This window comes from Hippichthys cyanospilos, chromosome 17 (genome assembly GCF_059441005.1).
Source record: "Hippichthys cyanospilos isolate Australia breed blue-spotted pipefish chromosome 17, RoL_Hcya_1.0, whole genome shotgun sequence".
NCBI lineage: Eukaryota > Metazoa > Chordata > Actinopteri > Syngnathiformes > Syngnathidae > Hippichthys > Hippichthys cyanospilos.
The window spans coordinates 8698023-8983542 of NC_142385.1; the positions used below are offsets into that span (position 1 = coordinate 8698023).

At 39.4% G+C, this 285520-nt stretch overlaps 17 protein-coding genes and 1 long non-coding RNA gene across 36 annotated transcripts in view; 11 read left to right on the plus strand and 7 right to left on the minus strand.

Moving 5' to 3' along the window:
- Positions 1–4400: 4400 nt before the first annotated feature.
- sbk1 (SH3 domain binding kinase 1) lies at positions 4401–23852 on the minus strand. The gene is made up of 4 exons (XM_088439483.1): positions 23287–23852; positions 11023–11267; positions 9134–9336; positions 4401–8107 (listed from the first exon to the last, which is right to left on the minus strand). Exons 1-4 carry the CDS (start codon positions 23322–23324, stop codon positions 7283–7285), a joined length of 1311 nt encoding a protein of 436 aa, XP_088295609.1. The 5' UTR covers positions 23325–23852; the 3' UTR covers positions 4401–7282.
- A 2972-nt stretch (positions 23853–26824) lies between these two features.
- On the plus strand, positions 26825–32881 carry LOC148409470 (retinol dehydrogenase 13-like). The gene is made up of 7 exons (XM_088439484.1): positions 26825–26970; positions 27425–27543; positions 28321–28476; positions 28565–28669; positions 29702–29914; positions 30148–30249; positions 31759–32881. Exons 1-7 carry the CDS (start codon positions 26906–26908, stop codon positions 32058–32060), a joined length of 1062 nt encoding a protein of 353 aa, XP_088295610.1. The 5' UTR covers positions 26825–26905; the 3' UTR covers positions 32061–32881.
- On the plus strand, positions 32116–38081 carry decr2 (2,4-dienoyl CoA reductase 2, peroxisomal). Of its 4 annotated transcripts, none has more exons than XM_088439489.1 (10): positions 32116–32236; positions 33781–33882; positions 33939–34007; positions 34218–34269; positions 34337–34472; positions 35161–35285; positions 35403–35496; positions 36148–36252; positions 37173–37425; positions 37744–38081. In XM_088439489.1, the coding sequence occupies exons 2-9, from the start codon at positions 33782–33784 to the stop codon at positions 37391–37393; spliced, it is 903 nt and encodes a 300-aa protein (XP_088295615.1). In that variant the 5' UTR covers positions 32116–32236; position 33781; the 3' UTR covers positions 37394–37425; positions 37744–38081. The 4 variants fall into 4 exon arrangements, with proteins under 4 accessions (XP_088295615.1, XP_088295614.1, XP_088295611.1 ...); XM_088439488.1 differs by lacking the exon at positions 32116–32236 and adding an exon at positions 33176–33223; XM_088439485.1 differs by lacking the exon at positions 32116–32236 and adding an exon at positions 33206–33354.
- A 933-nt stretch (positions 38082–39014) lies between these two features.
- rab11fip3 (RAB11 family interacting protein 3 (class II)) lies at positions 39015–68909 on the plus strand. 2 transcript variants are annotated; one of them, XM_088439481.1, is made up of 14 exons: positions 39015–41543; positions 48265–48358; positions 51056–51132; positions 54556–54728; positions 58435–58632; positions 60997–61134; positions 62195–62230; positions 62311–62404; positions 62483–62727; positions 63618–63699; positions 63784–63921; positions 64069–64224; positions 64350–64490; positions 65427–68909. In XM_088439481.1, the coding sequence occupies exons 1-14, from the start codon at positions 40041–40043 to the stop codon at positions 65538–65540; spliced, it is 3189 nt and encodes a 1062-aa protein (XP_088295607.1). In that variant the 5' UTR covers positions 39015–40040; the 3' UTR covers positions 65541–68909. The 2 variants fall into 2 exon arrangements, with proteins under 2 accessions (XP_088295607.1, XP_088295608.1); XM_088439482.1 differs by lacking the exon at positions 60997–61134.
- A 336-nt stretch (positions 68910–69245) lies between these two features.
- Positions 69246–77680, plus strand: telo2 (TEL2, telomere maintenance 2, homolog (S. cerevisiae)). Of its 3 annotated transcripts, none has more exons than XM_088439074.1 (21): positions 69246–69349; positions 69831–70166; positions 70230–70507; positions 70640–70708; positions 70913–71060; positions 71139–71241; positions 71306–71374; positions 71451–71592; positions 71875–72011; positions 73014–73099; positions 73245–73358; positions 74123–74211; positions 74298–74389; positions 74650–74766; positions 74860–74931; positions 74996–75154; positions 76072–76163; positions 76256–76355; positions 76432–76496; positions 76584–76699; positions 76993–77680. In XM_088439074.1, the coding sequence occupies exons 2-21, from the start codon at positions 69832–69834 to the stop codon at positions 77112–77114; spliced, it is 2505 nt and encodes an 834-aa protein (XP_088295200.1). In that variant the 5' UTR covers positions 69246–69349; position 69831; the 3' UTR covers positions 77115–77680. The 3 variants fall into 3 exon arrangements, with proteins under 3 accessions (XP_088295200.1, XP_088295202.1, XP_088295201.1); XM_088439076.1 differs by having other exon boundaries at positions 77020–77680; XM_088439075.1 differs by having other exon boundaries at positions 73248–73358.
- Positions 77681–77954: 274 nt separating this feature from the next.
- Positions 77955–102161, plus strand: ift140 (intraflagellar transport 140 homolog (Chlamydomonas)). Of its 2 annotated transcripts, XM_088439904.1 has the most exons (31): positions 77955–78302; positions 78739–78898; positions 78963–79184; positions 79854–79975; positions 80073–80203; positions 80344–80519; positions 80595–80686; positions 80777–80883; positions 80954–81096; positions 81167–81370; positions 81781–81853; positions 81978–82069; positions 82154–82281; positions 82361–82478; positions 82602–82723; positions 82787–82922; positions 83545–83676; positions 83765–83800; positions 84197–84411; positions 96328–96505; positions 96588–96778; positions 97061–97156; positions 97221–97353; positions 97424–97567; positions 98068–98196; positions 99259–99441; positions 99500–99703; positions 100727–100936; positions 101213–101376; positions 101470–101611; positions 101694–102161. In XM_088439904.1, the coding sequence occupies exons 2-31, from the start codon at positions 78752–78754 to the stop codon at positions 101871–101873; spliced, it is 4350 nt and encodes a 1449-aa protein (XP_088296030.1). In that variant the 5' UTR covers positions 77955–78302; positions 78739–78751; the 3' UTR covers positions 101874–102161. The 2 variants fall into 2 exon arrangements, with proteins under 2 accessions (XP_088296030.1, XP_088296031.1); XM_088439905.1 differs by lacking the exon at positions 83765–83800.
- Positions 86552–95139, minus strand: tmem204 (transmembrane protein 204). The gene is made up of 3 exons (XM_088438198.1): positions 94136–95139; positions 92084–92239; positions 86552–87484 (listed from the first exon to the last, which is right to left on the minus strand). The coding sequence occupies exons 1-3, from the start codon at positions 94413–94415 to the stop codon at positions 87240–87242; spliced, it is 681 nt and encodes a 226-aa protein (XP_088294324.1). The 5' UTR covers positions 94416–95139; the 3' UTR covers positions 86552–87239.
- Positions 102162–102275: 114 nt separating the features above from the next.
- ccdc78 (coiled-coil domain containing 78) lies at positions 102276–108462 on the plus strand. The gene is made up of 14 exons (XM_088439629.1): positions 102276–102338; positions 102549–102674; positions 102751–102837; positions 103419–103763; positions 103849–103899; positions 104795–104883; positions 105055–105118; positions 106065–106190; positions 106266–106441; positions 106620–106779; positions 107800–107834; positions 107914–107995; positions 108113–108213; positions 108286–108462. The coding sequence occupies exons 1-14, from the start codon at positions 102276–102278 to the stop codon at positions 108359–108361; spliced, it is 1581 nt and encodes a 526-aa protein (XP_088295755.1). The 3' UTR covers positions 108362–108462.
- Positions 108463–122225: 13763 nt separating this feature from the next.
- On the minus strand, positions 122226–129817 carry metrn (meteorin, glial cell differentiation regulator). Its single transcript, XM_088439827.1, has 4 exons — positions 129568–129817; positions 127728–128161; positions 125234–125293; positions 122226–123906 (listed from the first exon to the last, which is right to left on the minus strand). Exons 1-4 carry the CDS (start codon positions 129654–129656, stop codon positions 123593–123595), a joined length of 897 nt encoding a protein of 298 aa, XP_088295953.1. The 5' UTR covers positions 129657–129817; the 3' UTR covers positions 122226–123592.
- Positions 129818–129976: 159 nt separating this feature from the next.
- On the plus strand, positions 129977–134428 carry LOC148409478 (uncharacterized). Of its 2 annotated transcripts, none has more exons than XR_015868494.1 (5): positions 129977–130042; positions 131222–131307; positions 131490–131617; positions 133591–133735; positions 134354–134428. It is a non-coding gene; the product is annotated as an uncharacterized LOC148409478 (long non-coding RNA). The 2 variants fall into 2 exon arrangements; XR_015868493.1 differs by having other exon boundaries at positions 133591–133827; positions 134354–134417.
- Positions 134429–150363: 15935 nt separating this feature from the next.
- Positions 150364–156297, plus strand: stub1 (STIP1 homology and U-Box containing protein 1). Of its 2 annotated transcripts, none has more exons than XM_088439745.1 (8): positions 150364–150486; positions 151091–151322; positions 152894–153092; positions 153167–153332; positions 153415–153490; positions 153572–153628; positions 154025–154141; positions 154998–156297. In XM_088439745.1, the coding sequence occupies exons 2-8, from the start codon at positions 151209–151211 to the stop codon at positions 155121–155123; spliced, it is 855 nt and encodes a 284-aa protein (XP_088295871.1). In that variant the 5' UTR covers positions 150364–150486; positions 151091–151208; the 3' UTR covers positions 155124–156297. The 2 variants fall into 2 exon arrangements, with proteins under 2 accessions (XP_088295871.1, XP_088295872.1); XM_088439746.1 differs by lacking the exon at positions 150364–150486 and adding an exon at positions 150800–150949.
- A 2025-nt stretch (positions 156298–158322) lies between these two features.
- On the plus strand, positions 158323–161162 carry crp1 (C-reactive protein 1). Its single transcript, XM_088439812.1, has 3 exons — positions 158323–158407; positions 158483–158549; positions 160060–161162. Exons 1-3 carry the CDS (start codon positions 158405–158407, stop codon positions 160668–160670), a joined length of 681 nt encoding a protein of 226 aa, XP_088295938.1. The 5' UTR covers positions 158323–158404; the 3' UTR covers positions 160671–161162.
- Positions 161163–186521: 25359 nt separating this feature from the next.
- Positions 186522–193276, plus strand: prr35 (proline rich 35). Of its 2 annotated transcripts, XM_088438445.1 has the most exons (4): positions 186582–186656; positions 187399–187453; positions 188886–190342; positions 191014–193276. In XM_088438445.1, exons 3-4 carry the CDS (start codon positions 189042–189044, stop codon positions 191786–191788), a joined length of 2076 nt encoding a protein of 691 aa, XP_088294571.1. In that variant the 5' UTR covers positions 186582–186656; positions 187399–187453; positions 188886–189041; the 3' UTR covers positions 191789–193276. The 2 variants fall into 2 exon arrangements, with proteins under 2 accessions (XP_088294572.1, XP_088294571.1); XM_088438446.1 differs by lacking the exon at positions 187399–187453 and having other exon boundaries at positions 186522–186656.
- A 1413-nt stretch (positions 193277–194689) lies between these two features.
- mpripa (myosin phosphatase Rho interacting protein a) lies at positions 194690–246747 on the minus strand. 4 transcript variants are annotated; one of them, XM_088438443.1, is made up of 25 exons: positions 246071–246747; positions 240244–240321; positions 237642–237707; positions 222371–222522; positions 222038–222122; positions 219276–219534; positions 218360–218903; positions 216349–216490; positions 215488–215607; positions 213756–213812; positions 213619–213687; positions 213462–213551; positions 210149–210258; positions 209993–210031; positions 207649–208360; positions 206537–206653; positions 201856–205449; positions 200338–200485; positions 200107–200212; positions 199145–199304; positions 198973–199080; positions 198808–198894; positions 197610–197772; positions 196847–196932; positions 194690–196375 (listed from the first exon to the last, which is right to left on the minus strand). In XM_088438443.1, the coding sequence occupies exons 1-25, from the start codon at positions 246188–246190 to the stop codon at positions 196304–196306; spliced, it is 7284 nt and encodes a 2427-aa protein (XP_088294569.1). In that variant the 5' UTR covers positions 246191–246747; the 3' UTR covers positions 194690–196303. The 4 variants fall into 4 exon arrangements, with proteins under 4 accessions (XP_088294569.1, XP_088294570.1, XP_088294566.1 ...); XM_088438444.1 differs by having other exon boundaries at positions 218723–218903; positions 219276–219609; XM_088438440.1 differs by having other exon boundaries at positions 219276–219609.
- LOC148409483 (actin-binding LIM protein 1-like) lies at positions 243691–267232 on the minus strand. 3 transcript variants are annotated; one of them, XM_088438449.1, is made up of 21 exons: positions 266853–267227; positions 261626–261751; positions 259297–259480; positions 259047–259156; positions 256946–257072; positions 256758–256851; positions 256596–256683; positions 256472–256530; positions 255375–255452; positions 253968–254138; positions 252851–252880; positions 252641–252761; positions 252439–252501; positions 252223–252270; positions 251891–251949; positions 251181–251226; positions 251094–251101; positions 250795–250869; positions 250520–250600; positions 248293–249371; positions 243691–244164 (listed from the first exon to the last, which is right to left on the minus strand). In XM_088438449.1, exons 1-20 carry the CDS (start codon positions 267154–267156, stop codon positions 249258–249260), a joined length of 1986 nt encoding a protein of 661 aa, XP_088294575.1. In that variant the 5' UTR covers positions 267157–267227; the 3' UTR covers positions 243691–244164; positions 248293–249257. The 3 variants fall into 3 exon arrangements, with proteins under 3 accessions (XP_088294575.1, XP_088294574.1, XP_088294573.1); XM_088438448.1 differs by lacking the exons at positions 243691–244164; positions 253968–254138 and having other exon boundaries at positions 249295–249371; positions 250520–251101; positions 266853–267232; XM_088438447.1 differs by lacking the exons at positions 243691–244164; positions 252439–252501 and having other exon boundaries at positions 249295–249371; positions 250520–251101; positions 266853–267226.
- Positions 267233–268059: 827 nt separating this feature from the next.
- On the minus strand, positions 268060–275364 carry mfsd1l (major facilitator superfamily domain containing 1-like). Its single transcript, XM_088438450.1, has 13 exons — positions 274588–275364; positions 273853–273953; positions 273652–273761; positions 273028–273083; positions 271792–271935; positions 271082–271240; positions 270896–271011; positions 270478–270578; positions 270294–270405; positions 270069–270206; positions 269695–269834; positions 269512–269623; positions 268060–268644 (listed from the first exon to the last, which is right to left on the minus strand). Exons 1-13 carry the CDS (start codon positions 274607–274609, stop codon positions 268504–268506), a joined length of 1452 nt encoding a protein of 483 aa, XP_088294576.1. The 5' UTR covers positions 274610–275364; the 3' UTR covers positions 268060–268503.
- Positions 275027–279064, plus strand: eme2 (essential meiotic structure-specific endonuclease subunit 2). The gene is made up of 8 exons (XM_088438452.1): positions 275027–275495; positions 275608–275729; positions 275864–275959; positions 276404–276528; positions 276598–276655; positions 276721–276836; positions 277859–278048; positions 278729–279064. The coding sequence occupies exons 1-8, from the start codon at positions 275120–275122 to the stop codon at positions 278882–278884; spliced, it is 1239 nt and encodes a 412-aa protein (XP_088294578.1). The 5' UTR covers positions 275027–275119; the 3' UTR covers positions 278885–279064.
- A 4-nt stretch (positions 279065–279068) lies between these two features.
- Positions 279069–285520, minus strand: part of spsb3b (splA/ryanodine receptor domain and SOCS box containing 3b) — a 6947-nt gene continuing 495 nt past the window's right edge. Inside the window, exons 2-9 of one of the 4 annotated variants that reach the window (XM_088438455.1) lie at positions 285169–285378; positions 284238–284298; positions 283897–284035; positions 281962–282151; positions 281701–281888; positions 281518–281620; positions 281166–281291; positions 279069–280004 (exon numbers count right to left, since the gene is read on the minus strand). In XM_088438455.1, the coding sequence (XP_088294581.1) occupies positions 279604–280004; positions 281166–281291; positions 281518–281620; positions 281701–281888; positions 281962–282151; positions 283897–284028 (1140 nt within the window). In that variant the 5' untranslated portion in view covers positions 284029–284035; positions 284238–284298; positions 285169–285378 and the 3' untranslated portion in view covers positions 279069–279603. Of the gene's footprint in view, positions 280005–281165; positions 281292–281517; positions 281621–281700; positions 281889–281961; positions 282152–283896; positions 284036–284237; positions 284299–284407; positions 285139–285168 lie in introns of those variants that run through there. The other 3 variants (XM_088438456.1, XM_088438454.1, XM_088438453.1) reach the window with 3 other exon arrangements.

The following is a 285520-nucleotide window of genomic DNA, read 5'->3' on the forward strand; positions in this document are numbered from 1 at the left end:
GCTTATTGCAATGATTCCCTTTTATTGTGTCTCATAGATCATCAGGTTTGCCATGGAAAATTATTTAATTTTGCTAAAGTGTTTTGAAATTATTGACTCCATATAAAGTACAGTGATGCCTCGCTACAATGCAGTTCACCTTATGTATGTACTGTATATATATATATATATATATATATATGTATATATATATGTATATATATATATATATATATATATATATATATATATATATATATATATATATATATATATATATATATATATATATATATATATATATATATATATATATATAAACAAAAAACATACAGTATCATAATGAAAAATCACATAATAATGGGGAAACAAGTATTAAAAATCATACTGTGATAGAAAAATATCATAAACAAAAATGTTATGATAAAAAAATCTGTCTCTACGGATTTTATTTATTGTGTAAACGAGAGAACACTGCAATTGTCGAGTGTCTGGCAGAATAATGAAATGGCCTTCAAAAAGAAGGCAGAAGACATATTCCAACTGTATAAGTTTTGTGGTATTTTTCCCAATGGATAATATACTCCTTAGCAGAATAAAGTTGGCATATTTGATGAAGTGGAAGTGAACTTTTGTCCTTGAACATAATAGCGCTTTTAACAGTCTATGACACAAAAGTCCATTTTTACCCAAGACGTGAATAATGTAACAATTCACATTGAGTCAAATTGGCTCACAATGACTTTTTGTCATGTAACATATTTTGTTACGTATGCGCAAGCGTCTACTGTCAGTCTTCTCCTGACCTTTTTTACTATGCAGATAAGACAACATGAACAGGTTAATTGCAAGCATCTTCGCTCAAGCGACTGTCGAGCGTCAGAATCGGAAGGTCAAGGTGAGCGGCTATTGATTTGTCTTCCGGATGCCTCTGAGGGCAGCCTTTGAAACAAGTTGCAATTAGTGGAGGTTATATGATGCCGGCCTGTAGTTTGCTATTCAAACACCCTTTGATTGCAGCTGATGTAACCGCAATGTAAAAACCTGCAATCTCGCTGATCGTTTTCATTGCGTTTCCATACTTTTATTTCCTCCTTCTCAAACACTCAACTGCAGACCACCAGATGTTTGTTTGAGGGAGGTTTCTATTTTAAAGGAGATCTTTATTTGCGCAAAGGGTGGTACAAAAGGTGCTGCTATTGCTTTTATGACCTCATTTCCTACAAATTGACTGTGTCTATTTATTGAATTGCAAAGTATACCAGGTGTTTATTTGAAGGAGGTATGTATTTGAGAGGCCTTTGCAAAGGTGGTGCTTATGCATTTATATTTTTATTTAATAGGCTGGGAGCATCTCAAGTGTTCACCCAAGGCAATGTGCAGTGTACCAGGAATGTAATTGAAGGAGGCATTTATTTGTAAAAATAGTGCAGTTCCCTCCTTGGTAGCGCTTTTATAGTATTATTTCTTCATGTAGTTGCTAGGAGCTTCTATTCAACGAACTGCACAAACCGACCAAACATTTATTTGAAGCAGGCTTTTGTAAAAATAGATCTCGCGTTTATACTCTTATTTCCTCAGCAAGGAGCATCTCTTATACCAACTACGCAAACCTGTAATGCATTTATTTGACGGAGGCATTAATATGTAAAAATGGGGCGGTATCCTCTTTGGTACTGCATTTATAGTTTTATTTCTTCATGTAGTGGCGCATCGATTTAGTGAACTGCACAAACCTACCAAACCTTTAATGTAAGGAGGTCTTTATTTGTTAAAAAAAAAAAAGGGGGCGGTACCCCTCTTGATACAGCCTTTATACATTCATCACCACATTTAGTGACTAGTAGCATCTCTTAAGTCAATTGCATGAACTTATGATGCATTTATATGTGAGAGGCATTAATTTTTATCAATTGGATGGTACACTTCTTGGAACTGCTTTTATAGTCTTATTTCCTTATTTAGTAGCTAGAAGAATCTAATGAACCGCAAAAGTTCTTTGAAGGAGGCATTTATTTGAAAAAAAAAAAAAGAAATAGGTAGCTACCCTTAGCGCATCTATTAAATAAACTGCAAAAAATTACGATGCATTTTTTTTAAAATAGGCATTTATTTGTTGAATGAACTACGCAAACCTACAAAGCATTTATTTGTAGGAGACTGTTATTTGAAGGAGGCATTTATTTGTAAAAATGGGGGTGTACCCTTGGTAATGCTTTTTTATTGTTGTTTTCTCAACATGAATTTAATCAAATGAAAACACTAACGTACATTTTAGAAGAGGCTTTTGTTTTCAAACTTGGTATTTGGTACTTTTTTGGCCTTATATCACTCAAAAAGTGTTTATAAGTGTCTCCTTCCTTAACTACAGAAAGTGTTTAATTGAAGGAAGCATCAATTTGGCAGGAGGCCGTACTTTTTACAAATGATGCACTGCCCTCAAATGAACTGCTTTTATATCTTGTTACCTGAAATAAGAGTCTAATTTCTCCACTGCAGAGTGTACCAAATGTTTATTGGAAGGTGGTGTCTATTTCTGGAGCTCCTTCTATTTCCTGCCTACACACCCGCCAACCAAATCCATATGTAGTGCACCCAAGCGAACTTTAGTGCTGGGGGGAAATTAACGTGGCAATAGAAAAGGTTATTGTGGCTACCTAGGGGCACTACCTGTGGTTTTTTTTGTTTTTCTTAGAGGGCGGCGAATCAAGTGGAGGTGTGGATGACTCACCTCGATTAGAGTGCAAGACACTTTTTTGGGGTAGTACGGTATTTAATGTTTACAGCTTGGGAACATACTTGGAATACCGCAATTAGCTTGAATTTATCTTCAAAGACAAAAAAATGTCCTTATAATTTACATTTATTGTTAAAGTAATTGATGGGTTGTGTTAATCAGATTGTTACATCTTCTCCACAGTTTTTAATTAGATTGTATTTCTTAATTTCAGCTAGACTGTAGATAAATGAGTTCTGGCAAATTCATTAGTGGAATCCATCATTGGACTGAATATAAAGAGAACATACAAAAGTAAACCTGAATCTCATCAGTTGCTTTTCTATCAAATGTTTTAATTGTCGCAAGATACATGGACACCCTGTACTATTTTAACTTTATCTCTGCCAGTCCGGTTCTCGGAAATAAAGCGAACAATTGTTCCCGACGGCTGCGTGTGATTGCAAACTTGTTTCGTTTGGGCTCAATTAGACTTGAGGAGGACAGGAACCAAACGACAGCAGCAGTGTGGCACCGTTGCTATAGCAACAGAGCTGATGGGCTGTCAGCGCGAAAACTTAGTGGGGAGGACGAGGATGATGAAAACAACACCGACACAAACACGAGACGGTCTACGCGCGGAGAAGAACAAGGACGAGAGCGAAGCATTCACACGCTGCTTTCTTGTAATTAGACGCGTCTGTCTGGAGGCTGAAGCGAAGGATCCAATCAGATGACACGGAGGGCACTTCTTCAGATAACAAACACCTGGGATCCGCTTGGGGAAGGAGGGGGTCGGCTCATTTCAAGTCAGCGTACAATGCGTCTGGGGACTTTTCACAGCGCGGTTCTTCCTCATTTGGTTATGTTACAGCCTTTTTTTTTTCAAAAATGTTAAGATTTGTTCCCCCCTTAAATCCTTCACAGAACACCACATAATGGCAATGTGACAAAAGTCCATTTTGAAAATCTTAAAAAAAGCTTAAAAAAAAAGTGAAGCACTGTGAATAGTTTGTGGATGCAGTGTAGATGGTTGTGTATTAATCTGCTGCATTTGAAATATGACTTATTATCATGTTTTTAATAATGTCAAGGCATTGTTTGTGTCAAGCTAAATTAATCCCTAAACAGGCTGCAAAACAGGCATATCAGTGATAGTCTGAACATAAAGAAGATATATCCTGAGGCAGGTGTCTACTAGGGCTGAACAATTCATTTTAAATCCACGTTGCATGCAGTAGAAAATTTCAAACTTGTTAAAACCTTAAAGCAGTCAAATTGTTTAGAAAGTTAACAACTCTACTTGTACTAGTTTCATTTCTCTTACGTACTAATTTGTTCATAAATTCATTTGCTTTTATTTTAGTATAAGATAACCCAGTAATTCACAAAAGGGAGTACGAGTACCCTGGGGGAATGTGAATTTATTTTGCGGGAGGCCTGAGATTTTAATATTTCGTCAAAATTTGTTTTTTCAAATTAAGAGCAAATTAATTGGAACACGAAACATCCTTTTTTTGCTTGCGTTATGGGGATTTTTGTGCTTGTGATATTGCCTTTATTTATTTCTTTCTTTTTATAAGTTTTACACAGATATGCGTTGGTAGTAGTGATGCAATTTTGTGGGCTATAAGCCAAAAGTAAAACACATGATGGTATCTCTTGGAGCTGCTGAATAAAATATGTTTACAGATATCACTACAAATATGGTTTCAAAGTTTATTAAATCAGACATGGAGGGTACAGCATTCTGTTTGAAGTCTTTTCTTTCTTCCCAAATGTGCTTTGTGCTGGTTAGGGGGTACTTTGCAGAAAAAAATCATTACAGAGGCTTTCACTGAAAAAAACTGTCGAGACCCACTGAGCTAATCTATAAAGACCAAAGCAATGGTCTTATATTTTTTATTCTAATACGGATGAATTTATTGCTTGTTTGTTAATAGGTACTTGGGACGAGGACCTTGAAAAAAATAAATGCATTATGAATCACAAAAAAAATCACAATTCAATTGGTTTTCAAAATCATTCAGCCCTAGTTTCAACCAAGCAATGCAATTTGCAAAACACTCATAATATTTTATGTGGAAAATCATTCAAAACAAACCATGGAATAACAACTGGTAGATCTTATTGTGGTATTTCAAACAATTGAGACTTCATTCCCAAATTGCAAAAATTGTACTGCATAAACAATGGACCCCCGCCAGTTTGCAAAAAGAAGCGGAAACTAATGATTCAGCTCTTACAAACCCAAGTGAACATCACACCAGTAGTTCAAATCAAGCGAAACACTTTGAGTTGAATACAAAGCAGCAGCTACTATTTTAAACATCATCAGAGGCTCTATTTCGAGTATCCCTAGTGATCCAAAGTACTGTATATTCCATTCTGTTTAGTTGCTACATACAATGCGTTAACCTGACAGTGACCAAATCCCCTGATATAGAAAATGAGTACAGCTACATAGTTGAACTACCTGATAATACGGAGCACTTATTTTGTCTAAATACCAAATAGAATATCCAGAATACGGAGTAGTTTAGAAACTCGTTGTGCTTTAGTGTTGCAAACTCACATAATACACATCCAAACACACCCACAAGTAGAAAAGGGAGAACAAAAAAAATTAAAACATATTCTCTCCTGTTATTGTCCGCACCGCTGCGCTAATAAAACATCCCTGTAAAGGGAGCCCAGCAGTCCTACAGCTGCAGAAAACGGATTTACGGGAATGCATCACTAATAAAACAGGAAGTGTCCTGAGGTGACACAGGAAAACGTGTCCCATACAAACTGCTACATGGAGGTCCGTTTTACGATCTTAAGTGTGGTCCTGTCGTTGACGACGGAGTCAGATTTTGCTCTAGGATCACCGGCCTCTTAGTGATCAGATGTCTCTGAAGTGATATGAGAAAAGCAGAGCTTAGTGTCCTCGGTTGTATAATTCACACACGGCCATTATCTTTAACTGGCGTTGGGGCACTGAGGTGGATCCCAGGACCCAAAAGGTGTGAGAACCCCTGCTATAAAGTGACAAGTAATGAGGAAGTCATTTCCATGGACGGTCTTACTACATGATCATTAGCACCACCACTACGGTACGGGGAAAAAAAAGTACTTGCTTGGCAAAGTCTGCAGAAGATTTTTCCGCCGCCTTTGGCCATGAATAATGCTGGGCATCACCATCTGGCTTTTGTTCTTGTTGCTGTCCTGGAGTCTGCCGTTGTCCAGCCTCCTCATCATTTGCGTCTCTTGGCACGGAATGACACTGTTTCGAGCCGTCTTTGGAATCCAAAGTCCTGGCCCGGATTTCCTTGTGAACTTGAGCTTCTCTTCTAAACTGCCTTCCAAAATGGGAATTTCAAGATGGAGAGCACTTTGCTATTACTGTGAAAAGCTGATGGTGTGGAGTGAATTGCTTGACTTCAATGTGACTGACTGAAAACGTCCTGGGTGAAGTCCACCTCAGAGTCAGAACCATCTTTTTAGTCAAGTATGTAAGTCATACGAGTATTGCACCTTTGCCCGCAGTCAGCTTGGGTAGACTCCAGTTCCTTGACGAACCCTGAATAGATCTCGCCATATACTGTGGAGAACAGCTGGATGAAATTCTGCTCGGATTTTAATCACCGTCTGGCTTCTTGGTCCTTTCCTGGAGACAGAGTGGACACTCCAATAAATTGGAGCTGGACAGAGGCAAAAGGTTCCACGAAGTGTGGAAGGCTCCGGGTTTCTGTGGGAGGTATGCCAGGAAGAAGAAGATCATGAAGAAGAACCACAGTTCCCAGGACACCACCGAGATGGACCGTTCGGACAATCTCTCGGCTGTCCTGGGCCTTAAATCCCAGGTCTGGCTCTGGGTCTCTCATGCTGACAGATTTCATTATGATCCTGAGCTTCTTTCTTGAACCACTTTTGGAAAGCACATTGCAATGATTTTGAAAAGCTATCTGGTTTACTACAGGTGAGCTCAGGGGTTACTGGTGGTTTGGTGGCAGCTCCCTATCTTCAGCTGTGACTGACTGACAAGTCGTTGGTGAAGGACAGCTCAGAATGAGAATCGTCTCGATTGGCGCAATGAATTTGTGCTACACAATTGTTGCTCCTTTGCGCGGAGTCAGCTTGGACAGGCTCCAGTTCCTTGAGCGACCCTGAAGAGATTTCGCAGTAGATTGATGGAAGAGCGCTCAGATTTCAATGGCAGTGGCCATCACATTCCGGCTTCTCGGTCCTGTTCTGGAGACGGCTACTGTCCGGCCTCCTCTGTGGCAACAGATTGGGGCAACAGATTGGACACTCCAATTATTGGAGACAGGAGACTCCAGGAGGAGCGGGAGGCTACAAGTGTCTGTGCGACGTTTGTGAGGAGGAAGAAGAAGTGGATGAAGTGCAGTTGCCGGTGCACGGCTCGCCTCTCTCGCCGTGGTCGAACGCTCGGCCATCTTTGGCTCTGAAGGCCAACCTAAAAAGCATTTAAACTAAGTCCAGGCTGCTAAAGGGTTGATGTTTATTTCCAGTGTGATCTGAACTTCTCACTTAAACGGCCTTTTCTGATGGACTCTGTTTTGAGTGTGATAAATCATCTAGTTACACACAGATTTCAATCGCAGTGGCCATCACCATCTGGCTTTTGTTCTTGTCCCGTCCTGGAGGCTGTTGCTGTCCCGCCTCCTCTCTGGGGTCAGAGAGGACGCTCCGTTTGAGGGGAGCCGGGCGCAGGCAGGAGGTTCCAGGAGGTGTGGAAGGCTCCGGGAGTCTGTGGGAGGTACGTGAGGAGGAAGAAGAAGTGGATGCAGTTGAAGCGCAGTTGCCAGTGCATACCCCCGAGCTGGACCGTTCGCCTCTTTTGGCGCGGTAGGACGCTCGACGCCTGAGCTCGCTCACCAGCTCATATTTGACAAAGCAGAAGACGTCCTTGACCCCGCAACGTTTTTCCGGTTCGGCGGAGAGAAGCCTTTGGAACATTCGCAGGGCGTCGTCGGTGAATCTGCGCCACTGAGAGGGGTATGTCCCCACGGGGCATCCGGCTTTCTGCCAGCGTCGAAACTCCTCATAGAAGGCGTCGGTTAGCAACGCCGCCTCCCAGGGGAAGTTACCCGTCAGCATGCAGAAGACCAGAACTCCAAAAGCCCAAACGTCCAGACTGGTGGTAACCAGGAAGCCCTCGGTGCGGCTCGCCCGGCACACCTCCGGCGCCGTATAGGGGATGGTGCCGCTCACTCTTTTCACACGACAGCCAACCCGGCGGGTCATGCCGAAGTCTGCCAGCTTGATGCGGCGACACTCGCGGTCGAACAGAAGCACGTTTTCGGGTTTGACGTCCCGGTGCACCAGGCTTTTACTGTGCATGAAATCCAGGGCCAGACCGAGTTGTTGCATGCAGCGTTTGACCATTTCTTCTGGCAGCCCCACCTGGAATGAAGTAAATACAGGGATTGGAACAGTGGTTCGCAACCTTTTTTCAATGATTTAACCTTTGTGAAATATTTTTCATAGAGTAGCATAGCCTAAATAACCTTTATAAATTCTTAAGAAGAAAAATTTGATCTATTTATTGAGCAACTATTCTGTGCAATGTGATTTAGAACAGTCCATCGGCACTCTCACTGTCAAAATCTGTGCAGGAGTTTTACAATTTTTCGACTGCTGCCAACAACATTTTCGCTTTCCTAAATCACATGAATCATTAATCCGATCTAGAAGAATATCAACACATTATTTTACACAATTTTCGGGTTAAAATGTTAGATATTGATGTGAGTGTTCCAGATCACTTTAAATTTATTGTTATTCTTTTTTTTCAGCATCAAAGGGCTCAATTGGTCAAAAATGTTTTTCGTTTGAGTAAGGATTGAAATATTTTTAGTTTCAGGTACTTTGATGCACTTAAAGTTTTTTTTTCAGATTCAGAATAGGCTGTAACCTATCACCCCCTCTCAAAAGTAAACATTCGCTGAAAGTTGTTTTAAATTGCTTTTTTTGATTAATGTTAAGAATGATACAATTTTAGGTATACTTATATAATTAAATAAAATGTTTTCTCTTTTTTTGGAAGGGGGCACCGGATTAGAAGATAGCAAAGATAATAGGAAACAGTACTAGCCTGATGTCCCAATATTTATGACCAGACAATATTGCGTTTCACCAAGTTGTTAAAAGCAAAACGCAAAGTAAAGTTCAGGGCGAATACTGATATTCTCCAATAGAAAAAAGCAAAGTAAACGTCTCTCGTCTTATGTTCCGCTGCAATTGCACTTTTAATGAGAAAGCCAAGTGAAATAGTTCTAAGGCAAATTCGGAGCTGCTCTCACAGCACTCCAAGCGAAAAAAGGCTCCGGCCCCAGGAGAGCTTGTTAAAAGTGCGCCGTCTGAACATGATTGGAGCAGCTCTGTCGGAGTGAAGACGATGATTGGTGGAGACGGTTGTGATGGCGCTACCTGTGGGGGAATGATGTCGAATAGGTCCCCGGCGGGAGCGTATTCTTGTCCAAATACGTAGCTGTCCTCCGTCTCAAAGAGCACGTCCAAGACTTTGATGATGAACGGGCTTGAGCTAAGAGAGCCTGTAAGACTGTACTCCCGGAGGAAACTCTTGAGCTTTGTCTTGTTTTTGGTTACAAATTTCAGCGCCATTTTAGTGCCTGGATAGATCAGACAGAAACATGATTAAATGTGTGCAGAGACCCCTGAAAAAGTGTGTTGGACAGATGCACCACTTGTCTTACTGGATAATGCAACGACAAGACAAGAGCTTTAAATAACGGAGCTGCCTATGCGGGGGAAAATTTTTTGACTGGCAAACCTGTATTAATATATTTGCATGAACATGATTGTTCAGGATACATGATACATATCATGATACGTGATCATGATACATGATATGTATTTATGGTAAGAAATTGCAAATATGTTTTGTCAGCTACAGTAAATGTTGAAAACAAAGCATTGTTTCCCATAATACCATAGTCTTAAAAATGCTTTTTTACAAAGATATTTGCAAATAGTGTTCGTTCAAACATACTTTCAAATACGTTCGAATTGTTTCAGGCTAGTTTCTATAAACATTTTTTTTCCCATAATGCCATGGCAGAAGGATTTTTTTTTCTTTTTTACCAGCATGTAAGTCAAGTACTGTAGGTCAAGTAAATATTATTTATTTTTCGTTTTTATAGTTTTGTTGCTGTCGGTCCATAAAGCCGCAGCGTAAGCAAGTCAAACCCTATGGCAAAGTTTGAACTGGTACTGGTAGGCTAAATTCTATTTATTTTATTTTTTTCTCATACTGTCACAAAGTAAAAAAGTAATCATTGTTAATTAGTAATATTTATTGTTTTATTTCGATGTCTGCACTGCATGATTTCCATTCTGTATTTTCCCATAATGCCGTGAGGTTTGTGCAAGAACAAGTCAAACCCCAAATAATGCAAACTCTAATTTGAAAATATGTTCAAATGTGCTTAAATGATTAATACATAACATATTTTCTTATAATGCCATCAGGTGAAAAAAAAAAGCTTTTACACAAACGTTTGAAAATTAAGTGAACATTATTTATTAGTAATTTTTATGGTTTTCTTATTATGTCTACAATGCATGATTTCGTTTGGGCATTGTTTGTGTCAGCGCAAGTCAAACCCATTGCAAAAAAACAAAAACAACAAAATTTTGCAAACACAGTATGTTAGAGCATATTTGAACATATTGGTAGACTGAATCTTTAAAATATAGAAGTCACTGTTTCATGGTAACATTCTTAATGAAGTAAATCATAGCATCTTGCTATTTTCATGGTTTTAATTTGCATAATTTCGGTTCAGCATTTTTTTTTACCCAGACACAAGTCAAACCCTGTGGCTACCCTCTAACAATAATAAATAAATAAATAAATAAATAAATGAATAAATAAATAAATAAATCAGTAATTTTTATGTCTGCAGTGATTTTCATTTTCCATTTTCCCATAAAGCCAAAGGGTTAGCAAATGCGCAAATCAACGCCACATGGCATTATGTACAAAAAATGCCATTATTTTAGCATTTAGCCCATGAGCACATTCACATATTTGTAATATGTTTAAATCAGCCAAAAATCATTCACTCCCATACCAGCATTACACTATTTAATCCTCATGCATAGGTAATATTATACATTAAAAATAGAGTATAAAATGTGCTAATATACTAGACAAATGATGACCGGCACTTCATAAATCGATGCATAAAAGTCCCGGAACAATTACAGTATGTATTTCTATTTAGATTCAGTCTACTTCATTATGCACATTCCCCACTGTATAAATGCCATACAGAAGATATGCACGATCTCACCTTGGCTTCTGTGGGCCACCAGGTCCACCTTGCCATAGGTGCCCTTCCCCAGCTCGCGAATCTGCTCAAACTGTTTGGCTACATCTGCAGCAGAAAGCGAGCTGATGGCCAAGGCTTGCATGTCCTCCACAGGCACCCCCACTCCACCCGGGGCCATTTTGGATGTAGGGGAGCCCCCGCCGCTGCCCATCCGTCCTTGCCCGGTTGGAGAAAGAGACAGGCTGGCCTTGACGCTGTGTGGCAGACTGGAAATGAAAGAAATTTGGGTAAATGCACACAAGTAAATTCGCTATCCCATATTTACACTTATTGTATTGCAAAGCATTTATTTAGCAGTATAATCTGAATGAACGTTTGAATCATGAAAGAGAAAGTTGTCTGTGGAAGAAAGGAAGAAAGGGGACACCGTGACCTGACCACAGGACTGAACGGTTAATAGCAAAAATAACCTTCCTTCCTTGTGTGTCGTTTATTAAATGTTCTAGGCCGTTCTGAGTTCTGTAGAAGTTGCAGTGCTGTTGTGATAGTTTTTGCTTTTTTTGTAGAATGATTGAACTCATAATGGTGTTTTTAAAAAATGAAATATCTTTTTTCATCACAGGTGTCAAAGAGTCGTTGTGGGAGACTTTACAACTAATTTATAAGTGAGGTCAACCCCAAAGTTTTAATTTTACTATAATGGTTTTTTTTACAGTCATGTCTAAACACGATATTTAACATTGTTTTTATAATTAATAATATTGTATTTGTTGTATATGAATTAAACAGCAAAATCCAACCGTGTGCCAAAATGGCCACCCCCTGAAAATGTAAAAAAATGGGTTAGATTTTGTTTCTTCATTCATATTCTATGAATGCAATGTTAATCAAAAAGCAGTGATGGGCAAAATAGAAGAGCAAAAAATATTAAAGATGCTTTGTGAAGCTCGATTTTCCTGTCACCATAGGAGTGCCATTTTAGGACTATTAGGACCTTAGGAGAATTGTGGGTTCAATCAAGCTGTAAAACACGAGTTAGGTTTTCGAATTAGAATTTGAAACTATGGTTAGAGTTCCGAAGCAGGGTTAGGATATTCTAACTCAGGTTAGATTTTCAAAATAGATTTTAAACCTGTGGACACAATTTCAAATTATGCATTAAACATGGTTAGGATTTCAAAGTAGGGTTTTAAACCAAAAACTATTTCACCCATTTTTGCCTACTTTCAACCCATTAAGGATGTTTTTTTCAGAGCGCTGCACTAATGATATTTATCGATATTAAAAGCAGTCATAATTTTGCACCATTGTTCCTTGCTAGGAAAAATATACTCTTTTCCATTTTCCATATTGACTGCCCACTTAAGTCACCAGATCAAATTCCTGGATAATTGGCTCCAGCTAATTGCGCCGGAGTCTAGCCTGCGCTCGTCCGCGTGATCTTGTTTTCGTAGTATATCCCAAAGGAGGACTAAATCAGAGGGGTTTTAACAGACGCTCATTAGCATAAATCCATTTCAGAGGATAGTACGAGGCTGAGTACATGCATCCGGACATCACTTTGTGGAGCAGTCATGAGAATGACGGGCCTCGCAGCACTTACTGGCACACAGTGATGGGAAAATCAATAGGAGCAGGTAGAAGAGCCAACAAATGGAGACAAATGGCTGACAGTTTGGAGGTGTATTCCCGTTAAAATATACCTCGTGCCTTCTGGGAAACAACATCATCACCTGTTGCTTTTACAGCATATTTGGGTTTTCTTCCACTCCGTTAAATCCCTGACGGAGGTTTGGTTAGGGTAGAACAGTAAAGTGTAAAAAAAAATGCATCAGTTTAAATTGTGGGAAAAAATGGAATATAATCATCCATCCGATCACGAGGAGCAATTTTGCTGATGGCCTATTTCGCTCGCCGGTCCGAGCTGACGGATAAGCTTGTTGTTCCTTTCTCCTCTAACCCACTTTCTCGGCGAAGCTCTGCTCGCTTCATTAGGTTTCACCTGCACCGTACGATTCACCGTGCTGCATTTTCTTTGTCCTGATACATACAAAAAAGGATACAGCTGCCTGTTTCATTGACTTAAATCGAGCATGTATTTGGCAATCAATAATTTCACGTTTGCGAAATCAACCTGACAAAATTAAATAGACTTGAATACTGTACAACCCGGAATAAATTACCGTATTTTCCGCACTATAAGGCGCACCTAAAAGCCGTAATTTTTTGAAAAAGCTGATGGTGCGCCTTATAATCAGGTGCGCCTTATATATGGATCAATATTGAGATTGGGATTGGTAGATGGGGAATGAACTGATAAAGTAAACTTTACCTGTTTCTTAATTTTTTTTAAAAAGCTGACGGTGCGCCTTATAAACAGGTGCGCCTTATATATGGATCAATATTGAGATTGGGATTAATAGATGGGGAATGAAGTGATTTGTGAGTTTACAGTTGAACAAGGTTGGTCATATTGACATTGAGTTATGATATTGAGAGTTTAGAGTTATTATTTGAGTTATTATTGTTATTACTTTGAGTATTACCATATTGTGATTGAAAAAGTTTGAAAATATGTCATTAATTAAGGTTGCGCCTTATAATCCGATGCGCCTTATACATGGAAATTTTTTTTAAATGATGTCATCAAATGAGGGTGCGCCTTATAATTCGGTGCGCCTTTTAGTGTGGAAAATGCGGTATGTTGATTAAACCTAAGTGAATTAACTTGGAACCGCTCTTGGTATTTTAGTTCATAAATGAAGCTGACCCAAACCCTAAGTATGATAAGATAGAGCAATAGTATTTATTAAAGAGGAAGTCAACTGCAAAAGATTATTGACGAAATTATGTTCTTATCACCCAGCTAGTCTAAATACGACATTCTGATTAACACTGCATTCATTGATTCACTGTTTTTATCCATCTCAGTCATTTTGCCACTTGCTGTCCCGAAAAAGGACGTAAAATGGCAGAAGCGCAAAACGTGTGCCCAAGAGTGGTCGAGTCAAAGCTCAATCAAGTTTTTCAGACTCCCTGAAGGCAACACAGTGGGCGCAGTTGCCGTGAGTAGGCAACAGGACTCATAGTGTCTTACATAATCATCTCCAGGCTCAAATCAAGACGTGTGATCAGCGGCGATACGACCACATATGCAATACGCCGGGTGCGCTTTCTATTTTCGATGCAATGTTTATTTTCATCCGGAACTGGAAGAAGGAGAAGCCAATAGCAAGCTTTGCAAATTGTCACATCTTGCCGCACTTGCTCTGCGGCTAAATTTATCCATCTGCCCACAAGATAGAAAGCTTTTCTGATAACTTCCTGTATCAGAACTTCATAGCTATACATAACTATAGATTTTATTTACACTTGCGAAGTAATTATAAAACTGTGGTTGTTCATGAAGAGGAAAAAATCACTAAGTACAGTTCAATTGTTTTTAACTTTTTTTGTTTGTATTTAGCATTTAAAGAGGATGCCAATTACAACATATTATGGAAACAAATAAAAAAAAAAGTATTCTGATTAATATTGCCTTTCTGAGATATGAATTAAGCATCAAAATACATCGGTTTTATCCATCAAGATCAGTCAAAATATCCCAAATGCTTCATGAAGCTTTGTTCGTCTATCTCTACATTCTGATTCATTTTGCATTTGCAGATTATGACTTAAAGGGACAGTGTGTACGTATTTCATTACGGACAGCGGGAGGTGCTGCAAGGGCTGCATTTACCATTGTCGGTAAACATGGCCGCTTCCAGAGAAGTGCCACTCCCGGTGTAATATAATTTAATTTAATGATAACTAGACCTATGATTTTATTTAAAACATACTTTTGGTCATTAAAAACACATTGATTTGCAAGTTTTTGAAATTTACAGTGCTTTAATTTTTTTTCCTTTTTAATGAAAAATGGTCTAAACCTTGCACACTGTCCCTTTAAGCGGCCAGATCTAACCCTTTTTTATCCATCTCAGGGGCGGCCATTTTCTCACTTGCTGTCAACTGAAATGACATCATAGTTGCCCACAAAGAGGTGCGGTCTTGGAATTTTTTTCTTTTTCAGGGGGGGTGGGGGGGTGGGGGGGGATACTGTAATTCCCAAAACATCCAAATTTTAGTCATGTATATTTTTTTGGTCATAATATTGTGACGTGATTAGTGTTAATTAGATTTTTTCCCGATCTTTATTTTTCAAACTATCATATTTTCTCCTATAATATAACAACTTTAGGAATAAAATCTGACTAGTTTTAAAAACTATTTAGACCAACGACAATCCAGAATGTTAAGATTGGCTAAAATGGTACTTATTGTTTTTATAGGTGGTCAATGAGGTTGTTGGAGTAACCACAAATAGTTCTCAAGCAAAAAATTGAATGTGACTCAACTAAAAGTAAAAAACACTTTATAATAATTAGCCTAGCTCAAAATCGCCTTACTTAATTCCCCACCAAAAACAAACCCCCGCCGCCCCCCAGTCCATCAATAAGGGATGCTGTGTGCCCATTTCCTTTTTAAAAGTGGATTAAGAGTGGCGATATGCGACGATGCAGCTGTGATGACGTCGTAAGTGTGATCCACAAACCGCAGTGTTGTGCCCGGAAGCTACGGGCGGGAAGTTATGTGCTTTTCTGGCAAGATGATGTGATTATTTGGGAGGCTCAAAGGATCTGGAGTGTGATAGTGATGCTCCATAGAAGGGGCCCTTGTGTTCCACTAGCAGCTGTGATCAGAGGCGGCATAAGCCAGCTAAGCACCTGCTTAGGGACTGTTTGGATTAAGGTACTTTATTTGCTTTAAGTATGTACTTATTTTTTTTAAGCGTTCATATGATATAAACAGTTTACGTACTAAACTTTGTGTTTTTTTGTTTTTCTTACACTTGCCACGTTTTGTTTTTCCTCATTTCCTCAATTTGTTGAGTTTTGTCATTATTTTAGTATTTTCTAGTTATTCTTTTTTATAATAAATGCATGTCAAGTAACAAAAACATTAAATTTTGTAATATTTTTAAAGTCAAATAGCACTAATATTCTACCTGTTGAAACATACTGGAATTCATTCGCAATCTTCTTTGCTTTACTTCACAAGACATTGTGCTGCTTCTGTTGAACTTGCCGTTTTCTCTGCAGAGGACAAAGAATATATGCCTGGGAGCATTTTAACTCATTCACTGCCTATTAGAAAAATAAACTGGAAAAAAGGATGATTATATATGATATATATATATATATATATATATATATATATATATATATATATATATGTGTCACTAATGACATTGCCATGTAAAACTTTACAAAATTAAAGCACTGAGTATTTTGCAAACATGTCACTATAGTATAATTTAGCAGTAATTTACTCTGTGTAGCAATGAATTTGCTTTTAATTTGAAAAAAAACACTGCACTGTCTCTGCTTTGCTGATACCTAAAAAACACTTGTTTAACTCTCACATAGCTCCTGAAGTGCCCTCACGTATTTTTTATTTTGGCAACAACAACAAAAAAGTGTCACGTTCCAATTCATTTAATCTTGATTTGAAAACTACCCTGTTCCATTATTAAACAGCATTAAATCAGATATGCCATGTAAAACAAAACAAAATAATCGTATACAGTGTTTTGCAAAGGCATCACTATGACACAATTTAGCAGTAAGTTCCTAAGAAACACTGTTAAAGTCCTACATAGATCCTGAGGAACTCTCACTTAGATCCGGAAGTGCCCTCACGCAGCGCCAAGGTTAGCAACAGGGTTAACAACAACACCAACAAACTGTCATGTTCCAATTAATTTGCTCTTAATTTGAAAGGAAAACTGCCCTGTTCCTGACCCAGCATTCAACAGCATTAAATTAGATTTGCTGATCCAGAAGAAGCTGTTTTAAAATCGTTTGTATTATCTGTTAGCATCAAAACAAACATCTTATCTAAAACAAATCTATGTGATTCATTTTTTTCATTACCGCTCACTTCGTGTCCTCTCAGGTGGCTAAAGATGCCGCAGCCGCGCTATATACAGATGAGCCACAGGCACATTTTCCATCTGTGGGTTATTAAATCCGGTCCCACTCATTCCAAATAATCTGCAAAGCAATTTAAAGCTGCTCACGCACTTGTTATATGTGAGGCATGTTTTGATCCTCTCTGCAAATTCCCTATCCCACAACATCCATGTAAACACGTGAAAACAAATCTCTTTATATCTATTTGAAAGCAAGTACAGACTAAAAATAATCTCTAATCTTAATTCCTGAAAAGTGCATCAAGAAAAAAAAATGGACATTGTGGACTTTTTGTCTATTCATATAGTTACTAATCAATGGATTCAAGCCAATTCCACTCAAACTGTTTAATTTATTCAGAACAAGATGAAGTGCGCAGTAATTGCTCCCACTGAACTTGATACAGCAATAACTGCGTCAAAAAAAACTGTTGAATAAAAAATAGGGCATAAATTACATTTTAGATGTTGAAGATACTAAATTGAGGGGATTAGCAGTGATGCAGCACCCTTCCATGCGCAACAAATGCATTTTAATATTCAGCAAGAACATGAGTGTATCCAAATTGGGTCAGGGGATCAGAGTCAGCACATTTACACTGTTTACCGTTTTTATAGCCGGGTCCTTGTCCCTCTTGTCTGTTGCTGAAAACAAACAAGGGACTCAGGAAAAATAGAAGTAAATAGATTTGGTCTCGCTCTCCCTCTTTAGACTGTTGGACAACTTGTTTTTGCTGCGATGAGTCATCGCTGGGAATGACTGAGCTCATGTCTCCTGTTCTCCATCTGAATGAGTTCCAGTTAACGACGTGAAAATACATCCTCACTTGAATTGATGTTCGTATTACAAATTCCAAAATGGACAGGAAATCGTCTGACTCATAGCACACTGGAAATGAAGGATCTAATGTTACATACAGTCTGTACTTATGTTAAAAAAAACTGGTGAATGTACAAGAGAGTATTGAATCAACTACTGTACTTGAATTGGACTCAACCTCTTGGAGTCTTAGTCTTGTCTTGGTCTATACCTCTTAAAGTCTTGGTCTCAATTTCTTAAAGTCTTGGTCCTTTCTCAGTTTCAACCTCCGAAAGTCTTACTTTTGTCTTGGTCGTGACATCCAAAAGTCTTGTCTCGGTCGTGCCCACCAAAGGTTTCTTGTCTCGGTCTTGACTTCTGAAAGTCTTGGTCTTGTCTCAGTCTCAACCTCCCAAAATGTTGGTCTTATCTCAGTTTTGACCCCCAAAAGTCTTAGTCTTGTCTTGGTCGCGACTTCCAAAAATCTTCTTGTCTTAATCTAGACTTCTGAAAATCTTGGTCTCATTCACGACATTCAAAAGTCTTGGTCTTGTTTAAAGTCTTTGTTTTGACTCGAACCTGATCTCTTAAAGTCTTGATTTTTATTTCAACCTTGAAATGTCTTGGTCTTGTCTCATTTTTGACCTCCAAAAGTCTTGGTCCTGCCCTGCTGTCAAACTCCAAGTCTTGTTCTTGTTTAAGTGCACCTTGTCTCAAACCTGAACTCTTTAAAGTCTTGGTTTCATTTCAGTTTCAACCTTGAATATCTTGGTCTTGTCCCATTCTTGACCTCTAAAAGTATTGTCTTGACCTCCGAAAGTTTTAGTCTTGTCTAGGGCTTGACCTCCAAAAATCTTGTCTCGGTCGCGACCTTCAAGTTGTCTCGTTTCGGTCGCGACCTTCAACTCGTCTTGTTTCGGTCTCGACTCCTGAAGGCAACTCCTCCCGAAATTTTGGTCTTGTTTCATTCTTGACCTCCAAAGTCTTGGTCTTGTCTCAGTCTGGACCTACAAAGGTCTTGATTTTATCTTGGTCTCGACCTTCAAATGTCTTAGTCTTGTCTTGATCTTGACCTCCAAAAATCTTGTTCTTTTCTTCAAAAGTCTTGGTCTTGTCTTGGTCTCAACTTCCAAATGTCTTAGTCTTGTTTAAAGTTTTGGTCTTGTCTCAGACCCAATCTCTTAAAGTCTTGGTTTTTTCAGAGTCTCAATCTTGAAACGTTTTGGTCTTGTCTCAATTTTGAAATGTCTTGGCCTTGTTTCATTCTTGACCTCCAAAGTCTTGGTCTTATCTTGGTCTTGACCTCGAAAAGTCTGGTTCTTGTGTCAGTTTCGAAGTTCTCGGCCTCAATAATGTTTTGGTCCCGTTGCGTTCTTGACCATAGGGTGAGATATAAGAAAATCCTTCTCAAGTGCAGAAACGTTACATTTGGAGTTGATTACTTTCAACCACTGACCATTTGTGTGGACTTTGTCCATCTGTCGATGTTTATTTTTTTCTACAACATATCACTGCTTTTGTCTGTGAGTGACAGACCGGGTCTTTTTTTTTGAGTAAATAAAACAAAGCAAAAAGAAAAATCCTCAAATCCATTTTCTAAGTAGCACAAGTGATATTGGCAAATCCTCCTGCTGATATCAGCAGGACCCATGCGAATATATCCTGTCCCTTACTTGTCTCACTTGTATGCTAGCAATCATCACTTTTTTTCTGAAAACCCCCATGGAGCTAGCATGTTGAAAAGCAGCTATATTGGCATCCAGCTGGGATTTCAAAAGACCCAGAAATGGAGGGAAAAAAAAAAAAAAACAGGCTACATTGATCAAATGAAGGCACTGGAGTGTGGCGTGAGCCTGTTGTCAAATGTCATCGGGTGACTACAGATGTGACCCAAATACAGAACAAGGGGGATAGTAATTAAACCAAACACTGACAACAGAACTCATCCAGATTCATTAGCGGCTGCAATTAGACTGCAGCACATCTGACTATAAACACCAATCAAAATCAACTCAAATCATCATTGCAATTACTCTGTCATGTGGAAATCCTATATGGAATCTACTTTCACATTCCATAACTTGATTCAAACCAGTGGTTCCAAAAAGGGGGGTGAAGGAAATTCAGGGGGGGCATGTAAGATTTTAGCAGGGTTATGGAGTTATCAACAAATGTGATTTCCAAATTGCTTTTAATGCAATGACAAGAGCTGTTGTTTTTTTCTTTTTAAATGACTTCAAACTATTCTGTTTCCTCAGGACATACAGTCCCAGTCTAAGGTTTGGAAATTCCTTCAAATTCAAATAGTCTCAGACACATGAAGAAGTCAACAAATTAAAGCCATTGAAAATGCACAGGTGTGAAGTGAAAGTCATTCCAGTTCATAAGGCATTATCCGCATCATAAAGTAGACTGAGAAAATGCTGCTATTTAAATAGATTCAATGATGATTTGATCCAACTTTCTGGATTTTATACAAAAAAACAACAACAATATTTTAGGCTGTCTTGTACAAAATGACTCATTTTTAGATTCTTTAAAGCAGCCATAATGATTCAGTCCTTGTTTGATACATAATAGCGTGTTTGTAGCGTTTGTTGTTGTTGTTTGTTGTTTGTTTTTTAAGCAGCTGCTTTTAGAGTACAAGATGTGAAAAACTGTTATTATGGCAAAAAGTTGTCTTCTTTAAAAAAAAAAAAAAAAAAAAAAAAAAAAATATATATATATATATATATATATATATATATATATATATATATATATATATATATATATATATATATATATATATATATCACTGTATATATATCACATATATATAAATATCACTGCGTTGATATTTGGCTTATTTCCTCTTTTTACATTTCTCAATCAATTCAAAGCAATGCAAAGCAACTGTTAGTCCATTCAGGACATTTTGTTTTCACGGAAAAGAACACTGACCACACGTCAGCAACAATAACCATCTCAAATCATAATCGCTTTTATACTGCCAAAAATCCTTAAGCGGAGACATTACTTCAATAAGATACCTTGGGAACATACTGTACCAAGCACCCCACCCCCTTTGTACCCCACCATTATAATCCAGTAGCTGCAACTTCCACAAGGGAGGTTTGATCTGAGCGAGTGCGTGTGATTGGGGGAATCCAACGAGAGGGACGAGCATCCCCCCCTTTGTGCCACATGCTTTGAAGTCGAATACATAGTGGGGGGTTGGTAGGGGGTTCGTATGAGAGCTGCAGAAATGGGGTCGGGGGGGGGGGGTCTAATGAGGGAGCGATTTCACCATCCACATCAAGGCAAACTAACATTACAGAACTGTATATAATGAGATTTACAAGAATAATGCAAAATCCCTAATCCCCCACCCCCACTGTCTCATTACAAAGTATTTGACTTAATTGCGTGATGTACAGTATGTGCATGTGTTTACAACACTGAGCAGACACAAAAGAGCACTCTCCAAGCATTTAAACAGCCCAGAAAAAGCAGCCTTAATTGGAAAACTGTGCAGGGAGAGCGAGTTTAATACAAGCGTTTGTTGGAGTACACTCAAGCCCTGCATGAGATATTGATTGACAAGGCTCATAATGATATTATATTAGACAGCTGTTTTGTCCCAGATGGTGGCGACAGGTTGGTGTGGAATCATTTCTTTCCTTCCCTGACAGATGTTTGCAGATCTAGCACAATGTACTCAAAAATATTCACATTTATGTCAAATGTGGTAGTCTTGGCTAGGGCCCGACCGTCATGGATTTTTATAGGCCGATGTCAGTGGTCGGCAGATAAATATATAGATAACAGGTTAGTTCAATGATTAATTATTTTTTTATGAATTATTATTAAAATTAATTTAAAAAAAACGAATAAAATATCATTTATTTTCTACCAAGGTATTTCAATAGGTGTCAATTATATGTCCAGTTTCTAAATTTATCGTTAAAAAAAATATTTTCAGTTCACATAATGAATTACGTAGTACAATCAATGAAGTTACAAGGACATGGCTTCTTGTCATATGTGTTACTAGCAGTTAAATTGATGTCATATTTGACATATGTTTAATTTATGGTGCGCAATGTATTTTCTGAATTTTTTTGGTGTGTAAACACACTGCGACTTTGGATTGTGTGTAAAGTACTAGTTACATTCGAGTCAGTTCTTTACAGAACTTCCTTGAATTGCTCACTTATTTATTACTTCTATTAATTAAGATTCGCTTTGTTTTGAATGACAGGTCCACGGATTGAATCATCACCAAACTTCATGATGGAAATTTCATGATACAAGGTTATGGTATGGATTTATGTGTAACAAAATTACGACACCAATGTTACTTATACACCACTGCTGTAAATGTTTAGAGTACATGAAGGTAAAAGTAAAAATATCTCGCTTATTATTACTGAATTATGTTTTAAGAGACGATTTAGGTCCAGAATTATTATTCTAGCTTCCTGAGACGCTGCTTATTTATTTGTGTCCACTGTAGTGGACATTTGTTTTTGGTCTCTATTTTTGGACTTATTGGAGCTATCCTACTAAGTCCTGTTGTCCTCACTAGAGATCTTCCTGAGCTATCTAATGATATCTCATCTTTGAGTGGGGTGCGATGAACTTTGCTGTGTTACTGAGACAGAACGGACACAACAATAGACACAAATGAATAGGCTGGGTTTGAGGAAGATATTTGCCTTATCTACAATGTTATTATTATTAAACTTTGAAACTGCATTTGAAATAGTATCGCTACGCATATTTCATTCAGAAACTCCAGCCGATAGATCGTTTAACACATTTTTTGTATTTCTAGCTTGTCTTTTGGAAAAATGCCTCATTTAATGAGAGTGCATATGAAATAATAATTAATTTGCTCTAAATTCGAAAAGAAAAATAGTACTTTTCCTGTCATTGTCTTAAGAAGGCTCCCAACGTGCCTTCTCATAGCCACAGGGGTTCTCGTACCCTCATTTGAAAGCTGCTGTTCTATTATATACATCATAAGCCCTGATTAAAAACATTTTCAAGGGATTTCCTCCAAGGTAATGCGCTAATGTAATGTGTTTATGAATTTATGAAGTGGAACCGCATTCATTATAGAGAGAGGAGAATTTGTAGAACGATGTGATGCGAGTAACAATTTTTAAAGCGTCAATTATTTATTTCCTGCTGTATTATACCGACACTGCTTGCTTGTTCATAACCAAAGTCACACGAGCTTTTCCACCTTTTCTCGAATATGTTCGGAACACCAGTCCATTCATGCTATATGCTGTATACTGGACGAAAATGCCAAATTATAGGTTGGATAACTGTGGAAATAGGAGGTAAAGATGAAAAAATAGGAAAACAATGCAAGTCTCCTGGTGGGTATAAAGAATAATTGTCTTCACTACTTATTATTGCACATGATATTAACTTCCACATTGCTGGAAAACAATAATGATTATTTCCACAATGCTCTCACCTGCTAGGGACTTGTCTCTCTCCTCCATGGTCCTGCATTCTCTGCACAGCACTGGTCCCCTGGAGACAACAAAAACCTGAAGCACACAGGTAAAAAGAAAAGAAAAAAAATAGAGAGAAAATTCCAAGAATGCTTTGCAGGTCTGAAAAAAATCTGAAAACCTAGGAAGATACTCTTGACTGGATAAAAAAGCACTGATGTGCTCCCTCAGTTGACTCTCATCCTGTTCTTTGAAATGCTTTGAGACTTCTTGTCCGGAGGCGGATACAGTGATCGCATCATGCTGTGTGCTGAGGTGTGCAAGCTCGGATCATCTCTCCTCTAAAGGGGGGGGCAGTAGTAGGGAGGGATGTTTATCTTTCGCTTCTCCAGTGGTCCTGCATGACCCACTTCAGTCCCGGTCATTCATAAACATAGCAAATCCAGCTGCACATCCAGCACGGATGAGTAGGTTCTGGTCCGGCTCCGGCTCCGGCTCTGCTCGTCTGTCCTGGGGATGAGGGCGAGGGGTGCGAGGTTGAAATGTGGTGCAGGGGATGAGGATGCTTTGTGGCTCAGATGTTGCTCCTGTGCTGGTCCCCACTATTCTGCTCCCTTCATTGTTCGCCGTCTGCACTGCTCACATGCCCAGGGTCCTAGTGCCTACCGCTCAATTTACACTACTACTATAGTGGTTCTTACTCGTGCAGTGTTTGCCATGGACGTTTATCCCCCTGAGACGCAGCCTATTCATTTGTGTCCACTATGGTGGACATTTGTTTTTTTGGCCTACGTCTTGCTGTTGTCAATAGAGGACATCCTGACCTTAACAGTGATGTCTCACGTGTTTGTGTGGGATGCGATTAATTTTGCTGTTTTGCTGAGGCAAAATGGACACAGCAGTGGACACAGATTAATCATCTCAGGATGAGATAATAACTTGGATTTACAATCACCTCTCGTAGCTGAAGGCAGTTGGCGGCCATCTTGGGTTGTGTTGACTTCCAACAACTTCTGTTATCTTTGTTTTTCTTGTTGTTGAAAATGCTATTATCAGTGTGTTTTTATGCCAGGATTCTTGTATGGGGTCTTTTGATATGACGGGAAAATGATGCTTCATGAAGCACCTGTTATAGGTTTTTACTCCTCTAGATGGTGCTCTTGGTTTAAAGATAAAAATAGAGGATGACAGGAGGAAAACATATGTGTGAGCAAGTCATCAAAAGGAAAATATCCAATAAAAATAACAATGTGTCAGCCAAAAATTGGCTTTTTTTTTTGTTTTCCAAAATAACTGAAAAATGACTTAGGCAATTATGTCATGCGGCCGATGATATACAGCTGTAAACTAGGCACGTGTAAAATGTAAATTAAGTAAAAAAAATCTTACCAAACACCTCTAACCAAAAATATGCTAAATGGTAAATGGAGTGGCCTCATTTAGCCCTGCTTAAATGTGGCAAGCGATGGATTGAACAAAATAGGTGTTGCAACTCATGTAGACAGCAATATAACAGTCACATTTTTTACTCATCTGCATAGATCGATTAATTAATAGTAGCAATAATAGTTAATGCTGCACTGATGATCTCGGGGAGATGAGCTGAGACATCTCATTGAACAATATAGCTGGCCAAGTAGGAGACACCCCATGAAGCAGCACAATGGCCATTGAATTATCAGTAAGCTATAAATGTAAACTGTAAATAACCCCATGTCATTTTATTATTTCTGTCTGCGACCCACTTCCTCAGTCCCTGAGACCGACCCACATGTGTAGAATCACCGCACTACTACTCCTGTTAATGCAGTTTGAGTGATTTGAGCACTCAAAAAGGAGCAAGCTGCTCCACTCTTGCATAATTCAACAGCTTGAGCACTTCACGCAGTGATTTTGCCAACTGTCTTTATTAGGCAATTAATTCACAGCACTGGCATGTCCCCTTAACTGTACATGATGAACAACAGCACTCCTGCCAGCACTGTTTGCTAAAAGGAACTGATGAGACAGCTTGGACATGACAGAGATGACCTGAAAGAGCCATTGCGATCATTAGCAGAAGGCTGCATGAGGAGATAAATGGACAGAAAAATATTTCCCAACCTTTCCTGACCCCAGGCATGCACTGTATTTTAGATTTTTTAAAAATTGACACGGCACACCAACATTACAAGAATGGCACTAAGCATATATATATTGAAAAATGTGTCTCATGAATTTACTCAATGAATAAGAAAATGTACATACATAAACCCTAGTAAGCATGTACATTCAGGTGAAGAAAGATGGCAGTGCCTTCTCCCTCTTTATTTTTATCTAAACTGATTCAGTTTTCACATATTTGTGAGTAAATAGTGATGCAATTACAATGGGTTTTTTTGGGTGCATTTTGGTTGGTGGTCTGCAAGATTTATCCAATATAAAAACTTGATTAACTTTGACATCTACACTTGTCAGGTAAAATGCATGCTCTATAGGGTTTAAGTCTAGAGATTTACTTGAATGTTGACATTTAGGCTTGTCATTGAGTTGCATGCTTGGTGCAAAGACTTTGCAACTTATTTTTTGTGTTGGACTGTCTGCTTTACCGTGTTTTTCTTTCAAATTAAAAGGAAATTAATTGTAACATGAAGCAACTTTTGGACTCCAGCTCATTTTGTTCATTGTTCATGTCACAGGACTCAGCTTTTTTATTATTATTTTTCATCCAAAAATGCTTTGTGCTAATTTAGGGCTATTTGGTTGAAAATATATTCCCAGGGTTATATACCTAAGTCCACTCCTTTCACCGTTACCATTTACAATTGAAAAATGGCTGAGAAGAACTGTTTTAAGGTATTTTAGGTCCATCGAAGAAAAGGAACAGATGCCGCTACCTCTACATTAAAAACAGGCCAAGATTGTTTTCACTCTGTTTTGTTGTGGCTAGTACAGAAACAGCACTGCTATTAATCACGGTGAAGGTCAAGTATTCATGCTGACAGCAGGAAGCACCGAAGGTCAAGCACACCAAGGGGGATAAGTCACTTTCACACTATTAACAAATGTAACAGTAACAGGCTGCTCTATTCCGGCCACTCTGTCTTTCATCTCCTTTTTGTCACACACCAGACTCATGGCCTACTTTTGTGTGTGTCGCCTCAAGTTTCCACCTGGCCTTCTTTCGTTCTTTCTTACTCCCAAAGCTTTCCTCCTGAAATTGCCTTCTGTGTCCTTGCTGCCCTATAAACGTCAGTGGAGCGATAAAAGTTCAATTTCAAATGGCCTCTTTACTGAAAGTTTCTTCCACAAGATTTGGATGCTATATTGTGAACAACACTGCCTTATAATATGCAAATGATATGACATTCATCGTACATAATGACATATCAACATTTCCCACTGTGAATAATAATAATAATAATAATAATAATAATAATAATAATAATAATAATAATAATAATAATAATAATAATAATAATAATAAATGTATAAAAGGTATGTTTTCGAAAGCGCTTCCGGAACAGACTACAATTCCCACAATGCCAATTAACACATTGACGTCATAAAAAAGCATCCGTAACCTTGTGAGCGGTCTGGTGCAGCTGTATCAGCTGAGGAAACAGCACAAAACGTTTTATTTAGCATACTTTGTGCAAAATGAGCAAGTATGTCTTGCCAGTTTCTATCTTTGGAACTGTTATCGGATGTGCTGTGTTACTGAAGTGAGTAGCTCTTGAATTAGCAATGCATAACTATAATGCATAATAACTTCATATGCTTTACATTACATTTTCATTCTATCGTCCAATGCTTTTTTTTGGTGTGTGATTTGTCTGACTTTAAATACACGTTTTAACGGCTGATTTTTCATTCTGTTTGGAATTATTTTCTTTGAAACAAAGTCGAATATGCTAGTCAAGGAAAGATTAAACTTCATTGAATTTTTGACACTGCACATGAATTTATTGTAGACTATATTTCGATTTGTCTTGTATTCATGAATGATCGAAAAAAACACCTGATTCCAACTGAGTAATATGCACTGATTCTGTCAAGAAACAAATGTTACCCAATTCCTCCTGTAATTTATCATCACTCTTTTTCCTCAAGTCTTGTCAGAACTGTGAGGCAGCTGTTGCAAATAGGTCAACCTGAAATGTTGATTTCTTTTTGTAGGAACCACGTTACTGGTGGTCGATGTCCTAGCAAAGCCAAGCTTGATGGGAAGACTGTGATTATAACGGGGGCCAACACCGGAATCGGGAAAGAGACAGCACGGGAACTGGCCAAGAGAGGTTTGGAGACATTATTAAGGATTAGGAATGGGAATATGCTACAAAATTATTCTCCAATAATACATGAAAATAATAATCCAGTCTTCCACTACAATTATTCATACCAGTAATAAACAATGTTATGTCTTGGACTTAAAAGGGGAAGTATATCCAAATCTTTTCTTTACAATATGTTGTATGTAGCCAGATTAGTCTAACATTCATTTTGATGAATATTGTATGTGAAATTTGACTTATGCAGAAAAATGTGCTTTTTTTTTATCCATCTGAGCCACTTACTATCGACAGAATATTGCATCACAGTTTCTCAGTTCAGGTAACAACCAATCGCAGCACAGCTTGGGAATGTCACATTACCTGCTGCAAAACAGAAGATCTGTGAGTTGTAACCTGAGCACTGAACAACTGTGATGCCATTTTCTGTCAATAGCCAGTGACAAAATGGCTCCCATAGATGGACAGGTAAATTTTGCTGCTTAATTCATATTCCACAAATGCAATTTTAATCACTTTATTCAACTATGACTAATAAATGCCTTTAACATATTATTATCTATGGTTTGAACATTTTATTCAGTAATTCAGATACCACTAGTGGCAATAGCCTGGCATGTATTGAAAGTTAGGACTTTATATTCTGTGTGATCCCACAAAAAGCACTAAAATATACAAATGGGTGTGGAAAATGTGCTTTTTAAACAATGTTTTGCTTGTTAACAGTAAATTGAGAGGCATGTCGCCCCAAAAAGTCTTTTGATCACTTTTCTTCATGGTCAGGTGGTCGAATCATTATGGGATGTCGAGACATTGAGAAGTGCGAGACGGCCGCAAAAGAAATCCGGGGTAGCACCCTGAATCCTCATGTTTACGCCTGCCACCTTGACTTGGCCTCCTTGAAATCCATACGACAGTTCGCAGAGATGATCAAAGAAAGTGAGTTGAAAAAAAAAAGTTACACAATCTTGTTTTCTCCTCTCCGCTGTAAGCATATGGGTGTCTGAAAATTGATATTGCCTTACAGGAGAGCAGCATGTGAATGTGCTAATAAACAATGCCGGGGTCATGAGATGTCCTGCCTGGAAAACAGAGGATGGCTTTGACATGCAATTTGGAGTGAACCACTTAGGTACATGCGCAGTTTGAATGAATTTGAGTTTGAAAGGCAAAGTTAGATGATTGTTTAAAATATGTAATGAGTTGGACAAATTAGGCAATAAATCAAATTAATTTTATTAATTCATCATTTTAAAAAAGCATATTTTGAAAAGTGGCTGAATGCTGGATTGGTTTACAAAACATGTTTGTAATAGGTACTAATGAGCTTATTTTTATTTTTTATAATAATTTATCTATGATAACATTTTTGAATACCAGCTATTTTTAGGAACTACTTTAGCTTAACATGTGGAAATATTTGGAAAAAAAAAATATATAGTACCTGGGCTCGAATGTCTGGACTCTTAAAATGACGCAATGTAAAATTACCTATTTGGGATAAATTAATTAACGCAATCATTAAATAATGTTTCACATACAATCAATATTTATCAAAACACATTTTTTCACTTGCTGTCAACTGAAAATGACATCACATGTTCTGATGGCTCAGGTAGCAACCAAGCTATCACATTTCAGCTTATGAATGTCACATGACCAACAGGTGAGCCATGATTGGTTGTTACCTGAGCCTTGAAGTACCGGTGATGTCATTTTCAGTCGACATTTAGTAGAAAAATGCCTTTTAGATATTAATAACACCTGAAAAATAATCTATCAAATAGATATGGTAACATTACTGCTGATCTTTAATCAGTATTCATATTTTTTGTCGAAATATTTTCCACAGGATTTGTTTTAAATGTATATCAAACCTTTAAATAAGTGCTTGTTGTGTTTATTTCTGCCATTAAAATCGATTAACGTTGTCAATGATTGAAGAAAATCAAAATTTTGTGTCTATATATATATATATATATATATATATATATATATATATATATATATATATATATATATATATACACACACACACACATATATACACACACACACACACACACATTTGGTTTGAAAGTCGAAAATGCATAAATGGATGGAAATGATCGAGTAGACGCCCGAGTCAAAATCTATTAACAAATATTTTCTCGTCTATCTCCAGGCCACTTCTTACTGACCAATCTTCTGCTGGATAGGTTAAAAGAATCCGCCCCCAGTCGGGTGATCAACTTGTCCTCGCTCGCCCACCTCGTTGGCAAGATGGACTTTGAGGACCTCAACTGGGAGAGGAAAAAATTTGATACCAAGCAAGCGTACTGTCAGAGCAAGCTTGCCAATGTTCTCTTCACCAGAGAACTGGCCAAGCGTTTACAAGGCAAGTCAAGAGGCGTGTGTGGGAAGGAGTGCAGCGTTTATTGTTATAATTTTTTTTTTTTTTTAGATCTCTATAAGGCAAGCCAAAAGTACATAGGTTTACACTTTTAACTCAATTGCTGAGGGTAATAGAATATAGTTGGACTCAAAAATAAAGATGGTGGATCGTAAAGGTGCTATAGCTACTTTTGGCCCATTGTATTTTCTCAGCAACGTTGTTGTTTTATGTGACAGGCACAGGAGTCACGGTGAATGCTGTGCACCCCGGCGTTGTTTCCACTGAGCTCGGCAGGCATACCAGTCTCCACCAATCCCAGTTCTCCACCACTCTGCTCAGTGAGTATCATAAAATCCTTGATAAAGGAAAAGCATTTTGAAATTTGTATCCATCCTGACGTCATTCAATCTCAAAAACATCTTTGCATTTTTGTTTAAGAGTCCAGACATTCAATCCCAGGTGATTATTTTCATTTTTTTTCAAAGAGTTAGACTAGGGTTGGGATTATAACTTAAAATATGTCGATTTTTGCAATGCGCGTCAGACCGGTCTCAATTCATTGCGAAAAGCGGGGGTCAACTTTAAATACATTTTTGAAAAGCGAAAGATAACTACATAAATAAAGATAATAAAATATATTTTGGGTACCCTATAAAGTGTACACCTCAAATGGCATTTTTCCTTAAATTGTATGAAATGAATAGACATTTTCTTGTATTTTTTCCATTAATTCATAAAAGACATATCTTAGTACACAACGCACTGCTTCCGCTTCCCCAACACTTGAAAATATGTCAGCTACCGTAATGTATATGGTATCATCACAAAGTTCCAGTTCTCTGATTTCCAAAACAGTTGGATTTACGTTGCTAGCGCAAACGGCTCAGGAGTTATGGTGATTCAAAAAATATCTCGCGGGCCGGGTTAAACACAAACGTATACGGCCCGCGGACCGTATGTTTAACACCCATGGACTGTAAGAAAGCCTAAAATAGCTGATATTAAATGAATTAAGGAATAAAGATAAGACAAGTCAGATCATATGCGGTCGAGGTTGATCATGAAAGCTATTAATGCATTATCATTTTATTATTTCGTACATCTAATCTATTTATTATTGAAATATATATGTTGATACATATTTTATCAGTTAATATTGAATACAGTATATTTAAACATATGTTTTATAATCTGGAGTAATCGGCTATTTAATAAAATTGAATTCAAAAAGGTACATCTTTGGAATATATTTCTTAATCAATATTTTCCATTTGATTATTTACAGCCATTCATGCTCAGTTTTTAACCGCAGTTAATGTAAATGTTAAATGTGTATTTATAATTGTTTATTTTATAATTGTTTCTGTTGCATCGGAATATAATGAGAATGTTTACCCTAAAAACATTGATATATTTGATTCAAGCAATTTTAAGGAAACTGTCGAATGTGTTTGTATAATTGCTTTTTGTATTTCGATGTTATTTGCAATAAATTAAATGTGAATACCATATGAATAAATGAACAAGTAAATACATTTGAATGGTAAATGGGCAGCATAATTCATATCCAAAGAGATAAAAGAATGCAAAAATAACACAAAATACTCTTTCATCCACCAATTCTAGGGAAAAAATTAAAGCAATAAATAATACAGGACTCTTGATAATGCAAATGCATGAGAGGCCTCGGGCCATCCTTTGCTCAGCCTTCAGTTGCCAAGTGATGCTCTCTTTTCTCTAAAAAGAACATGTTTGCGTATGCATTTAAAATTCAAATCAACATGATCCTAATCCAACTCTTTGAACGCTCGCCAATGTTTCTGCCACGCTTACGCACCCCCCCCAAGGTCCCCTGTTCTCCCTGCTGGTGAAGAGCCCCGAGCTGGGGGCCCAGCCCAGCATCTACCTGGCAGTGGCCGAGGAGCTGGAGGGGGTGACGGGACGCTACTTTGACGTGCTGACAGAAAAGGAGCCGGCCCCCCAGGCCGTAGATGAGGAGGCAGCTCACAGGCTGTGGGAGATCAGCAGCAGGCTTGTGGGTCTGAAGCAGGACCGAGGACAGTTCGGCAATCCCTGCCACGCCGACCCGCCGCCTCAAAATCAACTTGGACCGAACCCAGGAGCAAGCGTTGGAGCTGTGGGCTTGTAGCACGTCTGTTCTACTGCCTGGGCCCGGCAGCCGTATTGGACTGAAGCGGCGCTCTGTGTTAAAAATTGGGTTTGTGGCTCAAACATCACGGATCTTCTTTCCCGAATGAAAAGAATGGAAATATCTTGAATCCATTATAAGTCCTTTTTTGGGAAGAGGATAACGAGTATATGTCTGTGAGTACTCTTGAAGGGATAGTCCATTTATTTAGCATCCATCCATTTTCCTTAGCGACTTAGCTACTCTCGGGTTGCTGACTTTCTGGTGCTTCTGTCAGCTGTCTTCGGGTAGGCGGGGGACGCTCTCAAGTAGTTGCCACCCAACCGCAGGGCACACAGAGACAAACAACCATTCACACTCACAAACACACCTAAGGACAGCTTGGAAGGACAGTTTGGATTGTCAAATCCAGTTCACCTAATATTCATGCTTCTGGGAATGTGGGAGGGAACCACTGGCCTCTTGAATGAACCATGTGCATTTCACACTATTTTTGTTCAAATATAAGTTGTTTAAAAGTTTTGCTTGAAAATTATCCAAAGGGTAGGAATGGGCTTTGTATCTAAAACTTTCACTAGAGGTTTTAATGTAACTGTTGGTCCTCTGGAGATATGCTGGAACAAATTTTGATGGACGCTTTAATGTGAATACAGAGCTTTATTCTCATAACACTTCAACGGTTTTCTTTTTTGTCTGAAGTGAATTAACCGTAGAGATTTCCTCCCCTATTAAAACATGGAACTTTGTGAATCGAAAAAAAAAAGAACGCTGTAAAGCTGCAAATAAACCTCGATCTGCTTACATGTTAAGCAGTAGTGCCACCTGGCGGTCGTTAACAATTGATCAATTATCATTATCATTATCATTACAGGGCACATTTGTAGCACATTTGAACCTACTCTTAAAATCGTCTGAAATAACTCATTATTACAAATCAGTGGTGCTCTTGATTTCGAATTGATACGTTTATAATTTATCCATCAGGTATGTAGTAAAAAAAAATGTTCGAAACACTTGTAAAGTCGTTCAAACATGAAGATTTTACAAAATATTACACCAAGAAGTGAAAAACACGGCTGCAGTATCAGTAACGAAGACACTTTCCTGGAAAACCTCATTTCCCAGAATGCCTCGTAAACAGTCTCGGAAAACTAGCGTCCAAGGTACAAACAACCGTTCCAACTTAGAGACACTTTCTAAAGCCGTACTTCCAGATCAAGCGCAATCAATTACTCAGGAAATTGGTGCTTTCAAAGCTCTTTTTGTCGTTCTTGGCCAGGTTTTTTTTCTACAGGTAACGAGAACACAGGCTAAAGTTAGCTGTTGTCTAATAGACTTCATTGCATAGCACAGCGTCAAGATGCTAACACTAAGTTTTCCTGAAAATCTCGTTTTGATTTTCATTGGAAGTAGAAAGATAACATGCTGCGTGACTGTATTTTGCTTTATTTATAACAAAATAGCCATATGGCGTTTTAAATAAGTGAGATTATAATTGAATAGTTGCAAAATCTGGAATTCGTGTAATTAATGCTTGAATAATTTAATGCACGAAGACTTGAATTTGTTTAAAGACTGCCAATCAATGTAATTACGATAATTCATTGATCAATTAGTGATGAAGTCTGTATTTGATTATAAATAGCGGATAAAACGGCACAGCATCATCGTGTTGGCAATTGTGTCATGTTTGATTGAAATCCTTGTATTTCTTGACTAGGATGGCAGAAGCACAGCGAGTATGTGATCTGCTCCCTGAAGACGTTTCTTCCGATGACTGCCTGACTTCATACACTCACATCTACAGCCCAGATTTACTTAAGTAGGTATTCAACAAGCTTTGTATATGAAGTGGTGTTAAATTCTCTGTTTTTTCAGAGATCAGGTGGCATTCATCACAGGCGGTGGATCAGGAATTGGACTACGGATAGCAGAAATCTTCATGAGGTGAGGAAAACTGTAGCTTCTGTGGAATCTGTCTCATAATATAAGTTCAATGTTTTGAATTGAAAAAAAAAACCTTTCTTCAATTATGTTTTGAATTTGCACGACTAAAACAACATCATAATGAAATTATAGTACCCTACTAGTGCAAATCAAGACTAGTGAAAATTCCGGCATGTGTTATTTATTTATTTATTTAGTCTCATTTTTCAGGCATGGCTGTGACACGGTGATCGCCAGCAGGAACAAAGACAAGCTCACTGAGGTTTTAATTATCATGTGATTGTCTTTTCCGAACGTGTTGGATAATTATCGTTTAATGTCCCCTCCAGGCGGCAAAGAAGCTGTCTGCCGTTTCGAGACGACGCTGCCTCCCGTTGTGCTTGGATGTGAGGCAGCCTGAGAGCATTTTAGCTGCTGTGGATGAGACCCTCAAAGAATTGGGCCGCATAGACATCCTTGTTAACAGTAAGACGCAAAACAAAAGTTACAGCACATTCCAAACACATTACAGCAGGCGATTGTTCGAAAGGCTATGTTTCGTTTTTAAGACTGTCAGAGGGCACAGGTCATTTGTAGATGAGGTAAATAAAAACAGTTAAAATATTAAAAGTCAGAACGATAGTTAGTTGTCATTTTTCACTTATCATTATTTAAACTATTAACATGCATACATACTTATTCGATCTAGTTTATATTTGCTTCAATAAAAACTCAAATATTTAATTTAAAATATATTCATCATCATTATTCATTTAATCAAATTACATTTGTAAACATTTTTCACTCACTTTTATTTTGTTATTTTTAAGCTGAGAATAATTCAATGTATGAAATTGACGTTACATGCATACTTGTTTATTCAACATTTTAGAATCAGTTGTGAATCATTTTCTAAAAATAAATACATTTTGCATAAAAAATAATCGCAAAATTTTAATCAAACAAGACCCCCGCATTATATAGTACAAAGTTGAACACATGTAGACAGACCTGGAACAAAGATCAAGTGTGAAAAATGTTAGCTTAATCATCAACTTTGTATTTTATCTTTTCATGTCAAGGTCCCTTGAGTCTGTAGTACAAGATTGTGTGTGTGTTTTTTTAAGCACGTCACTGATGAAAAAAAAAAAAGAGATTTGCCATCTTTTGACAGATGCTGCCGGAAACTTCCTGTGTCCTGCCACTGCTCTTTCCTTCAATGCCTTCAAGACAGTTATGGAGATAGACACCATGGGAACCTTCAATACCAGCAAAGTTGTGTATGACAAGTGGTTTAAGGTACAGTAGTCTCAAATAGATTTTGTTTTTAAACAATTGTTCAGGTCTAGTCATCACCTTTCACAAGCGCAAGGAAACACATGTCTGTCTTGCCCAGCTATTTGTTTTTACATTCAGGATCACGGAGGCAACATTGTCAACATCTCTGCTACACTTGGATACAGGGGACAAGCGCTCCAGGTGCATGCTGGATCTGCCAAGGCTGCAAATGGCAAGATTTGTTGTTTTATTTGAACTCTTTCAGTGCCATGGATGAGAGTATTCATCTTTTAAAATAGTAATAAAAATAATACAATTCTAACCAAATACGTATTTTTCATGGGGCGTAGCTGACACCCTTGACAAGTGCTTATCTAATGTTAGGCCTGCTGAGCACTGTAGTTATAACTGTGACCGTTGGATGGCAGTGTTCCCATACAAACTACACATACATTAAGTCAGGGGTGTCAAATTTACGTAATGAGTTTAATCTGGCCCGCGAGATGATCTTGTTAAGCATAAAAATGAGCTGATTTTTTTTTTTTAATCAATGAAAAATTTGAAATTATTCTAGGTAAGTATTAATGTTAATGTTTTATGATTAATAGTGATGTTCTACAAGTCAACTCATCCAATGCCAGGGATGGATCTTCATGTTTTTTTTTGTTTATTTTTGTGCTTTTTTTTTAAGAGTTCAGACATTAAATTCCAGACACTTAAGCATTAAATTGATACTTAAGTACATTAAGGACATTAATCTCCAGGTACTTAAGTAAGTATCTGGGATTGAATGTCTGGACGTGAAAATACGTCCCTGGTTTTGAATGAGTTAATGACAGTTTGGAGAATCGTAACCCTCTTCCACTATTTCTTCTGTTCCTAGATGCCATGACCAGGCATTTGGCTGTGGAGTGGGGCCCAAGCGGGGTACGAGTAAATGCTGTGGCCCCCGGTCCGATTTCTGGCACAGAGGGCTTCCGTAGACTGGGTAAAAAATAAATAAATAAATAAAAATCTCCATCATTCTGATTGTTAAAAAAGATCTGACAGCTGTGAGATGCTTTCTTAAAATATAAAGTCATTTTTTCCCCTCGAAACAGGATTAGGTTAAGTGAAGGGGTGTTCTGCTGTTTTCTCAGATTTGCCTGAGAATTCTGACTTGAATCTCAGAGTGATGAATTTAAAGTGATAATACTATCATTTATTCTGAGAATTCTCAATTTAAAGTCAGAATTCTATGTTTATTCTTATTAGTCAGAAGTTTCAGAAGTCAGAATTCTGACTTTTGAGAGAGAAATTCAGTCTTTAAAGTGTGGATTCTAAGAATAAAGCTAGTATTCTCACTTTAAAGTCCAAATTCTGATGTACACACGAGAAAACTGCCAGCCCCCCCTTTTTTTGTTTCATTGGCTCCATTCCTGTTTCCTGTGAAAAAAAAGACATTTATTTTATGGTTCAGTAAGAATTCTACAAATAATGTCAGAATTCTGACTATAATTCAGAATGAATTTAATTTTGAATTCTCACTTTGATTAGAGAGTAAATGGAAAAATAAAGTGACTTTAAAATGAGAATTCATAGAGTGAAATCTGAATTCTGAGATAAATCTGCAGAAATCTCACTCTAGTCAAAATTCCGACTAGGATTTGATCTTTCAGGTAAGATTTCTGACTTATGAGAATAATGTAAGAATCCTGACTTTAAATGAGAGTTTTGAGATTAGTTAGTATTCTTATTTTAAAAATCAGAGATAAAAGTGAGAATTCTTCAGAATTCTCACTACAGTCAGTTATCTTTTTCTTCACCAGCCCTAGTCCTGTAAAAATCACATTCACCATTTCAATCAATATTTCATTTAAATTGATGTTCAAAGCTTTAAACTTAATCGAGACTTTTTCTGAAACTCAGGTGGTCCCAGAGGAGAGGCGGCCGGTCTGTTCCAATCCATTCCTTTGCAGCGATCAGGCAACAAGACGGAGATGGCCCACTGCGCGCTCTTCTTAGCCAGCCGGGCCTCGTCCTACGTGACCGGAGCCATCCTGGTGGCGGACGGCGGGTCCTGGCTGACCGCGGCTAACGACGTCTCCAAGCTGATGGGTATAGCAGCTTCTAAATCCGCTAAACTCTGAGCAGGGGCTCTCCCGTCCTCCTCCTGACCCAGGTGTGTAGGAGGAGGTGTAGATAGTTGTAACAGTGTTTCCCACCTTTTTTTTTTTTTTTTTGCCAGGGGATGAATTTGATACTGTAAAAATGTCAGCATTTAAGAAATGATGGAAATTTAGGGTTATAGATACATAGATACATTATATATTATATAGATACATAATATAACTGTATCTATATACAGTTATATTATGTAGCTATCTTTTTTTTTGGCTTATTTCTTGTGATAGAGTGGTTGGGAATCACTTCATTTTTTGCAGTTTGTCTCACTGTCACACAGCAAATAATGTATTTTCCTTTTCTTCTTTTTTTTCAGGTTATTGGTCATCGGAAAAGAGAGACAAGTAAAAATAAACATAACATAAGCCAAAGTGCTGTAACATAATTTCTTTGAGGCTATAAGATTGTAGCCAGATAATCTTAGATGAATAACCAACAAGCACATTTTCAATGCATGGCATTTTCAACTTTAATACTGAATTGAAATATGCAGTTTCTGTCTTCAATATGAGTGAAATCTTTCATTCCACTTGTACTTTTCCTCAGGAACATCCTGTAGTTTTAAATCCTGTCATTATGCATTTCATGTACATTTTTTCACAATCCATTGTATGATGTTCATCCGGTGGATAAAAAAATATCTATTGTCTTTAATTTTGGATCCTTTATGTAGCGGTTCAATTATTTTTTTTAATTTAATAATCCAATCCCCTGGCTACTTAAATGGTAGGCTATTTTTTATTCTGCTATCTATGCCAGTGACATATAGTGATTGGCGGAAAAATGTTATGTTTTTCCAAAGCCAGGTGTTGCTAAATATAAAACAGATTCTGTATAAAGCTTTTTGCCAACAAAACAGGCCTAGATTATATTTTGTAGTTATGAGAGATGAAATGACCATTTCATTATAGAGGTAAAACATTTTGTGACGGTTTTCTTTCTTATGTAAAAATGTACAATGGCAGTGAAAATGGGTAAAGGTTAATTTGGAAGACTTCAAAAGTGTAAAATGCGGGCCCATCCCATCCAATCGGAGAATCAATACTGATCTACGACGTGCGGGGGCGCTCTAATACCACAATTTACAAAAGCACTTATAATTGTAAATGACATAATTGCAAAAACCGAATTGATTTGGGGACTTTGGTGTCCTCTTACTGCGTGAGACATCCAGTTCTTTGTAGTGTGACTATTTTACCATATTTTCTCCATTGGTAGGTGTCTGTTGGCTCCAATTTAAAGTGAATGTGATTAATTCTAACCTTAAGCCACATCCTTTTATTAGGCGGTGTGCACAGTTATGCAACATTATCTCGGTTATTATTACTTACCATGAGTATTGATCTGCATAATGTATGCATCCATAATAATTTTATCGTACACAAGGAATACATTTGATATTAAACGTACTAATCATAATCACATTTTGCAGCCACGAGCAATGTTACTACAAACCGATCTTGAAAAAAAGGGAAAAATATGTTTTGGAATATCAACCCCTAAAAAGTGACATTGCGGAGTGTTTTGTACGCTTGCGTGAAACGTCAGCGTGTCTGCGGCGACGGAAGAAGGAGGAGGATGACGAAGAGGAAGAAGAGGAGGAGGCTTGGGATGCTGATGCGAGAGAGAGCTCGTACGTGACTACATCGGCGGTCAAACGCTGGAACATATCTTCGCCATTTAATCCTTTTTTTTTTTTTTCATCGGAGCATGGAGACGTTTTGTGCGGTAGGATTTTTGGGGAGGAAAGAGCAGATTCGTCACGGTTTGGGTTGGCCTTATTTTTGAGCCTTGACACAGGTGGATTTCCGTCGCTCCCAAAAATAATAAACCGAAGATTCATACCACCAACGACCATATCCACGAATCAACTGACACCGAGGCCGAGCTATTTTTTATCTATATAATTTTATCAATTGGGTGGTGGACGGAATATTTCGCCCGGTAGCCAGCGAATGAGCTAATTTGGGTTAGCCCGACGGCTAGCCAATGACAGGCAAGCGGTGGGATGCTTGAAAGGAGGAGTTTAATGTTAGTTTTCCCCCGAATTCCTTTCAGGTTACACGCTTGACAATTCCTTTAGGAATGGCATTTAAACGCTCAGTGTAAATCGATTTTTTTTCTTACACCCAGTTACTGTTTATGCCTGCTCGCGAATTGGTTTCGGTGCACCGTAACTCATGAGCGGCTAAGCTAATGTTGACAAAATACTTGTTAGATTTCCGTGTAATTCGATTTAGCTCGCTTTTTTGTTTCGGTGACGAGGTGTTATTCGTGTCGTTTTGGCTAATTTGTTGACTTGAACATTTGACGATGTACGGGCTGAGTCGGCGAGATTTGGGAAAAGCCGTGAGTGGACCTGCCATGCCCAAAAGGCACCAAGTGAGTCAAACCAAATTGATGATTTGAAAAGTTAAGCATGGCTTAGAGGTTAGCAAAAATGAGTTTGGTATTAGCTAAAACGTTTGTTGCATGCCATTGCCGACCTGTCAAGTTAAAAAAAAAAAACATTAGTCGATATATGTATCGCCTGCATTAATATGGAGTCGTACTCATTTCATAAGTATGGCATGTGAGCTCGGTTTCGAAATAAGCCGCTTGTAGCCAAAATACATGGAACCCACAGTGGTGACTAGCCCTTTGGGCCATGCGCAATGGGAGTCGGAGCAAGCGTTTCCTCTCGGATTTCTCACCCTGGACTCAGACAACGGAGGTGTCCTGTGTCAAAACAACAGTGGTCAGACAGGTTTACATTTTGGTGACCCCAATCTGACGTCCCAGCAAAGTGAAATGGACAAAGTCTACCAGGATGCGCCAGTAGATTTGGATAAACTTTTGTATCTTTCCGATTATCCCTGTAGAGAATTGTTTTTTGAAGAGCACCGTTCGAATACTTCTGACACATCGCCTCACACGGAAAGAAACAAGGAACCAGAGGAAACTAGTGACTTCATGCTCTCGGGACTGTTTTCTCCCAATTTGACGGATGAGGTTGGAAACAACTTTACATTTGAGGAGACTTCTCTTCGGGGCACTGACATCCTCAAAGGACAAACTGATACAACAATCAACAATAGTGCGGTAGTACTGTCTTCCCAAACCAATTTGAAATTAGAGTCAAACCCAGGAGACTCACTTTTTTCCACAGATCTGCTAATAGATGATCACACTTGTGTGATCTCTGAGTCGTCGGGCGTGTCACATGGAGCCAGTGAACGACTTGAAGACCTGCCACAGGAGGAGGTTTCGGTACAGACGTTATCACGTGAAACTGGAGACAAAGGTTTATTCCCAGATCAAGTGACAGCTCTGCCAGTAAACAGTAGTTTGACCCAGCGAGGGCTACCTGAGAACAGCCTCCCACTTAACCACAGCAGCACACCACTGGCTTGTCCAAAAGAATCTTTGTTGGATTCGGAGAGTCCAGAACCTGATAGCAGCTTGACCCTTCATCCCGATAGTCCAACAGGTGCACAGCTGGATTTAATCCAGAATTCCGGCGTTGAACATGCCGTGCATTCGGTATTCAGAACTTTAGACTTACAAGGCGAGAATGACTCACCTCCTGTGATTTTGTCGCTGTCAGACTCTCCAACTGAGGATGTCTTCATCCACAGTGATGTCAGCTGTGAGAGCATCTCTGTGGAAAGTACACCAAAGGATTTGATGGAAAGCAAAACATGCTCCGCAGCTGAGGAGCAAGGCAATGAGGGAATGGCTTTGGATTTTTGCTTAACCACTGATGGTGTGCGCAGTGAGGAAGCAAGGAACTTAAATCCCCAGGAGGGAGTAAATGATGAAACTGCTCCTGATGTGAAGCCAGAACAGAGGGAAGAGAAACAGTCACCGGCTGTTAACAATCAGCAGGATTTTAATGTTCTGGAGTTAAGCAGTTGCACAGAAAAGACTGGATGGACGTCTGAGCAAAGTGTGGAGACGGTTTCCATCTCTAAGATGGTGGGAGATGACTCCCTGCCAATGGTTTCTGCTGTGGACACAAAAGAAGAAGATGCCTCTCCTCTGAAAACTGTATTTGATGCGTTAGACCAGGATGGAGACGGCTTTGTTCGCATTGAGGAGTTTATGGAGTTTGCTGCTGCCTATGGAGCTGATCAGGTAAGATGTTTTTAAAATTAAACTATTCAAATCAATCAGTTGGTCGCTCTTTGGCCAAAAGGGTTGGTTGGTTAAACAAGATCCAAATTCTAAGCTGTTGGCCTGATGTGAAGATTTCTTTAAAGTGATTCTAGGTCCTGATTTAGTATTGTTCCATTATGCATCAACAAGTTGTTGTTGAGCTAAAGCAGGGTTTCGTGTTGTTGTTTTTTCGTTTTCGCAAATATACAGTACCAGGCAAAAGTTTAGAAACACATTCAAATGGTCTCAAACGGGCCAACAAATTAAAATTAGTAACTGTTAATGATGTATAACTTTGTAAGAAGTTTGCATCTGTATTTTTTTCACAGTCAGATCAGATTGCAGCCCATATGCATCCAAGTCAATGAAATCTGCTCAGGGTGTTCACAAGCACTAGTGTTGGCGAATAGAACTTAAACTGTATTGGCAATGGGACTGTTGCAAGAACCAATCAGATTTCAAAATCACCTAAAATACCTCACTTAAAAAGAGAGATAAAGTATCTGCTGTAAGTGAGACTTGAGTGCCTGCCATAAAAAGACATGTACAAGCTAATTGTTCATTGCTTTTACAGTAGTGTGCCACTTGTGTATATTTGCTGCCAACCTCCCCCGGTTTCCTTTGCTAAAGAAGCTCAGCGTCACATGACTAAAATCATCGCGGGATTAGTTTTTCTTGTTAGCGGTTCAAAGCGTGAGGATTTGGTTTATCATTTAAATACGGCCGTCAAACATATTGCTTGCATTGGCCATCTATTTCCTCCGTATGTCAAATAAATGCTCAACTTCTCATTTGCATAGTATTTGCTTTAGGGATTATCTCCTGTGCAATGTGTGATGTCTCCCTCCATGCATGGCCCTCAGCCATTTACAACATTACACAAGTCTAATTGTAACGTTATAGATATTATTCTTAAAAAAAATAAATAAAGTAACACGGATTGTATCTTAAATATATTTAATTTTGCATTTTATCCTGGGGGTTTTAGCTGGGGTTTTGCTGTTTATTTTAAAGTTAAATGAAGGGTACCAATAAGCTAGAAACATTACATGCAAATAGGTTAGCACTTGTAATCAAAACACTTAAAAACACTGCACTGATTAGCATAAAACAGGGGTGTCAAACCCATTTTTGTCACTACAGTTTCCCTCATTGGGCCAATATGAGAAGGTGTTCTCATTTGTGTTCATTTTTTTAAAATGAATTTGGTTGGTACTAGTTATGAAATCAGAAGTAAAAGACACAAATTTGTTGACTCATTGTTGAAGTTACTGCAACAAAATGAACCAAAATATATCACAAAATCTCAACTTTATTTTATTATTTACTATATACTATGCATGACAAGTTAAAATAATGGAAATGACTTTCGCAAGAGCTCATACAAATGGACATGATTTCCTTTCGAGGGCTACATTAAATGATGTGGTGGGCCGGATTTAGCCCCCAGGCCTTAAGTTTGACACCATGGCATATAACAACTATGTCGTTTAAAAAAAAATAAAATCCTTGAACTACTGAATTGGACTTCCATGGTTCACCACATGGAATGGTAAAGGATTAAGAGTCAAATGTATTTGCCTGAGTCAGACGGACGTCGCGGTTTGGTTGCATGCCACAGGCTGCCCATGAATGTGTGAGTGTATATGTACAGCACAAAGGCATGCTATTGTCATGTAGTTATTCAATGGACTAATGACTCCACCTGTTGTTGTGTAAGTGAGAACTGAAGACCATACATTTCCATGACTGCAGGCTCATTTGATTTCATGGAGTAGGTGTTGTTTGACTCATATTTCTATTTTTGTTTGGTTTCTTTCTCACACCCACATTTCAGCAGAGTTGTTTTTTGTTTTTTTTTTGGTATTCACGTTTATCCAGGGTAATATTTATTCATGGATTTTTTCCATAGTTTCCAAAAGTAATTGACCCTGACTGGAAACCTGCCTGGTATTTTATTTCCTGCATGTTCATCCAAAGCTTTTTTCCTTTTGTCTTTTTTATGATGAAGAGCTTTAAAAAATCTGATTGATTGCAAAATGTTCAATAATTCATTTTTTTCGAAGCTGGTAAAGTATTGATTTCACTACCATTTTGGAAGTAATGCCAAAGTATATTAAAAACAAGCATCTGCACTAATGTAATAATTCCTTTGATCCTTTGATATGATTCTTTTCCCATCTTCTTTTCCTTTGCTAGAGATGTACAGCAAGGTGTATGTTGCTATGTTTATTTTTCCAATAAACTATCAAGCGACATTTAAAGTAAATTTACAGAAACATACACTTTTGTTTTTGTGCCAAAGACTCCCCTCTAAATTTGGTTACAAAGTTAGCAGAATTCAGCTGCGACAGGACAGACAGAAATACAACTGAGTTGAGTAAACAATTTTTAACGCTTTATAAAATTCAAATCAAACTCCCAAAATAACACTTTAACTTCGACAGCTCATAAAACATATTCTTCTATTAGTCGAAACGTTGTGTTCGTTTAATATTGTGTTTTGAAGAATATGAATTAAGCAGCAAAATCCAGAGTTATTTATTTATTTCAAGAGCAGCCTACTAAGAAAACCACAGAGCAGCCTATGGAGTCACAGGGACATTATCAAGCACTTTGCTGCACTTGCAGGATATAAAAAGCCAGTAGAAGTGCAGGCCAATTAGATAATTGAGTTTAGATGTGACATCAGAATCAGCGCCATAAGGTTACTGGCAGAGATAATTGTGAATATAGCTGGGATTTATGTATGTATGTATAAACCACCGATCTTCATTCAGATATAGCGAGGGTGAAATGAATGGTTTGAACTAAATTCCTGCTTTTGTTTGACCCGGTTCCTTATTTGCATATTTGGCTGCCAGATAACTGTTAAGTATTTGTGTACATGTCCAATTCAGGCTTGTGCTGAAGCATGCAAATTGTTTCTCCAGAATTATTCCAGGATATGATAGCTGCCATGCAAGGGCGAAACTATACAGGACCCTGAACCATGATAAATGAATGCTAAATCAATGTTCAATTAAATTGGGAAAAGTGCGTTTTGAAATACAGTATAGGGCTCTACTAATAAGTGTTCATGATTTATTTTGTCAATCAATGAATCAGATTTAAAAAAAAAAAAAGTCAATTTCCCTCTCTTCATTCCAAGATGTCTCTCAAACCAGATTGTGTTGTGATTCTGGTTTGCATTTGGAGCACTAAAATTCATCCTTCTGCATTTGGTGTGCTGTTACTACTTTTCTGAAAAACAAAACAAAACAAAAAACAAAACAAAAACTCTCACTGAGTCTTTAAAACTCACAAACATTTCGAGTTTCTGAAGGCTTGCAAAGTCCTCTTGGTAACCGCCACGCTCGCTGTTCTTGACCCCAATTGTACACAAAAGCCGCACCAAGCTGTATTGTGGCGGCAACTCGCTTGTCCGTCAACACTCCCAACCCCACTTTTAGCCAGCTTGCCTCCCCTCCGCTTTTATGCACTGCTCCTCTAATCCACAAAGGAATGTTCACTGGCCTGAACTGTCCCCTTTTTAGGTCCCCTTCAGTCTAATGTATGTAGTTTTTCTCCTTTGTATTTTCCTCTCCTACTGGTCTCTCAGCATGTCCGTCTTCCTATTGATCATCTTATCAGTGTTTTAGATGGGAACTATTGTGAAAAATCCCCCCCCCCCCCGAGGGAAACTCTTCCACCGAAAGTGTATTCTTGTGAAAAGGGTTAAGACTGTGTGCGGGGGTGCGCTCAGGCGTGCCCCATCACTGATTAGACACAAATAGAGGAACGGGAAAAACCACAATGTCCTCAATGCTCGGCCAACCAGAGTAGCCGCAAAATGCCTTTTGAGTTCAGGCCTTTCATTATGTTTACTTTTGGATTCCTTTGTTAGTAGAGTTGTAGTATAGAACAGTAGTTCTCAAATAGGGTTACTTGTAGGCACTCCAAGGGGGTACGTGAGATCTTAAGCAGGATTCCTGCAGATGTCAGCACTCGTATTTGAATGCTTCGTAATGCTGTGACATGTACAGGACTCTTACTTTTCAAAGTAAAAGTGAATGAACTGGAGAGTGAAGCAACGTATTGCTAAATTGTGTTATAGTGTTAAGTTTCTTAAATACTCATAAGATGTGTGCTTGGTCCATTGCTCAACACATAAAGCTGTGTCACAGCTGGAAATATGATGATCACGCATAGTTTTTGTTACCACATAAGCAACATGTATTTATGATGGTGAACAATTTAATGATTTGCCACACTATTGCAAACACATACTGCTCGAAGTCAGCTCGGATTGGCACCAGCAAGCCTGCGACCCTTGTGAGGATAAGCGACTATGGAAAATTGATGGATGACCTTAACCTGCTGTTCTGTGGTTATTATTTTATATAGCCTGCAGAATAGCATTGCGCGTCAGATTGAGTCTTAGCGCTACAGTCACACCTACTTTCTCACATCACCCCTTTTAGCAGTTTCTGTATATCGCTGGAACATTTTTTTTCCCAAGTTTAATGATCAGCTAGTTGATCCTAAGTACCCATAGAAAAACAGTGGCCCTCAAGCACTAGTATGTGGGTGGTATATTTAATTTAGTTTTTTTTCTTTCTTTTACAACACAACTTAAAAGTGCACCAGGCCACTGACTCTTTTTCCTTGCCACCATACTGAACTTGTTAAAGGGCCTGTGATGTTCATGTTGCCGTCCCCTGACCGTAGTCCAGAGACACAGGGGATTTTCTCTCCAGAGAAGTTGCCCTCGGGGTAGTGGCCATAGCACATTGACCAAACTAGAGCCTGTAGCTAAATAAAACATGTAACCGGCAAGGTCATGACATCACTCACTAGGCCACGTCCCAAAAAGCACACATCTAACTAACAAATGGTATGTTCGTTTTCCAAAAGAAAAAGCAATTAAAAAAAACATATTTCCTGGACTCCAAGCTGCATCATCATACAAACCACAGCAGCAAAGATTGAACAAAAACAACAAAAAATGTCACTGGTAAACCGTACTAGACTCTAAACTGCAGGGATTAAATCATTAGAAAAAAAGTTGCAGTTTATAGAAGCTGAAATTCTAAGCATGCATACAGTTTAAAATGAATAAGGAAATCCAAAGATTCATCAATTATCAAAAATAGTTATCCATTCATTTGATAGCCTAGTTGTCCATTAACCTTTGAGCCGCTGCAATTTTATTTTTACTGATGAAATTACAAGCTTGGCCACAGAACAAGTTCAACTTGCCCAGGGGATCTTATTTTTTCCTCCTACTTTATGGAAAGTTCTTATCACGGAAAAGTGAGCTATTTTTAAACTTGACAGTGTCAAACATCATTTGCTGAGCTCTCCCTTTAGCCCAAAACGGCTGCTGGACTGTATTAGCTGCATGAGCCTTCTTAGCCACCCTGAGTCAGAGATCAGCATTGCTGAGCGGATCATCTTGTTTGCAAGAGTAACTGATACAAAATTATTCACAACAAGATCTACTACGCACAAAAGAAGTCTTGAAAGAGAAGACTCAGTGAATTTGCTTGGGATTGTACTATAATAATTACTTTGTGTCGTTTTTTTTGTGTCGGCTTGTGGCAGCCTGTTATTTGTGCGTCAATGTTGATTGTTTGCTGCAGCTGTCGGCCCCGCAGTTACGCTTGCCGCTCCGCCACAAAGTTGGCATTGCCGTCCGAGCCTGGAGGAGTTTCTGCACATTTTTTTCCCAGCGCAGATCTGCTCCAAATTCATGTTATTTTTACTCTCCGAGGTGCTGCAGCGCCGGAAGCTTGCTCTTGTTGCTAGGTGACAGCCTGATGGAATATACAGTATGTAGGTGCCCTTACGTAACCTGTTTAACACTGGGGTGCAGATATTTTCGTGCTCAACAAACTGCCTCATGTGAGCATTCATGCCTTGTTTTTCTGTGTATGCAAACACTTGCACTTTGCACATATTAACATCCTTGTAAAATCTGAATTCTGGCCATAAAAATAGCTGTTAACTATTTTTTTTTCACTCTTGGTTCATCTTGATTTTTTGTCCCTATTTAGCCTGCAAGTCTAAAATGAAAAAAAAAAAAAGTTATTTATTTTTGAGTCATTCTGGACAATTCCAATTTTTTTTAAAGAAATTTTAAGAAATTTCAATCAAAGTAATAACTCCAACATTTAGCCTGCAAGTCTAAAATGAAAAAAAAAAAAGTTGTTTATTTTTGAGTCATTCTGGACAATTCCAATTTTAAGAAATTTCAATCAAAGTAATAACTCCAACAAATATTTACTTAAAGGTTTGATTTATTCAAAAATAAATCTGTTCATAATTTTCAGACAAAACTAATACATTTTGATTTTAAATGTTACAATTAATGGCTTTGCAGAAAATAGTTATTCATAATTTATGCAAAACCGGCAAGTGATAAATAAGTATTGCAAGGTAGTGGAATCATGGTCAATTCCTTGTGGGTCAACAGAATCCCTTAACTAATCCATTAACTGAAAATTCAAATGAATGGTAGTTTTTATTACAGATTTTTGAAATAAATACATACATAAAAAATACATAAATAATAAATAAAAAATAATAAATACATTAAAAAAAATGTCCAATGCAGATATTTGTCAAAATGTGGAAGATCAGAATCGATAATTGGCCCTGCTGATTACCTGTCCATCGGCTATTCTGAATCCTGAATTTCTGTGTTTCTGCCTTTCAGGTAAAAGATCTGACCAAGTTTTTGGATCCCAGTGGTCTGGGAGTGATCAGCTTTGAAGACTTCCACCGAGGAATTTCTGCTATCAGCAATGGAGGCAAGTGGAAAAACATTGTTTGGGGATTTTAAAGCAATTGAGCCAATTTTGTTAAAGGTTATCTGACGTAAATCAAAGAAATGTCAGGATTAGATTGTTGTTGTGCAAAAGCACTGCTTGCCTCAATTCCATATTGATACCAGTGGCCTCTTTATTATATTTTTTTCCAGCGCTTTCTGGGTTGAATAGATCTGGTTACTCTGAGACATGAATAAGAAATGCACCTGAAAGCTTGAGCTGCACGAACGTTGGCGATGTTTCAGAGCTCAACAGAGGGCACAGTGTCCTGTTCGCCTAAATAATTTAAAGCTCCCCCTCTCTTTGTCTCTCTGGGCCTGTCCAGTTTTTTTTTTTTGTTCTTCCTTTTGGTTGCCAGAGAGACAGCCGCGTTTTAATTGCACCTTCAGAAATCTCAGTCATGCCTGTGTTGTGCTATTTTGTCAACAAATGTCAACAAAGCACAATTACATTTTGGCTTTTTGTCATTGATTATTACTCTAAAACTCTAAATTTATTTGCAAGATTAATCCTGTTATTAGATATGTGTATATACGCAAATACAATTCAACTAATTTAAAGCCAAAAATAGATCTTCTTTGTCTATAGGCATCTTCTAAAGTTGATTGCAAGAAAACAGTTCAAATACAACCAAGATGGCTGCTTCTAGAAAATGTCTCCATTATTTCTTTGTGTGGTCAGATTTACACACATGAATAAGCAGCTAACACAATTTTCTCTCGCTATATCACGTTTCGGTTTCACTCTGTTACAGATTTTTCATTCATGAGTAAATCTTTTTATTGCAGTTTTATGTCAGTATTTGTTGAGACAGACATCCTGAAAAAATATATAATTTGTTTTAAAAAACGTTTTTGTTTTCTTTTTTATGTTTGGTAAAAAAAGTAGCCACAACAAGATGGGTGAACTGCATTATCGTGGGGGATTGCTGCAATTTATTACATTTTTTTTTTTTTGCACTCCCTCAATCTTACCCTATTTGAAAGCCATCTGAGCTTTACTTTTAATTGCTTATGTCCACATGACATCCATGACAGAAAGCTGCAGTTCAGAATCCCAGCCTTAGTTTGAACCTTTTTTTTAACGGGCAGGTATTTGTTTTTAATAAAAGTCAAGGCTGCAGCCTGCAGGTTATGGAAACGTCTCATTCCTTGTAGCAGCTCCGGTATGTCTGCAGTCTCATTGCACTTAAATGGTCTGCAGTATCATCAAGTATCAGGCAGCAAACCATTATGTAAAAGCTTTGAATCCACTCAGCTCCTACTTTTACACCAGGGTGCATTCAAAACTCCGTTAGGATGACACAAGAGACTTAATCTTGTTCATCTCAGGTTACACCCCTTGTCTCCGGGTGTGTCGTCATTTTTGTGGCCAATTGGATGCAGGTTCTCGTCTGGCACTTACTTATATTGTTTTTGAATTTTGCTTGTGTCCTCGTCACGTGATGCGCTATAGCCCCTGAAATTTGAGCGTAAATATTACATAAGGAGCTTAGCTCCAAGGACGCAACCTCGAAAATGTGCTGATATGATTGTTCACTCCACCAAACGCAACTCAGCGAGAGAGAGAGAGTGAGAGAGAGAGACATATGGTATCAATTTGTCAAACATCAATCCCTCCACCATTACATTTTATTAAGGCTTCAACAACCCCCAAATAGTATTAGTATGACCCAAAAGTATTCTTGAAAATATTAGGTTCTATGCACTTCCAGTAGCGTCAAAACAGAATTCAGATTTTTATCATGTTTGTGTGATATGACTTTAAGTAGCAATATCCACCTGTTTTTTGGGGGGCGGTCATGTGATCATCACAAGCTGAGCCTGGTTTGGTTGATAGCTGGGCCATAAGGAACTGTGATGTAATTTTCAGTCAACAGTAAGGGGTGAAACAGCCACCCCCTGAAATGAATAAAAACAAGAGGAATTTGCTGCTTGGTTCACATTCTGAAAATGTTATATTAATCACAATGTCATGTGTAGACTTGTGGGGCTAGATAGAGCATTTTTGTAAAGAGTATTCGTGGTTTGAAATCCCCTTTGAACTGCATTTAAGTATACCACAGTCAATGATGCTAAGAAGTTTAATGTAAACTATTTTATTTTATACATGCACATAAGGCGAAGGCACTCTGTAACTTCAACTAACAACCCAGGCTAGACTAAGCTCCTCCAAAAAATACAAAGCTGCAAATGTATCAGTTAAGATGCTTCTCTACAACAATACTTCCTTGATGCCACTTACCACGTTTTTATTTGTCAGGGTCTTGGCACCATCCTATGACATCTTAGGATGTTACAGACAGACCACAACATTATTATATAGCTGAGGGCTCAAATAAAACAAAAGAATACAAATATCTAAGTGAATAGGCACATTTTAGAGAGCACAGTATGTAACATAGTACAAATATTTAACAAGATTGCTAAAGGGAAAATACTATTTGAACTTTTATGGGTTTCAAAATGACAACATACATGCTTCCAGAGCTTTTTTTCCAAACTCAAATAAACTATGAGATGATGTAAGCGGTGACCACACCTATTTACCCTTCTTGTCCTTTGCTTCATGAAAACTATTTGTAGGTACACATTATTACTCTTCTGTGTTTGCAGAGCTTCTTTGCACAATGATGTAATGTTTACACTCATGAAACACATCTTCCTCTCCTATCGTCAGGTCCCGAGCCGCAGCTGTACAGTGCAAACTACAGTCCAGGCGACGGAGCTGTTGGCTGCCCAGAAGAATATGACGAGGTGAGAAACAGCTCCGTTGTGCCGCTACTTCCTGTTGTTGTGGTAGCGTGAGGTTGATGAGGTGAACCTTTGGTGCACTCTCACTCTTGCCGCTGCAACCGAATGAGCGGGTAACAGAGCTATCATTAACACTCTGAGAATATTCCACAATGAACAACCTGGTTTGGCTGACATTGAGTAGCATCTGGCAGGCTGGGCTGTACACTATCCTTTAACAAATATTGAAATGGGCAGATCACAAAAAAGCTTTGGACTGTTTTTACAGTTGTGGTTAGCATATCTGACATACCTGTCCACCCCCCCCCCATGCCGAATTTGTGTATATAACCATCATATTGTTGCTGGCGTCTGCGAAAAAATAACTGTTTCTGCCAGTGGGTGCATTTCGAACAATGGAGTGTCATGATTAGTGTTGATTTAACCTTCTCTTGGAGACCCAGTGCCCTGCTTGATTTCTTAGAAAAAAGGTTGTTCCAAATGTGCAGGTGCAGACGAGATGTAAAATCACTTATTAGATTAGATTAGTCTACTTCTTCTTTTTTTTTTTTTTACATGCTACAAGGTCAATGCAATGAAATAGAAATTGCATCTAGCCACTCAAAATAAACAGTCATTAAATTGCTCCAGTAAGGCATGAGTGTGTATACAAATGTCAACATGTGTGTTTAATTCTAAGAGTTATTGTATGTACAAACTATGATTCGGATCATGTGTAATATGTTATACAGCAGTACTTCTAAATTGGGGATACGCGAAAGCACTTTCAGAGGGTAAATGAGACTTTTAACAGTGTTTCTGTAGGTATAAACACATTTATTTAATGCATTTTAATGCTGGGACAGGATCAGTACATATTTATTTTATAATTAAGAGCAAATTAATTGCCAGAACCCCTATCCCATTGAAGGACAAACATTCGCAAGTGTCAGCAAAGGGAGCAGATAGTTTCAGAATGTCTTAAAAAGGTCACTTCAACAAATGATCCGTTATGTCAGCAAAAAAGTACAAAACTGTTAGATTTTTTTTTAAGTGAAAATAATCTTTTTTTTTTTTTAAAGTAAAATGCAATATTCTACTTACTTCTCTGGTTGAATACATAAATGAATGGTTGTCCGTCTTTGCGTGCCTTGAAATTGGCTGGCAACAAGTTGAGGGTGTCTCCTCCCTACTGCCCAAAGACAGCTGGGATAGGCACCAGCAGGCCTGCAACCTTAATGAGGATAAGCAGCTATAGATAATAAATGGATTGATGGGTTACAGATTAGTTTGACTATGGAGGAATCCTTTCAATTCTACTGCATTCAAAGATGTTTGGTCCAAAGATATTTTTTTTAAATATTGCTAGTTTGGCTAGAACTGATATATGTCGATTAATTTTTAGATTATTGAATCGAATAAACGAATAAATATTATTTACCATCTCTAATTGTTGCAGCTCTAATTGCTTCAGGTTTGTGTCATTTTTTAAATAACTCCCCAAACAGGATTCAGGTTTGATGAAAAATCTCTTTGTGTGATGTTGTCCCTGTGTATTTCTCGACTCCTGTACCAAAAGCAACAAAAAATAGCCAGTAAGAAGAAAGGAAAATATCTTAATCAATGCAAACATTGACCCAAAATTAATGTTTGACTGAGCAATGTTTTTCTGCATCTTTTTGAAGTAGTCGCCCCACCTGCGTCCGCCGACTTGTTTTTCCACTCAGAAAAGAGTGCCTCCTCAATGGCCGCACTGTTCCGCCACTGTTTGCTTTCAAAACAAGCAAGGTGACGCTGTACAGCCCGGGCACGAGGCCCTATGCACCAACTTTTTCCTTCACTTCTCATTTTACACCTTTTTTCCCCAATTAAACATTTTCAAATCCCACTCAGAAATGTAAAACCTCACCCAAAAAAATCACTTGAACTAACCTGTTGTTCACCTGTGATGCAGGCACATGGCAAAAGCTATTATGTAATGCTTTAATGATTTGCACTTTGGGATATTGCACATTCATCTCGTCATAATTATTGTGACGGCTGAGAAAGATTACGTCGTCGTCATGGTGTTTTATCTCGCCGCTGGTCCTGCAGCATTACAGCTGACTAGTGCTACTCTTTTTGGACTTTGGTCTCCGCCCCTCTGACCACCCAACGGAACTGAACGTGTGTACAGTACTTTCCATTTTTCAAATCGGCTCTGTCTCAGCACGAGCATGGAGGATAAGGAAGCATTTTAGGATGCTCTGATGGCAGCCCAGTTTTCCTGTCTGTGATTCTGTCCTGGGAGAATGGTTTTGGGTATGGTGGGTCGCTCTGTTGGCTCAGCTTCTCCTGACGTGGTCTTCACCTTGGTACGCCTTTTTATTTGACTCACCTGGTTTGAATTCATTGTTTCTTTACAGCCAGGCCACATTTTGCTTCCTGCATGTTTCAAATTCAATTTCTAACTTTTTATAATGAGCTTGTGTTGTTGAAAGCTTAAAAAAAAGTATCTTGCTGCTACAGGCCATTTGAAAAGCAACAGATTGCCTGTGAAGTCTGTTCACGGTGTGTCATTTGTTTTGGTCGTTGTTTATTGGCTTCAATCTCAGTGGCAGGACTTAAAAAGGATTAAGAAAACATGTTTTCTACATTCTTTGAACTGTACTTTTTGTCTGTCACATTTGTTACTGAAATCCAAATTACACCGTGCATTTATGCATGATTCTCAACATACATTTTATGTTGACAATCATGCGTAGATACACGTATGCATGACTAACATTGGCAACCCGTCGTTTAAATTTTAAGTCACCCTGGCCACCCCACTCTTGTAAAACTCAAAATTTCAGGCAGCTTCAATTGTCATCATCATGTTTTAAAAAGGTAAACGAGTACAGAAACAAGTTGAATATCTCCGTAAATTCTCACAAATTTCTGATTGAAATTGTTAAACTTTAACTTATCTTTGTTTTCATTCCAAAAACAGATGTTGCAGTGTTTCTAGGGTGAGCAAAATCTCTCATAAAATTAACTGGGAATTCAAATAAATAGTTGCCTGACATCACAATATCAGCCTCTATGTGTCAATTTAGACCCGATTCGGGCCGTTGATCTTGATACGTCAAACAAAAAACATCAAAAGAAAAACAATAAGAGTCTAAAAATTACTATAGATTGTCAAAACAGGTAGAGGTTTAAAATGGCACCATGTGTTCATTACTAAATGATTGCAAATGGGATTTATTTGATTCCAAAGTTAACCAAAGGGAGCCGTAAAACCATTGACACCGAGCGGTTGAATTGATTTATTGTCGACCATCAATTAAAAAAAAAAAGGCCGATGTCAATATCCGTCATAAAAGCCGATATCCGATAATCGGCCTGGCAGATAACTGATCCCTAATATAGAAAGTGGATTATTTGGTGCCTTTTTTGAAAATCCTATTTTTTGTGTTGCTGCAGCAAAATGAGGTGACAGACAGTGCCTACCTAGGTTCCGAAAGCACGTACAGCGAGTGTGAGACCTTCACCGACGAGGACACCGCTGCCCTGGTGCCCCCCGAGATGCACGAGGATGTGGACACGGACAGTGGTATCGAGGCGGCACTTCATGACCCTGAAGAAGCCAGAAATAGGTTGGTTTCAAGTCACTTGCAATGTTTCTTTTCTGCTTGCTACGATTTTGCCAACTACTACAATATAATTGGATCTTATGCTCTAAAGTAAAAGAGAATATAATTACTATACCTTTCACCATATGTCACTTGCATGAAAAGGTGAATTTATACAAAGTTCCCTATGTTTAACACAGGAGTTATGGTTCAAACTTTATTCACAATTAGTAAAATATGCAAAGTGAAGGTTGACTTTTTATTTTATTTTATGTATGTTTTCCTTGTTTATTTATAGTTTTTTTTTCCATTTACTTATTTACGGTATTTTTTTTAAATCATTTTCTTTTCCTTTTATTTCCTGTATATTTTCCTTCTATTTTTTTGGTATACGTTTCTCAATTTAGAACAGTTTCCCTTTCATTGTTTTTGTTTTTTAAAAATGCCCTTTGTCAATAATGAATGTTTTTCATGATTATACTGTATGATTTCCAATTTACTGTATATTTTTGCTTGTTCCTTCTTTAGTTTTTTAAATGTATTGTATATGCTTTAAAGCAGTAAAACCCCTCCCCCACAGAGTTTAAAATTTTCTCAGACAGACATGGACTTTTACACTCTCAAAATTCAAACCTTTGTAGGTTTTAAAACAGAAATACACCTTTGGCTGATTTTTCTGTTGCTCGCCTGTGATCTCTCATTGGTTGGAAAACACTAAACCAAAGGTTAAGCTTAGAGTAGCTAGTGCACTGACCCTTCACACTGATCATGTGATGTTCGTGCCAGTGCTGGATAAGTGACTGTTAGAGTTCTATTTGGGTCAGCAGACGGGCAGATTAATAGGAAGGATAGGTTACTATTCTTACACAGTTAATGGAGGCCCATCTGGCTTTTCTTGAATAGCCGGCAAAATGAATGACAATGCACATTTTCAACTGCAATGTTGAATGTTGACGTTTTCAGGATAGACAAAACTTTACCACTTTCCCGAGAGAACTTGAGATGTGAGACCTTGACCACAGAGATCCTTCCACTTTGGTAAACAAATCCACAATGTTGTCCAGTATCTTTCCCTTTTCCCTGTGCTATCTTTTTACAAAATGCAGTTTTGATAGTGTTTAGGGCAAATGACAAGGGCTGACTGATCTGCTGCCCTCCTTGATGAATGATGACTGTGTTTGGCCTTTCCCTTCTAGCCTTGAATTCCAGGAAGTGTTGAGCTCAGCTCTTTTGTTGTTTGCCCATATATTTTGTTCTTTCTTTCAAGTGAAATAAGCTGATTTTCTCCTTTGCCCATTCACACAGCCTTGCTTATCGGAACACTCTTCCAATGTCCTCATGTCACCTCGTATCCTTCTTGTCAAACAGAACCTCATTGTGAGACTGAAATTGAGGTTTTGGTTGATTTGTTTCTTGTGCTGTTTGCTTGTTCAGAGGAGCAGGGCCATTAGTTTGATTGAGCTTTCGCAATGATTGAAAAATGAAGCTTCATGAAGCACCTGTGATATTTTTTTTACGCTTCAGTTTGTGCTCTTGGTTTAAAGATAAATACCTGTGCAGTGGAAATGTATTATATTTCTCCTGCTTCTTTGAACCAAGAGCGCTATCTATAGGAGTCAAAAAATATCCCCAGTGTTTCATGAAGCTTTGCTCGTCCATCCCTATGTTTTTGCTACAATAACTGGGATAGAGGCTTGTGTCTAACGGATTTTGCTATCCCCAATATTTTGTTATATTTTACTTTGGTTGCCATCCCGTGTGTGTGTTTGTGTGTGTGTATCAGTCACACAGTTGGCATCATGCTTTAAATGTAAACGGTTTACTTTTACTATTTATAAATAGTACCTGGTGAGAATTAACTGCATATTTCATTTTCAGCAAACCTGTTGTGCCCCAGTTTTTTGTTTGTTTGGTGTTTTTGGGGTGGGGCCGGGGGTCCGGTACACCCTAGGTTTTTCTACTCAACCAGGTTAGCATGGCTAACTGAAGCCCTCAATGGGGAACAACAACAGTTTATGCTACTAGGCAATGGGTGAGGGATTAAGAATGTAACAGGATTAGCCTCCCCTAAAACCCTTCTCTGTCCAAGTGTTGTGTCCCCGCACACATTTGGCCCTTCGACGGTCAACTGGACTGTCTGACGGCTGTTGCTTAGCCTCAAATCTGATTAACCCACTCATAGTTAGCCCTGATTCAGTCTGCTGGGAAGCACTATCAGCCATAGTGCACCCTAACCTGACCAGAAGTCTTATCTCTATGGAGTATTGGTTTTGTTTGAAGTTCTAACTAAGACTTCAGGATTCCTCTGTGGTTGGCTGGGGTTCTAACCCCAGTTGCGCCTCGGCTTTCACGCCAAAGCGTCAAAGGACGTTTAGCTATGCGTTCCCTTTCCTCGTCCACCCTCTGCGTGAGGGACCTCAATTTGGGACCATGCGCCAAGAGCCTGGGTAAAGGGTAAGTGGTTTGGTGGTGTTACTGTTTAACTAGTTTACGCTGATGTTTGTAAACCTTAACCCATGCATCCGGTTTCAGTTAGCAAAACAACACTTGTCTTGTTTAAGAATGAAATGCGGCCTTGTAGTTGTGTGCTGAGAGGGCAAGCTTTTCTGCTGATTTGGACATCCTCATCCTGAGTGAACTCTCGACGTATTCCATTGGAAAACAGGAAAAGCCCTCCTTCCATCTTTTAATTTGGTTCAATTTCCAATTGGTGTGAAGCCATCAATTTTCAGATTCTCTGTGGTTTTTATGTTAGGCTAACACGCTGTAAAATTAAAAAGTTAATGGTCACAAAATGGCTTCTTGAGCCAAACATAAACAAAGATTCTCTCTATTCATCAATCCTGGTTTTGCATGACAGAAGGCATTTTGTTTCAAGCAAAGGTGCCTTAAGGATTAATGTGAATTAGCAGATTAACCATCGCTCAGTTTGCCCAGATTGTTGATGTACTTGCGGACAGACTAATTGCACGTGATTGAAATTAAAATTGCTCTTCTTTCTTCTGAATGTCCAGATCAAAGAAATAAACCTATTGTTTGTCATTTTGGGCCTTGTCTGTGTTGTGGAATTTTTTTGAATTTCGGAAAAATCAGTAAACTAGTTAGGAGAACGAATGGTATTTTTTTTATTTTTATTTTTTTTATTCGAAGCTTCAAAGACACAAAAGTCTTGACAGAGCAGTCTGGTGGTCTGTAAGAGAGTGTGAAGGGACAAGTGAAAGGAAAATTCTTATGGCTAAGGAAGGGCGGAACTAGCAGAAGGAAGTCAAATTCAAGGAAATTATACACATTTATACTGTTGAACACTTATCTGTCAAGGTCGTCTCATTCTAGCTACACAGAGTGTTCTCGTTTAATGAAAGTTTCTTTGTTCCAACAAAGCAAGTGTTCACTGAACAACGATATTTTATGCTGAAATTTTCCATTACAATTGCTATATAATATTATTACTCATTTATACTTAAAAAAAGTTACTGTATAAAAAAAATTAACTGTCATTCACTACCATTGATGAGGGTACTTGTCAATTTTATTTTCCAACTGAGATGGGAGGGGGAGTGTTTAATGCTATTCCACTGTGAATTTCAATCTTGGAGACAACTTTACTGATGCACAATCACCAGTAGATGGCATCAGTGCCCCATTTTATATCTGAGATTTGCACAGTTTGGAAATTAATTCTTGGTAATGTCAAATAATTATTGTTTTGTGCCCCCCACCCCATCCAAAGGTTCTCTCTCAACTCCGAGCTGCACAATCCTTCCCTGGTGGCGGTCATCAGTGGTGAGGAGGAGCATTTTGAAGATTTCGGGGAGAGCAACACCTCTGAGCTTCTCGAGAGCAACGAGGAGGGCACCGATGTCACGGTTGACGGCCCTCTGTCACAGACCCCTCAGCAGATTGATGTCTCCGCTTTGCTCTCTCCGAGGTACACTTTCTATTTATTAATGATAACATATTGAAATATGACCATGGTTATATATATCCTCCTAAGACCCAGCCCATTGGTGTCCACTGTTGTGTCCTTTTTGTCTCAACAAGACAGCAAAATTACTTGCATCCCACCCAAATATTTGAGATACTGTTGGACTGGCCAGAATGTCCTCGACTGAGGACACTAGGACTAAATAGAGTAGCTCTAATGAATCAAAACGAAAAAGAAAATCTATTTAAAATGAGCAATTTCACCATTTTGCTCCAGATGTTAGCACTTAAGTTTTCCCCACCCCTGATTTCGGGAGTCTGAGGTCAAAACCTGATAAGATATCTGTAGGCGTCCTTTCCAACACTGTCTGCTTTTTTTGTGAAGGGCAAGATAAATAAAGTCACTACATAGTTCATTCCTTTTGTCTTAGTCGGAATTCATTTGAACACATTTCCAACCAATGAGGGACCTGTTTTTTCCCTCTTCTCTGTGTTTTCTCTCTTCGTCTTTTTCACAAGTGTATAGGTAGGTACTGCATTGATCCTGTATGAAATTTCAATCCATTGGCACATGAATGATCAAGCAGTAGTATTAGCCAATTCTGAGCATTATTATACTCATAAAAAAGGATTACACACTTTCAAATAATATATACTCACTGTAGACAGCATTAGATGATACTGTTGTTATCGTTGAAAGAAAAACCGTGTGGAGCATTCTTTCTGGCTTTAGGCAAGACAAGTTTATTTGAATAGCACTATTCATAAACGAGAAAAATCTCTCATTGCTTTTTAGAGGAAAGGGGAAAAATTGACAAAATGAATAGATGAAAAAAATACATAAATAAACCAAAGCCGCGAGTCTGTGACTGGAACAAAACTCATAAATTACCAAGTAAAAATGTGAAATAAACAAAACCAAAACAAACAAAGAAAGAATTAAGTATGCAAAATCAGTATTGAAGGAAGACAGGTTTTCAAACCAGGTTCAAAAGTAGCAAAAGATTTTTTTCAGGTGTTTGTTCCACAAATAAGGAGTTTATAAACAGTGCTGCGTTTGGAAACACTCAGTAAGCTTTCACCAGATGGTCTGTGAAATCTTATAAGAAACTAATTTCCGATTTATACACTCACACACAAGGATACCATAGTTTGATTTTGATAGTTCTTCCACTTGTCAAAGAGGTACAGCTACTTTAAACTCTTCTGAAATGAAGTTCTGTAGAAACGTGGCTAAAATTAAACCAGATTTTTACATTGCATACAGTTTTCGAGAAAATGATACTGCGTCCCACTGACTTCACCCACTCGGTGTGAATGCGTCATGCGCAGCAGCGGCGGCCTACACACACACGCGCACACACACACATTTATCTGCATGTTACTTCCTTGTTTGACTACTTGTAAACTCACCTAGATTCCTCTGGCATGCATCAATTCGAGATGAAAATGGCTGAGGGCAACAATGCGTGTGACCGTCAAGTGCCACTTTGACTGGCATTTATTTTGACGCAGCGTTTGTGCCTCAGCAAGCAAACCTGCACCAGATGCTTGCATAATGGAAGAGCTGACTCACTCCTAGAATGAACAATCAGCTTGTGGCATGGCTGTGAGGAGTGTGCACAGGCTTCCCCTGTTGAATTACTACACTATGTAGCCATTTCATTATCTATGGGGACTTTTGTTAACTTGCGAATTAAAAGCAGAGGTTTTCTAACGATTATCGTCAAACATTTATCATGTATAATAAGGCTTCAACTAATGATTAACTGTCTGAACGTTTTGCACTGAATTTATTTTTGAATAAATCAAATATTCTTTGACTTAAAGTTGATCTTATTACTTAGATTAAAATGATTAGAAATTGTAATGGTCCAGAACTGAACTGAACTCTAAGTTTTTTGTTTGTTGTTTTTTAATCATATCGCCCAGCATCAGCTTTAATTTACATACCTTTAATCGAAAACTTCAAATTTACCATCCAATAACATCAGAAAACAAAAATTCAGTTTGCTGTAACATGTCTGGAAAAATTTTTTGTATTTTATAATAAAAGCAGACGTTTTATTAATAAATGCTTACTTGGAGGACTTAAGAAATATAATATTTACAAATGAGAGACTGAAATTTTGAGGATTTAAAACTAATCACAATTACTTGTTGATTAATCATTGCAGATCTAATATATTCAGGAACTAATTTCAGACTAAGGAAAAGTTCTCTTGAGACTGTTGCCTTCCACTATCCTTCATACCTCATCCCTGCTAAGTACCTCATGGGTCTTTTCCCACCTTGACACACCCCCGGCCTGTCTGTCACTTACCACTTCTGTTCTCGTCCTCTTCCTTCCTTCCCTTCCTTCTTCCAGCGCGCCCGCTCCTCTCCCCGACTGCTTTCAGAGCTTCCTCAAGGAGGAGGCGCTGGACTTTTTCTGTAGCCAATGTCACAAACAAATAAGTCGCCTGGAGGACCTCTCCACTCGCCTCAATTTCCTAGAGATGACTAGGTAACGCTCGTCTGCTCTGTGGCGCCGTTTGCAGTGTTGCAGTGGTGTGTTAGATGACAAGTTTCACACATGTTTCTGTCATGTGTGCATGTTGTGAGAAATTAGTGCACACATTACTACACTACTCTCAAGAAGTTAATATGCATTCGGAATTTTACATGGTAATTGGAGTGCACTTTTTATGGTTTTAGACTAACCCTGAAATCGCAACATGTATTCATAACCTTTTGTGAGTTGTGTATGTTGTTTCAAACCCATCTTTCCTCATTAGCAAATCCGCTTCTTTATCACCTCTGTGTTCGTTTATGAATAGTTCATTCCCGCAATTGTCCAACTTTTTGTTGCTTTGCAATCATTACTATAATATCACAGGTGAGTCATGCCTTTTTCACTGCCTTTTGTCAACTCTCACTTCACATTTTGAGTTTCACGGTCACTCTTTGAATAGAGCTTTTCAAAAGAGCTGCTGATTTAGAAAAGACTCCCTAATCCTAGATTACTGACCACTAGCAGTTACAGTAACTCTGAAATCCCATTTGATCCGTCTTCCAGTTGTAAAATTGTTAAAGGGAGCGCATTTAGTGAGGGGAAAAAAAAAAATAGTATTTTGATTGGGGAAAAACAAAGCCGCCTCCTCGTGTCACTTTGCTACTACCAATAGTTTGGGTTTTTTTTGTTCTTTTTTTCCATTTAGTTTTTATTTCATTTCTTAGACCAAGTTTGTTACGTTTAGTTTTTTCAAGAATAATTTATTTGTTCAAACTATGTTATAATTTGACACAATTAATTGCAGTATTTTTCTAAGTAGATGGCTCAAAAATGTTTTGAGTGTGGTTCTTTTTGTTCTCGAATAGTCATGGCTACTCCAGAGTAGTAGCCTGGGCTTTCTGTGTTTTATTGTATTCTGCTGCCATGATTTTGCCATAAATTTCCACAGTGGGGGATCCTCTACTAGCAGAGCAGGCATGGCACTGATAAGAGGCTTAGCAAGGAGTTCTGTCTACTTCCTTTATCAGTTTTCTCTTCCTGACCACTTTCCTGTTGTTCTGTCCCCTTCCAGTGCTGGCAAAAGGCTGTCCAGCAAGAAAGTGGCAAGGTAAACAAAAGCAGCAGAAACATTTTTCATATTATTATGTAATGTGTATGTAAATCTATATTTTGCCCCTGCACATTTAGACATCTTCTGCAAAACAGCTCAATTACGCTGGACACGGTGAGCGACCTGACCCGTGACATCCTGGAGCAGGCTGACAATGACATCACAGATAAGGTGAGCACTCACATATTAGCTGCATGTGTGGTTGAAAGAAGCATTATTCTGAATATTTGCTTTGAACACTCTTGGCAGATGCTACTGCTGGAGCGTCGCGTGGCAGAGCTGGAGAAGGAGTCGGAAACTTCCGGGGAGCAGCACGCGCGCCTGCGGCAAGAGAACCTTCAGTTGGTGCACAGGGCCAACGCCTTTGAGGAGCAGCTGAAGGAGCAGGAGCTGCTCGCCGACGAGCAGCTGCAGCTTGAGACCCGCCGCCACAAGGAGGCGCTGAGCAAGCTGGAGAGGGAGAGGGGGCTGGAGTTGGAAAACCTGCAGGCCAGGTACGGTCTGGTTCAGATCAGTTGCGAGGCTGCGCTTTTGATAGCCAGGCTTACAGTGGCGCTCGACATGGCTGTCACATCCTAAATCGAGTAATGCTACAGATAAGGACATTTTCAATGGCTGTGTAAGCATATTTTCATATTTTCTGTAAAGGAAAAAGAGTCAATTATTACTTTAGGAATGTTCGATACCACTTTTTTTAGACCAATAATAGAGTGAGTACTCAACCTTTGAGAAGTCACAGATACCAACTACTGATACCACTAGTACTAGCGATGCACAAATTTTGCGCCCAAAATATTGACAAATCATTAAAAAAGACTATTCAGATCCAGCCTTTTCTCTCAAGTTTCTTGAAAATAATTGCATATTTGTATTCTTTATTTGTGATTTCTCGTATGCGATTGTAGTACTCAAAAATAGTGACAATACTAAATCGACCGCTATCGCATGTATCAATATCTTAAAGGAAGGCCAGGTAGTATCGGTACCCGTCCATCCCTAATATCCATGAAAGTTGATTCGAATTGTTACTAATCTAGAAAAAAAAACATCACCAGAATTAAATCAAATCCCAGGAGGCAAAATTTAAATAACACCATCACATTGTCATGTCTATTCTATAAGGGAAGCAGAAAAGTCCCATTTTTGTGAAGGCAAAAAAAAATAGCATTTGAAATTCCCACTGCATCATTCACTCATGTTTTTTTTTATTTTTTTATTTTTTATTTTAATGGTTCATGTTAAAGGCAGAAAAAGTGTGTTAGGTGGCTCAATACTGCCACTATGTGGCTTTGAATTGTAAATCAGTTGCAGTGCTGACACAAGGATGCTAAAAGTGTTTTTTTGGTGCATCAATAAAGTCGTCTTGTTAATGTTTGATCCGCAGATTGCAGCAGCTGGATGAGGAAAACGGCGAGCTGAGGTCCTGTGTTCCTTGTCTTCGAGCAAACATCGAACGCTTAGAGGAGGTCGGTGCGATGACTCTTGCGCATTCCTATTCCAATCAATAGCCACCACCCTGGTCAACCTTTGCTTTCTCTTTAATCTTTCAGGAGAAGCTAAAACTCGAAGACGAGGTCGACATAATGACCGACAAGTGGCGGGATGAAATGGAGACCCGACAGAAAATGGCCGACAAGCTCAGCCACGAACGGCATCAGAACCAAAAGGAGAAGGAAAGCACGCAAGAGGTTGGCCTGGAGTGTTACTAAATAACCACGCATATTTCCGAAAAGAAAAACAAGCCACTTCATTTGGTCCACTGAGTCCTCGCTATGCGACAAAGAACACAAATAGCAACTGTGTAATAGACTGTGCTGTCCCTTTGTCTGATTCAGCTGATTGAGGACCTGCGTAAGCAGCTGGAGCACCTGCAGTTGTACAAGCTGGAGGCGGAAGCGAAACGGGGCCGCTCGCCCAGCGCCGGGCTGCAGGAGTATCAAACCCGCACTCGAGAAGCAGAGCTGGAGCAAGAGATCAAACGACTCAAACAGGTTGAAGATTCCCACTTGTTTTCTTTTGACCGTGATTACAATCTGCGCAAGCTTTAGCATAACTGCATAAAGCTACTGCCTTCTTACTGACATTGCCGCGATTCACGCGTTGGCTTCTTCTGCAGGACAACCGAAGCCTGAAAGACCAGAACGACGAACTCAACGGCCAGATCATCAACCTGAGCATCCAGGGAGCAAAGAGCCTGATGTCTGCTTCCTTTTCCGACTCCCTAGCTGCAGAGATCAACTCTGTGTCCCGCTCTGAGGTGATTGATTTAAAATGTTTTGAAATCACAGTAAAAAGCTGTATAATGTAAATATATACTCTACTGAGTACTTTGGTACTTTTTACAAGTACCAAAAGATACATTTTCCATTATAAATCAAAAATTGAAATACTTACATACTGTCTACTTCATAGTCTCTGTCAGGTGAAAATCCTGTATGACCAAATATGGTCAATTTGATATTTTTCCCAAAAATCAGTACCATTGCTACCCCGTGTAGTCTGTTATTTTTAACTCATTATTAACCAATTTAAGCTGTATGAAACAGCTTTACAATCAATATATTGACTCTCTTGGACACTTAGACCAGCAGTTCTCATCCTTTTTTCAATTTCCTACCCTTTTGGAAATAGTTCTTGAGCAAAGTATCCTCTAACCAGTGTCGAGAATTTTTGGATGGGGAAGAAAATGCTTAAAACAGAGTGCTGTTCCATCTGTCTCATAAATTATTCTTTCTAACTACATTTTTCTTGGTATATTCTATCCAAATTTAATTCAGTTACTCCGAAAGACAGACCGTCTACCATCTCATCTCCTGGAAATTTGTGTCACGAATGACAAACACATCCAAGTAAAATATAACAAAATAAAGGCAACCTTTTTCGGAAGAATCAGCAATAAGTTGTTTCATGTTCCAATACATTTACTCTCAATTTGAAAAGAAAAAATGTTCCTGTCAGAGCATTAAAAAGCATTAAACTACATTTGCTGATACATGCAGAAACCCTATTGCAATTTTACATGTCTCCTGAGATGCGTTCACATACCCTCACTGTGTCGTGAAGGATTATGTCTCATCAAGATCGACTTTCTGGATCATTTTTAGGCACTAGAATTGAAATAGCTTAAGAATGTTTTGTTAAAACTTGATGGTTGTCATGCTCCTTTCCTGAACTTCCTTTGTCTGCACGGCAGTTGATGGAGGCCATCCACAAACAGGAGGAGATCAACTACAGACTTCAGGACTACATTGACAAAATAATCGTGGCCATCATGGAGTCCAACCCCTCCATCCTTGAGGTCAAATAGGCACCGTCTGGATGGGTGGGGGGTTAAAAGCCACACAGTGACCTCATCAACTTAATAACAAGTAATCCTACATAATAATAGAAGAATATTTTATTTGTGAGTGTGCGTGTATGTGTGTGTGCGCGCACATCAAGCGCTCCTCAGGTTCTGGTGACATCCATGTATTTTGGTCAGAGGAACCCTAGCCCAGATGAACGAACGCGTGAAACTTAATCAACCCGCAGCCCCCTCCCCATCCTTGAAGTTCAAAAGAAGGACTAGGCAATTATATACCTTGAAGGCCTTAAACTTGGAGGTAATCAAATTTATCTTGCTACTCGCCTCAGTTGCAACTGGAAGTGAACCAAGCTGCTGACTTGTGGAATGAAGCAATGGCCAGCTTGTTTTGGATGTTTTTTTTGTTTTTTTTGGTCAACCCAAGTGAGGGACATTTCTATGCCGGAGGGTTTTCTGTTGTGTGTGTGTGATTTGCTTGTGTGTGTGTTTCTTTTGTTTGTTTTTTTTGTTTGTTTTTTTTACAATGAAACCAAGGTTCTGGTTTTCAGGTGGATTGGAAAGTGAGAAGAAACTATTGCCAACTCTTTACTAACCCAAAGCATAAATTTAAGAAAGAACTGAAACGTACTTCCAAACAAACAAAAAAGTCACAAAAATAGTTGCACAGATTCATTTTGACTTCCTGTTAAAAGTCTCCAAGGGTGGGTGGCCACCCCCATACCTAGAGGAAAATTTTGAAATCTGTTGTTTTTCTGACATTTACAAGCTCAGTATTCGTGGACACGTTGATACTCTTCAACAAGTTGTTTTACTGTATATTTAAAGAATAAATGTACTGTTGATGGTATCATAAAGAAATATGCAACGCCCCTGAGTGGTGCTCATATAAAGGATAATACGAATAAAATAGAAGGATTTATGTGTAAATATTTTTAGACTAATGAACTTATTCGCCTTCAGTCCAGTAAAAACAATAAAAACGTTCGTAGCCGTCAATGGTAGCGAATGAGTTGCGCCGAAAATGGATCATTTCTTGTAATGGTTGGGAATCAGTAATGCGACTTTAGATACACAAAAAATAACATCCGCCACCTGATTCCATGTTCCCTTGCTGAGTGAAAATGTTTTTTTTTTGTTTGTTTTTTTGTTCTTTGTGTGCGTCAATGAAACTGTCAAGACTGAAAAGAGTAACTGGTTATATGTGAATTGTGGAAAAGCGTTTGAGCATACATTCATTGTTGTACCTGACTACGAGTGTATCAAACATTCTTTCTAGTTGGGCCTAGTAAGTTTACTAGTGCAGTAGTGTACTTGAGTAATGTAGTTTAATTCAGAAAAACGTCAGAAAAACACAACTAGTTACAATCGTATACATGCTCAAACGTTTTTTTTCATACTAGAGTCCAATGGTTGCACTAAATTTTGTTGTTGTTTTTGTTTTTTCTGTTTGTTTTTTTTCATGAAAGGGATTAAAATTTAAAATGGCAGGTTTGCGGGGATTTTAAGTAGTGATGGATAAACGAAGCTTCATGAAGCTTTTGCGATAGATTTCACTTATCTAGATTGGACTCCTGTTTTAAAGGGACAGGGGAAATGGAACATATTTCCACTGTTCTTGTGTTTATTTTTAAACTTTAGCACCATCTAGAGGAGTAAAAAAAATAGCACAGGTGCTTCATGAAGCCTCATTTCCCTATCACTAATTTTAAGCACGCTCAGGTGTGGGCTCATGCAATGACCAAACTACAAGGCAATCATAACTGCCACATTCACATACGATAAGTTTGCAGTCGCTTCTCCAAGATTAATGTCAGCGGGGGGACTCAGCGGACACGACATTCGGAGCAAACTTTTAAGCGTAATCGCTCTTTTTTTTTTTTTTTGGAGGGGGAGTCTGCATTCTTCTGGACTACAAAGGACAATTGAACAATGTGTCAGATCTTGATGGGACGAAAAAAAACTGTCTGCTTTGTTCACCAAATGTTGTCATTCTCACTTCTTTGTCACTCACAATGCTTCACCTGCCACTCCTGGGAATATGGCCTTGGATGTAAATGACTTGTAAAGTTTTTTTCTACGCTCATTCTAGATTGTAGGTATTTTTTTAGTCAGAGGGGAACAACAACAACAAATCATTCATTTTCTCATCTTCTAAAGTGGGAAAATTGCTGAGGCTGCCTGTATTCCTTTCTAGCATGTAGCGTGTACAGTTTTTTTTTTCCTCTTATTTGGAATCGCACAGGTATTTATTCAATATGTGACACAAATACAACACACTTGTCATATGTTCAAAATTTGATTTGTTTGTTTTGAGGCGATATTGAATTCACGGTGACTACACAGTGAGAAATGTGCGTATCATCTCAACGTACTTTTTCCGCGAGAGGTCGTTATTCTGTATATTATCGTGACCCCTCGAGGGTTTCTTTTTATAGATATACAGCTTCTAGAGTCGTCTTCCCGTTTTGGAGTCAGGTAATGCATGGAATCACTTTTATTTTTATTGTATACTTATCTATTCATGCTACTGACAACATCTTTTCTCACTTTAAGCTTTTCCCTCAATTAATTGGTTATAGCTTGTGATAGGAAAACAAAGCTTCATGAAGCACCTGTTGTATTTTTTTACTCCTCTAGATGGCACTCTTGGTTTAAAGATGAACACAAGTGCGGTTGAAATGTTTACATTTCCTCTGTCTTTGTACCAAGTGTCATCTAGAGAAGTCAGAAAATATCACAAGTGCTTCATGAAGCTTTGCTTTTACCGCCTGAAAATATGGCAGACATGCAACATTCTTTTTTTTTTGCAGAGATGATTGCACTTTAAATGCTATTCCTTTGACCAAATATGTGCTAATATAACTCGAGTACAAAAAGACAAAAATATAATAAAAGTCACTCTGCTAGTCTAAAACACTGTGCCTGTTTCAAACTTTGCCTCTAAACAAACCTGATAGGAAAAGCACTGACCACACCACAGCGACATTGTTAAATTATCAACGGTAAAATCCTTGCTGTAAATATGTATTATCTTTTTTTTGTGGATTTTAGTCCCACGCTGACTTCCAATGTCCAAAGAAAATTCCAGGCACCACCATCACTACATGTGTAGTGCATGATTTGCCATTTATTGTTCGACATGGGAAGATGAAATATTGTAGAGAGAAGAAATTGTACAACGTATTCATATTTTGAGAAATAAATGTATAAATTATTACAGTATTGGTTAAAACAATATTTTATTTTTATGTTCGGGATATCCCCTGTAGATCAAATTACTTGGGGTAAATATAATTTCAGTCATTGTAAAAAGAGAAATTATAAAAGTAAGCAGTGAGTGTACGAGTAGGAAAATAAAAGGAATAAACGATGTGTCTTGAGTCTTTTATTTTAGTTATCCATTTTGCATATTCTGTCCAGCAGAGATGAATCTTAATATTAACACACACGCACCTAAAGTGTGAAAATAAAGCCCATATTTTTCGTGTTTTATCACTTAAATCATTTAAATATAATGTACTGACATTTTATTACAGGAAATGCGTAAACAGACTGCAACAACCATCGGAACACAAGCGTTTATTCAAAAATAGACACGAATTAAAAGTGTAGATAATACATAATTGCGATAGGTGGCAGTAGCGTTCAGCCATGTACTTTACCCAACCCGAGGGAAAAAAAGAAGATATTGACGGAACATTTGTTTTAGCTCCCTGCTACCTAGCGAACACGGACATGTTTTGAGGGACACACCGTTCAGAAATGTCTTTTTCCTATCGAATTATTTGAAAGGTTCCTCTGATCACGACCAAGTAAGATATTCTTTTCACCATAGTCATTTAGTCAATTTCTTATATTTTTAATCGTATATATGCGTGCCGGATTTTACTTTTGGGTGTTTACAGAGACGCGAATTATTACATTGCTGTGCAGTCTGAAAATATTACTGTGCAGCTTTGAAGTTTTGATCAAAATTATAGTAAGTCAGACTTTTGTTTGATACAAATACGCCCCAGAACCAACCGTAGTAGGTTAAAAAAATCAAAACAAAAAACAGCGGTATGCTGTACGTAGGTAGACCACTTAAAAAAGAAAAAAAACCATCCTCTTCACATGCTTTGAACCACTCAACCTTGTTAACAAGCACATTATAAACACGTTACAAATTAATTTGATGACAAAACAACTATCAAGTATAATATTTACACATAGCGACTACTGTTGGTATTTTAGTGCCTGCCTCAAGATACAATTGATGATTTTTCATTTTTTACTGTTTTGTGTTCCTACAAGAATGGAGTCTCCTAGCCTGGCTCCCGATGTCCGTCTTGAAGTGTCCCATTGTTTCCAAAGTCTCACTTTGTCAGCCCAAACACAAGATGCTATTCGTGCACTTCAAACCCTTGGCTCGTACTTGGACGAAGCTCCTGAGAATGCAAGCGCCCAAAAGGACGAGTTCCGGAGGTCTCACTTCACTCGCACTCTTCAGTTCCTGATAAAGAACATTCAGGCTGACTGGTTCCATGGCCTAACTGCGGCACAGCGCTCGGAATTATGGGACGGCCTCTTCTTGAGGGGACCTCCTGAACAGGCTCTGCTGGTGCTGATGGAGGGAATCAGCGAGCTTAGGTACAAGATGTACTGTATGAAATTCTTATTATTCATTTTGATTTGTTGTTCCTTCTTGTCTAGACCAGGTTCAAATCTGGACCACTTGATCAGCATCTCCGAGAAGTTCATCCAGAACCGTCGCCTGGCCGACCTGCTGTGGTCCTACTGTCGGACCACAGGTCCCATTGACTCCCCCCAACTGCGAGAGGCCTTGCTCGCACGCATCGTGGCGCTGCCCGACCTCACTGCCAATAAGCTGCAGCACAACAACAAAACCGTCTTCCTTCCTCAGAAATACTATCCTCTCTTGGCTGAAGACATGCTTGCTGCTTTGGAACGTACTTGCAAGGCACTCAAGGGTAAAATTGTTCACAGTTAAAAAAAAGATTCAAAAACCCACTTGCAAGATGGCCCATTTGTTTATGTTAGCCATGTGTTTATTAACATTCCTTTTAATGATAAATATGTACTTTTTGTCTTATGTTTGACAGCTGGCACCAGCTGTTCCTTGACCTTTGTGTCAGAGACACTTGGCAAACTCTGTGCCCAAGGACATAGTAGTAAGTTACATATTATGAAACAAGGTTTTTCCGAAACACAATGCAAAATTAACAGGATACTAAATCAGTCATTTCAGCAGTAGAAAGTTAATATTTTGTCTATTCTCTATTCAGTGCCATATATTTTCAAACCTACTATATATAAATATATAAATCCATATCCCAAGTAAATGTCTTCATGTTTTTTTTTAATGCCCTCTGCAGGTGTGTTGCTAGCAGTGATGATTCCTAAAATGTCCGGCTACACGCACGCGGACATGGTGTGGCAGCGGGTTTGCTGGAAGCTGCTTGAAAACGTCCCCCAGCGCTGGATGGAAAGCGTGCTCACCGGCCTGGTGCAGGCGGTCCGTGGGTGAGAGAGCTCGTAAATTTTGGGATGTGTTCTTATCGTTTTATACGCCGCTCATGTTATGGCTCATTGATTTCTCAGGCCTGGTGCATTGGGTAGGATTCTTGGAAACCTTGTGTTAACCAATAAGACCGCCCAGTTTGTCATCACACATAAACTACTGTTGCTGCAATACAAATATGAGGTAAGATATGACTTTAAGCATGAATTATAATACAATAAAGGTTGTTTTTTTTTCCCCCATCCAGACTTGCACGTTGAGAGTTGTTCTGGGTTACCTCGCCTCAGACACAGAAAGAAGACCACTGCTTATTCAAGTGAATGCACAGAATATCAGTCATGTAATGTAAGCCTACTGTGATTGTAATTGTGTTGTGTTTTGCATGTTGTGAGGTGTTACGGTCCGTTTCCCAAGCGTGGGCTAACCCAAGTGCGGTGAAACACACTCCCGTTGAGCAGCAGCTGTACGTCAGCAAAGCACTACTGCTGGCTGTCGCTATGCTGGAAGACGCCGAGCTGCAGGAGCTACGTTCAGGTGCCACTTTTCCCATTTGAATTGGGAAAACATTTCTCAAATTGTTTATTTCCATGTTTTTAAATGTACATGTTTTGAAATCTGCACAACTCTGATGTCATTTGCTCAGAAAAAATAGACATTCTAACAAAATACTTATGCAGCAGGAGACTTTTATGAATATATGTGGGGAAAGTATTAGCCCGTATAACATTACTTTAGAATACGCCAGGCTATAATATAATGTATGCAAATGAAAACAAGAAGAACGTACTAACATGCTAATTTTAATAACCCTCCAAGAGCTTCTGCAGTGCATGCTGGGAGGCATGCAGAGTCACCTGGACAGCAACGTGGCTCGCATCCGCCATATGGGCATGGTTGTGGGCGAGTGCCTGAGCTCCCGCATGAATATCAATGGAACCAAGCTTAAATTTGAGGTATGTCCTTAACACGTTCACTCCCAAAGCTATATAGTCAGGTCTAGACATTTGAATTTTTAAGTATCATTTATTATTATTACCTAAGATAGTAAAGTACTTGATAACTTTAGGTACGTAAATACTAAAGTAATCAGTTACTTTGGGTAGTTATGTACCTATGTAGTTAATTACATAAGGCCCAAAAAGTACTAAAGTGAATATTTTAGGTACTGAAGTACTTAAGTAATTAACCATTTATGTAATTGGTACTAAAGTAATTCATTAATTCATTACATTAAGCACGAAAGGAATTAAATAAATTATTCATGTCTAAAATAGTTGATAACTTTAATTACTGATTGTTTTAGTATTTAGATGCCTAAACTAATTGATTGACTTTAGTTCAGTTAGTACCAGCCATTTTTAGACAATTGTTTAGCGAAACATTTGAACATTTAGAAAAATAATAAATGTGGAGGGTCTAAAAATGACTTGTACTGAAAGTGTCTGATACTAAATGAACTAACTAATCAATTACTTGGGGTAATTGAGTTCTAAAGTAATTGATTATTTTAGCTAAGTACTCATTTAAAAGTACTTTATTAATACGCATGAGGAAAAATTGCGGCTTATTGTCCAAAATTTACGGTATTTTCAACATAACACTGACACACTTGGAGTGTTACAGTACTGCACCAACACAACAGTAACATCCTGATTGTGTTCTCTAGTTGAGAGTAAAATAGCAGTTCAAACTCAAAATCTATATTTAAATCGTGTCTTCCTCTGTCTCCCTTTGTTTACTGGGAGATTGACCCCTGGTGGCCAAAAAAAAACAAAAAACTGCTGCACTGAACTATAACCCGCAGGGTTCAAAGCGTGAGAAAAAAAAGTGTCAGTATATAGTCTAAAATTTACGGTAATTCTCAAATGCACACACTTTAACCTCCTGCTCAGTGAGCATGTCAACTATAACTAAATAAATAAATATTCACCCCTTGGGCTGGTTGTGTGTTGTAGTATGAACAAGATGAAGAAACACTGGAGCTGCTTTCTCTTCTGACTCCTATTAACATGGACCAATCAGAGCCTGAATTTGCAGATGGGTAAATAGCCTCATTTTACAAGTTTTTGACATCTATTCAAATATAAGCGTACATAAATATCAAGCCTATATTGTTAAGGGTGACTCTTTATTTGTAGTATAATCTTGCAGTGTTCGCCTGTTTATTGCTTATATTCAAAATCAAGCAGGGTTGGCACTACTGAAGAAATCAGAGAAAATCCACCAATTTGCAAGGATTCATCACAAAATGAGCGAGAAATGCCATCAGCAAAAACTGAGCAAGACTCTGACCTTGATAGGTAAATATTCACTGCACACATGAACCATTTTGATTAAAGTAGAATTCATCTCCATCTGGTATATTTGTTGTTTTTTTTTTTTGTTTTTTTTAACACAACATTACATGTTACCAAGTTCGGCCTATAAAGTCAAGCGTTTATTTTATAATTTCAGAACATTTGCCATTGTAAATGTTTCCATTCAGCCGCTGAGAACAGCAAGTTCTGTAAAAAGTTACAAAACATTGAACACTTGGTTTCCGATATTCAAAAATTTAGAGAAGATCAAATTAAGATTACCTGTAAAAGTTAGTGTGTTTTAGGTTCATCCTGAAATTGTATTTTGATGATTCCTTTGCAGCGCGTTCTATTTGTTTATTTCATCAAGATTCATAAGGTTGACAGGAATGGTAACTTTCTTTTCAAATTAAGATCAAATTAATTGAAACATGAAGTTCAAATTGTCAGACTCATTTGCAAGACTTTGTATGCTTTTATTTAATCGAGTTTCTCGTAAATGTGTGCCAGAAAGGAGAAAAAAAAATAGATTACACAATCTAGGTACCTTCTGAAATTACTGAATACAATACGCCTACAGGTACCGCTAAAAATGTTGTTTTATGCATGTATTATTATGTATAAAGTACTTTTTTTAATCACAAAATTTTTTGCAATGGTTAAGAGGATAGATAAATAAAAAAAAAAAAGAAGTTGAGAACCACTGATGTTTATCATGTTATACTTTATAATATCATGTAACATTAAAAATGTCTTTATAAATTCAGTGATGACGAATTCACGCCTTACGACATGTCTGGAGATCAGGAAATAAACAAGGTGTCGCCACCACGCTACCTACGAGATTGTCTGGAAAGTAAGTTTGCACACATTTCCTATTTTTTTTCCTCCACCATTGTGTCATATCATCATATCCTGCCGGACTTTTTCTTATGAATCCAGATTTAATTTCCTCTGAAGATCCGGAGCGTGTGGAGCTCAGTTTAAGGGTTGCTGAAGGACTTGTGAGGAAGAACGCCTTTGCGACTAAAGAGGTACATACAACATTTTAGCTGCTGAAATAAATCAGTGTACTTGTTTTTGTATTATACTGTATTTGAAAATCGATATGTACTAGCCCTCAGGCCAAAACTGAAATAATATTCACTCAAGTCCAGTAGGGGGCAGCATTGCATTTCTCGTGTCTATTTATTTTTAGAGATTTTTCGTCTAGATGTCCAGATTTTAAGGATAGCTTGTCACTGTAGCTAATGTTCTGAGCGTATAATTGACAGTCCATGATCTGTTTCTTCAGATCAGTGTCAAGTTAACCAAAGTGCTTCTACACATGGAGGATAAATACAGCATTAATGGCTTCCTGGCTCTCAGGCAGGCCACCATGGTGGCACTTGTGGTCATTGATTGCATCCCGGTATGGTTTGCCACCTTTTCCACATAACAATATCACGTGTTGATACTCCTTGACCTTGTACCTACATAAGAGTCAATTTAAAATTGATTCCAGGTGACCGGGTTCCTGAACACAGAATTCTACTCCTTAAACTACAGTCTTCGACAGCGCCTGGATATCTTAGAGGTTAAAAAACAGGCTAAATAATTGATATGTTCGGTCCTCAAAATAATGCTGTGCCCTATTTTAGGTTCTTGCTATGGCAGCTCAGGAGCTGTCAAGGCCAAACCCCAACAGCGCAGATCCAGGCGTTGCCACAGATTCAACGCCGCACTCGGCTAACAACACTGCACACTGGCGGCAGGTTGTTGAGAAGCGCATTCAGGCAAAAACCAAGTGCATTAGTAAGGTATTAAAACTGCATGCACAACTGTTCAAAGGTTAGAGAGTCAATCACAGAGAGAGATGTTTTACATGAAAACACAAAGTTGTATATGGCTACGAGGGTTGGATGTAAATTAGGAATTCAATTTTTATTACCAAAACCAGTAACATTATTCAATCACGATTAGAATAATGTACAGATTACTATGAATACTCATTTCTTCGAGATAGATAGCTAGTAGTAACTTGAAAGCTGGCGAGAAAACTAGTTAGATGGCTAGCTGGAAAGCTAGCCAGGTGGCTAGCTATAAAGCTAGCTTGATAGCTAGATAAACTGTGTTCCCTCGCTAAATTATGTTCTGGTACAGCCAGTCCGGTCACAGATGTTAATTTGTGGCCCTTTCTACTGCAGGTTTACGTTGCTATTTGTTTGCAATATTTTCCTTTTCATTCAAACCAGTCAAACAAAATACCATTTTTTTTCTATTAGAGAAATAATAATAATTTAACCTCTACTACATTGATTTTTATGACCATTTTGACCATATCTACGTCAGGTTTACCTCACTTTTTTTCTTGAGTTTTTTTTTTCTTCTCTAAAGTCAGACCAGACAAAAATAAAACAAGGGACCAAAAGCACACACAAATAGTTCAATCTCCACTTAAAATACAAATAAGATAAATGAGGGAACACTTACAAAGTTATAAAGCTAGATAGATAGTTTGATATGAAGCTAGATATATATTTTGATATGAAACTAGTTAGATCGTTATGAAGCTAGCTAGATAGCCAGATATAAAGCTAGCTAGGTAGATAGTTCCTAGCTAGCTAGCTAGCTAGCTAGCTAGATAGATAGATAGATAGATAGATAGATGGATAGATATTTTTATTTTATGACTTGATTTTCTTCTTCTACAATAGAAATTTGAATGTTGTTACAGGGAGCCAGGCAGCCACCAGCAAAGGCCACAGCCAACCGTTACGCACCAGTTGCTGGGTATTTCTTCTTTCCTTTACTTAGGAATTATGACAAGTGAGTCAGACAATTTTCTGTCCCATTCTAATGCACGATTGTCTTATGAGTTTTCAGCACCTTAGAATGTGCGTTCACCTCATGTTTACCAGGCCTCAGGTGACCTTCGACTTGTTGGGGAGTGACCATTTGGTGTTGGGCAGGTTGATCCACACCTTGGGCGTCTTTATGCATTTGGCAGTCAATGCACCGGTACTTGAAGAAAAGTCTTGGCCCCCAAATCATATTATTATTGTTATTGATGACAAACTCAATTTTTGTCCTGCAGGTAGCTGCACAAATGGGCCGTGCTCTGCTTGACTTCGTGTGGGCAGTGCGTTACCACACTGACCAGTGAGTAATTGCTCTTGAAATTTTAGTCATGTTCAAAATTTCAAGGGTTTGACCAGTCCGTTGTTTGCCTATTAATTTTATTTTAAGGATGGTAAGACGAGGCGTCCTCTTTGCTGTCTGCGCCGTGTTCATGAGCATGCCCAGTCAAAACCTTCTGGTGGACCTTGCAGACCAGATTTTTGAAACTAGATCTTGGCTAGCAGGTAAAAACAAAAGTGTGTGTGTGTGTTGCACTCATGCAAAAATTGACATATTCAGAATGGACACACAGCTGTGCCGATTTCTGGGAAGACGACATGGATCCAGGATTTCCTGCAATGCACATATTGTCTATGACGCGATGGGTTCATTTATTTATATATTTTACCCATCCTGCAGCTAAAAGTAGTTTATTAGCATACTAACCAGGGGCTGAATCACCATTCCAGTCACATGCTCAAACGACTTTTTTTTTCTTTAAATGTTTGTTTGCTGTGCTATATGTTATGTCCCCAAGATGTTGCTGAAGGTGATCTGGATGCAGATTGCAGAGGTTTGGCCATGCAGAGTCTGGTGCTGCTGGATAAGAGCCTGAAGAAACAACTTCAAAGTCCACAAGCCCTTGGCATCGAATCATGAACAACAACAGCAAATAATAATGGAGCAGGTCAATGTGAACACTTTGTCCTCACACCAACTGCAGGTGGTGATTGTAACGGTCAAGGAAGCAGATGACATCAAACACTGACCAATGTCCCTTAAGGTGGGAGGACTTTTTTATTTCCTGGAAAACAAGGGTCACGCAATTCAAAACGAAAGCACCTTTTGTCTCGTGGATCTGCATTTGAAAGTACACACTCAGTTTTTCGTTTTGTTCAGAATTCAAATCACGGATCAGTTGCTGAAACGAAAAAAAAAAAGTGATACCATTTTATTGTGTAATACGGGGTGAAGAGGATATCCTTTATATAGAACAGGTATATCCTTTTGTCTCTTTCCTGTACAAGCAGATCTTGCTATTGGAGTTGTTTGTTTGCAAAGGACATCCTGTGAATATTTATGTACTGTACAACGGTTGTTGTATGTACACATTCTGTAAAAATAAATTACACTTCCTCCTGTGACAGAAATGGATACTTTCTCATGAGAATGACTTCTTTGGAATAGTTTTTCATATTAAAAAAATAAACTACAAAATATGACAATTTGTGGTTGCTTGTATTGTATGTTGTATATATAATACATCTGAATACGACATTTTCTAATTTGTTATATTGCTGTCATTTATAAAAAGGGATCAAACGGGAATTTTAATTTCGTACAATTTTTATTGTTCTTAATTTGGTGTAATAATAGTTGAATTCAAAAAGAACTGCAGAGCATAAAAAAATCATAAATCAAATACTGACTTTTTTTTTAAATGGCGGCTCGTGACTCGTCACCTATCGGTAATCTTCGTTCATTTCCGTAACTCCTCCTCCGGTTCGAGCGCGGATGTTGTTAGGGGCAACTGTCAGGGACGCTCTCGTAGCCACACCGACGAAAACATTTTTTTATTTTTCAAAGAAGTCTGGAAGTAAACAGAAAACTTGGTGGCGCAGGAAACCTTGGGAAAAAGGGCAAACAAATCCGCATTCACTTCTGTTATTAAGAAAATCTCCATTGGATGCCTAAGCTACGTTTAGATAATGTATCTAAGCTAGCCGAGGTGGGAAAATCCAAAATGGATGCCGCCTGGACAATATTTGTTGAGGTAGATCCCTACGTGTAGACTACTTCAGAAAACAAACTCGTAAACGCCGTTGGGAAGGAAAGACGCTATTGAGGGTACGTATGTTTCCTCGTGTTCAAAAATGACTTCAATGACAACGAACGAACGCACTATGTTAACCTAATTTAAGTTCTGTGAAAACATCTGTCGTTATGGAAGCAGCACTTACAATACACGACCATAATATTCCATTACCGCATTGTGAATAAACATCTAATCATCAAAGCCAAAACTTCCCTCAGTTGTTAAGCGTCGGTAGCAAGAGGATGCTAACGTGACCCAATCAGTGCAAATCCAGAGTAATAATGTCAACATTTATACCATGCTTCTACTGCATTTGAATATAATAGATTTTTTTATTACAATGCAAAATACTTCGTTGTCGTGGATAACATTTGTTACAGTTTTGAGTTTCAAATCTCAGCTGGTGCCTTTCTTTGTGGAGTATGCATGTCATTTACAGTATCAGTCATCTTTCTCTCACCTAATTAGGATCACTAAGGACATGGCGGTGTATTTCGACCACCGTGTTGAGACCCCTGAAAATTGTGAGGAGCCTTCTCAGTTGATGTGGCACCCAACTCTGTCCATACTGGCTGTGGCTTCTCGAAACTCCACCACCGGAGGAAATGTGAACATCTACTTACAGCAGGTAAACACGAACAAATATTTCATATGTTTGAGTTTATCCATCCAAATAACTTCTCCAAATCCAGGGAGAGCGTGTGGAGAGCTGCTACGTTGAGCGTCCACATCAACCCACAATGCTTTGCTGGCATCCTATAAAGCCAGTGTTGGCACTGGGCTGGGAAAATGGTGAAGTGCTGCTTCTTTTGCACCCATCTGGGGATCAAAACATCCTGCCTAGCACTCACACGGCGCGCATCACGCTACTTGAGTGGAGTAGCTCGGGAAGTCGCTTAGTAACCGGAGATCAGGTGAGAAAGTAATAATACTGTAAATTTCACACTGTAAGCCGCTACTTTTTCTCTCATGTCAAACCCTGCAGCTTATTTGCTTTTTAATTTTTTTTTTTTTTTTTTTTTTACTTGTCAACATTGGACAATCTTCTAGTAAACAAAGGGAAACAGAAGACGGCACTATAGAAGTATTGATTTTGAGTTTGAACTGCTATTTTACTCTCCACTAGGGCACTCTCCACAAATCAACACAATCGGGCATGTGGCTGTTGTGTTGATGCAGTATTCTAACAAGCCAAACGAGTCAGTGTAAATGTTGACTATATGTTTGTGACCTGAATGTGCAGGCATGTTCCGTCTGTGTTGAAGGCATGTTGTTGCTCTAACAAGGCAGTTTGGGAAAGCAAGTTTTGAATTAAAACAAAATCGAAAAAACCTCCATGCCGGTGTAAATATCTGACGTTACAACCTGCGGCTTATAGTCCAGTGCAGCTTATACATGACCAAGGTTGAATTTCTGTGAAGTTTTTGTTTGCAGCTTATACTTTGATGCGCCTTATAGTCCGGAAAATATGTGCATATTTTTCAAAGCATGATGTGAGTTAGCACCAAAAGGAAACTGCACTCCCAGGAAATAAAAATTTACTTGGCATTTATTTTATTATTTACTATTTATTACTACTACAGAGTGGAGCTTTGGCTGTTTGGAAGGTGGATGCCAGAGGAAGGCTTCAAGGGAACCATCAAGTAAAGCATGCATACAATTGCCCCATCACTTGCTGCATATTCAAACCTGCTTTGCCTGGAGAGTGAGTAAACGGGTTAGATCGCAAACAACGGGCAGAAAAAAAGTGTCTCGCTGAAGTGAATGTGTTTTTTTGTTTGTTTGTTTGTTTGTTTTTCCAGCGATGTGAAAATGCTGGCCCGTGCATCAGTGAGTGGAGATGAAAACGCTTTGGACATGTTTAGCTGGAAGGGTGCGCCTCTCAAGATGGGGCCACAGGAGGGTCTCGCTTTCTATGTCAGCACTGCAGATGGTCAGAACAAATCTCCCAATTTTTATTGACTCTATAAAGTCAATTTAGACATTTGTTTCTTATTTCTTGAAGTATTTGAATGTCTTGAATGTGGATAAGCACAATTTGCGGGCTCAATCTGAAGCGTTCTGGTTTTACAGGTAAAGTACACAGCGTGGATGAGTTTGGCAAATCAAACTTGCTCCTCAGTATGGACAGCGCCATCAAGAAAATGTTCTATCTGGAGACCAGGGATGTACTGACTGTGATTACTGACATCTTGATGCTGTCACAATACACTCTGGGACCGCAGGGGGAAGCCCAGGAATTCCAAAAGGTCAACACAAAACATCATTCAGATGACCCATTGTAACACATTTGTGACATTGTTCTCTTCAAAATACTTTTCAAGGTCAAGCTGAGCAGTAGGAGCGGCCAAAACGTCGACATCGTCTGGGCCCAGAATGGTCTCGTCATCACAGCGACGGGGGAGCAAATCATCAGGTCGGCTTACTGTATGCCCAGAAAATTTGGCTTGAATACACACTTAATGCCCATTTATATGATATCCTCTCCTGATGTTTTATTTTTAAGGCTGTGGGATCTTGAGCGAAACGAAAACTATGCCTTATCTCTTGATGAGACTCTGGGATTTGAGAGGGGCGAGATGATCAACTGTGTTTCCTACTGTGCAGGAAAAGGTCAATCTTTTTTTTTTTTGTCTTAATGAATTCAAAATTAGTTAGTATACATCTAATACCCTCTCTCCAGAAATTCTAGCTGCTGGCACCAGTCACGGCCGCATTGCAATGTGGAAGATGGCGGTGCATCCGGACCGCACCAGAGGTGACACAAAAGCCCAGTGGAAACTTCAGACACCCACTGAAATAGAAGGAAACGTAACACAGCTGCAGGTACACTTGTCAGGTTGCACCTAAATAAGTAGATGTATAAATATGTCACATGTTTGTACTTGGCTTTCAGTGGGGCACTAGTCTTAATCTGCTGGCTGCCAACAATTCCAACACGGTGGTGATCCTGCATGAGCACGTGATGTCGGCCCACTGTAGCCAGCAGGTGGCAGCAGTGCAGCTGACGCCGACCCAGCTCAGCATCACTCAATTCCACACAGGGCTGCACCTGGCTCTGCAGTCCGAAATGCACATTAAGGGGGTTTGTGTGACCAAGGTGAGCAGCGAATGGCATTTACAGTGCAACTGTATGAATTGAAATATATTCCTCTTTAAAACAGGTGTTAAAACACTGAACAATGGTATTCATAACCACAGTATACTGCAGTTTTGATTCATTTTCATCAGTTTATCCTAGCTCCAATTAGTTATGCATAACCCCTACACTGAAGGAACTAATCCAAGAATATTTTGAGGGGCCACACACACAAACACACTTGCTGCAGTGACTATAAATCAGATCATTGTCGATGAAAATGGTCAAAATGAACCTCTCCAAAAAAGTGTTAGACCAAATTCTTTGCTACCATTGGACAAAAAAGCTTTGTTTTTAATTTTACGAACCATGAAATGCATGAAAAAGATGCTTTCATAAATGTCACATGGTTCTATTTTTTATTTCGACAGGATTCTGCCACAGTTTGGAGCGGCAAACAGGTGACTGTGTTTCAGATGTTGGGGGCTGCCCTACAAAATAAAGGTACGCCACTTGGGATTGACTGATATGTATTTTCTTAGGCCTATTCCAACATTTGTCAGAATAAAAATTTGATAACTGATTTTGCCGATAAAAGGCCGTTTTTTTTTTCTCTGCTGATTTCCAGGATCATTCCCTTGTGACTCACATGTAGTAGCAGTACATGGTGAAAACCTTTACACGGTCGAACCGAACAGAGTCCAGATCCGCACACCACAGGTTTTTTGGGGGTTTTTTTTGCCCTTCCTAGTTGACTAATTTAATAAATGAACTGTGCACTAACTATTCAATTTCTCATTTTAGGGCACAGTGAAGCAGCTACTGACTTTCTCCAAGGCAGAAGGCAATCCAGTTCTCCTCAATGTGTGCCAATCGTATCTGGTGGTTGGCACAGACACATCGTATATCAGAGTTTTTGATCTCACCCGAAGGTTTGTTAACGCTCAGGTTACTCCGGGTAAAATACTTTTTTTCCCACGTCAATATCCTTTTTTTTATTTTATTTTAAAGAGATGCCAAAGCTCATTGCAATGCCAAGAACCTGGCTGACCAGATTCCCAATCTAGGAGTCCTGCGGTCAGTCAAGTGCAATGCCAACGGCAGCCAAGTCAGCATCTTAGTCACACAGGTCAATCAACATCTCATTTTTCATCTATTTAACCGTGAATTTGCTATTCCCATCAATTCAGTTCGATTAAATTAACTCAATCCACTTTGACCCTTTTTAAAACATTCCTCTCTGTCTTCTTAGGTGAACGGTCGACCCGACCAGAAAGTTTACTTCTATGACATTGAAATGGACACCGTGACACACTTTGACTTTTTCACTGGCAGACCATCTAGTGGCATCTCGCAGCCTGAAGACAGCGAAAGGTTAATAAAGATGCTTTTTTCCTTGTGATGTATTAGTTTTAATCTACCTGTTATTTGCTTCAGACAGCAGTTTCAGGAGAAGGAGCTTAGCGGCCGATGCCCAGTGTCGCATTTCTGGGACGAGAGTGAACCTCGACTCTTTGTGTGTGAGACTGTGCCCATCAGCTCAGAAACGTCTTCATCTGGTTACTGGGACACGGTAAAGTTAAAATTGATGACAATCTCAGACCAAAGCAGCTTTTAGAGATTGAGTTCTATGCGCTAGATTGCATACCAGTCAGCATTATAGATAAATAAATGAATACAAATAAAAGACATAAATAAGTAAATACAAGATAAATGGTTAGATGGAAGGATTGAAAGAGAGATGGTTGACGGATGTATGGATGACCTTAAAGCTAGCTTGAGAGCTAGATAGAAAGCTAGCTTGAGAGATGGATAGGAAGCTAGCTTGATAGCTTGAGATAATGCTAGCTTGGTAGCTAGAAAGAATGCTAGCTTGATAGAACGTTTGATAGATTGGTAGAAAGCTAATTAGATTTAAAAAAATGAATTAGATAGCTAGCTAGAAAGCTAGCTTGATAGAAAGGTAGCTTGATAGATAGCTTGCTAGACTGATTTATATACACGTATATAAAAAGCTCGCATGATAGATAGCTTGCTAGATTGATATATAAACAGATAGATAGAAAGCTAGCTTGATAGCTAGCTAGCAATCTAGCTTGATACTGAGATGCTGATAGTTAGCAATATGCTATAGACAGAGCTCTAGATAAATAGATAGTTGGGTCAATGATTGTGTGTGTCTTTTGTTTTTCCAGGTGGACGTTTCTGTGGTTACCATCTTTTGTACTCAGGAACATGGCCTCCTCTTGCAGGACTGCTACCCCAAGCCAGCCGGCCTACAGGCCCTCCTTTCTCTTGATGTGCCTTTTTATTATTTCAGCTGCAAGGTAAGATTGGGTTTTTGTTAGTCAGTTTCTTCATGATTTGCTTCTTTCAATCTCAATGTGTGACTTTGTTTGGACTAATGCACTCCAGCTATTATTTCGGCGGGGTGGTGTCTTTCAATCAGAAGTAAGTGCCTGTCGATGCTTTTCCTTTAGTAAACTTATTATTTTAGATTCCCAGTTCCCAGCAGCACAAAATTGTTCCTTGTGTGATGGGTATAGCTTTGTTGTTTATTCCAACACTGTACACAATACATCGATTGGGTGCGCGAATGGTTGTTTGTCTCTGTGTGCCTTGCAATTTGCTGGCCAGCTCAGGATGTCTCCCTTCTGTTGCCCAAAGTCAGCTGGGATAGGCACCAGCAAGCCTGCGACCCTGGTGATAATAAGCGTCTGTAGAAAATGGATGGATGGATGGAAAATACAAAAATGTGGAAAACGTGCGGTGCTGTGAAGCCTTTCCACACAGAATTATTTTGACATGAATGTGTTTCAAAACATGCTTCTTGCTTGTTTTTTAAAGGAGGTTTCCGCCACTACAGCGCCAGCAAATCAAAGCCAGCCGTCACGAGGGTCCGTTGCCCTCTTCCCCCAAATGGTCTCCAGGCGAGCCCTCAGGGACTTTGAAGGCCTGGAGAACTGCGATAAGTCCACACGGGACGCCATGCTCAACTTCAGCTTCTACCTCACCGTAGGCCACATGGACGAAGCTTTCAAGTCCATCAAACTCATCAAGAGGTAAGACGTCACGCTGGGTCAGCTTAGCATCATCTTTCATTAGAGGCTACTTCCCCGCTTTCATCCGGTCGTCATGTTCTTCAGCATTCCGCTCCACAAGGACTATTGTAGTATTGTTATGTTCGGCCTTGACTCCGGTTGGCGTTCGCAACAATAGTCTCCAAGCACAAGAGCTTGGTTTGGAAGTGTCGTCACAAGACCAATCTGTCAATCTGATTCATGCACCTTTAACGCAATACTCCAAAAAATTTAGGGATGAAATTTCGAGAGGAACCTAAAATGTACTGTAGCCTTTTGTTTTGTCAACTTAACTTTTTTAATGCCAGCCCTTAAAAATATAGATTTAATATGAAATGATAGATTTTCGGGAGAGCTCGTTATCAGCGTCATTATTTGGCATTTTGACAAATATCTGCATTTTTTTAACACACAATCCCAAAGACATATTTGTACATTTCTCTGTACTTTCTCTAAACCTCTAAACATTTTTACCCCTTGGTAGAGAGCAACAAGTTGTGCAAAAAGTACTGAAGACAAGGACATTAAAAAGTAGAGGTCAAATTAAGTTCACTTGTGAAGTTTATGGCACAATAACCTCAACTTTTTTGTGAGTTGTGTTTACATTGTTTTATTTATTTTTTTTTTAACTACATTGGTACTGTGAGGAGGCATTATTCAGTCTGTATCATGCGACTGTTTCTGTTGTGTGGGTGTGTACTGAAGGGATGTACTTTTCTAAACACACACATACACCCAGAATTGTCAGTGTGCCCTTTGCGGGGTAAAAAAAAAAATCACATTGAAACAATCAGGTGGGAAAAACATCCCACACCGGATATTCTGTAGACTTTAATAGATGTGATGACAGCTTTACCAAGCTCTTCATTGATGGCTATTTTTGCTGCTTTCAAAAGATCAACATTGTGTTTGATAAATAAAAATGTCCTCACTTGTGACATCAAAAAGTATTAGAAGCCTCAGAAATTACACATAAATTTGCATTGTCATATGAGTCCAGTTTTCGTTTGAAATGCTTGCTCGAATTCCTCGGAATGAAGCGGCATTATCAGAAAAAGGCTGGAATGTTTGTATTCCAGACTGTGCTGTTTCCTCTAATTCATGTCATCCTTGACCTGCAGGGTTATCACCCACTTAGTGTCTTTTAGCCTTAACTTTGCTATTTAGAATATAGGAACAATGGAGGGACTGATAATATGAATAGTCAAGTATGTATAATAAATCGAAGGGCTGGGTGATATGGCATCAAAAGAAAAGTATATCTGGATGACAAACACAGCAATTATTTATTTAAACGGAAAGTCAAATCAAAATGTTCTTTACATTACTATGTGCAGCTGCACTAGTCTAAATATGATTTTCCGATTAATAATTTTTAGAATATAAATTAGGCAGCGAAATTCCTCCTGAGGTGGCTGTTTTACCAGTTGCTGTCAACTGAAAATGACATCACAGTTGCTCAGAACAGCAATAAAACGCTTCATGTTCCAATCAATGTGCTCTTGATTTAAAAAGAAAAAACATACTTTTCCTGTCACGGCATCTTAAAGAGTAAATTGGACTGGCCGATACCTGCAGAAACCCTGCCAAAATCCGATGTACTCCTTGAAGTACCTCCATTTGAGAACTGCTGATTTAAAGTACATCTGAATCATATTTCATCTTTGTTCTACGAATGTCACATTAAAAAAACTAAAAAAAAACTAAAAAAAACAAGCGAGCCGTGATAGGTTGTTCCTGAGTTTTTAGCAACTGTGCTGTCATTTTTACTCAAAAGTGGCTTATATTAAATGGGCTAATCAGAATACCACGTTTCTCAGAAATAAATTGCATGTACTGTTAACCCCTGCCATTTGTTGGAAAGAGGTACCGGGCCAGCCTGTAAATAGTGAAAAAAGAATTGAAATGCATTGGGAGGAAACAAATGCTATTTATTTCATAATAATTTGAAAAATTAGTCCGTATTATTTTCTGTCAAAAACCAGCATCCACCTAGCAAAATGCATTTTGTCAGGCCCAAAATCAAATTACTTTGATATATTAACCTATTATATTGTATTGAAAAACATTTCAAAGAATGATACGTGACAAAAAAGTTGTGTAGAATGACAAGACAACAAGATGCTTGACCTTCAAATTTATTGACTTTATAAGATACTATTTTTATTCCCCCCTTATGTTTGAAAGATCCACAGGGGTTCTTTACAGACATATGATATAATAATCCCAAATATTATTTCACCTTACACACTGCGTTTGATACAATTTGCTAATATTAAATTAGTATATGGATGTACCACAAACAAGCAGACTTCTAAGTGAGTTACATGGATTGCAAAAAGTGTTTTTCAGCTGTCGCCTGCTTTAATGTAGAAGTGCATGTTGTCATAATTGTATTGAAATCTAAGTTTCCTACTAAATATTGCTTTGACCTGAATATTTGACCCCACTAAAGATATATCATCATTACATTTACATATGCTGTAAAATGACGGCGGATAAAACGAGGTATTCTGTTTTGATTTATATCCGCTCTTTCATCATTCCAATCCATACTAATAATGCAAGAGGACTTTTGAATAAGTGCATATTAACAATCAAGGTCCAGCTTGATCTTCTGTTTGGCATTACCATTACCAAGTGTTCTGGTCCAAACGTAGTACATTATTTAGCCGCCAATAAATCCCGACAGCTCTACACAACATATTTATGTCCAGGAGTTTTTGAATTATGAAAATGAAGACATGCTGGTGAATGTATGTCAGGCCATCGGAAATCGTGTTAGTGCGATTTAGCAGTCTTGTTTCTGCTCAACACGGCGAATCCACGTAATCATTGTCCAGACGTGGGTGGAAAGGGGATGCGAGTGAGCGACTGATGATGATGACCCGCGGCGCCAGGCAATCGTCACGACGGTGTAAAATGTTCCAGATGAGCATGGCCGCCGCCGTGGTAGCTAGCAGGCACGCGGCTATGTCCACATAGCAGGAGTAGGACAGATGTGTGTAAGGCCCGATTCTGTAGAATGTCACCAGTCCAATCACCAACACAAAACCTACACAAATGCAAAGAAAGACAAGTGATTAGTTTAGTAATTTGCTGATAGATAAGCTAACGTGTCACGTGACGCTGGAAAGATATTATTGCTGGTTATTTTTATTATTAATTTAAACAGCAGTTTTCAAATGGGGGGTATGTGAAGGCACATATTTCAACAGGGCTTCTATAGACATCCGAAATGTTTTGTAATGCTTTAACATGTGTAACAGGAACAGCCCATCCCTATTTTCAAATTAAGAGCAAATTGATTGGAATATGAAGCACCCACAAATATAGTTCGTTTGATAAATCATTCATGGATAACACTGCACTCATGCCATAGATGTCAATTGATGTCTTTTTTTATGGGGGGGTAATGGGTGGGGAAAGGTTTGGGAAAATAAAAAAAAACAAAAAAACTCAAGTTCCTTTGCGTACCCCCATTTGAGAAAAAAGAAGCTTTAAAAGAACCTTTACTGGTCTTGAGGCACATAAAGGCTTTGAAAATAAACATCGGGAAATGCCGATATCTTTGGAAAATACTTTGAAGTGTTTTCTTAGATTTCACAATCTTCGGAACTCTTCAGTTCCATGCCGACTCTTTGAACTCTATCAGCATGGTTCCACAACACACCTTTCCTGCACCTTTTACCTTATGAAGACCTCTTTCATTCATAAAACCCAAACCCCGCTCGGTATGTTTCCAATCTCTACACGCAGTGTCAAAAAGTTCCCAAAAATAATCACTTGGATACTTCATATGAATCAGTGAGTTTCCCTACATCGAAACTTGCAATTCATTTATAGTCGTCCCTGGCTACCTTTGCACTATGATGATTGTCATTGTTTGAAGTGAGGATGTGAATAATAGCGCTCCAATTGGAACGTGTCAGTGTTTGCTCAGTGGCTTGCTGTTGAACCCGCCTGGCTCCTCATCCAAGAAAATGAATCATCTCCTCCTGTCCAGGCTGCAGCCAGGGTGGGCTGTGTGAACCTCTCTTTTTGGCACGCACTTATCTGGTCAGCTTCCTTCCCCCTCTTCCTCTTTCCATCCTTCCTTCCCACCCCTCCACACCCTGGGTCTTCGAGGCTCCTACGTTTACTGGAAGGTTGACGTTATCGGTCAAAGAAAAGATTAGTTGAAGAAAAAAATTGTTACAGAAGGGAAAGTCAAGTAACTCATTTGTTACTAGCGGCGACGATGGAAAAATGTAGGTAATTATTATCGTGTGACATAATCAGACAAGCGCACACATTCCAGCTTACAGGGGTGAAAAAATCACTGAATGAACTCGAATGTTGTAAGCTCAGAGTAGCGCGTTTGGCACGTATCAAAATGAAAACAAACTGGTGAAGTGAAAGAAGGCGATAAGGCTTAAAAATATCTCCATTCAAGCAGGAACAAAGTTCATTCATTACTTTGTTTAAAGGCAGAGGTGTCCAAACTTTTTTCTCCAAGCCACATACAAAAAAACAGAAAGACGAAAGGGTCACTTTAAATTTTATTTTTCTTCATATTGTATTTTTAAGGTAGTTCTTTTCAAAAATGCTAGGTCAAAGCTTTCTGTTTGTAACTGCAGTATTGGTATATTGTTTTGTTTAAAAAGATAATATTTTGTCCCGAAACTTCATTGTTTTTCTTGTGCAATTTTAAAATACATTTTGCCACTTACAATCACATGTGCTCAGGTAAACCACCAATCACAGATTAGCTTGTGAACATCACTTGACCATACAACTGATGAGCTGCGATTGGCCATCCTTAACTTTACCTTACAGTCATCAAATCAACTCATTCGCTGCCATTAACGGCTATAGACTTCAAATATCCATTTTAAATGGACTGGCAGTGAGTGAGTTAATGAGTTAGCATTAAGCTAGCTGATTCAATGCAAAGTTACGTTGTTGTTTTAAACATAACAAGTCATTTTCTCAGTTTTACGATTACTTTGACAGTAATAGAAGAACTCGTGTATCTCTCCTTATATGCCAGACAAGCTTTGAGAAAATTCATGTTGAGGTCATGAGAGAGCATTTGGCGCCAAATCTACATTCTTTTTGATCTCAAGGGTCCTTTCATGAACTTTTCCCAAAATATTGGGAGCACTGAATTTTCACCCATAGTAAGATTATTATCCCTTCTTCGGTTTGTGTCATCCTCTAACTGCTTTGCTAACCATACATGGTCAGACACTGACCTTGGAAGAAGCTATTTTTTTTCCAGGAAGCTTTTCTAATTTTAGATCGGAAATAGGTGTGTGCTGTTTCAACTGTATTGTCAACATAAGTGAAGACGGTCTCATTGATCATCCTTGACTATCGTCACGAAAGCTATAAATAGCTGCATGCTACGTTCGAAGTCTTTTGTCCACTTCGCAAAGTCTCGGTATGCGACTCACTGTTTTTACTGGGTGGGACTGTCAGCCCTTTAATCAAGGTCCTCAGATAATCGCAGTCATTGAGAAAAAGTGCTCATGGGAAGTTGAGACACAAGTTCATTTAACTCCTAAAATCCCCCATGCACAATTGTCAGAAACAAACAGTATCTCCAGGCAGTGCCCACACACGCAACACAAATACACAGTCCCTGTCGAAAGTGTCTTTCCCGTGCATTCCCCCTCCCGGCTTTTTCCTTCTTCATCTCGGGGGTTTGCATAACAGGTAGTCACAGACATTTCCTCGTCCTGAGCAGGGATATCCTGGCGCCCACCAGTCGCTCCCTGGCTCGCTGCAGCTAGGGCTCACGGGCTCTGGACTGAGACTAAATTTAGACCCAGAGCAGACTGCAGACTGATACAGAGCCAAGTGATTGAGTGTAGCTCAGTATGAAGGGCTGGAAGGGCAAAAGTCTTGGGACGCGACTCTCAACTCATTCGCTGCTAGGTACTTTGACATTCATGTCATCGATTAGCGGTTGTGCATCAGGAAAGTTGTTTCCAAACCCTCCCCTGCCAATCCTCATTTGAAAAACGTAATGAACGAGTAAACTTGTCAATGGCGGTGAACGTAATCAGTCAAGAGTTGACCTAGTCTATGTGGGAAGTTTGCAGAATGCCTCTTTCTGTTCCCGTGGCAATACCCCGGTATGCAAGGTCTATAACTGCACTCTTGAGAGGTTTGGTGAGGAAGAAGTGGAAACAGTTATGGATGCAAAGGGGGAATAACGTCACATGTTCTTGTATGTTTACTTCCTGTGGGTGTCCCAGTACTTCTATCCATTTTCTGACACTTAACCTTTCTTGTTGTATACCTGGAAACTATCCAAAAATGGTTTGGGGTCATGTAGAGAGACCCTTACAATTTTTCAATTTCTTTTTCCATTTAGGTTAATGTTACATGAACCCATTCACTGACAGTTAAAATGGATGTCTATCGTTATGAATGGCAGTGAACAACTTAATCAGAAGGACAGTCTAGATCAAACTTTTTTTTTTTTTACTAAGGGTCTTGTATGAAAGATGTTTGGTTCGGTTTATTTTATTTTTATTCATTAAACACCTTAAAATCAATTAAACTAGCACATATTGTATGTGTGTGTATACATATATATATATATATATATATATATATATATATATATATATATATATATATATATATATATATATATATATATATATATATATATATATATATATATATATATATATATCATAGTTTATTTACAAATGATACAGGACTTCAAGGCTTTCTGTTAAATATGACTTCTAACATTGCCTAATTCCAACCATCAAAATTTTTTTAATTGCTTTTTAAAATAGGATGTCAAAATGTAATTTAATCCAGCTCAAATATGAACGGTGGGCCACAAAATAGCTCCCCAGACCTTAATTCCGACACTAGGCATTTTTTTTTTTTAGTTCAAAAATAACTCCCCGACTTTCAAAAAGGAAAAGTATAGAAATTCCATGCAACGCTTAAACTTTATTAACATTTTTTTTTTTTGCTAAAAATAACAACATTATACCTTGTCTGAGCAAATATAAACTTTTCAACTATCTTGTATACCCAATATGGACATAATAAATTGTCCTCAGGTGTGATTGGTGCATGTATGGTTGTTTGTTTTTGTGTGCCCTGCTTGGCTGGCAACCGGTTCAGGGTGTCTCCTGCCTACTGCCCAAAATCTGCTGGGATAGGCACCAGCAAGACTGCGCCCCTTGTGAGGATAAGCGGCTATAGAAAATGGATGGATGCATCCCTAATATAATATTTCATAGCTGTCTGACAGAAACCTCACGACTGATTTTTTTTACAAGTACAAGTGTGAAACATTTTTGGGTTGGAGAAAACAAAAGATAAAATACGGTGTTGTGTCTTCGTTTTTCTTAAGGTTGTTTTATATCTGGCTCATCTTCCGGAAAAATGCGTCACAAATGACAATGCGCAGCCATAAAAAAAATAACAAAATGAAGGCCTACAAAGTTTTGCACTGTAATAGAGTTTAGCAATTAGTTGCCTCATGTTCCAATAAATTTGCTCTTAATTTGACTGGATAAGCATGAATTTCACTCTGTGGATCCAATCCAGCAAACAAAAACCGACTTGAGTCCTTCAAACGTGAGCGTGACAAATCTCTTCATCCTTTGCTTTTGAATCGAGATTTGGTACTTACTTGCTAGCTGGAAAAGTGCAGCAATGGCCTCCTCCCACCACTGAGACTCTGGCGTGATGAAGGGCAGCCCCATCAGGCCCAGGAGGAAGATGAGCTGACCGGCCGTCAGGGCAACCGTCGCCATCAGGTTACACGCCCGCATCATGTCGAACTGCACTTGAGGGACCGTAGGGAGACTTTGTGTTAAATCATCAACTAGCCTTGGGAATAATAAATAACCTTGCGTCATACTGTATACTATATCAGAATAACTGGATGATCATATCTGATCAAAGTGATTTTTTTTTTCTTTATGAAGACCAGATTTTGCAGCTAGGGGCGGATTTGCTGTGCCATAGCAGCATTTGTTTAACACAGTAGCAGTTTCCCAAACGAGGTATTGAATGGACTTTTGTCAATGGTGTTTTTTTTTTGTTTTGTTTTTTTTTTGTGTGTCTGGCTCACTCCCAGTGAAAACATTTATGATCCAAAGCCAAATTTGATGCAGTGTGTATAAATAAGTCCATAGCTAAAAAAAAATGGAGACAGTAGGTTTAGGGAAGGAGTCTGCAACTCATGACTCCACATCCATATTTGGTTCTTTCATCATTCTGCTGTGGCTCCTGCTAACTTTGGAAACACGTCTAAATTCGGACCTTCAATATGGAGAGTATGGTGGCTCCTGTAATTTTAAAATAAAATGTTTTTAGATGATGGACGGCAGGTTCAGAAACATGTTTAATTTCAATATGTTGATATCTTTTCCTACTTTTTAATTTAAAATGTAGGATAATAAATAAAAAAAACATTGAATTTAAAATTTGAAATCAATACTCAAGTCATTTAAAACAATGCTAGCGATCATTTACATGTTGAAATGTCATTCAAACCAGAATATATTAAAACTGTTTGACATTCTTCACAGTTCGCACATCTATTTTTTTTTCCCCTTATCAATTTTGTGATGTGGATGATACGTTTATTTATGTCCTGGAATAACTCTGTTCACAACTAATCCTTTTCAATAGTTAATAGCGTTCAACGTGTTCAGGAGCATTTGAATTTGATAGTTTCCAAACTTTCTGTGGGTGTTTTATGTATTTATTTAGCTCAGAATATTCATTAGCATCAGTATCTTCCCATACAAAGGGGTTCTTTCTTCCTCTTTGGACGTAAAAATCCATGAAATTGACAAATACCACCAACGGAATAATTGCATTGGACACCTGACAACAATTCACATGCAAAAAAAGATGACAAAACAAATGTCTTTTTTTTGGTTTGCATTTTTAGGTACCTTCAAGGTGGATTAAGTTTAAGTTTACCCCCTGGGGGGTATGAGGCAATGCCAGGGGGTGCGTGGGTGACCCCTAGGGAAAAGGCTATGTTTTTGCCATGTGAAGTGTAATAGCAATAAAATAAGTATTGGCATCTTTTTTTTTTTTTTTTTTCAATTTCAGGCACTTGGTTATTTTTTTCGGTTTTAGATTAACCTGTAACATGTATAAACACTGTAAAAAATAGTGAACAGTTTTGAAAGTTTATATATTTTTCTTTTGTTAATGTTGAAAATGATACAGTTTTAGGTCTGCTAGTACAACTTTTATAGATAAACTTATTTAGAGTCGGCACGTGTGGGGGGGGGGCACAAAATGTTTTCTCTTTCTTAGGGGGGGGGGGGCTTTGCAACAATATAATTGAGAAGCACTTGGTTAGGGTTAGTGATCTGTCCTACAGGGACCCAACCTATTCACATGTATCCATATTTGTGTCCATTTTGTCTCAGTATGACAGCAATTGCATCTCACCCAAACACAAGGCCAGAATGTGCTTTACCTAGCCTTTTCATTTGTGTCCACTGTTGTGTCCATTTTGTCTCAGCATGACAGCAAAATGAATTGCATCACCCAAACACATGAGGCACCATAAGAAAGGCCAAAAGTCTTCTACTTAGCGCACCGTGACTTAGAAGGGTAGATGGAAACGAGTCAAAAGGTATCAACTAAAAGAAAACAAAATGTCCACTGTGGACGCAAATGAAATGGTCTCATGAGAATGTTGCATAATACTTACATTTGACAGAGCTGCGGGATTCTTGATAGCCAGCGTACTCAGATCCCCATCCCAGACCCTCACATTGTCTCTGTGCCACCTGAACCCTTCGGCCCACCTGGACGTCATCCCGACCCCGCTCCCCTCCGGTGGGACACATCTTCCACAGTCCCACGCTCCTCTTGCGCCCATCTTCCAGGGCTTGCAGGACCCAGCTTGGGGTGAAGGCGGCCACATTGTTTAGAACCAGAGACAGCAGTGCGACCGCGACCGCCGCAGCCACCAACCTCTGCACGGCCATGTGACACCGGGTGCCCGCCACCCCTTCTCCCCCGCCCTCTTCCCCGTGTTCCGACCCTTGCTCACCCTCCGGGTCCTGCCTGCTCCTGGGCCTGTCCTCTGGAGAAGCTCCGTGGGCCCCGTGGTTCCTCTGAACCACCTCCTCCGCCTCCTCTACGGCTGCCGCCGCCTCCAGCGGATCACTCGCGAGCGAGACAAATGATATATGGGCCTTGACGTTTAGCTAAAGAACATCTCCGTTCATTCTCATTCACGAGTCGGGTACTCCTCAGCCTTCCTCTTCTGACAGAACCGGAGGTATGCTTGGATCAATCCTGCAAAATCTGAGGTCCATTCCACTGGCTCCAGATGCCTGCAGCTTGACTCTTGGATTTGGTTCTTTGGATCCTTTTCTGGTTCCTCTCACGCCTTTGCTTATTATTTTGACGTGAGTGTGCAGAAGAAGGATCCAGTCCCTGCACGTTTGCTAAAACAAAAACACCAGCAAAATCTTTAGACTTAGCGTTGATTGGTTCCAGATCATCACTTGCCTGCAGACTTGCTTTAAATGTGCATGCCAAGGATTTGCTATGACTCCAAAGTCCAAAAAGACCCCCCTCTTGGACGTCACTGTTGTGTATTCTTTTGTCCGCAGCCCGGGAGGAGGTGGGGGGGTTGGGGGGCGTTGACTTGAAGTCCTCTCTTGTGTGCAACAAACATGTTAGCCACCACAGTCAGCCAGCAACAGGATGTGTTTCCTGAGAGGAAAAGAGGCTGGGAAGAGGGGCCAAATGTAGACCCGTTTCTTCTCTTGTCTTTCCTTTTCTGGCTCTCTAGATGTTGCCGCTCATCTGCAGTTTGAAGTATTTCTTTCATTGTTTTCGGGCATCCATATAAGGCTTGGCTGTTTCTGATGATGTTCTCAACAGAATTTGGGATTATCTTGCTGACGTTGCTTGCTGTACAGTATTTGAACATCATTGCCCCCTTTGCACACCGTGGGCCCCAAAAAATTTGGGCCATTTCCTCTTGCCCGACTAAAAAATAGCACACATCTGTATCTGCTAAAGCGATGAGGAGGGGGTAGAGGGGCCCAAATAGGGAACAGATGGCTGAGGAATCTGAAATATGAACTCTAATCTCAAAAAGGAGTTTCATACTGTTGCTTTACATGTAAAAAAAAAAAAAGTGTAGCAATACAAGTGGATTCTTGTAGTTACACTCACATTAAACATTTTAGTCAAAAATAGCCCAATTGTCGGAAAAAAATAAATAAGAGCAGATCCAATGTTTGTGTTTATACATAACAATACAATATTTGAAGTTGTCTCGTTGTACAAAACAACCCAAAAGTCCTTTTTTGATTTTTAATTTGGTTTGTTTTAACCCAACTGTATTTAGATTACATGATTTACATGAATCTCAGCCAGGGATCAATTGTCATGCGACTCAATTATTAATCACTATGGAGATTTACACTATATATGTTAGCATTAAGATAGCTAAATGTTGTTTGTTTCCGTTATTAAAGTGTGTGCAAAATTAGTGTATATGTACATTTATAATTTGTGCACAGATGACTGGATGATAGGAAAAAAAAGACTTCTTAGCTATGCTGCTTGCTTCCTATGGTGTAACAATAATGATTTAGATTCATAGTGTATGTAATAATTGATTTTTTTGTTAGTTTTTTTAGGACAGGTCATTTTAGAGTTCTAAATTCAGATTTTTTGTATTATTATTATTTTAATTATGCAGTAGCTGCACCTCTGACTACACACACACACACACACACACACACACACACACACACACACACATATATATATATATATATATATATATATATATATATATATATATATATATATATATATATAAAGGTAGTAAAGTGTTTTTATGCACATAATTAAATGATTCTGTCTTCTCAACAGCAAAGCCGTTTGGGAAAACATGGCGCGCATGTGCGTGAAAACCCGGCGCTTGGACGTGGCCCGAGTGTGCCTCGGCAACATGGGAAACGCCAGGGCAGCGAAAGCGTTGAAGGAAGCCCAGGCCGAGCCGGAGCCGGAGGCCCACATAGCAGCCTTGGCCATTCAGCTGGGCATGCTGGTAGGAGAGCACGGCGACTAATGGAGGCTATTTCCTCCATTTTGATGTCAGATGTCATCCTTCCTTTCCTGTCCTCCAACAGGAGGATGCCGAAAAATTGTACAAGAGCTGTCAGCGCTATGACCTTCTCAACAATCTCTATCAGGCGGCTGGCCAATGTGAGAAAGCGCTCGAAATTGCTGAGAACTATGATCGCATCCACCTACGCACCACCTACTATAATTATGCCCGCTATCTGGAGTCCATGGGTGATAAGAGCTTGGCCCTAGCTAAGTAAGATATTTGCCATTTCCTCGCAACTATTTATATACTGTGTGTGTGCTCGTTCTAAAACATCCCATCGCAAATTTTATTTATTGCAGGTATTTAATTTTTACGTGACACCCCCTTCCTAAGAAATGAGAGAGCAATGTAAAAAAAAAAAAAACCACCATTGGGGGCTTGAATTACTCATGTATTATTTCATTTGCTATTTATGGCAGCTCTTGATTGTTATGACTGTTCCGCGGAAAACAATATCGTCTGTCCTTCTAATTTGTTGACTCATTGTTCCAGTTACGAAAAATCCGACACCCACCGAGTGGATGTGCCCAGAATGCTTCAAGATGATCCTTCGTCCTTGGAAGTTTATGTTAACAGGATGAAAGACAAGTATGTCCACTAAATCCACACGGACACATTCTCCACACATACCTGACATCATCAATGAATGCAGGAACCTCTACAAGTGGTGGGCCCAGTATTTGGAGAGCCAATCGGAAATGGATTCAGCTCTGGACTTTTATGAATCGGCTCAGGATTACCTCTCCCTGGTTCGGGTTCACTGCTACATGGGAAACGTTCAGAAGGTGATAAAAGTGTTGACATTGTAGAGCACAATTTTACTTTTCCATTTCTTGAAACGAATTTGCCCAACAGGCATGTGAAATAGCCATCGATACAGGTGACAGGGCGGCGTCCTACCACCTAGCTCGCCACTACGAGAGTCACGAGGACATTAAACAAGCGGTCCACTTCTACACTCGTGCGCAGGCCTACAACAACGCCATACGACTCTGTAAGGTGAGCTCATTACCGCCCGTGACTATATAATTAACTAGGATGGGACGAGATCCCGTGTGACGAAATCTCGCGAGATTAGAACACCAAAAGATTTCCCGTTGTTATTTAGCAGTGCAATGCAATCGACCGGAGGAGTAAAACACCAGGCCAACCCATGTTACCATAGCAAATAATGTATGGACATGAAGCACAAGCTGTGTGAACTTTGTTGAACTAACTCAGCTGCAGCTGAAGCTGTTTACATTGGCACGCTAAATTGTTCATTTTCTTTGAATCTGCTGAAAAAAAACAAATTTGAAAACTGGAAAATGTATATTGGGGATTGATTTCTACTCCTAGTTTTGTCCAAATCTCATCTCTGGAGGCATCTTGTATTGCGGGATTTGCATCTCGTGACTACTAACTTATGTTTGTTTATTTTGTCGATCATAGGAAAGAATTTCATTGCATTTGCCAGCATTGTGATGCTTTTTCCAGTAAATTCTTGACCTGTCCTCTAGGAGAATGGTCTGGATGACCAGCTGATGAACCTGGCTCTCCTCAGTAACCCGGAGGACATGATGGAGGCCGCATGTTACTACGAGGAGAAAGGCGTACACATGGACAGAGCCGTTTCGCTATACCACAAAGTATGTCCATTTTTTGTGTGCTCCAGGAACAGCTTGGTAGTTTGCGTACATTCGTGCGTTTAGTGAAGCTCCACCAGAGGGCAGCGTAGTGTTAATTTAGAACATTTGCAGCATGCTAGTCTTTGAAGTAGGCTGATAGGGAGTCCCCAAAACAGCAGAAAGTCTCGATAGACTCGTCAAAGTGTCAAATATTGACCTATTTTTCCCCCAGAAAATCTGGAAAATTGGAATAACACCACCAGGTGTCAAGCTTTGGTCCTTGAAGGCCGGAGTCCTGCATGTTTTCTAAGTTCCTCTCTCCAAAACACCTGATTCAAATGATTAGCTCATCAGAATGCTCTGCAGGAACGTGAACATTATCCTAATCATTTGAATGACGTGTTTTTGGAAGGCAAGCATCGAAAACGTGCAGGATACCGGCTCTCAAGGATTGGACTTTGAAATCTATGCAGTCTGTACCATAGGCGCTTTTACAGGGTGGCAGCTGCCACCTCCAACCATCCTTATGACTGTTAGCAATTTATCTATCAATATTAAATTAAAAATATTTTTCACCCCACAAGAACTTTCTAGAGCCAATCCTTTTTTTTTTTTTTTTTTTAATTAAAACTTTTTTTTTTTTTAAATTAAAAGAAAGGTAAGTAAACATGTTGTTAGCTCTTGGAACTCCCCGAACATTTAGTTAAAATTTCATAAGAAACATATATGTTGTCTAAAATGTAATAAATAAATGAATCAGCGTCAATCTTAAAGGTTGTTAAATAAACATAGAGATGCTTGGACTAATCAGCGACAAAGTGATCAAATCATTTTTTGATTATCAATTTATTGTTTCTAGACCTGCTTTGGATCAAAATTGTCCAAATACGAATAAATAAATAGTCCAGGTTTCTGTAGTCCTCCACATTAGCAAAATAAAACATCAGAAAACATTTACTTTATGGCGTTTATGTTTTTTGGATTTTCTGGCCTGCCAAGAAAAAAATAATACCTTGCTTATGTTAAAAAATCATTACATTTTCTCTCTTTTTTCCCCTTCCCATGTTCTTTGTGGTTCTGTAGGCTGGTTACGTCTCCAAAGCCCTGGAAGTGGCTTTTGCGACAGAGCAGTTTGCAGCTCTTCAGATGGTTGCAGAGGATCTGAATGAAAGTTCGGACCCTGCTCTCCTGGCGCGCTGCTCCGAGTTCTTCATCCAGCATTCTCAGTATAAAAGAGCTGTGGAGCTGCTGATCGCCGCCAAGAAGGTAGCAGCCCTTCTTCACATCCACCTACAGATGTTGAATTTTCCGTTCTTGTTCTCAGTACCCTCAGGCCCTGGAGCTGTGTGTAGACGAGAACCTGACCATCACAGAGGAGCTTGCCGAGAAAATGACCGCCACGGATTCGAAAGATTTGTCGGAAGAGGCTCATAAGGAGCTGCTGGAGAAGATAGCAGAGTGCTGCTTGCGTCAGGGAAACTATCACCTGGCCTCCAAGAAGTTCACGCAGGCTGGTAACAAACACAAGGTAAGAAATGATTTTTGTTATTTGCCAAATAATGTTGAATGTACAGAAAAAAATGACACCTTTGGTATGGCTATTTAAGTTTTGTTGTTGTTGCTTTGTAGCCCTTTAAAATAATAAAACTGAAGCTTCATGAAGCACCTGTAATATTATTTTCCTCCTTTAGAGATAAACACTAATCGAGTGGAAATGTATTATATTTCCAATCTCTCTTTTTAACCAAGAGTGCCATCTGGGGGAGACAAAAACTATTACAAGGGCTTCACAAAGCTCCGCTTGTCCATCACTACCAGTCATGTGATCGAGATCAGGACATGTGTAATTAGCTCATTTAATCGCAAATCCCAACGTTTTTCAATAGTATAGACATTTAATCCCAGATTTGTAAGTGTTTAGCGAAATAAGTGGCTGGTACTTAATGAATTAAGTACTAAAGTAATCAAACACTTTAGGTAATTTGGTTTTCAAGTAAACAGTTACTTTATACATTAACATAATCAATTATTTTAGGTACTTTAGTTTAATTGCTTTAGGCACTTTAGTATCTAAAGTAATTGATTATTTTAGTACTTCTTTAGTAATCATTTATTTTCGGACTTATTAAGAATGACTTAATTCTTAATTAACCAAGCATTTTTATTTAGTGCTTAATTAATTCATTTCTTAATTCAACTATTTTAGACCCTCCTTTAGCTAAACATTTAGATAAAAAATACATAAATACAAGATATCGAATGTCTGGACTCTTAAAAAAAAAAAACATGAAAATATGTCTTTGGCAATGAATGAGTTAATTGTTAAAGTAATGTTTTATGATCCACTGTTATATTTAGTCATGTAGCGACTTCTCTGAGAGGAAAAAAAAAAGTGCGGAAAAGTCTGGAAACAGTTGATGGAAAAGTAGTAACTTTCGACATTTCAAATATCTAGGAAGCCTGTTAAAATCTTAATTCTTGAACTATGATTATTCTTTTACATCTTAAATTGATTTTATGGTTTATGTGAATTTTCATTTCCCCTCAACAGGCAATGAGGGCACTCCTAAAATCAGGCGACACGGAGAGGATCATACTTTTTGCCAACGTTTGCCGTCAGAAGGAGCTTTTCATCATGGCGGCCAACTACCTCCAGTCCGTCGACTGGAAAAATCCGGAAATTTTGAAGACCATCATTGCTTTCTACACCAAAGGGAGAGCGCCGCACCTGCTGGCTGGCTTCTATGAAACCCGTGCTCAGGTAGAAAATAGTGATGTTGAAAATGAAGCTTCGTGAAGCACCCGTGATGATTTTTTACTCCCCTAGGTGGCACACTTGGTTTAAAGATAAACACGAGTGCTCCTGTGGGAACGTTTTTAATTTTTCCTGTCTCTTGAACCAAGAGTGCCATCTGGAGGAGTCCAAAAATATCACAAGTGCTTCATGAAGCATCGTTTGTCTCTGACTAGTAGCAAAATGGCCTCATCTCCATTCTAAGACTAACAAACAGATCTTTTTTTACTAAACATATTCAAGGTGGAAATCGATGATTATCAGAGTTATGAGAAGGCTCTGGATGCTTTGGGCGAAGCAGTTAAATGCCTCACCAAAGTAAAAAACTCAGATGGACAACAGGAAGCCAAACTGGCTGAGCTGCAGCGAAAAATCAGCCTCATTAAGAAATTTGCCCATGCACGCAAGTAAGAATAACACAGCGCACAAGTGTTCAAACTGTGTATATATTGTTGATTGCTTTTTTTTCCCGGCTATGATTTTCTTGATTTTGTCTACAGGTTAAAATCAGAAGATAGCGAGGAGGCAATGAGCATTTGTGAAGGTTTACTAAAAGAACCCGAGTTGGATGCCGCTGTCAGGGTCGGAGATGTTTTTGGTTTCCTCATCGACCATCACTGCCAGAATGGCAACTTCAAAGCAGTAATTATTATTTAAGCAATAATGCACTTCAGTAGAATTTTTTTAATTATTTTTTTTTAATATTCCCATATATTTTCCCCAGGCCTACATCAAGTTGGAGGAACTCCAGAATGTGGTACCATCACAAAATATTAAATATTACGTGAAACAGGCCAGCCTGGACGCTCTTCACAAACATATGGGTCTCATGATGCCTTCTGGGGACCACAGAAATAATGAGAAAGAGGAAGATGAAGTGGAAGAGGACTTGAATGTCCCCTAAAAAACATTGACGTTGTAAAAAATTTCAAACTAAATATTTTTTCCCACTGGAGGACGCTGTTGTCTACATACAGAAGCCATGTATAGAGATCGTTAAAAATGCTCTAATGGCTGAACTATTAATACCAAAACATTGACAACATCCGTTTGTTAATAACCCTTTCTCATTTGGACTTTTACTGCATGTTTTTTGTGTACACATTTTATATAAAAAATGTACAATGAGATCCACTGTTCTGAGTGAAATATTGTGTGTAAATAAATGTTTTGCTGTTTTTCTACGAAGAAAGTTGATAGTTTTGTTGTGAAGAGTTGTGTTGTTGTGAACCATGGCAACATTCCTCTGAGGGACAAAGAGTGAGTATCAAATACTTTGCAGCACTTTACTTAAGGCATTACAAATATGGACCCACAGGAAGATCGCTCACGTTCTAATCAAGCTAAGGACCAAATTCAAGAGGAAAATGTAAGTAGAACATTTTTTATATCTTCCTGAGACACGTTTGTGCCCACTGTTGTGTCCATTATGTCTCAGACAAACAGCAAACATTATAACCCGCCTAAAGGACAAGGACAATATTGGAAAAACCAGGATGTTCTCTACTGGGGACACTAGGACTTAGTTGAGTAGCTCCAACTTAAGAAGGCATATGCTAACGTAGCTTTCACTCTGCAGCCCCAAAACAAAAATGAGCAACTGTCCATCAAAATAGACTACTTGGAGAGCAGAGTGACTCATTTGTTCACGTCCAACGCGGACTTGTCCAGCAGGCTCGTCCGCAGCGAAGAGGAGAAATTGAAGGTAAAGTTGTCATTGTTTTTGCTGTGATTTCATTAAAAACACCATATAAGCAGATTTCTTTTTCTTCCATGATCAGATATCAAAAGAGCTTGTGGAGGAGAAGCTTCAGCTAAGCAAGATGAGAGCTGAATTTGAAGAGGAGCTGTTTGAGCTGAAAAATATGGCAAGGCATTGATTTGAAGTAATTTAGGATATAGGAGAAATGAAGCTTCATGATGCATCTGTGACATTTTTTTACTCCTCAAGATGGTGCACTTGGTTTAAAAATAAACACTAGTGCAATGGTAATGTGTTGTAGCCCTCTCTTTAAAGCAAGAGTGCCATCTAAAGGAGTCAAAACAATTTCTAATTTTGGCACATTTCTAATTAATATCTATTCTATCTATTATATAGCCATATTTATTGTTAACCCTCCACGTGATTCTACACTTCAATATCAGTCTCTGTAATTCAAAATAATTTCATCAAATTCTACAGCATTCCACGTGCTTTCCTTAATTTTCGTTCAGCTTTCAGGGGTCAAACGCAATTTCTCCAGAAATAGGAGATTTTGTAGAATATGAAACAATCTTCTTCTTCTTGTTAATCTTTTCGAACAATATTTGACGCCAAACTCACATTTGCAAATAGAAATGGCATTTTGGAGTATCGGTTACCTGGTATCGGGAGTACTTGAATGTAGAGTTTGGGAGTAGAGCTGAATTTGATGAATTTCAGATTTGAACAACGGTCTTACTTTTTTAGCTTATAGTCCAGAAAGACGAGATCACACAACTGCAAAGCGAGCGAGACAATTTACTCAGCGAGCTACGCTTAGCAGAAACTCAGCTCAAATCGGGCGAGAAGAGCGACCAAGAGTTGTCCTCGATCAAGAGCGACTACCTGGCTCTGGCTGAGGCCCACCAAAAAGAACTGGCCCAAAGCAAGGAACTGAGTGCCGAGCTGCTGGCCTTGGCCCAGGCCCAGGACGCCTTGCGCCACCAGCTGGCCCAGCAGCACCAAAAGACTCGGGACACCTCGCAAGACCTTCACGGGGAGCTGGACCGTGTCAAGGCGCTCGTTGGCCGCGTGTTGCAGAGCAGAGTCAAGGTCAGTTGTCTTCATTCCCAATGATGCATTCAATGAATTCAGGAAATATGAAGCATGACTCACAAGGCTGTTTTCAATTTAACAGCAAGAAGACCTCGCAGCTTTAAACGAGGGGCAAAAAAGCATGGAAAAAACTGTACGTGCCTTGAAGCATTTTTCATTATGTTACATTCATTAATTATAGCACCTGATAGAGTATTGAAAAGGGGATGTGGGAAAACCATTAACTATAGCCAGCAGCATTTAAAAATGGCTCAATAAGAGTTAATACCCTTTACAAAGAGATACCTTAAATTTTGGACTTTAAGCCGCTACTTTTTGTCATCACTTTTTAAAACCTGCTTCTCATAGTCCAGTGTGTCATATCTGCAGTGTATTTTACCAGCCACCAGAGAACAATCTCCACCAATAACTTCCAATAGTCGATCGTGTTACTGTTGTGTTGGTGCAGTATTCTAACAATTTGTGCGTGTCTGTTTTATGTTGAAAATATGTCGGTGCTGTTTAAACCTGCGGCTTATGGATCAGTACAGTTTATATATGGCAAAATAAAAAGATTTTCTGTTTAATTTTTGTTAGTGCGGCTTATAAGCTTATAAGCAAAATGCTAATTATGACGTCAAGTGTCTTTAACTTTGAATTCATTTAACCTCACAGTCATAATGGCTCTACAACATAAACTACAACTACAATGTGGCCCATTACAAAAATGAGTTTGACACCCCTGCTCTAATGGCGAAAATATATCTAACTGGTGTTTGATGGGTAACCGCGCCTTTGCCATCAGTTAGCTCGCTAGCTAGCGACCTAATGTGTTTCTGGCGCATCTTGTGTGTGGTTTCTCAGGTTCTGGGCTCACCTCCTCACTTTGAAATTTGAATAAATAAAATAATTTGTGGTATCCAGGAAAGATACACTTTAGGCGTATCTAGCTAGCTAGCTAGCTAGATAACTTGCTAACTATTTATTACATTAGTACATTTTTGTTGTTCTACAAAGTTGTTTCAGTTTCTTGTTGTTCCTCTGTGCAGCTCGTCGGAAACCAAGAAGAGATGAAAAACATGCTGGAGAACTTGAAGCGCAGTTACGAGGAGGAGCAGAAGAAACTCAAGGAGAAGATGTGAGGAATGTTTTGGATTAGCTTTCTAAAAACGGAACAAGCTTGTGGAAACGCTGGTGTTCATCCCATATGCGCATCTGCTCTTTGATTCGATTTTCTCTCGTGGTCTCTTGACTTCCTCTTGTGATGCGGTTTTTGGTTTCTTCTCTCTTGTGGTCGCTTGGTTTTCAGTGGGGAGATGGGGAAAGAGCAGCAAATCCAAACCAGCCAGCAGAAACCATCTGAGCAGAGTATGGTGAGCAAGTACTGTCAAGATCAGTCAAGTTTAAGCTTTCGAAAATCCATTAGCTTTTATTTGCCTCAAAATTCTATATCTGTCATCCTGTGATGAGACCATGTTTTTTTCTTTTTTTTCCGCAAAAATAACCACATCATCATTTTCCCTGATGCTAAAAATTGAGCTCAGTTGTATCCCGTCTCCTTTGATGAAGAAAAATTTGGTTATTCTTGAAAAACTTTCTTATTACTTATAACTTATTTATAACTTACTTATTCTTGAAAAAAATGCGTATCTTCAAAAAAAAGATGAGGGAGGTTTTGATGAAAGGAGTTACCTTACTGTATTTTCATTAGTCATTTTAACATTTTAAGACTATTTTTTATTGTTTTTAAGTGCATCAAAAAAGAGACATCTCAAAAAATCCAGAAAGAGAAGCTATTTTTTGAAAAATAATCTTTTTTTTTTGGCTAAAAAATTGCATTGTTTTGTTATCATTACTGTATAAAAATAAATTCATCCATTTTTCTTAGAAAGTATTAAATATTCAGGATTTTTTTTTTGTTGTGACTTTTGATTCCATTAATAAAGAAAAAATGTTACTCAAGAAAAACAATTCTCAATAGCATGAGAAAAATGTTTGCGGTATAGATTTGAAATGTTTGAAGTTTTGAAGCAATCTTCCAGAAAAAAAGTGTAATTTTAAAATAAAAAGAAAGATTAAATAAATAATCATAATCCAAACCAAAAATCCAAGGAAATATCTTGAGAATAAATAATAAAAAAATAATATAATATAATATAATATAATATAATATAATATAATATAATATAATATAATATAATATAAAAATAAAACTGAGCCAAAGAAGCGCCACTTTTTTTCATGTTGTCATTATAAGGCAATATTGTAGAATTCAAAATTCCATTTTGGAATATTTCTCTCACGTTTTCTTCCATCTAGACATGCGTGTGCTGCCTGAGCCAAGTGAAGGAGGCCAAAGAGGAGATCTCACATCTGCAGCTGCAAGTCAAAGAGCTTCACGAGCTGTATCGCTCAAAGCTGCTGCGTTATTTGCGCCACATAACCGTGAGTGGCCGCACAAACACCTGGATGGATGCCCAAAATATCAGACAATCAGCCATGCTTTGATTGCGCCTTTAGGAGTTGGTGGATGGCCTCGGGGGGGACGGGTTGAGGGCCTTTGTGGACACCATGCTCAGAGATGTCCGTGCTTCGTACAGGGCTCGCGAGGAGCAGCTCGCCAACGCCGCTCGGGCGTACCACAGGACACTGCAGAGGACCACCAAGACCCATCATGCTCTCATATGTGCATATAGGTGCAGAACCATGAACTCGTTTCATTCCAAAAACACTTTTTTTCTTAAAGAATAAAGGTATGGGTTCATCTATATTCTATGTTTCATTCATGTGTGATCTTGTAGTTTTAAAAGCAGCAACAACTGTTGGAAATGTATTTTTAGTTGAGCTGTAACGTAAACGTCATCTACCATGTAGGGATCAGAGGCAGCAGATTTTGGCCCAACCAGACAAGGGAATGGAACCGGGACCCCCAGAATCCCATTTCAACCTGGAGCCCACTGAGCCAAGAGAAGAATGCAGAAAACTTCTCCAGCAACTTGAGCCGGAGTTTCAGCTGCAAGGGGCCCCAGACCAGGTAAAGAAAATCCATTGCAAATATTGTTTATTAACCCTTTTGTTATGTCAAACTGAGCAGTTGAATTTTAAAAATTGAAAGTAAATGTTGAATGTAGTTTTTCATTACCACTGCTTGGTTTATGTATAGCCTACATATCCATTAAAAATGGCATTTTTAGACATTCCTTTTTTGAGTTTGTTTTGTTTTTCAAATTTGCAACTTTTTTTTGATAAATAAGCAAAACCAGGGTCAAAATGATCCAGGAATATTATTGCTGGGGGTGGGGATCACAAAATGTGTTAGTAGACTTCCACACACAAAGTGGTTACTGAAGCCTTTTAATAATTAAATACACATGACCCACGGGGTCAAATTGACCCAGGTTAGTATTTCTATACCAGGAGAATAAATGTAACTCTTGTTTATAAATTAAGCATTGCTTTTGTTACTTTGTGAATGGGTTTCCAATCAAAGCATTTACCGGTAGTTTTGGACAGTTTTGGATAGTTACACATGACCCAGGGTCAAATTGACCCAGGTTGTAACTACTATTCCATAGAAATAAATGCTGCACTTGAGTATAAATCATGTATTGGCTTTATTACTTTGTGAGTGGGTTACCAATCCAAAAAATTAGCAGTACTGTAGTTTTTGACACTTTTGGATATTTACATGATCCCGGGTCAAATTGACCCAGGATGTTATGACTATTCCAGAAAAATATATGTGACATCTGGGTATAAATTAAATATTGCCTTTGTTATTTTGTGAGTAGGTTTCCAAATCAAAACACTTTTGGATAAATGTACACCCCCTGGGTCAAATTGACCCAGAGACATGATTGCTGTTCTTGAGGGATAAAAATTTGTCACTTTTTAAAAAATTTAATTGGGGGAAAAAGTAACATTGGATTTGGATTATATACATTTCAGAAACTTTTTGGTGACTAAATACACCCCGGGTCAAAGTGACCCAGGGGTTGCTGTCCTTGCAAACCAACACAACAAGAGGGTTAAACTCATAACTTTTCTCCTCCAGCTCCTCAAAACGCCAAATCGCTCAGCCAATCTGGAGTGAGTGTCATTTTTTTTCTGTATTTTGATATACGGCAAAAATTCATCCACTGCTTGACGAAAACTGAACCTTCAACAGGCTGCCAAAACCGGAGCGGCTATTCCAAGAATCTTGGTCGATCATCGGGAAACAGCTGAAGGAGATAACGGACTCCACGCTGGTGCGTGAAACATTATCAGCCCTGCGAATCCTCCGTGCTCAAACGTTTTATCACTTTGGCTTTTAGCGACACATAATCTTGCCTTTATTTTATTATTTTTTTCCTGGTTCGTTCCAGGGAATCTACGAGGAGGAGCACAAGCTTCTCAGCACCAGAGCAACTGTGGCTGAAGCACAGGTGTCCCACTTGCAGGACTACATAGACAAACACCTGGACAGGTCAGAGGCCACATGATGATTATTTAGTGTTTACTTTTGGACCAAATATTGAGTTACACGTTCTGCATTCAGGTATAAACAAGAGCTTGCACGTCTCCGTCAGCTGCGTGCTAAACGGGAGGCTTCGGCCACACATAGCAATTGTTAGTTCACCATAGTTTTTATTACTTTTTTTTTTTCAGTTTTTTTTCCCCCCACAAAAATAGTCTTGGTAGTGTTATCTTTCTTAAGCTTTAAAAAAAAAAATGGATGGGCAATTGGACCTTTAACCTTTACCACCACCAAATGACTAAAAACTTTTTTTTTTTTTTTTTTGCACATTTTGCATGCAATCATTAACAAGTGCTTGCACCCGAAGAAACATGTACTTCACTATAATTTTTTTTTTTGTTTTGTTTTGTGTTTAGATAGAGGAAGTTGTTTCCCAGAAAATAAAATGTTATTATATTCTAAGTTTTGTTGTCTTTTTTTATTTTACAATTTTCTTTCTTCGGTTTTCACACCTTCCTCACTGTTTTCCATCTGGAACATATAAGAAATGTTTATCAAACATTTATGAGCAATTATTTGGTTGATTTTTTTTTTATTGCAGTTACTTCTTATGAATTTATTATTCTTGGGAAGTGGCTACAGAAAATGGATGGATGTATGCTTTGTTTTTTTATTTATTTTATTTATTTTTTTGAATCAAGGGACCCCTCTGTGTCCCATGTGCAGCAAATTGCCCATCCCTGGCCTAATTAGTAAAAAAGATTAGAAATTAAAAAACCATATACTTCCATGAAATGTAATATTTGTAGGAGACATTTTATCTCCCAGATAGTAATCATAAATACTTGAATTTTTCAAATAAATAGGTAATGTCATAGGATATTTAACACTATATTTTGCTTGAAAATAATCATAAAAAATATACAAACATATATAATTATTTTCAAGAATAACTGGTTGTGTTTTGTGCAATCTAATCAACTTAAAAAGTTGTATTTTTTCAGAAATGATAGAAAAATGATAACATATTTACCAGATTAAGTTAATTTCCATGACAATACATTTTTTTGGGGGGGTGGGGTTCTACAAAATGTAGATTCTTCTATATTTGTTATATCTATATATATTTCTCTATAAGTCCCTATTTATGATTAAAAACAGCAACAACAATTCCCAGGAATATCATAGTTGCATGAGAACCCAATTTTGTTCCATGGGACAGGTGGAATTCACAAGTGCGTTTCTGGAATGTTTTTTGAGAACGGCATCCCAGTCCGCATGAATTCCGGTGATCACTAGGTGGTGCGTGTTTTCCGAGGCCGGCGCTCTGCCATTCCCAGGAAGAAATCGGGCCTTGAGAAAAAAATGCCTGGAATGTTTGTGAAGCTTATGTCAATTTCACGAGCCGGGGAGAAGAAAGCGCCCTGACAATGAGGGCTCACCCTGCTGAGAATAATGTCATTACACGTTACCCAGACGGGTACACGCCCGTCCGTGAGCACTTTCCCCATCAATGCCACCAATGTGAGCGCCCCCCCCCCCTTTTCATATTTATTGCCTCCCATTTGTTGTGAAAGGCCTTTAAATCCCTTTAAAAGCCTTGCATTCTTTTCTGAACCTAATTAATGATTTTAGTACAGTCTTCAAATGTTTTTGAATGCATTGAGTTTGTCAGAAGAATATTGTTGCAAAAGTGTACACACCCTGAAGTAATCATGTACTAAAATAATCACAGCGTGATTAATTGGTTAGTACTTAAGTCGATTAATAATGTTATTAAATCAATTACTGTAGGTACTAAAGTACCAAAGTAATCACTTACTTTCGTAATCAATTGCTATAATAATAATAATACATTAATAGTAATGAATTACTTTAGGATTGGTTATTGATTATTTTAGGTATCAAAAGTAATGAGTTACTTTAACACTTGAGGATCGAAGCAACTTTACATACTATAGTACTAAAGGTAATACTTAATTGTAGGTAATAAAATAATTGATTACAAGTAAGTTAACTGTTAATACTTAAGTTGATTAATAATGTAATTGAATCAATTATCGGAGGTACTTAAGTACCAAAGTACTAAAGTAATCGATTACATCCCCACAAATCAGTAAACGGTTAGTACTTAAGTCGATTAATAACGTAATTAAATCAATTATTGTTGGTTCTAAAGTGCTAAAGTACTAATGTAATCGATTGTCTTGGCACTTTAGTACCCACAGTACTCAAGTGTTAAAGTACCTGACTCCTTTTACTACTTTGGGACATAAAGTAATCAATAACCAATCCTAAAGTCATTTATTACTTAGGTAATGAATTACCTTAGGTAATCAAGTATTAAAGCAATTGATTATTTTAGGTAAACAAGTACTTTAGTTCTTCATTAATTTGAAAATAATACTTAGAAGTATCTTTGATCTAAGTTAGAAAGTAATCAATTAATTCATCTATTACTAGCTAATCATGTATTAATCCTTTGCTTTAGCTACTCAGGTCCTAAAGTAACGGATTATTTTTAGTACTTCAGTAACTGATTACTTTCAGTACTTTAGTACCTAAAGTAATCAATAACCCATCCTAAAGTAGTTTATTACCTTAGTAATTGATTAGTTTAGGTAATCAAGTAATAAAACAATCGATTACTTGATATCTTTGGTAATAATACTTTGAATTACCTTTTAATTAATTTAGAAAGTAATCAATTACTTTATCAATTACTAGCTAATCCTTTACTAATCATTTACTTTTGTACATGAGTCCCTAAAGTAACTTAAAACTTTTATTCCTATTCAAAGTACTAACCCTAAAATAATTGATTACTTCAGTACTTTAGTAGTTAATTACCTAATCCTTCCTTATCTGATTACCGTAAAGTAAATTACTTAGGACTTGATTACCTGAAGTCATCATTTAACTTTAGTACTTCATTGCCCAAAGTAGTACTTTACAAGTGTATTACTTAAAGTAATTGATTACTTTAGTAATTAAATGATTTAGTACATGCCATTTTAGACTCTCCTTTTGCCAAACACTTGAAATAAAAAAAGTAACTTGTATCATCCATTTCAGTTTATTCAACCACATGTTGGTGATTATTTTAGTTGTTTTTTTTTTTTTTTTACCTCATTCTGAGTTTATTGACATAATTTGTAGCTGCCATAACATCTGAAAAGATAATGTGGTTTCAGTCATATAGATGAATATCTCAAAAGTGAAGCAGTCTGGGGAATTATGGGAACATTGTCAGGGAGTCATACAGACATGTCACCCCAATCCTCTTTTGAGGGGGGGCACGGCTGCCCCCATCAGAGGAGGGGGGTGTGAAAAGTTTGAGAGGAATGGGAAGTGGGATTTTGTTGGTAGCGTATTACACTCCCAGGGCCCTGGGAAAGGGTGTGTGTGCGCTTGGGGCTGGCGGTGTAGGGGGTGCAGCTTGGGTCTGTGCCAACATAGTCACTGTGCCAAAGAGCTTGTGGGAAAATCAAAAAGCAGGTTGCTTCTTTGCTGATGTGCCAACAAAGACGCTGTGTCGTAATCTGGGTGAAAGAAGCTTCCGTGCAGAATTATTCAATTCAAAAAATGTCTCATGTAATATAGTCAGAATTGATCGATGACAGGTAGAGAAAGCCTCAAACTGTGAAAATGTTTTTTTTTTTTCCAGCCAATCAAATTTCAACCTTAAAGCGTTGCTAGGCCAATGTAATCTGCCTTCAGAATCAGAGCTTGTCGATTATACATAAACTATACTGGCAGTGGGATAGACATTATTTTTATCAGTGGTTCTCAGGGGGAGACCCTTTCAAACGTCATTTGTAATGTCCCACAAAAAAATTATCAACCTAAAGAGTCTTCTGTTGGATCATAGAGGAAATCTGGTATCAAAAAGAAATAACTTAATTATTGATAAATATTTTCCCACAAAAGACATACATTTTTGTTCACAATGTTTTTTAAACATAATGCGTCCTGTTTTGGGGTTACAGTCGACATCTCTTCACAAAAATAAATCATCAACTGAATTATTAATAAATAATTGTCCCCCAAAAATAATCAACATTAAGTGTCAGACCTGTTCTCAAAAAGAAATAATCGTGGATAAATATTTGTCCACAGAAAATATTTAACTTAAAGTTTCCTCATTTGGGATCATGGTAGAGATGTGTTCAAAAAAATAAATCATTAACTTGATAGTTAATGAGAGGTGGCACATGACAAGTTGGGTCAAACCATTCTTGTGTGGGGGAGAATTGGGCTTTTTACAATAATTGAAAAAATGAATTACCTACTGAACAAAACATTTGTTTTATGAACTTGTATTTTCATGAAACAATTAATTGTTTCAAATCGATTTAAAATCCCAAGTACCCCCTGAAGTTCCTTCAAGTACCTCCAGGGGTACTAGTACCCCCATTTGAGAACCACTGATTTATCATTTATAATTTTGCCAGTCTACTAGTGATGCACAAGCGAAGCTTCATGAAGCACTTGTGATTTTTATTTTACTCCTCTAGATGGCACTCTTGGTTCAAAAATTCACAAGATACTGTATCTAGTTATAAAAACAAACGCACAAGACCTGAACCCGTACATGCAAACTTAATGCTTTCTAAGGCAAGCCTAATCAACATTCTGCGGCTATTTAGCATCTCGTGCTAACGCCCGATTCCCCCTCTGCTCTGTTTGGTTGTTGACACTTTGCGCACAGATTTGTTTTGTGGCCAGCACAGTGGGAAAAAAAGCTGGGATAATGTATCCAGCTCATGATGGGAAGCCATGCAGAGGAAGTACCTCACATGGGCCGCTCGTCAAGAGGCCCTTTGTTTTACGAGGTTAATGCCTAATTGATACCGGCTTAATGAGAACGGGGCTCGCGGGCCCGCAGCGCGTGAGCCCGGGGGACGGACGGGCCGGCCGTAATTGGAACGGACAAGCCTTGTGTGCCTCAGTGCGCCGGGAAGAGATTTATTGGAACGCAAGGAACGGACGGGGAGAGTGGGAATGGGCAAGGAAAGGTGACAGTGATGAGGAAGAATGTGGAGCCAGTGGGAATTTGGGAGGTCGGGATTGGGAATATCATGAGAACCAAGTCGGTAACAATGGCGAGTGAACAGGACGGTGGTGTAAAAGCATGTGGAATTAGTTAGAGGTTGGTTAGACACAATACTTGGAAGGATACTGTAGCGGCTTGTTTGCTTGCTAGGTCGATAGAAAGGTAGAAAACTAGCTTCCAAGCTAGGAAGCTAGCTGGATGGACAGTGCTAGAAAGCTAGCTAAATAGCTAGCAAGATACCAAAGGTAGCCAAAAAAAAGACTAGCTTGATAGCTAGCTGGAGACCTGGCAAGATACTAAAGCTGGTTGGGTCAATAAGTAATATATATATATATATATATATATATATATATATATATATATATATATATATATATATATATATATATATATATATATATAAGTTAAATAGAAAACCAGATTGATAATTAAAAAGATACTAAAGCTAGATCTATAGATAGGTAGGTAGAAAACTATGTTGAGAGCTAGCCAGAAAACTCGCTTGAGAGCTAGTCAGAAAAGTAGGTTGATATCTAGCCAGAAAACTAGGTTGATATCTAGCAAGAAAACTAGCAAGATACTAAAGGCAGCTAGATAGGTAAAAAAAAAAAAAAACTACCTTGAAAGCTAGCTGGAGACCTAGCAAGATACTAAAGATAGTTAGGTCAATAGGTAAAAAAATATTTGCTAAATAGAAAACCGGATTGATAATTTGCAAGATACTAACGGTAGATCGATAGATAGGTTAATAAACAACTATGTTTAGAGCTAGCCAGGAAACTGGCTCAATATCTAGCAAGAAGACTAGCAAGATACGAAAAACAGTAAGCTGGGTAGGTAAAATAAAAATAGCGAAATAGAAAACTATCTTGATCATTTGCACGATACTGAATACAGATGGATAGATTCCGTAGGTAGATATAAACTATCTGGAGAGCTAGCCAGAAAACTATCTTGAAAGCTTGTCAGAAAACTAGCTTGAACTCTAGCCAGAAAAATAGCTTGATAACTAGCCAGAAAACTAGCTTGACAGACAGAATTCTAAATCTTCTGATAACCTAATGCTAACATTTAATGTAAAATGCCATAAACAGGCTGACGGAAATAAGCATATATGTTAGTTTTAAGCTTTCAGACAAATGTTATTTTTACACATGTGGAGCAGCAACTCATAGAAGAAAAGATTATAGTACAACTCTAAATTCTGACTTCCTGTCGTCCTTAAAAAATTGAAAATTTCTGTAATCCCATACAGAAATTGTGGTATACCCTTGGTCATAATTAAACTCAAGGTCTATCAAAAAAACATCATGTGAACCTTCTGCAATTTTGGCCGACACCTGTCCCTTCTTTTCGGACAAGTTGTCTTTTTGGCCCCCACTTTTGCGTCATACTATTCATGCAAAAGGGTCCCCAGCTCCTCTCCAGACAAGCTTTCAGCACCCGGACTGGAGAGGCACTAAAAAGGGAGGGAGGGGGGGCGGAGGGTGGAAGGCTATTTGAAGGGGCTGAGGGGTCGCATGCACTTCAGCAAACCTTGAAGAATTGGGAGTGAAAGCTATAGAGATTCTGGGTGGCTGCATGAAGAAAGAGTAAAAAAAAAAAAGAAATAATGACAAGTAATATAAAAAAAAGAGGGGACGAGAGGGGAGGTTTTGGAAGGCAAACGAATGCTTGACTCACATGAGAAGCGGGTGGTAAAAGGGGAGAAGCGAGGGTGAGAAAAGTAAGGGCGAGGTACAGTAAGGGTGAGAAAGACAGACGGGAGGGATGGAGAGCGGCGAGTGAGAATGAGGAGAGAGAGAGGGAGACCCCTCCGCTTTCCCACACTCACGCCTGTTCCCACACTGGACCTGGATAATCCCTGTCTTAATTGGGGGAGAATTCCAGCGCACATGTTCGTCTCGGCTAAGGCAGGATAGATTGGCTGGATAGGTTGTGCCGCATCATCCCTGCGTCTTTAGCAAATGTGATAGTTATTTATAACCTTAAAAAAAAAAAAGTATTCACAGCTTTTACAATTACGGTTCACGTTGCATCCTATCCTCAAATTGATTTTTTTCCCCCCCAGATTTAATCATACTGAAACTATAATATATAATAATGATAATAATATATAAGTATTATTTATTTTATTAATTTTATATTATTATAGGACTTTTTTTTTTACGCTCAAAAACATTTTCCATGAAGGACTGTCTTTCCAAAAACGGAAAAAATGTAGATAACATATCATTTTATTGTATTATTTTACTATCTGTTGTTCAGCATTAATTTTTGATATTTTTTTATTATCAAGAATATTTTCCATGAAAAAAGACTGTCTTTCCAAAAATCGAAGAAAAAAAAAATTTTAGAAAACACATTTTTTATTTTATTTTTATTTATTTTATTTTTTTTTTTCAGGATCAAAAACATTTTCCATTAAAAAAATGCTGTCTTTCCAAAAAATGTGAAAATATATAATTTTTATTGTATTATTTTAATTTAATTATTTCAAAATGTTTCCCACAATTTTTTTTTAATTTGCATTACTTTTTTTTTTTTTTTTGCCCCCACAATTAACAGGGGATTTTTTTTAAATATATTTAAGCTCAAAGGGAGAGGACTGACTCTACAAAAATTGGGAGGAAAAAGTTAAACAAAACAAAAAGCATTTATTTTTATTATTTTATTCTACCCTTAAATCCTCCCTGCAAAAAAGAGGAAAAAAGGATAAAAAAATGATTTTTTTTAAATCAATTTAATTAATAATTTATTAATTTTGCCAGTCTTATCAACATTTTTGTTTTTATTTCCTGTTTTTCTCAGTATTTTTACTTTTTTTTTTACATTGCGTCAGTACTTCTCCTTTTTTACTTCCAAATAGCCTTTTTTTTGCATTTTTAAATCAAAAACATACTTCTAGTTTACTCTTACCGCCGCTCCTTATCGTCACCTGTTGTATACCACCTACATTTTTTCATATTCGGCTTTCCGAAATGAATGGAGAAAAATACAATTTAATACATAAGATACGCCTACAAAATGAAACGTGATAAGCGTTATCTGATGATTTCTCGCTTTGATCCATATTTCATGGGCATTCTAACATACTTTACAACATTGTGCCTGTCGGTATCACTTGACACATTTTGCCCTGAAGGTTCCAAAAAAACAGGGTGGGGGTGCAGGTAGTGCAAGGAGATACTAGTAACATAACAAAACAAGCTTGAGTGGCAGTTTCGTTCCTTCCTACCGTTTTACTCACCAGAAGCCCGTACAATAGGCGGTAACATAAGTCGGCGTAGGACAAACAGTGGCGGGCGGTGGAAAGGAACTCAAGTGACCTGTCAAGGAACTTTCTCAGCTTTTTTTATACAAATTCTTGTGGCTAATTGCTTGCGTTGAGGCTGAATTGTCTGTCAGCGGCATCATTTCTCATCCCATGGACTAATGACGGTAGAAAATAAGATGGCTGGACTGTTTGAGGAGTAAATAAACACGAGAAATCGTCATTTAGTCCAAAGGTTCTCAAAGCGAGGGCCCTGGCATTTGGGGGGCGTTTTGGAACGGATTTAGTTTGTCTTTTAACTTTTACAGGTTTGTGCCTTGTTTGGATTAGTCTTTGATTTTTGGCGCCACCTCTGGCCGCTGTTGATAGTGCATTTTATGGTGGGGGATGGATAGATGTATAGATGTATAGATAGATAGATAGATAGATAGATAGATAGATAGATAGATAGATAGATAGATAGATAGATAGATAGATAGATAGATAGATAGATAGATAGATAGATAGATAGATAGATAGATATGGTCAAAAGTGTATATGGTATGTGTATATATTGTGAATTTAAAGGTTTAATGTATCAGTTAACGGTAGCATCTTATTATGACTATATTAAAAACGAATACCTGTGCAAAATAGTGAGACATTTGTATCAAATTCAACCTAAAAATGAACATTCACAGCTTGTGCAAAACATGCTAATGCAGCTTATGCATAGTTTCTTTTAGCTGCACGATTAAATAGTAAGTATTGCAAATATCTCACTATTTAGCTTATATTCAAACCGTCCATTTTTCAAGCGACAAACTCATAAAATGAATTTATTGCCTAACCCTAATATATGTGTACGTATGCAAAGTTGTGTAGACTTTTGAAAAATGACTGAAAATGCTAATTGGCCCAGCACTAAATATTGACAATAGTGACACTGCAAAGCTTGAAGTGGCCTAATTAGGCCCAATATTGGCGCGTCCCTCACGGGCTCAAATCAACCTCGTGAGGAGGTGGCAGCTGTGCGGCTTTTACCCCTTTGCCTTTCATCGAGCATTTTGGCGGGAACATTCCCGAGCAGGCTCGTTTGAAGCTCCCTGACAAAAGGGGCTGGCCCACCTCCACACTCGTGCGCACCATGTCCACTCTTGTCTCGATTGATTTTCGGGGCACATTTTGGAAGGGATTACAGCCATCTGCGGCCTCTCCTGGAACAAAAGGGCCCTCCTGGCTCTTCTCCCTTCGCTACTTCACACGGATAACACGGCCGCAGAAACATGCTGCCGCTTGTTCCCCATTCTGACCTCAGCCCTCAAGCCACCCCACTGCCCACTCTGGTCCTAAGATGACCACGTTTAACTTGATCACTTTCCAGAAGTGCTTTGGTCAATGCCTGAGACAATAGTGGTCCACCTGCACACAAATGTGACAGTTTCGCCCTTCTATTGCATGTTATTGTGAACTAAAGTTTAAACCACAGGTGTTTTTTATTGCAGCTTGTTATCATGCAAGCATTAGCCATTTAAGGACGCAGAAGAAGAAAAAGGAGTAGGAGAAAAAGTAGAAGAAGACCACAAAAAAAGTGTTTCCCCACACTTAATCGATTACATCTTGTTAGCATGCAAGCATTTGCCGTTTAAGGACACAGAAGAAGAAGAAGAAGCACCCCAAAAAAGTGTTTATCCACACTTTTTCGATTACAGCTTGTTAGCATGCAAGCATTAGCCATTTAAGGACGCAGAAGAAGAAGAAAAAGGAGTAGGAGAAAAAGTAGAAGAAGATTACAAAAAAGTGTTTCCCCTCTCTTAATCGATTGCAGCTTGTTAGCATGCAAGCATTAGCCGTTTAATGACGCAGAAGAAGAAGAAGAAGAAGCCTGCCCAAAAAGTGTTTATCCACACTTTTTTCGATTGCAGCTTGTTAGCATGCAAGCAGTAGCTGTTTAAGAACGCAGAAGAAGAAGGTGGAGAAGTAGAAGACCACAAAAAAGTGTTTATCTACACTTTTTCAATTGTAGCTTTTTAACATTAGAAAAAGGAGAAGTAAGGACAAGGAGAAAACAACAAAAAAGTGTTTATTCACATTTTCTTGATTCTCGTGTGTTAGCATGCTAGCTTTTGTCATTTCAGGACGCAGAAGAAGGAGAAGTAGAAAAGGAGGACAAAAAAAGTGTTTACCCACATTTTCTCAATTGAAGCTTGCTAGCATGCACACTTTAGCCGTTTAAGGATGCAGAAGAAGAAGTTGAAAGAGGAGAAGAAGAAGACCATAAAAAATGTATATCCACATTTCCTCAATTGTTGCTTGTTAGCATGCAAGCATTCACTGTTTAAGGATACAGAAGAAGCAGAAGAAGAAGCAGAAGACCATCAAAAATTGTTTATCCACATTTTCTCAATCGTCGCTTGTTAGCATGCAAGCATTAGCTGTTTAAGGATGTAGACAAAGTAGAAGGAGAAGGAGAAGACCACAAAAAAGTGTTTACCCACGCGTTTTCTATTGTAGCTTGTTTAGCACGCGTGCATTAGCCAACCTTTATACTACAGTAACCTAAATGAGACGGACCTGGAATCATTGACAGGAAATAACATGTTTTTTGGTTTTTTTTTTCAAATAGCCAGAACTACTTATCCGTTTTTGCTAGCAATGCCATTCCAGCGGATCCAGTGGATTATTTGCAATTTTTTGGGGTTTAGTGTAAGCATATTGTCAGTGCAAATATTGTAAATAATAATTCTAGTACAGTTTCGAAGCGTTTTATCATTTTTTCGCCATCTTTTTTGCGTAGTCTATTGTTGTCTTTTTCTTCCATCGTTGGGCTTTTTTCTTGCCAACGTTTGATTTTATTTGTAAATAATTGTGTAAATACTGGAAACGATGAACCGATGATAATGGAAACTGCCGACTGACTATTGTTGCACCTGCAAAAAAAAAATGCCAAAAGATCCCCGCCGCTGGTTAAAAGCAGCCATAAGATTGAGTCCATGAGAATGAGACAAGATTTTGACCAAGTTGATTCTGGACAATCAGAGTGGGGCCGGTATCTATGGAACACCAACGTTGCGGGTGTCGTTTACAGCGGCAAAGACGGCAGATTAGATGGATGAAGCACATCATCCATCACAGTCAGTTTTCCTGCGGCTTGACGGGTGGAAATGATTGCGCGGCCGCATCACAGAATTCCCAGCCCGCCGTCCCAGCTGTCCCAATGCCGTAATGGGAATCCGGGATGCCGGCGTGCTCAGCTGGTGGCTCCTGATCTGAGGCGGGCACACTAGACTTTGAGTTGTTTGCTCGCCAAGGATACAGCTGTTTCTTCATCACGATTCATCAAGCATATGCTGAAACTGGACATAAGACATGCACATTCAATGCCAAAGACTTATTTTCACGTTTTTGTTTTTTTTTTTTTAGCTGTCCAGACATTCAGTGCCAGGTACATTTTTTGTCATTTATTTCAAGTGTTTTTCCAAAGATATTTTCTAAAATGGCAGCTACAACAATTATTTATTATTATTACAGATGTCGAAACAGAACACAAGCCATTAACTCATTCATTCCCAAAGACGTATTTTTACTTTTTTTTTTGTAGTCCAGACATTTAGTCCCAGGTACTTTTTATGTCGTTAGGTCTAAAAATTGCTATGACTGTATTACTATTACATACTGTATGCTACGGCTTGCGTTTGTCCTGGAGCGGATGAATTGTCATTGTAGTGGGATTGGGATAGAGCCCTGTGGCACTTTTGTTTACGACCTGACTAAATGACTAAATGACTAAGGAAAAAAGTAACCTGCCCAACAAGAAACTCATGCCTGTTTTTTTTTTTTTCATTTTATTTGGACCAATGCGATTGTGGCACACTGATGTGTCATCCTCACTTTCCACATCACCACCTGACACACCCACACAGCTGTGGAGAGCGTTATGGGAAAGACTGGTTCTTCCCAGATCCAAATCAAACATTTGAGAAGGACGTTACGGTAAAATTGTTCCAATGAGTCAGATGAGGTCGACGTCTGTTGTAGTGAGGAAATAACATGTCAATGTAAAACCAGCTACGGTTGTAAAAAAAAAAAAAAAACAGGTTTTAAGCATCGTGTAGAGATTGCGCCAAATGTCGTTATACACTTAAAAAAAATCTCAAGTACCAGTCAAAAGTTTGGAAACAAGAAAAGACTGCGAGTTTGCTAGCTAGTAAGCTATCAACTTTCACAGCTTCCTCAGATTTCTCACCACTAAAATGCTCTCACACACAAGTGAAACTACTGTATTTTTTTCCCACTAGTCTAGTGAAAAACTCATGCACTAATGATTTGCTCTAATACATATTTTTTCAAATGAGTGAAATGCTCTCACAAACGCAAGTGAATTTATCTACATACATGTAATGAAACTCTCACAAATATGTCAAAATGCTCTCATACTGTTTTGTTGTAAAATTATCATACTTACACTCCTAAAGAACTCTAACATGAAGTTGCCCAAATATCCAGGTGAAAATCTCACCACTGAAATCCTCTCATTCCAATTTTCTCTCTCATGCACAAGAAGAATTCTCTCATAGTGCTAAAGTATTTACAAGTCTTTGCTCCCTTAAATTTATGGAACAATCTCATATAATACTGTAATGCTCTCATAAATGTGAGACACACACTTCTAAAGCACTCTCACACACTAAGTGAATTTCTATGCTCACAATACACTACGAACACACAACAAAATACTCACGTTTACTACTGAAATGCTCTCACACATGTTTTTTTCTCTGATAGATAGATGAAGTGCCTCCACATACAGATACACGCACAAGAGAAATTCTTTGCCAGTACAAGACTTGAGAAATGCTCTCCTACGCATGTCTTTTTCAAATCCACACAAGTGAAATGCTAACAAAGCACCCCTGCATACATGTGCTCACACTCAAGTGATTTCCTTTGCTCTCATACATAAGTGAAACATTTACATGCACTACTCAAACGCTCTCATGAACTCGTTTCATAATTGAAAAACTCATGCATAATTGAAAAACACACAGTCTCACATACTACTGAAGTGCTCTTATACATTCATGTTTTTTTTTCACCCTCATTCATGTTTTTTTTTCACCCTCATACATAAGTGAAACACTCCCAAACAGTTCTAAAGCTCTCACATGCACACTGGCGACTTCTTTGCTCATATACACAGGAAACACTTCTAGATTTATTCACTTTCTCACCTATATGAGCATTTTAGTGAAAGGATTTCAGTAGTTTGTGTGTGTGTATTTGTTGAACGTAATCTTAAATTGGATCCCTGATGGCTCCTCGTACTATGTTGCTTAGCACTCTAAACACACACTCTCGCTCTCTCACTCACACACACGTTCAGGACGGCGCGAGCGACTGTGTGGCACCTCGGCTCAGACGTGCCTGCCACGGCGCTGGCTTTATGGCAATTTATTGCTTCCTGGCTCCTGAAAATGGCAGCGCGAGGACAACAGAATTCCTCGCTCTGTTTTCCAACACACACGCACAGACATCGACACACACGCTCACACACTCTTTAAATCTTGTTGGCCTTCTAGTCGTGAGCCTTTCAAGCTCACATTCAGGGCGACTCGACGTGACTTATGCGTGAGAAAGGTTTACCCTTGGAAAACCTTGAACTGACTTTGGATCGATGCACCTTTTTCATGATTCAAATAAAACAGAGACCTATTGGTTTTTTCACAGCGTATTTTAATGACACGGACTTGACAGAACATAAAAAAAACAATAACAATACTGATTTAGAATTTCTTATCCACATATTTTACATTTTTTGTATTCACATATACACACTTAACGAATGGCAGTGTTCTTAAGACTTCGGCACTTTAAAAGTCATTTGGTACAATATATAGTGCACATAAGAAAACAGCATTTTGTACGTTGTAAGTTTTTGTTTTTTTCCTTTTTGTCACCAGGCTTATTTACATGTCGTCAGAATGGGGCAACTTATTACTGTACATGCTTACGATATCTGTATGCACATATATTAAATTCTTAGCTGCACCTCTGTGCTACATATACTTGCTTTTTTTTATATATTTTTTTTGGTTTTTAGTGTTTGCAGCATCATGATTTATTCCCCCTTCTTTGACTCAGTGCAATTTCCTCTTGTGTATAATCTCCTTAATACCGGCTCTCATGTAACCTACCAAAGGCTTGTTATTTTGTTGAGTTCATTTCCGCACATTTCCCTGAGTTTTACGGACTCACAATTCTGCTCCTTAAAATTGTATACGGTCCATGCTGTTGTATACAGTCCATGAATGTTCATTAGTGATGACCTAATGAAGCTTCATGAAGCACTTGTGATGGCACCCATGCTTTAAAAAGACGGGGGAAATTTTACACAATTTTCCCCACACTAGTGTTTATTTTTAAACCAAGGACACCTTATAGCGGAAGAAAAAAATATCACAGGTGCTTCATGAAGCATTTGCAAAAATTATTTAATCCTCTAGAGGGGATTAGAGGCAGTTCCACTTCAGTAGTGTTTTAAACCTAGAGTAGAACACCTTCCAGAGGAGTGAAAAATATCAAAAGTGCTTCATGAAGCTTCGCGAAGCACTTGTGATAGTTTTGGACGCCTCGAAATGGGACGCTTGAGAGATGGGAAATCAAATACATTTCTGCTTAACTTTAAACCAGATAAATATCTCGGGGAGTAAAAAATATCACTTGTGCTTCATGAAGCATCATGAAGCATCTGCGAAATTTCTTGAATTCTCTAGAGGGATCTCTTGATTTAAAGAGGCAGGGATATTTTTTTTATTATTAGATATATTTTGTTTCTGAAGTGCTCTGAGCTTGCCACCGGTTGAACTTAAGTGACCCCAAAACAAGATGCTTCTTTTCTCCATGGCAACCAGGAAGTTGACGTCACAGCTCGGCGAGCTGTTATTGCACTGAAATGGCATTTGGGAAAGGTCCACGTCCTTCGGCCCATTTAGCGGCGCCGCATGGTTTCCCCCGCCGGACCCGGCGTCGCGTCCCGCCCGGGTTCCGCCTCGTAGACAAGCAGCGACAAAGTTCGGGGCTCAGTCCACGGGAAGTTGGCACGGAATCTGCTGGGCCGCTTTGGCGGCCGTGTATGCCTGCAGGAAGTCCTTGTAGCGAGGAGCGCAGCCCAGCCAGGCCTCGCCGAAGTGGACCCGACCGGTGAAGAGGAAGCTGCCGGGACCCGGTTTGACGCCGCACTGCAGAAGGGTGCGGATGTCGCCCCGGGCCGTCACGCGGCCGTTGCCGGTGAACAGGGCGTATTTTTGGCGGAAGACCCGAGTGGCGGCGACCTTGATGACGGCGGCGCGGAGGTTCCGGTCCTCCTCCACCGATCTGATGTTGCCTCGCACCACTGTGGGAGAGCAAGATGTCAAACATCAGCCATTTCTCCGCAAATGTGTCATTTTACTCTCTATCGTCTTGTTTTGTTATCCAGGTCGTGACAATCGGCAAAACCGAATGGAGGGAAGTGGAGGTGGGCCAGCCCCTTTTGTCAGGGAGGCCGCATGTGTATCCTGACCTGATGGAAACCCGAATATTAGCAGTGAGGTTCCCTCCTTCATTCCTTCCATCCTTTCTTCTTTCCAATCTCCCTTTTCTTTCCTTTTTTCACTTTTCCTCACTTTTTCCCTTTTGTCCTTTCAAGCACCCTCTTCCATCTTCTTTTTCTCATTTTTTCTTTCCTTACTCCTCTTACCTCCTAGCGTGCCTCCATTTTTCCATTTGTCCTCCTTTCCTTCCCACTATTTTTCCTTCTTCCCTCCCTCCATTTGAAGATTCTTACATCCCTCCTTTTTCTTGCCTCGCTGCTTTCTTCGTTCCTTTCTCCCGGCCTTCATTTGTTCCAATCTTCCGCCCTCTTTCCTTCTGTTTCTTTCCTTCCCGCATCCCACTTTTGTTCCTCCCTTCCACCCTCACTCCTTCACTTTTTCCTTCCTTTTTCAAACAGTTCTTCTTTATTTCCTTCTCCCCTCTTTGTTGGTTTCTACCACCCCTTCCTCATCCATCCTTTCTTCCTTTCTCCTTCCCTTTTTCCATCTTTCCTGTTTTTCTTCCCTTCTCCCCTGTTTCCTTCTTTCTCCTTTCCTTCTCTCAATCTTTCCTTCCTCCTCTTCTTCCTTTCTTTTTGTTGCTTCCTTCCCTCTCTCCCTCCCTCCTTCCTTCTTTCTCCTTTCCTTCTCTCCTTCCAACATCCCTCCCTTCATCTCTTATCCTTCCTTTTGTCATCTTTCATCCTCCTTTCCTTCCCCTTTTCCATTTTCTTTTTGTCTTCCTTCTTTCCCTTAATTCTCTTCCCTTCCTCACTTTTTCCTCCTCCCATCTTCCTTCCTTTTCTCCTTTTTCTTTCTTTTAATTTCCTGCCTTCCTTCCTACCTCATTATCAAATTGTAGAGCTCCTATTTCGTCATATGAATTGTAACCGGCAGGTGAATCCTCAGGTTAATTGTCCTTATTAGATGCCACCGGCATAGAGGAACAAAGATACATTATTTGGAGGAAGCAAATTAAGTCAATTGAGTGAAATTAGATCACTTCCTGTGTCACGGAGAAAAAGGTTTTACAGCATGGCTTGCTGTCACATTCTTATAACTCAACTCTTCAAAGATTCTCAAATGAGTAGCATTTTTTGTTTTTTGAGTTTTTGGCGGTCTGATTCCGAAGCAAAATTTGCAACTCACCAAAGTCACTGGTACACACGGCCATGAGGATCTCCGTGTCGTTACAGGGTCTGCACGCTTCTGAGGAGGAAACAGAAGGAGAATCCGTTAGCGAGCTCGCATAAATCTGAAAACCACGTACGGTGCATACTAATCAGGGAATGGAGGAAGAAAAGCCTTCATGCTAAGGAATGCGTGCAACAAAGGAAGGAAGGACCAAGCATGGACTGACAGCTGCTACATTTACAGTCGAGGCTTTAAAGGTGCTTCTCTCCACTGCACAGCATTTACTGGCTTAAAAAAAAAAAAAAAAAACTTCCTGGGTGACTGCAGTCACACCTCTATAAAACTCTGGGGGCCAAGAGGGGCTAGACTTCAAAGATAATCGTTGTCATAGAAACAGGAAAAAAAAAACTGCTTCTGAGCAATTTATTTAAAATTCTGGACTAAGACTTTTTTTTTTTGTTTAACTTGAACTTATCTGACTTGATTAAAACTAACAAGATAGACTAAGAATTTGTTTGACTCGTTTAAATCTTAAAATACACTTATCCAAACCAGTTTTTAAACAGACTAAAATTCTTGAGTTAAACAGAAATATTCAGACTTACAAATTGAAATTTAAATCTTAAACCGATTTAATGAGGTGTGACTAAAGTCTGACCACGATTATGGTAGTTTAAATTGAACTCCAAAATATTTGTCGGATTTAAATCTAACCAACTTACGTCAGACTAAGCTATGTGAGTAAAATTAGAACTCAGAGGTCTGACTTTATTATGCCAACCTAATAGACTTAAACCAAACTAAAACTTTTTGGAATTCTTCGTCTAACTCAAATCCAACTTTGAAGTCAGACTAAGATTTTTGTGTTTAAACTCAGAATTCTTTGACTTAATCAGCTCAAACTAACTTGACTTTAACCTAATTAAGTCAGACTAACTAAAATATTTAATTTTACTCCAAACTCAGAGAATCTATTTAGTGAAACTCATTTAAATCATTCTAAATTGTTCTATATTTTAACAACTGGGAAATTAGTCTGACCAGTTGAGTTGAGTTTTAGTTCATCTAAAAAAATCTAACTTAAATCAAACTTAGATCTGACTATGATTTTTTTTTTGTTGAACCCAAACTCAGCAATCTTAGTTAGTCCTGTTTTTCAACTCTAACATGAATCACAAATTTGACCTCATAAATCTTAGTCTGACTGAACTTTAACAAACTTAAGTCCTAGTTATATACAAGACCAAAACAATTAAACATCTCAAAAAGTCACATTTCCATTTCTCATCTTTTGATTTTCAGCATGATCATAAGCAATTTCTAAAGCGGCGTAGGCACTTTTAAAATTGAAGGGAACTTCTCTATTGTTATTTTTTTTTTTTTTTGGTTCTTGAAGTTCACTGGAGGCCCCTATCCCACATTCTCCATAATGCAAGCCCTCTTGATAAATGAGATTCCTTCCTCTCCAGTCTCAACTCAATGCGAACGGGCGAGGAGGGGTGGAGGGGGGGGGGGGGGGGGGGGGGTCGGTCTCTGGCTACAGACAAGTCTGCCCACAGCGAGGCAGCTCAACAAAAGAGTGGAGCATCTCAGCTGGGGAGAGGCCTCCGTCTCCTAGGAGACGGCAGTAATCCCAGAATGTTTCAGCGGCACGCATTCAAAAGCGCTGTGGACTCTGGAGAAAGACCCACATACTGAGTCTTTGTAGACACCCCCCCTCCCTGGCTCCCTACTCCCCACTTGTCCTCCTGCTCCAAACCAACATGCCTCCAGTCAAGGGAAAGTTTGCCCACTTCCTTCTGGAAAATCCAATCAGCCAGCAGAGGCCTGCTCGGAATTATCAATTAGGGGGCTCGGAGGTTTTGGGGGGTATATTCTGTCATGGCGGTTGGGTTGGATTCCCATTTTCACAATCAGAATGCAGGAACTTGGGCTAAAGCCAAGGGTGTAACGATGCATACACATGTACCTCAAATCATCTTTTTCCATTGAAATGAATGGGGATGTCATTCATTGGTTCTCGCCTTCCAAAACAACAAAAAATGTTTGAAATTTTAATAAGGAAACATGGCATGGACTTAGCTCCTCTCTTGTCATCACTGCAGCACTGATATTCATTCTTTGGAAAAGATGAAGAATATATGACAGAACTTTTATATCGCCATTGTATTGCCCTATGTTGGGAACGGCAAAAAAAAAAATCTTAGTTTGCTTCATGCGCACTAGTCGAAACAATATTGCATTTGTGGAATTCGAATTAAGCAGCAAAATCAATCCATTTTAGCCCATCTCAGGGTTCGTGCATTTTCCCACTTATCAACTGAAAATGGTGTCGCTTTCCCTTGAGCTCAAACCCTGAAACCCACTTGGTTCTAAAATAAGCAAATTCTGGTTGAAATAAAGGACGGGTGCCTTGCAGGTGCTTTTTTTAACGTATAGTTTGCAAGAATTTCGTGCAGTTCTATGAGAGAGTAAGAACGGAGTGAAGGGTTCCACTGGAGCAACTCACCAACGGTACTGATCTGGTTGGAGTCAAGCGACAGGCGCGCAGTCCAGTCCCCCCTCAGCTCATATCGGAAGGAAGCGATGCGCCGGCTGATGTCTTGGTGAGGCGTGGCTTGCACGAAGAGCGCCACCTTCTCCCCCGGCTGTCGGCTGAAGCAGCGCACCCTGGGCGGGGGGGACGACCGGGGCCGGTCGCCCACCAGGAGCTCCAGCACGCCGTCCCTCTCCAGGTAGAGCTGGGCGCCGCGGAAGGCCTCCGAGGGCTTGACGCAGGCCGTGATGAGGCCCGAGCCGCCGGCCCCGGGGCCCACCGCCACCGAGGGCAGGCGGGGGGACAGGGTCAGGCGAAGGGCCCCTTTGGGGTACAGCCAGTCCAGGGTGCCCTCGGAGCAGTGGAGGGAGATTTGCTCCACGCTGCCTTGCTGCTGGGACAAACCACTGAAAAGAAGAAAGGCCACAATTACTACTTCCCTTTTCTATACTGATGAGCTGGAACCTGTCCCAAATGTCCCTGGATTGCTTGTCCAATTGTCTCAGAGAACAAATAGACTAAAAAAGAATTTGCACTCTCGTGTGCGCCTATGGACAGTTTGGAGCCTTCTGTGCACCTAATACGCATGTCTTGGAAAGCCCCCGCAACAAGATTGGAGCTGGGATTCAAACCAAGAACCACAAACTGTGGTGGGACATACTACCCACGAGGACATCGTGCTGCCTGTTAAATTACAGGTGCCTGGGAATGAAAAAAAAAAAAAAAACCTTTGACCTGTACTGATGGTTAAATGTTTTTTAAAAACATCTTAGATGAATTATGGACCAGGGATTCAAACCGAGAACCACAAAAATGCTAGCCAGACATTACACTCTAATGCACAGTGCTGCCTACTAAAATTCATGCACCTGGTTACTCAATATTTTGACTTGGACATCCGAGTGAGATGTTTTTTTCTTTAATATCATACAAGAATCGTCGACCTTGAGATTCAAACTAAAAACTACAAATCTGTAAGGCAGCAATGCAAACCAATAGGGCTCTGTGCTGCTCAGTAAAATACATGTGCCTGGGAATTCAAAATTTCAATTTGAACATGTTGTAGGTTCAATAAATGTTTTTAATGACATTGTGCAGTAAAGTTGGAGCAGAGATTCAAACCCAGAACAACAAAACTGCAAGGCAGAAAACCACCAAGGCAGAGTGCAGGCCATTAAAACGCATGCAAATACAAAAAAATCAACTTTACATGTTAGAAAGTGTTGAGTCATATACTGTGCAAGAAGTAAGTAGCTAAGATTCATTTCCTGAACCACAAAACTGCAAGTTTGCCTTGCAGTTATTTATAACTGAAAATGCTCATTTCCATCTGTGACGTATTCGAGAATTCATTTGTTTTTAAGGGCATATTCTACAGGAATGTCAGAGCTGAGATTCAAACCCAGAATCACAAAACTGCTAGGCAGACGTGCTACTCACTTGAGCACTATGCTGCCGCTCAAAATACCATAACCATACCTTTAAATTCAACTTTACCGGAATCTTCATTAATAAAAAGTGAGGGAACGCGCCGCCTGTTGGCAACTGTGAGAAACACAGCCTTGCTCCCAACAGTCACCCCAGTCTCACCCCCCTTTTTCCAAAATATAACAGTGGGAATATTATTGCTATTCCTGCCGTGCATGCTGACAACGAATCCCCACAGTCTCCTGTGTATCTAGACCCCGCAGGCCTCCAATATTCAAGCCCCTCCACCACTCCGAGGACTTGAAAACAATTGCCATTGCCCCTAATGGCCAACACGTCTCAACACGTATAATTCAGTCATTAAAATCTTCTATGGAATACTTGCCTTCCTCTCCAGCTGCACTGGTCCTCAGAGTAGTTGCATAGTGCTGCCTGGAATAAAATCCAAATGGTATAAATCCCCAAGAGGTGCATCGTTAAATATAACTGATGCAAGCTTGGGGGAACAAAAAAAAAAAAAACTAGGCTGAGAAAAATCCAAATACGAATCCTGTTATCTAGCGTTATCTGACTTCACAGCCATAGTGCTGCATCCTCTTGAAATAAGAGAATGTGTGTCTTTACTGCCGGAGTGTCTGCTGCACACTGAGTCAAGCTCCAAAAGTTTATTCCCCCTAAAGAAACTTGAGCGGCCAATCAGAGGCCGAGGTAGGAAACTTTAAACCACTCGCGCAAGTGGGAGGGGGAGGGTTGGAGTTTGGAGGAGGAGGGGGGGGGGGGGGGGGACTTGAAGGAGTGACACTGCACAAGTTTGTTACAATTCTCCATTGTGTTGAGCCTCACAGCGCATATATGGCAAAGTAAGTGAGACAATGTAGACAGTCTGTCTAGTCTTCCTCCTCCTCCCCCAACTCTATGCAAATCTTCTTTTTTTCCCAATTAATGTCATCGAAAACATTCTCTTGCTTTAAAACAAATTATTTACACACTGAATATTATACATAGGACAAGAACTGTGTTGGATTGTAATAATAGTCGTATTTATTTTTGTAATATCTTTATATGGTTAATATGTTTCAGAAAAATGATAATCATGAAGTCGTTCACCTGTGCACGAGATGCATACGTTTAAAGAGTATTTTCCACTGGCCATACACAGTGCAGAGTGGGCACACTTTTCCTAAGGGACTCGTTTAATTTTTTTAAAGCAGATTTTATTCTTATTTTCAAATAACATTTACAATTTCAAACATCTATCTATCTATCTATCTATCTATCTATCTATCTATCTATCTATCTATCTATCTATCTATCTATCTATCTATCTATCTATCTATCTATCTATCTATCTATCTATCTATCTATCTATCTATCTATCTATCTATCTATCTATCTATCTATATACAGTCGATATAGATATACACGTATATACAGGGATGCACATAACTCTTTTGCAGTCATGCATGCATGACAGAAATCACTGATATATAAACTGCACATTTGCAAATAACACATTTGCGTAACAACACTTTTTTCCCCCGAAAAGTGGCTTATTGGGTGAGGTGCACACTTAAAAACTGGTGCGTGATTTACCGCTCATGTCCTCAGCTAGCATAAAAAACTGGTATGTTTCATACAGCATGGACAATTTTCTGTCATCCTTGATTTAACAAATATGAAAAGAGCATTTGAATGTATAACCGTGGAATCGTGTACGTTGTCACTCTACAGCGGCAGCGCAAACCATAACTGTTGAACTTATGAAACTTTTCGAAGTTTCAAGGCACTATTTGAATAATGTGACACTGCTGTGTACACACAAATATATATACAGTATATAAAAGTCTGATTTGTTAAAGCAAAATTCAGACAAAAATAATTGTCAATGGATTTTAAACCGTATTTTATTTTAAATGTAATATTCATAGCTTTTTGCAAAATGACTATGAAACTTAATGAAGCATGCTCTGTATGTTATGTGCAATAACTGAAGAAAAGCCTGCCCCCAGTTCACAAATGCAAATCTTATTTTCCGCCAGGCGTGACATTATTGGAACGGCGTTGGTGATCGGATCACTTCTGATGCGGCGACCTTCGCCCCGCTGCGCTTGGCCTTCATGCCGAGGTATTTAGAAGCAAATGAAAAATTCTTTTGTGCGCCTCCGTCCATCTCGCCCAGTTAAATGACTTCTGGGCGTGATGAAAGTCAAGGTCCGTGGATGGAGTTATGACAAGGCTGCTGGGCCGAGACAAAGGCGCATGTGCAGAAATCCAGCTGCTTTTTTGTCTCCGTTTGTTTTCCCGCAGGCCATTACAAAGCACAGCACAGACGTGGAGCTGGAAAAACCGAATCCATTCATGTCAAAACTCTGTGATGGATCACATTGGGATATCAAGCAAATGCATCGATTACTTATTTGATCGAAATCATAAAGGTACCTGAAATACGTGCATCCTTTAAACAGAATCTCTTACACGAATAATAATTTTAAGTGATCAATGTAGCATTAACTTAAGTTAAGAAAAAAAATCAGGTTGAAAAAAACTAACCTAACTAATTTGCTTAGATTCTTGCTAAGCAGCTAGCCAGAACACAAAATAATGAATGAACCACATATAGCCTATTAGCTAACTTTTGGTGTCCAATAGAGGCAAAAGAATGACACTTTTTGTAGTTATTTGCAAAGTACAATATAGGCACCTGTGTGATTAATAATGTGTGGGTTCTATTTAATCAATATAAAATCTGAAATTCTAGCATTTGATTAGCCTAGCTTTTTCCTTTTCTGTAAGACAGATGATCTTAGCTGGTTATTAGAAAATATTGTGTACTGAATGCATTTTTATTGTTCAAGATGGAACTTAGAATACAAAAAACACATTTGAAAATTGAGCTGTCCTTGCTCTGCTCACATACAAAAAGCAATAATTACAGTTTTAAGTCAAGTGTTTAAGAGTTTATTAGTTTGCGTATGCAATGCATGCAGTCAAAAGGTAGAAAAGACTAAATATACAAAATGGAACACCTGATAAGCTATAAAAGTTAACCTAACACTGATGAAGGGCAAGCTGTATATGCTAATATAGCTAACAGCTAATTAGCTGCATCCATGATGCGTATTTTAATTCATATTATTAATGAAAATGTTGGTCATTTGAAAAGCTATCTAGCCTTAATCTGCATAGCCATACGAAAAAAACCACGCACAACATGATACTAGCCATTTATGTTTTTTTTGCTTAGGTATACAATACACGGTCATGTTAGCGAAGACTAAATATGAATTTTAACCATCCAGTGCACAGCTATATTCGCTGTTAGCTATATCCTTCTTAGCTATATTAGAATATTTAGTTTGCTAGGCAGTACGTAGTTCGTGGCTAAGCTAATCAGATTCTACCTTTTCGTATATTTAGTCCTCTCTGAGTGTATTGTACACCCAAAGTAAAAAAGACATAAAGTAGCTGACTTGAAACTGTAAATGTTGCTTTTTGTTTGCCTCTGAATTAAAATGACCATCTTGCGCACAGCTACATTACCTGTTAGCTATATTAGCATTATTAGTTTGCTCGGCGGTGCTAGATTAGTTTATAAACTAATCAGAGACTATTTATGTATATAGTATGTATATTTGTATGTATATTTAGTCCTCTCTAACTAAGTGTAATGTACCACCAACCTACTAAACTCATAACTCACCTGTTAGCTATATTAGCATATTTAGGTTGCTAGGCAGTGCTAGGTCAGCTGTTAAGCTAATCAGATGCTACTTTTTTGTGTATGATTAATGAAAACCTTAGTTATTGATGTAGTGAAAGCAATGACATTTTTTATTTTTTTTACTTCGGTTATACTCGTTCCAAGGCTAATGTTAATCCTACATAAAGATGCCTGTTTTTAGCTGTGGTTTACAAATCTGCTTCACTGTTTTGAAGTTTAACCGCATATACCAAAAACCTAAGAACCCTCTCATGATTGGATTTATTGATCTTAAGTTGATAAACTTTAGAAAATTATGTTGATACCGAAACCTCTGCCAGATATGGTAGCTGATAGCCTCAAAGCTCGGTTTCAGCTTTTTCTCCACTGTGTTTAGAACAATGCAGCTTTTGACCGCTTTCTGCGACACACACACACACACCGTAGCAAATTCCCACTGTGGTCCTCTTGTACTTTTTTCAATCTCACCCGGCTGTCAATGGCGACGTCTTCAAACGGCGCGGCCGTACGCATACGAGACTTGACGTTCACGTGTGAGACGTTTGTGTACTTGCTGTGGAATCCAAGTGTGTGACTGCGTGCTGTGTGTGAGAGCGCAAACACGGAGAGGATGTAGTAACAGCGTGGTGTCAACAGTGTTTACGGGACCCTGACATGTGTCTAACTTTCCCTTAACGCTTCTTCTAGCTCAAAACATTCCCCAAGAATCACCGCTGGGAAGATTTTTGCAGTTTCAAGAGCAAAGATGGAAGGTTGAACATCGGAGCGAAAATTCGAAGGTGTTCAAGGCAAACACGAGCGCGGCCCCGGTACCCGCTTCCCATGACGGTCGGTGAGCTTCCCGTGGCACCTCAGCGCTAATCCGTGTGATCTGCCGCCGGCCGCTGTTTGTTTTCCAGCACTGAGTCATCTATCTATCTGCTGGTAATGAGATCTTGTCGCGGCGAGCCGATAATCAGCATTCCTGCGTATCGGCGGCAAACCTTGACTGCTTGTTTGGCATCTTTTTGTTTGGCTTGGTCATGGGAAAGCCGATGAACATTTTACCCACCCATGTCGTTCGCCGCGGGAAATACGCATACGGCGTTAGCGTATGTACCTTTAAGCGAATCAGAAAAACATGGCGAGATTGTCAAATAAGAAGCCACAAGGAGATGTTATGAGAGTAGATGTTTTGAAAAGCTGTTGGGAATGATCAATTGCAGCGACGGAGAGTCTCTACACTTTGCTTTCTCATTAAAAGTATGCTACCGAAACAAAAATTGCAAAAAAAAAATAAAATAATAATAATCAAGGGCTACTACATGAATTTTCATTTAGGACCAAATCTATTTGGTTTACCTCACTATTTTTCTTGTGTTTTTTCTTCCTTTAAAGTCACAGCAGTCACAAAGAGATGATATGACCGTGTAGCTATTTTGGGAATGATCAATGACCTTGTGTATTATAGTGACAGAGACATCTGGACAATATGGACATCTCAGCTTTGTCTCCTGTTCTCACCGAGGATAAAGAATATATGACTGTAAGTACCATTACATTGAATGTCTAAATGTGTTGCTGCACCTTTTGTGTTCAGATATCAATTATATGTTGCATATTTGTTACTAGTATTCTAGCTTTATTTTTTATTTTTTTCTTGACTTAAAAATGATCATTTACTCCCACTTCTGTTTTCCTTTTTGCTAATATTTACTCCTTGAGGCCTCCAGCGTGAGTGTGAAAAATGACACCTACTTTCTCATTGGACTTTCTCAGGATCCTGATGCGCGTTTGTTTGTTTGACAGTAAATTTCTTTTTTTTTTTTTTTTGCCTCTGGTCTCAGCTGGTGTGTGTGCGCGGGGAGGGGGTGTTTCAGCGTAAAGCTCAGCGGGAAAGCGACGACAAGACAGCAGATAAACAGAAAGGCTGGATGGCAAACGCAGCTGGAAACGCGCAGAGACACCATGAGAACGCTTCCTAATGCTTTTCCAAACATGTAATAGATCACTTAGCTCCACTCTCACAATACTCTCGTGCGCTTTTTTCTTCTCCTTTCGGATCAGTACGTCGTCGTAGCTTCGAAAACCCATCTGAAAACCTCAATTTTCATGATAGGCTTTGCTACACTTTTTGTTTATGAAAATACCAGTGAATAGATGTGTTTTTCAGTGTCTTAAAAAATGATTGGGACATCCTGTCAGGGCCTACACTGCTTTACCCTTTGACTCTTTTTCCCACTTTATGCATCCGTCAACTCTATATATAAGCTAATTATAGCGTCTGGGTTCAGAGGTCACAGCTGTGTGCCCCCCGGGACAGACCATTTGGGGAATGTGGGGACGAAGCAGGCTGCAGGTGTCCAAAATGGAAAAAAAAGCTCCTTTTTGGTCCATTTATCATTCATATTGGTAAAACCTTACCCTGGAAATTTGATTGCTTTTATCGTAGTAATAGATTCCATTTCTGTCGTTGAGTTTTTGATTACTGAATTTTCTGCAAGGCGCACCTAAAAACCTTCCAAAGCTGACAGTGCGCCTTATAATCCGGTGCACCTTATACGGCACATAAACCTCAAGTTTTATTTTTTGTGGGACGAAAAAATAGAATAAATTCATCTCCATGTAAATTCTTCCATCCCCTCCCCTTTAAATCAGTTCTAAATGTAATCAATTACTTTAGTACCAAAAGTAATGGATTACTTTGGACTAAAGTAAAGATAAATTTAGTGCCTAAAGTAATTGTTACTATAGTACTTAAAGTAATTGATTATTATTTTAGTATTTGATTATTTTAGTATTTATCAGTTACTTATGTAATAGATACCTACGGCAATTACATATTACTTGTCATCAATTGATTATGTAATAAATGAGTTAATAAATACTAAACTGATAAATGACTTTAGTATTTATTGCCCAAGTAATTTGTTTATTCGACACTGAATTCAAGTAATCAATTATGTTCGGTATTTAAGTGCTAAAGTCATCATTATGTCAGATACTTCAGTACTATATTAACAACTACTTCATGCACTAAAGTAAAGATTACTTTAGATGCACTAAAGTAAAGTAATCTTTACTTTAGTGCCTAAAGTCATCAATTGTTTTAGGTTAGAAGTACAAATGTAATCAAATACTTCAGAACATACTCTTCTTTATCTTAAAAAAATGAAATGTTATGTTTTGTACATGCACTTGATATGTATGTACTTTAGTACATAAAGTAATAAATTACATCAGTGCTAGGTACTCGGATACACCTAGAGTAATTGATTGTTTTAATGTTTAATTAGCCAGAGTATTTGATTACTTTCATACTTTCAGTTACCTTAGCATTTATCACATAAAGTAATCAATTATTTTAAGTTACTTTATTGATTTAGTTCTATTTAAGACCCTTTTTTAGTGAAATCATTTAAAAAAAAAATCTTTTGCCAATTTTTATGGGTTTACCAGCTAACAGAGGCACTTTTTTTTTAAATAAAAAAAAAGTTTAGGTCACAGTCAAGCAAGCGTAAGAATCATTTATGGGATTAAACAAAGCTAAAATAAATAAGTACATGTTGTATGTAGAAGCAAACTTTTTTTTATTTGATCTTGACATTCTTGCGCGTCTAAAGCTCACGTGGGAGCAGTTTCAATGAAAAGTAAACAGTGCCGAATCTTTCAAGTGGTTCTTCACAGGCGCCACCACACAGTCAACCCCGCCCCCTTTCTTTTTTTTTTTAAGTTGACAGCCATATTGGGAATAACTGAAAAAGGAGGTAAACAAGAAAACACGCACTTCAAGACTGCACAGGAAGTTTGAAATGAGTACGTGGTGGATATTAGCACGCGTTATCAAGGGGCTGGTGGGGACAGCATTCAGGATTCCCTCTCACACACACTAGTGAAATGCTTTCAAATATGACTGAAATGTGCAAATGAATTATTGAAAACCTCTTTACTCACTTTTGTAACAATTACTGAAACACTTTGCGCATTACCAAATCGCTCACACACAATACTGATATGTTCTCAGACATACTACTGAAATGCTCACATACTTATGTCTGAATAGCTCTTTTATTCACTACCCAGCCACTCTCATGAACTGTACTGAAACATTCATGATGTCTGCTAATAAAACTCCCATTCATGCTTGGGAGGAACTCTCACACATTACTAAAATGTTACTACTACAGTAATACTTGGTCATATCACTACTGAAATGTTCAAACATAACTGAAATGCTCTTGCGCGCACAACTTAAATACTCCCATGCATAAAAATGAAACACTTGCGACTAAATCACTCATACAAACAAACTCCTGTTCTCAGGAATATTATTTAAATACTCATAGATACTGTTAAAAATCTCTTAAACTCACTACAAAACCACTCTCGTGCACACTACTAAAATGCTCAAGAACACTACAAAAAAATCCCATCTATGCTTCAGAAAGGTACACATTACTAAAATGCTCTCATTATACCACAGTAATACTTTCACAAGCACTTCTCGCACAACTGAAACACACTTGCATACACTTCTCAAACACTCAGTTTTGTGATAAAATTGCTGCAATGCTTTCTATTGATGTCTATTGCTTAGCTTACAAACAGAAAAAAAATGCTAACACGGCTCAGAGGCCCTCTCACACACTACTAAAATCCGTTTATACTCTTTCAACTGAAAAGTTCTTACACACTATTGAAATTCTAGCACATGCTTGTTTTTTTCTTAATTGGTGTGTATGTTCTCGCTCATAAAACAGTTTTCACAAAACTACTGAAATGCTCTCACTATTGCTCTCACTATACACTATTGCTACACTCTCACACACAACTGAAATACTCCCTCACACCGTATTTAAACACATCCAACTACAAAGCTCTGAATCTACTATCTTACTAAAACACTCTCACATACACCTCTCGCATGCAGGTGAAGCAGATTACTAGACATTTTTTCCTCTCACGAATAGTACTAGAATGCTCTCTCACACTTACACCACTGTATCGCTTTCATTTACACTGCATACCGAAATGTACTAAGAAGCTGAGATGCTCTCATATGAAAACGTTCTCATATAATATGCGTAAGTAAGCTTTTCAGCAGCGCTCATCTGGAAGAGTATCCCATGTAGTTCTACTGCTGTTGTCTTTTGTCCGGTTTTGGAGGGAAACCCGCTTGCGCGGTCAACGCAAATCCTTTCACTTGCCGTTTACGACTCCCATTAGAGGAGGAGACTCCCGATCCGGAGTTTCGCAATCCGGCCGAGGGTATTGTTATCCGCGGGCCAGCTTCGGTCCAGCGGGGGGGCTCGTCAGAGGCTGTTGTCGGAGCCCGGCTGGGTGTGGTGGGGGGGTCAGACAGAGGTTCACCTCTGTCTGCAAAGTCTTTAGCTTCTTGCGAGGCGCCCTTCCCCCGCCGCTGCTTCTAATTGGCCGGATCTATTTGGAGGGAAACTTAACTCGAGACGCAGGATCCCTCCAAAAATTGACAATAGCTTCTCCAAGTGCTTTGCATATGTCCACAAGGAAGACAGATGTTGGCGTAGCCCACCACGTCCACATTTGAATAGACGTTATCGGAACACAATGGAGACGACGACAAAGGCTGGAAATTTTGGCGCTCGGGCCAGATGCGTCATTCTTGCCGCCAAAAAACGGCCGAAATTGAGTTCTTGCTACTTGATTAGTTCAAAGATGGGAGGCTAATAAAGGTCCTTGAAATCTTGAAAGCTTTATCGTTCCTTCATCGATTCAGCAATTTTTCAATCTGCATTTTAGTAATGATGAATTGTGGGAGCATTTTTAAAACTGTCTAATGTCTATTTTATTCAATTGCATGTGTTTGTTGTCAAATATTGATTCGATTCAGAAATAAAAACATACTCTACAGTGTTCCATCATTTATAGCTGGGTTCCCAAAATTAACCAAAATCCGTAGACCTTGATTTTTTTTTTATGCTTTTTTTTTTATGATTTTGTCTTGTCCATTTATTGGATTATTTTCCATTATTGTTGAAAATGTATTTTTTGATTTAGATTTTTTAGTTTTTCAGATGAACTCAATTTATATATTTATTTATTTAGTTTTATCATATACTGTGAGTGTGTATATATATATATATATATATATATATATATATATATATATATATATATATATATATATATATATATATATATATATATATATATATATATATATATATACTGTATATGTGCGTATTCTTAGTCATTTTTCATAAATATTTTGTGTGCTATTTTTGTGATACTTTTTTATGTTTTTCATTTATATGTACTTTTCAAGTATGCCTGTTGTTTTTCATTTCTTACAGATTTTTTGTTCTATTTTTTGTTCATTGTTTGCCTTTTTGCCTATTTTATTTTGTATTTAGTTTTGTTTAATATATATGTTTTTATAGTGTATTTTTCATGTTTTTTGTTGTTTTTTATTTGTTCTAAATATATATTTATTTTAAAATTCATTATATTTTATTATTTATTGTACTCAATGCCTTCGTTAGTTTTTTAATTAATTAATTTTTGTGTTTGTTTTAAGGCTGTAAAACCCTTCAGCACACACATTTTCTTACATTTCTCTCTTTTTATACACTTTTAAGTTCAAACAGTGGAAATTAGGCTATTATCGAAATAGCGTTATAGTGAGGGAAAACTGTATATAAGTTGTATATGATTTTTTCTACCAGTAACCCTATGTTAATCCTATGCTTTAGTAATATAATGATCTGAACGTCAAAATATTCAATAAGCAATATAATTAAACTATGTATATGTGCATCAGTCAACTTATATTGTTATTTTAGTGATGTTATCCGTTTGTTTCATTCTATAAAGGCTTCCATTTCCTCTCCCGATCAATATTACTGCATTATGAAATAAACTCTAATAAAGGCAGCTTCTAAGGCAAACTAAAAAGTAAGCAAAAAAAAAAACGTTTTTCACGCTTGTTTTGCTGACATGAACTCATTTGATTGGAGGCGAATCTCACCCTTGCTCACTCAAAGTTCAACAAACTGCAAAAAGCCCAAAAGAATGCACACTAGTTTTTCCTCCTTTTGTTGCTCGACTATTCTTCATGGCCTCCTCCTCCTCCTCCTCCTCCTCCTTTTCGCAATTGAGTGTGGTCGACGAAGGTCATCCCAGGCTGCTCACAATGTAATTAGCCTTCCTGCACACACACAAACAGACTTGAAACTCAACTTTAAGACCCCCTCCTTCAACAAAGCCCCCGCACAGACAATGGACACATGCCAATGCGCTGACCTATCAGGGGCCATCGGCCACATAATTCACAATTACATCTCACGCATACTGAAACACGCTCTCATACACCACTGGAATGCTGTCACTTAGAAAACACGTGAATATCCGCTCGTCCGCTCGCGATGGAAATTCTCTCGCGAGCTACGAAAACACTTTGATGTGTTTTTGTATGAGAGCATTTCAGTATTAAGTGTTAAGAGCATTTTAACATCTCGAATGAAAAATTGTCAGTAGCGAGTTGTTTGTGCGAGTATTTCAGTAGTGTGTAAGAGCCTTTCAGTAATGTCAACAGAAAAATGTCATTAGTGTTTGCGATGGCATTTCATTTGTGTGTCTTAGAGGATTTCGATAGCGTATTTCATTGGCATATGGGAGTTTCAGTAGTATGTGAGCAAAAGTATTTTCGATAGCTTGCTTGAGCTTTGTGAAGAAAAAAATGTCACTAGCGTCTGTGATGGCATTTCATTTGTGTGTCTGAGAGTACTGTATTTCAACTGCATATGTGAAGAAAAAAATATTTCAGTAGTGTATGGAAGTTTCAATAGTATGTGAGCAAAAGTATTTTCGATAGCTTGCTTGAGCTTTGTGAAGAGAAAAATGTCACTAGTGTCTGTGATGGCATTTCATTTGTGTGTCTGAGAGTACTGTATTTCAACTGCATATGTGAAGAAAAAAATATTTCAGTAGTGTATGGAAGTTTCAATAGTACGTGAGCAGAAGTATTTTCACTTGTTTGCGTGAGCATTTTCAGCATTGTGTATATGGGTGTGACCGAAAATCAGTTTGTGAGAGAAAATCGGTAAAACATGTTTCAAAAGTGTAAATTTGTTGTGTCTTTTAGTGTGTGAGAGTTTTTCAGTAGTGTGTTTGCAAAAAAAGAAAAAAAATAGTAGGATTGCATTACATTTGTGGGTGTTGGTGATATCAGTAGTGTTTATGAAGGTGGAAAATTCAATGGTGTGTTGATAGAATGCTTTTGTAGTGTGTTTGACAGCATTTCAGTTGTGTGTGTGTAATCCAGAACTTTATCCCTGACAGCCCATCAGTAACCTTTGACTGCATCCCAATCTTTCGCCCTTGTAACATTTACACACAGCCAGGTCACATTTCACGCGGCAAAAATTGATAAAGAGCTCAACAGCTGCTCAATCTCAGCATCTTTCTGTGAAGAATGCGGACGGCGGTCGGCGTGACGCTCGCCCGTCGTCCCTCCGGATTGAATTTCGTCACAGAAACTTCATAAAATTATACAACTCCAATGCTGTGAAATTTGCAACCAAAGATGTGTGTGTGTGTGTGTGTGTGTGTGTGTGTGTGTGTGTGTGATTCACTTATTGATTTAATACAGTGTTCTCTCAATCACAATTGAGGGGATTACATAAAATAAATACCCATAATAAGTGAAACGCACATAGTAGAGGTTGATAGTTTTCATTTATTATACTTTTTTTAATTATGAATGCTTTTTTTAATCATAGTTTTTCATTAGTTTTCCAGTGTATTTTTTATCTTTTATTATAGTATTGTGTAATTTTTACTTTTTTTTTCTTACATTGACAGTATAATTTTTTCTGCTTTTTTTATTCATCATAAATGTTTTAATATAGATTTTTTTCCATTCATGGTATTTTTTAAATTTATGTTTACTTCTTTTCTATTTTTTTCATTTGTTATGCTTTAAAACAGTTAACACCCTTGCGCACAGTTTTTAACTGTCTTAGACTGACATGAACATTTTCTCTGGTTTCTCTCATTTAGTTTCACTCTCAAAATTCAAACCTAGCGATGGACAAATGAAGCTTCGTGAAGCACTTGTGATAGTTTTGACTCCTCTAGCATGCTTAGTTAAAAAAAAACAGGAGAAAATGATTACATGTGTTTATTTTTAAACCTGAGGAAGAGTACAAAACAATAACTCAGGTGCTTCATGAAGCTTCATTTTCTCATCACTAATGATTGAAAGTAATAATGTAACAACATAGTAACAACACAATGAAGCTTAATAGTTTTTTTCTGTCTGTTGTGAAGATTTCTACGTGAAAATAAAATAAGAGGATTATGTGCGGCCATAAAGGTCCTCCGGTTGATAATTCACATTTGAATGGACACTGACTGTGAGCGTAATTGCACACCAAACGTGAATGTGAAGCCTCCTTTTTATCTGGTGCTATCTTTCATCAACGCCATTCAGTCTTCTTTGGTGACCCGAACCCCCGTCCCCAAGCTCAGCCCCCCCCAGCCGTAGTCTTTGCTGTTTTACCACCTGAACCTCAAAGTAAAACCAAAACAAAACACAAAAAAAATCACCCCCGGCGGCTCATCATTGTAACTTGTCTTTTTTTCTTATGTGCTGGCAGTGAGACGGCCTTTGTTAAACTGGGGAGCCCTGGAGGGCGCCGCCAAAATTGGGTGACTCCCTGTGAGTAAACCCTGGAAGCCCCCACCTGTCTGCCGCACACACCTCTCTCTTCAGGGGTATCAATTCACCGGTCCCTCAGGGTGCGTTGGTGTTAGGCAACAATCTTCCCATGCTAGCAGGTGGATTTAAAGGCGTGCGGGTATTGACCAGTAGCAATGGACGCATTTGTATCATTTACATTATTGTGAATGAACGCGATAGTATTTTTTCAATTCTGCATGAGTCGAGCATAGAGGATTGGCCCGATTTTGGCCGAGACATTCGTGCATGCACACATGCATGAGTGCATGCACTAACTTGCCTTTGCTTCTTCTCTGCACACACACACACACACACACATGCACATGGTGCGTATTTCAACCTGGTGGATTTCTGGCCTATCTGCACATGTATGCCGGCTAATCAGGGCCTCTTCACCGACAGAAAGCAAAGGGTCACTCGGGGTGAGATGTTTGTGATGGAAATTTGGACGGCAGGCGTAGGAAAACAAAGCTGGTAGACAGGACGTCCCACAGGCGACATAGTTGACACATGACGTAACGCATCTTGGATTTGGGGAGAAATGCGGCGCTAACATGATGAAACAAATTAAGCTAATCATAATAATGAGAGAATAATTCTAATCGGGGTTTTATTTAGGGTTATTCAAATATTTACCTCATTCACTGCCATTGACGAATACAGACGTCAAAGTTCATTTTCAGCCTCCCCAATCGTGACTCATGTGAAAGCTAAAGTAAATGTTGAATGTAGTCGTTCAGCACCTCAGTTTGGCTTCAGTATTAACAGCATATCCATAGGAAATTGCGTTTTTGACTACAGTTACAATTATTATTATTATTTTGTTGCAATCTTTCTGATAAATAAGCAAAACTCATGTCAAAATAAACAGAGAATATTATTGCAGTTTCTGAGGGGGGAAAATCACAAGGTTTATTAGTGAGCAAGATTACACAAAAAACACATTTCTGAGACTTTTAGATAACTAAATTCATGACCCTTGGGGCAAATTGTCCCAAGATTTTATTACTGTTCCAGAGAACCAACAAACTAAGTATTGTCTTTGTTTAATTGTGAGTGGGTCACCTATCAAAAAACAAACAAACAGGTTTTGACACTTTATGTAAAATGCACACACCTCTGGGTCGTATTGACCCTGTGACATTATTATTGTTGTTGAGAAATGTGCATAAATCATTGGTTAAAATGAATAATATAATATAATATAATAATGAATATGGGTCACAAGATTACTTAGTTAATTAAAATTGACCATTGGGTCAAATTGACCCATGAATTTATTACTATTTACAGAAACAAATGAAACACAAGAGTATAAATTGGCTTTGGTACTTTGTGTGGAGGATTAGGATTTTTTTTAATCCCCTTCACTTCTCATACTGGCTACCATCAAACGGATTCTTTTTTTTTTAACCTTTTGGGTGGTATTTTAGCCAATGTTTGATCTTCACATGCATTTTACATCAAGAGGAATGCATTGGAAAAAAATAAACTCGGGATCTGACATCTCGCACAGATGGTGGCAACGTCACAATTATTTCACAGGGATGTGTCACATCCCTTGGCTAATACTCTGCAAAAATCTCGCGGATGAAAATAACCCAAAATGGTCCAATTTCTGCACTATTGCAGTATTTTGTCCAATCCTTTGATCTTCACACCAAAGGCATGGAACATCAAAGAGAGAGCTTTGAAAGAAGACCCTAGGGAGCTGAAATTTCACCCAGATGGTGACAACATGACAAATTTCCACATGGCTGGACCACATCCCTTGGCTAAAGTTCTGTGAGAATAACGTGGAAGAAAATGAGCCAAAATGGTCAAAATATAACATGAGGGTTAAGTAACATTTTGGTCCTACATTCAAGTGTCTTTTCTACGCATGGCAAGTCCAGTGCCGAGGGTCCGGTTGACCACCGCAATGGATGGCCGAATCCTTCCGGAAACTCCATGCTACAAGGAGGAATCACAGAAGGAATTTTTTAATGGCGCTTCGATTGAGCGGGTCTCAAAGCTTCACCTTTGACCCACCGGCCCCCGCCGATCCCCCCCGTCACCGGCAAATCCCTCAAGCGGGGCAACTCCTCCTCTCCGCCCGGGTTCACTGCTTGTCATTGGTCATTAGTCAAACCCCTGGCGCTGATCTGATTACTGTCCAATTTGGAATCCGCCGACAACGCATTTCCAGGATGAAGACAAGCTGCATTCAGCGTGTTCGCAGCGCAACAAATAAAGCGATTGTTCAGTCGGGGGATGACAATTTGATGACTTGGCGCGAGACGGTCTGAGGGAGGAAATCGGGTTTTGGTTGACTTCAAATGGACACCAATTAGGAAATTTCATCCACCTGACCATGGACACTCTGCCCGTCCATTTGTTGGTCTTTTTCATTACAGTATATTTGCATAGAAAAAGCTCATTATCCAAAGCGACAAAATCCAGTGAGAACATGTCTTGGCATGCTCACGCACACAATTAGCCCCAAGCTCATTATGTATGTTTTTGGCTAGGGGGGTTGGTGACCCTGAGAGCATGACCCAAGGGGACGTTCGGGGAGTTAAGGGGGAGGGGAGGGGGAGCACGGTGCGGTGGTCCAAGGGAAGGAGGCTGGGGGGGTTTACTAACTTGTTGGTGCCCCTGCTGGTTGCGTTCACTGCCCTGAGGATTCCTCATTGATTGTGAAAAAGTTCTGTTCAGGAGTGATGGAATGAGCTCCACCGGAAAGAAAAAGAAATGCCTTTGATGTGAATAATTTCAATGATAAACAACAAAGTCTTTTGTCATTTGGAGCTCCCAATGAACTCATTCATGCCCAAAGACATAATTTTATGCTTTTTTTTTTTCTTTTCCAGAAATTTAATCGCTTGTACGGTACTGGCTATTGGAGTGACTAAGAATGGCTGGTGCTAAAATAATTAAGTACTAAAATAATCAATTAGTTTAGGTAATTAAGAACTAAAGTTATTGATAACTTTATACTTTATACATACAGCAGAATTTTGAGAGTAAAGTCTGAATTCTGACGTTATTCTTTGAATTTTTATTTAAATAAAGTGAAAATTCGGAGAATAAAACTAAAATTCTCAAAATAAAATGGGGATTTGAATTTTAAATTCAGACTTCTGAGAATAAAGTCAGAAGTCTTTGACTTTAATCTCTGGATCCTGAGAATAAAGTGAGACTTTATGGCTTTAACGTCAGAATTCTTAAAATTAAGTCTGAATTCTGACTGTCAAGTCAAAATTCTTTGACTTTAAACTCATAATGATGACACTAAAGTGAGGTATCTGATTTTACAAACTAGTCAAAATTCTGAGAATGAACTAAGATTTCTGACTATTTTCATTCTGACAATGCTCAGAATTCTCATTTTGATAAGTACGTAAATAAAGAATTGTGAGATTTCTGAAAATAGAAAGCAGAATTTTGAGGATAGTCATAATTCTGATTTTCATCTCACTGTGACCTCAAAATTGTCACTGATAAGTGTGTAAATAAAAAAATGATAGTGACAATTCTGTGAATAAGAGAATTTTGAGAATAGTCACAAGTCAGAATTCTGAGAATAAAGTGGGAATTTTAGACTTTAAACTCAAAATTCTGAGACTAAAGTGAGGCTCTAAAGACTTGACTGTCAATTTTAAAGACATTAATGCCAGATTTAAAAAAAAAATGCATAATTGCCCACTATAAAGTAAGATATCTGAGAATAAAGCCAGAATTCTGAAATAAAAGTGAGAATCCTTCCCTCCTTCTTTTCTTCATTGCCACAATCTTCTTTTTTAAATAAAATAAATAAATAAATACAAATAATATCCCTGCAGTTTTCTTCATTGGTGTCGTGGACTTTTCCGCCCACTGAATTGATGATGATGTACAAACTGTTTCAATTGAACCTTTTATTTAGTTGTTATAGCTAACTGTATATGAATGATATTATCATAGATACTTTCAATGAAAAAAAACAAACACATTTAAAACAAATTGTGGGGTGAATTTTTGCGGCGCTGAGTGAGTGATGCCATGTTGTCTTTCCCTCCTTATGCTCAGCAGAAATCAAACGCCTGAGGTTTGATTTCCCTCCAAAAGTGTTCCCCCATTGTGGACGCGTCGCCCCTCCTCCACCGCCTGCCACTCAAGTCACAACAGCAGCCGACGCACATCAATCCACGCTGTGTGGGTGGATGTTTTGCGTGTGTGTGTGTGTGTGTGTGTGTGTTGACCCCCTGGAGGGCATGGAGGCTTTTTCTACAAACAAAGCGGCTTTTTCAAAACAAACTTTTCAGACGGAAGTCATTGTGTGTTTTCACAGGTTCTGTGCAAGCCAGTCAGGTGGCTTGCTGGAAAGGAGATACAAATCATCCTGGAGGAGGAAGGTGTGACTTAATCGGGCTCGCAGAAGTGTGAAGATGACCTTTGACCCGATGGGTATTTCTGGTTTTTGCGAGGGCTTTGGCGTCAGGATATCCCTCGTTTGGCTCTTGACCTTCATGCTCGACTTTCGGCTACCGGGGGCTCGGGCCTAAGGCTCGCTGGGTTTTGGCTGCATGCACGGATGCGTTTGAAATTCTGCTGGGTAAGGTTTGGAGTTGGGCTTTCAAGCGAGGGTTGCTCTTTTAAACGATGCTTAAGAATGTACCGTATTTTGCCGACTATAAGCCGCGGCTTTTTCCTCATGTTTTGAGCCCTGCGGCTTATAGTCCAGTGCGGCTTATCTGTATTTTTTTTTGTATGTTTGTTTGTTTTATTTTTTGTTTGCTTTGTTTTGCTTTTTTGGTTTTCTTTTGCTGGCCACCAGCAAGCAAATGTGTGTAGCTATCTGCTTCGAGGTGTCAATTTATGGAACAACTATCAAATAGAACTGAAAAGATGTGAACCAATGGCTGTGCTCAAAAAGAGTTAAAACAATATATTATTACAAATATATATATATATATATATATATATATATATATATATATATATATATATATATATATATATATATATATATATATATATATATATATATATATATATATATGTATATATATAAAATTTGGGGTAAATTTTATATACAGTACACGTATATGTGATTTTATATATGTATTTATGATTGTATATGAATGATGTCAAATGTGTTATTATGTTAAAATAAACTATCAAACAAAGGGAGGCAAAAAAAGATGCTATTGAAGTAATGATTTCAATTCTGAACTGCTATTTACCTAACATATCCATCAATCCATCCTTCCATCCATTTTTTAAAAATATGTTGGGACTAAACTGCAGGCATGTTCAGTCTGATGTTGGCAGAAAATGACCAAAAAATTAAATTACTATAAAAATTCTAAACTTCATCTACCATCTTTTTGCATTAAAATCTGTGGCTTATAGTCCAGTGCGGTTTATCCGTGAGGAAAATCAATTTTTTGCTCATATTTTACTGCTGCATCTTATATGCCAGTGCGCCTTATAGTCCGGAAAATGCGGTCTATTTTCATTTCACGACCATTTTAAGTGTTTTAGGGCATGTGCGATTACAGGTAATGGGCCCATAGCAGCCATATTTCAAGGTATCTGGTACCCGGGAAGGATTAACAAAATAATTCAATGTCCTGTATGTATTTCCCTGCTTTTAAAATAAACACTTTGCCCCGCTATTTAGGCGGCCGTCAAAATGAACTAACTCCTTAGTGGAAAACGGTGCTTTCAATGAATGACTTGGACTGACAGAAGGAGGCCAGAGGTGATGGTGATGATGTCATGTGGAGAGCAAGGACAACATCTGCGGCTTTTAGTCTCTCATCATGTTGATCCTTGTTTGACTTCCTGTGCACTCTGCCGGCTCGGCTCCTGGATGTCAAATGACTCGCATGTGATCTTCTGAAATATTACCAGTGGTAAGAAAACAGAAACTACTCAAATTGTAGTATTGCATTTGTGCCTCCATACCAACTTTTGCTTGTATGCAAATGTACTCTCCGGTTATGCAAAGAGGTGGTAAATTTTGTGAGCAGGTGTTGAACATTTGCATTTTTTGACACGTCATTTGATAGGCAAAATAGACGACAATGTGTGGCTCGTGTTATGGCTAAAACAATGGCGGAGGTTAATTAGCTGAACCTTGCGCACATTCGCAACAATTACTAACTGTTTCCTCGTCTTGCATCATTATTCGACGCTGGCGTTCATCCTGAATTCAAGCACTTCTGCAATGAGTCTATGAGCCTTTTTCCCTCGTCAAAATGAGCAAACCCACCCAACAAAGAGTCGGCCATACCGATGAATGCCGCTTTTGTTTTCATCATTTGAACCTGAGCCCCCCCCACACCACCCTGAGTGTGTTCAGTCGTTTTGGCTTGTCAGGCGCTTTTTTTTTTTTTTTTGGCGACGATAGAAAACGGGAAAGCGAGCACGGCTTGGATGGAGAGAATCAATCAGGAAGCGGCTGCTTTTCAGCTGTGCCAGAGGAGCGGGGCAACTTCCTCATCCCGTTGCCAAGGTGACGTGAAGCTCAGCCAGCTGGTGCAGCGGGCAGAGGCTTTGAATGGAGTGCAAAAGCAACGGCGGTTGAGACACAATGACGGACAGTTTAAATGTAAACACTTGAAACAGTATAGAGAAACTGTTGTTTCTGTAAATGCTAACCCCCTACTAATCATTTCTGTTTATATAGGCTCACCGGTAATGATAACTATCTCTGTAGATTTTTTGCAATTTTTCTGACTAGGTACCATAAAGCAACATGCAATATCTTCTGTTTAATTCTTGTTTCGATTATTAGCTTGTACCCAAACATTTAGCACCATTGTGCTTGTAGTGTTTAGGTGGGTGTTCTTTGGCATCTCTTGGTAAACACAGCTGGGACCCCCCCTTTGCACCCTTTACACCACTCGTTTATTTCTCAGCATGTTTGCTTTAAGGATGTGCACTAATCTTCATGCAAGCCTGGGATGAAAGTGACAATCACGAGCTTGCTAATTCACCCGAGGTTAAATGGGAATATTCTTTGTATAATAAAGGCCCAAAGAGGTCACAGGGGGTCACCTATGGATTTATCAGTGTGAGCTGTATTTTCTCTGTGGGTGGGATGTTACTGACGTTAAAATATTCTATTTAAAACGGAGGAGTTTCTTGTTAGACTTGATTCTACTCGAACGTCATTGCATAGCAATTTAAACCTAACTCATGGCCTACTTCGCATCTTTTGGAACTTGGGAGTGGTGCAAAAAGAAAACTCATATATGTTGAAAAGTAGGCTGGAAGTGAGTGTCAAAATTGAACCTCAAAAGTGTGACGCAAACATGCTTTCGTTTTCATGGTTTCACTCGTGCTGCTGAAGCAATGCAACGTGACCAATCGTATACATAAAGTAGCATATGTACAATGACAATAAAGGCCAATGATAACGGTTTGCTGCTGCTAAAATGTAATTCTATTCAAGCAAAATTCAGAGAAAGAAACGAGAGTGCATATGGACAGTTTGCGTTGTGGGTATTTTGTTAATTACCTCGAAACTATCTTTTTTCCCCGAATCGTTACTGATTACCAAATATAAATTAACATAAAACGCCCTCTTCTGGTTCTATAGTGTACTGCGCGGTTTTAAAAAATATTATTTTCCATTTTTATCTTTGTAGATTAATTAAAATGCTTCCGTTCAAATAGCATACCCGAATATAAAAAAAATAAAAGATTGGTTTGTGTAATTAATGTAAATTTAAATTTGATTTCGATCCAGGTCAACATAACCAAGTGCCCTCACAGCTTCCGGCGACGTAACAAGTGACGTCAGCATAACAACAACCTGTCATGATAGCTCACAAGGGAGAAATTTAATCCTGCAATATTATAAAACCAAGCTTTTTAAGTCAGTTTGGATGTGAGACGTTCCAGGAAGGGTGAGCACATTAACTACCGCAATTTCACTTGCTAGTTACACGACTGCTTCCGTCGCTATGAAAAACATAAAAAAACTCAAAAGCCCACCTAGCGTTTTCGCTAATTTAGCGTTGTTGATGTTAGCTAGAAGCTAAATGCTAAAGGGCTCTTCAACGGCCTGCTGTTTTGTTTTATATGCTGAACTTTAACCGACTTCGGTAGCGTTAACAGCTCGCTGTTCGCGGTGTCAACGTCAGAAGTTGCTCCTGTAGGCCTATAGAATTGCCACAATAGCAATCGGTATGCTAGGTGGCTAACTAGCGGACGTCAATTACTCAGCGTAAAGTCAACGCTTTGATCAACCGACGCAAGTGGCAACCTTCCTACTTGCATCGTGTGCGAGTTTGAAATCGAGTGGTCTTCGAACAGTAGTTCAAATATTGTAACTTTCTCGCCTTCTTGTTGACACCCGTCTCACGAAGAGTTAAGTCGCCGGGTGCCCTCGCCTCTTTTCTCGCTGTCAAGGAAACAACGAGAAAATCCGCTTGCATGCAAAAAAAACACGCATTGCAGTTGCATTGCGGACCTAGAAAATAACTCGCATGCTTTCTTTGGCTTTGCCAGTGTTGGAGATCCAGGCGAGGACAGGGCCTTTTTGAGCCTGTCTGTTGAGCCAGCCGGAGAGACGGGGAACAGGATTGGGAAGCAGGGCGAGGCGGGCCCCGCGGAGCCGGTGGAGAAGATGGCCGGCAGCCCGGAGAAGAGTTCCACCGCGCAGGAGCTGAAGGAGCAGGGGAACCGCCTGTTCCTCTGCCGCAAGTATCAGGAGGCTGCGACGTGCTACAGCAAGGCCATTGTGAGTAAATGCCCTTGGACTAATGATGGTCAAGTGAAGCTTCGTGAAGCTTTGCAGCCAATTGTACGTGCGTGTTTCAAAGCTTCATGGTGCTTCATTTGCTCAAGGCGCCATCAGTTGGTCCAGAAGCCAAAGAGGTCAACCGTGCTGAGAATTGTATGTCTATTTGATTAAGTAAATGACTTACTGTGTATCTCAATTATATTTTACAAAGCACCCCAGCATAAAGAAAACATTTATCGGCTCTCAGTACAATGCTTGAAAAAATTTCAGGAGCCAGAAATCCACAAAATGTGAGACGACCGGCGATTGCCACTGTGTTTTGCGGCTGTTTTTTACTTGTATTGCAATACAAGCTAAACCACATTACCACTTCCTGAAGCAGTAATGTGGTCCAGGCAGCGAGGCTTTACACGTCATCGTTTCCGAATCTTGCCCAAATGAAGTGCGTCTCCGTACACACGTCATGGAAACGCCCATCCCATTACTCGACACAATTCTCCGAGCTTCGGCACATTTTGTCCCATCGCTAAATTGGACTCCCTCCCATGCTCTCTCGGCTTTTTTAGAGGAACCTGATGCAAAAGTCATTTTGGATTGAGAAATGATGATGTGACAAACATACAAAAGATCCAACATTGGCTTCAGTCTCGACATCCCATCCAATAATGCAGACCGTTGATGACAGGGAACGCTATTTGTTATATTAACAAGCCAGTAGTAGAAATCTTTCAGTGTTTCTGTTAGGGCTGGATGATTAATGGGGGGGGGTACATAGAATCAGAATAATCCAAAATTCAGTGATATTACCAAAATATAAATAAATAAATACATTTTATAATCCATACCACTGCAACAAAGCCAGAAACTAAACACAGCCAGTGGGAGCATATTCTCATGTATATCAATATCATATGTATATCAATTATACAATTAATTATAATGTGAGGCGGTCTTGCCATCTCTGCAAATTGAGCGTATAGCTAGCTGTGTTTAACTACTAATTTAATTAGCCACCTGAACAAAAAGGATATCCCTATTCCCTAATACAAACCTAAGGTATCAAATCATCCTTGCACTCTGGCACAAAATAGAATAAAAATGTGATCATGACACCCGGTTTAATTTTGATCGATAAATAAATCAGGAATAAAAATAATAATTACTGATTTTAAACATTATTATTAGCAATGGGCGTGCTTGTACCAGGCTTTATTTCAAGGTATGTGTATGATAGGCGGCTCTCTTGGAATAATTTTACAATCGCAATCGGAAAAAGAAAAATTAGAATACTAGAAAATTTCCATGAATATAGTGATATTTTGAGGGGAAAATGCTGTATTTGAATACTGTACATATGTATTTGTTTAAAATGGTATCATTGTTTTATGGGGGGATACTTTTGTGTCGCAAGTATTATTAGTACCGGTACTCTGCATCCGTAAGAATTCATACTGGTATCGGCCCTGAAAAAAGTAGTATTGAACATCCCTAGGCAATATTTCCAAGTATTTATACAGGACCAACCATTGTGTATCAAAGGCGCATCAGTGTGTCGTCTCGCCCTCCAGAACCGTAACCCCTCCGTGGCAGTGTACTACACCAACCGGGCCCTGTGCCACGTGAAGCTGCAGCAGCACGACAAGGCCCTGGCCGACTGCAAGCACGCCCTGGAGCTGGACACTCAGTCGGTCAAAGCCCACTTCTTCCTGGGCCAGTGTCACCTGGAGCTGGAGAACTACGACGAAGCCATCGGGAACCTGCAGAAAGGTGGCCGCAAAATTCAAACAATGCATCCAAATATCCTATTGCATTCTTAAATGTGCTGTTTCTGTTTTGCGCAGCTTACAATCTGGCAAAGGAACAGAGGCTGAATTTCGGCGACGATATCCCCGGCGCTTTACGCATCGCCAAGAAGAAGCGTTGGAACAGCATTGAGGAGAAGCGCATCAACCAGGAGAACGAGCTGCACGCCTACTTGAGCAAACTCATACTTGCAGAGAAGGAACGGTGAGCAGCTGGTTTTTTTTTGTTTTGTTTTGTTTTTTAATCCCTGAACAGATGACTAATGTACTGTCATGTTATACCACAGACAACTTGAAGACTACAAAGAAAAGCAAGATGACGATCACATTGGTGGCGATGTGGCCAAGATTGCATCTAAACACGTATGTTAATACATTTTGATGACCACAATTTTGTCTCTCCTTTACATTTCCATAACTTTTTTTTTAATGCTACCCAATTAGGACAAGTACTTAATGGACATGGACGAGCTGTTTTCTCAAGTGGACGAAAAGAGAAAAGTGAGTAACATCTGCATCGCAATGACAAGCAATCCTTTATTCTGTATAAATGCTAAAAATGAATGTGACAATTTGGATTTCAAATGTAGGATATTATTGAAGAGAGGAAAACTCAAGCAAAAAAAAAAAAATACTGATTCCTCTAGTACTTTTGATTTAGCAGTAAATGAACACTTAATGTACCACGAGGTTTTACAATCACTGCCGAGTTTGGATTTTAACCGCTTTCATACTGGATTGTACTGAGACATTCACAAGATCGTGTGTGTGTGTTGGCTGTATTTTTATTTCGTTAGCTATTTATTTTTTTACATTTCAGGCAATATTGCCGCGTGTACGTTTCTCAGCATTTTCCAACGGACATGAGACAAATGAGTAACCCTCCTCTCCCAACAGAAACGGGAGATTCCGGATTATCTTTGCGGCAAGATCAGTTTTGAGCTGATGAGGGAACCATGCATCACACCAAGCGGGATCACCTACGATCGCAAAGACATTGAAGAGCATCTACAGGTACAACATTTTGTTCAGTTGTAAGAGGAATGATCGCAGGACCAAATGTCAAGTGAACAACTCAAAATAGCTTTCCAATCAAATTTGGAAACCCACCAACAAATGTTTAATATTACATTGAGTAGTAACTTCATTTTTATGAGCTTCTTAGCTTGGACTGGTCAATGGCCTAATCAAAAAAGTTCTGAATCAGTACATACCAGTGTGAATTCAATTTACATTAATTTTCTTGGATTTTTTTTTTCATGTTGTATGTTAACAAACCTGACAAAAGCTACAAATACACTCTCCAGTGTATGATTCAGATCTTTAAATGACATGTCAGATTTGTAGTCATTTTGTAAAAATGACTGCCAGAATTTCATTGCAACGTCGCTCCACCGAATGAAACAGAACCAAATCGTTTCACTTTAAAATATACCGTCTTTGAATGGTATTGTCCCCCCATGTATCGCGATACATATCATGATTTTCTTGGATAGCTCCTTAAAGACTGATCATTCGGTTGGTTCTGAAAGGGAGGAAAAAAAGCCAAAATATTACAGGAAGTAATGATTCAAACTAAACCCATTCGCTACAATTGGCGGCTTTAGATGTCAATCGTCCATTTTTATAGATTTAAAATGGAAAAAAAAAAGACTGGGCTGATTGTGAATAAGTCGTAGGGAAAAAACAAGAATCGAACTTTAAATCAAACCGCCGGTGCAAAAAGCGTCACGCAGGTCTCATATGTCCCCTTTGGAGATTCTCTTCAACTGCACGTTCCAACGGCGGACCAAAGTAGAGTAGAACTTAAAAGTGATGAGTACGGGTGGTTTCCTGCCAATTTCATCATCCCCGTTTCAACCCCCTTCAGCGAGTGGGCCATTTCGACCCGGTCACTCGGAGCCCCCTGACCCAGGACCAGCTGATCCCCAACCTGGCCATGAAGGAAGTCATTGATGCCTTTATCCAGGACAACGGATGGGTGGAGGACTACTAGCTGGATCGCGTCTCCCTTTTGCCCATCTGAAAATTCTACACCAGACTGTGGAGAAGATGTCGCGCTTTGCCTGGATTTGAACTGTCACTCTCTGGACTAGCGCAGGGGGAGCTGAGGCGGACCTTGTAGCCCGTCCGGTTTTCTTTGCTTCCTAAATTTGTGAGGCTGTGCGTTTGCGGCCTGCTACTTCGTTAGCATCTTTCGTTTTTCTTTCCTCAGTGTGGGGCCACTCTCTCAGGTCTCACTTATCCCCTCCGCTCCCATCAGTTTCAATCTCGAGTGCCACGATCCCAGCCAAGCGTCAAAAATATGTTCCCGTGTTCATCGCATGACTGCCAAAAGAAAGCGAATCACAATTCTTTTCGGTAACTATGCCAAAAAAAAAAAAAAAAAACACGTGCGACCACTTTGTATGCAAGTTTACAAAAAATATGTTTAAAGTGTCTGTGTTTTCAGTTGTCAGCTCCACCTCTAGGTGGCACTACAATCCCTCACCTGCAGCTGTGTGCGTTGACTTTTATTCAATAGCCATCCCAAGGACTATATACTAGTATGCTCTTTGTTCTCATCAGTCGGACTATTTAGCACACAAATACATACTGAATTTGAAAATGGCTTTTTAGTCATTCAAGCATTTATTGAAATCCCCCCCGAGGTTCATGTGCTAGTAACTCTTTCGTAGGACCCTTTTGGCATACTAGTAGTAGACCAGTACACGTTACTAGTAAAGTGAACTTTGCACTAGTAAATAGCTACACGCTCCAAGATGTCAACAAGTAGATTTATTTTTGTTTCCACCCCCCCATAGTAATATGTAGTTTTCCCTTTTTTATGCTCTTGTTGTCCTAGTAGAGCCAACTAGTACATGGACCTTAAAAGCATATGAAAGATTAAGTTCTTCAGCAGCTTGCCATTAAGTCATTTGAGCATTTATCAGATCCATGTTGTGCACTAGTTGCTTACTGCACACACTTGTCAAAACCGTTTTGCCTCACTAGTAATATGTAGTTGTCCCACAAATATGTCAAAGTTGTCCTATTTAGGACAAAAAGCGTACTACTACATTTTTTTGGGCAGGGAACTCAGTTTCATTTATAATTCACCACATAGGGTACCGGATAAATACTTTATGGTAAGCTGTGTGAGTGTTTTGTAAATATCCTACTAGTGTGGTTTTTTTGGGGGGGTGGGGTGGGGGGGGGGGGGGGGGGGGGGTATACTAGTGCACGGACCTAAAGCTGGGTATCAAGACTTGCCATCTGCACAAAGACAACGAGATGAGACATATGCATGATTTCTTTGTTCTGCATTGAGCTGAAAATCGAACTCGGTCACTGCCATTGACGGCTTTAGACGTCAGAGGCATTTTTACTTGGCTGGCAGTGAATATGTGTAGAATCAACAATTGATGTTTGTTTTGATGTGGCTGGCAGTGAATGCGAATGGGAATAAAATAGGACACTCTTAAAATAAAGTGACCTCAACGTGGAAAATGAAGGCAAAAGTTTGCTGGATTAAAAAAAAAAAACCTTCACATTGCTGAATATTACTTCATAATGTGTGAATCAGCTGATGGAGGGTGTCAAATAAACATGCTTTCAATTGCATTGTGTGTTTGACGGCCACCTCTTCACATAAACGCGATTTTTTTTTTTTTCGGACTCTGCGTCTCCATGCTGACTTGCAAAAACAATCATCAGTCGGGAGGGGACCTTTAAAAATTGACTGTCATCCTCCCACTTGTTTTAAATGCTGGAAACACATCATTTATCACGCATACCTCTGTTTTCCCAGCCTTCCTGGTAAACAGCGCTTTGAGTTGACTCATCATTTAATTGAGCGGTTTACGTCAGAGTCCCGAAAAGTGTAAATAATTAGCTTGTCACAATATGCTTCTTCGTTTTCTCTGTTTTTCCTCTCCGTCTTTCAGCTTGTATTAAATGTAGATATGTTGATATCATGAAGGCCCAGTTTCTATTTTTTTTTTTTTCTCTGTTGTGGTATTGGACACTGACGTATCATTTAAGAGACATTCACCATGTTACATGCCAACTCTTACTGCGCATCGATATTGTATTTTTGGTATGACTTAAATTCGGAAAGTGAGCGGTTACGAATCGATAGCCATGCGACAAAATGACATGAATCTGTGAATAAATGCCAGGTAATTCAAATATCTGTGTACTCAGTAATTATTTGTTCCCTTTCGTATGGATTTGGGGTTGAAGGTCCTGAATTTATATCTTGCTTCTGAATTATTATATATTGTTATTGAGAATTAAAGTGTTGCACTAAAATGGCTTCATTTATGTGAAGAAACGTAAACAGGATTAGTGACAAGTTTGAGGTTTCAGCCTATTAGCGTAGCCTAGCATGACGGCTAAATACCAACTCACATTAATTACACTGAACAGGAATAGAGTTTAAAAAAAGTTGATTTTTGTAAATTTAAGCGTAAAAGAAAGTGAACAACCTTGTGTTTTTTATATATGGGTTTAGTGGCTACTGGCTAGTTGAGGTTAATTTGAAGTTGACTCCTATTAGCTTAGCCTAGCTTGAAGACTAGTTAGCTAGTTCATTCAACCATTGAAACCTGCATAAAACTTAAAGAACATGTAATAAAAAAAATGGTGGATATGGGCAAAAGATAACTTCCCAATTTAACTGACAGAATTTTTCAGCTAAAGTACAGCAACATAACAGTGATGCTATATGCGTTATAGTTGGGACTTTGATATTAAAAGGCAATACTGCAAAAAAATAACTATCATATATGTTTACTCAGAAATGAAGATGTTGAGTGATTTCTCTTAAAGTGTGAAATTAAACAGCCAAATCCATCTTTGATCATTTAAGCAAGTGAGCTGATTTTGAAATGTATGGTTTCAAACCAAAACATCCACCACGGTAAGCAGAGCTGCAGTTTGAGGTTTCATCCTTTTAGGCTCGCCTAGCATGACGCAATTAGACGCACGCCTAAAACCAACCACACAAAAAAATGGCCCCAATATGGCCATATTTGTGGTTATATGTTTGCTTTGTATATGTTGGCTTTGGGCTATTGAAGTGATTTTTAGCATGTTTCATACACCCAAGTTGAAAAGGGCCCCCAGTTGAAAAGGGTTGGACGCCCCTGTTTCAAAACAAGGCCCGTTAGTGTGTATCAGTCCCTCAGCAAGCCCATTGTCTTTGCTGACATCACGGCTGGTACAAGGAGGGCAGAGGACACAAGTGAGCATAAATTACTTTGACTAACAGAAAGACGACAACAAAACGGCATCATGGTAAGCAAGCATATTTTTCAACAGGATTTTTTCCATCTTGTGACTTCTGCACTTACCGCTGGTGTGTGTTTGCAGAATATCCGTATGTTAGCCGTACTTCTATTTGGTGTGTTTGCTTTGGCCCGTTCCTCAACCAGGCAAGGTAATGATAATAATTCTAGGTTTCATATACACTATGTGACTTGCCTAATACCGACAAATGACTAGACTGAGACTGAGTGACTAATTATAACTAAGTATGTTTGCGGTTAGGGGATAATTCCATAGTTTAGTGCATGTTTAGTGGTGATAATTGAATGGGATTTATTGGAGAAGCTCAGAGAAATTTTCTTAGAAGAACTAAAGCAAAGATGCTGAAAATGTACTTAGGGGCAACAGTTAACAGTCCAATATATGCAATACACAATTAGACATTTTTTGTGTGTATAACGTGCTCGTGGTAAGGAAAATGAATGTGAGTTTCTGTTTGTTTGTCAGCGCCTTTCTATAGCTTGGCTAGCATGAAATAAGTACCAAAAATGCTCAATTAGCTATAACAAACACTGCATGTTTTTGTTTGAGTTTGTTAGCATCTTTCGCTTCTTTTTCTAGCATGAACTGAGTAATACAAAGGCTACATTAGCTAAAACAAATGTTGCATGTTTTTGTTTGTGTTTGTTAGCATCTTTCCTTACGCGTGCTAGCGAGTCCCAAAAAGTCTGAATTAGTTAGTTTGAGATCGTTAGTGTCTTTCCATAGCTTTGCTAGTATGAAATGAGTAGCAAAACGGCTAGATTATTTCGAAACATAATGTTGCATGTTTTGTTTTTTGTTTTTTTATAGCGCCGTTGCACAGCTTTGCTTATCTGATACGAGTTAGGAAAATACTAAATCAGCTAAAACAAATTTTGCATGTTTTTGTTTGATTTTGTTAGTGCCTTTTATTTACTTACGTAAATGAACTGTGTAACAAAAATGCTAAATTAGCTAAAGCTAACAACAGAAAAATTCCACTTTTTATTATTTTTTTTCAAATTTTTTTATACAATTTAAAAAAAATCCTCTGGATTGGTAATACAGCAGTGCCTTGAGATACAGGTGGTGCAGCTTTAGGGTTTTTCAAGATTTTAAAAAAAAAATTTTGCCTTGATTTTCAAGTAAAAATTTTAGATAAGTGTTCTTTGTGGGATAGGTTCGACTTGAACTCCAAGTTCTTTGTCAAACAGCGATTTTCACATTTTTGCTAGCTAAATGCTAACAAAACGGGAAATGTCAGTCAAGCTAGCAAAAAGTCCTAATACACCTTAAGCAACACAAATTTAATCTTGAAAAAAAAGTCAACCCAATTGGGTCACTCTAAAAATAGGTCGAGTAAAAATATCTGCCTTGAAGCTCTCCCGTAACTCTGTTTGCGCCACCGTTTTCTACACAAAGTTTTCCCACAAATGTACACAATGTTGCAATGGCGGCAAAGGGAGACAGCCCACCCCCCAAATCCTGCAGATTTCACAAGTTAGGAATCATTTTCCGACTCGCAACGCAATACAAAAATACTCCCAAGCATATATTGTTTATCCTCTGCGAAGAGTGACTAATATTACCGCAGCATTGGAAAGAGACACTTTTTGTAACCCGAACAATTTGCTCTCGTTCAATTGTCCCATTTGCTCCAGTGGGTCTCGCCAGCAAAGTCCTGGTCTTCCCTTACGAGACGGATTTCAGCTACGTGACTCTGATGCCCCTGAAGGAAATGGCGCTCAAAGCCTTCACGCTGTGCATGCGCGTGGCCACCGAGCTGCCCGAAGAGCGCCAGATCATTTTGTTCGCCTACCGCACGGCCGACTACGACGAGCTTAACGTGTGGCGCGAGAAGGACGGGCGCGTGTCCTTTTACATGAGCGGGGACGGCGTTTTCTTCTCCCTCCCCCCGCTGGGCACCTTTCGCACCAGCCTCTGCCTGACTTGGGAATCCGCCGGCGGGCTCACGGCGTTTTGGGTGGACGGCAGGCGCAGCACCTACCAGGTGTACAAACCCGGACACGGCATCCGTCCCGAAGGCACCGTCCTCCTGGGGCAGGACCCCGACAAACATCTCGGGGGTTTGGAGGCCCTGCAAAGCTTCGTGGGGGAGGTGACCGATGTGAATATGTGGGACTACGTCCTCTCCAGGAGCATGATCCAAGCCTGGCATTACGGCCACAAGGTCCCCAAAGGCAACATCTTTGATTGGGCCGCCGTCGATTATGAGCTCAACGGCAACGTCATGGTGGTGGACGATGACTGACTGGCCGTGGAGTCCCATGGGGGGGAGCGGGACATCTGGCCGGGAGCGCCTCTCGTTTGTGTTGTCGCGCTACTAATATTTCGCCTTGCTTTCAATTAGGCTTCAACACCCCCCCCCACCAGACCCAACCCATTCGTTTGCGTCCCCTGTAGTGGACATTAGTTTTTGGTCCTTACTTTTTGACTCATTCGAGCTACCCGACTAAGTCCTGGTGCGCTCAGCTGAGGACATCCTGGCCTTTCAGTTAATGTCTCATGTGTTTGGATGGGATGTAATGAAGAAAAAAAACGGATCTTAACGCTAATTGTCTGACAGCCTGTCAACGGGTTTTTACGTTGACAACTACCATTATCGCTGGTAATTTTTCTCAAAGCATATTTTGCGCATATCTTTTCCATCACAAAGTATCAGATTTAACATTACAACAATCTGAACTAAAACTGACCATGATTGTGTCACTTAAAAAAAAATAATAAAGGGATAGTCCTTCAACGACTTTTGTATTTTGTCAGTATTAACACAATGCTCCACTTGGAAAACAACAATCATCATTTTTGCCCTAACCTTAACCCAAGTCATTTCACCATTAAAAAAAAAAATGTTTGCGCATTTTCTGCTCTGTGTCTTTGTAAAAAAACGTCCTATTTTTGAGTAAGGGATGGAAATCAAACATGCATTTTAACTCATTCAGTGCCAACCGTTTTTAGACTCTCCTCTGTCTTCCATGTGAAAAAAAAATGAGGGAAAACGTATAATTACGTCCCTGGGATTGAATGTCTAGATTCTTAAGACATAAAAAATATGTCGTTGGCATCGACTGAGTTCAAATGTTCTTTTGACTTTTATCGCTGCCCTTTTATAACTGATTTTTAACGTCTATAGTTGTCAATGGCAGAAAATGAGTTAACATCTGATTCATCGGAAAAATAATCAACTGGTGAATCGATTGTTGAAATGAGTAAACTATTTGTTGCATACATTTTTTCTCCCTCTAATTTTTTTTAATCCAAAGTACTTATTAATTTTTCATTTATATATCACATGATAAATAAATGATTTTTGTTCCCACCCGGGATTGCCCTCTGGTGGCTAGTAAACAAAACTGCAGGTGAGCCTTATTGGACTGCAGCAGAAGCCGCAGGTCTCAAATCACGAGAAAAAAATGGCACTTTTCCGTCCGAAGTTTACGGTAATCGGTTAATTGGATTTATTTAGATTTAGGAACATCCCTGATGACTTTCTTGCGTTCCAACCAAATCAGAAGTTGAGACGTGCCACCATCAGGGCACGTTACACGTAACTATGAGAAATGAAATGCCTCCCGAAGACTCCGCTCAGGGTCAGATGTTCTCCATCCAAGTGTAATTCTCCATTTGCGCTCCTTGCACTCATTATCCCGGCCTGCGCCGAGGCATCGTGACCTCCTTGCAGAGACCGCGGAGAAGTTTCTGGCGCGCGGCCTAGGCTCCCTCCAGGGCGGGAAAGTGCCGTGTTCCCAGCGTGTGTGTGTGTGCGTGCGCTCGTATGCGCATGTGCCGTGGGCGCCGTAGCTGCTGCTAAATAAGGAGAAGGCAGGGCCGATGAGTTGTGACTGCGGGTCAGCAGCCAAATGTTCCACCTTCCTGGATGTTGCAATGCATCAATCGCGATGCCCACTCACTGTGTGCTAACACCTTTGTGGACCATCTGGTGGACCGGGCCTGGCATCTCCGCACACGCACACGCCCGCCTTAAAACATTTCCGCCCCAAAAGGGATGCTAATTCCTCATACGTATACAGGAACTCAAGCTCGTCGTCGTATGCTGATAAGTTCTTGTTAAATTGCGTTTGTTTCTGCCGCTAGAAACGGCTATTTACAGCCACTGTGTCCACTGTAGTGGACATTTGTTTTCAGTCAATATCTTTTGATTCATCGGAGCTATCCGAATGAGTCCTGCTGTCCTCAGGAGAGGACATCCTACGTTGAGTTTTTATGACTTTAGTCATCTAAAGTAATCAATTCTTGGGGCACTTTAGTAACGAAACTGATCGACTAAGTTAGCGCTTAACAATTCATTCCTTTGGTATTTGCGCAAAGTAATTGATTACTAATTATGAATTTTACACTTATTTGCCAAAAGTAACTGATTTCTTAATTGCTTTCTAGAGTAATAAATTATTTGAGTATTTTAGTACCTAATGTAATCAAGTACTTTGGAGTATATCAATTACATTAGTACTTACACAAAGTAATGGATCGCTTTAGTTCTTATTCAATTAATTTTGCACTTATTTACCAAAAGTAATGAAATATTTCTTACTTTAGTATCAGTAATCAATTTAAGTACTTTAGGACTTATAGTAATCAAATACTTTAGTACATAACAATTAATTCATTTAATACCTACACAAAGTACTATATCACTTTATTTCCTATTCAATTAATGTTGCACTTAATTACCAAAAGTAACTGAATATTTACTGCTTTCGTATCAGTAATCAATTCTTTGAGTAATTTAGCACCAGAAGTATTCATGTACTTTAAGTGCATAACAATGAATTACTTTCGTACTTTGTAATGGATTACTTTATTTCTTATTCAGTTAATATCGCACTTATTTACTGAATGTTAACTGGTTACTTTTGTACTTATTTTCTTAAAAGTAAACAATTTCTTTAATAGTTAATAACCTTAAGCGGTTGACTACAGTACTTTTTAATTACAGTGGGCCCCCGCATTACGAGATTAATCCGTTCCGCGGATGGGGTCGTAAGGCGAATTGGTCGTATGACGTGCAATCCAAACCAATGTTAAATAGCTAATGCGACATTGTACATACATATTAAAAATTTGTACCAAAATAGAACATATATACATGTATAAAATCAGAAAACATCATAAATAAAAAAAAAATATAGAAAGGATTTATTTACCTTTGTTATACCCATATTTCCTAATAAGGGTTATGTCCAGCATTGTTTCCATATAAATCATCTTCTGTCTTTAACATCACTAGCAATCTTGGGACCCATGGCTAACCCTTAATACAGTTTTGTAACCACTCACAATCGAACAAAGCTTTACCGCTCCGCCATTTTGAAACGAGTGCGGCCGACCAATAGCAGACCACCATCTCCGTGAGGGGACGCCGACCAATAGGAGAATTGTAGTGACGCGTCGCAGGGACGGCAACTGAAAATAAGAGTAATTACCTAAAAACGCCTGCAGATGGAGATGAAACAACACAAATACAGCCAAGCCCCTAGGGTCATGACAGTTGCAAAACTGGAAAATGTCATAAAGAGGGGATGAAAAACTCACAACATGAAAATAACTTAAGTCAGAGACGTTGTAACACGGGGGTCCGCTGTACTTTAATACCCAATTCATTTAGTGCTAGCTATCATTAAAGAGAAGGAAAAAAATGTGTTTGTTGGGATTGAACGAGTTGAGGTCCACCATTTTGCAGCTCGAATCGGACCTTTGCGGAGGTAACGAGGCTGTGCGTCAAGCAGTGGGAACGCGGGACACGTTAGGCGGCTGCGTAATTATTCCCGTGTGGCGTGTTTTGTCCAAGGGAGCAAACGGTTGCCGTGGCCCCGGCCCGCACGAGGCCCGCCAGATCTGCATACGGGCCCCACGGTGCTCGGAGGTGCCGGCGAGCGAGCGAGCGAGCGAGTGAGCGGGGTGCGTGCGGAGCTGGTGAAACGTCTTCCACGCGAGAGGAGCTAGACGGGGAGAAGCGCGTGAGGCGGCCGAGGGGAGACAGAAGGCGGGCCGTTCTGGATTCCTTCGAGCAACTCCAAATAGATTTCCAGGCAAAACATATTTGCATACGGCAAGACAGTGCTATGAGCTATCCCGGCGAGCTGAGGCGTGTGTGCACTGAACAGATGGGTAATGTTTTTAGAGCTTTCTTGCAGAAATTTCAGCCCATTAAATTGAGATCTTGGGCATTATTCAGCCGGCGTTTGTTCAGCGACATGACAAAGAGGCCGGCGCATCAAGCTGCTCTCGTTAATCACACGTCGTTCCCGATAGGCCCTTGCCGGGCCCGCCCCGCCCGGCGTTTCGGCTCAAGGGCCGCCTTCCATTTGGACAGATGGGCCGGGTCAGTTGAAGATGAGCTTCAAAAAGAATGCGCGATATGGAAAAATGCTTGTAAAAATGCTAATTCAACTAATTCAATCAAATAAAATTCATAAAATATTGGTAGTTATGTATATATATATATATATATATATATATATATATATATATATATATATATATATATATATATATATATATATATATAAATGATTAGCAGGCATCATCGTGTTATTACTGTTGTTATTCGTTTCAATCCTGCTATAATCAATTATTATATTGGTTATTTACATATATACACATACGTACATGATGAATTAACCAATCGTTTCATATAATAAAAAGCAACAATGCTTTTATTTTTTTAGTGGTCGGACTAAAGAATTCTCATTGAATTTTATTATCCTTGCATTCCCTGGTTGTTAAGGATACAAAAATCATAATTAAAAAAAAAATCTAAAATTTTAGTTTTTACAAAGCTAAATAATAACATAAAAATGTACTGTCACACTATTTTTTTGTCCAAAATGAAATACTAAAATTAAATGCGTTAAATTAATATTGTGTTTTGTATATAAAAATAAATTAATATAAATAAAATAATGAAATAAATACATTTTTCACACAATTAAATTTTTAGCTTTGTTGGCTGGATTAAAGAATGTTTCAGTCGCCATATTTGGTGTGCCAGCTATACTTCGCTCACCCTTGCAACAGAGGCAGTATCTATTAGTTAGCACATAATTAAAAAAAAATACTCTGGCAATTTGGTATTTTTTGTGGTCACAGAAAATTAAAAAAGACTTTTACACAATTACGATATTAGTGTTACGGAATAGGGACATAAAGCTCTCAGTGTTGGTTCAGCCCTTCTTCCCTCTCTCTCCAAGACGACGTAATGCGTCAGTATGGCCCCTCGTCGTCCCCCTCTGGGCTGTATGAAAAATTCACCAGGCCTTCCCATTAGAGTCATTCCGAATCAGGGAGCAAGGCGTCGCGTTGCACCGACGTGACACTTGTACCTCTTTGCACTTAGCAACGCAAATTGTTCTTGTTTACAAAAATCACAGCCCGATTTTGGTACTTTATGGCACAAAATAACCTTCACACCTTTCATTCTTTTTGCTGTGTGCGTTACAAATGACGCCTTCACTCACGTGAACACGCATGGTCTTTTTTTATCACAGTGGGGACATCCCATTGACGTGATGCATTTAGTAGCCCCAAATTCTAACCTTAATTATTGAAACGGATTGCCTAACCCTAGTCCTTACTCTAATTTCAACAAAAATCCAATTCAAAATAATCTAGAGTATAACAATCAATTACTTAAGGGCTTACACAAAGCCCTAATTTCAACCAAAATCCAGTTCAAAATAACCAAGTACTTTCGTGTATAACAGCCAATTACTTTAGTACTTAAACAAAGTAGTTGATTACTTTAGTCCTTATTCAATTAATTTCATACTAATTATCTGAAAGTAATTGATATTTTATTACTTGAGTAACAGCAATGAATTATTTGAGCAATTTAGGGCCTAAAGTAATCAAATACTTCAGCACATAGCAATTGATTTAATACTTACACAAAGTAATTGATCATTTTAGTTCCTATTCAATTAATTCTGTACTTACTTACCAATAGGAACTGTTTTTAGTAACCTAAAGGAATCAAGTGCTTTAGTACTTAAAGTAATCAAGTACTTTGTATATAACAATAAACTACTTTAAGACTTACACAAAGTAATTGATTGCTTTAGTTGTCATTCAATTAAGTTTGCACTTATTTACCAAAAGTATTTTTTTTTTTATTACTTTAACTTAAAGTAGTCAATTCTTTGAGCACTTTACTTTACTTTACTTACAAAGAGTAATCAATTACTTTAGTTCCTATTCAAATAATTTTGTCCTTATTTACCAAAAGTAAATATTTTTTTTATTACTTCAGAAAAGTAAATGAATTTCTTTAGTACATTAGTACAGTGCTTTTCAATTATATTTTACCAAACCCCCCTAGGAATGTGAAAACCTTTCACCCCCCTACGCTGTGCACTGACTGAATTTGTGCGCTTCTCCAAAATGGTGCCCACAAGTCCAAGAGTTCCCCACAATGCAGCGAAACTAGAGCACACACACATACACAGGCATCATCTCCAGTCGCGAATGGTTAAAAACAGATGGACAATACCCTTTTCAGTGCGGGCCTTTCACACCGACGGTGCGAAGGCTGACCTTTAGAGCGGTGAGGGTGAGAGCGCTTGGCTTCCACCGGCGCAATACCTCCAGGCGGGACAGCCCGACATTCCAGCGACTCGGATACTGGACGTTAAAACGACAAACTACGGAGCGGGTTGACCTTAGAGTCACTTGGATGCTATGCGAGCTTGTGATGAGGTGACGTGCATATAATACTTACAAAAAATGTTGAGTTAATCCATCTATGCCATTTGACCTATTTTGGGTTATTTTTGAGCTAAATCTAAATCCCATATCTTTTATCTTTTCTACTCAAACGTGTTTATGAATTGTTTTATGGATTATGGGTTGATAGGTAGACAGCATGGCTGGGAAGTACTCAATCTAGCTCATCACATTCATTGTACAGGCCTAAAGTCAAAAGCAATGTTTGTAATAAAGTATTATGAAATGTAAGTGTTACTTGTGTTACTGCCTTTTAAATATGACTTGAATGAATAAATCGCTTTCACATAGTTGAGAAAAGCATTCTCGGACGCCTGGGAGGTGACTGCAGGAAATACAGGCCGGAAATGCAAGATAGAAGTTTTGAGTTATCCAATAAATTTGCAAAATGTTGCTTTTCATTTGTAGTATATGTGACAGATGATAGGATAATTGCGTGACTGAAAGGAAGACTGTCTGTAAAGTTTAGCTTTTCGTTTAAGATCACACGGTTTCTAAATTTGGCCATTCCCTCATCTTTGTAGACACGTATGTGCGGTGTTTTATTTTTTTTGTCCTTTTTCTGGGCATACTTTAGCTTTGTGCCCTCTGTGGCCTGTGGGTTTTCGGCCTCCTCCAAACATATGAGCGCTGCCAGAGTGCACCATGCTGCCAGGCGTGTCGTGGCCTCATGATTAAATATTACAGCCCACTAAATGGATGGAGATTAGCCTCTGTGGGAATGTAAGGGCCTAATTTACCCCCCCGGCAACAAGCCTCCTCTGTGTGTGTGTGTGTGTGTTTGTGTGTGTGCGCATGTGTGTGTGTGTGGTGTTAAAAGAATAAAAATTTTAAAAAGCAAAGAAGGGAGTAAACTTTACCCCACTTTACAGTTTTTTTTCTACATTGGTTTCAATTATAAAGTGTACATGATATATTTGGCTATAAATGTACTTAAGCTACTCAATCCTTATGTTTTTCATTACAAGCAATATAGGTCAAATCCCCATAAATGGAAAGACTGCAAGGCTTTATATGAATATTTCTTGATGCGCTTGTATTCACTTCCACATGCTGTTGAAAAGGTTCTAAAATGTGACAGTCCCAGCAAGGAATGTGTGCAATTCCCACTTGCCATTCAAATTTGTGGATGTTTTCCGTGTTGTGTTATGCCAGCTCAGCATTGGGCACTCAATTATTGATGTTCTGGTTTTGTAGTTCACCACCTATAAAATGCTTTTAAGGACGTGAGTGCATGTTTTGAGGTCTTTGCATGAAATGCCTGAACTTTATTATTTATAAACACGCGTTTTATGGAAAAGGGAGTTACGCACCTTTCATCACATGGTATTGAGCCCCAGAAATGACATTGGGGGGGGTTGTATTTTTAACACGTGATATCTACATTGTGGCCATGAATTAATTTACATCCTTTCTCTTTAAAATGTATTGTATTGGCTGTACCTAAATCGTGGCCTTGAAAAAAAAAAAATATATATATTTTTTTGCCCCAAATCTGCATTTTTGTGCACACGATGTCAACTGTATATTTTGGTTACAAAATAATTGACCCGCCCATCATTCATAATTCAAATTTTTTTGCACATGAAATGCCTCAGTTTTGGCCACAGACAGGTGTTTTCAGTGCACTTATATTTCATTTTATCATGACATCTATATTACAGCTAAAGAATAGTTTAATCCGTCATATCGTGGATTAAAAAAGTACAATTCGTGGCTACAAATCACCATTTTGTGTGCATGTTTTATCTAGCTATATAGTTGGCACATTAAATTCACCGAATTTGTAAATAAATTGTTTGAATGAACGTTTCATGGCTTCATATTTTGTGCCCATGATTTATATGCACAAATTGCTCAAATGTGGCCACAAATGATCGTTTTGTGCGCATGATATATCGAGCTAATTCCAGCCCGTGATTTCTTAGTTTGTGAATTAGTTCACACTCTTTTCCATGATTAAAAGGTATTGGGCAGGTTATACTGTACCTAATATTTGACCACAAGTTAGTTTCTTTTGCTCAAAATTAGCATCTTTTTGTGCACAATATATCCACTGTACATCATGGTCGCAAAATAATTGCCACACCATTATCGAAACGCATGTTCAAGATAGATAATTAGTGGGCACAATTCCATATTTTGTGGCCATGAATTAGAATTTTTTTTGCACATTATACCCCCTAATTTGTCCAAAAAAAAAAAAAAACAGACAGGTTTTATGGCGACAGTAAGAATTTTGTGACCATGAATTAGCTGTATTAGCTTATAAATGCTAATGGGTGGCCTCAAATGAGTATTTATTTATTTGCAAATGCTACTGCAGGTATCTACTGTACAGGTATCGTTTAAATATCTGTAAAAATGCGCTTCACACACATGGTAAAACACACACTCATGACACGCAAACAGTTTGTTAAACATACGCTGCTGTTCTACAGCAACGCGTAGCACATGTAACTCTGCCAGGCTTTAATTCTCTCTTCATTTTCCTCATAATGGACAAACACATCCATCACACATGCATGTTTGTGGAGCATCCTCTGACAATAAGCACACACACGCGCACACACACGCGCACGCACCAGCAGCCTGCGCCACTGGGCAGAGACTAGCCTGAAAGATTGAAAGCAATTAAAACTATCATCTGCAGTGGCTCTGGGCTGGCCCGTGGCTGCGAGGGGGGAGCTGCCACACTGCATCAGCCTCTCGCTCTCCACCACGTGAGAGCAGCGCACAAACGCACGAGCGCTGATACACGCGGGGATACGGTGAGCCCCGTTTAGCGTGAGGAGATGTGTCCGACCCGGTGGCTGAAAACCTGCAATGCGAAGGGACCGTATGACTTTTAAAAATAGTTTGCATTTTACCACCTTACAGAGCATCAAAACATTAAAATAACAATGAAACGGAACGTAACACATCGAGCAGTTTATGCGCCGAACTAAATCGGCTGGCGTGTGCGATTTGGCCACCGGGTGGCAGTGTAATGGTGCGGACAAACGGGTTTCATAGCTGCCCGAGTGGCACGCGGTTATACGTTAGTTGATTCTCAAAGAGGATAAAGAATATATGCCTGCGGGTATTGTTGTATTGTCTGTCTACATGTATTGCTGCACCGTGTGTGTTTGAAGCATTACTTTGCCATGTAGATGTCATGTGTTAGTCCGGCTATGGCATTCTGCATAGTTGGCTAGCATTAAGCTAGCAGAAGGAAAGGAAAACAATGTTATTTTTATATATTTTTGCACTGTGGATGTGCAAGAGGTAGGGCTGCCCCGTTGTGGGAATGGTCACAGCAGACTCTTGAATAAAATGGGTTCTTTCATTCCCTTTAAATGTGGAATGAACCAAGGCTATTGTTCTTTTTTCAATAATAAAATACCATCTAATAATTAATAATAATAAATACCATCTAAAGCGCAAAGCATTTTTGTGTGGACATGGAAAAAAAGACTTAAAACAGAGTGCAGTGCCATCCATGTGTGATTTATTAAACTCTTGAACGACATTTACAGTCATATCTTTGGGTATGTATTAGTCGGCAACACCAGAAGATAGATTGTGTAACATTATGTTTTAGTTCTGCAAGGAAATTGCATTACTAATTACAACGCACATCTGAATAAAACTTTGAAGAATAAAGAGACGCAACGTTTTTTTGCAAATGAGTCATTATAACACTGAGCAAGATTTGCTTCCAATTAATTTGCTCTTAATTTGAAAATTACGATTCCGGTCACTGCATTAAATTTGCAGATACATCCAAAAACCTTGTTAAAATCTCACAAGTGCCTTCACGTACCCCCATTTGATAACTCCTCAACTATATTGACAATGAAGTGGCCGCTTGGAGACAAAGTGGCTCAAAAACAGTGAAGACAGCAAAACTTTTTCTTTTTTGGGGGGGAAAAATAATAAGTTTGTGCAGACCGCCTGCGGTGATGCGCGTATCTTTATCATAAAGTCTGAACATTTGAGCAAATACTCCATCCCGGCTCAAAGCGCACCTGCATACGCACACACACGGAGCTCCACGGTCAGATATCATTAAGTCGGAGTACTGTAACTCCAAGCTGTTTGGGACAGGACCCCGAGCGTCTTCCGCGCGTCGGTCCGTCTCGCTCTGTTTGGATTGGCCCTCAGCAAGTCTCCCCAGGACAGTCCCGCCGCCGCCATTATCGACTACCGGGCTCGGCGCTCTCTCTCCGATCGGCTCTCAAGCTGTCACTCTCACTTACCGTCGACATTAGCGCCGGTGCTTCCCTCATCCTGGTCCTCCTCCCCGTCTCCCCTCGGCGCGTTTGAGTACATATCTCCGCGATTGGGCCTCTACTTAATTTGACAGGCCCCTGTTTTGTCAGTGTGACAGACCCGTAGCGAGACACTAATAGGCCACGGAGACCACCAGCAAAGGCACCAGTCGGGGAGGGCCCCGCAGTGCCAGTCCGCATCGCCTTCCACGTCTCTCGGGGCGAGAGGGGGTCAGGGCTGGACTGGTCAGGCCGCATCGCTGTCACGGCGGCCCGCAGCAGACTGGACGCGGTCTCTGCGCTGACACCCGTCACTATACTGTAAGCAAACGCGCCCCCACCGCCCAGACAAGAGGAGAGTAAAAAGAACAGCCAGGGGGGTATCTAATGACTGCTCCTGCCAATCACAGACAAAGATGCCGTCTTGATATAGCGAGGGAATTACCTTCCACGTTGTGGGATGTTTATTTTCTGCGTGTGTGCCAGACTGACTGACGCTGACGTGCAAAGATGCCATAACCTGTAATTGGTAACTTTTTTTTGTATGAACTAAATTGCTGCAATTCCCCAACTATAGGGCGTACCTGTGTATATAGGACGTACTCTTAATATTAGGGCCAAATTCTGGTATTTTCTGTCTTACCATGTATAAAATGCACCAAAAGTTTGGCGATAACAACGATAAAACGCAGACAGCGATGCAAACTGTCAACAGGAATTGGAATAAATTGAAATGTCATTGCCTACAGTAACTGCTAGAAGCTGAATGACAACAGAGTATGTTAAACAGGAAACGGAAATACAGCTCAACGGCGCGCAGAAGTAAAAATTACAAAATGAAGCACTTGAAGAATTCTTAACGCAGAATAAATGGACTCGAACATTGGTTCAGTCTGCTCGCTTCTTTTATTGAAAATAATGCATTAACACCCTCACCTGACATGAGCTGCTATTGCAGCATGCAACTCACGCGCTGGCTAGCCACACACACAGCCAACTGACTTCCGCCCTGACAGCTAAAGTTTAGCTTAACACATAAATGCAAAGCACCCAGCTGTGACTGCAGCTAAAGCTAGCAATAAAGACTCTAATGCAGCGAGCCATAGCAAAGTTCTTTGCCAAACTATACTAAAGGACAAACTGGTATGTTAATGTAGTTGTGTCAAACTTTCCCATGTTGGCTGTGTTTACGGCTGTGTTGCGATCTTGCATTGTATATAACGTCTGTATAAATTTTTGGAGGGGCAACGTCAGAGCACGTCTAAATTATTTTGTGCCCGCCCCCCTGACACCTTTGACTAATGCTCACCTAATATAAGCCAATTGAGCACTGTAGTGATTACTGTGACCATTGGATGGCAGTGTTTCCACACTTACAACACATATACTACCTACATCAATTCTAACTGAAGAATGGAAGTCAATCTTTCATATGGCAGCAACTATATTTACATCGACATAGCACACAATATTTTTACAAAGCCCCATTGGGAAAGAGAACACCTCTTTGCGCTGACTATAAATAAGATTAACATCTATAAAAATTGTATACTTAAAATTGCATCCACTTTAACAAAAGAAAAAAGCAACATCAGTCAACTTTCAACAATTGGTAACTCCATTTTTACAGTGTCTATACAGGTTACAGTTGAGTCTAAAACAGAAAAAAAATACCAAGTGATATTGGAAACACCAAATATTGCTACGGTAGAGTCACTCAAAACTGGTAGACCAGAGCAGACAGAGAAAAAAGGGTTGCTATTTTTCTGTAAAGAGCAGGATTTGATTTATTGCCTGACATTGTTAGCATGTTGTCGTATTAAAGCGCAACAAGAGCGATGGATGCGAGGATCTGCCAGGGGGACTCCCGGGGTCTTTGGTGTGGTGAATTATTAAGGTTTACTAATACTTCATAAATCCCCTCTTTGTCCTGTCCATTACCGGCCTGTCACATCCTCTCGCCGCTGCTAGACTGACTCACTTGCTTCATCTAGATGACAGAAGTTAAACTGTGTTCCGGAGGAGATGGGTGGGGGGGTTGTAGAGGAGGGGGGCACGGCACTCTGCAAGTAGGCCCCAGGGCTGGATGGTTTGGAGAGCCCACGCCAGTATTTAGCATTGCTTTATTATAAGCATACAATGTCATTTCTGTGGAAATTGGTTGCAAATATTGAGATGACACTGAAATGATGTGGAATCGATTGAATTGTACATTTTAGCACCTGAAGTTTAAATGGTTTGAATCAGTCGATAAATGTGGGAAAAAATACATCAAAATTTGGGGATTTTATTGTGAAAATGGAGGAAATTTTGGTTGAATGAGTGAAGAGAAATGGAATATAAAAGGATGAACGTGGACAATGTCTGAAAAAGGTGGAATTTCCACCGCTTAACATTTTCACATCAATATTCCCCAAGTCTATGCAGTCTTGTTTCCTTCTTCCACATTTAGCTCATTCAAAACATTCCAACTTCAAACAGTTAAGCTCATTCACTACCCTTCTGCAGTATTTTGACCATTTTTGGCATATTCCACCACATCATTCTCCCGGTATTTTAGCCAAGAGATGGCACACTCCTGGTAGTTTAGTAACCAAATGGAAATGCATGATGAAAAATTAGTTTTCAATATGTCCAAAATTGACAATATTTTCAATTTTGAATGGCAGTAAACGAACCTGACATGGGCTTATTTGACATCTATTGGGTGTACCTTTCGACCTCCCGTTTGCAAGCATGTAGAAGGGACGGCAGCGTGGCATGTTGAAGTTAAATTTATATAACTAGTAACTTCGACACTCACTCCTTTAGCCAAACAAAAAAATAGCCTGGCATTAAAAGAGTCGAAGAGAATGAACGGGCATGTGAATGAAGTAAGCCAAGTCCTTGCGCATGGTGTCTTCCCCTCGCATCCACACCAGCACCCCGCCACGATGCCCCCTCCTCCTCCCAAAACAGCAAACCTTGCCTTGCCTCAGTGCGTGCCTGGCGGACTCTCTCGGCGGTCTCGACAGCCGAGCTGGTCGTTGCCCCGAGCGCTGTGGAGCTGTCGCCTCTCGTTAGTGTCACCGCGCCTGCCTGCTCCTTGATTAGAGAGTGAGGTGCATGGAAGGAGGATGTGTGTGTTTATGTGGTTGTGCCCCCCCCCCCCCCGCCTTGTGCCCCCAGAGTTGCTTTTAAAGATCAGTGATTTGGTCAATTGGCGGAAGGTCACTGATGACTCAATGGACCAGTCAGCGAGGCCGGCTGTCATGTCATCCCGTGTGTGTTTGTAAATCAAGGTTATTATACTGAATAAAATGTAGTACAAAAATGCTTTCAATAACAAAATTATCTGAGATAAAAATAGCAATAACGACCTTTATTAACATGATTACTCGATACTTAGTCACTTTTCATTTTATTGAAATATTGCATTCAATGAGTTTTCTACAGAAAACAAATAAAAAAAGAAAATATTTAGAACTCACATTAGTATTTATTTTGTATTGTAATAAAAATTTGACCAGATGTGTGGACAAGAAAACAAAAGGAAAACGATCCAATTAAAATACCAACGTGTGTGGCTAAAAATGTTTTTTGTTTTATTGTCTTCCAAAAATTTCGATTATCATGCTATATGGGAAGTGATATAAAACCAATAAAATTAAAGAAATGATACCTTTAAAAAGAAATAACTAAAGACTTTCTCTAAAAATCTAATAGAATTAAATAAATTAAAAATTAAAATAAAATGACAAAATCGAATAAAAACTATAAAATCAAAGCTATAATGAAAAACACGAAACAGTCACCCTTGTGTCAGACGATAGAGTTTAAAAAAATACTTAACTGATACTAAAACTAACAAAAGCAAAACTAAAATGAAACATTTAAAAAACTAAAAACTAATAAACTTACTCTTAAAAGCGGATAAAACTCACTGAATTTTAGAAAACAAAAAACAAAGCTATTACTATCATTCTTGTGTCTGATGATATAGGAAAAAATACTAAAACTAAGAAAAACAAAATTAAAATGAAACATTTGTAAAAGTAAAAACTAATAAACTTACCCTAAAAAGCTAGTACAACTAACTGAATTGAAAAAAATAACAGGTCAAGATTGAATAATAAATCTGAAATTAAAATATAATAGTAAATTAATTAATTGAAATAAAACTATAATAATCAATCAATCAACCAACTAAAATCAATGAGGAAAACATTGCGATGTGTTAAAGTAGTAGTTATTTGTATCTTATAATGATGTTAACATCCATGCTAGCATCTGTTAGCCCATGAGTGGTATTATGCTAGCAGAATTTTGCGAGATAAAACTTTGAGTATTGGTGTTTAGAAACTCCTTTTTTGGTTTAGGTGTACCATTGACAGTCGACATTAGTGTTATGCTAGCATCATGCTAGGAGGTTCAATTATATAATTATATAATTGAGTGTTAGTGTTTCGATGCGCATTGTTTAATCCCTTGTATGTGTACGTTTTACACTTACGTCAAACCTCAGACCCACAATCAAACAAACACATTATGAGGCAGATTTTCATTTCCGGACAACAGCGTAGCCTAAAAAAATGTTACGAAATGATGTTTTTTTTCGTTCGACCTTGGAGCAAACTTTGGACTGATGTGACGGTCAGGTCAGTGAGTTGCTGCACCCCGAGGGGTCCACAAGTGCGCTATGTGCGCTAGTCCACTTCCTGAATGTCCTGCCCAAGGCGCAGCTGTCCATTTGTGGACAATTTCTCTGCCCAAAGGGACCACTGACTGACTGAGTGACTCCATGGACCTTGTACACACACACACACACACACACACACACACACACACACACGCACACACACACACACACACACTCACTCTGTCCATCTGTTTAGCTCTGTCTATCATTCACCCCTCTGGAAAACACAAACAGACGTCTTGGTTCATTATGAATTGAAGGTATAGACCGGACTTGGACATTTTTCAGGGGCTGGATTAAGGTGCACTTGTTCTGAGGAAAAAAAAATACCCGGTATGTTCTCGAAATATGCAAACTCAGCTAAGGATCAAATCTGAATAACGGTTGACTCTACATGTCCATATTTGAGGTTTTCAATTGTAGGAGGTAAAAGAAAAAAAATGTCAGAATTACCGCTGTTATTCAGTGGAAAATAAAATGCTATAAGTATTTTTTATGGTTTGTCGTTATCAATAGATGCCACAAGATGTGGGAAAAGCATTACTTATATGTCCAAATGAAATTCTTCAACTCACTTCAACATAGGGCCGTGTGGTATGGACATTTTTTTTTTACCATGTATTCTCAATGATTACATTTTCCATCAATTATATTAGAAATAATAAACCCAACAAACATTTGATTATCGAAATTATTCGGACTATAAGCTGCACGGAAAATCTATTTTCATCATGTATAGTTGAAACCCTAACCCATGGAAGTTTTTCAAATTTTTGTTTTTATTCAAAACCGTTTATTCAAACTGCCCGGTTCCGGCAACCTCATGCTTTCAACGCAGACCGAACATGCCTGCATGTTTAGAAATAAGAGCAGTAGACGTTCTACCCAACACTGACACAACCAAACTGTTAAAATACCGCATCAACACAACAGTCACGTGCCCGATTCTGTGTCCTAGTGGAGAGTGCCCCCTGGCGGCAAGTATGATAGCAATTGAAACTCAATACTTCGACAAACTATTCTCTTTCCCTTTGTTTTCTGGAAGGTTGCCCTCTGGTGGCTAGTGAAAAAAAGATAAGCCATTCTGGATCATAAGCATTAGAAAAATGTAGCAAATGATGCGGATTTTAGTTGGAGCCGGAACAGATTAACTGCGTTTTCATTCATTTGAATGGGAACAGTTGATTTGCGAAGCCGGCGCCCGCACCGCTAGCCAACTCCCAGAAAGGCAAACAGCTTAGCGGCGGGCGGCGAAAAGGCACGAGGCTGACAGCCACCGACAGGCAAACGAGGCTCCCCCCGAGCTACGGCTTCCCGACTTGTTTATTTACTAACCGGCTGAGAGGGTCTGCGCCGCGCTGGGGGGCAGAGGGAGAACATATGGTTTGCTAAAACGTGAACTTGTAGTCGGGAGGCCCGGGGACCCTAAGGGGCGAGGCCGAGGGCCTTTGGTCCCTGTCTCCCCGGATTCCTGCCGCATGGACGGCCGGCGTCGCGCGGGCGTCCTCCAGGACGGGAAGTGATGGAGGGTCCCCGCGTGGGCGGGGGGCCCGGTCGCAGCTGGGAAAGCGACTGACACCATGCTCCCCAGAGTCTCTCGCTTTCGCTTTGCTGAGGGAGAAGGAGCCTGGTCCCGGCGCCGGGACGCGCTGGTGCTCGGGTCCCAACGCATATGGACGTTTACCGCCCCGTCGTGTCGCCGTTTTTCACGCGTTTGTCGGGAAAGGCATCCTTGGCGCTTTGGGATTTTACCGGGTTAAGCCTCAAATTCGCGTTTTGAGCCGGTCTCCGATTTTACTATAGCAAAAATCAAGCGAGCGAGAGATAGAGAGAGAGATCTATATATTTTTTACTGAAAGTTTGTTCTACAGTTAAGTATTAACTACATTGCATCAATAACGTCAGAAGAATACACATTCAATCACATCAAACTGTGTGCAGAAAGTCCCCAAATTTAATTGTTAATGTACATTATAAACGTTGTTGTTGAGTTTTTTCATCCACTAAGACTGAATGAATGAATGAATTATTTAATTAAATAAATAAAAGTAGCTGGGTACACCTGTACTAGAATATTCACTTCGTTTTTAATAGTCTGATTCCAGTCTTTGTATAAACTTTTACATTTCTGTCTTCTGACGTAAAGAAATGACCAAAGTGTATTTTAATGTTGAAATTACATCGTTGTGAAATAATAAATCAATAAATAGCAGCATAAGAAAAACAAGCTAGCTTTAGCGCTGTAAACAAAGTAAAGTTAGCCATGGCTGCTACAGAAGTAGCATCCCGTGCTACTAGAACGCTAAATGCGATTATTTTGATGTTTTGATTTTAAAAATATTCACAATGAGCTAATAAACATACGTGAAGTAGAAATCTGTTTTGAATATTCTCAGCTGTCGTTTTGCTCTGAAAGGCAGCTAATATTTTCGCCTGACACCCTGAACGTATTTCTGACAAAAAGCGATCTTTAAAAAAAATGCTAACTCCGCTTTGAGAAGAAAAATAACAATAGAATATATCCAGTGCATTACCGCGCATCAATGCCAAGCCGGTAAACGCGTTCAAGTAGTCGGGTGCGCTCGAACGCCGAGCTAGCGGCTACGTCAGCTAACTTACACGGATTTCCGCGTTGACACGGAGACACATTCGTACACACACCCCCGAGCTGGGAGTGTTCACACACACACACACACACTCCCCAGGACAGTACACACATGGTTTCACGCACCATACATTGATGAACAAACACATGCGCTCCCTGTGGTTCAGTGACTTAATATGCACATACTTACACATTGTTGATAAGAAACACACATAAACACACACACATAACACACACCCTGAAGGTCAGCGGCGTGATGGACAGCGGTAGTGATGCGCTGTGACACAATCAGCTGCTTCCCTTCATTTCCGCTTGCTTTTGCCCCCGACAGGTGACGGCCATGAAATAAATACATAAATAAATAAATAAATAAATAAAAGACTCTACCTCCCGAGGGTGCAGTGGGGCGGGCGGCCGGGAAGGCCGCGTCGGGAAAACCGGGCGACAACGGGGGGCACCAGCTGTTTTCTCTCCCCGGATCGGAAAACGAGGGCGTCAAGCCCAGATGCGGCTGCTTAGCGTCTCGTCTTTGCTTCGCTCATAAAACGACGCCGCGTTTCCGTGGCTATTCATTATTCCCATTGCTTATTGCTAATTTCCGACATTTGTCCGGTTTCTCCTTGAAAGGCAAACAAAAAAAAGAAAGCCTACTAGAGCAACAAAACATTTTATTATAAGTCAAATAAATAGAACAAACTTTGAACAAACAGTTTTAGATTGCAGTCAAGGCAAAATATAAATGGATTAAAAAAAAAACAGAAAAAGCCTACGAGAACAAATGCTTGTTTGTACTTTCTCATTTTTTTGCAGGTGAAATGTCACATTAATGATGAAAGAAAAAATAAGTTGGTTTTTTTTCAAACAGGGGTGTGTAGACTTTATAAACTGTAAATACTAATATACTAAACAGTATATACTAAAATGTGTGATTTCAGTTTTTTCAAACATTTACTTTGTTTTTTCCAGAAAGCTTGTTTTTCGTGTGTGAATGACAACAGGTGGATAATCTGAATAATTGTACCATTTCATATAGGAGTGGCTAAATCCGCTTCACAAAATATCGATTGGATTATGGCTCTTGAGGATTGGCCTTGATTTTGTAGGAGAGCATTCATTTGTGAGGCCTGTCACTACCAGTCACTGGCATAGATAGAGTATATTAGAGTAAATAGAATAAACATGCAACACAATATGCATATTTCAAATAATCATTTTCAGACCAATTGCCATACATTTCGGAACACAAGATGCTGCTTTTTCCTGCTGCTTGGTTGCTATTTTTTTACAAGCCACCAGGGGGCAATCTCCCTGTAACAAAGGGAGACAGAAGAAGACACTATCAAGGTATTGATTTTGAGTTTGAACAGCTATTTTATTCGCCACCAGATGGCACTCTTCACTTGTAAATGCAATCAAGCATGTTACGGTCATGTTAGTACAGTATTCTAACAATCATTGTGTCGGTGCTATGTTAAAAATAAATTGCTACTGTTCGTATTTCTAAGCGTGCAGGCAGAATCAACCTGTGTTAATAATGTGGTGATGCTGTAATTAGGGAGTTTTAAATATGAAAATAAATTGACAAAACTTTCATGTACCATCCATTTAGTCCAGTGCAGCCTATACATGACAAAATAAAAATTTATAAAATTTTTGTCAGTGCGGCTTATAGTAGTGGATGATTAGTCACCGTCACCTTTATAGCCGACAGTATTATTTTGCATATATTCACGCACAGTGTGTGTTTACTGTTTCGTAGCGATGGGAAAATGAAGCTTCATGGAGCGCATATGATTTTTTTTTCTCCTCTAGATGGAACTTTTGGTTTTCAGACAAACACTAGTGCAGTGTTAAATTCCCCCTGCCTCTTTGAAACAACAATGCCATCCAGAGGAGTCAAAGAGTATCACAAGTGCTTCATGAAGCTTCGTTTGGCCATCTCTAACTGTTTAGCATTGCAAATCATAGTAGTTTGCGCAGAAGTAAAAGGTCCGGTTCGGCGCAAATGCGTGTCGCCGTTCGTGTGTTCCTACCAAAGAGAAGGGCACAAGTGTCTGCAGAGGAAAAACCCCCAACGACTCATAGGTCCCATGGTGGCCGAACCTTGATATCTGCCCTTTTCACATATCAAGCCAGCTGACTTTGAAGGGCTGCCTTTTTGCACGCTGGACGGCGGCCAACATTCGTCCGGCCCTCATCTGTATAATTGCTCCGCGCGTGCATTTAAGTGTGAAAGTGGAAATGTCTCATTGTTTGCTCCCAGCGGCGTCCGCTGACATAATGTGAGGGCAGGTCGCCTCAGTCATAGACACTTGTCAATCTTATATGGGTATGAGCCAATACTACTTGGCGAAAAGGCACATTTTACAGGGGAGCAAACAAAAAAGGATAAAAAAATTTTTTTTAAAAAAAAGCAATGTTAAAAACAGTTTAGCCATTCCCGGTTCAGTTTTCACACTATTTCCTGCGAAATTAACTGTTTTCAAACATGAAATACAGAATAAAAGTGAATATTACCATGCGATGGTTTGTATCACGTTTTGTCACGTTATTATACACCAACAATTTTTCATATCTTTCATATCCTGAATTTTCCTTCGTAAGATGAGACATTATATTTACGGAGGCGTTTTGTAACCTGATTTTTATTTGTAACAAGATGTTTGTAAGTAGAAGTACCACTGTACTTACTTTCCTCTGAAAGAAACTATAGCTACAAAACAGGAAGTACAGTAATTTGCCAAATATAAAACACACCTGTGTATAGGACGCACCCTTAATTTTAGGCTCAAATTCTGGTATTTTCTATGTCACCATGTACAGGATGCACCAACAGTTTGGCGACAATGCAAACACTATAGAAAAACAGAATTGTAAATTCTTCATATTTTCTTGTGTTCATATCCGTGAGTTAAATATTTGTCGAGCGTTAAGTGTGTTTTAGAATTCCCGTATCAGCGAACGCCTCGTCAGCGCAACCTTGAATGCGGTCGAAGCAGTTGTTTTTCCTTTTTCCTCACGATGCGACTTGGGTTATTTTTTCCTTAAATATCCATCATTCGTGTTCCACTAATTTTAAGATTGTGTGTATATGCCAAAAGACCACAATTAATAAACAAGTCAAATAAAATACCTTTTCATGTTCTTTAACCGGTGCACTCTTAATTGAACGGGATGGAAACATCATAACTTTTCCATGATACTCTCGGTTTTAGTAATATTCCTGTGTCTGAACAAGGACGACTCGGACGTTGGTTCAGTCTGCTCGTTTCTTTTATTGAAAATAATGCCATGATTAACTCAGCTAACACGCTGCAATTCAGGCACTGTTTGCTAACAGCCAACTGACATCCGCCCTATAGCTTGCCCTGGTAATAATTGTAAGAATATGACTGATATAACAATGCGCATCTGTGTGTCATAACTTGGCTTATGTGCCAAACGGATCCTTAAATGGTGTCGGAAAAAAAAAAATCAAGTTACTTACTGCTTATAGGACGCACCCGTACTTTTGGCCTTCATTTTTATGTTAAAAAAGTGTGTCTTATATTTGGGTAATTACGGTAGTTCTAGTTCGAGTATGAGGTGATGGTGATCGTTTATAGTTTAAGTTTTTGAAAGGGATGTCGGGATGCAACCTACGTGGAATCGGGGCAGGCAAAATCCTTCTGGACCCGGGACACGATGCTTTCAAATCAGGACTTTCCATGTCAAAACGGGACCTTGGTTCAAGCTCATTCCTGTGCAGTTATCTCCATCCAACTATTCAATAAAGCAAATGACTAAAAATCCTTAGTAACATAAAGCAGGGAATACCTTGAGGATGTTGCTCTCCTTTGATAAGGAAGGGGGGTAAAGGGGCTGGAGGGGTCTGCGGTGAATAATTGATAGTGGCTGAGAGCGATATGAGTTTAGTTAATGTGCCCAGCAGCGCACGCTCCGAAAGGAGCTGTTAGCCATTCCACCCCGGGCCTCAAAGTCACAAAGTGGAAGGAGAGAGGAACGCTCGTCTGGAGTTGGAGGAGACTTTTCTATTTTCAACGAATGCTCCATCTTATAAGACACGAGGCGAAATGTGTAACGTGCGTGTGTTTGGATGCGTTGGCGCAGCTGGCTCTGCCTGGTGGGCGCGTTGTCGGAGCCCTCCGGTCCCTTTGTCGGAGCCGTAATGGAGTGCGACTGTCAGCCGCCGCAGATGCCGTTCCATAAGGACCCTTCGCATATTCTCCTTCGGAGCATCGGTGACTTCACGTTGCAAGTCTCCGCGTCGGGAGGCCCCTCTAAATCTTGATTGTGGATTGGCACAAACTGCCACAGAGGCTCATTTGTAGGCCTGACAATTTTATCGATGTAGCACTGGGGTGTCCAAAATTGGTCCTCGAAAACCGGTATCCTGCGTGTTTTCCGGTTTCTTTCCCTGAAACACCTGATTCTAGTGATCAGGATCATCAATAGGTTTCCGCTGAGCTTGCTGATGACCCCATCATTTGAATCTGGTGTGTTGGGACGAGAAACCTAGAAAACATGCAGGTTGCCAGCCCCTGAGGACCGGATTTGGACACTAGAGCATTTTGTGGGGATTTTGATTTACTCTCTGGACCACAGAACTAGCCCTTCACTTGGGACTAGATAATTGTCATGGGACAGCATCTTTCAAGACTAAAACCTTTACTTGAGATGAAAATCTTGACTCTTTTGAACCTTTAGAACCCTTACTTAGAAGTAAATTTTCTTGGAGCTAATTACGAGAACCTTTTATCAAGACTAGGCCCTTCATTTAGGATTACAACCTGCAAACTATTCTCTTCTCTTAGGGCCACACCCTTTTCTTAGAATGAGAACCTTCACTTGGGACTAGAATTTTATCTCAGGAGTTCACTCTTTACTTGGGACTTGACCATTTTCTTGGAAATAGTACTTTCTGTCGAAACGAGACCTTTCTCTTGACTAGGGCCTTTTCTTAAGATGACAATTTTCTATCAGTACCAAAAACTTGACATGTGAGTAGAACTTTGTATCAGGAGAAAAATTTGTCTGAACTGGACCCGGGCTAGGACATGCAATTGGGACTAGCCTGAAGGGTTTTAAAGGACTAATACTTTGTCTCAAAATTAAAATCTTTTGGGATGAGAACCTTCAAAGGGGACTGCAACTGCACAAAAATTGCGGGAACTATTGTACCCTTTCTTGGGACTAAAACCTTCCCGTAAGGATTTTGCTCATGACTAGCAGATTCTCTTTTTTTTTTTGTCAAATCTGTTCTTTGATTCAGAGGATGCAAGTGGGTATTGTTCAAATATTCTTGACCTTTTCTAACGGTTGTGCGGACATGGTCCAAAATTTCTCACAGCAGTGAGAATATGACCACTCGGCATTTTCTGGCGTAGCGGTCTTGCTCAAGAGTACATCAAACATTCAACATCAGGGTCCCCGCATCGTGGAAGTCAGTCATCCAGTCAGGGACCCTTCACGAGGCATCAGGCCGGCTGTCGTGTCGATGCGGCCAAATGGAGGCTGACAGTTTGCTACATAGAACCTAACCATCTGGAGCAAATGTGACAGCGGGGGGAAGACCATGTCTGCTCAATCAGGAGGAAGGGCAGGAGAGCTCCATGACATGGAGGACCAGGAGGGGCAAGAACAAGCGAAAGAAGAGGTGAAGATGATACAGCTCCCCAGGCACATGGGACTTCTTTTTTTTTTTTTTTTAGCGTAAGAAGCTGTTTCTTTTTCGCTGCGCGCGAAAGGTCAGATGGGGACGGTTAGTGGGTAGATGGATGGATTGACTCATGGTACACAGTAGATGGACAATAGATAGCTACAGCAGGAAGCAAAGGGAAAATGAAGGTGATAGCTAGCTAGTTAGCTAGAAATATAGATGCTAGCTGCCTCCCTTGCTCTAAAGTTAGCTAGCCACAGGTAAATAAAAACGCATGACACTTTTTTTCTAAAAATGTCTGTCAGTGTTTATATTTTCAAGTGATCACTTCTAGAACATTTTTAGAAAATCCTGATGTCTCATGAATGGTGAAAAATCTCTAGAGAAATCTTGCGGGCTACTCATGTGGATCGTTAGCGGTACCCAGTGCCCTTGGGTGCCATGTTTGTGACTGCTACAGTTTATCTAAAGATACCTCCAGATACGATTTTAATATGTTTCCGGATGGCTTTTATATCATGTTTTTTTTTTTTTTTTTTCATATCTCAAGTCCAGTTTCTTATGCAAATGATCAAATTTGTGACAGTACAGAATTCAGTACAAAAATGTGGAATATTACCTTTAATCTGAAAGCATTCGCGGAGGAGGAAAACAAAAAACAGAAAACAATACCGTATGAACTAAATGTCAAAAAATGTTACTACTGTACACAGATTCTTAAAGTTTAAAAGAGGCCAGGAGGCACCAGCAGACATTTCAGAGGGAATCGGTTCGCTAGCATGCTACGAAACACCGCCTCATTGCCCAAGCTTTTGCGTTAGCGTCCACATCACAAGAAGCTAAATGACTAGCATCAGGTCAGGAGCTAAGCAATAGGAGAGCAAGATGACACCTCATAATTATTTTTGCATTAGGTATCAAGAAAAATCTTTGGTTGTCGTTGAGTTTTTCGTAAATCGATTTGGGAATAGCACCTTGTAGCAGAAGAAAATTGAACTAGCTGGCTAGCTAGCTACAGTCCATAAACTTTCTCTAAAAGTCGTCCAGCAATGATGCTTTTTTTTTTTTTATGTGGTTCTCAACCTTTTTTAAGTGATGTAGCCCCCGTGAAATATCTTTTTCAGACAAGTACCCCTCAACATGTTTGAAGCGTTTTCTGATTTTGAAAAAAAAAAAAAAAGTGTCCTCTTTTGGATCATAGAAGAAATCTGTTATCAAAAATAAATACTTTATTCATTATTACATATTTTCCACTAAAAATAATCAAATAATCAATATAAAGTGTCAGACCTCTTCTAAAAAAATATTATAAATATACGTCCACTGAAAAATATTAAACATAAAGCATAATCTTTGGGATTACAGTAGAGATCTGTTTAGAAAAAAAAAATCATTAACTTCATTTTTAATACATATTTTTTCCACAAAAAACAATCAACATAGACATAAATGGGTCAGACCTGTTCTCAAAAAGAACTATAAATAAATATTTGTTCATGAAAAAAATATCAAACAAAGCATCCTGTTTTCGGATTACAGCAGAGATCTCTTCAAAAATAAATCATTAACTTCATATTCAATAAATATCTGTCCCCCAAAAATCATCAAGTGTCAAACCTGTTCTCAAAAAGAAATAGTTATAAATGAATATTTGTCTATTCAACTTTTGGGATGATAGTAGAGATAAATGATTAACTTGACAGGTAACGAGAGGTGGCACATGACAAATTGGATTGAACCATTCTAGTATGGGGGAGAATATGAGTTTTTAATTGAATAATTTACTGAACATAAAAAAAAAAGTGTCAAGTGAATATTCCAAAAATTAAAAACTATGCGATAGAAGTGAATTTATAGAAACAAAATCTTATGTATTGAGACTTATACTCTTGAAACGGCTTCCCTAACACATGAACAAAAGTCTTTGCATTTCATTGAGAACATCGCACGTGTTTGTCAAACGGAAAATGGCGGTCAGTTGCAAACTCCTCATCGTCGCGGCCGAATTGAAAGTGGCGTCAAGGTTGAAGATGCCGTCGCTCGCCGGTGTAACCTTTACGTTGAACTAGGCCGCAAGGTAGAGAGCGCATTTGACGATCCAAAGTGTAGGTGGTTGCGGGGTAAAGGGGCGTAAGGGTGGGCTAGGGCGCCTGCTTTATTGTAGTGCCTGAGGGTGACGCTCCCAGTCAATATAAATGTGCGCGCCCGCTCCCGCTGCGCTCCCATTTGAGAAGAGGGACGGACGAGAGGCAGATAGCGGCGGGATAACGCGCGTAGACGCTTCACGCTGCCATTTGCAGGTAATTCATCACGCCGCACACTTTTTTTTTGTTTTCTCAAAACCTGTTTTGATTATATCTGATGGTGCATGCGCAATAATGTCGAGAGTTTTTTTTTTTCCCGCTTAAATGTATTTTTTTTTTAACAGAAACTAATTATGAAATCTTTGATGCGGTTACTTGATTATTATTGTGTTTTCAATCGATGTAGTCTTGCATAAACTAAGAAAAAGTGCCTATGAAGGAGACACTTTGCGGCTTGTGTCTAAGTAAGGTTTTGGAGATATTTAAAACCCGATTCTTTTTTCACTTTATTTTGAACTAAAACAAATGATTTCAACGATTTTGCTCGAGTGTGTTTGGAATTGCTTCATGCAAATGCTTTATACATTTTTAAAGGTTTTCCATTTAACTAACGGCAGTGTATGTTGCAGAAAACAACAATCAAAAATGGCAGCAAAAGCTTAACTTCTTCTTGATGGATAGATTGAATTCATGTATAAAAAATATTTAAATAATATACATATATAGTGATAATTAAAGGCATGCACACATTCTGAACATACTATATTCTACTGTATTTTTAATGCAACCGATTGACAATTGACTTGTAAATATTTTCTTTTTATAATTACAATTAGTGTTTTATGAATGACATCAGTCATAATAATTAATGTTACTGTTATTAATGTATTTTGGAGAACAGACAGGAAAATAAAACAGACAAAACATCACTTAACAGTTTTTTTTTTTCCAATTCCAGGACTGTTCTACTTTTGGAAAAAGACGAGCCGCAATCCACGGAATCCTGAAAAAAGGTACTATAATTCCATAAATAAACACATGAATAAATACGCACATAGTTGAATCCCATCCCATCGAGTGTCACGTTTGTGATTGCTGATGCATGCAAGTGGCTCTCGTGCGGTTACTCTGTCCGTAAATGTAACAATAGACGTTCAAGTGCTTCAGCTTGTTGAATGATCAGCTTTAAAAGGCCAAAACAAGACCGCAGGGTTTGGATATGAGGCGGGGGGACTGATCCAGATATAGTGGCCAGAAGAGGTGAAAACTCTACTGTAAAAAAAATTATTTGTATCGATTGTCTGCTAACAGCAGCTGTTCGGCTCCATTATGAGCTTAAATGGGGGGGTCGGGGGGAGCCCTGGGGCAGACAAGCGAGTCGATGAAATGCTCAGCGGGCTCCAACACAAGTCGGCAGCGTAGAGTTACGTTTACATACAAATATATATCATTTATTTCCAAATGGAGGAAGTACAAGTAAAAATTGGGCAGGTAAATAAATATTCCGGTAATGTACAGCAACAGCAAAAAAAAAAAAAAAAAAAAAGCCCTTCTGATGGGAACCACCAATCAAAATAAGTTTGACATCCCTTGGACTACGTGTCCAAATTTCAAACCTAATCACACACACTAACCACTCAAATTTGCGTTATCTGATCGGCTTCAATTCCAATCCATTCGAAGCATTTTTAAGATCGTTTTTCTCCAGCTTCACTCTTTCATCTTTGAATTATAGCCCCAGGAAATCAAAGAAATAAAAGCCTTAAAGCCGAGATTTTGAAATGGAGGCGTCTCGCATCCTCAGTTACCACAGGGTCCCCCCTAAAGTCAAACGAGATAAGTTTCTTTTGATGGCGTGTGAATTCAACTATTTCTTCTTTCCTGTAAATGGCGGCAATAAAAGTCAAGCATTTGAGAACGTTAAAAGTTCTCAACTCGCGAGATGAGACCTAGTTCAGGAGATCTATTGAACTTATGCACTGTGTCTTGACCCAGATCCTAGTCCTGGCACTAATGATGCCCCCCAGGCATGACGCCAGGCCCTCATTAGTAACCAGCCCCCCCCACACACACTTTCTCTTCTATACCATGCGCTACCCGCAGCCTGGACTCGTCCCGCCTTCAAGGTTTCTGGTCCCAAACACTGGGGGCCATCCCTAACCCGCACAGGTGCACAGCCCCCCGTTATGTCCCATTTGCCCCCGAGCCCTTCCCCTCGCCCCGGCTTGGTATTCTGGTGGAACTAATGAGGAGTGGCAGGTACAGTGAGAAGCTCAAGTTAGGTTAGTGGTGAGGTGACCTTTAGCTCAGGTACACAACAAATGCAGTCGGCGGGCGTAGTAAAAATGAAAAAAGACCATTGAAACCTTTAGGGCTTCATTTGATTTGTAAACAGAAAGATCAGCCAGGTCGAATGAAATTTTAAACGCAACGTTCTGTTCACAGGTAGCAAGAGAATGCACCCGATCGTCGGCAAGCACGCTCAAAGCTGAGGGCCCAAACTCCAAATGAGCACGGAGATCACCAAACTCCGAAAATCAATCTGTTGAACGGTCCTGTCCTGAGTCCAATCGATTTTGTTACGAAACATCAGGACCGATCATGTCCAAGGACGACGCTTGCAAAGTGACGTCGGTCAGCAAACACAAAGAGCGCAAGCCCAAGAAGCCGCACTACATCCCTCGTCCATGGGGCAAGCCCTACAACTACAAATGCTTCCAGTGCCCTTTCACCTGCATGGAGAAATCCCACCTATACAACCACATGAAGTACAGCCTGTGCAAGAACTCCCTGTCACTGCTCATCGAGTCCGACTGGCCCTACAAAAAGGGCAACAACGTCCTGCACCCGGACCAGCTTCGACCGTTACAGCAAGGTCTCCGCGCGGCCGGGAAAGAGACCCAGGACCAGGCCACGAGAACTGATGAAAGCCAGCAGAGGAGCGCGGAGGAGGAAGCGGAAGATCGGGAAAACCGAGGACAAGAAGAGGGAGAAGAGCTGCGGGCGTTGGTAAAAGAGAGGTCCGAAAAGGGGGACGGCGTAGAGTGCAAAGCGGATTCTGAGTTGTTGATGGCAGACATGATCTCCCTGGAGGACCAGCTTCTGCGAGCGCGCTCCGTCGAGGTGGAGGCCCAGTTGAAACACTACAAGACCCTATCCAAGAACTGTATTACAGCTCCCGGGCTGCTCTCAGACCAGTGGCGCCTTCTCACCGCCAGCAAAGCCAAAACTGAAGGCGCTCCGTCTCGAATGAACGGTTCAATCCCGTGTTATCCTCCCCCGCCAAACCTGGTGGACTACCAGGACCCCTCCGGACTCAACCTTTCGGTGCTTGGGGTGGGTTATCCAATCGGTCCAAGTCTTTTCTCCTACATGAACTCGACGCTTCCCGCCACGCAAACCCACGCGCAGCTCGCCCAGCTTCCCTTCCTGGCTTCGGCGGCCCAGCTGATTCATCCGGCCTCCGGCGGCCACACGGACAGAACTCTCATCCCCCCGCGGCTCTATTACCCATTCCTGTGCGAGCACAGCTTTGGACCAGCTTCAACTCAGAGCGATGCCAGTAAAGGACACAAAACATCCGCAAACGCTGTTGATACATTTTCGTTATCTGGCTTCCAGCCCAAAGTTAACCTCTGGAAAGTGCCTGCCCTCAGGCCTGGGGCCACAACCGCTTCCCCTGTTGGTCCCATGTCACCTCAGGGAGGTTCTTCCGACCCCGCTTACAGGCTAGGGGATAAAATCAAAGAAGGCAAAACCACTTGGGGCCTCAAGAGGACGGGCGGACCCATGGGGAACCATGAAGCTCCGGTAGAAAAGAAGCCGACGACGGGATTCACTTTGGAGTTTCTCAAGAACATCCAGACAACTCCTACTCCAACTATGGCGGCAGATGAACTTCGGTAAGCGTTAGTCATCAATGGTTTTTGTCCTAAGAATACCTTTTTAGTCTTATGGTTAAAAATCATTGCTTAATCTGATCTTAATCTGATCTGATCTCTCTTCTTGTCTGACTCTTTCATCCTTTGATCTCTAAACCTCAAACACTCTCAAGAGTTTAGTCAATAATCAGTATTTCCTTAGTTTAAAAGGATTTTTGACGTCTATAGCTGTCAATGGCAGTGAATGAGTCAAAACAACCTATCTGAGACTTGGAGTCAAATTGGAGAAAAATCGATATGTATAATTGGAGAAAAATCGATGTATGACTGAGCACCACCGCCATGTTGTTGGTCAAATTGACCCATTTAGCAAAGACCAGGTCAAAATGACCCAAAAAATGTAATTGCTGTTTCTGGAATCGCGAGATGTGTTATTTAGCAGGATTATGAGCACGAGATATTATTGTTGCTCTTGAGAATTGACTTTAAAACAAAATAATCATTTAGATTTTTATATTACGAAGAAGTTTGTGTGACTTTATACGCACTGGGTCAAAATGACCCAGGGATGTTATTGCTGTTGCTTGCTATCAAACACAACAGCAGGGAGCTCTTTCTATTGTTTGGTTGTTTGGTCTTTCATTGTTTGGTTGTTAAACAGACTGAAACTGAACATTTTTTCCACCTTTCAGTTCACAGAATTTGCAGCCCAGGACAAAGTCATCGGAACCCTTGTACACAGATCATCTCACCTGTCCAAAAAGTGAAGCGTCTTCTCTACCGGTTTCCACCGGCGGGCACGGCAGCCAAGACCTGACGACAATAGGGAACGGGACCTCGGATTCGGTGGCTGCTCTCCTCAATGACCTCTCCAAGGCCTTGCAGGAGTATCAGGAAGCGGAACGCAACATCTCCCACCTGGAGAAAGAAGACCTCCCCGTCCAGCACCACCTTTGGGAGCACCTGAGCAAAATCCGAAACGAGCTATCGCACATCCATCAAGCTTTGGACAGGACGGCTCGCCAGAGCGACGGTCCGCTGGATCTCTCGTTCAAGAAAGAATCCACGGACTCAAAAGATTTCTGCTTTAAGGGCAAACCCGCGGAGACGGACGACGAGGAAGAGGATGAGGAGGACGGGGAGGAAGAGGAGAGGAAAGCCATGAGGGCCTCGCTGGAGACTCGTAAGCAGTCGCTGGACATGCTGATCAAGATGAATAACTCGGGCGCGTCGGCCGAAGTCCTGAGTCAGGGAGCCCTGGCCATCAGGCGCAGCCCCGCCGAGGCCTTGTGGCCAAGCAGGACCACCAAATGCGAAGCCGACTCCAGCGTGCTGCTCTGCCCCGACGGCAGATCCGTCATGTTTGCGGACGTTCCGTCCTCGGTCAAAGCCGCCAAAAGACCGGCGTCCATACACCGAGTGGAGGGGCAGTGCCCCCACAGTCCTTTGGCAGCTACGGACAATTGAAGCCAGGTTCCTTGTGGAGATTGCAAACATAGGTGTCGAAATCCAGTCCTCGAGGGCCGGTATCATGCATGTTTTTGAACCCTCTCTCTCAAACACAGCTGTTGATGAACTAATCATTTGAATCAGGTATGTTGGGGGAGAGAAAACTGGAAAAACATCCGGGATACCGGTCCTCGAGGACTGGAGTTTGACACCTATGATCTAAGACCAAGATCCCGATTCTTCTATCAGGTTTCAGCCTCTATCTGCGTCCATCTCATTTGTCTTTTACGTCTTCAGAAGCAGTCGACTAGCAAAATTATTATTTTTATTCGTTTGCGTTTCTGGTGAGTATGATATACACGGCCGCGAGCAGGCCGGATCGACGGTGTTCCGTGGTTTGGAAAATTCAAGGTCTCATTACCTGCTAATACTGTCTGTCACTGTTTATGAGCTTTTAGATTTGATTTTTGTTCAGATACTTTTAATCAGAGCTACTTGCCGCTGAGTCAACAAGCCGCCTCTTTGAAGATAATCGCCTCTTACTCTTTGTCAAAATATGAAAACAATTGTCGTTTTTTTTACACGGTGATGCTGCAATATTTTTGCTCATGCTTATCATACTGTCAAGTATCTTTGAGAGACAAACGCTACACCAAAATTTGGAACCAATTTTGAGCCTTTTTGGATTGAAGATCAAATCAAAGAGGAGGCTCTTTACCTCCATACATCTTGTCCAGATTTAAGCACGCAAAAATATTGTGAACAGAACCATTCACGAATTCCCATATACAGCACATGTGAAATGTTTTTTTGTTGATTCTTGCAAAATACTTCTTTTCTAAAACCATCCGACTTATATGTCCAAAATTTGTTCACAGCATTGAAACGATATCAACAAACTAGTAGTTTGCGCGCACAATATAATTTGTAGCCACGTATTAACCTGTTGTATTGTATCGATATTGCGGGCGCAACTTTAACCCTTGTGCAGTATTTTGAGCCTTTTTAAGTCATTTTAATCCACATATTCTTGCGGTATTTTTTCTAAAGATGGCACACTCATTAGTGTGATAACTATAAGTGGTGATGCCATGTTGAACTTTGACATCTCACCATCTGGGGAAAATTTCAGCTCCCTGGTGTCTTTCAGTGCTTTTCCTTTAATGTGAAAGGTCGCTGATGTAAAGGTCAAGATTGGATAAAATACTGCATCAGGGTTTAAAAAAACGTGATATGTCTGGGGTACTAGTTAAAAAACTCACAGATGCACTAGTAACTATGATTGTCATTTGAACTTGTAACAATCAGTTTGAGAGACAATCGTTTTCACCAGTTTGTAAATGATGTGAAAAAAAAAACGGAGGCAAAATGTACAGTGTTTTAAAGAGTGATTTTATAAGGACAATTTTTAAGTCTGTTGTGAGATCATTAGGAACTGTTCTGTTGTACACACATTTCTTGGAATAAACCATTTAAAAAAAATCCAATAAATTAGGGATATTGATGGTCTACAATGTGTTCCTTTTTTCAATACTGAGCATATGAATTGACCAATTGCAGGTCTTGCAACACATGGTCTGAAAGTCAATCCAAACAGCTTACAATCTTTTCATTTCAAAATCATTTACCCTCCATGACAACATGACAAAAGGGGAATTTTAATTACGTGCTTGAGGATAATATATATAGTACGTGAATGCAAAATTAACACCCTCTTCGTAACAAATGCCTTTGAAAAATGCCTTACTATAAAAATTCACGACTATACATTTAAACATGGTCGTGCAAAAAAGCAACATTATACATGCTCCTTTTTTTTTTTGTGAAAAATAGCCTTACTATATGTATATGGTCATTTTCTTATGGAATTTTCTTTAAAAAAAAAAAAAGCCTTACATTAGACTTGTCATTTTTTGTAAAAAAACAAAAAAAACCTTACTAGAGGCTGTCATTTTTTGCTAAAGTAAAAAAAAAAGCCTTGCAATAGATTTTTTTTGCAAAAAATAAAACCCTCACTATAGTATGGAAGCCCATTCCCGCCAGTGGGGAAAAAAAAAAATCCGCCAGAAGAAAAAAGTCAAAATAATGACATTAAAAAGTTGAAACAATGAGATAACAAGTCAAAATAATGAGATAAAAAGTGGAATTAATGAGAAAAAAAGTCAAAATAATGAGATAAAAAGTCAAAATAATGAAATACACACAACAGTCAAAGTAGCAGCTCTTTGGTGTGAGTTCTCCTCAGTTTGATACAGAAATGGATTGTGAGTACATTGAGGACTACTTTAAACGTGGCTTTACAACAGAGGAAATACATCATTTTATCAAAAATGGTCGTATTTTGAAAAATAAAAAGCCAGACTATATATATATATATATATATATATATATATATATATATATATATATATATATATATATATATATATATATATATATATATATATATATAAATTTTTATTTTAAAGCCTTACTATACACTGTCGTCTTATGGGAAAAAAAAAGTCTTACTATAGACTGTTGCTTTTCTTTAAAAAAAAAAAGCCTTTCTAAAGACTGCCGTTTTATGTGGAAAAAAGCCTTACGATAGACTGTTGTTTTTCTTTAAAAACAAAAAAGCCTTACTTAGACTGTTGTTTTTCTTTACAAAAAAAAGCCTGACTATAGACTGTCGCCTGTGGGAAAAAAAAGACTTACTATAGAGTGTTGTTTTTTTTTTTTTAAGCCTTACTATAGACTGTCGATTTTTTACAGAAAAAACTGACAACCCGCGTGATTTTATACGCGGGGCAATACCGCCCTCTTGTGGCCTACTTTATGCTGCATCCTATACTGTGCAGCGTACACAGAAACGTCTTAGCGCAGACATTTCCTCCCCTGATGTCCTTTCGGAAGGCAGAAAAGACATTTACAGGAGACTACTTTGAAACATTTATTTGATTTTATACATTCAAATTAAAATAAAAAATATTCATATACAGTATATTTCATATTGAGCTAATGAGCAAAGTTTAAAACATGAGCACAAGTATTCCATGTGGCACATATATACCAATATATATGTACATTTTCAAAACCATTTGAATACTATACAGTGTGTTTTCATAGCTGCACAGGTTCATTTTTAGTTTTAAATATATGGATTTGATTTAATTACAAGTGGTTTGTGTTCTTCACTGGTTTGAGGCACAAAGAGAAAGTAAGCGAGCTGTCAAGGGGGCGGGGCCGAGTGCTTCGGGGAATTGAAGCTCAAAGTAAACGTGAAACACGAGGACTGGCGAAGCCGAAGAAGAAAAGAGTCAAAGTCGGAAAACGAGCGACATGCCGAGTCCTTCACGCGCCGCACAAATTGGAAGGACGCCGCATTGAAGCATCAGCCAGTTGCACTGCAATAATTGAAAATCACCACAGACTGGAGACCAGGAAAAAAAAAAAAAAAAACCTCAAGTAGTCAAGTTTTAAGTGCAATCCCAACCTTTTTCCTACCCCATCACACAGTTTATAAAAAAAAAATCTTACATAAGCATCATATAAATTCCACCAAATTCGAGTTTACAATAGTGATGAACAAATGAAGCTTCATGCAGGAAGGACACTTTTTGACCCCTCCAGAGGGCACTCTTGGTTCAAACAGACACTAGTGTTATTTTGAACAAAGAGCACCATATTGAGAAAAAGAATATTGCACTTAACTATCACAAGGACTTCATGAAGCTTCATGAAGCCCTTGTGATAGTTTTTGACTCCTCTTGGTTCAAACAGACACTGTTTCCTTTTGAAAAGAAGATAATATTGCACGTGCTTCATGAAGCCTCGTGCATCATGCTTCGTGCTTCATGAAGCACTTGTGATCGTTTTTGACTCTTCTAGATAACACACATGCTTCAAACTTTCAGAGGAAATTGAATAAGATGTCTTAGTGGTTTTTTTTGTTTTTTTTAACGCAAGAGCACCATCCAGAGGAGTAAAAAAGTATCACAGGTGCTTTTACGAGGCTTCACTGACCCATCACTAGTTTAAAGTACAGCAGATGCCCCGGCACTAAACAAGAAACCATGCGCTTACATACTCAATGTATAACCAGTAGCTATGTACACCAAACACATAAAAATCATTCAGATATAGAAACTGTAACAAGAACAATAAAATACAGCAGACAAATAATTCATATCAGGAAATATAGACTGTATATATATTATTTCAGACTGTGTGTGATCTATTTTGGCATCTGGGAAGATGAAACTAAACGCCGTCACGTATCCCTCTCACAGCTTATTTTACACATCTCCAACTTCAACCACATTAAATATGTTTTTGTCTTTTTTTACTATGAAACTTTTTTTTTCTTCAGTCCCCTAAAATCAAAATAGTTGAACATGCAAAAACTTTGCATTCCAGTCAAGGGACGTTTGGTTACTTCCACCATGGCTTTGTTGACTATGTAGCCATTGCAAAAAAAACCCATATATATATAAATACATATATATTTTAAAAAAGAAAAAAAAAAGAGGGCCGTTAGGGAGAAGCAAATCTTCAGATCTTTTTGGAATCTTTTGCCTCAAACAGCTTCATGCGCTCTTGCACCGTCAATCCTTCTTTCAGGCTCTGCCAACAAGAAGACAGCGGGGACAAGGACAACGTGTGAGGACACAGGAGAAAAATCATTTCAAACGACAAGTGGTTTGCCCGAGATGCAGGGACATGCGGCACCTCCATTGTGTTTCAAACTAGGCTTAGACCGAAAGTAGAACTGAATCATGGTTTAGCATTGAAAATATAGCCTTCAAAGGCTGGTAATAAAAAGAAAAAGGAAGAAAGAACGTGGTCATGCAAAGGATGCTGGCTTCTACATCATGCTCATTTCGAGATGTACCTACGGCGTATCTCGGGGGGTTTTGGGGGGAGGGCTTAAAAGCCACATGTGGGGTGTCAGCTGTCCCATGAGACCTGTTCAGTGACAGACTGGTGGACAAAACACACACGTGACAAACACGCAGCACTCTGCACCTAGATGATAAGTGAAATACAAAGAAAATCGAAAGACACAACGTACGTAGGAAAAGAAAAAATACTTGCCTTTGACCTGACACCTCTTGGTGGCTTGGAGCTTGCGGTTTCTTCTTTTTTCATGAAGTCAGGGTTGCTTTTGGACTTCATGATGTCTGTAAAGACAACAGACAAAACATTAAAATAGGCGACACAACTTGACAAAATAAAGGCATCTGACTTCAGCAAAACTATTATTGTAACACAATTTAGCAATGAGTTGAGCACGTTCCAATTCATTTGCTCTTAAATTAAAAAGACAATGTACCGTTTGTCATCACATCATTAAAAGCATTAAATTACATTTTTCGGCACTAACGGTAACTCGGTAAATAAAATTGGCTTCACATTAGGGATAGAGGAATCAATTTATTAAATATTTCATAATACGAGGGTCGATGAAAGATGAATACAAAACCGCATTAACCTCAGGGAACTATTTACTCACATTTTCAGTATACTTTATAAGAGATGACGGTGACCCTGGTGCACCAAGAAATTAAAACAGTTTTAATAAGCAAAGTACGGTGGCCGACTGGGGCAAACGTGCCTGCAAACGGCGGAACACGAACAAAACAGGAACGGAGCAAACAAACAAACGAAAAAAATAACTGCAAATTGGAATAGAAAAAAATCTTGAACTACAAATGTTAAACACAAAAAAGGCTCATCTTTGAGCTAGCATAGCCCAGCCTAAATAAACCTCTAAATTTTTTTCTTTCTAACTTCGAATATTTCTAGTTCAGAGGCTAGCGATTGTCAAACAACCAAAATTCGGGTGTAAGATTTTTACCGTATCCAGATGTAACGGTCCCGTCGACGCTAGTCTCGCCTAAGGCTTCGGTGGCGATGAGCAGCTTCTCCTTCAGTTTGCCGATATCGCAGTCAGCCTTGGCTTTCACAATGCTCAGCTCCGTATAGATGTCTTTATATTTGTCCGTGGCGTACTTCTTGTCCTGTTGGCATGAAAATGACGCCGCGTCAACAAGGATGGGCCGGGGAGCGTTTGATCCTGCTCCGCTGTAAATTTCAATCTCGAAAACAATCTTAGTGACGGACAATAACCAGTAGATGGCGTCAATGCCCAATTTTAGATGAGATCGGCACCATATGAGAGTCCGCTCAGAATTTCAAAATATTCTAAAATGGCAGGCAGTGAATGGGTTTTGAATTTATACCCTTTTTATTTCAGAAACTGGACATTATTTTTGTTTTATTCGATTCAACACAAAGACAACGATTCTGCATAAATGGAGGACTACACAAATAAGAAAATATTTTCTGATGAGAAGCTGATTTTGTCATTGTCAAGTGAAGTCAACTTGAAGCCGGTGGGCAAAGTCAGGGTCTTGTTTCTTTTCTTTTTTTTTTTTTTTTAACTCTTGACTTAGCATTTCACACCTCGCCGTTCAAGGCAGCGTTCAAGTAGTTTCCCTTGCCAAACGTTGGGAAAGTCCAAGTTCCGACCTTCTTTGAACGCTGCAATAGCTAGCTAACTAGCTTACAGGTTGTGCTACCTAGTTAACTAGCTAGCTAAATTACGAGTTGTGCTTGCTTGATAAATTACAAGTTGTGCTTGATACCTAGCTAACATACAGGCTGTTTGCTAGCTAACTAGTATGTAATCCTGCACTCAAATGCAACAATAGGTAGCTAGCTAGGTAGCTATTGCTGCATGCTAAATATGGAACTTTTCCCACTTTACAAGATAAAAGTAACTCGGAATATATTGCGTGGCCTGCTAGCTAACTAACGGCCTTTCACATTTGTGAAAAATAACTGTTGACTGCTCAATTTATTATTATTATTATCATTATTATTATTATAATTATCATTTATTATTATTTTTTAAATAGATGGGAAATTTAACTTGGATTACTGAAATTGAAAAGAAGTAATGCTTTAGCTCCAGAATGTAAAATATGTGCCTTAGCGTAATAAAACATTGGCAAAGTTTTACAGGTGCACTTTTACACTTTTTACAGACTCACCCTCAGCGCCGACTGCAGCTCGTCCTTCAAGGAGTGGATTTCTTGTTTAAGATACTGAATCTCTGATTCCTTGATTCGAAGCAGCACCTTCACAATAACCGGAGAAGAAGAAAGTTGTGGCGGCGTGATGACGTTTAAAAAAAAAAAAAAGGTGCTACGACATACCTCCAGTTCATAGACGTCTTTGCCTTGAGTAACAGGCGACAGTGCCGTCTCCCCACTAAAACACGAGCGCATCCGTGTGATTTCGGCACTCAGGCGGTTGTTTAATTCCTGTCAAAAGTGCGCGGGGTTAAGGTAGAGGAAAAGCGCGTCAGAGCGTACGTGGGGTTCGCACCTGGTTGTGAGCGTTGAGCTCCTGGTTCTCTCGATGGCACTGCCTGAGGGCCTGCCGCTCGGCCTCCAGGGCCTGAGCCAGGTGGGCGTTCTCCAGACACTTCTGGGAATACTGCTCGGACAAAACCTCCAGCTCCCTCTGGATGGACCGCAGCTCCTCCCTAGACAGGAAAAGTTGAAAGCGTTTGTGGCAGAGAGCGTTCCCGTTTTATGAGGTGGATTCAGGTCACGCGACTTGAGTCGAGGCTTGGGTCGCCCAATTTGGGGACTTTAACTTAGCTTCGCATCGGACTTGACTTACATTTGAACTGCGTGACCTGTTTATAGATTGGTTTTGCCAGTGGACAATAAAATACAAGAAAGCAGGCATGATTTTAATCAAATTCAAATTGAAATCACAACATAGTAAAATGAAATTTTCAAAATGGAAAAACAACAAAAAAAACAACCTCTGCTTATTTTCAGTCAGTTAGTAGGATGTGTTTTTTATCCTTCCACCTATTCATTCATACAGTAAATAAATTGTTGGTCACAATCTCAATCATTAAAGTTAAATCGTTAGTAAAAATAATACCACCTATGTGGATTCAATTTTTTTGGTTTTCCTCCAAAACATTGACGCAATGTGTATTACCATTTTCAAATAGGCCAAAAAAAAGCTTAATTTTAGAATTTTTTTAAAAATAATTTGAATAAATTGTCAGGCCGCAAAGCATCACACATTGAGTTGAAGGTGTTGTTAGAAGCAATTAAAAAACAAAACAAAAAAACAGCAACATGCATTCTAAATATCTCAGAGGCAAATAAAATAAACATTTTATGTTATCATAAATCACAATATTAAGGAGCGGGGACTGTTTTGTTGTTCCTGAAAACACTGAAAAACGACGTAGCCAATTGTGCTATTGGGCTAACAACCAATTAGATTTTTTTTTCCCCCACTCGTGCTACTAGAAAACATACTCGTATTGCAATCGAAGTTCGTCAATATCAGAGTTGAGTCCGCTGATTTGGGAGCGCTGGTTCTTCTCCAGTTCCTCCTTGTGTGCATTCTTCATAGCTTCAATAGCTACAGAAAGCACAGGTGAGACACTTTGAATTTGGAGCACAAAAGAAGGCTAACATATTAGCAATAAATTAGCATCGCAGTTATGGTGACTTTTTCCTCATACTGATCTGGTGTGAAAAAAGTACCAGCAATAGTAGCAGCCGTCTCCTCAGCCAGGAGCCTTTCTCGTTCCTCCATGAGTTTTGAAATCTCCCTCTGGTGCTGCCTTTGGAGGTCTTCCACCACCTTGTGGTGGGTTTCCTCCATTGCCGCAAAGCCACGCTCGCATGTGGCCTGGCGATAAGAAACATGCGGATAAGCTTAGTTTATGATAAAGGGTCTTTGAGCAATCCTAATTGTACTAGATGTACATGCTAAATGCAGTCATGCAAGCGCACCAAAACACCTCAAGCCCAGCTATGCTAGTTGAAGATTAGGTTGGGGCAAGACAGCGCAGGCGAGAAATTAATAGTTCAGTCGTGAAAGTGGGAAATGGCGGAAGACCTTTTAACAAAATATACATTTGACTTGAGACAATTTTGATAGCGGGCCGTCATCGAAGAGTTGGTATGCTAGCTTCCTTCTACACTTGTATGAGCGACAAATTTCTTGAAGCATCAAGTCAGACATTTTCTTGACAATATGAGGTTTGATGTGGCCCTCTTTGCGGAATATGAATTGTTGAGCGAAATCCATTCGCCATTTTGCTAGTGTCAACTGAAAATGACATCACAGTTGCTCAAGTAATAGCCAATCATGGCTCAGCTTGTAAATGCCACATGAACAAACTCAGAAAACAGGTGAGCCTTGATTGGGCATTACATGAGCAACGTTGACGTCATTTTCAGTCGAGAACAAGAGGCAAAATGGCTGCCGCCAGATATTAAAAAAAGGGGCATTTTGCAGTTTAATTCCTATTCCAGAAATACAACATTAATAATGAAAAATGCATTCATTTTGCAGTTTAATTTATACCCCACAAATACAATATTAATCACAATGTCACGTTTAGACGAGCGGGGACTGCAAAGAACATAATATTTTTCACTTGACTCCCCCTTTAAGTCAAGTGACATTTATGCACATGCCTAATATTGTAAATTTGGGTCTGCTGTAAAATTAAGAATAAAAGAACTCATGCCAGTATAGATAAAGAGAATCTTTAACGACTATAACCGTCGATGGCAATAAATCAGCATTTAAATGTTGTTGTTTGCAGTGCTACGATCAATAATAAAAGATAATGGCTATTTTTTGAAAAGCCTAGACATGCCAATCTGATGTCAACTTAATACGACTGGAAATGATGGAAATTACAGCACAAGATACAGAAAGCGAAACTAACGATGAAATACCACCGGCAATGGTAATCACTATTACGTAAAAAAAAAAAAAAACAAACAAACAGGAAGGGTGACTTTAGGGTGGCTGGATATAAAAATGTTAACAATGCATACTATTGTTTGTTTTTTTTTCTCTAACAATAAACTCTCACATTGTACATCAACATCCGACGTACGTATTCTGTGACTTCAACATCAGATTGGTGTATCGAGACCTTAATAAGTCACACCATTTCCCAATTCCACTAATAAATTGTTTGTGTTTGTCTATCTAAGTTTAAATAAATAAGATTGATAGGGTAAAAGTGGAAAAGCAAAAACCTTCAGACTTTCAAAGTCTCTCTGGTATTTCAGCCTCAGGCTGGCCACATCTACGTCTAGGTGCTTGTTCTCCAGCTCATCCCTCATGCTGTTCTTCTGAGACTCCAGTTCCTGGATCCTGTCCTTCAGAAGCTCCATGGCGTCCCCATCGGACAAGGTCTGTACATCTGCCTCCCCGCCTCGCTCGTCCTCTTCCATTGGCGACGAGACCGCCCCGGAATCCTTCACTGGTTGCTCTTGGACGTTTTCCCCGTGTCGGGAGTGCAACTTGACAAACTCATCTTCGTAGATGTGCTGAAGTTGAGCGATCCTCTGCTCAAACTCATCCTCCAGTTTTTTCACCTGATTCTCGTGCTGCTCTTTCATGGTGTCCACATCCAGCAGGAGATCCTTCAACTTTTGTTGACTGTCGGTCGCAGTTTCCAAGAGTGCTAGTTCCGTTGCCGTACGGTCTTCCTCCGCTATGCGTAACTCCTCCTGATGCTTCTGCTTCAGTTCTTCGATTTGGACGAGAAAATGTTCCTCGAGGAGGGCCAGCTGCTCAAGTTGTTTGGAGAGTTGGTTTGAACGTTGGGCGAGTTCACCCTTGAGAGTTCCATTCTCCTTCTGGAGGCTGGCCAGGGTTTGCTCAAAGTCGTGACGCTCGTCCTGAAGGGACGTTTCGTACTTCTCCTGAATGGCCCTGACGCTGCGGGTGTGCTGGCGCACCATTTCGTCCATCCTCTGCTGCGTCTGGTGACACCAACCCAAGTTGCGTTCGTGTGCGGATCGCAATCTACACGCCACGTAAGCTACCTGAGCCTGGATGAGAGCTTCCCGCATACAAAGGGATGTACTAGTGAAAATATGCGACGTCTGCGGGCCTAAGAGTGCGTTGACCATTTTAGCCAGTTCGGGATGGTTCCCGGTGTTTTGTATTTCTTGAGCGTACTTGCGGAGCTTCGCCGCCTGTTGCTGAAGCTCAACGGCCAAGCTTCCGCTTTGAAGGGACTCAACTGAGTTAACGCCACAACACGGCACTTTGTCAGCCAAATGCCGCTCGATGATTTTGTCGGCGAGGTCCCGGGCCTCTTGCAGTTCGATCTCTTCGGTGTACGGCGCGAGTTCGGGCGGGCAGATATCGGCTAACTTTTGTTTGCTGAAACCGAAGGTGGTTTTGACTTCTTTGATGACGCTTTTCAAGTCGGATCTCTTGGATGCTTCAATGATGGCGGTCAAGGCCGTTTCCCTTTGATGGAGCTTGTGGTGGGCTTCAGCCAGTTCCCCTTTCAGGAGTCGGAATTTCTCTTCATAGTCAAGCTTAAGGTTTTGAATGGAGTAGGAAAGTTCTGCTTTGATTAAGGTATTAAATATATCTGATGTATTTATGTCTGTATCAACACTGGTCTCTTGGGATTTTGCAACATTTGAAGTGTCACAGGGGGTCGCCTCCCTTTCTAATTCTTTCCAGAATGCGGCCTCTAACATCAACTTTCTGGTCAAGACATCGGCGTAAACTATTGCTAGACAATCTTTGTCACCACTTTTAATGTTCTCGATATCTTTCCAAATGGCAGTAAGCGTTTGGAGAAGGTCGGATTCGGACGTCTGGACAAGCAAAGCCATTTTATTCAAAACAAGCGCCTCAAAGGAGAGAGTTTGAGCAAATAGATTGATTGCATCTTGGTCTAAAGGTTCTGATGTTTGAAGACCATATGGTGATTGTGCCTCCAAGGTCTTCTGTCCATGGCGGATGTACACCGATGCGTTGAACAGTTCATTTTCGACCTCCGACAAAGAGTGAAGCTGTGAATCGGTGTTATTGTGAGAGTCGGACAAAAAAGCTTTGACCTTCTCGCGACTTGTTTCCACGCAAACGAGCGCCTTGGCATAAGGACCGTTGATATCATTGTCGCGCCCCAGCGGCTTGTTTTCAACCACCGTCGGATCTTTCTTGATCAAGTCTTCAGCCTGTGTGGGACAATGTCCTTGTAGATTTCTGGTGAGGTTTTTGAGCTTTTCCTCAGTAGCCAGCAGTTTTGTTTCTAGTGCATGTACAATGGAGATGAACTTCTCAGAGTCATTAGCGTGCGGGAAAGTGGTCTCAGGGGAGGAAAGTGCTTCTGCTAGATCAATGTCTTTCCGATTAACTTCTTGTACCACATCATCAAAAGTATGGCCATCACCCAGGTCGGCCAGGTTGTCGGATTTTTGGCATTGAATATTTGAAAACCGGATTCTCGGTTTCTTAGCTTGAGACTCATTATTTGCAGAGTCTTCACTTTTAGATGATGAGGTTGGAAGACTTTCTTGTTTGTCTTGTTTCCGTCTCAAGTGTAGATCAGCATATCCCAGTTGCAGCGCGTTGAGGTGCTGCTCAAGCTCGACAATGCGGCTCTCTGCCGCCGCGAGCTTGGCTTTTACATTTTGCTCAGCACTATCAGGCTCATTTTGATCTAACAGACGCTGACTCATTTGGCAGAGCAGCTCCTCCTTAGCTTGTAGCTTCTGCTCCGTTTCTTCCAAGCTGTTGCCAAGGACGCTCATTTTAACAAGGGCCTCCTTCAAGTCTTCTTCTTTGCATTCCATCAGCCTTTCGTACATTTGCTTGGTCTGATGTATCTCCTGTTCTTTATCTCTGAGGAACTGACTTATTCTCTGGAACTCTTGGGTGGCCCTCTCGTATGAGTTTTCCAGAGAGCAGTAATCGGCCTCTTCTGTTTCAAGGCGATTGCGAAGCTTGCCGACCTCCCGATCCGCCTCAGAAATTTGGTTGAGGAGCTCCTGACAACGGCATGTGAGCAGACTCTTTTCTTCTTCGAGTCTCCGTACACTCTCCCTCAGTGACTCCAACATGTTGGTCTTCTGGGTCAGTTCTTCCTGCAAGTTGAGCAGTTCCTCGCTATGTTCTGAGCCCTGCCGTCCTCTTAGCAACGCCTCCACCTGCTGCTCGGCCTCCATTAGTCTGACCTCCATTTCCTTCTGCGTGGTCTCTGCTTCGGAAATCCTCCTGCACAGATTTTGCCTTTCCCTCTCGTGACGCTCTTGCGTGCTACGCTGCTCCTTTCTCAGCCGTTCCTCCTTCAGCGCTTGACCTTCTTCAGTGGCGACCAGCCGCGCAGTCACCTCTTGCAGTCTTTCTTGTAACCTCTGGATCTCTCTCGTGTGGTCTCGCTGGAGGGCCTGCTGGTGCTCCAAGTGTCGAAGGGCCTGGTTTCTTTCTAAAAGATTGGCCTCGACCTCACGAAGTCTGGTTTCGCTGTCTTTCAGCTGGGCTCTTAAGGTGGCTTCACTTCGTCCGTGTTCCTCGTCTTGCTCCTTGGATCGCTCTTGCTCAAGCTTGAGTTCGTTGCGCATACGGGCCACAGCTTGTTCGCTAGCTAAGATTTCAGCCAACGCCGATGCCAGTTTGGAGTGCAGGGCTTGTATGTCGGACTCGTGGCGGTCGACGGCCGTCTGGGCTTCGGTGTAGCTTCTTTTGAGTGTTTTAATCTGTTGTTGAGCGAGGTCTTGCTTGCGCTTTTGGGACTCTAATTCGCCCTGCAAGTCTTTGTTGAGCTTGTGCAAGTGTTGCCAGGGCACTTTGTGTGGTGAGGACGAAGGGGGGGTCGCACTCTTGAAAGACATTGATGAAATAAGCTCGATTAGTTGCAATGGCTCACTTTACCTGTCTGATACGGAGAACCACATCTCAAGTTTCTTCTTACCAATCTTGTGTCAACATTTTTTTTTCTCCAAAGCTTCCACTGTGCTTTTTCAGAGGTGGTATGATAAAAAAAAAAGAGCACACTAAAATGGACTGTGAAAAAAGTGGTGATGCATGTACTGAACAAGAGCTGCAACGATTAATTGATTAACCAACAAATAATCAACGAACAAATTAACCAAGAACCATATTTAACAATTTACCATTTTGAGACCTAGTTTAATTTTAAACTGTCCAAATCTTTGGAATTTCAGTCTCTCACCAGTAAATAGTCCGCTACATCTGGAATAATCCAAATATGTAGACGTTTTAACTTTGTGGTCACTCAAAATAAATAACTACTTTCACTTTGGCAAAATATTTATCAATATTTCAGTCTATTTTCTGACGTTACAGACGCAAACCAGTAATTATTTTCTGCGCTGTCAATTTGAAATGTTCTCTTTTTGAAAAGAGACATGGAAATATACCAAATAATTCAAAGATTAATCGATTCTTGAAATAATCTTTCCTTGCAGCCCCATAGTGGACCAAACTGTAAAAAAAAAAAAAAAAAAAAAAAGTGAAACAGTGATGTGGAAATAAAAAAAATAAGTAAAAAACAATTGTTTAGTATGCATGAGCACAAAGCCATTCATTCCAAAAGAGCCATTAGGCCAAAAATTCACTCGACAAGACCAGCAAAACACATGCAAAACTGACACACATAGCGCAGATGGGGCGGAAAAAAAGCACAGCGCAAGGCCTCTTTGATCAGGTTTTTTATCCCAAGCATATCAAGATTAGTTATTTCCCAGGAGATGTGAAACTCCGTAACAAAACATTCATAAAACATGCTAAACAACCACGAGCATGCATATCAGCTTTAGATAAGAACCCACACCAGTTAGTAGAATTCCATAAAGTTTACATTGCATGTACGAATTGAGGAGAAAAAAAAAGGATCGCAATCCCAAATCTTAACATTTGCCCATTTAAGTTGAGAACAACACTTACCTGCAGGACGTAGCCATCTCTGGCACTTTGTTCTCTTCCGAGCGCATCTTCCAGCTGCTCCTTTAACAGACTGTTTTGTCTCTGAAGTTGGTCCAGCTCTTTTTGCTTCTGTCCCAACTGAAAACAGAAATTAATATGTTTCATTGCAACTAGAAACTGACAAATAAAATGGATGAATTTTTTTTATATAAAATAATCCAAATGGCCGATATTTACCAATTGTTTTGTTTATTTTAACCTTTTACTTCATGTACTCTAACCATTGCATACAAGTAACACTGGCGTCATTATCTAATGAACATCTATGTATACTATTATCTCATATCCACAAAATTATACCATGAACTTTGTTGGTCATTCAATTTACTTGCCACTCAAAACAAAGCAAATCTAATTTATCTAATTTGGACACAACCTAATCTCATTTTGTTTAAAAAAGTGAAAAAAAAAACAAAAAACAAACATACAAGGCAACATGAATCGAATACAGTATAAATGTGTTAAATATGACAATGGTTTTATTTCTGGCTTGTCTGCTGAAAAATTGCATCACTAAGGACAACAAATTCCGTATTATAACTTGTCAAAATAAATGCAAATGATATTTTGCAAAGGAGTCACCATAACACAATTTAGTAATAAAATGCTTGAAGTTCAAATAATTTGCTCAGAAAAATACACTGTTCCGGTTATGGTATTAAAAAAACATCAACAAAATTAGATTTGCTGCAACCTACAGAAACTCAACTGAGTGTCAATTTTGACCCGATTTGGTTCATTGATAGATGGATCCTATCCTGTCTTCCGTCCGTCGATCCATCAAAAAGCATTAAAAAAACACTAGGCTAAAAATGACAATAGTTTGTCAAAACAGGTAGAGGTTCAAAACAGCACCATGTGTTCATTCCTAACTACTTGCAAATGGAATATATTTTATGGCAAAGTTTGACCGTATGACCATTGACACTCAGGGATTTAAATCTCACACACCTCCAGCACTAATTGTAGCCCCATTTTAGAAATGCAGTGCTGGAAATGCATTCTGGGATGTGAAAAGCAATTTTTTTAAACAATATTTTGACAGTTGCATTTGTAAAATTGACAGCTCCTACCTCTTTGTCGAGCAGAGCAGCGAGCTCGTGTGCAGGCAGTCTGTCAGCGGCGGCGTTGTTGTCTGCAGAAGTATTGATGGGCACTTGCTTCTCTTCCCTCAGCGGCGTGGTCTCCACCTGGTGCCAGCGTTGCTCAATCTCCTCCTTCACGCCCGACGTCAGGCTAAACTTCTCTTCCTCCACGTTGCGCGAAGTCGGCGGGTGGTCCACCTCCATTCTTCCCGGCTCTTGACGTTCGGGTAAGGACGGCTGCACGGGAGACATGGTGTTCAACGTGGATGTGACCAGAACGGTATTTGGCACGTGGATGGAGTTGCCCCCCCGAATGTTATCTTCCAAGGAGGAGGCGGGGCAGGCGTCTGATACGCGGGGGGTTTGCGGGGCCGAGGTAGAGACGGTAGAGGACGACGATGAGGAAACTGTAGCGGGAAGGGTCGAGCCGTGGTCAACGGTGTCCGCTCGCTCCTTGGCCGGCTTGACGTTCTTTTCCATTTTGAACTCCGACCAGTCGAAGGTTTTGGAGCGGCCCTCCCGCCTTCGCTCGCGAACCCTGCTTTTGCGGGGTTCCGAGGGAGAGGCGGCGGCCCCGTTTCCCGTCGGCTGCTTGTGGCCATCGGGAATCGGCGGCTCGGGGCAGGGGCTTGGTTCCGGCTTGACCCCTTGACACGGCTCTAGCAGCACTTGGGTTTTTATTTTCTCCTCAGGGACAGATCTAAAAAAAATAAGAATAATACAAATAAGACTTTGGCCATTTATTTCCATTAGCGATGCAACACTTAAATCCTCAGACGTTCAGTCTCTTGACAGTACATATTCTCAGATGTATCAAGTCTTCTATGAAATCAGGCTGGTTATCATTAAATGAAAATAAGACATTTACAAACATCTGCTTTTATTTAGGCTAAAATATAAATGAATTTTTTTTGTGATTTTCTGGCATGTTAGAGGCCAGACCAGTTATCAGGAAAAAAGCACCTTCAATTAGAATGCCCCGTTTTTTTGTTGTTTTTTTTTAATAAAAGGATGGAAATTACAACTTCAGATGGATGAATTATCGGCTAGACTGATTTACCACTGCCTTTTGACAAATATCCGCATTAGACAAAAAAAAAGAAAAATTAGGCAAAACAAAAAACTGATGACCAATGTTAACTCATTCAATGCCAGGGATGTATTTTCACGCTTTTTAAGAGTCCGGACATTCAATCCCAGATACTTAAGTATCAGGAATGTAATGTGCTTAATGTAATTATGTATTGATTTAATACTTAAGTATCTGGAATTTAATGTTTGGACTGTTAATGCATGCTAATGACTCTCACAATTTTTTTTTTATTTTATTTTATTTTACAATATAGATTTTATATTAAAAATAAACGTTTTGCTGAAATAAATGAAGAAAAAAATTAATTATTTATTCATATTTAGCACCAATATGTTTGACTGAAATGATTTGGATATTAGCTCCAAACATCAGTTTTCAGCTTCCATCACTAATATTAATCAGCCCTGAAAAGACAAAATCTTTCTGTGTCTCATTAAAACTTGAATTTTTCTGTCAATTGCCAAAATTATCAACTGATTATTAAAATTTGTTAAAATTAGCTGCAGTGATCAAAAGGAAACACTCGGCAAATCATTCAATTGTGTTTTTTAAGAAACAGGCCTAGTTAACCAAAACGCAAACACTTGTAAGGCGCACAACCGAACGCGTTGAACCGAAAGCAGCTTTGGTGTTTACACACATAAGCTAAAATAAGCCTGATGGCAGACGCCTTCCCTCTGCCGCTATGTTAATGCCATTTATACGGCGGCTCAAGCGTGAAGAATGTATTTGCAGTTAAACTGGATGGGTTGCCATCTTTGGCGTTGACGGGCGGGACACTTTTGAAAAAGTGACATAAGCGACTGATATACTTCCATCGCGTCGCGTTGAGGCTTTGGGTCTGCTCAGTGCGGGTGGGGCAGAGAAAAAGCGACGCTCAATAATGAGGTGCCCGAGGTGAGCGTGTGTCTATGCAGAAATGCCAAAAATACCACACCTTGGAGGGGCGAGTGGGCTGCGATTTCGTTGATGCAAGTCAGGGAATGTATATCAACATGTCATCTGAGATCATACCGGCATGCTTTACATGACATACATTAAAGTTTACATCTTCATTCCGAGTTAGTTGCCGCTGATAGACTTTGTTGACTTGGCTGCCCAAACTGACAAGGAGACATGACTCAAACGTCACATGACAGGGCAGGACGACAAACACGCCGGGGGCGGACATTGCGGGGCAATGACATCACTTTTTCGAGGACGACAGGACGGCGATATTTAACACACAAGTTTTCCAACCTGGGCTTCAAAACGGATAGTTTCAGTGAGATGTTTTTCCTGGAAGTAGGTTGTAAACACCGGTTGCGGGAGGAGGAAGGAAAGAGAGGGTAAGGAGGAGAGAAGGATTAAGCTCAAGTAGGTGAGAAAGGTTTTGACTGGGCTCTGGCTTCTTACCGAGTGACATCGGGGGCGACGGTTGGGTGGGCGTTCTTCATGATGGCCTGGATCCAGTTGCGGCGGATTCCGGAGGTCATGGCTGACAGGGTGCACGCGCCTTCTTTGCACTGACAACACAATAGACATTGTTTACAACTGAGTGACCAGAAAGTAACGCACTTTAAACTCCGTGGAATATAGGTAGGTGATGCAAACTACATTCCATTCAATGTAATAAACTGAGCTAAGCTAGATCAATATTTTTTTTTTACATATTAACCCTTGTGCGCACACTTTGCAAACTATACATATTGTATTTTTTTCCCTAATTTTGTAAATGCTTTTAAAGGTGTAATAATTGAAGTTATTTATGATTTTTTTTCCCTTCAACCGCTCAGATTGTTCAGTGGCATTAGTTCTATTCATACATATGTAGGTTCAATTTATTAACGCCCACAAAAAATTGAAAAATGGTTTGGTCTGTTTTTGTAGTCTGTGATGTGATGATTACACTTTAAGACTTAGCCATTAACTGGTCTCTACCGCCACAGACTGGCTTTAGGTGAAACACAAGTCAACAAAGAATCCTCTGTTTGTTGACATAGTTTGACCACCGCTCAACATAATGTTGCAAAAATCACAGGAAAATCAATGTCATAAATGCTATTAAAATGCATCCCAAAAATTGTAATTATAATGGTTTTCTGTTGTCCAAAATTTGGAAAATGGTTATTTTTGTACACAAAAACTCTCATGTTCAGCTGCAATCACACAAAAATGTCAGAATCGTTGCATTTTGAAATGTTATGTTTTATTCATCTGCTGGAAATTTCAGGTCCCTAGTGTTTTTCCTCATTGATTCTTTTATGATATCATAAAAATAAAAAATCTAAGGAATTTCCATAACTTGTAACATAACGCCACAAGGGTTGAGTCAGAATAACCCAGTAATGCATCGTACTTGGCTCACTTTCATTCAAATTTTCATTAACTTGGGAGGTTGAACAAGGGGTCAATAAGTAATCTCTTAAGTAGTGACATAGACACTCTATCCCCCAAGCCCACGGTCCTATAATTACTTTTAATACGATTCTAAGGACTATTATCAAGACAATCAACACGACCTTAAGCGAACGCCCCAGGCTTCTGTCCAACTAAACCATTTGTATAGGCGTCCGACTATTTTTAGTAGTGCGAAATAACTTCATGGTAATAATTTAATTTGTTGACAGAATGCAGCATGAACTGTATGTCCGCTTCATAAAACTCATACGCAGAGGTGTCATTTCTCAGCTCTGCGCATGCAGTAGAAATAATTCAATGATAATCACTATCGGCCCATTTTTAATATAGCCATGTAATAGCGCCCTGAGATATAAGAAACAAGTGTGTAATTAAAAGAACCAACTACATAAGTTTGCCTTAAAGTCCACGAGCTTAAAAACAACTCAAAATGGGAACCGCCATAGAATGGCTAAAAAATATGTCGTTGAAAACTTTATTTTAACATTAAAAACAACAGATGTTACTAAATATCCTAACAATACAGACAAGCATATATTCTTGATCCTCTGTGAGGTCGCAATGCATTTCAATCCATTCATTCACATGTGAACTGTCAGGCTGCATTCTACAGTGCAGCCTCAATGTGTGTGAGAAGGAATTGTGGATATAAATACTGGAGTTATTAATTTCTTGACATCAAACCCATGTTGTTCTCCGCCAAAGACATGAAGATCCCCTTGACTACTCTATTTCTGACATACGCCAAAAAATAGCCATGGAAGATAATTAAAGCGAATATAAACAAAAGAGAATGCCTTTATTGCTACTGTTCTCATATAGCAGTGCTGCTTAAATGGGGGCACTTCAGGGGTGTAGGAATTTTTAACGGGGTTTTGGCGAGGTATCAGCAAATCTAATTTAAGCTTTTAATGTTGTGACAAGAGCGTTACATTTTTCATTTTCAGGATAAGAGCAAATTAACTGGAACATAAATTAGCGTATTGCCAAATGTTGTTAGTTACTTCTTTACACAACATTGTGTGCTATTCCTTGATTTAGTTTTATATAGATTTACATCGTCGTTAGTGACGCAAGTTTCTGGAAAATGAGTCGAGAGAAAAACATAAGAAAACAAAACAGATCGATCGTCTGCAATTGTTGAATAAAATACATGTGTTGAGAAACCATTACAAATGTTGTTTTAAGTCATTTCATCTGGATTTTACACAATCACTTTTGGGACCAATCCACGATCACCGATCAGCGTGTATAAAATATCCAAAAACCGCTCACAAGATGAGGCAATAAATAGCCTTTTTATTTATTGCATATACTGTTGTTTTATTGGTTATCACCAAAAATGTATAATATTTGCTAGACTTTACTTTAGACTTTTCAATGAATTAAAAAAAAACAAAAAAAACGATCATGTAGACGATTAGCCAGATGGGGCAATGTGTCTATTTAAATAACTTATCATTTACTGCATCTACTTTTATAGTGTTTATACACCAAGTATTTATATAATATTTATAAAATATAGAATTTTTGCCATGTTGTTACAAAATGTTAGAATTTAACATAGAACAACTTCACAGAAACAATAGACGCAATAAAGTTAAAATCCCTGATCTTTGATCATTTGAATGAGTTCTGTTGGTTGGCGGCCGAATTGTGGCTCTGGAGAACCGGACTTGGTCACCCCTGGGCTATGTCATTATCTGCCGAGCAATCAATGATGTCATCGATCGGTTCCGCGAATTACATGTTGAATGTTTTGTTTTCTATGCACTAGTGCGACTGCTCATTTTATACATTACAAAAACACCGAAAACAAGCTGGATTTTCTTGATAGCCAATCATCAATTTTGCATTAAAAACAAGCCAAATACCGACCGATCAGATCGGTGTGAATGATTTATTTTTTTCATTCAAAAATACTTTGCATTGTTAAGGGACTACTTGGTTGAAAAAAAAAAAACAATTTCACAGGGAAACGGATGAGAATCCCCATCATATAAAATGAAAGAAAACCCGGACACTTCATTACATCATATGTTATGCGTCCAGAGCTTAAAATGTCGAGCGCGGCAGAATTAGCCTGTGATGTCACAGCGAGACGACAAGTCAAGTGACATCCGTCATGACAGACAAAGAATCACTTCGAAAAGAGAAACAGCAAAACCTGATACCTTAAGTTGCAGCACATGGCGTCTAAAAGCTGTTTATAGACCGGCAGCGGACAGCCAGTCCGCAACGGCTTCCTTCAAATCCTTACCGGCGATAAATGACGCGACGCAAATCGATGTCGTCAATCGACACTCACCAGGATTTGGAAGCCGTAATTCCTCTGGACGGGGAACTCCTTGACGTCATAACACGTGGAAAGATCGATCTCGCCGTCCACCTCCGAAGCCTGGCGGGACGACAACACAAATTCACCGCATGATAACAAGTAACCGAGACTTTTAAAGACTTCTCACCTCTTCGGCTATGGAGTCCTTGTAGTAGCGCAGGCTCTGATCTGTGAGAACAAACCAGTGCTTCTTCCACTAGAAGCAGTCGGGACAGAGTTATTCCACTTGAGCGGGTAACAGAGAAATGACATAATGATGATTACCATTCCATCTTCATACAACTTGGTCATCCATCCTTTTTTGAAGTTCAGCAGATCAGGCTATTAGAGAAGAAAAAGACTTCATCAATCAGTACCTTCTAATTCTGTTGTCACAGAAGTCCCTTGCCTGAATTTAAGATAGCTTAACGTGTTATCGCTTTAGCCGAACGTTTGCAGCTAAAATCGACGCATCCGAACGAGGCCCCGGCGCGCTCTAAGCTACCTTGTTTTTGTTTAGCTTCATCAGGTGCGGAGTCACCGTCTGGCAGAGAGTCATGGCGACGCCTAGCTGCCCTCACTTCATGTGTTGACAATCCGCTAGGCTCCCTCTACACCGGGGGGGACCCGACGCTGGACTGTAACTGCCACCGTGTCGGCTATTTATAAAACGGCAGGAGCGGTGGCGGCGGCGCTCGGAGGGTGTGGGTGGGGTTGGCTGGCTGGCAGCTGCGGCTAAATCGCAGGGAGCGACCGCGGCGAAGGCAGGGCGCAGGTCTGGGGTCAGCGGCTGACTCGCGAAGACACCTTTGCAGCCTTAAGCAGCTTGCCGGTCAACACTTTAATCCCATTTGGGGGAGTAAAGGATACTTTTACACGTGTGTTGATAGTTTGAAAGGAGTAAGCAGCTACGGTAATATCCCACAAGGGAATTAAAAAAAAAAAAAAAGTCTTTGAAATTTTTGGGTCCTGAATCTTCTTTCAGGGTATAATATACAAGTCGAGTTGGGCAAAAAGTTCATAAAATAAAATAAAAAAATTCCAGTCATTCTGCACATTACGATTTTAATTGACGCAATAAACCTAACAAACATTGAGACTTCGGTGATTTAGGGCTATACAAATAAAATGTGATTGATTGATTGATATCAAGGTTGAATTTATTCCCAAATACATCCCGTGAAAAATGTTCAGACAACAATAATGTGTACCGATTTAAATCAGCTCTGCCACTCAATTTTTCAAAAGTCTCAAAGGGTTGATTGTTAAAATGACAAACTAATTTCATTTATTGTCCAGGCCGAGCTTGTGCTATTGTCAGACACCCCTTCATCATATTATTCCAAAAACTAAGTAACCACAAATACATATTAATAAATAAACACATTTTGGTTGATTGACAGAAGCTTGTCTGGATTTTGTGACGACGTATAAATACGTTTGGGATTGAATGGGTTTATTATAACTACCATATGTAATCCTAAATGATGAAGGAATTATGTTGCAAATTTATATGTAACAGAAAAAAGTCATGCTATCAGAACATAGATATATTGAAGCTCTGCAATCTGTAACATATAAATCCATTTTTGGGTGTGAATGCAATAAATATAACTACCATGTTTACCATTCAAATGCCAAAATAATTAAATTGTTGCAAAAAGTTACCGTATATTTTGGTCTATATTTGGTATATTTTGACACATGATCATTCAAAGATGTCATTCCGATCGATCACCTTGTCCTTCACCACCGCTCCGGGATTCCAAAAAATATGCCAAACAGGCCATTTAACAGTCTTGAAAGGAAGAAATGTGCAGTCTTTTTTTTTTTTTTTAAATTCTGTAGTCATTTGTCATTTGCTACTCATCACTGTACCATAAGCCTTCCATTTTCTCTATTCAAATATACTGTAGGTGCAGAGTGGAAAGCAAGCAAGACAAATGAGAGAAGGGGATCTAGATGACTCAAGTCATGTAAAATGTATGCTTTCTGTCAAGCATGTGTGAACACTCACGGTCATTGAGGACTCTGTGACTCTGCGGTCAAGGGATTTGGCTCTTCTTAAATTTGCAAAAGTGGAGTTGGAAAAATCCGGAACCGAGCAGTCCTTCCCCGCATCCAATGACGACATGTCCTATAATAACACACACGCATAAAAAAAAAAAAAACCTTTAAAATGAGCTCTCAGTGAGTAGATCAGTCCTTCTCAAATGATGCGTTGGCATTCTAGGGAAAACTGGCTTTGATTTTGCGCTGTGTAGTGTAATTGCACATCTGAAGCGCCAGGTGGTGCTGTGGTGCCCTCATTGTCTAACTGTGCGGGGACTGTAACTTGAAATTGCTGTCAACATTTTTTTTATATCACATTACTATTTAAGGCAGTGCCTCTCAATTATATTTTGCAACCCCTCCAGGAAAGAGGACACATTTCGCGCCCCAAATAAGATTATCTATAAAAAGTGTATAAGTATACCAAAACGTGTATGCTTTTTAACTTTGACAAAAGGAAAAAGCAATATAAATTTTTCAACAACAGTTAACTGCTTTTTTACAGCATTTATACAGGTTAAAGGTTTGTCTAAGTGAAAATGCATCAAAGCCCCGAAAATGCCAATCCTTGTTTATTATTATTATTATCTATCACAACTACACTTCACATGGCAATAACAAATCCTTTTCCCTGGGGTCATCCGCGCATCCCCTAGCATCGCCTCGACACTGAATACGTATAACTTTTTTTTATTTCAATCACTTAGATGCATTTCAAGCTATTTTTTAGATTTAGAATGACCTGTATAAAACCCTGCAATAAATAACTAAATACCTGGAGTAGATAAAGCACTCAAAAAAAAAGAAAAAAAAAACTTTTTCGTACGTGTTTGTTGGCCAGATAACGCCTCTCGCTACGTCCTTGTCGCTGCGCATTGTTGACATTTGCTGGCAGCTCGCCGGAGCTGCTTGTGTCCATTCGCTCCACATTTGGACTCTCCTCGAATCGGTCGATGACTTGCGAACGTCTGCGGCAGAGAAAGATCATTTCTCTGATGAGGAAAATGAGAAAAAGGCCAAAAATATATACAGATTTCTTATTTGTTGTTTGACTAACATGCAAATAAAAGAAAAAAGAATCAGTGCAGCACCTTTGTTAAAATTTGCGCCCATAAAACAAGAAATGTGCAACTTAACGTGGTGTCTCAAGAGATGAACCTACAAAGGGCACATTGTTAAATTCTACGCTGCAGCTAAATTTAAAAGAAAATGAAATGTCTCGGATGGTTGATTCGCAGGAGTAGCAGCAACGCCGACTTCCAGCGCAATTACCTGAAAGCGCTGAAAATCGGCTAATGTTGCGTCAGTAAAAAGAGGAAACCAATGTAGCACCCCAAAAAAATGTGTTGACAGTAGCATAAGCATGTGTTATTCAAAATGAGGGTGTTTTGTTGTGTGCTCCCAGGCAGAGAAGAGATGAAATGAGAGAAAGCAGGAATCAACGATGACCAGCAGGGAACAGCATTGGGACAAGAGGTGGAGGGGTTGCCCCTGGAAAAGATCAAAACGACAAAACCGTCTAGCAAAGGCAGCAAAGAGGGAAAGAGGCCACAGCAAAGAAAGTAACATGTGCGCCAAACACCCCTTGTCAGTAACAGGACAGCGGCCCTGGATAAACTTACTTTACTAAAATGATACCATTCAGTGATAACCAACCGATGAAAGCGCAATTTGAACGCTTTGAAAAATTATTACTCTCATTTTTCTTTCCTCATTCAATCTCAGGTAATTATTTATATACATAAAATATTTTTTTCTCAAGTGTTTGACTAAAAAAGGGTGTAAAATGGTTAGTGTATTAAGGATTATCTAATTAATGAAGTACTAAAATAACAAATCAGATATGAACGTAATTCATTTAAAATAGTCCATTTTTGTAGGTACTTTTTAGGCTCCCAGGGTGCCCCCCTATTTGAGAAGCACTGCTTTAAATATTGAAGTAACCAAGTTGGGTAATACGTAGTAATTAATTACTTTTGAACTGAGCTCTAAATTACTAAAGTAATCAATTACTTCGGTACTTAATGCTAAAATACAAAAGTAATGATTGCAAAAGTTATTGTGACTGATTCCAAAACTAATCAATTCCTCTGTACTTATTAAGTACAAGCGTAATCAATTACTTTCAGTAATGAGTTCTAAAGTGATCAATTATTTTTGTGCATTAGTTTTATGCACACAGGTGATCAATTAATATTGTACTCTCATATTATATTATATTCTCGTACACAAAAATAATTGATTAGGTACTTTAGAACCAAAGATAATTGATTACTTCAGTACTCGGTGACAACGTAATCAAAATGCCTAGGACTTATTTAATCAATTTCTTAGTTCTTAATTTACTGGCCATTTTAAACCCTGCTTTAGCCAAAAAAAAAAAAAAAAAGTATCTGGATTGAATGTATGAACCATAAAAATATGTTTCTGGAATTTTAACAGTAATAGTAATTCCTATAATAGTTCAGTCTCATCACATATATATTATTGTCTAAATATCAAATAAGTATAATGTCCTCCTGAGAGCCAGCCTATACATTCGCGTCCACTGTTGTGTCCACTTAGTCTCAGCAAGACAGCAAAGTTAATTGTATTCTCAGCCAAAGACATGATTGAAAAGGCCAGGATGTTGGCTACTGAGTGGGGTAGCTCCAATGTGTCAACAGAAAGATCCCAAAAACAAAATGTCCGCTGCTGCGGACATCTACAGATAACACTGTCTCCTAGGAGGATACATTTCGAAACCTCAAAATTTACTTCACAGTGTCTTTAATGATCGATTAGGTTCATTGTCCCATATTTGTGATAAAAGGCGGCAAGCTCTTGCATGCACTCACCTGCGCTCCTCCCCAAAGAGCCGGGCCACCTCTTCCCGTCCAGGACTCCGCGTGCGCGCTCTCAGCTCTTGTCGCTTTTTCTCCGTGTGAAAAGCTTCGCGGTAGGTCATCCGGCGAGCTCGCGGCACGTCCGACAGCGCCGCGTACTGCCTGCCCGAGCGGCCCGCTCTACCTCCGCCGCTATTCTCGCCGGCGCCGCTGACTCCACCCCCACCCTGGTGGCCCTCCCAGGTGGGCGTAGCGCCACTGGGTTCGGAGTCCAGTGAGCTCTGGGAGGAGCTGATGGTGGAGTAGCTAGGGGACGCCAGGGTTCCTGGGGAGGGGGGGTAGGGGGAAATTTGGGATTCGGGTTCAGAATTGTACCTGGGACTGGGAGCTCCTAGGCAACAGGAGGATGTTGACGAGGACAGGGGGAGTTGCTGGGGCGGCTGCGGCGGTTGGGAATGCGGCGCCGCTTTTGGAGAGGGCTCCGATTTGGTCTTCTCCAGGGAAAAGTAACCGCTCTCCACTCTTACTTTGCGTCCGGTGCTGATCGAGCCGCCATCTGGAATTCCAGTACATATAGTTCTGCGTTTCTCTACTGATCAAACACTACCAGCTATCAGCGTGTCATGTGCAGGTGGCTCTCAAACGTTTTGAGTCAAGGTAGCTCTTACTGGGGAAAATTTGAACTATCAAAGTGTACCCATAAATGCTATACAATTTAGCAAAACAGCTTATTTTGGGGAAGAAAAAAACAGTGGTTACAATAACAAATATACATCATCTAATTATTACAAGCAAAATAACAATTTCTGATTGCTTAAGATTGTTAAGTTTCTCTTTAATATAAAATTATTTTTTTGGACCAAGTTGCAGCAGGCACACCCTTGGGAGTCCAGTGACCTCAGTTTGAGTACCACTAGGACATGTTTACCATCTTGAGTCGTGATCGCGGCATCCGGTTGGCTCTGGCCGAGCTGACTGAGACAGGAGGCGCTGCGGCTACAGGGGATGGTGGCCCGGCTCCAGCGGTTCTCCTCCTGCCACAAAGTGGCCCGGCTCATGGGGATGCGCTCGGCGCCGGCGATGCTGCTGGGCAGGCACGGGATGCTGCCTCCTCCTCCGCCGCCTCCTCCTCCACTACTTCCACTGCTGCTGCTGCTGGTTACCGTCACCTTGGCAGGGCCCGGTTCCTGGACGAGGGTTTGGGATGGAAGGAGTGGGAGGGAGGAGGAGAGGGCAAAACGGGAGGCAAGGTCACAATAAGACTAGAAAAAAATAGAAAAGAGTGAAAAATGCATTCATAAGAAAAATGAAATCATTTTGTGACAAGATTGATGAGAGGAAATCAACACTGTCAAGGACAAAAAAAAAACCCTCAGATGTCCATCTTAACACCTGACTTTTTAACTGATTCACATACCAATATTTTTACCCCAATAGAGTAGCTACTAAAAGACTTAAATCAAATAATAATAAATCATTAAATAGAGGAACACCGTTCATTTAAATACAAATATTTACTAAATCACCACATGCAAATCCAATTGTGTTCTTACACAAACGAAGAAAAATGCATGGCCAATGGCTTTGATCTTGATTGAGTGTTCACTAAATAAACACTCTAAAACAGGGTCAAAATTGATTCCAATGGGGTCTAGACAGGATCAACCCAACATGGCTTAAATAAACCAAAGAAACTGGTTGTAGCTAAACTCACTGGATGTCCATTCATGTCCTTAGAGGAAAAACACGGAGTTGCAGTCACTCCACCCTGATAATAACAGAACGCGTTCATCAAATTTAAACCAAAAAAAAAAAAAGCTGGGTCAAAAATAACGAATTGGGTCAAAAGTAGGCGAAAAAAAAATGGATCAAAGGGGTACTCACCTGTTAGACCCAATTTGGGTTATTTTTGCTTCAATAGTTTACAGATATATACATATGTAAATAGTTTTACATATCAAAAATATTGTTAAAAAAAAATGGGCCAAAAGTGGCACAAGCCAACTTTTCATATTAATTAATCCCAAATGTTGGGTAAATCAATTTTTGACCTAATTTGGATTATTTTTGTCTCAAGTGATTTTAGATTAACCTACTATACACATTTAATTACAAGCTGTTTTTTTAACTTCTATTTTATGGTGTCAGACTTTTCCATTCGTCTGTTTTCCATTTGCCTGATCCACTGTAGTGAAACAAAACAAACAATGGCATTTTTTTATGCATGGTTTAAATGTGAAATCTTGTGGCGTAATACTTGCGTCCCAAAGGACACTGCGAGAGAAAATTGCAGAATTTCCCAACGCAATCTCAAGTAATTATCACTACCTGCAAACTATGTGCGACTCACAAATCTGTCCAATGAAGACGAGTCATTTTCCCAGAGTTTCACCAACATTCTCACCTCAATGTTTACAAATGCTGATGTGATAAAACACTTAAGAAAAAAAAAAAACACCTAAGATTTTCAGCAACCCTGAGCCTTGTTTTCTAGCATTGCTGTGTTAATTTGTTTTCCCCAAAATATATAAAGAGTCAGACACAAATTGAAACTTTTATAGGCCGCAACAGCTTGTGAAATCCTCGAAAACTGCACCAGCATTATTCCTCTTCAAATGAGTTATGTCTTTTATGGCATAGTCATTAGGGAAACCAGACAATGGACCTCTGAGGGAACTTTGTGGGCACACACTCAACAACAGACTGAAGACAACAGACAACAGTGTTACATTGTGGGTGGACTGAAACCCCTTATACATTGCGTAATACTGCAGAATAAACAGCATATACTGCAACATAGGCAGTAACTCTGAACTCGGCTTGCAACTAACAAAAAGGGCCTGTAAACTACTCGCAATGATTGAGTTAATATTTAATTACTATATCAATAATTGTAGTGATAAATCAGTTTAATTTCTAGAACACTGTTAAAAAAAAGAGGACTTTTTTTTTTTTTTTTTTTTTTACCCAAATGACAATGTAAAAATGTATTTGTATGACACAGGTTCTGTTATGGTCAATATCATGTTAAAAAAAAATATTTTGAATTAAATGAATGACAATCCATCTGCTTTTATATGGCATTAAAGGAATCTAAGAATATTTTCAGTCGAGAGCCCCAAATTCTCAGCATAGGACAATGGCCAGTTTTATATCTCTAAGCCATTAATCAATTCCTAAAAATTGGGAATGTCCAAATCCACCATGTAATTGGAAATATATAAACAACAATAATATCTTTAATATGCATACTATAGTGCGTGTATATAGTGTAGTGTTCAAATTGAGCTTCACAATGTGAACAGGGTAAAGCGGTGTTTAACGCAGCTAATTTAACCCTGTAGACCCAGGAGTTTTTTCAATAATATATTTTGTTTTCAAAAGTGTTGTAGCTTGTAAATGGTTAAAAATAAAGGGATACTGTAAACGTTGGTGCAATATTGCTATTTGGGTGCTTAAAGGGGGTAATATGAATACAATACCCACCCTAGGTTTAAGGTTGGGACAGTATTGCTCTACAAAAAACAAAAAAAACAAAAACAAAAAAAACATATATTGATATATTGTTGAACTATCGAACCTGGACTAGATTTTGGTGGATCCTAAAAAAAATAAGTGATAGACTCAGTGGCAAAAAAAAAAAAAATGTGCTCGGGACATGTTAGCAGTTGTCATTTAATCCATCAATACCTGTTGAGTGGGTGGATCGACCTTGCGCTTCTTTTTCTGATTCTGTTTGTTGGTTCTGGGGTAAACGGACAGAGCTTCCTGCCATCTGGAAAGAAGTAAAAGAGCAAATGTTTTGGTCCTGTAAATATAACAATATGCATCCTGGGGATTGACAAACGTGATCTCTGCATTACCGATAGCAAACAACAAGGTGTTTGTCTCCAAAGAAGCCAGCAGAGGGCAGAATAGCTTTAAAAGCGAGTCACATGTCTCAAACTTGGCCCAAGCTCCACTGCTCACCTGACCCACTTCTTTCGAACATTACATCAGGTTGCCAACCACAAAGCCACTTACCCGTTAATAATTTCTTTACACTCAGCCCGAATGAAATGCTCCTTTTCAGGGGTGATGATGCACAAGGAGTTCTTCTGCCCCGTCCTGGACTCGCCGTCCACGACATCGGTGCACTGGTTCATATTGATGGTACCCTGGGGAAGAGTGCTGGGCTGGAAGAGACGACAGAAGGACATGGAGGAAGTGCGACTCAAATTGGACAGACGCGCTGGCATGATTTTTCTTCCCATAATCCGCCCAAAAGTCAACATGGTGCCAGAGTTTGCGCAACAGACATCAACAGTCTGGGCCTGTGAGAGAATTTACAAGCCAGTCGCCTCCAAAATGTACAAATATGATTTTTTTTTTTTTTTTCATGACCTCAGATTGACCGGACAACATCAAACTATTGACTTGGGGAATAGAATAAAGGAAGCTTTGGTGTTATTCTTTTATTATTTTGTTTTATAGTCGAATAAAGCAAAAGGAGTAATGCGGCGCGGAAGAGGCCTTCTTTGAACAACGTTCGGGTTCTGCCGTCACGGCACGACACATACGGGAAAGATTACAGCACGCAACCGCTGTGGTGTCTTAGTGTCTATAAGTACCAGCCACAAATGATAAATTACAGCCCTCTGTGCATCGGCGTATAAGAGCGAGGCAAGATTAAAAGGCATCACACTCAACTTGGCCGCTGACCCAATAAATCACGTTCAGGAAGAACCTATTTGTGCAGCATTACCATGCCATGACAGTACCAGCGCAATTAAATCCTGCGGATGGCCTCTGATGTGGATAGAGAGCTCGATACTTGATGGTAATCCCACCCTGAGGGCGGTTGACTTGCCGTCCCTGTGAAATGTCACTTTAAAAGCTGACCCCATTCACGTTATACTGTAGACTGGCTCAAAATGCGGATGGAGTCGCATAAGTGCAGCAATCCCCCAAATATCCGCTGTTTCTCATCCGCAAACTCTCCAAATCATCAAAGACTCACCCGGTGATGACTTTCTGTACAGACGCGAAAACATGACACCAATTGGGAAAAAAATAAAAATATAGAAATTAAAGAAATGCATAACAGCCTGGGTTGTGTATGTTTGGGCTTTGCGGAAACCAAATGATCTGTAAGCCATTTATTTTTAACGAGTTTAAGGGTCTAGCTTGAAATTACGTTAAGTGTTTTGGGATCCTGGTTTTTGGTCAAACTCATTTTTGTCAGGGGCCAAATTGCAGCTATGGCTTCCCTGTCATCATAGCGATCTTGTACTCCTGATACTATGTAGAAGTGCATCAGCGTGTAATAACATATACACCCGTGGTTAGCATGTGAAATGTTAACAGGGCTTTTGCAGTAATCTTCAAATCTAATTGAATATTTTTTAATGCCGATTTTTTTTCCCAATCAAGAGCGTATTCCAACTTTTAATAATTAAGACACACACCCAGCCATCCATTTTCCACAGCCCCTTCATTTGCACTTATTTAGAGGTCTTTTATAGGCATGAGAACCACTGATATAAATGACCTACTGATGAATAAATAGTTTTGAAATCAGAAGGGATGCGTTTGAAAAAAAACGTGTGAAAAGTGCATTATATTTGGCCTTTTTGGTACCGATACCAGCAAGAAAACATGTAGTAGATAGTTATGATTATCTTTAGTAGACCCCTGGGCCTTGAGTTTGGAACATGTGGTTGAAATAATTAATATAAGCAATAAAATCTATTTCAGGAGGGAGTCAATTGGGTTTTGTTTTGTTTTCGCTGTGCATAACTTGGTCTGTGTGGGGTTTAAAGGAGAATTCAAGTCAAAAATGTCCTTTACAATAATACTACCTACTTTTTGAGTTTGAGTTTTTGAGTTCTCAAACTATGCATTGGTCAGTCGCCAGTAAGGAAATGGATTAAAAAAAAAAGGTGGATTTTGCTGGTTAATTCATATTCCGCAAATAAAATAGTGTCTAAATACCGTTTTAGACTAGTCGGACACAATAGAGCCTTTAATTTGTTTACTTGACTTCTCATTTAAAGAGAATGAAGGCTGTATGGCGTGCCCACTCCAGGAGTGGCACAGCGGTAGTCACTTGCTCATTCAACGGGGGCGACGGCTTGTGCCCGCGGATTAAAAATCAACAGAGGGCCCTCCACAGGGTGAGAGGTCGGAACGACAGCCGTGCTTGACAGGTAGACTGACAAACAGTCCCCGGGACAGCTGGGCGAGGGCCTGGTGGACCTGCTTCAGATCGCAAAGGGGAGACTGGCGTCAGCTTGACCTGAGAGACCTGTCACTCTCAGACTTGACGAGAGGGGAGAGATTTAAAGAAGATAAATTGGTGAGGAGGCAGATTAAGGCCGCTGGGAAATAAATGTTCAACCAAGTACCTAATTAACCAGCGTAAAGTATTTTTGGATGGGGGGGGGGGGGGGGGGGGGGGTTAAAACAGATTATGATTTAAACAACTTTGGAACTACATCCATAGTGGTATCATGCAGTGTACTTTATTCAGCAAGTCAAGAAGGCAAATCGTCACATACGTATTATTTCTGTCTCATTTGCCGGAAAATTCCATCACTAATGACAATGCGCATCTATATAACATTTTAAAACGTTGCACAAAGGAGTAACTACATGATCACAAAATTCGGCAAGAAGTCATGTTCCAATCAATTTGTTCTCCTGCTGTCCGCAGCTATAATAGACATGGCGAAGAGACCTACAATTATATTTTAAGCATACTGTTGGTCGTTAAGAACACATTTATTTGAAAGTTTTTCGAAATTATAACAATTTACAATGATTTGTTCATTTTTAATTAAAAAATGGTCTAAATCTTATATATTGTCTCTTTAATAAGCTCAATAAAAACTTAAATAAGTAGTTCATTTTAGTTTTCTACAGTAAATGAAGTTCTCTCAAAATTTCAAAAATAAGAGATATAAAAATTCCACTTCTTTGTTTTCGAACAAAAATGTAAGGTACCAAATGTTCCCAGGGTTAGCAGGAAAATCATCAGAAGCCGATATTTGTCAAAATGCCAAATACCAGTCTATCCTTAGTATTCGTAACCTCATTTAAGAACCGCTTACGACTTCTTGGACCATCTGTTTGTTCGAACAAAATCGAGAGTATGCTGCTCAACTAAATCTTGTCCTTGACTTGGGGTCAACACACTATAAAAAAAAAAAAAAAACCTGATTTGGGGAACGGTCCAAAAAGTGTGTTAAGTCCCGAGGTTTTAATTCACATCACAAAGAAATCACAACCCGATTACAGTCCATTTGAACAATAAACCTGCTGCATTAATAAGCTGGCTGTATGGCGGTCTAGTTCATATTTTTAAGAGGAAAGCAGCACGAGACTCCACTCACACGTGTGGACCCTCCCAATACTGGCCATGGGTCAGCTGACCTCCAACACACACACATACATACCCTATTTCGGTCCAGCCAGGGCTACAGTAGCCCCTAGACCAGGCCCCTTTGAACCCACACCTCTTGTCACCTATCCCAGACCCTGTCCCCTCTCTCTCGGGCATGTCCCACCACAATGGAGCCCTTTGTGAAGCAGCACCAGTTCACACAATGTGGGATTGTCAACCACCACAGTCCAGAGAAGCACTCCTCCCCTTCGCCCACACAGAAGGAAATAATGGACAGACAACAGATTTTCAGACCAGTGCATGGACATTAGGAACACAACACACATATCTGTTATGAGGAGTCAAACCAGAAATGGAGACTCAGACTCGTGAGGGACTTAATTGCTATTTTTTGATACTCACGATTCCACTTAGACTCATCCATCTGACTTGACTCAGACTCTTCTTTTGGGACTCGTGAACATTACGGATATTTAATGTGCCATCAAAGGCTGGATAGAGCAGCCAAAATATTGACTGAGATATGAGTAATGTTTTATAGTGTTACTCATTTTGATGGAAAAAGTACTGCTCCAAGTAACAAAAGAAGGGGGAAAAAAACACTTGGAAGAACGTTTACTGCCCATTGTCAGTATCAGTAACAATGTTAAAGTCCGGTTTACGTTTCAATTGTAACATGAAAGACAAAAAATATATATTTTTAAGACAATTCCATAAAATATGAAACATAATTCTAGGTATTCTCAGTGGACTCATAGTCAAGGACTTAACTGGACTTGAAACCTAAAGACTTGGACTTGTGGGTCCAAGACTTGAGGCTTGACATGGACTTGCACTCATCTCAAAGATTAGTGTCAAATACTGGCTAGTGAGTCACGAAGCAAGGGTCTCGTGACGCAGAAAAACTAAACTACCGATATCAACTTGGAACATTTTGTTTAGTTTTTGGTTTGGGAAGCACATTTGAATTTGACAGAGCCATGTTGTACTGAAAAACACATGCGGATAATCCCATTTGATTAAAAGGAATAGCACGCCGGAAGAAAATGGAATGTGACCTATGATTGAGTCATTGCATCTTTTTCATGACAGTCTAAATCAGCCCCATGCTCCTGCAAAAAATATTGCTCACTGCCTCAATTATTTAGTTACAAACACCTGTAAAATGATTGAAAACATCTGTCTGGTATTAGGTGTCAATTGTTTGCCAGCCTTCACTCTCTGTTACTTTTTCAAGACGTGTAACAACAGGAATCCTCAAACGGGTTCCAAGGTCAGCACCCGGCACCCGCAGTCACTCGTCTTTTGTACTTCAAGACTTCAAGTGGGAAGGAACGATGAGCTGGCACCGCATCATCCTGACTCACAAATATGGCAAGCGGTCGGGTCTCTTCATGGCTCCAACATCCTGCTCATTACCGATAACAGAAAACTTGCAATAAAACTTTCCTTAGCAACCTGGGACAATAGAGGTAAACACGTTTTTGGATACAAGTGAACCCACAGGCAAGGGGGGGTGAATGTCCTCGGGTGCCAGACGGATGGAGTCACCTCTAAAAGTTGCTCGGCCAAGCCTCCAGCAGTCATGTCTCCAAAAAGATGCATTAAGCAATTTGAAGCTGTGGTAAACTCAGTCACTTCCAGCAGAGTAAAAATGGATCTTTGATATCGATAGCATTCGCATGATGTCAGCGACCCGCGACAATCGGTCTGAGTGACCAAATTGTGGGGCGAACAAAGGTTTGCTAGCTAAGGAAAAGCTAAGGAGAGCGCATGTTTTTATAACGTTACTTTCATTTAGTCATTCATTTTTTTCCACTAACCGCTTCTCGGTGATACATGGGTGCAAAAGTAGGGCAAACAAGGATTTGAAAAGAAGCCGAGCGACTAGGGAAAAAAACATGGATTGCAAGGATAAATCAAATAGATTTGTAACAGACAGTGGACACCAAAGTGTGTTTTTAGCATTCTGATGACAGTAAATATTACTGGAAGATTTAAAAAATGCATTACGACGTAATCCCTACGCGACTGTCAGAGTTTGGTACGCATTTTCGGCAGTAAGTCAAATTTGTTTCCGGTGAGGGTTGGACTTTACCAAGGCTGCCATTTGTCACCGATTCTGTTCATTACTTTTATGCACAAAATTTCTAGGTGCAGCCGAAGTATTGAGAGGGTCCGGTTTTGAGGTCTCCGCATGGCTTCTCTGCTATTTGCAGTGGTGCTGTGGCTTCTTCAGACCTTGATGGTGACCTTCAACTCTCACTGGAGCTGTCCATAGCTGAGTGTGAAGCGGCCGGGATGAAAATCAACACCTCAAAAACTGAGAACATGGTCCTCCAAAAAGTGGAATGCGATCTCCGGGTCAAGAAAATGGTCCTGCCCCAAGTGGAGGAGTTGAAGTATCTTGGGGTATTGTTCGCAAGTGAAGGGTTAGATGGAGCGGGAAATTGACAGGCGGACCAGTGCAGCGTTTGCTGTAATGCGAAGGCTATATAAAGAGCTGAGCCGAAAGCTCTTGATTTACCGGTCGATCTACATTCCCGCCCTCACGTATGGTCACGAGTTGTGGGTCGTGACCGAAAGAACGAGATCCTGAATACAAGTGGCTGAAATGAGTTTCTTCCATAGGATGTCGGGGCTCTCCCTTAGAGATAGGGTGAGAAGCTCAGTCATCTGGGAGGTACTCAATTTTGAGTCGCAGCTCCTCCGCTTTGAAAGGAGCCAGTTGAAGTGGTTCAGGCATATGGTTAGGATGTCTCCCGGACACCTCTGTAGTGAGGTCTGTATTTTTTGTTTCTGAGTTCAAAAGTTGCAGTGTATGAAAATAAGTGATAAGCTCATGTGTCTTAGGGACCTGACTTTAGTCTCAGAACAACCTGAGATTCTGACCACTTTGTTGAAGTACGTCTTCAAATAATACATTTTGCCATCATGTGAACATGATATATTTGAACCGCTCTGACTAATGATCAGTTTTATTTTGAGTAAATAACAAAAATAACCACTTTTAAAATTGAAATTGCCCCAAGTATGTCCCTAATGTCTCTTGTTTTCCTTTCCCAGCTGCCCAAAATTAAAATCGTAGTCAAAGTGTATGAAAATAGGTGATCAACAATTGTTGCTGTTTGACAACATGCTAATGCTTATTTTTAGCCTGTTTCTATCTCGGTCACATAACAACATGAGATTCTTCACCTCTAATATCATTTTCACACATGTTTTACATCAACGTACATAGCAACCAATAAAACCAAAAAGTACAATATAATGCAACCCTACACCAGCAGTACATACATATTTTGACTTGAGCCTGTATTGATCTAAATCTTCCTAATAAATTTTCTATACAGACAAAATAGATCAACTAAAATAACATTCAATGCAAACACAATGGCGAGCAAAAACTGAAATGCTGTACGCTAGCTTTCCACATAAGATGACGTCATCCCGTGACATTGAATACTATCTACAGCACATTCTTTATTTACTTTGACAGCAGTATTTTGACATCCTCAAACATATATCCACTGCCTTATACTGGATGTGGAAACATTTGTTTTCTATTCAGAATCAGATTGACCATATCTACCAAACAGGTGCCATACATCACTCGCAAACTGAAGAACTTGTATCAATGGTTAGGTTACATAAAATGCATATCTGCAAACTAATGTCACACATTTTCCAAGCAGGTACTTAAGGGAATGTAGGCGGCCAGAATGTTAGTCCTCATATTGCAAATAGCGAGAGGAGCGTGGGAGGTTTCACGCGGCCTGTTCGGAGGCCAGCATCGTCAGAGATGGGGATGCAGAGGAGGAGGAAGAGGAGCGAAGTGTTGGAGGATGAAGAAAAAGTCCAGCATGACTATTTCCAATTTAGTTGCAAAAATAGCATAGATGTATAGCTAGCTGTGTGTGGGCTTAACACACACATCCAAGTTTTGGTCACGGGGTTTATGTAACGTCTACGAATGATACGTATGTCATCAATTGTGAGAGGAAGGCTGTGAGAAATCATTTTAGATGGTGACAGATTGCCTGGGAAAAAGCCCTAAGCAGGTGCGCCGCTGAACTTGTCATGTGGCCTGTTGTTCACACTCACCGTGTCTTAGCGGAATTAGTCCCAAGTGGGTGTGAGCTTTCCCAGACTGATAACATTTCTCTTGTGGAGTACGGCTTTCATTAATACAACAATACCGTCTTTATTTTAGTCATCCTTTCTTAGAAACATCTAAGCAATCCAGAATGGAGGGAATTGCGTAGTCATGCATTCATGTGGCAGACAATAATTTGATGAGGGGATGCTTGTAGGCTACAGTGGTAGCGCAACAACAAACTTACAGGCGATCATGTGCTTATTTCAAAATGTTGATTTTAGTATGCAGATGATGACACGCTTTCAGCCAAATACCAAGAAGTGGTCTCTGTCCAGAGTACATTTTTATCAGCCTAAGAGGAAAACTTGCCTAAATATTGTTGGGCATTGTAAAATTCATTGCCATTTACAATCCCAAAGACACTTCAGGATGATTTAGTTCTCAATTTCTCTGGTCAGTCTATGCAAACAGAACATATCTGGACTGGTTTTCTTGTACGCTGTTTCCAGTATTTTCTCAAGGTATTGCGACTCACTATGGAGCAGTAAATATTCCCAATCTGAAGACAACTCCAGAACCACCATCCGACTCACCCCTCCATAGCAACTAACACTACCACCCACTACCACATGCCACATTGCTCTGTCACCCTTTAAAAGTAGGCCAAGGATCATCATTTCTGAATCTCTTATAATCTATACTCTTTCTAAAGCCTGTTTAAGTTCCAAAAACAGGATCAAAACATCAGATGGGCTTTTTTTCTGATAATATCATGGATCGTGGGCCTGGGCTGAACAGATGGCTGGATTGACTGAGGTGAAGGGTTGAAGGTCATCCAATACACCTGTCGCAACTTGAAAAGACATTTTGTTACAGCTGCTGCGCCTGCAGTCCATTCTAAGACAGCAGTATCGGGCTGGGTTACAACTGGACTTCATCCAGCCCGGACTTCTTAGGGAAATGACATAAGCAATCAAAAGGGACAAACGGTACTGTCAAATGCAGGCGTATCTAGCTTGTTTTCATCATGGGCGGTCACATAGCTGGTATGGTTACCATCAGGGGAGCTATTATAATGATGAAAACATAGAAGTGCATAATCACTAGTGTTGGAACAGTAATCCTAAAATTGCATAACTTGGCTTCACGTTTATGGCTGAAAGAAAGCTGAAGTCTTTCTAGGAAAGTAAGACATCAATAATTCCTAACAGTGTACACAAATTCTCACTTGCTGCACTTTTTTATACCTCTTGATGTCCCTTTTGCCACCCCACCTTCATATAAACACACCTACTCGCTTACCCCACTGTTTTACAAGTTCCTTTCTCAGTGCTGGCTAACCTTTCACCCCGACACTTTCAATAAAACCTTTTGTCAGCATCCTGGTCCAGTTTTGAAACAAAACTAAGCAAAGCAGGGAGAGGGAGGCTGTAGAGAAAGAGAGAGGGAGAAGTTGCACAACGCGGCTGGCTGCTTTCTTCGGTACCAATGATTTATTGGCCAGAGCAAAATGCAGTGAAAGACAGACGTACAAGTGGCTGGCAGGGAGAGAGGGAGAGTGAGCAGACAACGATGGGAAAGTGAACTAGAAGGAGTAATGGGATAAGCAAAAGGTGACTGCCATGTCAGCTAGCTTCGCGGTTACTGGCTTTGGCCAAAGCCTTGTGGGGCTGCATGATGAATGGCTTGGGAAAGGGGAAAAAATGAAGAGAAGCGCAAACAATCTGGAAAAGTCTACTACTGAAGATCCAAAGAATCAATTAAGTAAATAAAACAAGTAAAACAAAAGGTTCACTGTTTGTTTATGATGGACCTAAATTCTAAAACTTCACTGATGACCGCAGTGTTACCTTGACTTATAATAATTTAGTGAGTAAGTGTGCATCTCAATTTACACGTGTTAAATAAATGTTCCCTATTAAAACTTAAATTATTCCCGGGTCATCAATAAAGGGCTGTACTGACTCGAGTCACAGGACGACTTGACCCAAGTCAGACTCGAGTCACACGGGGACTTGAGCCGAGTCACAAGACGACTTGATTTGAGTCAAACTTGAGTCACATGACGACTTGACGCAACTCAAACTCGAGTCACATGACGACTTGACTCAAACGAGTCAATTGACGACTTGACTCACTCGAGTCAATTGACGACTTGACTCAAACTCGAGTCAATTGACGACTTGACTCACTCGAGTCAATTGACGACTTGACTCAAACTTGAGTCAATTGACGACTTGACTCAAACTCGAGTCAATTGACGACTTGACTCAAACTCGAGTCAATTGACGACTTGACTCAAACTCGAGTCACATGATGACTTGACTCACTCTTGACAAGTCACATGACAACTTGTGTCAGACTTAAGTCATGTATCAACTCCAGTCGAGTGACAGCAGGAGTCACATGAGTCAAAATGGAGTACCAGAACCCTGACGCGAGTCATAATTTTTAACTCCTTCAGTGACAGCCAAGTAAAGATTGGCATAGTGTAGTAACAAGAGGTGTAAACTAGTGAGTGATGTCAGGAGCTGGAGTAAAAGTTTGGCCAAATTTGGCCAGCTTGGTCAGGTTTGCAACTGTTCCCACTCTGCATTTATGTTTCACCGTCTCGTTCAATGAATCAGCTGAAAGTGCTTTGGCGACTGTGGCAATCGTGGGAACCAGATAAATAAAATGAACTAATGTATCATCAATATCTTTCCATACAAACATGGTTTTGCGGCCTTGTGCTATGCGAACACTGACCCAACTGTAATCCATGGTTGTTTACATTCCAACAGATCAGTTTCTACTGAATTCTTAAGGAAGGGATGGCAAGGGTTAAAGAAGACTCACGCACCACGTCAAACAAAAGACAAAAGCCCATCAAATAAGCCCACAATTTTAAACTCCTCGGGGTACAGCGGGTCTATACAACGTTGAAGCATACCACAGGTCGTACAACTCCGAATGTAAACACTTGTTATGCTTGTGTCTGCAAGATTCGTCGAGAAAGCACAATGCTGTGTCTCAAATTAACAAAGAATGCACAAAATGAGAAAAGGAAGTTTCTCAATACTCCAGTCTTGGGACAGTGCAAGAGGGCAGAGGTCTACATTTTTGAATTCCAGTAAACACAGGAAATTAATTGAGCAGTCATGAAACGAGAGGGACTTCAAGGGCTACAAACGTCATGAGAACATCATGTTCCTGTGGAGAATAATGAGAGATGTGGTAGACACACCAAACAGTCACTTTTGATTAAGTCTGTTTGAAAAATTCCATTTTTTATAGCCAACAAAATTAATGTGAATTAAATATTTCAATGTCTAATTCATATATATGAAACGAATATATGCGTCGACTGGACAAACGCACGTTCAGTGACAGCTACGCCTTGCATGAGCAATGTACAGGAGCTATTAGAGCGTGGGTGTTGATTTTTAACACTCATCCGCGTGTGACTGAAGCAGAACTGGAGGGTTCTCAACAACCACCTGACAAGTCCTCAGCACCACATAACTGCTTTGTGCATCGAGTTTTCCTGTTATCTTGAAGGGTTTGAATGGTTTAATTGTTTACTATACCGAAATAAAACAAGACGAGGGTACATAATTGAAAAAAGGTTGCGAACCACTGGCACAGTACATACAGTATTTCTTTCTGTGGTGTGTTACTACTTAGTGGTGAAAAGCAGTGGTTAACATGCTACAGTATATTCTCTATTAAAAAGATCTGACTATGAAAGCCCGACATTATCATTAACTTGATTCATTTGTTGCCAATCTCATTTTTTAGCATTGTAACATCTGTATCCTATTTGGTTGTTTGTATTTATACTCAGTAATATTCCGGTTATGTGTCTATCGGCGGTGAGCGATTTTTCTGAGACCTCCGTTCAAAGTCAGTAGCACTAAACCAAACGCGTTAAAGACTGAAGTTTGGGAACATTGTCGACGCCACCTGTTCCTGACGCAGACTATGCTAGGACCAAGCGCCCTTGACATGATTGCCACTTGACATTAACTCATTCATTGCCATTAACGGCTATAGACGTCATTTTAACCAGGCAGGCAGTGAATGAGTTAAACTGACATTTTCAAGCAGGACATTTAGTCGATTTGAATATTTGAACCTAAATGCTAATGCATTTCTTTCCAATCAATGTAAATAGGTGCCCCCCCCGCCCAAAAAAAACAAAAAAAAAAAACACTTTTGATTGAATGAGCGACTTGAAAGAATGAATCCCGTGGCACAATTAATGAAGTTATAAGGACATGAATTCTTGTCATATGCGTTTGTCTTTCTAGTAGTTGAATAGGTGTCATATTTAATACATGCTTGCTTGATTCATGTTGCACTATGTATTTCTTTTTTTTATTATTCTAAACAAAATGTGAGTTTAGGTCGTGTGTAAAGTAGTGACATCCAGATCAATTCTTTGCACAAATTCCATGCATTTCTCATCTAATCATTGCTTGGTTTTGGGGGACAGGTCCACAGCGTGAGACAATTCATGCCTCCACCTTTCGCAGTAGTCCTTGATGAGACACACTGGAGTTGCTCTTGAATAATTAGCCCTTCGTGCATGCAATCATTATTAAAGGTTAAAAAAAAGTGCATGGCTGCTGTTTTCTGTCAATTGCCAAAGAACTGAAAACAAGTGGGAACTATCCTTTGTTATGAAGTACATGCCTTGGGCATTTGTTGCTAGAATACATGACAAAACATGTTGCCCTTGGCAACCAAGTCCCCCTGATATAACTGTGCCAGTTGCTCAGGGAAACCAGCTTTTATAGTCTAGTACAAGAGACTTGAATTGTTCTCGGTTTTTCACTCTAAGTGAATGTATTTTATTACCATATGTGTACTAAAACAACAAATTACATTTCACGCTTGACATTTTCACAGCCACATACAAGTTGGAGTGACCCATTACTGTATTTTCTGCAGCTACTTATGCTCTCCTTACCTCCATCCAGGAACAGAATGCGTTGCATTCTTTTATTTTTCTTGCGCAAATATAAATCATGGCTGTGTGCCACGCTGGGTGTTCACCACAGGTGGGAAACTCAAAGACAAGAATTGTGATAGCAAAAACGGTTCTCTTCCCCCTTCGGCCAGGCCACATCCTGCAGGTTGGGACCGCAAGCCCATCTGGCATTGGTTAAAAAAAAAAGAAGTCAAAAGCCAAAGCTGTAAAAGTGGGCTGGGAGGAAAACAGAGGGGGTACCACCTCATCTACAAGCCGAACATTCCCTTGGATGGGACGTCTGATGTGGGCTTGAGCAACGGGACGCTGGCAAGAGACAGCGGGCTTTAAATCGGACCTGACGTCACACACAAAATACCATTTTAAGTGTCTGACTTTATTCTCACTAGAGTCAACAGAACTCAACCCAAAAGTCGTCTTTACAATAATAAGTTCTATGCAACCCCACAAGTTAAAACACAGCATTCCGTTACAATACAATGTCATTAGGGGAACATGAATTAAGCGGAAAAATCCGACCACTAGCTGTAGACTGAAAAGGGCCATCACAGTTGCTCAGGGCTCAACCAATCAAGGCTAACCTGTATTCTGATCTTGGTCATATGAATCTCACAAGATGAGCCTTAATTGGTTTTGCTATCTAAGCTCTTGCAACCGTGATGTCATTTTCAGTGGATATCCATCAATCCATTTTCTGTAGCCGCTTATTCTAACAAGGGTCGCAGGCCTGCTGGTGCCTATCCAAGCTGACTTCGGGAAGTAGGCAGGGGGCACCCTGAACTGGTTGCCAGCCAATTGCAGAGCAGACAGAGACAAACAACCATTCATGCACCCAATCGCACCTAAGGACATTTTTGTGTCCAATTCATCATTATTTTGCTGCTTAATTCAGACTAAAAAATCTCGCTTTGGCCTATGAATATTTTCTATTCTATTACACACACTGTTTGATAAAACAAACTTTTTGATGCCACACAGACTAACGGACCCATACAGTAGTCATCTGTGAAAGCAGAGCTACAGTCGGGGAGGTGGACAAAGAGCCATCAAATGAAGCACAAACGATGACTGCGCGGCTCTATATTAAGTGTCACTCGATATGCCCAACTCCAGACCCTCGCTAACCTCCGTCCTTTTTGATCCGACGTTCAGTAAGGAGATTAAAAGCGGCTGATTGACATCCAGCTGGAAATGAACAGAGGACAAGAGTGAGCTTTTTCTTCGCTCCCAATCTTGCTTCCGGTGTTCCCATCCCGTCAACAAGGCCTCTCGGTTCCGTGGCCGCCGGTGTTGCGAAGACCCCATGCAGTATTTCTCACAATGCTTCTTATGATGTTTCGCCTGGCTGAAGAAAAATCTACCCTGTATTCGGCCGCACGATGAACACAAAAACCACTCAGCGCGGACGGGAGTCAATCTGTGGGGAAAATGCAATTTCCCCTCAAGGTTTCAACTCAAATCCGTTCCATCCGTATTATATAAACACGCTGCATCTCTTCTGCCAGAACATGCGCCGTGCAGAACGAAAGGGACAAATAAAGGATGTGCTGATGCTTCACCATAATACAGTGTCCATCCCCGAGCTTTGAAAAGCTTCTGGGTCAGTCACGGCTCGATCACATGACACAGTGCAACGAGAACCAAACACGAACAGGTGACTTTTAAAAAACAGCGGCTATTCGATACGTAACTCCCGGCACTGTAAAACGACATCCATCTCCCTGGCGGCGGGGCGGTTATTCCAGTTTTCCCTTTCGGAGCCCAAAAGGAATCATGAGGATCTTGCACAATATTTGAACAGGCCGCAAAGCAAACAGACCGAGCTCGGCACATGACTCGCTGCATCAACACCGTGTGTGGCGCAATTTCATTCCTCATGGCATCACGACGTTTCAAATGTTCAAGATAACCAGCTTCTAATGTATTTTGTGAATTGTCCAGGGTACTTCAGTTTCAAACGGACTTTTGAAGAGTCTCGGGGGCCACGGTCACTTCCTTTCTATTGTCTGATTCGGTGCAGGCTTTCACGACAAGAAACGCCAAAGGAGTAACCGATACATTCGGAGGTCGAAAAAAAATCTAAGGAAACTTTCACAGTGCATCCTACAAACACTCTAAAAGTCAAGACTCTAAGAGTCAAAAAGAACCCAATTTGACTTAAATGTAACCCAAATTGGGTTTCAAAAAAAAGATTTCTGTTGTTCTTGTTTCTGAATTTGTTGTTGATATTTTAGAGTGAACAACTGAACAATTGGGTCAAAATGGAGCACTCATTTTGTTGCACACTTGACCCTGGATAAATAATTTGAAACGTGGACCAACTGGCTGCTTGAATTAGCTCGACTAAACCTTAGATTGTTTTGTGTTAAAGTGCCCAGTGTTTGGTTTGGTTTCGTACAAAACAACTAAGAAAGTTGAGTCAAATTAACCTACGTTATGGATCAGTCCAATTAAGGCCAAAATTTGATTTTTTTTTTTAACTGTGTAACATATATTCAAACCCCAAAATGGAGTCGAAAGAGAAGCCCAGAACAAGCCCAAAACAACCCCAAAAATGGGCGGCTTTCTACAAAAACATAAAATAAATTGGATTTGTTATTTTTTTTTAAATGGGTTGGTTTGTGGGTCATTGATTTGACTTAAAAAGTTGGGTTGGCCCTGTTTTGACCATATTTATTTATGACAACAATTTTTTGATTGAAATTATTAAAATTGGTAACAAAATAAAATAAAATCCCTGCCCATTCTACATATTAAAATTGGTTAAATAAATAAATACAATAATCCCTGACCATTCAACGTATATCCAAGTAAATAAAAAGCTGATTTTACTCACCATTTCATCCAGAGCGTAACGGAGTAAGCCATGCTCGTATAGGATGAAAAACCTCCTTTGCCATTTCTGCACGAAAAACAAGAACATCAGCTTGAGTAACATTTGAACTCAGGTTAGCTCTTAATGCAGCAGCCAAAAATCATACAGAAACATTTACAGCGGTTTTCAACCATTTAACAACAAGAATGACCTCATTGCATTAAAAAAAAAAAAAAAAGTAAAAGAATTTTGAATGACGTTTGCAGAAAAATCACCAATGAGGTCATGGCGACCCTTCAGTGGAAATGCTGCAAAAAATAAATAAAAATCCACGTGCTCATCCCTTGCCGCCAGACAAAGTGTGAATGTTTTTTTGGCCGACAAAGTCTAATAGTCACTTCTCCGCCCTTCTAGCCACATTTGGCTCTCGACGACTTGATTTTCTTTCCCAAACATAAAAGTCAAGGTCGTTTTCGGACATAGTGGAGGAATGTGAGCCACAGAAAAAGAAAAAAAAAGAAATACTTGCTGAACATTTATACATGTCAGGAATACTGGGAGTAGTCACTCACAGTCAAGCAGAAGGGCAACCCAAGACAGTGAGCATTCGAATCCATGGTCTCAGAAATGTGGGGCAATGTGCTCACCGCTATTCCACCATGTCGTCTTGCAAACACATTCCAAGTTTAGAAAAGAGAAAAAAAAAAAAAAAATCGATGCACCCTAGTGTACACACACATGCAAAGAGTAAATATACTAGCCAACCTTTGGTAAACATTTACCATGTGTAGGCAAGAGAATTCTTGGAAAACTATTTCGCAGTGACCACATCACGTTTTGAAGTGGGGCATCAGCGGTTTACAAATATGGTATGTGAGATTTTAAACAGGATTTATGCAGGTTTCAAATCTAACTGCTTGATAACGCAGTGACAAGTATATTGCTCCTTTCAAATCAAGAGCAAAACAAACGGAACATGAAGCAATATGTTGCTAAGTTGTGTTAAAGTCACTCCTTAACATACATGTGCATTGAGTTTTGACACCCTCTGAAATCAAAAAATGCTTTGCGCCAGGGGCAACTCTAGCGTCAAAGCTTTCAGAATGCTAATCTTTTATCCGCGCAAAATAAACGAAATCATTTTGAACATTTTAACAATTTCATTTTTACAAGTGAAGCATAACACTCTGGTTTTGGGAAACAACATAGAGTTCCTGCCCTCTATAAATGGTGACAATTTTTGTTCGTCCAATTCCTCATTATCGCCGTGATCAATTTTCTCGCCCCCCTGCGCTTATCTTTACCCTACCACTTTGTCTCCTTCCGACTGTGTAAAATTACTTTTGCTGGGCTCCGATTCCACCCTAATCCATGAAATATTGAGCAGGTCTTTGGAAGGTACTTTGGAAAACTTCTGGTGGGTCTGCCTGACCCTTGTGGATACAAATTTTTTGTCACATTGTAGTCTTTCTAGGAAACATTTCTTGATCCAAAATAGCTTTTGTTTTCAAACAAAGATGGCTGCAGATAGTTTAAGCTGCTCGTTTGAGCACGGACAATCAGACAAGGTCAAACATATCAGTGTTGTCAGTGTAGGCAGCAGGGGGGTGACTCGACTTGACCCCCCCCCCACCCAAAAAAAAAAACTCCATATGGAAGCCATCAGAGCGGCTGTGAGAACTGGGACTTTTCCATCACCTCCCCCACATTCTCCCAGCTCCACTTTTTGGGATGCGCCGCCACGGTTTTATCTGGGGCTTGATAAGGAAGGCGGCGCAACGGAGAGAGGCTCACGTTACCCCGTGCCAAGGGAGCAGGGTTCAAGGAATCAAGTCAATATTGGGCTCATTACTGCTTGTGAACCTCCATTCAAAAAAAAAAAAAAAAATTCCCACAGGAAGTCAGTCCAGTTTTTCCCAGTGTCTAAAAATAGATACCGAAATGAAGACTTACAGCAAATTGAAAATATGACTCCCAAACAATGCTGAGACGTGCCAAAATGTACAAGCCATAAAAATGTATTTACTTGAAAAATACAGTGGCTGAAATAAGTCTAACTGGGTTGTCATTAGCGACAAGGCTAACATGACTCTAAATTCTAAGTCATCAACATAATGAAGAAATATCGCTGAACATATTTTGTTTTAACTTCCAATACGAGTGTGGTCCAATACGGATATCCATCTGATACGATATTAGAATGAATTATACATGACATATGTTTTTTTTTTTAAATATTAATCAAGTGATACTGTTCAAGCAAAGAATAGTAATCAGTTGGTATGAGAAAACATAGTAACACATTTAGTCAAAAACATTCGGGTAAAAATGTACTGCATTTGAATTAAGTACCGTAATTGCAAAGGCTGAGAAATAAATTGTGTAAAGTCACAAATAAAGCCAAAATATAGACTCTTAGATGCAAAATAACAATTCAGGTTTACTTCAGAACATTAAGAAACATTTTCGCGGTGATTTTGGATGTAGCCTGAAATCGTCATATAATGTTTTTTGAGCCCATCAATTTTCAATTGCGACAACAGTAATGAGTTCATGTGTTGAGACAGTTTCTCAGAAACATCCAATCATTTGGACACTTTTATTGACTTCATTTGCCACTTACCCGAGATCTGTGCAACGGATTGTCAAAATTGGTTCCCTCCGGTGCAAGGAGCAACCACCCTCCATAAACAGGTTTCGCCTGTCAACGAGAAAATGTGATTATGAAAACCAATCATGACACAGAAACTTAAACGGTCCAATTATGCACTTAACTCATTTAGAAACAGCCATTTTAGACATACCTAAAACACTTGAAAAAAATGAAGGAAAAAAACCCAAACATAATTAAGTATCTGGGATTAAATATCTGTGGACTCTTAAAATACGTAAAATTACATATTTGGGATTGAATGAGTTCAAAGGGAAGGCAGTCCAAAACTTTTCTTAACAATAATATGTTCTAGTGAGCCTCACTAGTATAACTACACTCTGATTAAATGAGTTTGTGGTAGGGCTGCACAATTATGGCCAAAATAATAATCACAATTATTTTGGTCAATATCGCAAATCACGATTATTCTTCATGTTTGGTCAAACAAGTCTATTTAGTGACCCTTTTTTTAAACAAGCAGTATATAAACAAGGCTTCAAGGTTTGATATTTACAAATAATAACACTAAACTAAAATAAATAAAACAAATACACAAGAATGACAAAAAATTGGCACACAGGGCAACACAGCTAACTTATTTACTGAGTGCAACCATGAAAAAGAACCAAGCACATTATTTACTTTTAAAGACATTTTAATCAATTAGCAGTCAAAATGTCATTTTCAGTCATTTCAAACCAAATTTATTCCAACTTTTTGCCAAACGTATTTTTCAAACTGGGTCTCAATTGACAGATAGCACTGTGTATATTGTAGGAATCAGATGAGAAACTCAATGCCATTTCACACAGCTAAATAATATATGCGGGTGAGAAAAGCTTTTGTCATGCAAACATGCAGGAAACATTTCCCCCTGGTGGTAGGATAACAAAATACTTGATTTGACATTAAAAAAAAAAAAACAAGCTTGACTTTTAATTGTTAATATCGCCAAGGGTCAGCTTAATTAATCGTGGCAGCCAATATAGTGATCCGATTAAAATTCGATTTATTGTGCAGCCCTGGTTTGTGAAATATAAATTAAGCACAAAATCTCCCTATTCTTGACAATCTCAGGCCGCTGCAATTTTGCCACTTGCATTCGCCTGCAAATGACATCACAGTTGCTCGGGGCTCAAATAATGACCAACTACGGCTAGTCACATGACCAAACTCTAAGAAGGTTAAGCTGTGATTGGTCATCACATTAGGTCTGAGTATCTGTGATGTCGTTTCCAGAAATGGCCGCCCCCTGAAACCGACAAAAACGGGTGAACTTTGCTTGGTAAATCCTATTCCGCAAATGTTTACATGACTCCGAATGCTGCGTTCCGGCTAGTGGGGACACGTAGAACGTATTATCATCAAGAAAATGTTCGGGTTAACTTCCCCTTTAAAACAGCGGCCGATGAGATTAGCCAACAACTCAGTCTGCGACCACGTCATTCAACTTAACAATTTGCTACACTTGCTCGTCTTGAGTGCAGGCTACTTTTCCCCGCTGGCTTTATTCCAGTGCACCATGCTGCTCTTAGAGGGAGAGGAAAGGGAAAAGGCCAACACATGATTTTTTTTTTTCTCTGATCCTCTAAAGAGAGTGCACAAGCAATCAGAAGGGGGGCGGCAAGAAAAACAGCGCTGTGGATAAGAAAGGTGCTAGCGCAGACGCAGGGAGCATTTACGGCGACGAATTAGCAATTTCGCCTTAAGAAACGCGAGTTGGCCGGGCGTGCTTTCTTAAATAGTTCTGCCACATACTTGAAGCGCTGCCATTTGAGTAGTCAGCAGTTATTTCGAGTCAAACAAGCCCTGCCTGACCGCAGCTGGCTCCGAGTGCGAATGGCAAAAAATGTCGCGAGAAATGCGGCGAGGAATTTCGCGAGACGTTTGAGCTCCAATGATAAATCCTGTACAAAGTCAATGGGGGCGCTCCAAAAGAAAAAAAAAGAAAAACATCCATGAAAGGGTGGGCTAGAAATCAAATTGAAAAACTCTTTTGACATTTAAAGCTTGGCCGGCCCCTCCGTCAGGGGTTTTGATTACAGTCATAACTTCATCCCATGCAAAGCCACGTATAATCCGCCTTAAAATCCCGCTTTTGTTTTGATTGCAAAAGGTACGGCCTCGCGGCTCTGCCCGGTGACGCCGTAAACAAAATGAAATAACGGCAATTTCCAACAAGCGGCTCTCAAACCTAATAACGGGCCCGCCCACGGGAAGGGATCCCGCTGATATGCAAAAATATGCCTGAAACTCAAGGAGACCAAGCAGAGGTCAGAAGAAAAAAAAAATGTCTTTCCTCACATGACCTGACAGCAGGCCCATTTGAAAAATACACTCTGATAATTCCAGGTCAAGTTTTCCCCTTCAATGCTTTCCTCCAATCAGGACACAACCGTTAATCGGGGTTTTCATGTCAGCTGGGGTCCAATGGAGACACTAAAAGCATAGAAGCGCTAAACTCTGAACAAAAATGTAAAAAAAATGCCTCAAGAGTCACAATAGCAAGAGCAAGGTTTTTCAGAATCTGCGTATATCAAGTACCGATATTTGATATTGCCATCAAATCAAAGAAGCAATATTTTGCAGGTTCCACAAGGCTGATATGTCTAAAAATTGGAAGGTATACTCTATGCATCGGTGTCATGGTATCGGAAATAGAGGTGCAACGATGAACACTTTTTTAAAGGAATTTTTCAAGGAAAATGCTATCTTGGCAATGGTAGGTCTTTCTTTAAAATGATGGGTCATTTATTGTAGTATCGGTAGTAGCTATCTCTACTACTCAACAGTTGATGGTATGAAACATATTTTTGATGATCGATTAATCGTTTCAGACCTAAAAATGTTCTTAATGTATCCATTCTAAAAAGTTTAGTCTTTTGACAGTAAATATTCAGATTTATTTAGACCTCTATGAAAGCAATTGTGTTAAATCCAAATATTTTAAAATATTTACTTTTACTTTGAAAAGTTCATTGTCACCTATTTCAAAATGTGATGGATGACACCGGAATTACTTAAAAAAAAAAAAAAAAAAAAAATGGTTTTATTGTCCGTGCTGTCGATTTGTGAATATTTCCTGTTTTGAATGCAGGGGTAAAAATTACAAATATTTCTTTCTTAAATCTGTTTCATTGGCAAATTAATCGTCAAATTAATCGATTATTAAGCCATTAAGTGCAATTGTCTATTATAAAAGTCAATCATCCATTTTTTATGGGCTTCAATGACAGCTGTATAATTCAAAGTTGTAGTTTAACTTGGCTGGCAGTAAATGAGTTAAAACAATTCTCAGTTGCAGCCCTAATTGGAGCATTTTTATGAATAAAAGTTAAAACGTTGGAGCATCCCGATCTTAAATCATCAAACTCCAACAGAATGAACCGCAAGCGTACAAATGATTGAAAGGTGAAAAACTGTGAGCGAATGTACATTTATTTGCTGTACAATTAGCATAGAGAGCAAATTAGCAAGTTTCATTTTGGTCACAAGACCGCCTGTTTCCAAAGTCTCCTCTTTTTGTGATTGATTTCTTTTTAAACTCGCATGGCAGAAATGTAATAAAAATATCCTGTCAAGTCTTGATTAAGATTTACTAACGATTCCAATTGTTTCCTATGTGATTTTCTTTTACTATGTTATCCAGCTTCCTAGAACAATTTGTGCCCCGAACTCAGCCGGGCTCAAGACATGAACCGAATGACACCAGCGTGCTTTCGAGCACTCGGCTGTTTGGAAAACTTTTCCAACTACGACACGACTGGCTAGGTTGGAGGTCGACAGCCGGTGGTGTTCCGCGGGGAAAGACGAGCTATTTTCCATCATATCTGAAGGAAAGCGCGCTGTTGCTTTTCCAGAGCCGTCACTCTCTCGACCAGCTGGGAAGTACTGTTGGAATAAAACCGTTTGTGATTAATCAAACAAATGGAACATACAGTAATGCGATTTGCGGGGAGGCTATCCTTGGGGGGAATCCGCAGAAAACTATTTGGACTGTGAAAAATAGATGAAGATGAAAAGCGCTGATGCTTTTTGCATGCTTTTTGACGCAATTAATCCGGCAAAAGCCAAAGGTGGTAGCAAGTGGGGTGGAAAGTTTTGTCCGCCTGAAATGAAGGTCAATAAGGGCCTCTGGGCTGGACGGAGGTCAAATGGAACAAACCTTTGCACTTTCAGGCTCTGTTGACACATGACGCAGAAACACACCTTTACGTGGTTTTGAGTTCATGTTAATGTTACACCGCGGGTAGGGCAGGGATTCCCAAGCACCGTGTTGTGGCACGTTAGAAGGCCGTGAGCGATCAGGTGTGCAGTGGGAAATGATCCAATTTCACTTAATGGGTGGAGGAATTATTATTTCATCGCTGAAGAAAATGTAGCATTGTTCATACAGATATGTGGTTCTCAAAGGGTGGTATTTAAGATTTGAACAAGGTCTTTGCAGGTATATGAAAATATAACGGAAAGCTTTCTAACGCTGCAGTTTTCTTTTCAAATTAAGAGCAAATTGATTAGAACATGAAGCAACTTACCGCTGAATTATGTAATAGAGCAAATATTTCGAGAGTGAATGTTTCGGGAAACTAGGAGTTCATAAAACTAATTTGATGTTCAGTAGTTTTTTCAATTTCAATAATTTAAAATGCCAGATTCTCCCTCATACAAGAATGGTTTGACCCAACTTGCCTCCATTCGTGAACAATTTATTTTACTGAACAGATCTTTACTATGATCCCAAAAGGACACTTTAAATTGAATATTTTTCTGTGTACAAATATTTATTCATAATTATTTCTTTTTGAGAACAAGTCTGCCATTTATTTATTTTTGTGGAGAAATACTTATTCGTAATTAATAGTTTATTTTTCTGAACAGAAATCTAAAAAAAGCACACTTGGGTTTAATATTTTTCTGTGGACAAATATTTGTTTATAATTTTTCTTTTTGAGAACAGGTCTGAAACTTGAGGTAGATTATTTTTTGTCAACAAATATTTATTAATATCCTGATAAATCCCGAAGATGGGGGTGTTATAATGACCTATGATAACCTAATAACCTATGATAGGTGGCCAAGACAGCACAGCAACAGTATAACTAAATTGCTACACTTGTGCAATGATATCGCTGAACAAAGACTAAAATAACCCATTTGTTTGACAAAAAAAAAAAAAATCACTGGTAGTGAAGGAGTTAATCTGCGACAAAAAAAAAAAAAAAAAGGTCATGGCTGTCATCTTGTCTGCCAAAAATGTCAGCCTACAAGAATCTTACTTGAGGAACATACAAATGTTTGCGGAATGATATGCTCTGTGAAATAAAAACAGGGGGTCAACCAGAGTAAAAAAAAAGGGGGGGGGCTGGGAGGGGGGGTCTATCTGCAATGCATGCACAGCACTGGAGATAAAGATTTAGGTTGGCAGAACTCAGCATTGTTTTTGAGAAAGGAAACAGATGTCAGCATTGCTGATAAACATGAGCGAATCCACCTGCACAAGTTCAAAAGAGCGGACCCCCGCATATTCGCGGTTTTGAGGGAACTGTTCCACAAGTTTTCTCTTATAAGCAGTGCCTCACTAGTTTTATTTTAGCGAGACATTTTTGGAGGACTACTTTTAGTAGAGTACTTATTTTGGTCAGTTATAAAGTACTTCTACTTTTACCTGTCTTTTTTTTTGCATTAAACTGTGCATTTTAAGTACAGGGTATTAATACATTTGCCACCTTTGTATATTTACGATTTGATGATAATTTTTACTGATTTTTTTTTAATTAAAGCGTATTAAATTACTCACCTGGGCGAGGTCTTCGTCGTTGAGCAGGTGAGATTCTCGAGGCTTAAAACAATTCTGACATTTGCTCTTGTTAAAAATGTTGGCTTGGAATTTCCGACAGGGGTTCTCTTTGACTGACATGGTGGTCGAAGGAGGACGTTATGTTCGGTTGTCAATAAAAAATTCGAGGAGAAAAGTATACTTTCGAGAAATACTTCCAGGTTAGGGGTGACACGAAAGTGCTGTTTAGGTCACGTCAATGCAGGTCATGTTGCTCTAGTGGGGGAGTAGAGGGGGGGGGGGGGGGGGGGGGTGCAACGTTCACCCGTTAACTTCTCGTTCGTTCTCGGTTTGATGCCGTTCAAGTTGTTGTCGACTAGCGGAGACAGGTGTGTGCAATTTTTGGCTCTTAAATGCGCCGCTCAGCGAAGCGTTGACATTTGGTGGCGGACACTGCGGTGGTCCTGGTGGGTCCCGTCAGCAGCCTCCATCGCGGGGGGAACGACGCCAACTTGCCGAAGGGAGTCCGATCCGCCTCCCTCCTCCTCCGGGCTCCTAGCTAACGAGTGATCGTTGCGTTCATACGCGTTTGACTTCCGGTCCGGACATGATCCACGTTTAAAAACACGCCATCGACGCGAATGTTAGCTCCATTAGCTGCCACCGAGTGGGATCTTTTCGTCAAAATGTTGCCTTTGGCCGGACATCCAGTCGGTGCAAAGAAGGGAGGGGCTTAGTAAGTGGGTGGATGACTGACTGTAACATTGGCCAATCAGAGGTCAGCCACTGAGGGTGCTCTGTAAAATGACCAATCAGACGCCTCAAAAGACCCACCTTCCTCTACACTAGGTGGGCTTTTAAAGTTTGGTGCCCAACCAACGGGACGCGGACCGGTGCTGATCCGTGGGACATTTGGTACTGGACATATACAGTATTTATAATAGTTTCATATTTTCAAATGTCATGTTTATGATAAGACGATGTGACCAAGATAAATGATTTCAAAACATTTTTAATATACTCTACCCCTTTACCTGACCCCTTGGGGCTATTTTTCTTCATTTGGAACTTGTACCTTGGTAAAGGTAAACGGAATTATGAAGCAAATAAATGTCAAGAAAAGACAACGAGAATATCTGAAATTGATTGGCAGATAACCTTGGCACTTCAAATGTTAGCAAGTGATATCTTACTCCCATTTACAGATTAAATAAGAAGTAATTAGTTCATTTTTAACAGTCACATTCCTGTTGAGATGTTGAGATCTCAGATGTTTACTTTACAGTTTTTGAAAATGTTCATTTTTCGTATTACCTTGTTTTTCACACTAATAATCGAAATGTTCTTCAGATTGGTCTCGTTACTTTTATCAAAAAATCTTGGCATTGAGAGGGGATTTAGACTTTTTACATAGAGGACATACCTGAGAAGTCCTGCAATAAAGTATTGTTACGTCCGCCATTATTGGTGCTGGATATATTTGTTAAATATCAGGGCCTGGAATAAGAGTAATTGTGAAAATGTGCATCAGTCTGTCCCTTTGTAAACTACAAGTTAAAGTAAGCCCACAAGCTCGCCAAAGTTAAAAAAAAACAAAAAAACTTTTGATTTCTATAGGTGTCGAATAAAATGAATCTTTGACATCTTTACCAGTGATTGTTGCTGAATGAGTTTCCACATTTTTCTAAGACAATGTTTTCAATTCTTTTTCCTCTGCGTTTGTTTAGCTTCCTCTCCGTATCAGTCAAGGCTATTTCTTTTTCTTCATCTGATAATTTGTTGAGTTGTCTGCTGTGCAAAACTTCGAAAGGCCACAAAAACAGGACGAGGGAGACACCGGAAAGCTTGACGGCGTGTCAAAACAGTTGCAAAAAGTTGGCAGCTTCATTGCAAGGCAGTCAAAACAAATGACTTCACGTGAAGGAGATGAGACAACCAAGCTTGGGATACAATTACAGGTGCAAAGAATATGTATGTGTATGTATACATATATGTGTATGTATATATATGTGTGTATATTTTATATACACTTTTTATATATATATATATATATATATATATATATATATATATATATATATATATATATATATATATATATATATATATATATATATATATATATATATATATGCACGTTTGTATGTACAGTATATTTATATAAATATACATACAGTATATATCTAGACATGCACACACGCACATAAATATACATATATATTTATATTGTAAAAATAGCTCACCGTTGATGGGACATTGTGATTTCCAAGGAAAGTAGAAGTGTCAGTGTGCATGAGGACGGAGATGGCGTCTGAAGCAGTTTATCTAAAAATAACAGGCTCTACCAAGTTTGACGGAGCGATAGTAGAGCGCAGCCATTCGAATTCCAGCCTTTTAGAGTCGAGAGGTCTTTTCGACAGCTTTCTTCATGGACTGGCTGTAATTGAAATTTGCTAAAATAATCTACAGACAGGATAATAGCCACAAAGGCATCTCTCCCTCCCGGCACATTACAGATAAGTAGATGGAGTCATCATCTGTCATCATAAACGGGCTCTTTGAGGTCCACATGAAAGTCCAGAATGACATACTTTTTGTTTGAGGCAATCATTTGCAACCCTTTGGGAACTTGCGCCAAAAATATTCACAATACTGGAATAAATATATCCTCTTAGCACGTTTTATTTTTAAAGCCCACAATCATGAAGATTAAAATATACTACATCATATTATATTATATATATAAAATCACCCAATAACAAAATAATAGTCATTTGTCATGGCAGCTAATAAACTTTGATTTCTCAGTCGTGCTCCAAGTATTGTCCAAATATATTTTTTTAAAACGTATGTATCTAAATATCCTCTCGTACATGTTCGTATGTATCTATGATTTTCTGAAGGCAAATATAAAGTGAGGCATACGTGAGCATGTGGTAATGGCAGAATGGTCAACTTAACATCGGAAGGCCTATGTCGAGATCTTCCAGATTGCTTTAACATAACATTCCACGTGCAAGCATTCCTATGATTCAGCTTTTAGCTCAGATAATTTAGAATCCTTCGATATGAGCACAGACAGAAAAAAAAAACAACAAAAAAAACATCTGGTTTGCTCTCTGCTGCTCTAGTGCCCTCATGTGGACGTTGACATAATAGCAGTCTGACGAAATAAATAAAATACATGATGAATTAAAACAAAAGTATTTTAAAAGAGATTGGCCTTTTTCTTCATGTCGTTTCGTTTCCAAAGTGGAAGCTTGTCAAATTCTTTTATCGCCATGCCGAAGATCTCAAGGAAGGAATCTGGGGACAGATGACGCTGAAATGAAAGAACACAAAAGCATCAACTACACGTTTACAATCTATTCTCTTCAATTTGCTGCATTTTATATATATATATATATATATATATATATATATATATATATATATATATATATATATATATATATATAGATGTGGATGCAACAGTTTTGTCCAATCAGATTTCAGTCTCTGGGTTTGGCCTGTGTTAATCAAATCTAACTAATTAAAACCTAAAGTCAAGTCAACCCATTCTACTATATTTGTTTAGTCTTCAGCACTTAATTATTTGAGGTAATTAAGTGCTAAAGTAATCAATTAGTTCAGTTACTTTAGTACTAAAGTAATCAATTCTTTACACAATTAAGTACAGAAGTAATCGATTCATTTAGGGAATCAAGAATTCAAGTAATCAATTACTATAGTACTTCAGTACAGAATTACCGTAAAGTAAAGTAAAGTAAAAGTATAGTAAAGTAAAAGGATTGCTATGGTGATTTAGTACCCAATTATAGTACTTTAGTATTTTACTATCTAAAGTCATTGCTTTAGTACTTCATTGCCTGGTGAATACTTTAGTACTTAAGTATCTGAAGTAACTGACTATTTGATGACTTCAGAACTTATTTACCTAAAATAATTGATTACTTTGACAATTGTTTTCAATCAATCGATTATGACAAGGTAGCTCAAGTAATAGATTGCGTTAGTACTTGATTAACTAAAGTATTGATAACTGTGGTACTAAGATCCAGAAAATAATTGATTAGCATTTAATTACTTAGAACAATTGATCAATTACTTTGGCACTTAGTTATACTCGATCCAAAGCCGACTAGAGAAGTGAGTGATGATGTTTGTTATTTATTTAAGTGCTTTTTGATGCTGTGACTCGAACAAAACATTTTCATTTTCAAATTAAAAGGCAATTAATTGGAATATGAAGTAAATTATTGCTAAAATTTGTTATGGTGACTTCTTTGCTAAACATATCTTAATCTTGCTAAGTTTTATATACTCTAGATACGCATTTCCATGAGTTTGGCTATTTTTGGTCTAAAGAGCCAAAAACAAAAAAGATGACGTTACACAATTCACAATTATTCAGTTGATGAATAAAATATGCCTCGAAATCTAGTTTTGTACCATAGTGATGATAATTACCTCTAATCTTGTTCTGTCAACTTCTCTGGGAAGCTTCACACGCCCCCTGTTGGCAACTGTAAGCATTTCATAAGGGTAAACCTTGAAAATAGAGAGATGATAAGTAAGTGAAGAGAATAAAACACAAGTGTTTTCAAATGCAGGGAGTAAAACAACAAAAAAAGTACTTTAACTTCCAATGGCTGAACTACATGCTTGTTAGTATTTGCAAAGAACAAAACAGTCTTCAAGCAGACAATCTGGAGAGAAGATCTAAACATGGAAGCAATACTTGCTTTTGGCTCCAGCAAATTAGGCATGGACACTCCTCGGTCCATTCGTGCAAATGGATGCGGGCTGTCGTAGAGGAGCTACAGACACAAGCAAACACTCGTAGCTGTAAGAGATTCTCAATACGTTTGCTTAACCACTTGAGTGTTAGACGCTGAAATTGACTACAAAGCAACATGCGGTTAATGAAGATGCAATCATGTCAGTAGCTGCTGATATACTTGATGTTTGATTGTTGTGAGGATGAGTCATAAAAAAAAAAGATGTTACACGGAGTCGGTTTCTGCAAAATCCTCTCACATACCTTGAAATCTGGAAGGAAAAACATTTGTTTTAGGACGACTAACAGCAAAAAAAAAAAAAAAAGAAAAGAAAATGATGCGACACATACCTCTTAAGGTGTCACCGCTGCTCCGCAGAAATTCAGCGGATTCAGGCTGGGTGAAAGTAAAAAATAATTTAATTATGTAAGTTCTTAAACTGGGGTCTGTCAAATAATCAATGATTGTGTTGTTTTAGAAACACAATCAACTAAATTAGATTTGGGCCAAGTAAGTTTCAGAAAATTGTTTACACACACATTTATATATATATATATATATATATATATATATATATATATATATATATATATATATATATATATATATATATATATATATATATATATATATATATATATATATATATATATATATATATATATATGCTGTACTTATATAGCAAGATTTACAAATTCCAATTAAACATTTTGCTTCAAATTTCATGAAGTTATAGGCAATTTTCTATTCTTCTGTAAACATCTCCAAGAAAGCGACCCACAACAGTATTGTACCTTGGCTTCTATTGCGAGTACTGATACCTTGAAACCGATACTCAGTATCGGTATTCCTTTGCTAATATATTTTGTAATGAAAGTCAATTTTGATAATATTACTTTTTTCATATTATAAACATCGTGTGCATTATGTACACTGTGAAAAAGCAAAACATTCTCATTTATTTAATATTTAGGTGAGAATTCATGTCCTGGACGTCAAAACTTGAAGAGATACAAAGCCTGAATGTCAATATAAATCTTGCGCTCTGAAAGGTACTTACCGGATTGAGGCCGTTACAACCGTATCCAGGTAAAGAAGATGTTTGGGTGGAGCTTGGATCTATATCAAAGTAAAACAGGACAAAAATGTTCTCAGTCTCATACCATTCGCATTTATTCATGTGTTTTTTTTAATTCGATAATTCGATAACTCTTTTAATGAACAAAATCATGAGCAATTTATCGGCTTATACGTATATGTATTCTGTTTTATTTGTGTTTGCTTTGCGCGACAGTCAAAGTCCAATCTGTACATGTACATTTGCGCACTGTAAAAAGTAGACAAAGTATTTTAAAGCTTAAGAAGTGGCAACAAAATGGGGGTGAAAAGTACCTTGCTGTTTAAAAATTGGAGGTTTTCGGTACATGTTGAAGCCTTGATCTGGAGAGGGAAATTAATGTTAAAATCTTCAAAATACAACGCAAAACATCCCGTGACAATGCAATGTTTTGTTTTGTTTTTTTTACAATGAAAAAAAGACAAAAGCACGCATGCCCCAGAGGTAAAAGTAAAAAACAGAGGTAAAAGAGATATTTTCATAAAAAATACCTGATACTAAGCTGAGACAGGAAGAGGGAGAGGGCAAGGTGTCGTTGGCAGAAAATAAAGAGCCTATTTGTTATTCGGGGGAAAAAGGAAGGGAGTGAAGGATAAAAAAGAGAAGTGGAAAGGCAGCGAGGTATTGACAAAAGGTGAGCAGATTGGACGCTACTGACACAAATATGGACAGAAAAAATGTTATCATGTTTACCAGGCCGATGGAAATGTTGGGGCGACCGTGTGGGTGTGTAGCTGTGACGACTGTACGACTGAACGCCGAAAGATCCGTGGCTGGCCGATTTGGGGATGCATTTTCGCAACTCGTCACTTTCCTTGACAGAAAAAAAAAAAAAAACAGGACACAAAAGGAGGATTAGGACAGATTAGTTACTCTGAACAGGTCAGGAGGACTAATATTCACCTCTGTGGTCTCGGAGACATTTGCCAGAGACTAAAATAGAAAAGATGAACAGAATTAGTGACTGAATAAGCAAACGGTATACAGTGTTCCCTCGCTATAACACGCTATAATCATTCTCAGCCTTGCCGTTTACCTTTTTTTTTTGTTGGTAATCTTTTTTGACAAAAAATGAAAAAAAAAAAGGAAAAAAAAATACAGTTGAGAAAAATCTAACCAATAAAGACATAAGTCAAATACAGAAAATATAAAAAAATATTATATATATATATATATATATATATATATATATTATATAATTTACATTATTAAACAACAAAAAATAAAAAAGCTAATGAAAAACACGGTATAATTAACAAAAATGCATAAAAGAACTAATGAAGAGACTGAATAATTTGTAAATGGAAAAAAGAAAAAACAATGACCAAAATTGAATAAAAACACAGTATAATAAATGAAAAATGTGATGAATGAAAAGACAAAAAAATCTACTTAAAAGCATAGTGAACGAAAAAGTCAGTATGATTAAAATAAAAAAAACAATACGCACTATAAGAAACAAAAAAAAGACAAAATTATATAATAAATAAAAAACAAGAAGTGAAAAGGCAGTGTAATAAGCACAAAAAACAGTACATAGAAAAAAAAACATGGACAAAATGACCAACAAAAACAAACTGAAAAACAATTGAAAAGACAAGACTACAATAAGTGAAAAAAAACACTTGAAAAAAAAACATAAAAAACAAATGAAAAACACACAACAAAAAAATAGCGAACAAAAAAATAACTGAAAAGACAGCATAATAAACAACAAACATCCAATAAACTTAGACATAAAAAATGAAAAACACATTCACAATGATAAACATAAAACAATCGAAAAGACGCAATAAAATAACTGACAGGACATAATCAACAAAAAGAACAAAAAAAAGAAGACAGTATACTAAACAACCAAAAGCAAACAAAAAATATAGATAAACTCCACTTAAAACACCATAAACAAAAATATTTCACTTATTGCAGGTATTTTTGAGAACATAACCTTGGCAATAAATGAGGGAACACTGTATAAAGTTTTATAAAGTCAAAAGAGATGATCTTTCGAGAGAGATACCTCAGCCGAGCTTTTTCTGTCGTGCGCGTTTCCTCTGCTGTCCAAAGCAGCTGAGCTGATGTGGTCACTCTTATAGGACATCATATCGGGATGCTCTATGTCATAAATAGCCTTGACTCGGGGAATGGCTGCTAAGTCTCGGTAATCAATGATCTCATCATCTACTTTGGCCTGGGTGGGGGAGGGGGGGACACCGACAAGGACATGGAGCAGACAATACGGGTTGACGCCGGTTCATTTAACTCATTCACTGCCATTGACGGCTATACACGTCCAAGAATTACCGTATTTTTCAGACTCTAAGCCGCAATTTTTTCCTCGTGATTTGAACCCTCCGGCTTATAGTCCAGTGCGGCTTATCTGCGTTGTTTTTTTGTTTTGTTTTTTTGACATGGAGCAGAGAATACGGGTTGATGCGGGTTGATTTAACTCATTCACTGCCATTGACGGCGATACACGTCCAAGAATTACTGTATTTTTCAGACTATACGCCGTGATTTTTTTCCTTGTGATTTGAGCCCTGCGGCTTATAGTCCAGTGCGGCTTATCTGGGTTTTTTTTTTTTTTTTTGCTAGCCATCAGGAGACAAGACTCGAAAAGAGTTTTAAAAATAAATCATTAAAAATATTTTAAAAATATGTCTAAATTGGAAAAGACTGTGTATAAATGTTTGTGATGTGTAAATTTGATATAATATATATATATATATATATATATATATATATATATATATATATATATATATATATATATATATATATATATATATATACATATGACTGTATTTAAATATTTATGATTGTATGTATGAATTATGTGCAATGTGTTTATATGTTCAATAAAATAATCTAGAAATCAAACATTGGGAGACAGACGAAGATGCTTTCGAAGAATTAATTTTGAGTTTGAACTGCCATTTAACTCTAGTATTCTGTTGGTGTTATGTTGAAAATAATCCATCCATTTTTTGCATAAATATGTTGGTGCTAAATATGCAGGCATGTTGAGAGGATGTTGCTGTTGTGAGGTAATTAAATCTTTTTATGAAGCTAAAAAAAAGCTAAAAAAAAAAAAAAAAAAAAACTTCCATATAATATCTTTTTGCGTAAATATCTGATGTTATGGCCTGCGGCTTATAGTCCACTGCAGCTTATCTGTGACAAAATTGGTTGGGTTTTTTTTTTTGCTCAATTTTTGCTGCTGCGGCTTATATAACTGTGCGGCTTATAGTCCGGAAAATACGGTATATTACTAGGAGCCCATTGCCCACGTCTGAAATCCGCTTTTAATGGGCTGGCAGTGAATGTGTTTAATAACACAAAATTAAAACAGTTAGGCCACAGTCGCTCCAATAACTACACAGTAAGAATAAATAAATAATAATAAAAATAAATACAAGTGGCTTACACAGATGGAGCGACCTGGGCTTCCCGGCGTACATGAGCCGGGTCTGGAGCAGGAGCTTTCAGACGAAGTTAGCGTCGACTAAGGAAGAGAAACACATATTAGTTTGATTTTTAAATAAATGATTTTCACTGGGAAGTGGGAATCGGTTGGGAATAACTGGATGGGTTACAATGGATGAAAATGATGTCAAACACATTCATGCACTGAGATCCAAAATGTTGCCTTTACAGAGAGCGAAAGGCTCAGATTTGATTGAAAAAGTTTTGGCTGATGGTTGAAGAACCCCAAAAATCCAATGAAAAAGTTAAGATCAACCTTCGTCAATACTTCAAGGGATTGTTATAGGTTTTTGGTTTCAGAATATTCAGTGTTTGTCTTTTTTCATGTTTTGTCAGTTATTATCCTTATTCCAAATGTATAAAACTTTTCCACACAAGATACCATAAACATAATGATAAAAATTAGTTATTTAAACATTATTTTGTTTATAAATGTAAAAATCAGGACTGAGCGAAAATAGAAAAATAGTGAAAATATTAGCCTTAGTTCAAGGTACTTGTTTTATGATTAGCCCTACAAGTTAAAATAAAATAAAATTGACTATTAATTGGAATTTATAGAAAATTGCTATGTTGGAATATATATAGGCCTGTCATTGTTTTTTTTTTTTTGAAAAAAAAAACGTCAATTATGGGTTTATGGATGAATTTCTGGGAAAAAAAAAATATTGTACTGTGGAATAAGACCATAAAATAATAATATGTGAAAAAGTGAAGCGCTGTAAAAAAATTCCAGGTACACTGTGTAACATTAGATCTGACAAAGTGAGCGCAGTGAGCAAAGGGTTAAAAAGGCATATGAAACAAGCTGGAGCTGCTTAATCTCACTCTACGACATGACAGCACACTCTTGAAGAAAAAAAAAACATGAAACTGCAGAGGCCGCTCACAAGATTAACCTTCAGTTCGCTCGGAGGATAAAAGAAATCAAGACACGGTGTTTTGGCTCGTCGGACCTGAGAAGAAGTAGATCCGATTCTGGAAAACTTGCATTTTCTCCATCTTTTCAAGACGGAGGGTCAAATGTTGAATTCTTACCCTGTTGCTCTCATGGCTTCTGCTGCTTTCCCTGCAGTCCGGGTGCCACACCGTCGATCCTAACGAACGCAGCCGGGATTGAACAATTCACGCTCATGCCGAAATCCAACGCGTTCGCGCTTACCTTGCAAATACATCTCTTCGCCCTCTGTGAACATTTTGCCACATCGGCTGCATCTGGCACATTCCGGGTGATAGTTTTTGTCCCCTGCCTTTTAGAAATCCCAAAGGATCATTTTCAACGCCTGTTTTCCTGTCTATCTACTGCAGACGTGTCGTGCCTCACCTCAAGGACTTTCCCCGCGATGAACTTCTGACATGCGTCGCACTGCACCCCGAATTGCAGCTGGTAGTCCCTCTCACAATACGGGACACCGTCTCTGGAAGGTGCATATCCTCACATTAATGTCTATTTTGTGATATTAAAAAAAAAACGTTTAGTGTAAATGATAGAATCAAGATATTGGTATTTACTTGCTGATGTATTCTCCACTCAGCATTTTTCGACAGACGTTGCACTTGAAGCAGCCCAGGTGCCACTGGCTGCCCAAAGCTAGCAAAGCCTGGCCGTTCTTGATGTCGCGACCGCAGCCATTGCAGTCTAGGAGAACACAAACACGACCAATAAAGATGCTTCCGACATTTGTTTAACCCTTGTGCATGCAGCCACAAAAAACTACCCTGGAGTTTTTGGGACCAATATGGGCCCTGCTATTTTTAAGGGTGGGATAGCAAATTCATTTCGAATTTATTTTTTCTTTTAACCACTCAAAATGTTCAGTGGCATCAGATTTATCCATACAAATACAGTTGGAATTGTGTATGCATCCCCTACCCCTCTGTACAATATCAATACAAAAATATGACTTTAAAAATACATAATATTTGATGTAGCACACTATGTAGCTTCAGTAGCTTGCTAGCTAGCCAAGTAACTAGATCCTGAATGCTGTAATTATGGTCTGCTCAGTGTTCCTAAGCAGTGATTCTCACTCAATCACAATCACTGATTTTTTTAAACCACCTGTACCACGTAAAAAATGAGAGTATTTTTGGATGGAAAAAAAACCAAAAACCTTGAATCAAAGTGCTGTGTAATTCCTGGCTCGTCTACTGGAAAATTGTTTCACTAATGATAAATGAGGAGTCACTATAACAAAATTTATCAATAAGTTGCTTCATGATCCAGTTAATTTGGTCTTGATTTGAAAAGAAAATTCTACTGTTCCTGCCACAGCATTAAAAAGCATTACATTAGTTTTGATTCCTGTAGAACATCTCACCTAAAGTATATGTTTTGGAAAAAGTAAATGAGTGTAGTCTCAAAGCAAAAAACATATAAAAAGTGAACCAGATTGTCTCATCCTATTGTGTTGAGCACAATTGTCCTCTTAATCCTGAGACTTGGCTTGATTGCAGCTGTATGCTCTGCGCCAAGTGAGGTCAAGTCAAGCACAGGTCATCCTGTGCTGAGTCACAGTTTTGACACACTCCCAAAGTTGAAAGTCGAATCATGTGCATATAGACATCTATCTATCTATCTATCTATCTATCTATCTATCTATCTATCTATCTATCTATCTATCTATCTATCTATCTATCTATCTATCTATCTATCTATCTATCTATCTATCTATCTATCTATCTATACATCCATCCATCCATCCATCCATCCATCCATCCGTCCGTCCGGCCGTTGTTGTTGCTCACTATCCAGGTAGCTTTCTAGCTAGCAATCAAGCTAATTTTCTATCTATTTATAGCACCGGGGTCAAACTCCAGTCCTCGAGGGCCGGTGTCCTCCATGTTTTTCGAATCTTCTTTCTTAAACACACCTGATTAAATGATTAGGATAATTTTCAAGCTCCTGCAGGGATTGCTAGTAAGCTAATCATTCAAATCAGGTGTGTTGGGGAGAGCAAACGGGAAAAAATGCAAGATACCGGTCCCTTGAGGACTCGAGTTCTAAACCTATGAGCTATAGCACGGGTGTCAAACTCAAGGCCTGGGTGTCAGATCCGGCCCACCACATCATTTTATGTGGCCCGGGAAATGCTAATTATGACTTCAAGTTTCTGACAACAAGCCTGATTTGTTACCAATCCTCCTTTGGAACATTTTTTTACTGGCCCCCGATTTCAAAATTTGGTAAAGGTGTGATGATGCAAAAGAAACTATAAGCATAATTTGGCCCACGATTAAAATGTGTTCGACACCTCTGATCTATATTACCTCACTAGCTATCCAGCTAGCTTTCTAGCTAACCATTTGTCCAGCTAAACTGTCCTTCTGTGTAATCTTGCTAACCAGCTAGCTTTCTAGCAACTGTAGCTGTTAACCTACTTTATTTGTATCCATAGTATCTCGCTAGCTGTCCAGCTAGCTTTCTAGCTAACTGTTTAGCTTGTCTGTCTGTCTAACCTTGCTAACTATATTGCTCGCTATCAAGCTAATTTTCTACCTACAGTATCTTGCTCCATCTAGCCATCCATCCATATAGAACATAATGTGCCTACTTAAGTCTTTAAAACATCTATTATAAAGTTCCTCTTAAATAACACAAAAATGCACCTACTGTTGGAGTATCTGATGCCAGTTGGCGGAGGGGTCAGGGGGTTGACACAGCGCTGACAGATGCATTCTTTTCCGCTGAAGGTGACACAATCACCGGCAGGAAAAGGTTGCCTTGAGTATTAACAGAAAAGAATATCTTGTCACTTTGTTTAGGTTTGTTTTGTTTATATAAGATATATGCTGCCATTTCTTCGCGGTTTGTTTTTCGCAGATTTATCTGTTGATCGCTGAGGAATGTTTTTGAATATTACTTGCAAATGGTGCAGACGAAACAGGTCGGGTGATAAGTCTTGCCCAAGGCGGCCACCACGTCTCCTTCCACAAATCCCCCGCAGCTGTTGCAGATGGTGCCATGAAGCCTTTGGTAGTCCAGCGGACAGAGGCAGTCGCCGTTCTTTATGAAAAAGCCCGACTGGGCCAAGTCGCAGCCGCAAACTGCATGAACACACGAGAAGAAAATTCTATTTGACACGGTAGATTCTGACAATTAAATGGAACTGCCAACGTGCAGAGGTGGCTAAAGTACTGTAGTAAAAATACTTGTGAAGAAAAGTTTCTGGTAGACGGACAGAATAAAGTACTTTGAATGTCTAGCAATGAGTGGCATGATTTTCCAATCAATTTGCTCTTAATTTGAAAAGCTAATTGTATTGTTCCTTTTACGGTATTAAATTGTTTGTTTGTTTTCCATTTGCCTTTACATACCCCCATTTGAGAACCCCTGTACTAGATTATATGTTAGACAATACCTGTTTTGATGAATGTGCAGTAAAAAAAAAAAAAAATCTGTACGCAAAAGACTGCCTCATACATAATAATAGTAAAATCATATGATTTCATGTCACTATTTTTTTTTAATGCTAATAAGTTCCCGTAGCTTTGAGTGAAATGAGCACTGTAACAAAAATGCAAAAATAGACACATGAATAAAGATAGTTTTTTTGGAACGCGCCAGACAACTGAAATCTAAAAAAAAGCTCGAAATATTTGAGTCCATCTGAGCCTGTAACAGTTGCACATCAGCAGAGTGGCTTGGATGCCAAGGGCCGGCTATTTCTATCTGGCGGGGGAATCAGTACAAGAGTATTGTTTGTTTGCGACCATGAAAACACGCACCCAACTTTAATAAACTCTCTCTTAACTAGATAACTTATCAAAGATTTACATATTCCTGATGTATAACTCTGTGCTGTTATTTGGTTATTCTATTTTGATGGATTTCAAAAATTGATAGTATTTACAGTATCTGTTGGATCGAAAATACAGAGTTTGAATTTGTATCACTGATTTTTAATCCTACCAGTGTCAGTCACATGATCAATAGAGTGTGACCTGATTGGCTGGGCATAGGAATAACTTGGGAAAGGTTCAAATTAGGACTAGGGAATAAATCTGATTTGAATTGTTTAAACGATGAAGCAAAATGTAAAGTAAAACTAATAATACCTTTAAAAAGTTTTTTTCATTTTTGAATGAAAATTACATCGCATGCGCGATGCTCAAGTAACGACCAATCACAGCTTACCTGTTCGTCATGTGACATTTACAAGCTTAGCGGTGATTGGTCGGTACCTGAGTGCAACGGATGTCAATTTCAGTCGACAGCAAATGTAAAAATGTGCTTTGAAAAGTAATATTGAAAAAACAATTTAATCTACATAAAATTACCGGTAAATTAATTCTTAAATCCTTTTAAAAAAAGCAAAGAATATTTTTGCTGTCTGAATAGGTTATCAAAAATATTGTTTTGTCAGAAACATATTTGTCAGAATTTATTTTTTTAACATATTGACTGTTTAAATTAAAGTTTTTTGGGTTTATTACTTCTGCTTATGAAAAAAAAAAAAAATCACCCATCACTAGTTGACGTATATGCCCTATCTGAGGCATATATGTACTTGTACTTTATACAAGATGTTTTTCTGCTGATATATATATGTATATATATGTATATGTATATATATATATATATATATATATATATATATATATATATATATATATATATATATATATATATATATATATATGTGTGTGTGTGCGTGGTTGGGTGGGTTTATGTATATTAGTATGCAGTATATAGTTGCTCACAAAGTCCCTTCTAATTGAAACAATCCAAGTCCCATTCACCAAAGCAAACCGCATCCTTGCCAATACTCCCCATTGTCGATTGAAAATCTGCAAGCTCTATTTTTTTCCCCTCCCCTGACGAGGTAAACACAGCACAAGAAGACAACAAGGGCACCAACACGAGAAGCCTGTCAAGCTCAATTAGGTGAAGACAATGGGCTGCTGGGTAAACATGAGTCCCATGAAGCCCTAACTCCTGTGTGTGGTTGTCTGGCAACCACAAGAGCCCATTGAAGTAAGAATATTTTGCGATAAATTAGGTTTGAATAATGAATGAGCGGTAGTAACACCTGCACAATTTAGAGCTGTCATTTGGGAGTCACGTGACTATAATAAACAGCTTTAACATTAGTTGGGACGATATAGCAACTGGGTAATTATTTGGCAACGGGGCAGTATTTCCACCTGCTCACATTGCTTTTTTGGGTGTCATTGGAACAGCATACCGACCTTTGCAGGTGAAACATTTGATGTGGAAGTGATTGGACTGGACTCGCAGCACCTCCCCTTTGCAGACTTCCCCGCATTTGACACATCTGATGACAGGCTTGGCCGCAGGAGGGTGAGTGTGAAGCACTGCGGGGGAGAGCACAAGGTAAGTGTTCAATATTTTGCTTGTCATGGAAAGTGTGACTCAGGAATACTTGGCGGTAAACAGACTCAGATTCACTTTGTGGTCAGCGTAGCCTTTGTGATGGAAGAAATCAACATCATGTGAGTTTGACCAAAGTTAAAAAAAAAAACAATCAGCAGCTATAGCCGATTTTATGCTCCGAAGTTGTGTCTCTCAACATAACATTTTTTGATTCCTGTTACCAACACTTCTCTAAAACCGCTCTTGACTTGTGGTTCTAAAATGGGGGTACGTATAAGCACTTCAGGGGTGTATGTGAAATGTACTATATTTTCCGCACTATAAGGCGCACCTTAAAAGCCTTCATTTTTTTTAAAAGCTGATGGTGTGCCTTATAATCAGGTGCGCCTTATCTATGGATCAATATTGAGATTGGGATTCGTAGATGAGAATGATAAGTAAGCTTTACCTGTTTCTTTTGTGGGTTTACAGTTGAACAAGGTTGGTCATATTGACATTGACTTATTATGCTATTGAGAGTTTAGAGTTATTATTTGAGTTATTATTGTTATTACTTTGAGTATTACTTTATTGTGATTGAAAAAGTTTAAAAATGTCATTAATTGAGGGTGCGCCTTATAATCCGATGCGCCTTATATATGGAAAAGTTTTAAGATGTCATTAATTGAGGGTCCGCCTTATAATCCGGTGCGCCTTATAGTGCGGAAAAATACGGTAAATAGCGTTTCCACAGGGATCAGCAAATCTAATTTAATGCTTTTATTTTTGGTTTTCATTTCCTGTCACTGTAGTTAGGCTAGTATTACACTTAGCATAACAGCTAACTCAGCTACCACGTACTCGAGCAAAAACGCTAGCATTAGCATTCGTTTTTCATTTCCTGGCACTGTAATTGGAGTAAATTAGCATTCAAAAAACATTTGAGTCAATTTAGTGATTTTTTTTTTGCTGTAAATACAGGTTTTTGAGATATTTGAGTATCAAAATGGCAAAGTAGCAACATCTCGAATAGAAAATATTGTATGTCATAAATGGTGTATCGTCTATAATGCTTTCAAAACAAAAAATAAACATTAAAAAAATGTTTCAAACACCGCGATCCAAATTGGAGGCCAATAATGTAATAACATAATGTGCTTTCTCCCCAGAGACTTAGCGGCTCGCTGCTGGCCAAGAGCAGCCTGTCCCAGTGTTATGCCAGATTGCAGCATGTGCTTGGGCCCCCATTCTTCTTCTTCTATCGCTGCCTGTCATAATCACCGGCAGCCCGAAAGAGAGGATGCCTGCACAATCTAATCGCGGTCCACTAGAAAGGTCCCTCCCGCCTGTGATTTGCAGAGGAAAGAATGTGACAGAATGTTGCCTCACACTTTTTTAAAAGCTTTTCCTTCTCAGTAATGTTGCCTGAATAGGTTTCTCTTTTTCACTTCTCATCCTCGTGAAAGCTAATAAAATTGAGACATCGGTATGTGGCCCTGGATATGCCTTGCGACAGGAGAGATTTGTTGCCACGGTAACAGGCATGTACGCAGTAACAAACAAGATTACAAAGAACATGCTTTCCAAAGGTTGACGTTAACTGATTAAGCTACCCCGAGAGAGGGGCTGGGGCTGGTCCTTGTCCTCTTTATGATTACTAACACATGTGTTTGAAATTGGGTGTCAGCGCAGCGAAAACTCACATTTTCAACAAAAATGGTCCTCTTTATTTTTCTGCAGCCAATCATCAAAATGAAAGTGCCTTCAACGACTTGCAGGTGACCTACGAGCGATCGACTCACTAAGTATTTTCGGAATAGTTCTCGTTGCTCTTTACACCAGTTAGCATACGAATAGCAAAAATCTGCGTTATTGTCTACAGATGCTAAAAGATGATGGAGAAGGACTACTTTTGTCGAAATGACACCTCAGTTAATTGTTCCAACAAACAGGCCTAACAATTGCGAAGTTCAGATTTGTAAACAACTGCAATGTCCAAAAGAGGCCTGTAGATGGCAATGTTAAATGTTTTGGATCTGAGATCAGCACAGTTTTTGAGTAGAAGGTAAAGATTAGGAGATGGCTTGTAATATTGAATTAAAAAAAAAGAAAGAAGTGCTTTCAGTATATATTTTCTTCTCTGACCAAGCCCATTCATTTTTGTCCACTGTTGTGTCCATATTGTCTCAGCAAGACAGCAAAATTAATTGCGTCCACCTAGGGCCTAGGTGGACGCAATTAATTTTGCCTAGGTCCTAGGCAAATAACACAGCATTGGAAAGGCCAAAATGTCCACTGCTGAAGACAGTAGGACTTACGGTAAGTCTATTGCAGTGGAAACAAATGAATAGACTGGGTCTGGTTAAACCCAAAACTAAATCATGTCCAAATGTAAATAAAGTGAAAAGACTGGTCTGAATCTAGAAAGTCCAAGTCTAGCCTATACCAAGGGCTAACTCAAAGAGGTCATCTAGGTGAGTTTAAAAATAGTCTAAAGCTATTGAGCCCCAGCCTTTTTATTTGTCCACTGTGTTGTCCAAATTGGCTTAGCAAGACAGCAAAGTGAATTTCATGCCAACCAGAGATATGACACATCACTGGAAAGCCCAGGACGCACTCTATTGAGGACACTAGAACTTACTCCGGTAGCTTCAATGTGTGTAACATTATTGGGCGAAAAGTAAATGTCCACAACATTGGACACAAATATTTTGATATTTATCTGTAAAATAGTATTTAATTGGTCTATTTTTGTTGTAATTCCACAAATTTATCAGTAAAAGTTCTTTAAAATGCAAGTGTATCGAAGATAAAACTTAAAGACAACTGAACAGTACTTGGCTGTGATTCTTTCACATACCACTAGAGGGCGCTAAATCATTGCGACGCACGAGCGTAAACAATTATTAGACGATATGCAGCGCGGGGCCGAGTTTGAGCATCGCTCCACGAATGTGAAGCTGATCTACTGTCAGGTATTAGCAAACGGTGGATTTAGAAAGACGGCAAATGGCGAGAAACCCGAGATGAACACTTAATCGTGAGTGCGCGCCCGAGAGATGGAGCATCTATTTAAAGTATGGCGATCGGCAGGAAGCGTTTAACAATGTCACATTCTCTTACAGAGAAGCAGGGAGTACGTTTGGTCTATGAGTCACATTTCAGCAAAAAACCATGATCTCGTAATTGTGAGGAAGATGGGGAGTCAGCTCATGAGATTCTTGTGGAATGTCTCAGGAAGACATGTGGAAGAAGACAAACTCTTTTTGACCCTGACTAAGCAGACGACTCACAAAAGAACGTTTATTTTGAAGAAATAATAGTTGCGTGAAAGGGGCCTTTTTTTTCCTAAAGGGTCATGCAAAATTCACATGCTGCGCTATGTTTAGCTGAGCTTTCCCTTTTCCACACTTGGCAACAAAAGTTTGTATCCCTTCATTTCCTGAGTACTTTTTCCTTCTGTCAGTTCAAAATATTTCTGGATACGCTGAGCTTATCCGAGAATAAAATGAGAAATGGATTTAGCTTCCGTAAACGTTGCAAGTTGGAACATTTCAGGCAACTTTACCGAGGTGCCTTCCATACATAAATACAACGGCAAACATTTCTAAAGAAATGAAATTGCCCAACGCGTCATTCGAAATGACTTTGTAGGGGAAAAATAAGAAAAATAAGATCCATATTGTATATACTGAACAATTAATATAAAGTTTAAAAGGATGCTTACTACCTTTTTCTTTCATGGTGTAGAAGTGTGGCTGCAGCAGACCCGAGCGAGAAGGGGAACAAGCCGGACGATTGCTTCACGGTGATACAAGGGGAGAGGGGGCGGTCCGAGCAGACTGAGGGAAGGCATGTGAGACAAAGCGTGTGTGCGGGAATGTGTGTGTGTGTGTGTGCTAAATGAAGGCTATGGGTGTGAATGTGCGTCTAACCCATGACATCATGCGCTCGCTTCGAAGTAGGTGCGTTTTCCTTGCAGCTCGCACGTATTGCACGCACAAATGACTTGAAAAATGGCAGTTTTCTCTGTTATAAAACTGAACAGTGAGGTGATAAGGTTGTCGAAAGTGATCGACATTTTTGTCGTTGCAAGGGATTAAAAAAAAAAAAAAAACTAAATAATTGGCAAATGAATAAGCTTCATCTCACACTACAAAAATATGCATAGCAGGTATATTAGTAGACACATTAAATTGTCCTTTGGTGTGATTGGTTGCGTTGGTCTCTGTGTCCCCTGCAATTGGCTGGCAAAAAGGCTGTTACACAGCAGCATCTCCCCGATAAACTGCAATAACATCCCGACGCTCAGTCCTAAAGTTTGAAGAAGTCTAACAGCCTGTTAATACTCGGTCTTGTTCAGCCGAAAATAAGGGTACTTTCACCTTGACAAATTCAGGGGATGGATTAATAATCCAATAAATAATTTAAGTCTCTTTTTGAGTTAGTTTCACCTCACATTTCAGAGTGTCACTATATTTAAATAAAATAAATATTATTAAAAAAATTGGGACGCTTTATGGGTTATTCCTTTTGACTCAAAAGAAACGAGCAAGCCACAAAACAAAAACAACTTTCTTGTTTGACCAAAACAACTCAATTTTGAGTTCAGGCCCCCAAAATATAGGCCCACAAAGCAAACACAATTTTGAGTTGTTTTATGGGTTATATTTACCTCACATTTTTTACAACGTAATTGCATATGCTCAAGATGGTCGATCCTTTTAATTCAAAAGAAATAGGCAACTGACGAAACAAAAAAACTTTCTTTTTGACCAAAACAACCCGATTTAGAGTTCAGGCCCCCCAAAAATTGGTTCGAAATAAAGAGCCCACAAAGCAAACCCAATTTTGGGTTGTTTTATGGGTTACTCATTTTGACCCAGTCAGGGGGACTGATTTAATAAGCCAATAGATCGTGCCAGTCTTTTTATTTTCACAAATTGTTATTTTTTAATGAGTTATGTTCATTTTTTTACAATTGCATGGCACAAGTCAAACTGATGGCAAAACTTAAAAAAAAAAGATGTGCAGAGTGAAAGGTTAATTGGACCTCTGCATCCAAAGTGGTTTGTGTGTGTGTGTGCACGCGCGTGTGTGTACCTGACACATCAGCAGGTATGGCCGCCAACTTCTCACACAGGACATAGTCGTTAGGATTGAGGAAAGGCAGCTGCTCCATCATGCACTGCTTGGGGATCAAATAGAGAACTTCCGCGATCTGCCCGTCCTCGATGATGGACATGCGCCTGACCGAGTTCTTGCCCTTGACCCGGTCCAGAACCACCATGTCGTTGCTCGGCCCGGTTCCGCAGATGCGGCCGAGGCTGTTGAGGCTCAGGCGGCTCGACATGCTCATCTTGTCCACACAGTCCAGGCTGCACAGCCCCTCCAACCGAGACAGCATACGAGCCAGCGGACCCCGGATGGTGATGATGCCGAGAATTAGGTTGCTCTTAAGGATCAATCTGCATGCGTGTGTGTGTGTGTGTGTGTTCCATCAAGCAGCACAGGTCCTGTAAGCAGATTAAGGCAGGTGTATTTTTAGTGTTTATCTTCAGAGTGAACAGAGGATTTTTACAAGTCTCACAGATAACATTCATCCAAGTTTGTCGCTACGGGAGACAACAGCGCCATCCTATAATCTCAAAAGAGGGAAAATATATATTTGTAATATCTATTATGCAGAACACAAAGATTGCTAGGTGCGACATGGGAAATGTGAGCACTCGGGGCGGACAATCAGACGGATAAAAGTCCCGATCGACGTCTGACATCAAAAATTCAGTAAAGCCGAGTCGGATTAAATGGACCGATTTAAAATTGTACATCAAGTAATTTTTCAGACCAGCTGAAAACATTATTTGTGTTTGTTTTGTTGTTTTCTGATTCAAACTTGTTTAGCATCCACAACATGGCCCCCATCAACTCCAATAGATTTACAGAAATCATTCAAATTGACTCAAACATGGATTTGAATCATCAAAATGAATATAACAGAACATTGCTCATAAATTTATAGTTCATCGCTGCTAAGAAGAAATCTACATATAACGGTATATAAATATAATCATATGATAACCATATGACTTTCCTTCATGTGGCCCCTCAGCCAAAATGCGTTCGACTTCTATTGCACAGGGGAAAAACTTCTTAATGAATGCAATGGATGTATGAAGATTCTTGATGATGAAAAATAAATGTCAGAGCTCCCTCTGCGGGCTATAATGTGTACAACATGCCCCGGCAAGGTTGATCACTCAAAAACAAAAACCTCAACACAAAAACTTCAGTTCACTCATAAAGAAAGTAAATGTACGATATGTTTTATTTTAAACATAATTGTGAGGTTATGTGCGCAGAAAAATCTGCAGGGACTTTAAAGATTTTTTTTTTTTTTTGTAATTCTGTCACGGCCCCATTAAATTCCCTTCTTCAAGAACACATTGCAATCAGTGGACATAAACAGCTGAAATAAAAGTCATGGTATTATATCAGCTGTGGAAACAAACTGTAACAGTCATAGGGGTTGTTTTCGTCAACAGAATGTGCTTTGATTGTTTTGTATAGATCTTTTCTTTTTTTGTATCCCCTGATACAGTGTTGTTCAAATCATTCCATTAGAAAAGGTTTTTAGTTCATGCATCAAAAAAGGACATCAATGAGAAAGTGTCTCTAAAATGATCATCCAAAATCAAATTGCAAAAAAAAGGAAGTTGGGAAAAATGTTCAAACTTGACAAAAATTGAAGAAGTCAGGAGTTGATGGAGGGAGATGCAGGCTGTGCATCCCTCTCGTCCTCGTTGTCCACTTCCTCTCCACGGGAGAGCGGCTCCGTGTCTGACTCCCTCTCGACCTGCGCCGATCGTTTGGTCAACTTGTTCAGGGTCCCGCCCTAAAAATAAATTGTGTTTATTTTCAAACGGCAGGGATGGGAGGAAGTCACATGTGCAAGTCAGAAGTCTGTTTCGGGTTTCAACCTGTGAGTATTATTTTTCTCGAATTAAGTTTGTTTAGCGGAATAATTCCAGAAATTAGGGACTTATGTCTTAAGCAAATTGAGTTATGTGACTCAAGTCGACTGAAAAATCGTCATGCGACTAGTTAAGTCATGCGACTCAAGTCATTTTGTGAAGTCTAGTCATGTGACTCGAATCATCATGTGACAGGTCAAGTCATGTGACTCAAGTTAACTGACAAGTCGTCATGGGACGAGTTAAGTCATCCAACTCAAGTCGTTTTGTGAGGAGTCAAGTCAGGTGACTCGAATCACAATGTGATGAGTTAAGTCATGTGACGAGTCAGCTCATGTGACAAGTCGCCATAAGACGAGTCAGTCGTGACTCGACTCGTCATGTGACAAGTCAAGTCATGTGACTCAAGTCAACTGACAAATTGAATCGTCACATGGCGAGTCAAGTCACGTGGCGAGTCAAGTCACGTGGTGAGTCAAGTCACGTGGCGAGTCAAGTCACGTGGCTCAAATCGCCATGTGACGAGTCATGTTATGTGACTCGAGTCGTCAGTTGTCGCGAGTCAAAGTCACGTGACACAACACATAATGTGACGCGAGTCAAATCACGCGACTCGACTCAAACCATGCGACTCAAGTAAAGTCACATAACTGGAGACAAGTCACATGGCTTGAGTAAATTGATGTGAAGAGTCAAGTCATGTAAAGTCACATGATTTCGGTCTCCCACCTCTCCCAATACAGTAGAAAACATTTCAAATGGATTAAGCAAAGACAAAGATGAGTGACCTGTCTGTGATCGACAATGTTGAGCAGCACCGACGTGACGATGCAAGCGATGGTGTTGGCCAACATGAAGATCATCATTCTCTGCCATCGCCACAATGGAATCTTGGTGTCACTGAGTGGATGACATTGATAATCGTTACGCACCAGAAAGGGACCTCGATGCGTTGTGCGAGATTTCAGTACCTCGACTTAGTGCCCAAAATCTCCCCGACAACAAGATTGGAAATACCAATCCCGATCATCTGGACGGAGGTAGCGAGCCCCATGGCTGTGCCGATTGTCGCTTGAGGAACCACGAGAGGAATTGACGGCCACATGCTAGCCTGCAACGCACCACAAACTATTACAATTCCACTTACGCCATTACATAAACATCCTATCAAAATTCACATCTACACCTATCCAACCAGTAGAAAACGTGTACACTGCATAATGTGAATGTTTTAATATTATACTTTTGCTTATTGAGTTTTTTTTTTTGTATAAAAACATTTTAATAGTAAGGTGCCATACATTAGGAGGGCATAACTTCAATAGGCGTTGGACGCCAAACTGACCGCAGCAAAAGAATAAGTGATTCCCAGCCACAGGGTGGAGACGAGAGGAGCGACGAAGGTGAAGGCCAGCAGCCCAAACACGGGCAGCGTGAGTACGGCACAGGACACGGCGAAAATCCCTCGAAGGCCCACGTAGTCCTGGGGTGAGAAAAAAAATACGATGTATGTTTTTTTTTTTGCAGAGTTAAAATTAAACATCATCATTAGGAAATAAATCCAACTAACGATAAGAATGCCGACAACGGCAGAGAGGACGAGTGAGCTGTCGTAAACGGCCCCTGCGACGTAGGCTGCCTCCTTCTGCGTGTAGTCCTTGTACTTATCTTGAATGAACTTACTAAAAAAAAAAAGCAGGATTTTGAATTCATTTGCATCCGTGCAGTAATGTAATATTTTGTTTTCCCAATACCTGGCATCAGCAATAAAGGGGAAGATTCCGTTGTAAAAGAACATGATAGTGAGAACCAGCAGCCAGTATCTGAGGGATAGCTGCTTCACATCCTGGATTTTCTATAGAAATATAGCAAGACAGAGCAGAGGACATAAAAGGGGGAAAAATGCATAATTTCATGTGCACTTCATAGCTAATTTAGTATTTTGTGGTCCCACTTTACCAATATTGTGGCCACAATTTAGCATTTCTTTCAGCTTACACCTAATGTGCGTGTGGTTATTTTGACTAATTATTTTTGGACTTTGTGCGCCCATTACACCTGATTTGTGACAACAAATATGTCATGTGTTCACGTTATTTGTTCACATAGCGTATAACAATTTGTAATCAAGACGGAGTGTGTGACAAGTTGATTCCAGAATAATATTTGTACCACTTTGCGAGACTCCTCCTGGATGACGCCATCAAGGCCGAGTTGCCTCATTCCCACCTTGTCCAGCGAGCTCACGACGACGGCGGACATAAAGCCCAGCACGCACAAGAATGCACCTATGAAATCCAAAAAAGTCATTTGGACTTCCAGTAAAATGGCAGTGTATCACTGTAGTATTCCACTTACCAGCCCAAAGTGTCCACTGCATGCCAAACGTTTCCTCAAAACGTTGCGTGAGGAAAAAGTTGAGGACTGAGCCCAGGCGTGAGAACGCCAAGGTCAGGCCGAAGGCTAAGGCCAGTTCCTTGCCCTTGAACCAGAAAGCAGTGATGCGGTTCTGCACAACTGAAAAAAAAAGTGCATTGTAATAATCTTGGTTTTTTGTTTGTTTTTTTTTTACTCTTATGCAGTATTTTGCCCAATTTTGGCTCATTTTCTGTCATTCTAGAGTAATTAGGTACATTATAATATGACTGTATTTGAAATGCAAGGTATTACATTAATATTGCATTACTTTTACATTATTCTCACCAACATACCTGGAAATATTCTTATTATAGCTTATTACGCTCATTACACATCCAGTAAGTAAACTTAAATGCTCAAAATTATCCTAAAATAAATATTATTACTTCCTTGGACTTATAAATGATGCCCAGATCGCGGGAGATGTAAAATAGAAATGTACAAACAAACGACCTAAACAAAGTCCTTTGCATAACAGCAATATGCCAGCGCCATCTCAAGGGAACCAAATGAACTGCATTCATGTTATCAACTGCTTCAATGAATATCAATTAAAATGGTTTAGGAGAGCTTTAAAAACACACACACACACACACACACACACAAATCGCAACCCCAACTGAATGCATTATCAGCTGTACAATGCTTACTGGTCAGCGATCCGTTGCCAGATCCGAACAGGAGTCGACCAGTGAGCATGAGGGGAAGCAGGTATGGTGTTCCTGTGAAGTGGGAACCTAGAGCAAACAGGGAGGATCCCAACACGCACAAAAAGGAGAAGAGAAAAACTCCGACTGCAGAAAGACAGAAAAAAAAGCAACATTAAATAAATTGTACACCACAGTTAGGACTGGTTGATTATATTACTATATTAAGGGACTTTTCCAAGATACTATTTAGCAATCATTTTAATTTAATCTATGAAATGTGCGTACATAAATCGAGTATATGAAAACGTATTTTCCTATGCCCTATGATCTCCTAACCATAGTACATCATTTTACAACATGACAACACACCGTGCATCAGAGTGGTGAGCGCCGCTAACTCTCCCTGCAGGACTGAGCACTACTCTCTCTCCCCCATAATGCAACTTTTCTTAAAGGGCCAGTCTCAGTCTCTATTGTCATTACCTCACGCATCCGCTCTCACCTCACACTCCTACCTTACATATACCTCTCCGCACAGCTCCCTCACTCACCGCCACAAGCGCACCGTTTATAGTGTTGTAAAGTGAAATAAGTTCTTACCGTATATAATGACTCCCTCCATGTGGAAGGATGAGCAGTGGTTTAGTTTGAAGCGAAAATGCCTTCATTTGCGGCACAACGAGACCGAGTATTAACAGGCTGTTCAGACTCCACGTTAAGACTGAGCAAGAAAGTGTTATTGTTATGCATCAAGTAGGCGGTGCTGTAAAGTGACAGTCTTTTGGTAAAAAATAAAAAAAGTGAAACGCAATGCATATCATTTCTGCGGAGGTTCATCTACGTTAATGCTGAGGGGAAAATGGTTTAAAAGTATACCGTATTTGGTATGTGAAGAAAAGTAAAGCACAATTCAGACAGGGGAAAACTATAATCATGCCGTTTTCCATTTAATATGGCAATCTGACTTTAATTTAAAGCCATATCACCATGTAATTTAAAAATATGCAAATATGCCCCCCAAAGGCTTGTGATGATATCAGAGCAATGTGATTGACTGCTCAGTAAATTTTATCTGATCAGCTGTGATGTCATCAGGACTACATTGTGGAGCCATCACCTGATAATAGGCACTTGTGATTGGCTGCTTTGTCACCGGAACAGCAGACAAAGACATTTGTGCTGGTACTGCTTTTTTAGGGTATGTTTGAATATGTTAAAAAAAAAAAACTGTCTTACATCTGTTTCCCAGTTTGTCAATCAAGAATCCAGCCAGGATCACCACAATTGCATTCCTATGCAGAAGCAAAAGATGATTCACGTTGTTTATGTTTATATTCACTGTAGCTTTTTTTTTAATCACACCAAATAAATCACAATCAACTTATGCCTTTATTTTGACCTAATCAAAAGTGTCTCAACTTCTGAGTTACATGCATTAAGTAACATGCTGTTAAAAACAAGTTTGGGAAGTTACTTAATATTTATTTTTGGAGCTGTACTACTGAGATGTACAAGCGCTAATGTGATGCATGCTAATATCCGGAGGTGAATTGTTTACGCAGACTGATGCTTACCTCATTTAGATTCATTATTTGTTTGTTTTTTTGATAAAATGTGTCAGCATTGGAAGGCGAAGCTGCTCGTTTTAGGTTCTATGTTATACACTGTATTTTATTAATTTATTCAATCCCAAAGACATATCTTTATGTTTTTGAAGAATCCCTGGTACCCATTTATAGCTTTGAAAAATGCTAATTCATGTTAATTAAGTCACTAAAATACCTAAAGTAATTGATGAATTGAGTATCTAAAATCATCATTACTTTCCATTTGCGTTTGAGTGTATGTATGTGTACTTACGTCCATGCATAGATAGCATAAAGAAGATTGTACTCCTGAGGGGTCATCCCCAAGCCCTCCACACAATCCACTGTGCCATTGATCACTGTTGCATTGGGGCATGTCAGGTTCTACAGGATGCAGGAGGGGTACAGAACAATGATCATGTGATCAATTTGGCAGACCCAAAGCTACAATTGCATTCATCCAATCTTTACATACCCCTTGAAATTGGTTCTGCAAAACACTCGGCATGTCAAAGCAGAAGTAGGAGCCGAACGTCAACAGGCAATTGAAAAACAGCACCACGAAGCGATAGTAACCTGGAGGACAAGTAAATTATAAGACTTTAGCAATTAGTAAGTGTTCAGTGCTCCGGACACTCCGTGTTGCCGAATTGGAGACTAGAAACTTTAATTCAAAGACAGAAGACAACATGAGCACAACTGTTTTCACAGTTTTGCATTAAGGAGCAATATGGAATGTGAAATGGAGTATATATATGTTGCAAAAGCAGTGATTGATCCACTTGAGAACTTTTGACCAGGGGAATGTGTTGCCTACACATTTTTACAAGACCCGTTTAGCATGTAATACGTATAGTATGTATTAAATAAGGATTTTTTTAATGGAAGCTAAACTCAAATGTCCCATATTGATATTGTATTAAATATGAAATAAAGAATAGGAAGGCAAAATCCTTCCCCTAGATTACAAAGCCTTGTTTTAAATGGTTTAATTCATCAGATTCATGGTTTGACTTTACACGAGAACCCACTGCAAATAAGGCAACTATTCATTCATTCGTTTTAATGTTTTCGTAAATCCTCATTCTTGAGTTTTGGCAGCGCAGTCATAAATGCTGACTTGGCCATTTTAGTGGCCAAATTCCACAGGACAAAAGAAATCTGGCCATGCGACTATTGACGCGGGATTTTGTATTTATGTCAAACGTACCTTTTTCTGCCGGTTGTGCCATGGTGAGAGGATAAAATACGACTGCTTGGTTGGGGGGGAAAGGGAAAGTCCTCGCTGGAGCTACTCTCGTGTTGTTGACATGGACATAAGCAAGGGGGGAAAATATTAAATCTCACAACCACATGGATACTTCGAATGCACTATTATTGCGGACTGCTGAGTTTATAAATCAGTGGTAAATATGCGCATGCGTAGATTTCACTGCCCGCCTCACGTGACTGGCGCATATAACTTTATTAGCAAACTTTAAAAGTACAACATCGGTACAAAACTGAAAATTGCTATTTCTATAAATCTTTTATTTTCATCATATACATATTAATTACTTAATCTCTTCATTTATGTCTCAGTTGGAGGATTACGAGTAAAGTACGACCGCGTTTTAATTTCTTCTATCGAAATGACCCTCATCAGACACCGTCACAGACAGGAAGTACTATTGTAAATAAAGCATTTTTTAAGCGATCGGCGGGCAATGTAACGATTTTCTTAGAAATTTTTATCACGTAAAATGACCACATCGCAAAAGTCTATTGTATGGGAAATATCCGATTCGGACACCGAAGTTGATGATGAATCAAAAAGCGATTTAGAACGTAACGGAGATGCTACAGACTCGGGGGATAGAAACGTCTATGTTCCGCCGCCTTCGGATGAGCACGATCGGCCGAGTCCAGCAAAAAAACGCCGTTCCAAGGAGGAGATGGCGGCAGATAAGGAGAAAGCGATACAACGCAGGGAGGCTCGAGAGAAGAACCGAGCTGCGAAAGAGCGAGAGAAGCAGGAGAAGAGAAAGGAGCTGCAGAAACGGAAAGAAGCTGCACAACATCTCAACAGCCTCAAGCCGGAGAACTACCTCAAAAGTTTGACTGTCTGCATAGATTCCGGTCCGTTGTCATCGCGAGCTTTCATAAAAGTTGCTCTCTATTCAACCCCGTTTAACATACTTGATGGTATCAGAATTTGAATGATGATTTCACATCTCTCCTTTGTTTCCAGCTCTCCTGCAACAGCAAGGCTGTGACCTCCTGCTTGGCACCTTGTCATCTCTTGAATGGAGGTACAACGTCCAGCAGCAGCCACTTCCCAACAGCATCACGTGGACCAGGGATTTACCTCAGGTGGACGCGTGTTTCCTTAAGAGCCCCTCGCTCTATGTTCAATAACAAAACGTTGGAAAAAGGAGAAGAGCACTATCTTTGGTTGACAAAGTTGTCCACTGTTTTGCATTGTTATGCTTCCATGGCATCTCCAGCTGGCTGAGGATGGCAATGCAACGGTCGCAGAGGACCAGCTGGTGCAGGTGCTAAGCGCGTCCGAATTCTTAGACGAGGTCATCTCTGTCAAAAGAGTAAGTTGGCCTTCTATGTGTATGATATATTTTCTCTCAAGTGGTGTGAAATGTGGGCCTTTAAATTGAACTCAATTCTGAATGACAAGTTACCTCAAGTTAATTATTATTTTGGAAGAACCCAAAAAAACAATATCTTCTTTTTGGCGTCATCTAGTGGAATTAATAGGCAATTACACGACAGTATTCATTTTGGGGTGTTCTCAATGCGAATCTTTTATGTTCACGCAATTTCAAGCATATTATTTACCAATGTCTTATTCTTGAAATGGAAAAAGAAAAAAACATTCGGCTGAACAGTTGGAACTGTCACAAATTTGTGTCCAAATACCATTTCCAGGTCTTCAGCGAGAAGACATAGCTAGAATGTTGAATTTCAAGATGCATATGACACAACACTGAATTAACAATTTTCTGGTGAGTTGAATTTTGAATACGCTACAGATGATTGACAATAAAGATGAGGAACCGGTGCGGGATTCTCTCCTGGGTTCTTTGATGAAGGGCCTCAATCAGGATGCCGTGAAGGTGGCCACTCTCCTGGTAACAGAGTCCAAACCAGATTACAGGTAACGATCTGAAAATCACTTATATGTTTTGATAACTGCGTATTATACTGTTTTGCATCCGACCAACAGGAAAAATGCTTTAAGTCAAAGAACCAAATACAACGGAAAGAATCTGGACACTGAGGAGGTCAGCAGCAGTATCTGTTGCTTGAAACGACAAAATACTGAATGTGTCTTTTACACTTTGTCCAGGTTCTTGTGTATCTACAACTGCATAAGAACATAACCGTGTTCTTTGTGGATGGTTGGCAAGATGTCTCAGACCATGTGTGTGCCGTCACCAAGTCCTTGTCCAAACGACCTTTTAAGTACGTAGCTCCAGAGGTGGGAGGTTTGATTCACAGGTGATCTGACTCAACCTGGACTTGGACTCGTGTTGGTCCTGACTTGACTCCAGCGGGACTCAGGTTACGTGTCGTGACTTGAATCGGACTCGTGTGGCGTGACTCCAGTCGTACTCGATTTAGGCGTGACCTGACTCGAGACAGACTCGTGTCAGTTGAGACTCGACTCCTGTTGCACGTGAAGCGACTCCAGTCGGGACTGGGTTTGAGCGTAACCTGACTCGAGATGGGACTTGTCACACACGACTCGGCTTGAACTCGGTTCCTGCTTGACTTGACTCGTCATCTGACTCGAATCAGACTGCCGTGACGTGAGTCGAGTCGGACTTGGTTCACATACTTGACTCCAGTCTGACTCGGTTCACGCATGACCTGACTCCGGTCAAACTTGGGTTTGCTCGTGACTCCATTCAGACTCGTGACTTGACTCAAGTCAGTCTTGGCTTACGCAACTTGACTCAAGTTCCGCAACCTGGTTCAGGTCAGACTCAAGTCACGTGAGTCGAGTCGGACTTGTTTCGCACATGCTTTGACTCCAGTCAGTCCCGGTTCATTTATGACAGTGGTTCTCAAAGTGGAGTTCGCGGTCTGACTCCAGGGGGTTTCGTGAAATAATTTGGGTTGTTTTGGGACTGATTTAGTCAATCTTTTAACAGTTACAGATTCGTGCCTTGTTTGGCTTAGTCTTTGTTTTTTAGCGCCGCTTCTGGCCGCTGTTGATAGTGCATCGCGCTCTATCTACATACATAGAATCGATTGTAACATCTAGGAAGGACAGAACATTGGGTTATTAATAATAAAAAAAAAATACATATTTTTTGTTCATTTCATTTGATTTTAAATTGTGAAAGTACTCATGACTCTTCTCGCGAGACTTGTCTCTTTCTGCCTCCGTTAAAAACAAACTTAGGACTCACATGAGTGACTTCAGTCCTCCATATTTGTCACTCCCTGACAAAACGAGCGTTTTTCTGACCTCCCGGCAGGCAGCTGACGGAGCAATCGGAATTGCCCTTCTGTGTGGACGGCTCCTGGGCCAGCGGCGTGCGAGTGGAGAAGGACGGCTGCGGGCTCAAACAGGTGTGGACCAAACAGATCCAACAACTCAACAGAGTCAGTCAGGCCACCGCCTCCTGTGTCACGGCAGCTTACCCGTCACCGCAACTGCTGCTGCAGGTACGACCTCTTGACCTCATTGAGCTGTATTATATGTGCGTGTCTTTAATCCCTTGGGGAAATTTTGCCCAAACCCGGGCTTTTTCATGTCTTTGATGTGTGATGTCAAAGGAAAAGCATTAAAATAAACACTAGGCTAAAATATTGCAGATTGTCAAAACATGACTTTGCCACACTGCCGTCCCTTCTAAATGCTTGCAAACAGGAGGTCGAGAGGTAAACGCTTTAAGTGTCAAATTTAGCCTATGTCGCGCTCATTTACTGCCATTCAAAATTGGAAACATCGTCAATTTTGGACATGACCAGATGTTTTTAGCATGCATTTCCCCCCGATTTTTGCATTAATCTTTTCAACGGCAACTCTCGAACAGGGCGCAAGAGAAATTTCGGTGTTGAGCCACCAGGTGGCGCTAGCGGCCAATTTATGACATTTGCAAGCCTTCCAATGACTTTTGATTGGTTTAGCCTTTTGATGAATGTAAATATTTTTATTCGACGATGTTCTGACTCTTTCAAAGTCAGCCCAAGTTGGACGATATTATGGCCAAGCTAACGAAAAATCCGAGGTAAATTGGGCTGGGCAAACATTTTGTGCTGAATTGACTGTCAAAATAGTTATTTCTGTCATGCCCTAATGTTTTTTTTCTTACTGCTACTTACTTCCTGCGTTGCGTTTCCAGGCTTACAAGGCATCAAGTTCAGAGGAGGATCGAAAGAAGCTGCTTGCCGATCTAACGGTGAAGGGCGAAGGCAAAGACAGGCGTGTCGGACCCGAGATTTCTACTAGAATTTACCGCTGCCTCACAGCTCTGAATCCTGAACTGGTCCTGGACTAATTTGTGCTCAATAATGTTTACATCATGTTGCAAATTGCGGATGTGGTTTAGTTGCCATCATGTGATTGTTGGTTGCAATAAGCTACAAATATGATACATCATGATGTTCAATCAGTTCGGATTTTTTGGAATATGTATGTTTTAGTATTAATAATGATTCAATTAAAATATTCCTCAGCAGAGCTTGTCTTTTGGAGTTTATTTTAAAGAAGTGTCCAAGTAAGAAACAATACAAACGGTTCTTTACATAGTATCAAAAAGTAATTCCTGATATCTATCCCTCCTATTAAATCCCCTTTTGTGAACATTTTTGATCTAGTCTGTTCAAGATTAGTTTTACATTCATGGGAAAACAAAGTAGCAAGTCAAAGCGGAAGTAGAAAAAAAAAGTTAATTATTCACTACAGTTTACTTTTATTTCACTCTTTCCCATCCAAAATGCTTTATTTTAGTTATTTTAAATTTAGACGTGACTAAACCAAGACTTGGCTCTGAGGTTAATTTCTTTCAACAGTAGGGGGTGCTGCGACACAACATTTCCGCCTCTAATTGGCCGGAAAGAAAGTGTATCAGCTTTTAATTCGTTCAAAAAAACGCAATTTAACTATTATCACAAAGCAATTGTTTAATGTAACTTCCGCTTTTGGACTTGAAACTTGTCGCAGCGGCACAAGCGAACGCTTGCTCGTATGACCTTAAATTGGCGAGAGATGAACACGTCACGCCCAGCGACAACGTTTACTCTGATAATCTTCCGATTGGGAATGTTCGTTGTCGCCGCTGGGGGGCGCGTGGCGAGAGTCCGGCGCCTCCAAACAAGGTTCCGCGACGGAGGCACTGACGACGGGGCGGGACGGGCATTCGGCGCCGCCCTCGGACGGCGTGACTGTGAACACCCAGCCGAGGCGGCGGCGCAGGAGGGCGAGCAGGCCCGGGGGAAGATCCAGGGCGCTCAGGACGTCCGGGCAGGCGGGGAGGATTTGACGAAGGCGCGCGCAGCACAGGTACTGCAGGGACGTGGGCGTGTAACAGGCGCGGATCACCTTCATGCTGCTTTTGGCTGCCGTGGAGCACAACATGGGGTACAGCTTCTTGTTTTGCAGCTTGCTGGCAGCCACACCTGTGGGCCAAAAACCAGGATGTTATAATGAGGGTATGGTCAAACTTAAAAAAAAAACGGTATGAAAACCAATACATTTACTGAACATGACAAAAAGTCTTGCATCGCGAATATTTATTACAGTTTAACCCTTGTGCAGTATTTTGTCCGATCCTTTGACGTTTACATCAAACACACTAGAGAGCTGAAATTTTACCCAAATGATGATAACATGTCAAATTTCAACATGGCACCAGCACTTAGTCATCACACTACCAGGAGTGTGCCATCAAATAATTCAGAATCTTAAGTATGATGGTCACACATTTACGCATTTTGGGGAAAAAAATATTCAAAAGGTGTAATGGTAGCAAAAAAATGTGTCACAAAGTTGAAGACAACTTGGAAATGTGGTATTTTAGCCAGAAATATGATGTCATAATTAGCATTTCGGGGGACACATAATATTATGTGGCGGGCCGGATCTGGGCCCCGGGCCTCAAGTTTGACACAAATCAAAATAATTCACAAGGGTGAAATTGGTTGACTAAAGTGTATTTAGTATATAAATACTAAAATGTAAGCAGTTTTATTACTATTTTCCTCCACATACAAATTGTATGAGATGGCTTTTTGATAAAATACTTGATTAATCATACTTCATAACATGTGCAAATTATGAAAAAAATGATAGCACCTTTATTTAACCATTTGGGTAATTAAATTGTTAGGTATGTTTATTGTGTTTTTTAACAGATATTTTTATGCATTGTAAATAGTAAAAGTGTACATACACATTTATTATATTTTAACTTGTTCAAGTATAATTAAAATAATTACGAAAAATAATAAAATAAAAATAAAAATAAAATAATTTGCCAAAAACTTGTTAAAAACATTTATTACATTTTTTTGCCTCATAATGATAAATAGCAGACAGGTTTACATACACATTTTTTTTAATTTGATGACGTATAGTTAAAATGATTAGAAAAAACATTAAAAATGATTTAATTAGATGAAATCATTTTACAAAAAATATTCAACATTTTTTTTAATAATTGGTTGATCTGTGTAGAAACACGTACAATGAATATTTTTTGTTTTAGTTCTACCTTTATTTTTTGTCATTTCATGTACTGCATGCCACCAGCAAGGTACGCATCTAGTTTCAAAACACACCTATGCAGCGTCGATTCTTGTAGATGGTCAAAGTACCGTGCCAGGTGTCCAAGTGCAGTCCGATGATGGAGCCTTGACCGAACCGGGAGGAGAAGTTCACTTTTTCACCTTTATGCTGGAAGAGACCTTAACAAAAAGAAAAACGTCTTTTCGGTTGTGATTCACTGATAAGGCGCACTGACGGCCATTAGTAAATTGAGGCCCCCCAAAAGCTTTGTAATTGCCTGTAGAAGCCACAAGATGGCAGCAAAGTACGTTTTCTATTTGACAAGGCTATTGCCGCTTCCCCTCAGCCTTCCAATGCGTCTCATTACTTTTGCAGTGACATTCACAGACACTTGTGAACCCAAACCTGTATAGGAGAGTCCCCAGCTATCTTCGTCGTGACCCAAAAGGCTACCGAAGTTATATTTGAATTTGTCCAGGTTCACCTCAGCAGTCCCAATTCCAATCATCTGCAGTAGAACAACAGAGAAGACTGAGACTTCATCTGCTGCTGTTATTATTACCGATATTTAATTGGCATTGGCCGTACCATGTCGGTTCCGTAGACGGGGGAGGTCATCTTGACTTCCCAGAAGTGCTGTCCCTCCGCGAGCTCTCTGGTGCCGCGGATGGCGGCCGTGCCGCAGCTGTAGTCCGAGTGGAAACTCGCCTTGCGGCTGTCGCAGCTGAGAAAGGCGAAGGAGGACTTGACGCGCTCGTCCCAGACCCAGTCCAAGTCTGAAAGAGCCCACGGGTTCATAACGGAAATCTCTACCATATGAACTGCAACGGTATCGTTTGTTGAGCTAACCGTCGTCATCCTCTCCACAGGGGCAGTCGGCGCCGATTCCGAGGCCGGCGTTAAGATCGTCCCCCCAGGAGCACTGGCAGAAAGATTCCCCGAGCACGGGCGCCAGGACGGATGGGACGACCGCTTCCGTCAGCTCAGAGCCCGTCGGGGAGGTCGCCGGGTGAAGCACCTCGGACTCCACGGCGCTGATCTGAATGACGCAAACGATAATAGTTTGGGATCTTGTTGGAACGCCGAGCTGTAACTTTGGATTTGGGGCCAGAAAAAAACTATTCAAGCAACATGTAAAACTGTAATATATCAAATTAATATGCTTTTTGATTTCTTTCAAAGAGAAGAAAAAACTTGCAATTTAAAAACTTTCACTTTCAATTTGGGGCCTGAAAACTTAAAGAATCTCAACAAAAGGTCAAACTATCATATAAAATTCATATGTATTTATATTGTGTGTTTGTTGTTTGGCTAAAACTGTAAAACTGTGCAACTGTATTTTGTTTTGAGGCCAGCTATGTTGTGTTAAGAAAGCTAAATAAGTTACATTTGGATTAAATTCAGTAATATAGACGTCCCCAAGGTAGCTAGCTAGCTAGCCAGCTAATAACAGTAGCTACCTAGCTGTACTTTACAGCACTCTAGCTTGCTAGCTGGCTATATTAGCTTGCTAGCTTGCAAAATTCAGTCATATAGACCAGCGGTTCTCAGTGATGTACAGTACCCCCTTTGAAATATCTTATCAGCAAAGTACCCCTTAACCAGTACAAATATTTTTTGGGTTAAAAAAAAAAAAAAAGACTTAAAACATGTCATCAGTGACTAATTATTCAACTTTAGACCCTTTCAAGCTTCATTAGCATTGGTCCACAAAAAATAATCAACCTTAAGTGTCCTATTCTGGATCAGAGAAGAAATCGATCATAAAACTACAAATATAGATGTGAATATAATTAATTAAAAGAACTATAAGTATTTGTCCACAAAAATAATCAATATAAAGTGTCAGACCTGTTCTCAAAATGAAAAAAATTATGATTTTATTTTCCACAGAAAAAGTATTAAACAAAAATAATCAATATAAAGTGTCAGACCTGTTCTCAAAATGAAAAAAATTATGATTTTATTTTCCACAGAAAAAGTATTAAACATACTGTGTCCTGTTTAAAATTACAGATCTGTTCACAAAAATAAATCCTTAACTTAATTATTAATAAACATTTGTCCCCCAAAAATAACATAAAATTGACAGACCTGTTCTCAAAAATAAATATAAATAAATATTTGTCCACAGAAAAACATTTAACGTAAAGTTTCCTCTTTTCGGATCATAGTATAGATGTAAAATAAATAATTAACCTGACAGGTAACAGAGGTGGCGCATAACAAGTTGGGTCAAACCATTATAGTATAGGGGAAAATTCGGCTTTTTACAATAATATTGAATAACCTACTGAACATAACATTTGTTTTATGAACTTAAAATTTCCTGAAACAATTAATTTAATGATTGTTTTTAAAAGATTTTTGCATGTTTGTTTTACTTAAAATCTCGAGTACCCCGGAAGTTCCTTCAAGTACCCCCATTTGAGAACCACTGATATCGACCACAATGCCGGCTAGCTAGCTGTGCAGCGATTTACAGTAGCTAGCTAATCTAGTACTGTGATGTACAGCTAGCTAGCTACGGTCAAAAGATAAAACCCTTGACTGCAAATATACAGGTGTTCACTGCAAGCTTAATTCGAAAGAGAATCGCGTTTGGTCAGGAGGCGTGTGATATTAGACAGTCTACGTGAGCGTCTGGATGTGAGTAGTGGCCATCAGCAGCAATGACGTGTTCTTTCCTTGTTCAATAAATGATTGGGAAAAAAAAGGCACGTGTTCTCCTTTTCCCAGCGGATTAAATAACTTTCAATGTAGAAGGGTAAGATCTTAGCATACCTGTGTTGTTGTTTGGCTTTCCCATTCTTCTCCTTGGGATGAGATCGACGTAACCGTGATAGAACCCATCCCGTGCCACATTTCGCTCCAGGCCAAATGTCGAGCCTGGACGCTCCTTCCCCTTCTCAGCATGGATGATCTGTAACCAAGACGCCGAGTTAATAAAACATTTTCTATCAAACACATTTTCAAAGAAGTAACCTCATTTGACCCTTTTGCGGTTATTATGTCCAATCCTTTGATCTTTAAATCAAAGATGTTTAAATTGACATTTCACCTAGATGGTGACAACATATGTCACAGGTCACACTAAAAAGCAAAAAAGATGGCTACATGCTTACATGTGAAACTTTTGAGAGTTGCAGCTTCCTCAATAATCACACCTTAACTTTTAGATGGGCTCTGAAATCAAACAAAGCATACGTTACTTTAATCCCAATACATTGCGTTACTACTTTTTACCTATGCAGGGGAGAGGAACAGCTTGTGTTCTAGCGTGCCTATTTTCTACCTCTTCCATATGCCACAATTGGCATGTGCTTTTAAATCCAAGCTCCTGCTTCTCCTGCTTCTCCTGCTCTAAGTGTCAACAATGTCCGTTACAGCAAGTTTCATCTGAATTTCTTCACAAATTAGCACAGTGTCATGCGTTTGAAGTTTTCTTCTTATACAACGACATATACAAAGAAAAATAATGCCATAAAACAAAACCATCTTCATAATAGACTGTAACTTATTTCGTTAGGTTAAAATGTAAAACTAATCATGAAGACAAGTGCTAATTTTTTCATCAGCGAAGTCACCTTGTATCCGTTATACGAGCAATTTCTCGTATAACGGGTGCAGAACCACCAGTGAGCACAGCAGCTGGTCGCTGCTTTTCCAAGCAGGTGCACCAGATAATTGCCAACAATTTAGATTAGTTCGTCTGAAGCTGGGTTCGTTTTAAGTGGGCTTTGGCCTACATACAGCAAATGCATCATCTGGAGTCGTGAGCTGTAGTATGAACAGTTCCAATGAATTAGTTTGAGGTTTGTTTAAAAGTGCACAGTAAAGAAGAATTCGCAGCATTTCCCATGCAATTGCAACTAAATAATCAAAATCAATGGCAGCACAGTGGTTTGCTAAACTTTATCTTGGCCACTTCTTGACTGTTTTACTACATGACGTCACATAGATGACGTTCAAATGCCACCTTGATCATAGGACAGACATGCCATTTTCATACTTGCTGCTAGTGTATGTTCTACCGAAGGAGGTTTGTGGCCTTACCTTACAGGAATCTTGTGGTGGTCTGCCTCGCAGCGGTGGCTCATTTGACGGTCAGTGTGCCACAATATCCGAGTGTGTGACAGGTGCACTCCACACTGTGGCCCACTTCTTCCCCTCAAGGAAGCCAGACCGTAAACATGACCTGGCAACGCCTCTGCCTTACGCTCATTGGATAAGACCCGAGAGAGGGAGGAGCTTATGTCTGGACTCCTTGTGATATAAAGTGTATTTTTGGAAAGAACTTTGAAAATGCAGACACTGAATGTTTTTAAGTGTGTCATAATTAAGACGCCTTGATAACGGAAGACAAACATTCCGGAATCCATGTTTAAAGTTTTGAAAATATTACTTG

Coding starts and splice junctions, on each gene's coding strand:
- prr35 (XM_088438446.1), top strand. CDS start 189,042: ATGTCCAAGGACGACGCTTGCAAAGTGACGTCGGTCAGCAAACACAAA. Junction 190,343..191,013: donor ATGGCGGCAGATGAACTTCG/GTAAGCGTTAGT, acceptor TCCACCTTTCAG/TTCACAGAATTTGCAGCCCA.
- tmem204 (XM_088438198.1), bottom strand. CDS start 94,415: ATGGCCGTGCAGAGGTTGGTGGCTGCGGCGGTCGCGGTCGCACTGCTG. Junction 92,240..94,135: donor ATCCCGCAGCTCTGTCAAAT/GTAAGTATTATG, acceptor CGGTCCCTCAAG/TGCAGTTCGACATGATGCGG. Junction 87,485..92,083: donor TGCACTTTTCCAGCTAGCAA/GTAAGTACCAAA, acceptor GCATTTGTGTAG/GTTTTGTGTTGGTGATTGGA.
- decr2 (XM_088439489.1), top strand. CDS start 33,782: ATGGCAGAAGCACAGCGAGTATGTGATCTGCTCCCTGAAGACGTTTCT. Junction 34,270..34,336: donor ACAAAGACAAGCTCACTGAG/GTTTTAATTATC, acceptor TGTCCCCTCCAG/GCGGCAAAGAAGCTGTCTGC. Junction 35,286..35,402: donor TGTATGACAAGTGGTTTAAG/GTACAGTAGTCT, acceptor TTTTACATTCAG/GATCACGGAGGCAACATTGT.
- LOC148409470 (XM_088439484.1), top strand. CDS start 26,906: ATGAGCAAGTATGTCTTGCCAGTTTCTATCTTTGGAACTGTTATCGGA. Junction 26,971..27,424: donor GGATGTGCTGTGTTACTGAA/GTGAGTAGCTCT, acceptor TTCTTTTTGTAG/GAACCACGTTACTGGTGGTC. Junction 27,544..28,320: donor ACGGGAACTGGCCAAGAGAG/GTTTGGAGACAT, acceptor CTTCATGGTCAG/GTGGTCGAATCATTATGGGA.
- stub1 (XM_088439745.1), top strand. CDS start 151,209: ATGGCCGGCAGCCCGGAGAAGAGTTCCACCGCGCAGGAGCTGAAGGAG. Junction 153,093..153,166: donor CATCGGGAACCTGCAGAAAG/GTGGCCGCAAAA, acceptor TGTTTTGCGCAG/CTTACAATCTGGCAAAGGAA. Junction 154,142..154,997: donor ACATTGAAGAGCATCTACAG/GTACAACATTTT, acceptor AACCCCCTTCAG/CGAGTGGGCCATTTCGACCC.
- mfsd1l (XM_088438450.1), bottom strand. CDS start 274,609: ATGGCACAACCGGCAGAAAAAG. Junction 271,936..273,027: donor TGACAAACTGGGAAACAGAT/GTAAGACAGTTT, acceptor GTCTTTCTGCAG/TCGGAGTTTTTCTCTTCTCC. Junction 269,624..269,694: donor ATTTTGGGCACTAAGTCGAG/GTACTGAAATCT, acceptor TCATCCACTCAG/TGACACCAAGATTCCATTGT.
- mpripa (XM_088438440.1), bottom strand. CDS start 246,190: ATGTCAGTCAAAGAGAACCCCTGTCGGAAATTCCAAGCCAACATTTTT. Junction 219,610..222,037: donor TCGATCCACCCACTCAACAG/GTATTGATGGAT, acceptor ATTTTTTTCTAG/TCTTATTGTGACCTTGCCTC. Junction 218,904..219,275: donor CGCGATCACGACTCAAGATG/GTAAACATGTCC, acceptor CTGGAATTCCAG/ATGGCGGCTCGATCAGCACC.
- LOC148409483 (XM_088438449.1), bottom strand. CDS start 267,156: ATGCTGTCTCGGTTGGAGGGGCTGTGCAGCCTGGACTGTGTGGACAAG. Junction 251,950..252,222: donor TCCAATTTTTAAACAGCAAG/GTACTTTTCACC, acceptor ACTTTGATATAG/ATCCAAGCTCCACCCAAACA. Junction 249,372..250,519: donor TTGACAGAACAAGATTAGAG/GTAATTATCATC, acceptor CTTTCATTTCAG/CGTCATCTGTCCCCAGATTC.
- telo2 (XM_088439074.1), top strand. CDS start 69,832: ATGGAGTCTCCTAGCCTGGCTCCCGATGTCCGTCTTGAAGTGTCCCAT. Junction 75,155..76,071: donor AAACCAAGTGCATTAGTAAG/GTATTAAAACTG, acceptor ATGTTGTTACAG/GGAGCCAGGCAGCCACCAGC. Junction 76,356..76,431: donor ATTTGGCAGTCAATGCACCG/GTACTTGAAGAA, acceptor TTTGTCCTGCAG/GTAGCTGCACAAATGGGCCG.
- ccdc78 (XM_088439629.1), top strand. CDS start 102,276: ATGGACCCACAGGAAGATCGCTCACGTTCTAATCAAGCTAAGGACCAA. Junction 106,191..106,265: donor GTTATTTGCGCCACATAACC/GTGAGTGGCCGC, acceptor TTGCGCCTTTAG/GAGTTGGTGGATGGCCTCGG. Junction 106,442..106,619: donor GCTCTCATATGTGCATATAG/GTGCAGAACCAT, acceptor TCTACCATGTAG/GGATCAGAGGCAGCAGATTT.
- metrn (XM_088439827.1), bottom strand. CDS start 129,656: ATGCACCTCTTGGGGATTTATACCATTTGGATTTTATTCCAGGCAGCA. Junction 128,162..129,567: donor CAGTGCAGCTGGAGAGGAAG/GCAAGTATTCCA, acceptor TCTTCTTTTCAG/TGGTTTGTCCCAGCAGCAAG. Junction 123,907..125,233: donor CGTGTGTACCAGTGACTTTG/GTGAGTTGCAAA, acceptor GCTCTCCCACAG/TGGTGCGAGGCAACATCAGA.
- sbk1 (XM_088439483.1), bottom strand. CDS start 23,324: ATGCAGGACCATGGAGGAGAGAGACAAGTCCCTAGCAG. Junction 11,268..23,286: donor GAGAGACAAGTCCCTAGCAG/GTGAGAGCATTG, acceptor TTTCATTTCCAG/TCTGCCACACAGCGTCAAGG. Junction 9,337..11,022: donor GGTGGCCCACAGAAGCCAAG/GTGAGATCGTGC, acceptor TGATCTATCCAG/GCACTAAAATGGCGCTGAAA.
- crp1 (XM_088439812.1), top strand. Junction 158,550..160,059: donor CCGTTCCTCAACCAGGCAAG/GTAATGATAATA, acceptor CATTTGCTCCAG/TGGGTCTCGCCAGCAAAGTC.
- rab11fip3 (XM_088439481.1), top strand. CDS start 40,041: ATGGAACCCACAGTGGTGACTAGCCCTTTGGGCCATGCGCAATGGGAG. Junction 48,359..51,055: donor TTCTGCTATCAGCAATGGAG/GCAAGTGGAAAA, acceptor TCCTATCGTCAG/GTCCCGAGCCGCAGCTGTAC. Junction 51,133..54,555: donor GCCCAGAAGAATATGACGAG/GTGAGAAACAGC, acceptor GTGTTGCTGCAG/CAAAATGAGGTGACAGACAG.
- eme2 (XM_088438452.1), top strand. CDS start 275,120: ATGACCACATCGCAAAAGTCTATTGTATGGGAAATATCCGATTCGGAC. Junction 275,496..275,607: donor GACTGTCTGCATAGATTCCG/GTCCGTTGTCAT, acceptor CTTTGTTTCCAG/CTCTCCTGCAACAGCAAGGC. Junction 275,960..276,403: donor AGGTCATCTCTGTCAAAAGA/GTAAGTTGGCCT, acceptor AATACGCTACAG/ATGATTGACAATAAAGATGA.
- ift140 (XM_088439904.1), top strand. CDS start 78,752: ATGGCGGTGTATTTCGACCACCGTGTTGAGACCCCTGAAAATTGTGAG. Junction 81,371..81,780: donor AGGGGGTTTGTGTGACCAAG/GTGAGCAGCGAA, acceptor TTATTTCGACAG/GATTCTGCCACAGTTTGGAG. Junction 97,157..97,220: donor GTTAACAGGATGAAAGACAA/GTATGTCCACTA, acceptor CAATGAATGCAG/GAACCTCTACAAGTGGTGGG.